Here is a 253,800-nt window from a genome sequence, read left to right on the forward strand (position 1 = left end):
GTAAAACGAGAAAATGTTTTATTTCCCTGGGGGAGGATCCCGACACTGGAAACCCAAGGGACAACACAGGCGCCGACAGCCACAGCGGGAGGTGTGCCTGGCTCCCGTCCCGCTCCCCGCGGGGCTGCGAGACGGCGGCGGCTCCGGAGCCGCCCCCACCGCGGCCCGGCGGGCAGGGCCGGGGGCAGCCCCCGCCCAGCGCCGGGGAAGCCGCCCGGGCCGCCCACCGTGCGCCGTGTCCAGGGGCCGCCGCCGCCGCCAGGCCCCCCTCGCCCCCCGGGCGAACCGCCCCGCTCCGCTCCGCCCGCAGAGCCGCCGGCCCGTCCCGCCGCGGGCCGGCTCCGCCAGGCCGGGACCGTCCGCGACCGCTCGCTCCCGCAGCCGCCGGGCCGGGCCGGGCCGGGCCAGCGGCCCCGTCCTCCTCCCCTCCGGTGCGGTCGGGGCGCGACGCGGCGGGGCGGGCCGGCAGCGGGACGGCTCCGCCCCGGCCGCGCGGGGCTGGCACGGCAGGGGAAGATGGCGGCGGCGGGCGGGGGCGGCGCCGCGGTGTCGGTGCTGGCGCCCAGCGGGCGGCGGGTCACGGTGCGGGTGGGGCCCGGCACGGTCCTGCTCCAGGTGGGTCCGCGGGGCGAGGGGGCTGAGGGGAAGGCGGTGGCAGGGCCGCAGGCCGGCCGTGACGCCTCTGTTCTCTCCGCAGGTCCTCGAGGAGGTCTGCAGGAAGCAGGGTGGCAGCCCCGGCGAGTACGGCCTGAAGTGAGTGTGTCCGTGGGGCCGGGCCGGCTCCGGCTGCCCCGGCCGTGCGAGACGCCCCGCCCGCGGCCGCTCTCCGCGCCGGGCCCGGCGCTACCGGAGCCCGCGGCGCGCCCGGGGCCCGGCGGAACCCGCGGCGGGCGGTGGGAGTGCGAGGGGCCGGGACACACGCTGAGCTCTGCCCAGGACGGCTGGCCCCGGTTTCCCTGTGCCACGCTCCTTTCGGTGCGGGGACACACGGCGAGGCCCCATGCCGCTGCCACGGGACACCCACGCGTGCACCTCATCCAGAGCACAGATCAGCAACGCCCGCCTCCCCTCTTACCTGGGGGTTTGACCCTCCGCTTTTATGGTGTCTTAATTGCAACTCGTTTGTCTGAGTAGCACAAAAAAAAGAAAAAAAAGAGTACATTGGTATTTAACCAGGCTTGGCTATGTAGTTGGTTACTATTTATCTCTTTAAAACCTCTAAAGGAAGAACATAGATTTGAGTCCCTTTTCTGTGACTTCTATGAACTGCAGCTCCTTTGGTGTGCAGAATAGCTTTTGTTGATTTTGTTGAATTCCTCCTGGGAATTCTCTTGTCCAATACCTGGACTTTGTATTGCTCATAGGTTGTGTTCTCCTTCAGGTTTCAGAGGAATGTGTTGGACCTGTCTTTGCAGTGGAGATTTGCTAGGCTGCCCAACAATGCCAAACTGGAGATGGTGCCAGTCTCCAGCAGAGCAGGAGCTGGAACCACGGTATGTTCATTTACACAATGTGACCTGTTTTGTTCAGTTACCAGTTGTGCTGATAGGATCTCATCAGATCTAATGACCAAGAGGCCGGCGTGGGCAATGCCTCTGTGAGAGACCAGCTGAAGACTGGCTGCAGTGCTTTTGAAAATAGTAATTAAGTAGCTGAAATTCTTTACTTAGTGTCTGCATGAGCATGGGCTACCAGCTGTGCTAGAGGAGAGTGGGATGGTTTGGGGAGCTGAAAAACTAGTGGTCATGGATAGCTAAGAAGTTAAACATCAGTGAGGACTAATTCAGTTCCCTTTCCTAATTTCTGTTTCAGTTGCTGTTGTCCAGCTCTGGATTTTGAGTAAATCTCAGATTCTTACAGAATCTTGTTTTGCTGCTTTCCCAACATTGGTGTTCATGGTGTGTTTACACAGCTTTAGAGTCTTCAGTGACGTGTTCTGTGTTCATCAGTGGCCAAATGTCCCTATTTAGTATTATTTGCAAAGGACTTTTGGATGGTGTTTTCTCTAGAAATTATGGCCACTTTTAGGAGTGTAAAAATCTTCTATACATACCCGTCTGGCCATAGGCCTAACTTTTCAAGCGATGCATAGGTGTTACTGAGTGTGAACTTTTCATGATGTAAAAATGATGTGTGGTCTTACTTAAGGAGCCTGGCAATGGAAATTTGTCTGTCACTAAGTCACCTTGTTATTTGTTAACTTCCTCATAAGAAGTTTCTCCATTTTCATGTAAGTTTCAGGTCTGTTGCTGCTGGTCTCTCAATGTCTGTTAGCCAAGCAGTGTTAGTGGTGTTTGCTATAGGCAGTTAATCCAGCTGAGAGAAACTGATCAGTGAACTTTGTGGTGTGAGAAGGCTTTGCAGTCTCTGCTTTAGTTCACTCTGTAACGTAGTCTTGGGGGTCCCTGATGTTCATACTTTTCTCTGTAAAACCTCCATGTTCTTTGCTTTGGCACTCATGCCTTTTTTCTGATTTGGGGGTAGAAAGACATTTGTGCTTGAAATAATGTCTTTACTTAAAAAAATACCACAAACCAGTAGCATCTGCTTAAAATTTTCACTGAAATGCTGTGGTGGAATGGAGGTTCCTTCCAGAGAAAAGTCTTTCTCTTGAAATGGTGCAGTGATGACTGTCTGACATTTGCATCCAGTTTGGGAGGTACTGAAGGAAAACAATGATTTTATTTTTTTTTCCCCCTGAAGTTATATTGCGAGAAAGGGCAAGAAGGACTGTTCACTGTTAGGAGAGGGGTTACAGTGTGGAATTGTTACATTAGATCACAAAAGAGAAGAGCTAAAGAAGTGTAAGTTGTTACTATTTAGTTGCAGTTCAACAGCGCAATATACAGAAGTGAGGCTGCCCTGGGAGTGCTGGTTGCTCTGTCATGAAGGTGAGAAGATGCAGCAAATGTGCATGTGAAGAGTGGAGTCTAAAGAATCCCTGCCCCACAAACTTGAGCAGATTTTACTTGTGAGAATTTCACAGTGTAAGAAAAGACTTTGTACAGAACAACTGACTAAAAAGAATTCCCTCCCACAGGGAGTATGTGTTAAAAAATAGGGAATTCTGTAACAGCCAGGTGGCTGTGACTGGGATGTAGTGGCAGTTCAGATGCAGACTCAGTCACGCCAGCTGGCTGCAGTAATATTGGGATGAATTTCATTCTGTGTCTTTTATTACTGTATGTTCTATTAAGATTATGTGTGTGGAAGTAGGTGTGCTTTCCTTTAGTTACCCTAGAGACAGAATACAGGTTTTGATAAATCATGAGTTTGTTCAGCAAATCTGATGTTTTAAAAATAGAAAGCTTTTGGATTTGCCTTTGCTTGTGTAAAACATTGTTTCCTGTAAGACAGTTCTTTAGTGAAAAATGGAACAAATACCCTTTGTGAGGGCAGGTGCCACAGGAGCACCATCAGTACAGCTCTGGTGTTAAAGCTGTCAGCCTCTTGTTTAAATGTTTGTAAACTTAGACGATAATTGGCACTGGTTGTTGGAATACTAAGTAGCACCTGGGGTTTTCGAAGAGACTTTTCTAATGGAGTGAACAGGACTTTCGTGACATGTTTGGCTTTGAACTGTTGCCCAAAAACTGATGCAACTGGTAGTCTGAATTTCTGGCCTGGATTCTTACAGAATGGTGATGTCAGCTGTCATCGCTCTGCTGTAGCTGAGAATAATCTAAAGCTTGTCTCCCGTGTAGGAGAAACCGGGCGATTGTGTTAGTGGTGGGATGAAATGACACTGAGCTGTCAGCTCATTATTGATGATGCCACTGTTTCCTTGATGCAGAAAAATTCCTGTCTCCAGCAGATCAGCATTTGCAGTCCTGTGAGGACTGGTGGGAGCCAAGGCAGATGACAAAAATATTTCTCCATGGAAATCACAGTGAATTGCTGGAACTTTCCCGCTTCTCTGTAGCTCCTGCCCTCATGCTTGCACACACAGCTTGCACTTGGTGAGAGGCTGCACTGAGAGTATTAGTAGGGACACATGAAAACACAGAATGAAGAAGTGGCTTTGGCTATCTTGGCCTAATGTCCTTCTCAGGCTTTGGAATAAGGCCAGTTTTTGTGGACTTCTGCAAACTAAAGTTGACTGGAGAAACCAGGTTGTATCGAGTGGCTGCAGGACTTGGTGTGATTTTTCTTTAGACAAGTGAACTAACTGGGAAAACTTGAGAGTTAGACATTCTGGAAAAGGCTGAATATTCTCTAAAAGGTTAAGATAACACCTAATAATCTGCAGAATATTATCTAGAGAATAGATACTTCTCTATCTATCTCTTGGTTAGCTGCTAAACTTTTCCCTTGGGACAGTCAGGAGTTTGAAGTTTTGAAGTTCTTTGGGTCTGACCCCAGCATGTGTTCACTTTAGAAATGTCTTGGTTTTTTTTTTTTTTTTTTTTTTTTTTTTTTTTTTTTTTTTTTTGGTTTTTTTTTGTTTTGTTTTGGTTTGGGTTTTTTTGTGGGGGAGCGATAGGGAAGCAATTCTCTAAAGTCTATGTAGTGCCTTATAATGTATGTGGATGTTCACATTCCAGGTTGGAAAAGATCTGTTAAAATCTGCAGCTAGCTGGCTCTTGCTTTTTTCTGCAGGTGTTCAAGAACTCAATAATTTAATGACCAGAATCATTGTTGAGATTTTTTTGTTACTTCACTCTTAAATTGTATGTCAGAATGTGGTGGTTAGGAAGCATTAGTGAGTTGCAAGTTACAAATGTCATTCCTTCAGACTGCTAAGGGTTGTTTAGGTCTTCAGTAAAGCAGGGATGGATGGGAATGTGTTAATTGTTTCTGTGTGTGGATATGCAAGTGAGCTGTTTTGTCCCATGGAAGTTGTTCTGCAAAATGACGCTGAAGTAGACAGCTCTGTGTTGGTGTTTTAGATGGTGCAGCTGCATCAGTCATGTCTGGGTTATTGGAATTTGTTTTATGTAGCTGTGAAGACCCTTACTGTAAAGTTTCACCTGGTATAACACAGAACACCTCTGTTGCTCATGATGGCACATTATTTGGGATGTTTGCATTGGCTTTTCTCTGAATGTGTTGCAGTTCAACATAGGGCAGGGGAGCGGGGCCCATGAAAGTTGGTTAGTATTCCAGGATGGCCTCCCCCACACTCAGGAGCCATTCATCCCAACAAACAGGAATTCAGGCCAGAGTGCCTGCACTGATGAACAAGAAACACCAAAATATTTGAAAAAGTTGTGAAGAAAAATAAGTTTTCATTCAGTTTTCAGATGAATTAATTGTGGTGTTCTTATAGGTTCGGATAGCATTACAACTAGATGATGGCTCCCGCTTGCAAGACACCTTCCTCTGTCAACAGACCTTGTGGGAACTTCTCAACCATTTTGCAAAGATCAGGTGAGCAATGCAGTGAGAAAATACTTGTTTTGATCTCTGCATGCCACTAATTACTTGTTACAGTGACCCAGCTAAATCCTTCAAATTTGTAGAATTTACATTTATTTGATTGTGATTTCTCCTATAACAGAGATGTTTGCATTTTCCTTGCTCTTTCATATTTGACAATCCATAGTTTTATTATTGTTTTTTAATCCAGGAGTACCGCTCCTGATTCAGGGTGTAAACTGGTAACAGACTGCTGAAGCTGTGAAGATACTGGGATATGTTGCACCACCTTCCTTTTACACAAATCCGTTTGAAGTCAGGTTGCTGCTAGAGATGTGTGTGTCAAGCCTGGATGATCTCCATCCCCCGTATTTCTGTGCTGCAGTTCCCTGTAGTGCAGGGGGTTCTTTCATATGGGTTGCTGTTGCTTTTGAGGCTTGCTGTTGTGCGAGTTCTTCAAGGAAATCTGGAGCTCTCAGCAGGTTAATGTGGAATCTTCAAAAGACTGATTAGATCCTGTTTAAATGGAAGAATTTCTGGTGGTGTATTTATTGAACATGTGCATGGGTTAGAAATCTTATTAATTTAGTCTAGTCTACATTGAGTGCTACCTCTTGTCTTTAGTTTTGATTTTAGAAGGCTGTATTGTTTTGAAATGTCAAGCTAATAAACTTCTCGGAGAGAGGCACTTCTTTTCTATTTTTCATGGTTTGGAAGAGGAAGCCTTGAAGCTGTGACAGCTGTTCTGTTTTTAATCATGGACCATGTCTACAATGTGACATTTATTCATAAGTAAAGGAACAGTATTCATGTAAATGCTAGAGATAAAAGAATTATTTTTCTTTTAATTGAGAAAAGAGGTAGGAAAAAACCACAGGTATCATTTTCCTGAGGGTTTTAAGTCCCCTCTTGTCCCTTACTACATCCTCTGTGAGGAGAGGAGTGCCTGTTGCAGTGTGGGGACTGCTAGACTGGTGGAAGGCGGTAGTTACTGACAATGACAAATAACCTTTGTGTGGCTTTATCACATATTAGTTGGTTGTTTCTTTGGTTTAAATTTTGAGCTTTTCATATAATTTTGCTCTTTTGAAGTGGTTTTATTGGTTACAGGTCATTGTAATACTACTAGCTCATATACATGTTGCTCTTCTTTAGCTTCTAACTGCGGCAGTGTGCTAAGCGTTCATAACTTCAGAACACAGCTGCTCTTTTCTGGCCTCTGGAAGCTGACTTCAGATGTTTGGATGGACTTTACAATCTTGATTAAGTTCAACAAGCAGCAAAGGTGCTGTGTATGGTTTAGTCACAGAACAAGCTGAATCTACAGGCATCTGTATGGATTTAATGGGCTGAGTTGCTGTTCAATGTGTTTTGATTCAGTTGACTAACTAGTCAGTTAGTTGTTGATGTTTGCTGAAATCCTTCCTTGGACTCTCCAACTGGAGACGTTTTCCTGGAATGCTCGGCCGCTCTAAGTGCGTGAAGGGAAGTATTCTAAATCCACTGGAATTTCCCCTGGGTTTCCAGCATCCATCTTGGCCAATTGGGTCTGAAGAAGGTCTGGAAGCTATTGTAGGGCTGCTCCTCCTCTCAGCGTGCGGCAGTCCTTGCACAAGATGTTTACAGGCCCTGTCAGATCACTACATGAAGGAATCTAATCTGCTTGCCGTTCCCCTTCAGAAGAGCAGCACATCAAAGAGAGGACAGTATGTTTGATGTGTGTGCTTGCCTCAGTGGGTGCATGTAATGGATTAGCAGCAGCTGGAGGCGGAGCCTGCTGCTTCCAAGAGTTAGACAAAAATCAGTCTCTGGGGATCTTTGTGTGGAGTCTGTGCTGCAGAGGCTGGTTGAGAGCGCACTGTTGTCTGCCCTATGAGCAAGAATCCTGCATTTCTATCTCCCACTCTTGCCTGCTTGCAGCTTCAGCAGCTTTATGGGCTGTTCTCCATAGAGCAGTTGCAATTCAGAGACTCAGAGACATCTTTGATAGGTATTATGATTCTTCACTGCTTCTTCACTTCACTGCTTCTTCTTCTACACTGGTCATTCATTCGGTTCAGATGTTTTCCACACATTTTTACAAAACTCTTCAAAGAGTTTCTTGGATTGAAGTGGAAAGCAGTTTTTGGAAAAGTGAATGAAACTAGGTTCTATAAGTCAAACTGGCTTCCTCTCTATTGGTCTTTGGTGAGGACACGTTCCACTCTACCTAAGACTTTTTTCTCTTAAATGGTTGTCATCCACCTTTCCTGACAGACAGCAGCTTCAGGTTCAAGCTTGTATTCCGTGGCCTGTTCTGTCTGCCTTTTCTGTGATTCTGTACTGTTTCTCTGTGTCTCATCAGTCCTTTATCTTTTGTGCACCATTATTGAGGATTCCTCAAGGGATACAGCTAATCTTAATTGGAAGCAAATCCTATTGAAAATAAGGTGGGGATGAGTATCTTTCCTGGATCGTCTGGAGAAGTCTGAGTGCAGTAACCTGCTATGCTGTGCTAAAGGCACTCTCTGGTGATCTTTTGTTCCAGTTCTCCAATTGAGACAAGATTTTTTTTTCTGCCTTTCATCATCAGGCATTGGCCTTGGGAATTTCCTCGGGTACTGCTGCCAGAGGAGCGAGGGAGGTTGGAGCCTGGGTCTTACATCACAAGACAATGTTCTTTTGTATGAGCAACTTAATCTCTTGATTCCTGCAGAGCATTGTATAGTGTGTTTTGTTCCTGAAAGAGAATAACTAATTGCAGAATCACAAATGGAGGCAAACCTACTGTAGTGTTGGTTTGGTTGTTCACCTTGAAGTTAACTGTGTTTCATAATCTGAAACTTGAATGCAGTAGTTTGGATGCTCTGGTGTGTCTGTTGCTTTCTGCACAATGGGATTTGTTGTGGTGGCTGGGAGAAGTGTTCTGAAATAGTGGTCTTACAGTCTTGGTGCTATGAACTCCCTGGAATATGTTGCAACTGGTCTGGAAGCAGTTCTCAGCTGCTGTCTTTCCTAAAATAGACCTGACCCTCAGGACTGGTTTTATAATTTGCTCTGTTTGGATTTGCTCTACCTCTGGGTTTCATTGTGACTCGCCTTGTCCCATACCACTGTGCTGTTGCCAGCTTTTAACCATTTGATCAAGATGGCATATAGACTGCTACAATTAAGCCAGACATCTCAGTTGTGGTTTGTGCTTAACAGATTTAGTCCCTCACATCCCTCAACTGGAAACCATTGATGTTCTCTGGCTCTTGAGAATTACTCAAAGATTGAGTATCATAATTTTCCAATGGCTCTCTTGATCCTGAGTGGCTTCTGGTTTCATTTATATGTCATTGTAGCTGAGTTTTGAGTCTCAGTTGAAATGTCCTTGATGAATTTTCATGGAATTTGATGGCTGTTTCCCTTAATTTTCCACTTCATAGGCTGGTTGACTCCCTCTCAGTTCAGTTTATTTTGTCACTTCATGCTGAGCTAAGTTTGGTTATGCAGACTCTGGAGTTCTGCTGGGCAAGCAGGTTGCTAAAGTGCAAAAGGTGATTTCCCTGTTACATACCAGAAAATGCTACCTGTGTCCTAAGGTGGTCTTTCCCTGCTGGCTGGATATATTGCATGTCTGTTTGTGGAGTTCCAAGCTTTTCTAAGAGCAGCAGACAGACTGTGCAATGTACAGTCACTTCAGAACCACACACTTCAGTGGCTGTGTGGATTTTGACTGTTACTTAAGGGATTCTTTTCCTACATGACTCCTTGACATAACTTTGTTTCTGGTAATATTTCATCTCAAAATGTAAGTGTTTAAATTATGTGATGCTGAAGGCACAATGTTTTAAGTGAAAGCATTGAAGCAAATTGTTTACTTAATGTCTAATAGTGATCCTGTGAACTGTGTAGTGGTTATTGCTGGAGAAAAATGGAGGACAGTGTTTCCTGCTGATTTCACTTTGTATTGTTACTCTGTGCTGGTTTTGGAGGGGGTAGGCTGTTCTGCAGATGCTGCAGTGTTTTGCTCTTTCTTGCAGGGAGTTGATGGAACAGGATGGTGAATGGTCTCCAGTCTGTATTTACATGCGGGATGAGGTAAGGCAGCAAAGGCCTCTCAACTGTCTCATGTCCCTAAAACATAAGAAAACTTAGTTCTGCTTTCCAACCTGGAAAGTGTTTCTTTTGAACTTTCTTGAGAGGGGAAGTAGAAAAATGTTGGTCTTTTCAGTGCATGACGTGTCTGTATGGAAAAAAGCTCTCTTGGAACATAACCTTGTGCCGTTGAGACCTCTGAGCCCATAAAATGAGCTCAATGACCTATTTGTGTTTTTCTTTCCAGCTTCTTTTAAAGCTTGAGTCAAAACAGTGTTTTCATTTTAATAAATATTTGCTTTTCTCTGTTTTGATCTTTTGCTATTAATGTTTTGTTAAATATTTTGTATGTGGATATTATGGAATTCGCTCTCCCTAGCTGTCCCCTTTACTTCCCACTGACCTCTGTGGACAGATCGTCTTTATTCCGGAAAAGGTCATTACAGACAGATAGGAGGTGTATGTAAGGAAATCGTCTGTCTTGCAGCTCTGAGATGTTGCCTGTCGTTTAACTCCTGACATAAAAGTAGCTTTGCTGTAGTTGGATCCCACTTGGATGTGTGTATGGGATGAAAATACATGTGGGTCACCTTCCATTGAGACGATTTAATAAGCTGTGAATTTGCTGAAACAGTACAAGTTGATACAGATGGATTCAGGTCTGATTTTCAACTGCAGGAGTGTGTTTTCACCTGTTTCTTGTGTTGTGTGGTATTTCTTCAGATACAGGTTTCTTTCTATAAAGAGCTTTACATGCTTTCTTGTGGAATCAGAGGCCATAACTATTCTCCTTTGGTTTTGTTGTAGGTATCAGGAAAAGATGCCCTGGAGAGGACAACACTGAAATCACTTGGCCTGATTGGAGGCAATGCCATTATCAGGTTGGGAGAAGCAAAGTTTGGCCTCTTTATTTTCCCTTTCCACTCTGATGGTGAATTTATTTTGTTTCAAGTACCAAAAGAAAGACAAAAAAAAAAAAAAAAAAAAAAAAAAGAAAAGTCACAAGAAAAGACGCCAAATTAAAACATTGCGGCATTCAGAAATTACTGCATTTGCCTGTTTATCTCAAACTGCTGCCCAGATGTGCTTTGCACAGCAGCAGATGCTGGCACTGACCAGTCATGTGCAGATTAAAAGAGCTTGTTTGTTTTTTTCTTTTTTTTTTTCTTTTTTTTTTTTCTTCCTCCTTTGAGTGGAACAGATAATTCAAAGTTAAAAGTCTCTCAGAGAGGGTAATCAGCTACCACTTCATTCTTCCCTGCTCTGGATCTCGGGCACTTAACTCCCAGCTGCTGCAGGCCCTGGGGGCTGTTGGGGGGTGAGTTTGGGACAGGGGCAACCTTTCTGTGATCTCCTGACCACCTCTTTGTGGTATATACAGAAGGCAGGAGTGATTAGAAGCTGTGCTTTCCAACTGCCTGCTGATTTTCTCTAGAAGGCAGTTTTCTTGCAGAGGAGTGGGTCCCTGTTCTGTTATTCTGCACAACCCTCTGGCCCTCTACCCCACACTTCACAGTAACTGGAGCTTGTTCTCTGTAAGCACCTGGAAGAAGAAAGTTATTCAATCAGGGTGTATTTCAGTTATTAAATCAGAGTGTATTTGAGTATTTGAGGGTGCTGTCTTTGTGTCATGGACACATTAAGAATAGGGAGGGCAGCAGTCCTAGGATTATGATTTTATTTTTCTTCCTTTTGGTGTCTTCTTCAAGAGTTGTCATGAAGAAATGCAGTTCATCTGCTGGGGAGGGTGCCACGGTGCCTTGTAATGAGCCAACAGTGAGGCAAGGCTCCATGGAAGAAGCAATGGATGTGCCACTACCTCAAGAAAACACATTTCCAAAGGACTTGGAGCACAGGGATGTGGCTATATCTTTAAACAGCTGCACACACAAGCAAGACTCGATTAAAGATTCTCATGCTAGCTTGGAGGAGCTGCAGCATTTCCCAGAGCCTGAGCCTACCCCCTTTGTCCCTTTTTTTGGAGATGGAGAGCATCTGGGGGACTCTCCTGTAGCTGTACCATCTTCAAAGCTGCCAACAACTTTTTCAAGCCCTGGAGGTCCTTCTAAGCCAAAGAAGTCTAAGAACAGCCAAGAACTGCAAAAGGAGCAAGAACAGGTAAGGGAAAATGTATTTGCAGTTTGGGCAACAAGGGCTTTTTTTATATCATGCCTTGCCTGAGGCTGCACTCCCATGAGGAAAAAGATGTTTCCAGATTTAGGACTTTTTCCCTCTGTCACAGGATTAGGTGCCTTAATGACACACAGTTCTGTCTGAGTTCAGAAAGGAAGTAGGAAGAATTTGAGTTTAAGAATTTGCTGTCCAGAGTTAGGCAATAGAGACAACACAGCTGCATTAAATCAGTCCAGAAGGTCCTGCACCTCAGTGCCACAGATTTCATGAACAAATGGCCACTTTGTTACCTGACCCTGTGACTTAATTTTCTTAGTATTGCAGATGAAGCAGAAACCTTCCATCCTTTTCCTTTTGTACTTCTCCTTGCTTATAGAAGTAGTTTTTGTCTTAATCTAAAATATCTTGCCTCTGAAGTAGTCTACCTGTCTCTAACTATCTCCCAGAAGGACAGATTGCACATCTCACCATTGTTGGGTCTCTGAAATAAAACTGTGTTTGTTAAAACTGAAAGTGCTTGAGCCCATGTTGAGATACCAGAACTGATGGCTGAAAAATGCTGTGATGACATTCCAGAGTCACCTGGGAATGACATTGAAGTGTGTTTTCTGCAGGGCAGCTGTATGGAATTGAATGCCTTCAGGAAGGTTGGGTATGTCTGGCAAGTAGCGTAGCATGAAGTACAGGAGCCATTTAATTAATAATTTACTCCTTGTTATTATGCACTGAGAGTTTCCCATTCTGGATTCTCAGTGAGCAGCTCTTTTCTTGCTCCTTTGGCTCATCACTGGGGCCAGCTTTCATGTTCAGAGATCCCCTTTGTTGTTTCTGACTCTTTGGTACCTCCTAGAGTTGGAGGTTTGAATCTCCTCTGGTCTGATCCAGCCAGGATTGAACAATAGAAAGCTATAAGTAGAAAGAAAGGATGCCTGTGGAGCTTCAAAGGGAGTTTAGTCCAGGAGGAATTTAGCAAGACTGCGGATGCTTTCACGTTGATGTAGAGACTCTACCTTAGTTGACTTCTCTGTGGTTGCAGCCCATTTTTGATGAGTTCGGAATTGTTGAGGAGCAGAAGCCAGACCACGGAAGGACTCTGGAGCAGCTATGAACTGCACAAGTAGCAGAAAGAGGCCATGCCAACCTGCAGTAGTGAATATTTGAGTGTATTAGAAACGTGTTTGGGTCTGTCTAATCAGTATTATTTAACTTTTGGAGCAGACCCTTAACATGGAGAATTAAACAGTAGGCTGGGTGATTTGTCCAGTCTCATGTGTTGCTTGCTTCAGTTGCGCTCTTGTCAATGAGGGGTTTGGAAAGGAGGAGTTTGTGCTGTGTCTGGGAAGAGAGAAGAAGTGCAGGGCTTTGTGGTGCTATCCTTCAGCAGTCTTGTTGCCCACACTTCTCTGTGCACTGGTGGGAGAGGCAGAACTTCATCATTTCACTGAGTGCAGAGCTGATGTGTAGCTGAGCGTTTGGGCATGGCTGAGTGCTGGTGGCTGAAGGACTCACACGAAGCGATGTCTCTCTCAGAGTCGCAGTCCAGTGCAAACCACTTCTGGAGCCAGCCGCCTTCCACTCTGAGAGCAGCTTGGGAAGCAGCTGCAAATTCTGTTGGGGGAGTTGTGTCCTTGTGTTAAACAGCATGTGATTTTGACGGCTGCTTTCAAGCCCTTTGATCTCTGGTACTTTTGCTGCTGATTGATTACATTTTGTTCCCTCCTCCACTCCTGCCATCTTCCACTCTCCTCCCAGCGGCAACAGCCAAGTGGGGCTAGCCACATGGCATCTGCTTTTTGTCCTTTTTCAGTCCTGAGGAAAAAAAACCCAAAACAAAACAAATTATTTTTAAACATCAAAGGTCCATTTTTGTAAAAGAATCTTCCCATTAATGCTTTGCCTGTGTGTGGTTTTTGAAGCTGAAGAGAGGCTGGATAAAATCTGTGCCGGCATCCCTTCGTTTCTTGGGCTAAAGATGGTTTACAGACAGCTGCAAGCTGACTTTGATGTCAGAATGTTAATTATTAGAAGGTAACTTTAAACCAGATTCAGCATGAGATTAGAGCTCCCAGAGGTGGTGGGGAGGAAGTGGGTCTCTGGGGAGAGCTTGCTGCTGTGGAAAGCACAATGACCCCTATTTCGCTTAAATCGTAAGAGTTTTCCTCAGCTTACCTGCTTCCCTGGGAGCAGGATGGTGACCCCAGAGTGAACTGCATTCTTCCTGACACCTGGCTTTGTCACATAGGCTGCACTTACGTAGATGCTGCTGTGAACATACGGCTTCAGCCTCATGGTGAAAAATGCCTGGCATTTCAGCCTTGGTGGAAGAATAGACTTTGAAGAAGGAAGATGCCAAACCTTAGCACAGCATCTTTGGCTCCTGGAAGAAGTAGGACAGCAAAATGCACAGCTTGCTTTCCTCCAGTTTACATAATGGAAAGTAGAACATCCGTGTGGTGGCCATTTATTGTTACAGGAGATGGTTATTTTTTATCACCGTTGCAGAAAACACTGCGTGTGCAGTGGGCTGGGAAGTGGGTTAGTATTCCTGGAGTCTCTTTCATAATCATTGTGAGAAGTTAATTTTTGGATTCTGTCCGCACTTTAGGACTGTTGGAGCCCACAGCAAGGAAGAGGAGGGAGCACTTAGGACTGGAATATATGTCTGCCTTGTGCCATCTTGGGTTCCCAGTGCCTTGGCAGATGCCATTAACTGTCACCATAATTTGGATGGGGGTGGCCCTTTCCCTTTGGAATCCCACTGCTGTTGGGATTAACTAAAGTCCTTGTTAGAGCCAATACTAAATGGTAACTTTAGGATTGGCTAATGCAGAGTTTGGATACTTTGGAGTTCTCTCCATCATATCCTTGCGCCCTTCACAAGACGCCATAGGATATGCCTCCTCAGTCTTTTGGGTTTGGCCTTGTTCAGAAGACATCTATTTTCACTACGTGTTTAGAATGAAATGAAACTCAAGCCTGCTTGAGGAGATTAAAGTACACTGGGTTCTTGGGGAGGCCTGATTAATTCTCCTCTGGCCTCTGACATAGATGTGCCCTCACTGGAGCACCAGTGGTTGGATCACGGTGCAACCTGCTTCCCAGCAGATGGTCCTGGGCACTCGGGGTCCTTCCTGCAGCACTGGCACCCCCACCCCACCCGGGCCTGGGGAAAGCTGCAGCCAGGCTCCTGTACCCGCTCGTTAGGGCTGACCCTGCTCAACTTTCTAAAAGTAGCCAAAGGTCCCACCCACACAACCTCCATCTTTTAATTTCTCAAATTACCCTTTAGTGCCCACAAGTAGAGTGAACATTGCCTTGTAATTTGTGTTGTGCTTTAGACAATTGAGAAGACTCCTGTTCCCAAGTGGCCAGTGCCTGGGGGAGGGGTGAGTGGATGGAGGGAGGACATCTGGGTGTTAATTAGGATTGGAAAGAGTGTATGAGAGAATGAGGGGAGAAGAAATGGGCTGTGGGTTCATTCACAGAGCCTGTAGCATTGTTAAGCTGGCAGCTGACTAGGAAGAAATGCTGGATTAACTACCAAAATTTTTGTTCCTGTGAGCCTCTTCAGCCGTGAGCTGTGTCCTCCCTGCATCTCCTGCAGCCTTCAGTATGCTGTTCTCTGTTTGCAAGCTTTGTTCCTTTTAACAGTTTTGCAATTTAGAAAGTTTGACTTGTTTGAGATCCAGGAGGTGTAACTGCCTCTCGATTGCTTGACTCTGGTCGTGGTTTGTATTCACACAGGCACAGCTGCTGCTTTGGGCAAAAGAGAGAGTAGCCAGCACATAACCTTTCCTGGGGAGGGATCCATTAAAGTCCTGCTGCCTGCAGAGATGGCAAATGCTCTTGATCTCAGTGGTTGGGGCTCCAGTTTGGGTTTTTTAGGGGATTGTGGGAATTGGCTTGTTTTGTTTTGGTTTTTTCATGACTGCAACCACAGCTGTAGGCTCGACCCAGTTGCACTGGAAGGTTTGCCATCATGACACCCAGCTCTGGGCTCTGGAGGCTGGGGGAGCAGGCAGCCAGGCTTTCTGTGCCCTGCTGGGCAGGTGAGAAGGTGTGCAGCTTGGAGTGCCTGCTCTCAGCTCTGTTGTGTAGGGCAGGTGGCCAGTAAATGTTTTAAGTACCTTTGTTGCAGCTGATGTCCAGGGAGAACTGCTCTCCTGCATCTGTGTGCTCTGGTTGCAGCAAAGGCTGATCTCTCACTTTGTAAGTGCAAAACAAAAGAGTTTTACTGTTTAAGGGATCTTTCTGCACACAAGAAACCAGGATAAAATTTTGAAAGGTGTGCAATGAAACCCTGCAGTGGTTTAGTTCAGAGAGCTGAACAGGTCAAAAGACAGTTTGTAAATACTGTCCTGTTACTCTTTTTCAGGAACCTTGTAAGATAAGCAGAGCAATGCATTTAAAACTAATTGGAGCTCATTTTTTTCTGTAGCTTGTAGAACGTGAGCCCCTTATATGTCACCTAGACCTACTGGAACAACTTTCTGATGGCCCAGAAGAGCTTCCTGATGAATTTTTTGAAGTCACAGTGGATGATGTACGGAAACGTTTGGCACAGCTGCAGAATGAGAGGCAAGTTCCCTTTCTGCTGTGACTGAGATTTGCTGTGTCCTGTTGTTGAGCAGAGTGACAGTGATCAGCAGAGCTTGTTTTATTTTTGGCCAGTAAGAAACACCTTATCTTCTAAGTAACCTGAATTAACCTTTTATTAGACCTCATCAGAAAGACCAACTTAGCCTCAAGGCAAGACCTGAGAATGTTTGGAAGAGGCATACACACACACACACACACGGAAATTATAGGAAGCTGACTAACAATGTATTGCACTGTTCAGGTAGCTTGCTTTCAAATATTCATGATTTTACTTCATCAGACTTCAGTTCAGTAAAAATTCGGATGAAGATAAACTGCCCTTCCTGTCACAGCACCATTTTGCTGTTTGTATGTTTCTTGAAGAAATTAATTTTGTGAATGTATTTAGTTTCAAGTGGGTGAAAGCATTCCTTTAAACATTGCAATAACTCTCCAGGACTGTGAAACAGTCTCTTTTATGCTATAGCCAAGTCCAAGTTGAACTTTTTACTTAGAGTTGATTTTTTTCCCACAGGCCACTGAGTACACAGAATATGGCCTGAAAATTGCTCTGCTGTTTGTGGGTCTGGAGTATTTAGTGGTACAAATGTAGAGTCATTTGGTTGGGGATTACTGGAATACAGGCCCCCCAAAAAGACCCAATTTCCAAATTTGCCGATGCTTTCCCCTTACACCCAGGGATAAAAATAAAGGCAAGTTACACATCAGTTACTTGGATACAAAGAAAATGTACTAAAGCTGAGCATAGGATCTCTTGGGTCTGAGCTAGTTTCTTTGCCTATGGGAAAATATGTAATTACTTTCTTACATTTATTGTTTCCTCTTAAATACAAGTAGACTTTTATTTTGTACCCACTATTTATTTTAATAGACATCTACAATGCCAGTTCTTGAATGATCTGAAACTTTTCATTTTTTCCCTGTTGCTAATTTAATTAATTAAATTAAATTAAATTAATTTAATTTTTTGTGCTGGCATTGTTTTTCAAGTTCAGTAGCTCTTTTGCCCCTGTGGAGTAATAATGTCCAACCCTAACCTCTGGTTTATTGGATTAACAAGTCCACCTCTTCTTGAGTAGTCTAAGCAGACTCTCCTGTCCTCTTAGGATCTTTTTTTGCATCTGCTGTCATGAACTTGTACAATAAAAGTAATTTTATATGGTATTGTTGCTGATGCTCAGTAGTTTCAGGAGGTAGGGAAAATGCTGTGAGAGATGCATTCAACAGTTGATCAGTTCTCATCAGCCCTGCTTGGGTCTTCTGCTAGCTTAATAAAGTAAAAATACATTGTAAAATTACAGACAACTTGCCTTCTTCCCACGTCTGTAGGAAACGCCTGGAAGAAGCTCCACTGATGACAAAGTCCTTGAAGGAGTCCCAGCTGAAGGAGAAGTTGGAGCGTTACCCCAAGGTAGTATTTGTTCATTTTCCAGTTCCTCTGGCTATCCCAGACTTGGGGATTGAGTACCTTGGGATTCAGTTGTGAGACTTTTCAAATTCCCATCCCTATTAATTGTTTCTGAGACTTGTATAACAGGAGTGCCATGTGAAAACAGCTGTACTGTAATATGGTAATATGTCACTGGTTGAGTGACAGGCAGTAGAGTTGCTTCTGTTCTGTTCCAGATGTCTCAAAACCTTTCTGTTGTGCACACATCAGTCTGTATGACTGAGCCTTCCTGCCTGCTCTCTGTAGACATTTTGTTAGAAACTCATTGAAAGTGAAATGATTCAGTGTTACAGGTTGGGTTTATTTTACTCTGTAACTCTGATCCTTGTGCAGTTTCCTAGTGAGGCGCTTTCTGACCAAGCTGGAGGTGCAAAGGTCAGGGGTACGTCAGGAGGATTCCTGCTGCTGTGGACACATTGGGATGCCAGTGAACTGTCTGCACCTGTCCATGAGGGTCTGTCTTTGTTGTTGGGGCATCATTTAGCTTAGGGAGCTCCTACTCTCTGAGCAAGTGCTGCTGCATTTTACATCGCATGATGAGCTCTTGTGCCCCCTCTGAAAGGCAGAGAGCCCTTGTTCCCTGAGGAGCTGCACAGCACTGTTAGCCAGGTTGCTCTTCTGTCCCTGTAAATACCTCAGATCTCCCCATTAAAGAAAACCAACAAATAAAGAACTTGCAGGTTCTAAGCCAGGGGCAGGTGTTACAGAGCAGTGATGAACCGCTGTCCTGATGGGCATTGTCTTTGCTTCAGGTGGTGGTGAGAGTTTGTTTTCCAGACCGCCACGTTCTGCAGGGCTGCTTCCATCCCACCGAGACTGGTAAGAGCAACCAATCACACAATGAGAGTGTGTCTGAACAGGCCACACTGTTGCCTGGCAAAGTAAAGCTGCTCTGAAGAAGCAGCAGAAGGTAGTTACACTGTCACTGTAGGGCCCTGAATGGACTAAGAAGGGACTTTGGGCTAGTTAAGTTAGCTAAGGGCTACTTGGTGGAGATGGCAAAATACTTGTCCTTGTGTAGACAGGAGGCTGTCTCACTCGCTGTCCCCTTGTTTGTGTCGAAATGATGTGTTACTGGGATGCATTTGGAGACTTCCTCTGACTTAGTGTGTAAAACGTTTTTCACCCCCTTCCCCAATCCAAAATCTACCCCAAAAAGCAGGAAGGAGGAAAAAAAAAAGAACTTGAGCAACTCTACTAAGAGAGGATATACCTTTATGGTTCTCTCAGTTCACACAAGGCAATCAGACCATGCACCAAGTAGCTCTTACTGTTATTACTGGAGATCCTCTTATTTTCAGCTGTCAGCCATGGTTACCTGCACAAACTTTTTTGATAATTTTGTAGGCATCCTTAGATTTTTCCAAGGGACCAGCACATCAAAATAATTTATTTTGTTTGTTTTTTCTACAAGAAATTTGTGAGAGCAGTTGTGTACTTTGGAGTAAAAGGCAATCTCCATACCTTCTAGAAGGCATTTCTGCTGTTACAAGTTAGTCTTCTTGCCCAACATTTGAAGAACCAAATGTAATTTAGCAAACTTTTCTCTCCTTTTTCCACAGTTGGCAATTTGAGAGACTTTGTAAGAAGCCACCTTGCTGATGCAGAGTTGCCATTTTACTTGTGTGAGTGCTGTTGGTAATATTTGGCCTTACTTTATAAAGTCTGTTTCTAGCTGTGGGATGTTGATGCCTGAGGGATGACCTGGAAGGGAATGCCTTCCCTAAAACACAGCTTCACAGTGCAAAGAAGGTGTAACCCGCTCCCTTAGCCATGTTATGCTTCTGTCTGAGAAGCAGCCTCTGTGGGCATATGAATGTGTCACCCCTTCAGAGAGCAGGGATGCCTCCCATACCTGTGTTTGATGTTCTGGTTGCTAGGTGTTTTATAACTTGTTTTTTAACTTCAGTTGTTGCACCTCCCAGAATCATCTTGAACGATGAAAGTCTGACGCTGTTTGAGGTAAGGACTCATACATGGGCTCTGATTCTCTCTGCTTTGTGCTCCCCTTACCCCTGCCTCAGGCTTCAGTTACTTTTAGAAGAAGCTGGGTAGTGCTGTAGGCTTCTGCTCAGCCAAGGCTAGTGGAACCAGGTGTTTTGGAGCACAAGCTCTTCACCAGAAGAGGTCCACCTTGTGCAGCAATAGGCAGAGGCACACGGGGCAGGGCTGGGGATTCCCATTGTTTGGTACACACTGCAGTTAACCTGGGATGTTGTTGTGAAAGCTGAGCTGAGCTCAGTGTGCTTTATCTGTAGCTGGACTAGGGTAGTAAGAGATGAGACTCAGTGTGGACAGGGAACTGTTTTCAATTGCTGCAGTGGGAGCTAGAGGCCATATTAGACAAAAATCTGACTTCTTTGAAATCACTGTGTGAGAGTCAATGTGCACTGAAGGATATGCATTATCTTTTGTAATTTTTCTCTGAAAACACTGAAATACAGGTTTTCAAATACAGATTCCTGGAGATTTTTTGCAAGTGTCAGATAAGGTGGTCCCTGGCCAGAGACTATTGGCTGTGTAGATCACACATCTACATTAGGAGTGACTGATTTTGCCAGTGACTTTGCCCCAAACTCACACTGTTTAAAATGTTCTGTCATTCAGAGCTGCATGGACCATTCCAGACTGGTGCACCAGAAATTCTTCAGAGTAAAGGCTCATGCAGCAGCAGTGAGAATTCTTGTTTGATGCCCCTGAGGGAGCAGAAAGGCTGGGGTGGGGAGAGGGATAGAGAAAGGGACTTTTCAGGCAGCATGGTGAATTAGGTAGTGATTAACATGCCTTGGAAGTTGTTTGCCATGGAGTTTTCCAAGTTCCACAACTTGCTGACCAGGCCATGTGGAAGAAATACACATGCAGATGCTTTTAGATGATTGAATATTCAGACCTGTATCGGCCTCCTGTTGATCTTCTGATGCTGGTTCTGGTTTCCCTTGTTAACCTTGGTCTGTTTTCTGAAATCTTCTAAGTCCTCTACTCACCTCTCTTTACTCCTTGCCTGCCTCCCCCGTCCTGCAGTTCTGTTCTTCTATTTTCTCTTTCTCAGTGCACGTCTCATGTTTCTCTGGATGTCTCCTGAAACATGACTTTTTCAGTTAAGCACCGCAGGAATAATTGCATCTCGTTGTCTTTGAAATAAGAAACCTTTTGGCAGGAATTTTGTTTAATTTGCTGTGTTAAAGCCTTTGTTCTGTACCTGGCACCATTACTGGTGCTTGTTACCCGTGTGGCAATTTCCCGGTTTCCTAGTTGTGACATTTACTGTGAAATTCATTCTTCGTGGCAGCTCCCTGAGACATGAACACATGTTAAATTAGTGCTCTTTGAAGACTTGGAGGTGCCTTACAGCCCAGTCTTAGAGACTTCATTAGAAATCACAGCTTTGTGAGGAACCAGGTCGATTTTAGTGTCAGACATCTCCAGTCTGCAGTGGGTTTCCGTGGATTGCAGTGCTTGCTGTGGCACATGGCAAAGGTGCAAAAGCCTTGGCTTTGATACAGAACTGGGACTGCTCAAGATGCTGTGCTCAAAAGTGGAAAATTCTTTGCAAATGGACGGTTTTAAGGAAAATATTTTTTCTCATTTCTCATATCTTCTCTGTCACCATGAAAGAGAAATAACATCCAACTAAGATAAAGGGTCAAATCTAAACCTGATTAAAGATATGTTTTTATTCATGCCACATGTAATTGCACCATAGTCAAATTAAACTGGTGGTTATGTTGAGAATTTCGGTGTAATTAAAGTAAAATGGAGTTTTTAAGCACAATCTTAACTATACAGAATCTGTACAATTGCTTGCCAAATGTGGAAAGCAAGTAAAATCTCATCCTTAGAATATTTTTTAGGGATTGTAACATGACATTACAAAGAGATTGGTATCACATTAGTTAACAGTTGCATGACTTGCATTTTTGGCTTACCCAGCCAGCTCTACATAGATAAATGTGATGATGTGCAGGGAAAGTAATTTGAGGCAGCTCAGTGAGCTCTTGCATTGATCATTATGGCTTTGCAGCAAGGTCTTAAGGTGGTGAAATCATCAGCTCATTACTAAATAGCAGTCAAATCAAAAACAACCTCCTTCCAAAAGTGAAGTATTCAGAGCAAAATAGAAAACATCGCTGTGTATGGACCAGGATTTGTCTGAATAACCTCCAGATCTGGTCTCACATCTTCAGAAGGAACTGGTGAAGGTGCAGAGAAGGGGAATGAGGTTCATCAGAGATCTGCAATGCCTCCCATCCAAAGAAAGACCGAACAGGTCAGGATTTGCCAGTCTGTAAAAGCTGTGACTGGAAAGGGAATTACGTGCCAAGGAGAAGCTGGAATGCATTGAGTTCTTGAGTATGAGTGAGAGGCATCAAGTGAGGCAAGCAGGAGCTAGAATAGATGGAAGAAGGTGGTTGTTTGTGTGTCAGAAAACTGAGGCGTAGAATTCCTTGTCACGGGGTGCCATATACTGAAAGGATGAACTGATTTGAGAGTTCAAGGAAGATATTTAGTAAGTGTGTCTTAATATATAGAAGCCTTTTCAGGAAGCTTCTAAACTGAAAACCATTGCTAGCTAATCACTTGTAAGCAAGGATACTCTTTTTTGTTGGTCTGGTTTTTGTTCACTGTGAGGGTACTGGCTGGATTGAACGGACTTCTGCTCTGCCTATGGTTCTTCTGTCCTTGGGAGAGCTGTGTTTAATGCCAGTGGCTGTGTAGCCTGTGTCCCTTGCTGGGGGCCCTTCAGCCCTTTCAGGTCACGGTCTGTTATGGCAGGAATGATTCTGTGTGTTTATAAACATTTTACTTGGATGAAGCATCAAACATGAAAGAAACAATTCCTGACGAGAATTCCTTGTCATGCTTTTCTGGTTACCCAAACTGCTGTCAAAGACCACAGAACTCTGACCTGTGAGGATGGTGCCTTATCCCTGTTTGGCCTGGCTGATTGTGGGAGAAGTTTTGCTGCTGTTAACCAATGTAAATTCTTATTCCTCTTTAATGTTCACCATGTTAGTGCAGGCCCCATGCCATAATTTTGCTGCTTGGTAAGTTTTCCCTTCTGCTGGGGTCTGGGTGCCTGGGAGAAAAGGGGCTGAAAGGCCTTTCTGCTCTGGACAGAGACAGATGTGGGAATCACTCCAGCTGCTGTGTCCATGCCCGCTGTGTCATTGTTGGATGCCGTGTTTGGAGGTGTCTGTTCCCAATGAGGCTGCACTGCCTGAGCCTCAGGGCTCTCAGCAGAAATAAGAATGAAAGAGGTAACCTTTGTGGTGCTGGGGTAGGAGGGGCAGCACTGGGGGTGGGACCTGCTCACTGCTTCTCACATGAGGCTGTGGCCTTCCAAACTGAGGAGACTTCAGACTGGGAAGAGGTTTGTGTGGGCCAAGGGTCCCCACTGGCTGCAAACTGAGTGTTGTAGGGCAGGCTGCAGTGCCTGACTGTGCCCTGGATGGGGCTAGGCTCTGTGCAGGGGGATTTGTAGAGACCTTTCCCTTATCATTCATCTTGTGGTCCATGGAAGGGAAACATCTTGAACTTTAGTCAGAGCTCCCCTTCTGTTCCCTGATATGGGAGAAGGCAGGTGAAAGGACAAAGTTGCTCTGTAAAGATAGGAGAGAGATGGTTAAGGTACTCTGTAAAATAATGTGCCTTTGGGGCTGGGGGATAGAGGAGCTTTTGCTCTAAGGTGACTTGGCAGTATGCAGCACCCCTGTAGTGAGAAAGTTCTGGAATAACAGAGTTGTGGTGCATAGGATGTGACTGTGAATGAAGTACTGTGGAGTCTGCAGTTCTTCCAGACATCATAGGCAAAAGAGAGCTTGGGTAAAGTAGCAGTACAACTAATTGCTCAAGTTTTTTGATGTATCTTTGTTGGGTTTGGAGGATGTGTGAAAGGTTCGGGAAGAAATTTGTCTTTGGTGGTAATACATCTCTTTAAGGGTTCAGGTTGTATCAGGCAACTGCCAAAATTCACCACTTTTGCCTTAAATGCTGCATGTCACTCATGGTAGCTGTGGCCTCTTGGGATGCTTGGCACTTGATGTGCTCCCCTTATGGAGAAGCCTGCACATAACCTGACTCTTGCTTTTTCCAGAGCAGGTACTACCATAGTGTATCCAGCCATTCTGGATTTTTTCCCAACATTTAATTTTCATGTTATCCCAGGTCCTAAGTTAGCAGTAGGTTATCCTCCACTCTAAAGATGGTGTTGGTTTTGTTGGTAAGGAAAAATGGATGGTGTCTGAGGCAGTAATGTGGGCACATTTGCGCATTCAGATATTTATAAATTACTGAAATTTGTGCTGAAGCCAAATAGCAGAAGTGACTGCAGATGGTGGAATACCATATTACCAATATTTCTGCTCTTTCCACCCTCTCCTTCCATTCAAGCTGACAAGTTTGGCATCACATTCATTACATTCGACCACTTACAATGAAGGGAGAACCTTTACGCTGCTCGCAGAACCAGGAAAAAAGACAACTGTTGTTGACTTGTTTGCCAAGATACTTGGAATGAAAGAACTGTCTGAAGTGAATGCTCCCAAAATCTGTGTGTATTTACAGTATAGTGAACACACAAATTGGCAGCAATGTGGAGTTTTTGGAACCCATAAAGACTTCAAGGCATTGCTTTGATTTTTTGTTGTTGCTGTTTTTGCTGGCGGCCTTCTCCTCATGTCCCTTGAAGTGTTTTATAATGTTCTGCTCTCCAGAGCTGATCAACCACAGGCTTCCCTGTTGTAGCACTTGGCTTTGGGTTCCTTGTAGCTCCAGTGGCTTGTTTGTGTTTTTTCTAGGCTGTCTGAGCTTTTCAGAGTTGCTTCTTAGCTTCTTTCTCCTCCCAGAAACAGGCAGTTTTGTAGTGCATTTCTGGGGTGGATTAAAAAAAATCATTGATTGCTGTGTTAATACTAGGAAATATTTAGCAGAAAGTAGGAGTACCAGTCGCTGGAAAAGTCGAGGCAGCAGAGAGGGCAGGAGGCCATCCTCTGTCTACAGAGGAGCTACAGGATTCCACAGGCTTCCACATAAATACTTAGGTCTTCTAGTCAGATCTTAGAGTGCACTGAGTGTTTCCTCTGTCACATACCATGAGGCAGAAATCCAGATGAGCTGTTTGTTCCTTTCTTTGTCCCTGGTTCTCTTTCCATATCCCGTTTATTAATGCCAGTTTGGGCCGTGTGTCTGGCGGGCTTGTTCAGTGAACCTGACTGCGACTCAGGCAGGATGAAACCTTCTCCCTTGGCAAGAGTCTGAATGCAATTTCGGAAAAAATTACTTCATCAGAGTCAGTTCATCAGAGGCATTTCCTGTGGCAGGCCTTGCGGTTATTGCACTCACTGGCAAAGAAAATTGCAATTAATACTGAAATTAATCCAGCACAGAAGATGGCATTCACCTAAAAGTCTTAGTCTTCTCCATCCAGGATTTTATCATCTGACTGCATTCGGTAGCAATCTCACCTTCCCTTTGTGGTGAGGTCTGTTACATGTGCTTGCCTCATGGTGCTGGCTTCCAGGACAGCTGGGTTCTTTGGTCCAGGAGAGGGTCCTTGCACAACTGAATTTGGAGTGGAAATCCTGCCCAAAATGTTCACTGCTACTGCCAGTTTTGAAGGCCAGATCTTTCTGATCTCAGCTATCAAGGTCTCAATGAATGCTCTTTGTACTTGGATGTCTTAATAAGTAGCCTTCTCAAAACAATGGTTTTAAATCTTATCTTTGCCTCATGAATTTTAAAGGTCCCCTGCCCTAGCCGGATCAGATCTCCTCCATGTTGGCCACAGAATATCCATCTCTTCTGGCAGTTGAAGCCCACATTGGGCAGCTTTGTTCTCAGGTTATAAACTTGAACCTCTTGATCTGCCTCTTTCACCATGACTGTGGTGTTTATTTCTGTCTCAGCAATGCTGTGCAGTCTTGCTGGAGAAACTTTTGATCCACCGGCCTTCCAGTTGACTTTTCCAAGAGCTAGTTTATGTGTTTGGGGTGTGTGTACTATGCAGTATTTCATGTTGGTAGCTTGGGTTTCTCCTTCCATGTGCGTGTTCCTTTGAAGTGCTTATGTTCTTATTCATCTTCCTAACATCAGTCTAGCAGCAGACCTGTGGCACTCTGATCTTCTCGGATTGTGTAACGGAAAGAATGCTGCTCCTTCTGGCAGCTGCAAGCTCCCTCCCAGCCTCTGCCTGGCTGACAGCATTGCTGCCAGGGAGGAGAAGGGCTTCCCGAGAATAATGTGCATCATCCGCAATGCTCTGTTCTAGGATTTTTTTGCATATGTATGTCTGAGAAACAGGAAGTATTGAGGTGTTATTTGAGGAGGGTTCTGCCTGAAATATTTTCTGTGTTCTAGAGAACAAGTTGCTAAAGCATGCAGTAAAACAAAGCAGAAATGTGTCTCTGCTGTATCACAGCTGGATTCACCAGGGACTGTTGTTCTGAAGTGGATATTTTTATCGTGGAATGTGAGATGCAGCAGCCCCAGTGCCACTCCACAGCCAGGCTGTCACAAGCCACGTTCACCGCTGCAGTCTCTGAGTAGCCATTCACTATCTCTGGGTGAAACTGGAGTTACTCAGCTGTACTTTCAGACTAAATGGGGTTTTATGAGGTCTTCAGATCTCAGAAAGTGTTCATTTAAAGTTCTGCAACTGTAACCAAGCAACTTCATCCAAGATGGATGAAGCTGTGTTACATCTTCTTAAAATCTGAGGAGATTTGAATAAGTAAGTATCATTTAGAATGATACTTATTAAATGAGAAGGGTAATAGCAGGATATGGACTTCCTTTCCTTCTTGCCGCAGTGACTTTCTATTCCTTCAGAAGAAAGCTGTCCTGTGATTATGACTTTGGATGGGGTTCTTGAGACTTGCATGCTTAGTTCTCATTGCTGCTGCTGCCATCCTGTGTGACCTTGAGTAAGTTATCTCTTTAGGTCTCAGTTTTTCATCTGTATAAAAAAGAAAAGCCCCCAAAACCAGAAAGAAAAACAGGAAACCCACAAAAATAAAAACAACCCACAAACTCAAAGTATTTTTAGTTACATTGCATCTATATAATTGCACAATGGACACCATTTTCAGTTGGATTTCTAGGTATTGGTGCAGTAAATCTGACTGTATGTTGTAAATACATCTTGGACAGTGTGATTTGAACATTATGGTTCAATAGATTAATAGCATCTATTTCCCCAGTCAGAATGGCAGGTTTTTTGGCTGGAAATCAAAGCAGCAAGGAAGAGAAATGCTGGGTGTTGGAGTGTTGGCTGTTGGCTCAATCCTACTGTAGTAATTCTCTGCACATAAGTGAGTGGAGCTTTTTGAGTTACTTGTTTTGAACATCCTTTGATTCTTTTGGTCAACCTGGCAGGCTCCTAAGAGTTCTCAAAATCTGTTCTGATTCACAGATGTTCTTGCAGGAACCCTATGCAGTGAAGAACTGCAGAGTTGTTCTAGATGCATTAGAACAACTGCAAACATTAGAGCAGCTGACTCGAGGATACAGTTTTCAGGCTGATGGTTTGCCCCGTGTTTGATCATTACATTCACAGGTGTTGGAGAATACTGAAGGCTTTGACTTTGGGCTCATGTGTTCTCATGGACAGAATCTAAAACCTTCTCATCTTTATGCTGTGACAGTCCTTGGACAGTGGATCATTCTACTGGCCTGCTTTTATTTTTTCATGTGAAAATGCTACAGATTTAAATACTTCAGGTTACAAAGAACTCTGGGACAGTGTTAGGTCCTGCCATGACAGGCTGCAGAATTCCCAGGTGAGGTGTAGCTGGCTGCCTTCTGTGCTGCAGCCTCAGGGAGTGCTGGCATTGGGGTGGTACCTGACAATTCCACACAAAGAAAGCTAGACCAAAGGCTCTGTGCATGAGCCAATAGTCTGTTTGAATTGGAGAAAAAAACCTTATTGGATGGAGGTTTGGAAAGAAAGGACTCCATGCTGGCTGACCCCTAGGAAAGGATAGGGATGTAGGGAAAGGAGCCCTGGGAAGGATGTTGCATTCTGTGTACTGCAGGGCTGCTGTGTAGCCCCCTTAAGTTTCTTTCAATTAAGATTTTGAACTGAAACATTCAAACTGATGTTCTGCCAGCAGTAGGAAATGGTTGTGAACGTGGATCCTGAAACTGTGAACTATGGTTATTTGACGACCTGTGAGTAAATAGGGTAGAGGTTTATATTGGGGCAGTCTGTCTATATGTTTGTTTGTTGAGTGAGTCTGTCTAGCTCTTGGTCTGTATTTCTCACTCTTTCTCTCTTTGTGCCTCACACAGGCCCTGCCATGAATTTTCTCTGACCCCTTGGGGCCATTCCCACATAAGGCTTTGATGTGTGTGCCCAGAGCTTGATTGACAAGGAAGTTTCAGTGGCAGCAGCAGGGAAACGAAGAGAAAAGGGCAGGGCTTTGAACTAAAGGGCTTTGAGTTCTGAGTTTCTGTGCTTACTTATCTCCTTCAGAATGTTAATTATTTACCAAGATAATTGGTCGGGAGGCAAAAAAAAGAGAGGGGAGGTTATTAAAAAATTCCAACACTAACACACTACAAAAACCTCATTTTCCAACTTGCAGCTGGCATGAAAAGGATGTTGTGTGTAAAAGGGCTTGAGTGTATGTGTGTTGGGGGGGCCTTTTTTTAAGGCACCCATTTCCTAAATAGACAAATGCTGCAGGAACATCAAAGCTCTTTTGAGAGTTTTTTCTGGGATTTCTAAACCATGTCTGGTACTTTGTAATTAAAAAAGTTTATGGAGAGCTGTCTTTGTGACTGGAACAGGCAACCTTAGGCCCTGTTGATTGAGGAATGAAATGTTAAAAGACCTAATAAATAATTATTTTGCTAAAATGTCAGTTCAAGGATGTGAATTTGCCTGGATGCTTTAGCAGGAGCTGAGTCTTGGAGCAGAGTGACAAATGTCTCCTGTTTCAGCCTAGCGTGATGTTGACTGTGCTGCATGACACAGTCTCCTGTGGCCTCTGGATTAATGTCAAGGAAATGCGTAACACCATATGCTCCTCTGAAGCTTGGAGGCAGGAAGAGAGGTGAAGCTATTTCATTTTGCCTTCAGTTAATACAATTTTATTAGTCTCCATATTAGGCAGCAGTCCACAGCCTCCTCTGTGCAGATCAGGGTTCTTTTGAGCTCTGGTAATTGCTGTGCTGGATTGGGTCCAAGGACCATCATTCCAGTATCCAGCTTGGGCTGATGGTGGCAACAGAGGCTCAAGAAAACTCCAGAGCAGTCAGTCTGCCCTACACAGTTCCCAAGTACGTATGAGTGATACCAAGTGGGGCATTGCCTTGCTTTTATCTGGTTATTTATTTATTAGATCAGTGTGACAAGTTTAGTGTTACCATTTTGCCAGGGAAAATGTAGACTATTAATTAACATTGCTGTACAGTTTCTGGCTATAGTGGTACTTGCCTCTTTTACACCATGATGATTTGGTTTTTTACCTGTCTCTTAGTACAAGGCTTCCTAAAAGCTTAACAGAATTGTTTCAGCTAGTTATTCTTTATGTGGTATTATAGTGGCATATAATGCATGTAATAAATATGATGGTTATTTTTTCAGAATTCTTTCTGGAACAGCTGGTTATGTCATATCATATTAATCTTCTGCATATCATACTCTTTTAGAACTCTAAGCCTGAGCTTGCAGTAGTGTCAGTTTTTAGAATGAAATTTAGTCAGTTTGTCTGTCTTGCTCTGTGTTTCCCTTGGTAACACTTGGATTCACCACTGGGTGTGGTGGTGTAGTGCTTTGTAATGTATCACTGAGTTTTTTTGAAGAGGTGGTGTGACACTGGGGCCACTGTAGGTGACAGAGCAACCTCCATAGGTAGGTCCCTCCTTGATACCTACAGGTGCATTTGTGATTCCTCAGTTGAACAGGGGGTGTGTGAGTCCAGTTTCACAGTTTCTCTGGTGCCCAGAAAAGGACCAAAAGATACTGAAGCGACCTGAATCTGGGGAGAGGTAGAGGGAGAGTCAAGGTTGTTCAGCCTTGAAAAAAAGAAGCTCTGTGGGGTCTTGTCAATGTGTGTAGTAAAAGAGATGGAAACAGCAAGGAATATGGTCCAGAGTTCTTAGCAGTGCCCTGTAAAAGGACAAGAGGAAATGGACACCAATTACAGGGACTTCCATTGAAATAAAAGGAAAAAAAAATCACCACCAAACCCACTGGACAGAAAAAATGTTTTAATATGGTAATTATTCTGATAAGTAGGAACTAGGAATTCAGGTTGGATTTATAAAAGAAAATACCTAATCCTGGAAAGGTGGTGAAACTAGATAAGTTTCAACTATAGACAGGGTGTAAATGTAATAAAATTATTTAGAATAGATTTTGGAAGGGCATAGCTGAATTTTTCTTCTCTCGGTATCAGCCACTCAGAATATTCATCATATTAATGTTATCTGCTCAGCAGTAGAGAATCTGTGTGCAATACAATGGCCTGAGATATGGGGGCAGAGGAGAAGGAATGGCAGGGCATTCCTGCAGTGAACACTTGCTGTAGAGGTCTCATCACCTGTTTAGTGCATCAGATCATAACATTTTCCTTCATGTCTTACTCTGAGTGGCCTGTGCTCTGCACAAGTTTTAAGTTTTCCTGAATTACAGATGGTTAGTGACCTTGGCTTGAACTCCATGAATTTGTCTGTAGCTGTCTAACCTGCCTCTGATGTTCACAGTGAACTGTGAAAGCATCCACAGACAGTGATACCTTCTTTTCCCCTTTTGCTTCAGGCTAACCTTTTCCCAACTGCTGTGATTCATTTTGGATCCGAGGAGCGCAGGGGTGAGTGCGTTTCCTTTCTCATGCAGCTGACTGTGTAGTTCCTGCAGTAGAGTCAGTATTGCATCCTTTCTGTCAGAGTTCTTCTGTCAAAAGAAACTGCAGTCCTTGGGGATAAATGTCCCCATTCTGACTGGCAAAAGCTCTTCAGAGCTGGTTTGGTCAGTTACCTTGAGCACAGATGTAGACATTGTACCTCTGTTACGGGATTTGATAGGTTGGGGAATGGGCATTGTCTGCCCTGGGATCAAGAATGATGGAAGAATGACTCCATAGGAAAAAAAAATCCCATTCAAAATGTTAACCAGACAAATGTCTATGAAATGCTTCTGCAGAGCTCCTGTGGTAGTGGACTGGCTGGAGATGGTAGAGCAGATCTGAATCTTAGGTTCTTTGGTGTCTCTGGTTTATGCTTAGAATCCCTGTAGGGCCGAAAGGATGCCGTGGCTTCACAGAAAAGTTCCTGAGATGAGCACTGAAAGAAAATGTCAAGGTCTTGAGGTTTGAATGATTAAATAGAACACCTCTGAGTCGTGAAAGAAACTGGCATGGTTTAGTAATGTTCTTTGTCATTCGGAGGAAGGTGATGTAGGTTTACTGTAGTATACAGCAGGTATGTTTTGAGCTGAGAGCTCTGTGATACTGTGGTGATTGATGTATCTATGTTAACAAATTATTGATTTGATTTCATTTCTAAACAGCTTGTTACCTGAAATCAGACCTGCTGAACTCTGCAGTTTCTCCTTCTGCAGCTAATTTATTGGTAGCCAGGTATGTTGGGGTTGAGTAGAGTTGCAAATATCTTAGTATTTCAGGAGTGGGAAGGATGAAATGAGCCCATCTTACTACAAAGAAAAGTGCTTTGAAGATACTAGGACTTCCTCCTGTGCAGAAGCAGTCATAGTGTCATACTCGACTTCATAGCTTTGTGAGTCCTTTGCAAAGTAGGATTTCAGTGACTTAAGTAAATACTAGTGCTTCTATCATGGAAAAAGAAGAGCTTTTTCAATCTGACTTTAAAGGTGGTGGTGGTACAGGGGGCTATTATGAAAAATGAAACTTAATTCAATTTGCTTATTTCCTTTCTCTGATGTTTGTCCAGATCATTAGCTCCTTCTTCATCAACTTTGGCACCAGTGGTTCCATCCCTATCTACACCAGAAGTGGGAAGTGACAAAGAGACCATTGAGCAGCCAGAAGCAGCCAGCACTCAGGGAGCTCCACAAGTGCTTAGAAAAGCCCCTGGGAAAATACCCAAATGGCTGAAGCTTCCAGGTACCAATGAATCATAGGAGAGCTCTGCTCCTTCTGAACTGCCCCAAAAGGCAGCCTCCTCTCTGCCAAACATGCTGGATATTGATGGTATTGGTGCACACGTCAGCTTATGCTTGCAAGACATTTGGTTCACTGCTTGTCAGTCACAAATTTGTTGGTGACTTGAACCTCAGCCTTCATTGGAGAAGTATATGAATGCAGATTCTGAATACTGGGAAGTCTGATACCTAATCCATATGCTTGTAGCATTTTTGGCTGTGTTCTGCTCTTGGTATGCTGAGCTCTACACTCTGCCAGTGTAGTTCAAATACTAATAGGCAGGGTATTCTACATACCAAGGGTCCATGTAATCTATTAAATCTCTGGCATAACTTTCCTTTTGCTGCTGTAGTCTTAGTACTTTTACTTCTCTTAAATTTTTTAGTTGGTCTTCTTTTTAATCTTCACTGCAAACCAGTAGGGGTTTTCCATAATTAAGATTGCAACCAAGTGTCCATTATCATTTTTTTCTTGTTTTATTAAGAAATGAGTAAGTGATAATTACATGTTGAGTGTTTTAATGGTGCTGTGTTTATTTTGTAGGTGGGAAGAGATGAAGCATCCTGGGCTGCTGGATCACTGCGTTGTCAGCTGTGCCCTCTTCTCCACTTACTAAGAAGAACTTACTAAGAATGTGTAAAAGCTGTTGGTGGCCCTGGAGAGATCTAATCTGTATGAATATTAGTTATAAAAAGAGAATGGCTATTTCAGATACCAGTTGCAGCTGGTGGAGGAGTGGAGGGCCTGCTTGTGGTCTTTGTGACTACAGAAGCAAGGTTAGAGGTTAAATTTAAGGTTTCTTGCATGCAAATAATAAGAATAGAGAATTAAGGGGGACATGATTCCTATATACTTTCTGCAAAGGACTTTGTTTCTATCCATACTTTTAAATTCAAATCCTCTCAGTTCCACCTTCAGAGATCACTTGAGTCTAGCCTGTATTCTAGTGGCAAGATAAAATCTGGTTCAGCTTTACCTATAATTGTTTAGTGGTGCCTAGAGCAAGACTTCTCCCTGCTTCTTAGTGATTAGGGTTAGTGCTGCTGATAATTCTGGACAGAGATGGCTGGAAAATGAATGAAGAGGAAGCACTTAAGTTACTTAAAACAGTTCAGATCAGTGAACTTTCCTGTGAAGCACCCGAGCTGCTGCACTCGTTTTGTGTGCAGTTGCCAGAATCTTGTTAACAAGGAACACAGGTGTCTGTTCATGGAGTGCCTGTTGAGCTTGTTTCTGCCCTAAGCTCTAGTTTTATTTTCACTGTGTATAATTACCATCTGTAATTAGTTACAGCCAGGGAAAAAGCATCCAGTTGAAGGGTCTCTTCAAATGACAGTTGATTGGTGGCCTGAGTATTCCCAGAGCAGGGTAGCTGTGCTCTGCACTGCAGTTGGTGTACAGGGAAAAGGCCCAGTCCAGATCTTTGTCTCCTGCAGACGTGGGAGGACGAATGTTGGTTAGAATTGTCCTTACGCTGGAGATGAACTCTGTTGTGCCATGGCAGTCATGGTGCTGGGTTTTATTGAAGTCTTCTCCATGGATCACTGGTCTGTGGAGAGCTGGGGTTCCATGGTACAGTAATACCATGTTTTCCATTTTCCTTGTTTCCTCCCTGCACTACGTGTGCATCTGCACAATTTGTAGGTGTAATAAAGCAGAGTGGCCACGGGGGCCCTTTTGGTCAGTGCCTTTAACATCTTCTTGCCCTGGCACTTGGTGTGTCTGTCAGTTCACAGGAACTTGCTCTCCTTTCAATTGGCCTGTCATGCCTCGTTCCCTTCCTCCCATTTTTTTCAACAAAGCAAAACGGAGCTTTGTATCATCTGAATGAACTTCAAAGTGGCTAGAAAGGGCACCCTGGGTTCCTGGCACTTGTCATTGTCTCCCTGCCTGGCCAACATTTCCCTTCAGGTCTAATTACTTCCAAATGCTCACAGATGCTTTGAAGAAACTTGGAGGGAGGGGGAGGCATGAAAGAAAGGTGGAAGAGGAAGGAGACTCAAAGCAGAAGGAGTGCAGAATGCTTTAGCAAAAAAATTGATTGATTTCTTATTTGACACCCAGACGTGAACAGGGAATGTGAGAGCACTGTGTACAGCTCCTGCACTCAACCCTGCCGGTGGAAAGCAAGCCCTTCTGCCACTTGATAGGTTAAAAGACATACCACAGCAAACAAAAAAAAAAAAAAACAGTCAAATAATGTTTAAAGTTTATTACTCTGTAGTGGATTAAGTGTGGGCTGAGCCCACGCTGCATAGGACTGTCGGTATCTTGGTTCAGGTGCTGTGTCAGGCTTACTCATGTCACACAAATCAGAAGTAGAGCTGCCTTGCTGAATTTGTACAGGATATCCTGTGAGGAAACCAGGAGCTGTTGATAATGATAGGTGGTGAAATACTTGTGCTGGTGTTTTTGGTTTCCAGGACTGGAATATGCAGAAGCAGTGTGGTTGGGAGGAAGTTGCAGTGTGCCTTCAGATGTGCTAGTCCTTATTTTTTGAAGAGCACAGGTGACATCAAATAATATGATCTGCTTAACTGATTTTCTTAGCTGCTCTAATTATGTCAAGTTTTGTAAAGCGTTAGGTCCATAACTATCCCCTGCAAGTACCTGACATGGAAAAACAAGTTTAGGTACACAAGCAGCAATATCAGTATTCCTGGGGCAGTTTCATGGGTTAAGTGTAAGGGCTTTGCATCACTGACTGTGTTCCCTCAGGCAGTTCTGCCCATGCTTGTCCTTTTTTAACTCAGCTGTCATCAAACCCAGTTTAACCACAAGAATGAAAAAATGCTACCTTCAATAGCTAGACAAGAGGTCTTATTCCCCTTCCCTATACAAAGAGTTACTTTTAGCTGCTGCTGCTGCTGTTCAATTGCTGCTTTACTGTGGATGTCCACATCAGCAGTTCTCTGTGCGTCAGGAAAAGGATCTTGCGCCTTTTTAGGGCAGCATCTTTGAGACTGCTGTTTCAGTAGGTGTCAGGGTGGAGGCAGAGACAGGGACCTGAAATCTGGAAAAGGCAAGGAAGTAGGAGTGAATTCTTTAAGGGGGACAGGACACCCCCACATTTAAAATGGTGGGCTCTTCACTAAAGGAGGGATTGCTACAACGATTCCTGCCCTGCTGAAGAGCAGTACCTGCAGATACCTGATGAACTGGTTTTGTTTCAGTATCACTTCGCTATAGTAGCTGAACTCAAACTCATCCCTGTGGTTTTAGGGCATTCGAAGGTAGTATCACTTGCTTTTTTTTTTTTATTTAATTTTTTTGGTATTGGCTTTTTTTTTTACCAATGGTTGTGGGGCTGAAGACTGAACTAGGTCAGTTCCTTCATTGCATGTGTTGTACAGCTGAACAGTTGTTTTGGCTGAGAAGCTGCAGTGCTGAGGGCTGGGCACTGCTTAGGCTGGTACTGTCACGGAACGCGTATGGAACGGCAGTTTTTGTGAGGCTTCATGGTGGTTGTCCTGAGGGATGACCCTGATAGTGGACAGTGCACAGTGACCCACTGAGCCCGTCACAGCTGCTCCCGAGCCAAGGACTGCTGCTCTGGCTGCTGCTGCTGCAGCGGGGCGGCGGCCGGAGCCCTCCGTGCAGCCAGCCCCGCACTTCCAGCAAAGCCACTCGGGCTCCTGGCTCCTGCCCACATGTGTGAGGTTTCTTATTTCACAGTGCCCCCCCCCGCCAGAGGGGCCAGGCTGTCCCGTGATGTGGGATTCTCACACATGCTGTTTGTTATTTTGTCCTTTTTTCCTTTCGTCCTACAAAGATTTAGGGAAGAGGGTGGGTGAGGGGGAAGCTCTGCAAGTCTTTGAAGCAACTTGACTTTTGATGATGAATTGCAGCAAAGAGCCTACACAAGGAAGGGAGACTTGTTTTTAACTTACTGATGTTTCTTTGTGAGAACAAATTTATAGCAGAGGGGGAGTAGCCTCTGAGGAGAATATTGAATGGTTAAAAGGTTTCAAGCATTCTTTGATGTCACAGCCTGAGAAATACTAGAAGGTAGTGAGGGACAGACACTGTTTATTTATAAAATAAAGATCAGTTACCTGCTTTTGGCAAGAGCCTGTGACTAAGCTCCTGTTAATGACCTATTCATTGGAAGGCTTGGAGCTGCACCTGGAGTTGCTGTTACAGCTGCCTGCTTGAGGCAACGAGAGCCTGAAGGCTGGACAGTATTCCCAGCCATTAAGTCTTTCCATGCATCTCTGTGAAGCAGCACCTCTTTCTCACATTAGCTGAGAAAGCAACAGCTTCTTACCATGTTGTGAAATACCGGCCTCTGTAACAGGAGTAGGGCAGCAAGATGGAAACCAGTTATGTACTCAGCTGAACAAATTAAGCCTGTGGCACCCTCTTCTCAAAAATGGTATCTGACAGCATCGTTGCTTTGGGCTGTGTTGTGCTTGGTAAGGGAGAGAGGAAACAGAAGCAAAATGGCAGAGGAAGAAAAAGCTGAGACTGTTTGTCCCAGAGTGTCTCTGAGGCTGAGACACGTGTCAGGCCAGGACTGTCTGCTGACAGGCGACATGTGCTTCAGGAGGCCTCTAGAAATCCAGAAGCTGCAATGAAAGAGCAGCAAGCGAGTCAGGACAAAGGCTGGGTTCTCAAAACAACTCCCGAAAGGACGAGGATTAGGCTGTTCAGCCCGTATCCTCGTTCTGCTCCCATGCAGTTCAGGCCCACAGTTACGTACCAGCTGTGGCAATACTTTCTCCAGCTGTTCAATATCCACCTTGTTCAGGTCCTCTGCCTGGGCCTGCCGAGCTGCCCGTGCCGCTGCTTCTGCAGCGCAATGAAAGAAAGGGAAGGGCAGTGAGAGGGGTCCGGGAGCTGTCACACCTGGGGCGTTCCGTCCGGGGCCCAGAGCCGCTGTGCTGGGAGGAGGGAGGCGGCCCGGGGCCCCGGTTGGCTCCGCACGCCGGGTCGGGGCTGGACGGGAGCAGCCGCAGGGCGGCCGGGAGGAGCCGGGAGCCCTCCGGGGCTGGGGCGGCCCTGCGCGCTCACCTCGGACGAAGACCTTCAGCAGCTCGGCCATCAGCAGCTGCGCGTCCGCGCTAACTGCAAAGGACAAGGGGGTTACGGGAGGAGGGGGCGCGGCCCGCCCCGACCCGCCCGCCGCCGCCGCCGCCGCCCCCGTACCTCGGGTCCTCCCGTCCCGGAAATGGAGGCGGAGAAGCCGATCCACGGTGTCCTGCGGAGAGAGGAAGGGGTGAGCGGGGCCGGGGCCGTGCCCGCCGCTCGGGGCCGCGCCCGGGGCCGCCGCACCTTCCTGAAGCCGCCGGCGCCACCGCCCCGCTCCTCCATGGCCCGCGCGCGGCCGGGCCCGCCTCCGGGGGCGCGCGCGGGCGGGGAGCGCGCGCGGGCGGGGAGCGGTTCCGGGGGAGCGCGCGCGGCCATGGAGCAGCTTGGGCGCGAGTACGCGCGGCTGTGCGCGGCGGCGGGCGCGGCCCCGCAGGAGGCCGTGCTGCGGCGGCTGCGGGGGCCCGGTGGCGGCCGCCTGGACCTGGCGGCGCAGAGCCTCTCGCTGCCCACGTGCAGCGCGCTGGGCCGGCTGCTGCCCGGGGCTGCGCCCTTGGCCGCGCTGGCGCTCGGTGACTGCGGCCTGAGCGAGGAAGGTGCGGCGGGGCCGCTCTCCCTGTGGCGCGGGGCGGGAGGCCGGCCGAGGTGCCCGGTCCGTGGCCGTGCGGCGGGCACGCACCCTCGGTTCTCCCTCCGGCGGCGAGGGCAGCTCTGCCTCTGCTGCCCGCGGACGGACGGGACGGTCCGGCCGGTTAAAGTGGCCCGCAGTGAGGGGGCTCCGTGGGCAGCCCGTCCGAGCCCGCAGAGCCTCTCTGGGGATTTTTCAGGGCTGAGTCGGGTAGATGTACAAGCTGACAGGTAGTTCTCTGCCCCGGCACCTTTTTGAGAATATATAAACAGTCTCCTGCCCTGAAAGCTCAGGCTCAAGCTTTCCAGCAGCAGTTGCAGTTTTTCAAATAATTTGTTTATCGCAGCCACGTCTCCTGAGCTGGCTGTTTAACAGAGTGATACACTGGGATGATAGCTGGTTTAGGCAGAGAGTTTCACAGATGAAATAAACAGGGTTTTTTTTTTTTTTTCTGCTCAGGTGTAAGGCTTTTGTTGAATGGTCTTTGCACCAACACCACAGTCAAATCTTTGGATCTGAAGGTGAGTCTGAAAAGAATTAACAGTGTTCTATGGTGGAGAAGGAAAAAGCACAGGCTTAATGAGAAAGAGAACTGGACAGTCCTGGTGCAGGATTGTTCAACAAGATGCATACTTCTGTAAGTTTTTTGTTTTCAAGTGACTCATTCCTTGACTCGTTAACACCATGTCACAATTATCCGAAGTTACTTTGCCAGTCATCTTTATCCACTTTTATTCAGTTACTCTATTTTTATAGGAAGCTACTGCTATGTACCTTTTGTCAGTTGCTGCTTGGGCAGATGAGGCATATGTAGGCTTTTTTGGGATTTCTGTATTGATCAGTGAGTTACGAGCTGTCCTACTTGTGTTTCTTTCTTTTGACTAGCACATCTGCCTTCAGATGTGATTGTCTCTCTACTGAGAGTGACTTTCTGTCTGTATTCCTTTGGCATTTCCACAGTCACAAACTGCATCATAACTTTCTTACTCATTTGTGCTAGTATTAACAGAGTCCTTCTTAATGAAGTGTGTTAAAGTAGTTATGTTTATCTGGAATTGCTGTTTTCTGCCCCGTCGTGGTCCATGCTGATCCTGTGCTATTCTGTGATTTTTGCAAGCTCTCAGTCATGGTGCCCTTATAAGACCCGTGGTGTGTATGGATCCACTGTTCCTCCAGGGTTTTTCATTTTGTGGAAGCCTGATTGATACGTCAAACAAATGTTGATTGGACCATTTTTGCCCAGCTGAAATTTGCGTTATAGCTGGGATGTGTCTGGTGGTGTTCGTGGTCTAGGTGGATTGGGAGAAGCTTAGCTGATCACCTGGGGCTTCTGTTTCAGGGAAATAACCTGCGAACCATGGGAGCTGAGGCTTTGGGAAAACTTCTTAGGCAGAACAAATCCATCAGGAGGTAAAAAAAATATATCTACCTCTCTTTGTGCTATTCCTGCCAGATCGAGCCCAAAATTTGAAAAGGATTGAGGGTGTTTTTTATTGGGGTGGGAGGAATGCAAAGTGGTGCAATTTCTTGTGAGGGGTGGGACGGGCAAAGGCACAAGAACTGGAGGTGCTCTTTTGGAGGATGCTGGGCCCTGGCAGCATCCTGCTCTCTGAAGCTGAGTCTGCTCCCAGAGCTGGGTGTGTGACTGGGTGTGCCGTGATCCATGTGTCGTTCAAGTTCACACAGCTGACCATTGACTCCACAAACACCAATCCTGCCTGATTTCCCTAGCCTGACCTTAGAATGGAACAGTCTCGGCATGTGGGAGGAGGGCTTCTCCTTTTTCTGCCAAGGATTGAGGGCAAACAACTTTCTTCAACGTCTGGATCTGCGCAATAACCAGATTAACCATCAAGGGGCTGGAGAACTGGCCATGGCACTGACACAGAATACCAGCCTTCAGGAGCTGGGTAAGAGTTCTTTGCCCATGTATGCATGCATACATGCATGCAGACACACATGTGCCTTCAGGTTTCTTGCCTCAATTTCTTCCAACTGATTGGTGTCATTCCCAATTCCTGTTAGTCTGGAGTGCTTTGATGGCTTTGTGCAGGGAATGGTCTCAGCCCCATGGCCTTTGGAGAGTGGGAACTGAAATTGGAATCTCTGGAACCAAACCTACAGATGAAAAACTGTGTACTTGGGGCAGAACAGTCTTTAGTGGAGGAAGAAGTGTTTCATTCCTATTTGTGGCGTGCCTCATGACAGACTCTTGATCCTTAATTCACACTCACTTTGTCCTCATATGGAATTTTGCTGGAATTTCAGGAGAATGTGTCTTTTGTTGCTGATTCTTTCTCATCCACAGATTCTGTCTGTGGAAGGAAGGCTCGTGAGAGCCAAATGTGAGACACAGACTTGTAACTGTCACGGCTTCCTGCAGTTTACTAAAGATTTATCCTTGCCTTTCCTGCTTTGTCACTTTCTCTCTTTCTCATTCATCTTGAAAGGGGCCACAGTATTCACCTGTGTTTGTGCTAGGATCATCTGGGATCTCAGCAGATGTGACTGCCATGGTGAAAGTTTGCTTTCTGTGTAGATTTGCGATGGAATAACATTGGGCTTCTGGGTGGCCGAGCGTTGCTGAACTGCTTGCATAGCAACAAGACCCTGAAGAGGCTGGAGCTGGCAGGGAACAATATTCCTGGTGACATCCTGAAAGCTGTGGGTAAGTGTGATGTGTGTACAGTAATGAATCACTTAACTCCTTTCCCAGTCCAGCACTTGGGGGATATAGGGCACTTGCTGCTCCAGAAGAGAGCTAACCCTCTTTCCCTCCCTTTCTCAATAGCATTTCCACAGTGCCCTATGTCGCCTTCTCTTGTCCTTTAGTGAGGGCTAATCAAGTTGGAAGTGTCACTTTGACTGGCAAAAGCAAAAAAAAAAAAAAAAAAAGTTTGGATTGAGTTATTAGAGATTGATGTGCCATGTGAATGAACCTGAGACTTTGAGACTTGCTCATAGTTTGCCTCTGATGAGCCAAGTTTTGATGTGGCTTATGCAGCACATCCTTTGTCGTTGTCCTGCCAACAGCAGAGTTAACAGCTTTCCTGAGGCTGAGGTGTTGATTACCCCACACACACTGCTCTCTTTGATCCCATCCCACCTTGTGATGTAAGGTGGGACTATCTCTACATGGGCCAGTCTGAGAAGGGCAACTGTCCTGGTGCTTCTGATATCCAGTGGTCATCCTGAGTGCTGTCTCTTCCAGCAGCACTTGCTATTCTATTGCTTTAGAAGCTTGTGCATGTTCTCCTGCTCTCTCTGCATCAGAACAAGCCTTGGATCACAACCAAGACCGTGAGGCTATCCTGAGCGAGGCCCAGAACCAAGTGAACATCCTCAGCAAGGAGGTTTTGAGTCTGAAGGATGAGAAGAACAAGCAGGTCAGCAGATATTGGCAGTTCAAATGGGGTACCTGGAATCCTTTGCTTTCCCTTGAGGTCCCCAGAACACTCAGTGGCAGTATTATTGTGCACCTGAAGTTGCACGTGCATTTTTATGGGCAGGCACACAGCATGATTTAGTACATTGAGGCTCAGTCCTCTGAGATGGGTTATTTGAGGGATAATGTGAGTATGGACATCCCTGCTGAACATATTTACTCTGGGTTCTGGAGGAGTTTTGGTTATTTGTGCTTTCGTTTCTTCTTTTGCAATTTGATATTTTCCAAGTGGTGTAAACCTAGAGATCTGTTTTTCCATTTGACACCTTGGGATGCAGAGTCCCTGTAGCTGATGACCTTATTCAGATGTGCTAATAAACTAATCAGACTTCCAGATTGCTTCTGGTAGAGTGGCTTGACATGTCTTCAGCTGTTGCTGGGAAGAGAAAGATGAGAAATGTAAAGGTTTGTAGCTGATGCAGTTAATTTTCTCACTGAATTTTGCCTTGCTTACAGTTCATGGATTTTGTGGATACTGTAGACAAGCAGAAAGAAGAAAGAGCCAGGAGTGAGAAGTGAGTTAGATTCGAAATGTTTCCTGCTCTTTGATGGCACTCTCCATTTCCTGGCAGAAATTACCCACTTTTTTTTTTCCTTTTTTTTCCTCCCAAATGCAGAATGTCTGCAGCACGAGTCAGCCAGCTGCAGGAAGCATTGGATGAGCAGTACTCCATTATGAATTCACTGAAAACCAAGTATGGAGCAGGAAAACCTTTGTCTTCCCACTGTTTGTGCTGTATAAGCAGTGCCAAGCAGAGCTTCTAAGAAAGGGGATAATCTTGTAGGGTAGCTGGATTACTATTTTGGTTAGTTCTGCAGTAATATCCAGAAATTACAGTCAGATCAAGCCTTTGTGTTTGCCACACTAGATACTTAGCTTGCTTTTAAGTAAAATGACTACATTGGTGTAAGAGCAAGTGAATTACAGAAGGTGGGAAGAAAGAAAAAGGATTGTGCAGATGGGATGGGGACATGTTCCTTGCATGGTTTACAGCCTGGCAGGAATCTCTGCCTGTTTCCCCTGGCAGCTGAGAGTGTTCTCTGGGAAGCACTGCAGGTATGGAGGAGCCTGGCTTGGGAACAGTGAGGAAGAGGTGCTCAGAAGTGTGAGATTATGCAGAGCCATATGCACATGGCCATGGTTTGACTTCAAACCCTGCCTAGTTGAATTCTGCCAGGTAAAGGCAGCGTTTCATGCCATGCAGTGATGTGGACGTGTCCCTCTTGGACAGAACAAGTAAATTGCTTCTGCTACTCACATTTAAAATCCTGTCTCTAATTGTAAACAACTTTGCAGTGATATAAAGTAGCCAGCTTTGTTCTGTGGGAGCAGGCAAATCCTGGAGGGGTCTGGGCAGGGAAATTGGCTCATGGAAGACAGTGCAGGGCAAATGCAGTGGGCACTAGCACACTGGGCCCTGAGAAGTCCCAGGTCACTGCAGTGCTGCTGTGTACAGAGGTCAGTGGTGTCCTTTTCCCAGAAGCAAAAAATGCCTCATTAAGGTAGCCTGATTTCACCTACTGGCAAGGTGGACATTAGCACCTTGTACCAGGTGGCATAGAGAGCTTGCTGCAGTGTCTGCCTTGGAAAAGGCTCCATAAAGTGATTTTCTTTATAGGCTGCAGATGACTGAAGCTGCCCTGGCTCTGTCTGAGCAGAAGGTGCACACGTTGGGAGAGCTGCTGAGTGCCATGAAACAGGAACAAAACTGTGTGGCTGAGTCCCACTTCAGGGAGCTCCAGCAACAAAAGCAGGTGAGCTGGATAAGTCCTGGTTATGTTTGGGAGCAGGGCTATAGGTCATAACTGGTTTGTGTGGATTTGGGGGATGCTGGATGCAATAGGCGAGCATGATTTTTACCGTTACTGCTTAGCTAAAGCCACCATGACAAAAATTCTTGTGTAAATTAGATAGATGGTTGCCAGGTGTGATGAGGAGCCCTGTTATTGATGGTGTAGGTTGGACTTAGCTGGGTGTGATGTTGGTTGGCACAGGTTGGTAGTGCAAGAACTAGGGGGAGTACAGGTTTTTAATTTTGGTTCTGTTTGCAGGAAGGTGCTGATCGGGAAAGCAAGCTTTTGCATGACTTGTCTGCTGCCAGTGAGAAAAACCTGTTGCTGAGAAATCAGGTAGGAAACCAAGTCCAAGTCTGAGAAGTGGCTCTTGAACGTGTATAACATCTGCTCCATAGATGTTATGGTCTCTACTTTGATTCTTGGTTGGGTGTCACTTCATTGTCCTGTACAGCCAACTTTTTGTGCTAATAGGAAAAGAAAAACCTTTGTGGTGGTAATTTCCTTATGTAGGTGGATGAATTGGAGAGGAAGTGCAAAGTTCAGCAGGATCAGCTGTTCCAGGTGAAACAAGACTTGACCAACACAACAGCAGAGCTGAAGCTGCGGGCTGTGGAGGCTGAAGGTGAGTGGGGGAGTAGAAACAGCTTGGGGACACCTGTGGTTGGGATCATTGTTCCTGCACCGGCAGCTGAGGAGAAAGGGTTGACAGAGTGTGAAAAAGTATGAATACAGCTGTGTGGCTGGCATGCCAGAGTTGTGATATGCCTGCTTTTAATCTGCAGAACGTCTGGAAATGGAGAAAAGAAGATTTAAACAAAGCCTTGAAGACATGGAATCCCTTCGGGTAAAAGAGGTAAGGGTGAGGTTTCTGCAGCATCCTGGTTAGTCTTTCTTTGGTCCTGACATACATCACCAGTGGAGATCGTTGTTTGCTGTAATGTGCTCTTAAAAAAGTTTAGAAGTTAGTGAGCTCAGATTTTTTGTGGGAATAATGGGTCATTTCTTCAAGCAAAGCCTGACTGAAGAGATCACAAAACTTTCTACCAGCTAGTAAGATTTTCAAGCTTTCAAGAATATGGGCCAGAGTGGTATGTGATGCTACAAGAGAGGCTGGGAGGCTGGCCTTTGTGTTGGTCTGTGCACAGAGGTAATTACAAATGAGGAATTTTTCCCAGCTTCTGAAATAAATACATTTGAATGTTTTAATTGCTTATACACAAGCAGTCCTTTAACAGGGCTCAGATGCTAGTTCCTTCTCTGTTATGTTTCAAAGGGGGTTGTGTCTGAGTGTGGACAGGCCAACAGACTGCCACCAATTATCTTTGCAGTGTTACTGAGGTTTGAAATCTCTCCAAAATGAAATTATACTAATAGATTTCTCTGAAGATATTGAAATCTTTTAAAAGTCACAGGCCAGGAAGATTTTACCAACATTACAGTTAAAAAATAAATCTGTTGTGTTTTATATCACTTGACAATGAGAGCTTGGACTCCCTCCTTGTGGCCTGGAAGGGATCTCTGTCTAAAAATTCCTAGTTTCTAGAGGGCAGATTCCATCTGTACTGCTGTTTCCTAGTGGAGTTCTGGGGGAGGTAAGAATTTTGCTTGGCTGGTAGGTGGGTCAGTGAGAGGATGCTTCTCTATCATGATGAGTAGTCTTGCTGCTTGCTTTGCCTGGAGGTGGAATGGTTTTCTGTCACTTGCTGGTTTCTGCTGCTTTGCAGGTGGATCGTGTGGCACAGCAGATGGAGGCCAGTGAACGTTCCATGCACGACAGGATCCAGAGGCTGGAGGCCATCAGGATATCTCTGGACGAGGTGAGAAAAAGTGCTCTGGGCACATTTGAACACTCATATAGCAGTGCACAGAGAAGGCTGCCAGGAAAGATTTGTGGAGTCTCTGACTGCAGACCTCTGTAAAGATTGTCATGTGCTGTAAGGGGGAACAGAAAACAGCAGTATACCAGCTAAAATTATTTTTACTGCTTTGGACTAAGAAAGAAGGTTCCAAGGAGAAACTTGTAAATTCAGATTGGACAAAAATGAGGATTCCATTGAACATGGTTAGAGTCTTACTAAGATTTGACTTTACAGGATTCTTGTGACTATGTTGTCACAAGTAGTGTAGCATGTTCATCCATATCTATTTCCCCAGCTACATCCAGCAGTGCTCTTCCCTATTCCCTTTTTTGGAAAGGTTTAACCAATACGTGCCCTCATATAACTGAAATTCACACTGAACTTAGATAGCAGTCTTGAACTGAGGAAGGGTTTGTATCTTTGTTTGCTTTTGCTGCCCCTGAGTGAGGAGAGCTGTGTCATTTTATAGCCTGCGACTGGAAGCTGCTCGTGTTTCCTGGTCAGTGTGGCAGCAATGCAGCTTCTCTGTCCGGAATGATTTTCAATGTTCCTGTGGCAGGAGCTGAGCCAAGTCAAAGCAGCAGCACTAGCTGAGCGAGGACGGGCCGAGGAGGAGTTGATAAAAGTGCGGAGTCAGGCGCGCCTGGAGGAGGTAAGGACAGACCTGCCTGTGGGAATGAAGTGGTTTGGCTGCCCAGGCTATGTCTTAGTCCTGGGGAGCTGCTAACTCACTCCTCTCTGGGTTTTACTGACCCACAAATGGTGTGATTGCTGAGGAGGGAGCCCTGAAAAGTCTAATTTGAGCTGTCTTCAGTACTAACAGAACTGATGTCAATATTGTCATGGCAGATATAGTTTAAGTTGCCAACATCTGAAGCCAACAGCCAGATGTTGATCTTTCTTTTTAATGACAACTTTAATGGGGTGCTCCTGTTCCTCTAACACTGAGAAATTTCTTCAGGTGGCTACTGTTGCTAGGTAAATAAAGTCACTGTCGTATTGAACTCTGAAAATGTCAATTAAGTTAATATCCTATATTATAGGATATTAATATTAATGAATATTCACTATATTAACTATTATTATTCACTATATTAATAGTGAAATAGAACGAGGGATGAGGAAAATACACAAAAGCTATTAGAATATTTACTTATTTGTAGCATCACAAAAGTAAATGCTTCATTGAATTACAGACGTAGAAATCTGACATGTGGGATCCAGCAGTTGCTGGGTTGCATGCAGTGGCGCTGCAGAGCCATTTGAGGGATGGAGGAAGTGAAGGTGGAGCATTGGCTGTAAACACTGGCTGTGACATCAGTGCATCTGCCAGGGACCTGTCTCTGTTTCTCAGCTGAGTGTTTTGTCCTCTGCCAGCCTCCCTGGCAAGAGGAAGCAGCTTGGAGTCACTTCCGAGTGCAAGGAGCAGGACTGTGTCCTCTGCTTGTCGGTGCCAGTTGACTCAATAAAGGGTTCACTGTATTAGGAACAGAGAGGGGAGAATCTCTTCACAGGAATGAAGTGGGACTGTTTAATTTTCATTTTCCTTTGTGTCTTACAGCAGCAACGCCTAGAACACCTAGAAGAGAAGCTGCGGCTGATGACTGAGTCAAGGGATGAAGCTCAGAACTGCTGCCTTAAGCAAAAGGAGATGGTTGCTGAGGCCCAAGCTAAAGCCAAACAGTTGAGCCTGTATGCTGATGGACTCAAGAGGAGGCTGGAGGAACTTCAGCAGGTAGTTTGGACTGGAGTAGAGATAGTCACCACAGGGCCAGAACAAGTTGCCGAAGTTGTTTGGTTGTTCATGGATTTGTCTTTGTGTGTCAGTACGTGGACAGGAAGGAAGAGGAGAAAGTGACAGAGCTAAATAAGGTGAAAGTGGAATTACAAGAACAGATTGGGCACCTGGAGGCTGAACGCACAGCCCAGGATGGGCTGAGAGAGAAGATTGCAGCTCTGGAAAGACAGCTGAAAGGTAATGGGTCCTTTCCTGCTTCTCAAATGGTAACTCCGAGTTACCCTGCATTGGGCCTGGAACTCAGCTGTGCTCACAGGTAGTGACAGCAAGTGCTTCCTGCCTGCGAGTACACCTATGAGTTGTACTCTCCAGCCATGTGTATTTACAGGGATTCCTCATTTTGTAGAGACCAAGACTCAGATGACCACCCAAAGCTGCATAGCAGGCAAAATTTGGATTTCCTGCGCAGTGAAGTGTGCCTGCTACCTGTGCAAAACCTCTCATGTTGTCTCATGCAGCTCCTCTTGTGTGCTTGCTGGTTGTAGCACTTCCATTGCCTTTGGCCTGCTCCTGTTTTTTCCAGGGATACCTTGATTTTCTTTACTAATGCTGCTTTTTCCCAGCCCTATCCAGTAATCACCGTGAAGCACTGCTGGACAAGGAGGGTGAGATCTCTTTGCTGCTGGAGAAGCTGAGAATGAAGGAGGCTGAGATCTCCAGGATGAGGGAAGAGGAGGCCCAGCGAGCAAGTTTCTTGCAGAATGCCATCATGGCATATGTGCAGGGATCTTCCTTGGGTACCCACAGTTCTAGGAAGTGAGACTGTGGCTTAGAGGATCCAAATATCTGCTTGCAGTCAGGGAAAGGGTGAGACTTCAGGTACAACTCCTTCTTCCTAAATGGACAGTTCTCTCCGAGTGGGGTGACACAAAGGCTTGCAAATAGTCAAATGCTCTTGCTGTTCAGAAATGTTCCTCCTGACAGCGTGAAGGAGAGGAAGAAACAACTGTCCAGGCCTGTAGCTCTGAGTCCATGATGTTGAGCCCCCTCCCCTGCACTGCCACAGCCTATTGGTGCAGGAGGTTACTGGGAGGTTTCTGTGTTCCCTGGCAAGGTGCTGCTGCAGCATTTGTTTGGATGCCAGGGCTGTTCACAGAGAAACGTGAGAAAAAGCGACAGGAATGTTTACAGGAGTCTTCACAGTTGCCTGTGGGCTGGAGCAATTTGCCTTGCTAATGGGATCCTGAAACTGCTGGAAACACCAGGTATTACCCACTTGTGCTTTTTCACCCAGCGTTTACAGACAGAAGCAGAGTCTGATGGGGCCCTCTCTGCTTGTTTACCCTCTCTGGCTCTGGCCATATTGGTGGGCTGTAGAAACACATTTAGCATAGACAGAAGCAGGTGCACCAAGGGGCTCAGGTGCAGTGCTGTCCATGTCCCTGTGGGACAGCTGGGCTTTGGCAGTGGTTCTACTTCTGCAACAGTGAGTGGCAGGGAAAGGTGAGCGGTTGATTGTGCTTCTTCACTGTGAACTGCAGCCCTTAGCTGAAGATGTTGTGGCCAGTATTGCGCTATGGCAAATGGCAGAACTGTTCTCCTGGCTTCTCAGGCTCCTAGAACTGAGTGCTGTGGCCTTAAACCTGGAGAGGAGCGATGCTTCTGGTGTGACACTGGGGAGTTGCTTCTCAGAGCATAAGGGAAGAAGGTGGTTCCTCTCCTGACGGTGCAAGTCCTTGCATGACCTGGAGAAAGGGAAGGGTTGCTAGAGCCTGAACTGGAGAAAGCAGGAGCTGTTGTCAGGCCAGCAGTATTGAGCCTTGAGGGAGTCCTTCCTGTGAGTTTGGGGTGGGAACATACCTTAGAGTAAATATTTTTAAGAGACACCTGGAAAACAAAAGTTTCTGTGTGGACTGGTTGCTTTGTGTTTTCATTTTTTATACTGGGTTTTGCTCTGCTTAATAAAGAACTTTTGCATTTTGCCATTAGCACTGGACAGTGGCACGCTGGATGTTTGGCTGATGTGGAGGGTGGGGCTTTCTGCTGTGTTACTGTCCTGAGGACCCTGTCAGCCTGTCCTGCAGCTAAAGGGCTGTTACAGGTGGATGAGATGGGGATAGTTTTGGTTCAGGACTAAGATAAAAGCCAAGAAGCTGGAAAGCTGTTCCCTAGTCATGACCAAGAAACCTGTGGCAATAGCCACTTAGTTTGTGGCTGGCGGGCAGAGCCACAGGTAAGGGAAAAGCAAAGGCTGTTGTTTGCAGACAGGGCCGCTGCTGTGGGCATCTCTTTTGCTGGCAGGGGAGGTGGGGGAAGCCCAAAGCCATCTTCCTGCAGGGTTTTCCCTGCTCCGTCTTTGTTCCGCGGCAGCTCTGGGCCGATGGCGCTGAGCTACGCAGCTACAACGTAACCAGGTTTAAAGCTTTGTCCCTGAGCCGGCGGGCCCCGGTGCGGTGACCGGGCCCGAGCAGCGCCCGCCGCTCCTGGCGGGGCGGGGCCGCCGCTTCCCCGCGCCCGCGGCGGAGCCGAGCCGGCCCCGGGCGAGCGGCGGGGGCGGAGCCGGCGGGACCTGCCCGGTGCTCGGCTCGGTGCTTGACTCGGCTCGGCTCGGCCCTGCCCGGTGCTCGGCTCGGTGCTTGGCTCGGCCCGGCTCGGCTCGGTCCGCCCCACCCCGCGGGCGGTCACTGCGGCGCAGTCGCGGCGCCGCCATCGCGGGCAGATGCAGGCGATCAAGTGTGTGGTGGTGGGCGACGGGTGAGTGCGGGAGGGGCCGCGCCCCGGCCCCACAGCTCCGCACCGGGCGGGCCCGGCGGCGCCGAGGGGACGAGGGAGGGAGGGCTGGCCCGGGGCAGCGCCCGGCAGAGCCGCTCCGCCGGCGGGAGGCCCCGCGCCGGGCGGCGAGGCTCGCTCCGGCCTGGCTCCGCCGGGGCCTGGCTCGGGTGGGGCCGGCGGGAGCAGGGCTGCCGGCGAGTCCCGGCGGGAGCGGGGGGCCTTGCGGCGGCCCCGCAACCCTGCCCTGCTCCTTTCGTAGTTCGTGAACTTGGGTGCTGCCTGGGTAGCAAACACAGGCTCCTCCTGGGTTTTACGTTTGTCTCCTTGTTTCATTTGGGTGCCGGTATTTTGCTATTTTTCATTGTACCTGCTTGATTCCTGACAGAGTCCTCCGAAAATCTTGATGCTCGCAGGTCTCGTATGTCCTATTGTTGATTGTTCCGAGGTGAAATGCATTACTCTTTCTAGTTTCACCATGTGCTCCTTGTCACCCTTTTTCCTTTTTTTTGTTAAGGCTCTTCCTAAATGCCTTCTTTTTTGGGAACACATCTGCCTGCAAGATGCAGGCATGCACTAGATTTATACTGCTTTGTAACTTTCCTAGTTCGTCCTGCATATTTTTCCTCACAATTCCAGTTTACTTTTCTGATCACCTCAGCAAGAACAGAGCTTCTGAGGTATCTGAGGTACTCAGATACTCTGAAGTATCTAAGGTACTCAGACCTAAATGTGAACTGGTCTTAGGCAGGGACTAGACTTACCCTTTCTCGAGCATGCCATCCCCTCAAATACACATTTGTGGTGAGGCCTTCCAGGTTCCAGCCTGTGAGGGCTAAAAGGGAGTAGGAGAAAGTACAGCCTTATTGCAGAGGGGAGAGTGACTGGGAGCTCAGGATGTTGCAAATGGAGTTCAACCGAAGGTTTGCTGTCCTGTGTTTTGCCTTAAGACTAAATCAGTAGTGCAGACTGAAAGAAACACATAGATACACAGGTTTTTGTGAATTACAAGTGTCCCTGTTTGGTGGGAAATTGAAGTCACACTTCAGGAGGAAAGTTGGACCAGTCAGCCAAGTGGTTCATGACAAAACTTCTTTCTTCTCAGACCGAGGGGACCTAATCCAAAGGAAAAGTTGTAATAGTGGTTTGTTCTCCCTGTGCTTTCTGTCATGCTGGTGTGTGCAGGGGACTGTCAACTCTCTTCCTCTCTTCTGACACCCTCTCTTACGTCAGTCTGGCTGCAGAATTGGGTAGGGGATACCCGTTTCTGCTAGCTATTCAGCTTCACCCAGGCACCTCAAAGCCAGCTTTCCCTGGCACTGGCACTCACAGTCTTTTTCTGGAAGGTTGTCTGCAGTTCACAGCTTTCTCCATGATACAAAGGTAGCTCACACTGCTGGTTCTCCTCTGTTCCTACAGTGAAACTTAGGAAATCTGCAGAGCTGGTTAAAGGCCGTGTGCTCACTCTATTGCTGGCCTGGCCCTTGCCAGCTGCCACTGCTGGGCTGACCAATCTCACTACCTTCAGCAAAGTCCTGAGCTGTTTTATTTTTATCCTTTTTCACTAATCTTTTCCAAACTGCCTGCAGTCAATTTTAAAGTCCATTTTTTTAATGGATACTTACTCTTTCTCCTTTGTATTTATTGATACTGAATTCCTGTATCTGAGGAGCTTGCAGATCTGCATTGTTCCATGTTTTTAACCTCACTGTTTATCCATTTTGCTGAATTACTGTGTATCTGTTGAGCCCAGCACACAACTCTAATTTATTCCCCCTCTTGGTTCATGAAACCAGTATTGTTTTGACTGATGTTTTGTTGAATGGGTAGGGAAAAGGAGTGGTAGAGAGCAGGGTTAGGAAGCAATCAGGCAAGGCGCACCTTTTGAGTTCAGGCCATGTCTGTGACAACTGGGGGATTCCAGCCTGCAACAGGTTTGTTTTCCTCATATGGTAGCTTTTTACCTACTATGTGTTTTCAGTGTGGGAAGGGTGAGTTTTACTGCCTTAGTGCTCCATGTTGTACCCTTCTTTATGCTTGTCACTCTTACCCTCTGCAGAGCTGTAGGGAAGACCTGCTTGCTGATCAGTTACACCACAAATGCCTTTCCTGGAGAATACATTCCCACCGTGTAAGTAACGGCTTGGGCTTCAGTTGCTTTTTGATCTCTATGCTTGTGTGCGTAGAAGTTTGGTTTGTGTGTGAGGAGGTGGCTGTTGCAAATCAGACTGTGAGCTTGACAGGTAAGGATGATGCTGTGACTGTGTGTGTGAGGAAGGCTGATTGTCCCCACTGGAACTGTGCTGCAGTATCCTTTCCTGATTCACTGCCCCTTTGAATTCTGTATAAAGATGTGAAGGTCACCACAAAATTGTCACTGATGGGGACTCCTCATTGACAGGTTTGATAATTATTCTGCCAATGTGATGGTAGATGGAAAGCCAGTGAACCTGGGCCTCTGGGACACAGCAGGGCAAGAAGACTATGACCGACTGCGGCCTCTTTCCTATCCACAGACGGTGAGTGCTGAGCTTGGACTGCCTTGGGACTGCTCCCTCTCAGGGACAGGGAGGCTCCCAAGGACAGGCATGCTTCTTTCCCTGGAGGAAGGTCTGAGTTCCTGCAGCTACACCCATAATCCTGGTTGTTTAAGAAGTATCACAGCTGATTTTCTCCTAAGACATTGTCCTGTTCTAGTCTCTTCTTTGTAATGATCTTTGAAGAGTTACGGGTGCCCCAGGGAGGCTCAAGTAGAAGGAATGCTGTAAGGCTGCTGTGCAGCCTAGCCAGTTCCATATTCCTGTTCTCTCTCAGCAGGGCAGATCCCCGTTGGGCTGCCCTAGGAGTGTTTCTGGGTGTAGCAGTTCCTAAGCAGCTGTGCTGCTGGTGAAGCCCTTAGTGCTGTTAAGATGTTTGAGGCCTCAGGCTCTTAACATGCAGAGCCCAGCATTGTGAAAGAAGATGTAATCATACACACTCATGGTCCATTTCTTCCTTCTCTGAATAGTTTAACACCCTTAATGGGGAAGAATTTCTTAAGGCCACAGCAGCCCTTGCTTGTGGGAGGAGGTTGTCCTTTGTCAGGCTCCCTCTGCAGCCTCCCTTCACTCTAGCTGCTTCTGTCTGCACAGCTGACCCTCTTCTTTCTGCACAGGATGTTTTCTTGATCTGCTTCTCCCTTGTGAGTCCAGCCTCCTTTGAGAATGTCCGAGCTAAGGTAAAGTATTCTCCTCCTGGGTAAAACAGTAGAAGGGAAGAACCAGTGACATTCCCTGCCCTACCCAGCACCACACCTACAAGCCCAAAACTTCAAGCAGTAATGTTTTGGTGAGGGAAAATCATAGTCTGCAGGTTTTAAGTGGAGCCTGCTTTTTATTCATGACTTCTTTGGCTAAGTTATTACCTTTCTGAATCTGTGTTTTAAGATAAGGGATGTCTTAGAAGCTAACATGCAGTTAAGGAAAGCACTGTGCACAGTGTTGGCTGGCAGTGTCTGTCAGGATTCTGTGTCTTGGTGCCTTCATTATTACATCTGCACCAGTCTCTTTTTGCAGAGCATATCAGAACTGTAGGAGCAGTATCCTGTTCAGGTGTTGCCACCATGTCAGTAGTGAACCTCTTCATTCCCAATAGTAGAAATGCATCCTTGTGGTTATGGCCACTCATAGAACTACTTTTCTCATCATGCCTCTCTGTTTCAGTGGTACCCTGAGGTCCGACACCATTGCCCAAATACGCCTATTATCCTGGTGGGCACCAAGCTGGACTTGAGGGATGATAAGGACACCATTGAAAGGTTACGTGATAAGAAACTGGCCCCCATCACCTATCCCCAAGGCTTGGCCATGGCTCGGGAGATCGGTGAGTCTTGTGAGCAGGCAGTGAGTGGGTGAGCAACAGTGCGTGGTGGTGGAACTGGAGTGGTTGAGCTGCAGCTCTCTTTCCCCAGGGTCAGTAAAGTACCTCGAGTGCTCTGCCCTGACGCAGCGGGGCTTGAAGACGGTGTTTGATGAAGCCATCCGGGCTGTGCTCTGCCCACCGCCTGTGAAGAAGCCTGGCAAAAAGTGTACCATGTTTTGAGGGCTGTGGCCTTGGTGTTGGCTCAGCATGCTGTCATCCTCTGACAGATTGCATATTAAGCTGGGTGTTTCTGAAGGGGGCTGGGATGTGTAGGGCCCTTCATCATGTACGAAGTCAGTGTTTTTTAAATGTCTCTTTGATTTAACGTCAGTGTTGATGTGAAGGGGCAGTGGGGACAGGAGACCAGCTGGGGACTATACAGCCCCCAGGGGAGGTACAGCGGGGAAGGCAAGGTAGCTCCTTCAGGCAACAAGCTGTTTTGGCTCTCCTGAACTCCAAGTGGAAAGGGCTGAGACATCCATCCTGTTCTGGAAACACCTGTTTTCAACCTGCAGGTGAAACAGGTGGTGAACATCCTGGTGGGAGTGGGGAGGGAGCTGATTTCAATGGTGCTGAAAGACAGGAGTAGCTGGGAGGATGGCAGGGTCTCCTTGCCCAGCCTGCTGTGGCTAACAGTTAACAAACTGGTGCTCTAGCAGAATGTTTCTAAGACTGTTAAAGAAATCATAACCAGCCCTGGAAGGGGTCAAAGTAAATGAGAAGCTGAAAAATGAATCATTAGGTGCTTTATTGGGTACTAGCCAAACTCTGTGAGTGAAACAGCTCTGTGCAATCAATGCATTTGCCTTTTTGTGTGTGCACACCCTAGGACAGCATGGTGCTGCTCCCCCCCATTAGTCTTTAGCAGGGCCTCCCCCCAAAATCCAGTCTCTGCAGAGCAGGGCTGGGGTTGTTGCCTCTATTTTGTTTTTTTTTCTACTAAAGACAACAAAGGAAGCAGTGAGGAGTCTGCTAACTTCTTTCCCTTCCCACTGAAACTGCAGACAGACTCTGGATTTGGATGGAACAGGGAGAGCTTCTGAAGGGTTGGGGGGGGGGAACAGGGTTGGAAGAGAGGTCCAATTTCTAATCATCATGTAGAGTGACAAGATAAAACCTTATTTGGTGCAATAAACATTCTCCATGAAGGTGTATGTGAGCTTTATTATATAGCAGCCTTGCAAAGCTGATTTTCTGCCTCACTTCTAATAGTCTTCAGCCCTGCTGCCCCTTCAGCAAGAAGTGAGTCATTGTTTCCTATCCAGTTTACATCTAGGCAGTATTCCTATGAAAATTGAGGCCAGGTGTGAAATGCAGGTGTCATATTAGGAGACAAGAAAGCCCCCATCAACCATCAGTGAGCTGCCAGTTGTCATAGCACTCTTGTCACTCAGCAGGAAGAGAATGCTGTTCACCACATCATCCACCTCTGCAATCAAACACAGAGAACGTTTGATGCCCACCTAAAGTGTATCAGAAAAAGAAGCACTTAAAAAGGTCTGCCTTTGACATCTACAGGTAATTAGAGCTGGAAAATGTTTCTGCCTTCTGCCAAACTGTGCTTGATTAAGTGTCTGGGACAGTGTGGCTGAGAGCTGGACATCAAAGTGTCCTTGTGATCAAATGCTGCTTAGGTGACAGCAAACACCCTGTCAGGTTTATGAACAATAGAGCAAGTTCATTTCACTTGTCCCAGGATGAGGAGGCTGTAGAAAAAGCGAGAGGAGGGTTGATTCTCACCCTGTCCTGATCAAATACTGCAGGAATTCAGACAAAAGACATTCAGCAGAGCTGTCACTTTGCCCAAAAATCAGCAACTTCCGGCTGTGGTGTCAGTGAGAAGGCAGGCTGGGAGACCATAGCCTGGGGACAGACATACATCACTGACCTGCAAACTTTCCCAGGGGAATCCGATTAATCATGGCAGCAGATTTCTGAGGGTCACTCCAGTTAATTCTCCCCATGTCAGTCATAACCACGGTGGGGTTCACAGTGTTCACCCTAATCTGGGACCAGGAACAACAAACAATCTCATCCAGCTGCTGTGCTTGTGCTCAGGTTCAGCTTTCACACTTTTCTCTCACAGACTCCTACCTTGTGGGGTCCCAGTTCCATTGCCATTACTTTGCTCAGCATATCCAGAGCACTTTTTGTGGAACCTTTAAGAGAAGGGAAGAAGAGGAGATGTTTAACTGCACAGCACCTGGTCTGGAGGTGCTATGGAACTGCTGCCCAGAACTGGCAGCTTGCTGACTGTGGGTGTCCAGCTGGTCAAACCTGAGAGGGGCACTGCTAAAGCTGCACACACTTACAGTAAACAGCATGATCCCTCAGTGCACGCTTCGATGCCTGGCTGGAGACATTCACAATGGCCCCTGGCACGCCTTGTGCAATCATCTGCCGAGCAACTATCTGGGAGGGAAAGGAGAAAAAATAAAATAGTGCCAGAATCCTAACAAGAGAAATCATTATTTCACTCCATAGGAATCTTGCTGGGTTATTATGGTAGACCAAAGAACAAAAACATCTGGAGGAACCAAGCCCTCACTGCCTCCTGCTTACAAGAGAGTCAAAGCAAGAGTGTGAAGGGACTGTACATGTAGTTTCTTGGATTGACTTTGGACTGCAGTCCTTTCAGGCCCCACAGTGGACACATACCCCTCTATGTACAACAGTTTAATCACTGCTATTCATGGAGGCAGCTGCAGTGACAGTTCTTCCTCACCTGGGAAACATGAAGCACAGCCCCAAAATTCACATCAAGAGACCTACAAATAAATCAAATTTAAGTTACCAAGTGGTTGTAGCCCGGCCCAGGGAGCTGTTTTGGGAGGCAGCAGAGGACAAGTACTGCTGCTCTGTTGGAAACACTGGTGATACTCCAGGACATGGACAGAGATGCCAAGTTGTCAGGAGAGCCAGAATGGTCAGGTGGGATCTCAGCAATGAACCATCACCATCCATTGGCTGCAAGCCTGTCAGTGTGTGAGGAGGTGCATGCATGCATCAGGTGCATTTTGTACAGGACTCTGCTCTTCTGCAGTGTAATGGAATTCCTCTGTCAAAGTTTAAACAGAGCCCTGGGCTTCAGCCAGGGCAGATGACTCTTAGGTCAAGCAAACCCTTCACACAGATTTACAAAGCAAAAGTTGCTGTAAGGTGGGTAGAGGCAGCATTTCTTCTGTTTGCCACATCAGAATATTCCTTAGGCTTCCACCTGCCAGTTCTGCAAAATGATCTTAGTAGAATCCATACATTTGACGTTCTAGTCACAAACCTTTATTGTAGATTCTCAACAACCATTTTTAACACAGGGACACAGCATGATTCATTTTCTCAGAAGGATGTGGTCAAGATAGCCTGCATCCTAAAGCGTACTCACAACAAAACTATGGACCTTTTCAGAGAATAAAGAAGTCATGTTATTGTAGTTAACAAATTTAATTTCCCACCCTGACCATTTTTTGCTTCCTTACCTGGCTTTGTTGTCTCTATTTCTGAATTGTCTTAGCAACAACTGCCTTTCAATTTAACCGAGCTGGAACTAGACTGGAAGCTCTGAGCCTGATGAGCAGAAAGGCACTCTCCTGCCATGCCAGCGGGATGGCAGGTGCACCCCACCGTTCTGGAGGTGACACTGCAGGTTCTGGCTACTTAGAAATGGATGTAAGAGCCAGTGCTTTGTTTCCTTTTGCTGTTTAAGGGGTGAAAGGTGATGATGTAAAGAATGAAAAGAATGAAAAAAAAGTAAAGAAAAAGAACATACGCAGTAACAGTCGACCACTGGGCATTGCTAAAAGTGTGTATGTCAGCCTGTCCAGTGTGTCTATACACCAGCTGCTGACTTTGTTCTTTCCAGCTGCTTCCCCTCTAGTGCCACCCTTTCTGGAAAGCTCTGCCGCCGTTTTTGACGTTCAGAGCTTGGTGAGACCTCGGCGGGCATCGGCCCCAGAGCTCCCCGTGGAGCTGCGGTGCCGTGCGGGCCGGGCCCGGGCACTCACCGCTGCAGGGCCGAGCGCGTCACCTGCAGGAACGGCTGCAGCTCCGCCACGGCCGCGTTGTTCACCAGCAGCTCGAACGGCCCCGCCGCGCCCAGCGCCGCCTCCACAGCCTCCCAGTCCGCCAGGTCCACGCACAGGGTCTCGATGCCCGGGCACTGCGGCGAGGGCGGCCGCGGTGGGCGGGGGTCGGTGCGGGGTTACGGGGGCGGGAGGGGGCAGGAGGAGGGGGCCGGTACCGGTACCTCCCGCGCCAGGCTCTCCAGGTCCGCCGCCGTTCGGCTCAGCGCGGTCACGCGGGCCCCGGCCCTGGCCCAGCGCCACGGCCACGGCGCGGCCGATCCCTGCGGGGACACGGTGTCAGACCGGCCCGGCCCGACCCCCCGCCCCAGCCCTCCGCCCGCGGGCACCTTTGCCGGCCCCGGTCACCAAGGCCCGGCGGCCGCGGAAGCTGAGAGGCTGCTCCATGTCTCGGCCGGACTGTGGCCGGGGCGGGCCCGGGCCGGGGCGGGCCGGGAGCGGGCGGGCCCGCGGGCCCAGCCGCCCGGGCCATCTTTCCCCGCCTCCAGCTCATCCAACGAGACAGGCAGAGGTGAAGGTTCGTGGCTCTTACTCGTGATTGAAGTATCATTTTAGCGACCACAGAAAACCAGGCTTTTTAGAGTCTGATGAAAAAATCCTGCAGCTCTGCCCCATCGAAGTTGCTGCTGAAGATGACAAAATCCTTATTATCTCAATTCTTTGATTGTACTGTTAAGAAGCGGCTGCAAGGATTCTTCTCATCCACCTCTGTTCTCCACATCCCAGTCATTGAGCGTACTTGTTTTTTGGCCCTTGGCATCACATAAGCCTGACAGGAGGACATAGTTTTCTGAATTAGTGGGTTTATGGTCCATTTTTGATACAGAGCATATGTGAAGAAATATAACAGAACACAGCCTTTGACATATTTAAATATTTATTTTATAGAATCACTTTATGTATGAAAAAGTAGTTTGATAAAAAAGCTGCAGCCTGATAGACCCACACAGCTTAATGCATTCTCAACACAAGAAACCTTGGAACAAGCCTGAACACACTGAAGTTTCCTGTTGCCCTGCAGGAGAACATGGTCCTTTTTAAGCTCCATAAACACCCTCCCAGCTTTGAGGGCACTTGCCTCTTTGGCATACCTAGTGTGACCAGTGACCAGTGTGAAACTTCTACCGTTTAGTTTTGCTGCCATGAATATAAAGCGTTGTGGTTTTTTAAACTGCAGTTTGCCACAATTGCTGCCCAGTCCTTGCTTGGTCTCTGTTGTCTTACAAAAGGGTGCTTCCAGTGGAAGGGGAAGAAGATTTCCAAGAGGAGAGTTCAGAAGCAGTGCTTGAAGACAAAATCACCTCAAGAGATCATGAAGTTTCACAGCTTTTTGCTACAGGACTTTAAAACCATATTAAAAAATATATGGATACCAGGAATCTCCAGAACTATTAATGACAAAATAATTAAACCACAGGATGCCTCAATTCTAGATAGCAGAAGATCTAATAAAGAGGTAGAACCTACTATGCCACAAATCCTCCTCTGTTTTCTGTGACAGGCACACCTGTAACACTGACAGCCCATTATGGAACAGCCAGTGTGCTAGCTGGGCTTTGATCCAGCTCCCTGCAGCTTTCTCATTTCCATACCTCATGTGTACCTTAGTACACATGATAGAAAGGAGAAATACAAGAAGGAGCTGCAGGACTGTACTAAGTAGCTGTCAGCTTGTTTGCTCCTCAGTAGAACTACCTAAAATCATGCAAAGAGGACAATGTACTGAGGTAAACACTGAAAGGTTTGTTAAAATGCAGGGAACATGGTATATTTGAGGAGGCTGACCCCTGTGCTAAGTGGCACACTTCAATACACTACAGGCATTTGCCAGGAAGTTAAATAACTAGGTGAACCCCACAGTAGAGCTGAGTGCAGCCACTTAGAAACCTGAAACCTCTGCTAGATCCACAATCAAGCCAATAATCACAGCTCCAGATCATACAATAGCATTCTATGATTCTTCCCTTAATTTGGCCTCAAACTCTAGCACTAAACCAGCAAGTATTTTTTATAAGATTAAACAGTGATTTTGCAAAGGAATATTTTTGTAGTGTATTCTTCAGGTCAGGCAGGGTTTGCGCATGACCAAAGTCTGGGCCAACAAAAAAGTAAACATATGGAGCCTCATTCCTTCCACTTTAAAAATTAAGTTTGCTTTCTTTAAAAAGCAGCAGCAGATGATACTGCTAGAGCACTGAACTTCTGCTTGTAAATGTGCAATCTCCTTTTAGTGACTGCATGAACTACTTGTTGAATTATTAAGGAGTAAAAACAAGCACTGATCTTGGCTTTATGGTAATTAAAAGATTATCTGAAGAAGCTGGAGTAACCATGGTCATACAATTAAAGGTCCTCAAATGATACCATCAAAACTCTCCTTGGTGCATTGCAGCTATCTAGCATTTCTCCCCTCGCACACTGCTTCAGAAACAGGGCGTGTTTTGCCAGCACAAGCTTCCCCAGCTCATGTGACCAACTACCAGCCAAGTGGGAGGAACAATTACCATCTTGTCAGGCAAATATTTTTTCAATATCAAATATCAAGGGAATAGATCATAATCATCAACCATTGCAATTCAGTTGGCATGCGAGCCAGGTCTGACAATTACCTCCACAGGAGGTACACATGGATGACAGGGGAGAATGTACATTGTAAGCAACTCATCTAGTCTTGAGTAAGCTTACCCTCACACAGGGTTTTCTCATGACAAAGGCTTTCAGCCTTGTTTACCCTAGTGATTCCAGGATTTCTGTATTCTAGCCAGCTGCAGTTTTAATCTGTCAGGCCACAGAAGCTCTTAAATAATTCTGTTCCCAAGAAAGATGAGTGAAAACTTCCCCTCTCTTGTCACCATGGGGACTACAGTCTGCTCTAGCACTCCAGCTTCAACACAGTGGCTTCTAATAACCCCTAAGGGTAGTAAAAACACTGTCACTCCCAGTACTGCATTTCCCTCAGATGTGCCCAAGCACAGGTTCACATGACATCAAATGAAAGTATAAAGTGACTCATACACACAGGACTGTGGTCATCTTATGAAGAGCCACTAGACAAAAGAACAAAGATTCTTCTTGGAATGTCCCAGGCTGCAGCTGAACAAACCATACCTTATTGCTTTTCTAAACAGAGTCTGTCTACCTCCTTTGTAGATACCCCTGGCTGTCTCCCAGAAGAAGAATAAAACCACCAAAAAACTCCGCAACTCCTGCCTTATGCAAACTAGCTAAGACACAGGTGTCAGTGGCTCGTCAAGAATTATGACATCTTCTTAGCAGGGCACCAGATAGTGTCAGGGTAAAGCAGACAATGGACAGATTTAAATCTATATTAAAAAAAAAAAGAAGAAAAGACAGCATTAGATTGGAATTCTCCATACATGGAACATACTAGCATTGAATGTGCAGCAGGCTGATGGAGCAGGGGATGTGTCTACCTGCTTTTGGCACAGTAATGAGCTGACACGACAAAATAAACCCTTTAGTGGGTCTGATAATCTTACAGATGACTAACATGAACAAGGTAGGAAGATCTTGTTTTGGAAGAGGACACTAACCTAGTTGGATCTTGTTGAAGGCCAAACACTCCTCCCACGCTAACGACATTGTGTTTGTTCTCAGGGTCACCGTAACTCAGGGTTACCTGTAAAAATAAGGAAGTATTCAAAACTTGTAACACTAATGCAGAAAACCAGAGTGGAGTAGCAGGGTTATTAATGAGGTACCAAGAAAGACTCCAAAGATGCTGTCTAATCTGAACATGGATGACATTTGGAGGACAGTGATTAGCTCTGACGTGAGCAACGCTGGCACTGAACGACACTAAGGGCAATGTGGGAGAATGCACAGAGGATCTGAAAGGTGCATTGCCCTGAAGGACGACTTTCAACTGTAAGCTTTGTAAGGACATGAATTCTGCTACTGTTTGTACCTTCACTAAATAACATGTTCATCCTTACCAGACATTGCCTGAAGTCTGCAATAGCAATATTTTAGCACAGGGGGAAAATATAAATATTTGCGTATTAAGTAGCATGAAAAGGATTGTCATGTTTCAAATCTGAAACAAAGTTTAGATCTTTGGAACCCCAGGTCCTTCCACACAAGCACTGCATTAAGAATTTTTCATGTGTCAGGTGCAAGAAGACTTGTACTTTTTTTTGTAATTGTACATTTCCTGGTTTTTGGGTTAGCTGTCTTTGTCTCATGGAACCTATGATGACCAGTGAAACAATGGCCAGTTGTTGGACTGCTGCTACAGTCAAATTCACTAACATAAAGGGGGGTGACATCACGGTGGAATTTGGCCCCAAGCACACATTTCTGCTGCCTAATACAATTGCCAGAAAAATATAACCACCCGGCATGCAGGGCAAAACCACACTCCCGTTTACTCATGGTGCCGAGCACTGTGATGCAGGCAACACTGCTGGATGGCCTTGTGGCTCCATCTGCTGCCAGGGAGGTAAAATGTAGCCCAGCAACTAAAAAGCAAATTGATTTTTCAGAAGCAACTTTAAGTTTCATGAAATTCATACAAATTGTTCTTTAAAATTATTAACATTTAACTATGTCAAGTACTTATATAGCTGCCTTTCTGAACATGAATTAAGACTGCAACTTTGTTAGGCAAAACCAGGAACACTATTTAGCAAACTTCTACACTTTCTGCTACAGCTACACGCATAAAATCAGGGTTTAGGAGGAGATGGGGTACATCCTACCTAGGCTTCATGTAGCAGAATGTGTCCCCAAAGGAGGGGACAGCTACGTGACCTAGTTGGCTAGAGTGAAACAGCGCTTTTCACCAAAATGAAGGAATTGAGCAGGTCACAGCTCTGAGTGAGTCTGTAGATATCCTTCCTTGCTGAAGAGTGCTAAGTCTACATAGTCTGTTCTTTCTGATCAGACTGAGGTGTAACTGTAAGAACAGGACATGAAGCATAGCTCTACCTGCTGCAGCACAGACTCCCCTTGCAGTCTCTGCAGATTTTCCAGGTGGGAGTGGAACAATGGGCTGTGCAGCAGCTTTACCTCCAGCAGCCCTTCGATGATGTAGCCAATGGTGCAGTCGTCAGGAAGACGTACTCTTTCTGCAGTACTAATGAAATTGCCCAGGCTGTGACAGAGAGCATAGGAGACAAGCCAAAATGTGTTTTAAAACCTCCCAGACATGTATTGATGGAGCTCAGCTAGGGACAATGCTTACCTGGCCCAGGGACTCATCTTCAGGGCAAGACCTCGGCTGATACAGAACCCAGCTCCGCCTGTGGCAAACCAGAATTTCACTGTTGTCTTCTGAAGAGCAAAAAGAAAAAACACACAGCAGTTACTGACAATTAGCTTTTTGCATTTGGCTGGGCAGGGAACTCAAGGTTCTATTTGATATCACATATTACATCTGAGTCAGAACAAGCCTACAGATGAATCCCTATTTGTTTAGGCTGCTGAAAGCAGCTAGCTGTTCTCTCAAATGAAACTATCTTGAAACAGACAGCATGTGAACCATCAAATTAGCATAAGGGAGGTAGCCCACATGAAATGGATAGTCCCACTTCCACACAATTACATCTGTCCTCTATTCATTTTAACCAAGGGTCATAGCCAGCTCAGTGTTACGGAGGATGTCAAAGGTGGTCCATATATATATTGGCTCTATGTCCAAGGAGACTATTTTGTTGTGCAGTCTTCCCTAACAAGCTGCTTTATAACTTTTTATGATGTTCTGGCCAGTGGATTGATGTATCTTTAAACAGACTTGCCAGTGCAGGTGCCCTGGTTAGGATTTTCTCCTTAGCACATGTATCTTGTGGTTGAGATATGTTTGCTTTCGGTTCTTGGAAACCTATAACCACTTTATATTGCAAATGCTTTATCTATCAGAAAGCTTCTGTCACCCACGTGAAGTTGGTTCAAGATTATGACAATGTGTGTGATACTGCACTCAAAACCAATTAAAAACCCCTTGAACTCCCACCCAAACTCCCAAGTCCTAAAATAAGGAACATTGCCCCCACAGCCACTAAAGGAAAGTAAAGTCAAGGTGGGGAGGCCCTACTAAGCTCAGTGTGAGGGAGATCAGCATGCATGAGTAAAGGAACAGAAATAGCCAGCCATCCAGGAGAAAACCTCCATTGTGCATATGTATGCACACAACATCAGGCTGAAGGTGCATGTAACCCAGCATCCTGCCTCTGAAAATGACCATCACCAGGTTCATTTCTTGCAGATTAAAGCACTTGGGTTTATAGGGAAATCCTATGAATTGTCAAGGTTTTAAAGGCTTAGAAGATTGAAATGTCTCTCAGACAAACTGAAAAAGTTTGCTTACTGATCCATCACTTTGGACATGGTCAGCTGCTTCGATGGGATGGTCCAGGCTCGGTCGCCCCACATACACATCCTGGCTGTGTGAGAAGGCAGACAGGAGATGCAGAAGAGTCCGAGGGTTCACATAGTTGTCATCATCCACATGGCAAAACCATCTTCAAACAAAACAAACCGAGAAGTTATAGGGACAAAGAAATGAGTTATAAGTTTACAACTGAGTCATAGTCTTTCAGGCTTGGAGCAGAAAGTATTTCTTATTGTCCCAAATTACAGAATAGGGAAGATGAAAGCACCCACAGATGCTAAGTCTGCAAAGAGGCTGAAATTAATAACTTCCTTAGATTATAATCCTTTCCACCTTTCAGATGATGCTTGTTTATAAACACTGTTTCATGCTGTGCTCCCTTTCCTGCACTCATCCCTACATTTTAGCTAATACTACATTCCTTACTGGAACTCAAGAGATTGAGATGGTTACTCAAGTTTCCTGTAAGCACAGAACTGGAAAAAACAAAGTCAATCGGAACAATGTGTTTCACTTACTTTTGCCCAGATTCCAGGAATTTGTCATATTCCACAGACATCTTGCAGCAGAGAGCTTGTCGGGTATGGACAGCAGAACAGTTGGTGTTGATCATATGATCCCCTAGAAGAATAAAGATCAGCCCTTTCAGGTCTGAGGAGCATGTGTAGTCAAAAAAAAAGACTATAAAAGAAGTGCACATTTGGCACTAATACTGTACATCTGAGGTGCACATGGTGCACGCATGGAGAAGCTGCAGGACAGGCAGGGCTCACAGGTTACCCATCTGGTATGTAAGTTGCAGAGTCATGAAACTGTGTGACTGCATTAAAACAAGCAAGGGTATATAAGCAGTGTCATGAGATGTGTGTGAAAGAAATACCTACTATGACTTTGAACCACATAAATTTAAGTTTACTAACAAGAAGAAAAGGGGTGCAAAAGTGAACCCAGTACTCTGGAAGTTCCAGGCATCTTGTCCAGGTGGCAATTAGAGAGAAGTTTTCTCCATTTTCTCCATCTTAACTTCCCTAGTTGCTTGTACAGCATGAAATAAGGACTTCTATAGAGAGTGTGAAAGAAACAAAACTCAGTTATAATAGACAGCATGCACCTCTGCTGCTACACAGCTCACCTGCTTTCAGGCGTAGCTCCCGATCCTCCCAGTCCGTGAATATAAATGTCTGTGGGAGACAAAAACCGTGTGTCCACATTTAAGAACTTCAGATTCTAGTTTTAAATTTGCTCAGTTTCAGTTAGAATTCAGAATGTTTTGTCTCTCTTGGTAGTTTGTTTCACAGTAGGCACTGGAAAGGGGGAGGGAATAGGGGTGCAGAGACCCCCCAGCAACTTCAACCCCTGCCTTAGTTGTTAAATTTTTTCATTACAAACCAGAATAATGTCATTTTAATAAAGCAGGCTGCATTTTACCCTCCTTGTCTCATGGTACAGACAACTGATTTCCAGACAGAAAGGATTTTGGTCTTTTTTTCGTACTACCTCCTCTCTCTGGCTAGGAATCATCCACAGCTGCCAAGCAGGTAAAGAAGAAAAAATGGAAGTCAGGGTGGGAAGTGGGAGGTGTTTAACACAGTCTTGTTCCAATGGCTTAATGGAACAATGGAAAAAATCCCATTAATATACTTGAACGGACCAAAATTCTGAAACAAGGGAACAAACTTTATGTTCTACAGAAAACCTTAAGTACTTAGTCCAAAATATCGGCTTAGATGCATCATCACCAGCAATATTTCACTATCATGAAAGCACTTTCTACAGTCATACAAAAATCAGCAAACTATGTCTGCTTGGAAACTGGCCTAATCAGCAACGAACTCTTTTGGAAGTATGTTCACACCAAGCGCTTATATAAAACGACTTTCCACAGTCTTACAAAGAAAGCCTTTTTTAACATAAGGGAGAAAAACTCGGTGGGAGCGCACTAGCTGTCCTGGAAGCGCAGGGCCGGAGCTACCGGCTGCCCCTGCACGCTGGCAAAGTCTCTCACCTGTCCTCTCGCCTGGGAGATCCAGGTTTGGAGGAGCAAGTCCAGCCGGCTCCTATGGTATTTCCTCGTGGTCTTCACGGCAATGAAGATGTCCTTCAGCTCCAGGCTCTCCCTGGCCGCGCTGCCAGGCAGTCCCGAGGCGGCCCCTCCGCGCAAGCTGCGAGCTCCCCGCGAGCCCGCCGGCCCCGGGCCCGCCGCCCGGCGCTCCGGCAGAGCCGGCGGGGCCCGCGCGGTGCGGCGGGGCCGCGCTGGGCCCGGCGGGGCACGGCGGGCGGGGCGCGGCGGGGCGCGGCCCCCGCGGCAGCAGCAGCAGCAGGAGCGCGGCGGCTCCCAGCGACAGCAGAACCCCGGCCCTGCGCAGCCCCAGGCAAGGACCGCTCATGCTGCAGCCCCGCGGGCCCCCGCCGCAGGGTGCGGCCACCGCATGGCCCCGCACTCCGGGAGGTGGCGGCGGCCCCGCGGAAGGAGCGGCCGGAGGTTGTCGAGCCGCGGCCGCCGCCGCGGGGCCGAGCGGGGCCGCGGCCCCTTTAAGAGCTTCACCTGTCGGCCGCGGCCTCGCCGCGACGCGCGGCCCGGAAACGGAAGCGGAAGCGGAGCGGGAGGGGCGGGCGGCCGGAAGCGGCGGCGTGAGGGGAGGATGCCGCTGCCCGTCCAGGTCTTTAACCTGCAGGTATGGGGCGGCCGTGTCCTGCCGGCCCGGCCTCTCGGGCCTCGCCGCTCTCCGCCGCGTTCCGCGTCCCTCCCGCGCAGGGTCTGAGACCCCTGCTCGACCGCGGCCTCCGGGGGCGCCGTGCGGCCTTCTCCTTGCGCTCCACGGACAGGGAGCGGCTTTCGGCTGGCCTTGGGCCTTCGCTCGCCCTTCCGTCGGGTCTGTGTCGCTTCCGCCGCCGTTCGCGAGGAGCAATGCTCCGCCGAGCATCCTCCGGCACCCGTGGCGTCCCCGCCGCTGCGGTGGCCCTGTGTTTGGTCCCCGCTGTGCTCAGGGCTGGAGTGGTGGCCGAGGGTACGGTGAGGTGGCCCAGTGAGGAGGAACTGAGAGTCTGTAGTGCAGGGAGAGCCCCAGGAGCCGGGTGGGTCGGTGACACGAGGTACCTGCGGAGGCTGTTCTTTGCAAGTTTTAGCAGTAGCATATCTGTGTCAGGGCACGGGGCTTTGGGCAGAGAGGAGAGGACGAGGGACAGTTCAGCATCCAACTCAGCTCCGTCGTTAGTGACAGATCTGTACTGCACTCCGTCCAGCAGCAGATCACACCTGTTCCTGCCGAGTACAGCAGGAGTACCAGCATATCTGCTTGTGTGAGGCCTGGTGAGGTACCCTCAGCAGAGCAGCCCTTGGGGCTTAGGAAATCTTGGGCAGTGGCTGTTTATTATTTGCTCTGTGAGTAGTTTTTAAGTCGACATTGCATCTTCCTTTCAAAATAAAGAGCTTGAAAATGTTTGAGTTTGCTTGTCCTACTGGGGCTTTCAGCCCACTTGTGTTTTTCCTTGTCTGGGAGTTAAGTGAGAAATGCAGAGTGCAGACTCTCAGCGTAGCAAGACACAAATTGTTCTGTTCCACCAGCTGGAATTACAGTTACCTTTTTTGCTGTTTTCTAAGGAGTCTGTAATTGAGTTTTTACTACTGTAGGCAAGTGCAGCCTAAATAAACTACCCTTGGCACTTAGTGTTTGTGATATAAGAAAAGATAGAAGGTAGATAAAAGTGGGAAAAGTAGTGGTCTCAGCATATGGTGAATTGCCTGTTTTTATGCACAGTTTGCCTAAGGGGTGGTCTAGACAATCAAAATTTCCTCTGTGCCCTCCCTCCCTCCCTTTCCTTCATGGAAAGGTTAGTAAACTAGGAAACAGATGGTTTTGTGCTTCACTTGCTTTTACTTCAGATTTTGGGAGATTTCAGTGGTGAGATGTGTATTTGATATGTATCAGTTTGTGAAAGAATAAGACCTCCAGACTGGGTGAGTATAATTTTTAGAGATAGGAAATCTGGATCTGCGCTGTTCCTTCTCACAAAACAACCCGACCAAACAAACAATCAACCCAGTAAAAAAAACAAACCCTCAATCTTTGATTTCTTGACAGTAAAATCAGTAAAAATATGGAAATAATCAGATGTGTATGTGGTCTAGGTGGTTGGCATGTCTGTCTTTTGTGAGATCCCCTTTTGCAAATCAAGCTTTTATACTGTGTGCACAAAGTCAGCATTTTATAAGCAGACAGTCTGCTAAGTTTTCCTCACTTTATTTCCTCACAGTAATTCCTAGGAGGGCTGTTCAGCACACTTGGACTGGAGGAGACAATGAAATTTGTGCCAGCAGAGCAGTTAGTTTGTGGGATGGGATAGCAAGCTGGTCTGACCTGTAGTACACGCAGGGGCTGTAGCAATGCAGCTGTGCCGAAGTCACTGCATTGCTGTGAGTCCTTATGGCTCAAAGCAGTGCAGGATATACTGGGAGAATAAAATTCTGTTGTTTCTCCAAAAGAGGCTCTATCCGAGCAATTGAACTTGAAAACTATAGTAAGAGAGTTTGACTAATGGCAGATCCCTGCAGTGCAGTCAAATTGTTCCTTGCTATTTTGGGAACTCTGAAATTGTCATTTGGCGTTCTGTTCTTTATAGTTTTTAATACTTCTAAGAAGTTTAACAATATTTGCCTCTTCCCCCCGCCAGAAATATTATTTCTAAGCATTAAAGCAATTTTGAAAGATTGTGGTGAGTTTTTTGGTACATTTTGCCTCTTGGAACTTCTTGATTTGAGTGTTAACACCTGCTCTTGCTCAGAGAAGAGAGATGATACTTTGTAGAATCAGATTATTTGACCCCTTCATTGTTTTGCTTGATAATTTACCAAGCCAAATAAACTGCTCTGTGTGAATGCTAAGCCATGCTGCTGCTTGCATTAGACCAAGCATCTCATGCTGACCGGTGGTGCTGCTAGAGAAAAATCCTAAGCATATCAAAAGACTGAGGAGTGCTTTTTCATTTTTAAAATGTAACACATATTTAAGCAAGTCCTTAGTAAATTGAATAACATAGTTATTTCCTGCTCAAATGTAATAAGCTGCTTTTGACCTCGTTTTGCTCTTTTAGGGTGCAGTGGAGCCCATGCAGATTGACGTAGATCCACAAGAAGATCAGCAAAATTCACCTGATATCAACTATGTGGTGGAGAACCCCACGCTGGTACGTGCTGCTGAGGGCTGTGGGTACGCTTCTTGCCCATGGTCTCTTCCTTTAAGAATTTTGAAAAAGACCCTTTTGAAAAATCTTAAAGCTGATTAGTCTTAACCACAAAAGCATCGCAACTGAAATTTTGAAAAGGTAAATTGTAATGTGGAGCATATTTCTGAGGAAATTACTTATGTTTGAAGAAAGCAGACATGGACTAATCTTACTGAATTTTTTTTGCCCTCCTTGAGGGGCTCAGGTCTGCAGGAAAAGCTGTGCAGGTCACAGTGTGGTAGGCTGATGTAGTGTGTCCATTTTCACCTTCTGAGGCCAGGTTTTGTTGGCAGGATTTGGAGCAGTATGCGTCCAGCTACAGTGGGCTGATGCGAATCGAGCGGCTGCAGTTCATCGCTGACCACTGCCCACAGCTGCGGGTGGAAGCTCTCAAGATGGCTCTGTCATTTGTCCAGAGAACTTTTAATGTTGATGTGTATGAAGAAATCCACAAAAAGCTGTCTGAGGCCACGAGGTACTAAGAGGCCACGGGAACCTGGGGAGCTTTCCTGACAGAGTTAAGAGTGATGTGCTGCAGGGGAGGACTTTGCATGTAATACCAGCATGTACCTTACGCAAATTGTCTTTGCCCTTAGAGTTGATAGCAGCGAAATGTGTGTTCATGCTTTTAAAAAAGATAGAGCACAGAAGGCATTATCTCATTCTGAAGTCTTCGTGCTTTTAAAAGCTGCAGGTAGATAGTGAGGTGAGTTTAGTCCTTGCAACTGCCTCAAATATTAATGAATAAATTTGTTTTTCCTGAGGTAGATTATGGAGACATGTTCTAGATACTTTTGTTTTCATAAGTTAATACCTAATCTAACTCTTTGCCTTGTTTTGGTTTATTGTTTCCTTTCTCTCCCCCACTCTAGAAAGAGGCTTGATGTTAAGGATAACCGTTAATATCTCACTTATACATCCACACTTCCCATCTTTGTATTATTTTTGTTGCTATGCTTATTTCATGATTTCTTGTCTGTTTTGCATGGGGAGTCTTTACCATGTGTGTGACAGTATATTCATCCTACGATCGTTAGGATAATTTTGTGAAGTATTTGTAAACAGCTGTGATGCTTGTGTTACTGTTTGCACTGGACATTTTAGCAATATGTTTCTTTTTCCCCACTATCCTTATTTTCTCTTTGGTCTATTTTGTGTATGCAGTAGTGTTTGCTAGGGTAGCATTGCCAGGCACTTAGCAGACTTCTGTTTTGAAACATATTCAGCCTAATAGCCTCATTCAAATACTTTTCTTTCAGAGAACTGCAAAATACACCTGATGCTGTCCCTGATAGTGGAATTGAACCCCCTCCTCTTGACACAGCTTGGGTTGAAGCTACACGCAAGAAAGCTCTTCTTAAACTGGAGAAACTCGATACAGATCTGAAAAATTACAAAGGGAACTCCATCAAGGAGAGTATCAGGTGAGATGCAAAAGGCTCTGCTGGAGCAAGGAAGAGCCTTTTGTTTCTCTGTGTAGTTAACATGGGATGTGCCCTTAGGTCAGCGTGTTGAGTTACTTGTTTAGAACAAACTGCCTTTGTCCCTTTCTGAGCATGCAGTTCACTGGTGTTTTAATTCCCGTCCTCCAGGAGAGGCCATGATGATTTAGGTGATCATTACCTGGACTGTGGAGACCTCAGCAATGCTCTCAAGTGTTACTCGCGAGCCCGTGATTACTGCACCAGTGCTAAACATGTCATCAACATGTGTCTCAATGTTATCAAGGTAGGAGGGTTTGCAGGCAGAGGTACCTGGTGTCTTTGTGATACCTGCTGTGAAGCTGCCCCCCATCCTTGGCCCTTGTGTCCGCAATGATGCGGCTTAGCTGAGGAGTGCCGTTCATCCGTGCCTGCCCCACACTGTTTCTGGCTCTCTACAGGTCAGTGTCTACCTCCAGAATTGGTCTCATGTTCTGAGCTATGTTAGCAAGGCTGAGTCTACACCAGAAATTGCAGAAGTAAGCTCCTGCTCTTTAACTTGCATAAATTTTCCCTTTGTTTTCTGTTTCCAAATTTGTAAAATGATTTCTTCCTTTCTCCCTTTATGACTTCTCACACGATACACGTGTACAAAATCTGACTTATGGTAAAAATGGATACTTCCTGTCCTCAGTTTTGCCATATTTCCAAGACAAATAAGATTAAGTTATCTTGCCATTGAGATTGGCAAATTAATTAGCAGGGTGAAATATCCTGGGGACAGTTGTAAGCAAAATAGCTTTCATACTGCTTGCTCACTACTGCTTTGTTTTGTGCTTTAGCAAAGAGGAGAAAGAGATAGCCAGACACAAGCAATTCTCACCAAACTGAAATGTGCAGCAGGTGAGTGAGTCCTTCAGCTTCCTGTATGGTTTGCCTGTCTTTCTACCTGTTAGCTGTCCACGGGGCTCTTGGGTTTATTTTTTCTCTCATATTTGACAGACTTTGTATTTCCATACCAGACATGCAAAATTTAATGAAGCTGGTGAGATAGAACTGCTGGTTTTTGCCATCTCTTTCTTCTCCCTGAGTTTCTTCAGAGAGGATACCTGTGTGAGTCAATGTAGTTCAAAGGATGCTTGATACAGTCTGAGGATCTTGTTTTATTTCACTATTGAAGGCACTAGCAACCGTGTGGGGGCCTTTCCTACTCCCTAGATTTTTCAATTTTCCCTAATTTGTATACTGTCATAAAAAAAGGACTAACTTTTTCTGGTTCCTAGGCTTGGCCGAACTAGCTGCCCGGAAGTACAAACAGGCAGCAAAGTGCTTCTTGTTGGCATCATTTGATCACTGTGATTTCCCTGAGGTGAGGACCAAGAGGGAGCTGTGTGCAGGTCTTGGAGGGGATGCAGTTCTTCTAAGTATTAGGTTGTAAAATTCAGATATTGTAGTTATTCGTGCAGCATTCCTATATAGTTTGGTGGTGCTGTGAACTGTGCTGGTTGGTTGGTTTGTTTTTGGTTTCTTTAAGTCTCTGGTTTTGGCTTCTCTAAATGTTCTATACTAGATCACATAAGAGTTACCTGTGAGATTTATAATTTATAATTCAATCGACCAAAAGCTCCTGAAATTGATGTCTGCTCTCTTAGCAGTGTTACTGCTCTGAGGTGAGAGCAACCTGAGTGCTTCCACTGCATTTGATAAGGACTAATCTTGTCACTGCTTGAAAGAAAGGCCTGGGGTAGAAGACTCAATGCCACCCTTACACCATTTTGGTAGTCAGTGACAGCTTGCTCTCTGTCTCTCCCTCTCTCTGTAGCTGTTATCTCCCAGCAATGTGGCTGTGTATGGTGGGCTCTGTGCCCTTGCTACATTTGACCGTCAGGAACTGCAACGAAATGTTATCTCCAGTAGGTGAGTGATGCCTTGAGTGATGTTTGTATGTACTGGACATCTTTTGGAACATGGGACTTTGGTTAAGAGTGGATTCTGGCAGGAGTATTTCTCATACAGGAGAGAAAGAATCACTGAGCCCTAATTTACCTTTAGCATTATGTGCTGTTTCTCTGTCTAAAACACAGTGGTTAGTCGCAGCTGAAATTTTCTTAGTATAAGTTTCCAGCCCAGGTTAAATCCAGCATCTGCATAGCCCAGTTGTCTGTCTCCATCAGTACTTCATATCGGATATTAAATTGAGGGAGACAGTCCTCTGCCAAAGGCATCTGTTAGGATAATTTTTCCTTCATGTTGCCCCTTGTTGTGGTGTATGTTAATCGTTAAAACAATTTAGTAATTATTAGTACACCTTGGAGTGTAATCTTACTATACAGAAGGTTAAGAGAATTACGGTCTTTGGAAGAAAGTGGATATTGAGTGTTGTAGATTTAATTGCAATGCCACTGAATTCTGTCAGCTAGATGTACAGGAGCTAGATGTACAGAAGCAGTAATCTTAAATTGCTATGGAAAAGGGGTTATTACCCTCTTTTATGGGCTGATACATAGGGTGAGATCCCAAGGTTTAAAAATCTGTGATGGTGAACTGGGAGTGTGCTGAGTAAAAGTGTACATTCCTAAGATTTACCACACTCACAGTAGCTTGTTTCTCAGAGAAATTGGCATGCTTGTCTTGTGTATGGCATGCTATGCATAATGAAGGCTGTGCTTTGGAAGGGGACACAGAGCTGGCCTGCACGGACTACAGTATGGCATTTGTTTGCCTGATTTTGACCTATTCACATTCATGATTTTGTTTTGTGTGGACAAACACTTCTGCTACTTAGTTTGTCAAAAGTCTTTTGTCTTCCTTCATCACAGCTCTGATGCTGTGCTCTATCTCTCTGTGTTCCAGGCTCCCAGCCCTGGTGAAAATGGGCTGTCTGGTCTGTTAGAGGGTAAATTCTTGGAATCTTCTTGGAATGATAGTGAGAGTTTTTAACCTTGTGACTTGGAGTGATGAGGTTATGGGGTATTTAAGTGGCAGGTTCCAATGTCTGATCACTGCCATCTTTATCTGTAGCTCCTTCAAATTGTTTTTGGAGCTGGAGCCACAGGTTCGTGACATAATCTTCAAGTTTTATGAATCTAAGTATGCTTCATGCCTGAAGATGCTGGATGAGATGAAGGTGAGTTGCAGGAGAGCAGTGCAGAGCAGACCCTAAAATTTCCCTTTCCCTAGCCTTTTGTGAGAAGCAATGATTGTCAAAAGTAGATACTAAATGTTCAGCTCTTCTGCGTCTTCTGTGTCTCTTGGTGTGGTGCATGGAAATTCGGAATAGTTTATTTGTAGAGAGAAATTATAAATATTTAAAACATATTCCTATTTTTTTTAATTCATTCTTGTTTTATTGTATTGTCTTCATGTAGTATTGTATTCTTAAGGTTTAAGTATATACGCATAAATGTTTCAGAACACAGGAATAATATATTTTTCCAGATTGCTTCTTAGCTTCTGATGTGGTTTATTGTTTTGCACAGGACAACTTGCTGCTAGATATGTACCTTGCACCTCATGTCAGGACACTTTATACCCAGATTCGAAATCGTGCCCTTATCCAGGTAATTGTTCCTGTCATCCCAGAGGTGGATAAACAGGGAGATAGGCCATTTCTTTGCAATTGCTTTTCTCCTCGTTTCTTAAAGGGTGGAGTGTGCAACTGAATATTTTCTTCTTCTTCTTAGTACTTCAGCCCCTATGTGTCGGCAGACATGCGCAAGATGGCCACTGCTTTTAACACCACAGTGGCTGCTCTGGAAGATGAACTCACTCAGCTGATCTTGGAGGGGCTGATCAATGCCAGAATAGACTCGCACAGTAAGGTGAGTGCATTTCACCCATGGATTAGAGACTGAACAGGCTTACTAAGTTTAGAAACTCTCCATTCCTGAGATGCTTGGAAGGTGCATTCATCTCTTGGGCCTGGTGTGTTCAGTAGGGGTGAGCTGTGTGTGACCTCAGGCTCCATAATGCCTTAGCTGTTTTCCTGCTGTGAAAACCCTGGCACAGCTCCCATGTTCAGTTCTCTGTATTGGTTACAGATTCTGTATGCTCGAGATGTAGATCAGCGCAGCACAACTTTTGAGAAGTCTTTACAGATGGGCAAAGAGTTCCAGCGCCGTGCCAAAGCGATGATCCTGCGAGCCGCAGTCCTGCGCAACCAGATCCATGTCAAGGTATGGCCCTGCTCAACTGAGACTTAAAGGCAGGGTTAAGTAAAACTGGGAAAGTTGGTGAATTGAGGATTCTGGAAGGGAACGAATCTATCATGTTCCTGATTGGACAAATTCTTACAGTAGTAAATACTTAATATATAAGGAAGAAGTGTTTTTATCCAGTAGATTAACCTGTTTGTACAGCTCAGAATCTCCTTTGAAGTTTATATGGTTGGGTTAATTCTGAATAACTCCTTTGGTCCAGTCCTTGGTAGACGTATCTTCTACCTTCTCAATAAAGATTGTCTGAAGTAATTTTTTCAGCAGATGAAGTAAAAAAAGCATTAATTGTTAGGAGTATTCCTTCTGGATTGCAGTTTGAAAAGGATGCCTTTAGGGAGGATAGGCCATCTGCACAAAATGTATTAATTTCTATAGTATATTAATCCCTGTGATTACTAAATGTCAGATAGGATTCAATTCCTGGGGTCAACAGCACCTTGTACATAGTAGGTAAGAGTGGCTTAAAAGTTCTGGTTTGACTTTTTTATGAAAACTTTTTGTGAACTGTAGAAGTTGTTAATACAAAACCATCATTATTGAACCTGGGGGTATGCTCTCCCCCTGCTGCCATTCTGCTGTGCTTCACCTGTGCTTTATTTTGTCTCTCAGGAAGCAGGCTGCAGAATATTTACACATCACTAACTGGGATGTGTTTTGGTTTTGTTGCAGTCTCCTCCGAGGGAAGGTAGCCAAGGGGAGCTCACTCCAGCTAACAGCCAATCCAGAATGAGCACCAACATGTGAAAAACTTCATGCACTACCAAAAATGGTCCCTCAGGACTGTACCCAGTGTCTCACCCACTAACTGCTGAGCTTCACAAACTGTCCCTATCTCCCTCACTTCTTGCTCGGATTGAGAGAGTCAGGGTTGGTGGTGGATAATATGAATATTCCAATAACTTCAATTCTCCTTGAAAAGAAATTCTTTTTAAAAACAGCATCCCTGCAAATGGGTCATCAATTCAGTTTTGGTAGAAACCTTCACTCTCCTTCCACCACTCCATAAAGAGCTTCAGGTTATCCGTACAGATGCTGAGTTGAGAGTTTTTCAGTTGCTAATAGTTTTCTTGTTTCAAAGTTGCAAAAATAGTTAGTTGCATTTTGCTGGCCTGAAAGTATTGCCTCAATTTTGAGCAATGCTGAGCTTCCTGTTTTCCAAATAAACTTACAAGTGCATTGCTCTCAATTATGGAACTAGAGTTCTGATGGGGGAGGAGATTTCCTTTGAGAAACTCTTGGAGAATTTTCACCTGTAGCAGAAAACATGGCATTGCTTCCATGCATTCAGTCACAGGCCTTTATTTTAGGGTTTTATGTTTACCTGCAGCCAGGTTCTCTCTCTCTCTCTGGTCTCTATTTTCAAAGAACTGTTTCCTGATGTGTTTCCCTCTTGTGTGTGACCTGGCTTTAGGGTCCAGTGTTATCATAGCAGTAAATCTCTACTTCATGCAAATATTGCTGCTTGCCCAGTCTTACTGCCATAGTGTGTAATGGTTTCCCCACATGTGCAACAGTTGTTTTGGGTAGAATGGATAAATGCCATAGAACACCACTCAAGTCTTGTGGAAACCCTAAAAAGAGTCAGTCTAGTGCCCACTCTCCAGGTGCATTTATTCTGCTTTTCTTTTTATAAAGGGGTTAAAGTTGGCAGCCCAGTGTGTGTGTGTTTTTCCTCCTGTGTTCATGAAAAGAGATATGCACTGAATTTTCTAAAGTCACTGCAGCCTTGTATTCATCTAATCCATAAGGCAAGCTGAGAATTTTGATCCAGCCCTGACTGGTCTGGCAAGTGACTACAGATGTTACTTTTAATGTGTTCATGCCTTTTTTTTTAAAAATAAGTTGTTATATCTAGTGCATTAAACAGCAGGATTAAAAAACTTCTGAGTATTTGGAATTTTGTGTTAAAGTTGGGTTTTAGGTATTTTGATCTCAAGCCATTGTTTTTTTGTTAAGCTTCATGATGTTTCATAGGCGATTGTTTCGCTTTCTGATCTGGTTGGAGATGCAGCTTGGATGAAATGTAAAGAAAGTGCAGTTTGAAGGAACATTCGAACAGCAGAATTCCTGTAGCAACAGTGGTCTCTCCTGGCTTTCCATGCTTTTTATTACTTAGGTGCTGAAAATGGAAGCAATAGTTTCTGTGTGGTCTTTGGTTACATTTGGCATGGAAAAATTCTCCCATTTTTGAGGGAAGAACTTAGTGTCAAGCATCGCTGATGGCCAGTTTAGTGAGAAAGGCAAGTTGAGTCCTTGGGTAAATTGCTGTACATCCTTATAAGAAATGCTGGGAAAGTTACACTTCCTGTTTGTGTTGAAGGGAAGCTTTTCAGTCCTGAAATGCTACTCAAACATTTTTGCTTTCTTCCGCAGATGGGCCAGTGATAGTATTTATCAGGAAAAGATGTTCCACTCTGCTGTTTAGGAGATGGTTTTGCATCCCAGTGAAGTGCACCGTGCCAGGTGACTGTCTGTGCTCCCGCTTTCGGGATTTTAATGTTATTTATTTACATCAGTCCCTTGCTGGAGGATTTCTGCTGCAGGACTCCTCGGTGGTGCCTTGAGCTGACTGGAGTCTCTGTACTTCCAGACACCAGCAGCATCACACATCCCTCAGCAGCCACAAGGGGCCCACAAGGTGGCAACAGCAGTTTCCAGCTCTGGCTGTGGCCTGAGGCCATTCTGTACACTGGCAGGCATGGTTAAGTGTTTGTCCCCCCAGACAAAAGTGCTTGCAGCCTCTTTGGGAGTTATCGAGCATTTCTCTTTTATTACATAGGCATGGTTGATGCTTTGTGCAGAATTACTGGCATGTAACTCTCTCCTTTAGCCTGTGAAAGAAGCTGCTGTTGCTTTTGGATCTTGTAGATGGGAGTCAGGCTGCACTTTTTGTCTTTAAAAATTTTTTTTAGATCTTTCTCAGATCTCATTTCATAACCTGTTTCTCAAATAAACGCAATTGGCTTTTTTTCTTTTGTGAAATAACCCAGCTTTTTCTTGTGTGCCTCTGAAAATAATTTAGATGTGAGAACCCATTTTCCTGAAGACTGAGCATCATTTTCAGCATCATTTTACATTCAAGGCACTGCCTTTTCTTCCCCCTACTCCATGAAAATAAAATAGTGTATATCTCCTTAAGGGCCTGTGAAACACAATCAAAACAGGCCTTGACCTTGCCGAGCCGGCAAACTACAATCTTTTGATTAGAGATAAACAGAATAATTAGCATATTGCCTAGCCTGAAAGTAATCCCTTGTTAGTGCAGGTGTGCTCGGTGTGAACAGTAAGTGGCTTGGCTTTGCTCATGTTGCAATTGTGCCTCTGGGTTCACAAGCATTGCTTAGTGAGCCATGGCTCATCTGGACAGCTTTGCCTTAGTACTGCAAGGTTGGCATCTTCTTGCACGGCTGCTGAAAGTTCAGGTTGAAACTTTTTTCCATTAGTGTGGTGATTTGTAGCTGGATGCACAGAGGTGGGTCTATGTTGCAGTGCCAAACTGAGCAGTTTTTCAGCCCTGTGGCAGGAGTGTGGCAGCCTCCAGCCATGCCATGGCCAGGAGTGGACAAGATAAGGTCTACCTGCATTTCTCCATTGTGCTTGTTAAGAAATGCCTTGGTATGGAGGGAGGGACAAATATACCTTAAATACTAATTCTTTATAGAATGGTATCCAATTAGTACTCTCAAGTGTAAGGCTCCTCCTGAATTTAGGAGCCAAAAGCCACCTTGACTGTTCCTTCACACTGGTCTAGTACTTCTGGTACTTCATAATAACAGTGATGAGACTGTATTTATAAGAGGGAGGTGTGATCTAAAATCTCTCTGTGTGTTTCACACAGCCCCAGTTCTCTTGTGCTGGAACTGGCTGTTTTGCCTTTGCAGACTTTGAGCAGGAGAGTGTCTGAGCTTTCTGATCTTTTTGGGGAACTGTTAATGCGGAGAGGTCAGTTAAACAGTTTGAAATTCTAGGATAATAAATATTTGGGTTTTTTACTAGAAGAGGGGGGAACAGACCAGAAAACTCAGACTACTTGACAGCTTTAGCATGTACGCCTGTGAAAGGGAAGAAGTGGACTATTTCCACATGAAGTGGAAGAGGTGGTTTCAAGTTTCCATCTTTAAAAAAGGCATGTGTAGGACCTGCATCTGGTTTTGTCACATCTCTCAGAATTTATCACGTGTGAAGGACAAATGACTACATAATGCAGTATGAGACCTTGAGCAGGGAAATACTACTGGACTTGGTTCCCACTTCCCACATATTTTTAGACAACCCTCTCTGTTAAAATAGAGATTTCATCCTCCCCCATCCTTTGGCTCATGGAAGACTGTTAAGTGTGATCATACTGTTAGAAACTAATAATTGTTAATGTGGATATAGCAAGATCTTAGAGTTTTACATTCACATTTTCCAAGTACTGCTGCTTTCCTTTCTGCAGTTTCTGTTCGTGAGGAAGTCACTGACACTGCTATTTTTAGCACGCCAGAAGACTGTTCTAATACAATAAATTTAGTTGCCAGTATTAAAAACAGAACATGAAGGGTTAAAGAGCATACAGGAGGAAGAGTGTAATGGCAGCTTACAGAAATTGTCTCCACCCAAAAATGCAGCATTTTCAGTCTTTCAAATACAGCATTAGACATTTAATTGCATCTCTTTTATTTCAAATGCAGGATAATTCCCTGAGTAAGCAGTTTTTTACTTAAATAAAACTTTTCCAGAACTTAATTATGTGGAAGAAGTTCACGCAGCTGACAGTGAGCTGGAAATGACACATTCTTTGGCCCAGGGAAGTAGTGTAGTGGTCTGGCAGGAGCTCTTGGACTGTTCATTTCCAAAGCTTCACCCTGTACTGTCACCAGCCTCCTTCAGCACTGCTGTCTCCCCCACCTCTGCGTCTCCTCTCTGACTGATCTCTGGGGTCTGAATTCCTCTTTGACTGTGCTGCCATGAAAGGGATTTTTCATACTTGGTCTTAAAAAGTAATCCATGACCTGAAAAAGCAAAAAGGGGAAAAAAACCCCAAACCAACATCCTGAAATGAGATGACTACAGTGGTAAACAGAATACCTCATTCCTTATAAAGAATGGGTCGTTACAGACTGGAAACTGCATCCCAAGGCTTTGGAAGCAGGAGCAATGACATACAGAGAAGGAAGAGCAGTCTTTTAAAATGGTACTACAGACTTTTACATAGGATGTAGGTAGTATGTAGATTTTAGGTAGTATGTAGATTTTAACACCCCATAACTCAAAGATTAGGTAATGAATATAGATGGGAGATGGATAAGATGTTTGCTTGTTAAGGCCAGATGCACTTACCTGGACAATCTGCTACCTCCTTGAATGCTCTTTTCTTACAGCATCCTCGGCACATGTTAAACACACATTTAGTGCCCTGGGTTGGGATAGTGGTATAAAGAAGCTTGTGTCAGTGAAAATAAAATTATTACTGTTTACTATAATAAGTAACAATACAGCTCTGCACTTTCAGATCTTCGGGAAAAAAAAGTGTACTCAGCCTAATGAAGATGATGGAGTTGATGTCATATTGGGTGCTATCCGCTGTTGGCACATAAAGAACAAAAACACCCCAACCAACCAAAAAAAAATCCACGTTCAACTTGTGCAGCCCCCAGAGCCTGTGGGGCAGCCTGAGTTACCCACCACAAGCAGCCACATGCCATAAGCCCTCTGGAACAAGCATGAACACATCTGGTGCTGGCGAGCTTGCTCTAGTTCTCTGCAGCGTGAAACACAGCGCTACCATCTGCAGCTATGCCTACAATACCAGAAGTACCAGAATTACTTCCAGAATTACCAGTTACCACCAGAATTACTTCCCTACTCGTATCTTAAAATACACCTGCATATTTATTGAAGTATAATGTGTGACCCTTAAGGGACAGCAGCAGCTGAGTCTTGGCTAACTGATAAGGTGGCAGAATGAGCCTGGGTCTCGGGGCTGCTTTGCTCACACACAGTTTAGAAAAGGGGGTTGATATTGTTTACTGTGGTTCCCTTCACCCCAGTCAGAAAACCTTTCATGTTTAGGGAGGCTTTAGTTGAGTTCCTTATCCTTTTCCTTCTCCACACACCCCTACCCCATTTCATGACATAGCTCAGAAACACATGATCTAGGGGAAAAAAAAAATTACAGGCCTGGTCAGAAGATTTCAAGAGCTACCTGCAACATTACAGTGATGCAACAGCAAAACAAAAATAAGTCTAAGCCCTGGTGCAGACAATCTTGCTTTATGCACCAAGCAATGTCACCTGGATTAGCTATGAAACAGGATGGCTTTGAAAGCAGGCCAGCCGAGTGCTCAATGCTTTCCCAAAGATGAACACAGCAAAAAAATTCCATTTTTTTCAGTAGCTGCAACTTCAAATTGAGCCCCAGCTGGCGGCCACTGCTTTGCTGCAGTAACAGTTGCAACAAGGAGCAACATCACATGCTTGTGTTGCAGGCTCCCCTGCCCCCTGAGGTGTATGTAATGCTAATTTTTAAGCTAGAACACAAAATTACTTAGATTTTACACCCCACTTTACAGGTATATTAGCAGCAATAAATACACTCTGCTTACACAGCTCAGCAACATCACCCTGTCAAGCAAATAGCTATGTTCCCCAAGGGAAAAAATAAACAAGCAAAAGCAAAATGAACTCTTTGCACATATCAAAATATTTGAAATTTCAATACAGAACCTGTAAAACCAGCTGCCTCATTTCGCTTTGCTAATAGTGAAAGTCAATTTTAATCTATTGCAAAGGCAGGACTGAGGATGAGGAGGTGCTTAGGCTTGTTTTGGTAAGGGCAGAGATCCAAACACAACACAAAACAGAGCTGCAGGTGCTGCCTGACACTGCAGGCTGTACTGCGATGACATGAAGTATTTTTATTTTACACTAAGAATCACACCAGTTATTCAAATTTTCCCTTTGCAGAAAAACTCCACCCACCACTAACCCCAGTAAGAGGGGGTTGTTTTTCATTTCACAGTAAAATATGCATGTCATACATGTATAGAAGTCTGGAGATTTGTTTCCAAGACATCTCCAGAAATTCAATTAACTCACTCAACTCTCAGCAATAAACACCCTCAGCAGCAGCAGGACTGCACTTTTTTGGAGAGGAAGGCAAAGTCTCTCGAAGAACCTATGTATGTTAAGGATTTTTGTGCAGCACCTTCAACCTCAGAGATTGGTTACAGTTAATGGTTAAAAAGCTTTTGCCCAAGTATGGGCTTTCCTCCCCACACAGACTTATCAGCAGGACTTGGCATGCACCTGTGTGACTGGCCACTGGCACAGACCTACCTTAGGATTTGGAATAACAGAATAGAATCATAGAATAATTTGGGTTGGAAGGAGCCTCTAGAGGTCATCTACTCCAATCCCAGGCAAAAAGCAGGAACATTTTTGACTAGATCAGGTTGCTCAGAGCCCTGACCTTGAATGTTTCCAGGAATGGGGCATCCACAACCTCTCTGGGAAACCTGGGCCACTGCCTCACCATAAATAATGACTTCTACTCTCTTCAAACCCATTGCCCCATGTCCTATTCCAACAAGCCCTGCTAAAAATTCCATTGCTGTCTTTCTTTTAAGTCCCCTTTAGGCACTGGAAGGGGCAGCTCTGGGCCTGCCCTAACAGCTCCCTGTGTCTCCTGCACCAAGGGCCGCAGAGCGCCAGGTTGGGGTGCGACCAGAGCAAAGGCACAGAATGCCCCCACCGTGACCTGCTGTCCATGCTGCTTTTGCTGCAGCCTAGAGCACGGGGGCTGTCGGGCTGTGAGTGCACACTGGTGAGTCATGCCCTGCCTCTCTCCCATCAGCACCCCAGAGCCCTGGGCAGGGCTGCTCTCAGTCTGTTCCTCCCCCCAACCTGGATTTGATACCACGCTTGCCCTGACCCAAGTGCAGAATCTTGCACTTGGCCTTGTTAAACCTCAGAGGTTCCCACAGGACGCTGCTTGAGCTGGTCCAGGTTCCTCTGGATGGCCCTGTCCCTCAGGTGTGTCACCACTCCACTCAGCTTGGTGTCATCTGCCAGTATGCTGAGGACACCCTTGATCCCACTACGCACATCATCGATGGCGACATTGAGCAGTGCTGGTCCCAGTACAGACCCCTGAGGGACACCACGTGTCACTGATCTCCATCCAGACACTGATCTCTACTTGGACATTTAATTTCCATTTAACAGAAATGCTTTCATGGACGCCTGTACTGACTTACCTTAGGGTTTCCACATTGATCACATTTTGCATACTTGGCTGAGAAAGAGAGAGAGAGAGAGAGAGAGAGAAACCTGATTTCACCAATAGTAATTTTATGTGGAAGAAGTAAGTTTAAAAAAAAAACAGAACCAGAAAAGCTTGGTGCTTTTCTAGCCAGAGACTCTCTTTGAAATAAAAATACAGTACCTCCAGTAACAGTGCAAAGGTAAAAATACTTTGAATTTTCAAGTGCCTCTATGCTAAAATCCAAACATTGAAAATTTTAATCCTCAAGTCAAGCATAAAACAGGAGGACATCAGCTTGAAATTCATACAAAATTTCTACTTCAAATGCTAATGATAGCTACAATGCAGTTTGTAAATAATTTTGATCTTAAAAAGATGCTTAAAGGGAATCAGTGACCTACTACTTTGATCCTTGTTTCCATTACTAGTGAACATTATTTGAATCATGTTGCCTGCTATTGAAATTTCAATAGCAACAATTCCTCCTCTTTTCAAAGAAGTTTCTACAAGTACACAAGCCAGGAAAATTCTTAGTGGCAAGTTATGTCAAAAGTGGTATCAGCATATCTCCATACATTTATGCCAATAAATGGAACTTACGTTTTAACGATGGATCAAAGCTTTTATTTGGATTTCTTAACTTCTTTTTTTGTTTATTTTTTGACAGAAGCTCAGAATTTCCATCTTCCTCTTCTTCCAGAGCACGTTTTCCTCGCACACCTTTTTCAGTTCCACTATCTCCATTCTCCCTGCATCTCTCCTTTGGCCTGAAACAGTGAATTTCATCATAAGTTGACTGGAGGGAAGGAGTAGCTGTTCCCTGACCATTAGTTTGGTTTACAGAAATCTGGGTAAACCATAAACCTTTTCTATTGTGGCAATGAAGTGTCATTGCCCTTAGAAATGGGATAGAAAAACCTTGCTGTTTTGGTTACCACTGGCAGTTCATAACAGACACACTATCAGATATATCAGTTGGAAAGCCAATTAAAGTTGGCCAGCTAAATTAGGCACATCAGGTTCTTGTTCTCAGCTGCTAGCTGCTGTTGGATTCCTAAGTTTTACTTTTCAGAGAGAGAGAGAAATTTGAGGAGGATCCAAAAGGCGAAGATGCAAACAATGAGCAACATCCCCACAAACAAAGCGATAACTAGGAAACAACCAAACTAGAATACAAATAATCCAAAGTCTTCTTCAGTCTTTTTTTTTTTTTTTTAAGGTATGGGTGGGAAAGGCCTATGAGTACCTGTAAGTATCAATAAAACCAACTCACCCTGGCCTGATGTATGGCTGACAGATCCAGTGGAAAAAAGGCAACCCTTCTTTTGGCTTTTCTCCTTCTTTCTGATTAGCTATTTCTTCCTGCAGCATAGAGTTACAGTCAGTCTTCCTGGAGTTGTCAGAAAATACACTAAATAACACTTCAAACTCCAGGAAATTTGCAATTTCACAAATTGAAATTTAAGCTAACAATTACTGACCATTACATATAGGCTAAAAAACCATCTACTATGACAGATGAAGTGAAGCACATTTCTAACTCCTAAATCAACTTTATCCCACATAAAGCTGTCCAGGCTTAAGGGGATGCTACTGTAGTAAGCTACAAATATCAAGGTTAGTAAGCCACAAATCCCAGAGAAGTGACTAATGGATGTCAACTCTATGACATACTTGGTACATTGCCACCAAGTGCAGGCAGTGCTGTTCTGGGAGATTAGAGCCCATCTTGGTACCTGGCATCGCAGTTTCAGCTCCCTGTTGACATCTACAATGCCCTCTAGAGTCTTCACTTTTGCTAATTCTTCACGCAGCTGCTGGTAAACTTGAAGCCTGAGGTAAAGCCCAAACATCAGTTATATTTAGACTGCAATCAACTAAAAATAACTGCATAAAAGCATTTTATACACTTTTCCTGATTCGTTTGCCTTTGGTAGAAGCTTATATTCGTCTTTGTAAGTCCAGAGAGAAGCACACATATGTCTCTTCCAGATAAAGACTCAGCAGACAACCAAGGTACTTTGACATAAGCTAACGTGAATGTACAGTGCATCAGCTGCTTCTCAGGAACTGCCCATAGCTATGCTCTTACTCCACAACAAATGCAACAGCACTCTGCCTCACAACGAACAAGGAGATAGTTAACCTGTATTTGCCATGAAGTGTGTGCAGATGGGCAATTACCACGTTGCAGCTGGCGTGCTGTGAGATCACACCCTGGCTGATCTTGTGGCAACTTGTTCATTCCCCATGCCCTGTTTCCCAGATATGACATAAAGGATAAAGGCCTCAGCCCACACCCTCTCCAGCCAGGTCCAGGAAAGAAAACTTTGCAGCATACTCATTCTGGCCAAACAAATCCTTGTCCGGAAAGCCCAGACACTTTCTGAGCAGGATGAGCCCTGAAAATATTAAAAAGTTCTATGGAGATACTCACGTGTGATGCCAGAGCTTGAAGAGATGAGCCCTAACATAAGACAATGGACAAGGGTACTTCCGCACAATCTCCAGGTACTCCTCAGCCATCTCCCACACCAATGGGTTCCGGCCCTCAAACAAAGCTGGGTTATGAAGATTACCTTCTAGGGAACAAAAAGAAATACTCAAACTTTCATTTCAGGATTGAAACAAAGGCCAAAATCTCTGCTCTGGAGTTTGATCATCTCTTCTGTGATCCTACAGCCACAGACACATCACCCACGTACTCTCAAAAGGAACACAGAGTCTGTAATACTCCAGCCTGACCCTGGGATACTATATTTCACTATGCAGTTCCTAATTGCACTGAACAGCTCATATCTAATTAAAGTACTGTTTCTAGAAAGGCATCTAACCTTGACAGGAAGACAGTAAACCAATTAATAAATAGAGAAATCACTGCTTTTGTTGCCCAGCGGTTAAATACTGAAATGACAGGTGTCTTGCCTTATGTCTGTATTGATATTTGTCTGGCCCAAATTCACAAATACAGCTTCTCACTGTGCTTTTCTCCACTGGCTTCACAAGCCTTTTGTTAACCAGTATTTTCTAAAACCAAGATTCTACAACCCTTCTTTAATTGTGTGAGTGATTAGAAGCTTTTCTGATGCCTATCCTAGCTCTTCCTGTAGGAAGTTATGTCAATTCTTTCTTGTCCCAACCCAACATGAACCACCTGCAGGAATATTAACCCACAGATGCACTTCATTCATTGAGAACCATTCAAAAACCGTTCCAGTGATTAACAGATGTCACAAAAATATTCCAGGACCACAGGAGCCCCATATGCCTCCCATATGTCAAGTAATTGCATTTGAGCTCAATGAGTCAATGGTATTGCAAGTCCAACATAATGATTCTTTACCAATCTTAAGGGATTCCTATTCCTGGTATGAGATGACCAGTGTAAGATGAGGGAGAATGGCCATTCAGCTGTCAAGCAAAGCTGTTCACCAAGTCAATCTGATGTAAGTTTTTAATAAATGTATGCAAGGCTGCTAAGGGAATAAGAAACAACTCATATTCTCATCAGAGTAGAAGTTAATTTTCTTTACCTGCACTCATGACACCATGTACTCCTGTCTTACGGATGCATTCTTCCACATCACTGAGACACTGGATGTTTCCATTTGCAAATACAGGAATGTTTACAGCTTTTCTATTCCAATGAATAAAACAGATGCATAAAACTGAGAATTAGAATCAACCCAGGAATTCTCCTCCTGTCACATAAATTTGTTTGCTCTTCAATGCCACTGTACAATCTGTTTAAAATCCAGTGTGTTAGCAGGAATTCACTAAGACTGGTACTGCTCACTAACCTTACAGCTTGAATGTGCTCCCAAGATGCTACGCCAGCAAGTGGTCCTTTCTGTTCTTTAGTACGGCCATGCACAGTCAGCAGCTGGAACACAACATTACATTTGCTCTCCACATGTATGAACCACTGGAATAAATCCACTGAAAAGAATTTCCTTTCGCTCCCTACACTTCAGGGATGCCACAGAGTTCCTGCTGCTATTTCAAGAGTGCAGGGAGTTTAGCAACACAGAAAAGTATCAGCAGCTCACCTACCATGGCATGGTCTTAGGCTCCTTTCATCTTGCTATTCCATGGCAGGAAAAGGTTCTATCATGGGAGAATCTACAGGTTTCCTTTCCTTTTCCTACTGGATTCAATTTGTGATTCACTTTGGAATTTGTGATATATTGATCTACCTTTCTCCTCAGCAGAAGGTCCAAATACTCTCAGTACTGTCTCTAACTACAGACCATCTCTTCCAATTTAATTTGAGTTAAATCCTAGAAGACTGCCTACTTCTTCTAGTCATACCTTTTGATACTCTTTTTCTTCTACACTACTGTGGATCTTATGCATTCACACTTGCCTCATGCAGCACTATGTGAATATTGAGATGCTCAACCACAGTGAAAGATGCTGCACAGTGCAGTGATTACAAGAGACTGAAATCATTGTGTCTTTTGTACCACACCACTGACCTGTAGCCTAGGGCTGCAAACACACAAAATCTGTCTGCATCCTGTTTGCTCTGTCTGTAAAATAATGCAGCCTATTCATATCCACAGTATACCAAGAACTGGTCATCAGATACTTTACACAAAGGTACGTGTCCAGTGCAGGAGTAGAGGGAGCAGCTGCCTTCTTACCTGGCAGCCAGCCTTCTCCAGCATCTGTGCATACTTCACTGTCTTGTCAATGTCTGGGAAAACGCGGATTTTGCATGTGATGGGAACAGAGAGCTTCTCGTTAGCCAGTAAAACTGAGAAAGATTGAAAACACAGGTAAGTGGGCTGCACAATGCTACGAAAAGTGTCTGCTCTCTTCAAGATCTGATACTGGGTATAGTATGGAAAAAGCCTAAGAAGTTACAGTTCTATGCAGTTCTCACAGCTTAAAAAATCAGCAGTGTCCTCTGCAATCTTTACTGCATAGTTTAATCACATAACAGTAACACACACATGAAACACAAAATCTGCATCCTAACAAGGTAGCATAAAATAGTCACCCATTTCATAGCGCTAACCTTCCACTGCATGAAGCCATTACTTTCAAAGACCACCCCCTCACAACTTAATTATTGATACAAGTTTATTATCTTCACAGGCTATTGTACTCCTCCAACATTAACACTTGCTTATCTACCTTTCCCACAAAAAGGTGCTTCACTTCTTTGCAAATTATCACCGAAAAAATCATTACAAGTAGAGTCTTATCCATGGCAAGCAGAGGCTTATCAAGGGAGGTAGGCTGCAGATGCAATCAAGTAGTAAATGTAGGTTACAGAGTCAGGGTGAAATCTAGAACATGGTAAACTCCCAGTCCTTACACAGTACATAGAATCACAAAAATACCAAAAAGAGAGCTAACAAAGAGAGCCAACTGGAAAACACTGAGTAATGCTGTGTCTGAAATTCTCTTCTCTTACAGAGCTTGGATATACAATGTAGGAAGTCACCTGCTGCCTTCTAATCTAAATCCTATGAGCTCCAATGATAGGTACTTCCCATCACCCTTTCAAAGGAGCAAGCAAGGTGTATAGAGATGCAAGCAGAAAAGAGTGCTCCACCATTTAAAGGCAGCTGGGGAAAGAAGGAGGAAGAGGACAGCCTAAGATAACTCTTACTAGACAGCCTGGGTTCACCCAGCTAGATGACCTGGGTTCTCTTCACACCTTGAGGCCATTCTGATTTGCATATTTCTCAACAGCCACACTACATGCTGGGCAAGGATGCACTGTCTTATCTTCCAGGTTCCCAGCAATGTCTTTGTACCAAACATCACTCAAGATTCCCAGACCACGGGGAATGCAAACAGAAATACGACTGTCTAACTTCATGGTTCCAACACTTGCTTTGAAGTGGGATGAAGACACGTTCTCAGTTCTACAAAATGACCAAAACCTTGCTTTTTATATCAGTTACAAATGCATTTCTTAAAAAAACATGATACTGTTCACAACAGCTACTGATAGCCTGAAAATAACCTACACGAATTAGGAGAAGAAAGGCATAATTTGCCATACTGTGGACAGAAAGAGTACATGGAGTTGATCAGAAAAGGGAAACTGTGGCTTCAAGCAGAAACACGACCCTTGGCACCTGAGAACTTCAATGTGAAAAAGTAAGGCACTGGGACTTCTACTGTTTCTAGAACCGGAGAGCCACTAAGCTATCATACGAGCCTGGGACTTCAATGACTCACTTTCACCTGAAGTCTGTTTCAGGTACAAAAGTTTTTTAGCAGATGTAGTGTGAGTTTGCAGTGGGATACCAGCAAGTATCTTGAGGGTACCACTGGAATACAGTATGAAATTAAAAAAAAAAACATAAAAGAACAAAAAAAAGAATACAACTACCCCTTCAAAACCCAAACACAACTCTGCCCAAAGAAATATGATGCACCTCCTTTCCCCCAAAATCCCTAAACTTCCTCTCAATAATTACTTTATCCTATTCCTTCTCTAAATACTTACTCATTCTCTGAAGAAGATCCCACTCCTCTTGCAGGAATGCTCCATAGTGACCTATGATAAAATAGCATATGACAGACTTGTGCAGAAGAGTAAGATCCTGAAGCACAGTTTTCATAAACTCTCACAAAGATCCAGACACTCATGTGCCTCACTGGCAGAAACACAGTTGCTCTGTCCTGCCCCACCTGGAAGAGTGGGATCATTCTGTTCTCCCTGCCACCCTAAATTTACAGGACAAACAAGGAATACCCACAGCCTACTTTCACTGGTACTCCCCAAGGCTGATGTGTTGACACTTGCAGCTCAAAGTCCAACTTCTAAGGGTTTATGCCAGATGTTTAATAAATCCTATTAGGAAAACAGATGATCAGACTGAAAGATCTATTTGTACCATTAATCATTTCCTATTAGTCTTTGAAAGGTATTTTAGAAGAAGAACGGGCAGTTACTGAACAAATATTTTCTCAACATCTTAACTGATCCAAAATTTTCAAACACTGCCTCTGGTCTTCAAACATGCAGTACCTAAGGGATTCAGTAGGTGTCATCCTCTTCTACACGACTGTGAAAAAACTCTGCAAGTATCAGGGAAATAGGAGATCCTAAGGGTCTGAATGATCTAATTTTAAGTGCAGTTTTTCAAAAATAGGCTGTTTGAGCAAAAATCAGAAAGAAAATCAAGCTCTTACTAAAAATAATGTTTCTGAAGGATATTCTAGACACAGGAGCTGCCACTTAAGAGAAATCAGAATTAATTATATCTAATTTTTGCTTTAGGTACTAGAAAAAGCATTACCTGCTACATTGGGTGTAACTAAGTCTGGCTTCAGCAGTACTGTAGCCTCCCCAAGGCACGACTTGGCCTTCTTGATATTTTACTGCCAACATTCCCATTTGAAACGCCATTTGCCATTTCTCTGCTTATCCAGGGTTCAGATTTGCACATACCTCTCTTTGCAATCATTTGGGGGCAACCCAAATTTAGGTCTATGGCATCACAGTAATCCTGAGCCAACAGTGCTGCTTGGACAAACACTTCAGGATCATTGGCACAGAACTGTGAAAACCAAAGAGAAGTGGAATAATCAGGCAATAGCTTTCTTCAAGTACTGACAAAAAGTTATGATGTAGTTATGAAGCAACTACCTGCTACAGAAAACAGGCAAATATGCACAGTTAATAATACCAAACACTATTTCTCAAAATGATCAAGGGAAGCCATGTGATGTAATCCTGTTGGACCTCAGTAAAGCATATGATACTGTTTCTCACAGGATGGTTCTGGACAAAATGTCCAGCCCACAGCTGGATAAACACATTGTGTGATGGGCAAACAACTGGCTCATGAGTCAAGTGCAAAGGGTTATAGTGACTGGGATGACATCAGGCTGGTGACCTGTCATGACTAGGGTTCCATCTCAGATAGGGCCAGAGCTCTTTAACAGCTTCATAAATGACTTGTAACCTTGCTGAGGATACTAAACTGGGGAGAGCTGTCCACACCCTGGAAGGCACAGCGGCGCTGCAAAAGGACTGTGACAATCAGAGGGCTGGGCAGTCACAGACCATATGAAGTTCAATAAAGACAAGCAGCCTATTCTGAACCTGGGACAGGGTGACTCTGCACGTATGGACAGACAAGGGAACAAAAGGCTGGAGAACAGTGCTGCAGAAAGGGACCTGGGGGTCCTGGCTGATGGCAAGCTGAATATGAGCCAGCAGTGCCCTGGCAGCCAGGAAGGCCAGCTATGTCCTTGGGGGGTATCTGGGAGCATTGTGGGGAGCTGGGCCACAGAAGGGATTGTCCTGCTCTGCTCTGCACTGGGGCTGCTTCACTTCAAGTCCTGGGGACAGTTTGGGACACCACAATCTAAGAAAGATCCAAAGCTATTAGGGAGTGTCCAAAGGAGCTTACAGAGATGGGGGCCATACAAGGAGTGGCTGAGGTCACTTGGCTTGTTCAGCCTAGAGAAGAGGAGACAGAGGGGAGACTCCCTAGAAGTCCATAACTTCCTCACAAGGGCAGCAGAGGGACAGCTCTGCTCTCTGCTCTCTGTGACCAGTGACAGGGTCCTGAGGGAATGTCTGGGGCTGTGTCAGTAGAGGTTCTGGCTGGATGTCAGGGAAATGTTCTTCCCCAGAGGGTGATCAGGCACTGAAACAGGCTCTCAAGGGCAGTGGTCGTAGCCCTAAACCTGCCAGAGCTCAAGGAGCATCAGGACAACACTGGTGGGATTCTGGTGGCTGCTCTGTGCAGGAGTTGGACTTTGGGAATCTCTTACAACTGAGGATATTCGATGATTCTATTAAAAAAAAAAACTCGAAACAAAATCTGTGACACTTACCAGCTAAAGATTCTCAACCTTCAAATGACAAGACGAGAAAGATGAGCATTCAAGAGGCAAAGAAATATCAGATGAATATTTTATGTGTTGTACACAAGAATAAGTGGAAACAACTTTTAAAATCCTCTGCAGAACAAACACCTATAGCATTTTAGTACAGAAAGGCAGTGCTTAAGAAAACAGTTACCCATAATGTCTCTGGGTCTTGAGACAGCTCAAACTTTGTAGATACCAATAAGCAAAGCTGCCTCTAAAATGAATTCCCATGGAATGTGAAACAGATACATGGGCTATAGTCAAATGCTCAGTCTTAACTGAATGTAATTAATATTACATTTTAAACAGTGCAAAAAGCAAATTAATAAAATTAGTTAATTTGAAGCTTCTTTGTCGAAGAGGACAGAGACAAACTCTTCTTCTCATTGACAGTTTTAAACAGATTTTCTAAACTTCATTTTTCACAAAAACCAATTCCATCATGTCTTTAATAAACTTGAAACAAAATTTAAACACTTCTGAGCAGAAGGTGCTACTTAAACCCTATAGCACTACATTAAATTATGACTGACACCTACTAAAATAAAAAAAAATATTTGCTTTCTCTGAGACAACTGAAACTACGGAAAGCCTCCAACCATGTCATATAATGAGAATGTTAGCACAGTAAACAAAGTCTTCAGAGCAGGCTGAGCTCAGATGTACCTCTGTCTAATCTAATTCCAAGTCTGTGTGACCAAATCTTTAAGGACTGCTGCACAAGATCAATCCAAAGATCAGTTAGTTCCATACTTTATATCCAATAGTGGTCAGTGGGAAGAAGGGTAACACAGCAAGCTCACAGCAACTGATCCTGTTCTGGTAGTGTCGCCCAGGACACACAGCTTACTGAGCAGAAGATCTGTGACTTACAGCTTTCTAACATTACTTGAATTTCCGCCACTTTTATTTTTCTGTGTCAAAAGAAACTACCTCCCACAGAAGGAGAATGTACTAGATGCTGAGATTAGCTCATTTGGTTAGAGCATGGTATAGCTTATAACACTAAGGCTGTGAGTTCTATCCCTCTACAGACAATTCACTTAAGAGTTGAACTCAATGTACTTGTGCGCTGTGGACTCGTGAGTCCCTTCCAACCCAGAATATTCCAAGATTCTGTGAAAGCTGTACTGAGACAGATCAAAGGTCATCACCAAAATGTCTAGGGAACAGCAGAAGCTGAAAAAGTGTCTTTATGGACTTTGGAAACAGAAGGTGTGCTTGTTGCACCTAAAGACCCTCAAGTGTTTTCCTTCATTTGCTTTCTAAACTCATGTAATGTTCCAGAATCCAGTACATCCCACAGCAATGAATTTCACAGTTTATAACTACCACTATGCTTACTTGTTTCCCATTCATCATCTTCAAGCCAGTAATATTTCCACAGGCTCCTCTTTTCTCTCCCCTCTTTCAAGGGAGACACTTCTTTTCCAGGGTAAAGAGTCCTCATCCATTTAACTGCTCCATGTGTAGAAATCAGTCATTCCTCTGCTCATGACAACCGTCTTTGCCTGCATTATTCTCCAGCTCCACAAGCCACTTTCCCTCTTTGGGATAGAGCGAAATACCTTAACATCACACAGTAGACCAGAAGCAGAAGCAACACAAGCTTTAAAGTCTGTCCTATCTTCCTTGCATCCTTTCTCTATAGCTAAACACTGAGCTCAGGGTTTCAGATTAATACTCAAAAAAGCTGTGATCCTCAAGTGGCACCAGGTCCAGGACACACCCAGACTCTACAAGATCAACTGTAATCTGTTTCTAAAGATGAGGTGCAGGGGACTGAAACCCTCTGAGAAGTCCAGTGCTCCAGGCCCCTGTGGTTAGGACGGCAAATCCTCTGCTAAATGTGGGATAAACAGAAAAACACACATCTTCATGAACTGTCAGCAGTATTTAGATGAAGAAAATGAGATTTCTGTCATTCTATAGAATCACGTTAAAATGTGGATGAGGCTGACTACCTTCAACTCATGCACATTTGGGAAACGCCTGGATTTGTTAGCACGAGCGGGTGGAAGGCATGCGTGCGTTTGGCAACGCTGACTCGCGTCCTCAAAGTTACCGAGAACAGCACCGCAAGGTGAGCCCAGGGAAGCTGCTCCCGGCAGCCGCCTCCGCCGCCGCTCCCGGTGCTGGGGCTGACAGGGGGAGCAGGGGCGGGGGCCGCGCTCACCTGCACGATGAGCGGGCGGTCCTCGGGACAGGCCTCGTCGTAAAGGTTCTCGCGGCGGTAGTTGGCGTCCCTGAGGAAGACCTGGGCGTGCAGCATCGGTGTGTAGCAGAGTTGGGCGCCGTGGCGGCGGCTCAACAGCCTCCAGGCCAGCTCGCTCTGGTCCACCATGGGCGCCACCACGTAGTGGGCGCTCCGCAGCGTCTCCCTCCAGAAGGCTTCCCCGCGCAGCTTCGGCATCTCCCGCTTGCTCGCCCGTGCAGCGCTGCGGCCGCTGGTGGCCCGCGCCGCCGCCCCGGGGCTCGCGGCCTGAGGCCCGCAGGCTGCCGCGACCGCTGCGCCCGGGCCGGGCACCGGCGCAGCCGGACGGTGCCACCGCCATCTCGCTCCGGCCGGCTCAGCGGTGCAGCCGCGCGCCGTCCCCTCCAGAAACCGCGGCGCTGCCAGCAGGGGCCGCGCGCGGGAGAGGCGCAGCGGCCGCGGGGCCCCGAGCTGCCCGGGGCGGCTGAGGAGCAGCAAAGGGGCGGCTGAGAGGGTGCTGAGGAGACTTTAGGGGGCGGCTGAGGGGCGATTGAGGAGCCACAGAGAGGCGGCTGAGGAGCTGCAAAAGGGCGGCTGCGGAGCCGCAGAGGGGCGGCTGAGGAGCCGCATGGGGGCGGCTGAGGGGCGGCTGAGGAGCCGCATGGGGGCGGCTGAGGGGCGCCGTGCGCGGGCGGTCTCCCCTCAGGTGCCGCGGCGGCGCACGGCGCCCCGGCGCTCGGCCGGTACACGCCACGCGCAGCGCGGCAGCAACTCCCGTCCTTTGTCCCCGAGCCTAAGCCAGGCGTCTTTGAGCACTTGGGCCTTCGCCGCAGCCGATGGGAAGCGCCGTGACTGAGCATTGCAAGAGCTCGGACAAAGTGCGAGGCCTGTCCTGTCCTTGGTGTCGGATGGTCAGGGCAGAGAGGTGAAAATGGTCCACATGACTGAACCAAATGTAACAGCATCCATGGCAATATCGTTCATTTTGCATCATTTTATAAAGCTATTGATCATCACCAGGACGAGTACAGTGGTGGAGTTCTGCTTCTCTCAGCCAATACCTTCCAGCATATAAAAAATGCTCTATCTCTACTGCAGTCAAAACAGCAATGTAACTTGAGTTATAGGACTTATTTTCTTCAGGAGAGAAAAACTCCAACAAAATCGTAACAAAGCACCATAGCCTAAGCAGAGTTACATGTAAACTCCCTTTGCTCAGTAAGCCTGTTAAGTCTATCCATTGACAAACCTTCACATTACAAGTTCATTGTAAAAGCCTGTATTTCCCCCTTTCTCCAGCTTTCTAGCACTCATGGCTGTGATGAACTTGCTGCAATAAATGTTTCAAGCTTCTAATTATTTTTTACCATCTTTCATGACCTCTCTGCAGCCTGAAGAATGAGATTGCTATTTTTAAATATCCAGCCTCTGCACCCCTTCTATCAGCACTCTCCTATGATGAAACTGCTCCAGGGGTATTTTTTTCTTTCTTTTGACCTGATTTGCAGCCATGATGTCTGGTAACTTAAGTGCAAAAAAACCAAACACCTACTTCCTATTCTACCTTAAATCTTTTGTGTTTTACTTGACCTCCATCTCAGCACCGGAGAACTTCACTTTCTGGTAGTGCTATTTTATGTAACCAGTTTTATTAAACTGTGGCCCTTCTTGCATTATTTTTACTGCTATCTTCAGCAAGAGAGCTGTATTTCTTTGCCTTCTACAGTGGTAGACTAGGAAAGGAAAATAATAGCTTTAATACTGGTGACAACATATGCTGTGTACCATACATTCTTGAACTCTTTCTATTGCAGATTTAAGGTACATGGTCCATCATTTCAAAATGGCAATATGCATTTGTGACCCTAAACAGTTCCCGGTCAGAGAACTGCTCTTCAGTCTTGAGACTTGAGATCAGCATGGTTTTAGGCTGTGAGAAGCTATCTGAAAAGGATGGAATGCATCAGCTGACAAGAATCCCCACTTCAGTTTCACAGAAAGGGTAGGTATGAGGGACTTCACTTCTGTCCTTGTCTTCTCAAAACAAGAAACTGCAATATTGGATTTTGCATTCTGATATTATTCTACATCTAATCTGATGGGCTACTGAGAAACAAGCAATACCATCACTAATAAGGTTTTTATTTTTGGCACACTGTGTTTAGCAGCCAGTTATAATAATGGGTTACATGGCAGCAGCTCATAATCCGATAATTATGGGGAAAAAAGCCCTCAACATAACAACCTTCTGCTTTTCAAATAACAACCACAAGAACATTAACAGTATATGAGCTGTAAGTTATTCTTCAGCAACTTCTATGATTAAAATTTTCAAGCTCTGCTTAGATGAAACCATACAGATTTGTTTATACAGGGAGCTTATCAAACTCCTGCTTCAACAGATAGGACGGCATCCGTCCTTGCTCCTTCCACACAGTCCATTCAGATGTTACTCACATTAGCACAGCACTATTGTACCTGTTTGCTTTACATTTAATCCTTTCTTATTCCTTCCAGTTTTAAATATAACCAACACAAAAGTAAGATTCTTTCCCCTTTTTTTCAGGCTCACTACAACTGCCAGAAGTTAAACCAAACCAACTAGTCCCCACTGGTTTTGTTTTATGTAGTACCCAATGCCAGCAGGTGCAGGGACAGTGGGCAGTAGATGTCATGAAGTCCCATGGCATATGCACACAGCTTACACAGCCACTCCAGTATCAGTATGCAGTATGCCTCACACAGCAGACACTTTCCTCCTTCTGTTACTGTCTAACACTTAGACATCATACCTAAAACTTCAGGGCATTTATAGCCATTGCCTGTCTGACCCTCAGAGAGGCCCTGAGGCAGATGCTATGGTCCCATTTTACAGACAGGGAAACTGAGGCAGGAGTATTAATGGCTTGTCCAACACTGCAAATAGAAGCCCATCTAAAAGTTCCCACTTCAATATTATGGCTGTAAATTGGTTGTATCTAAGGTACCAAAATCATGGCAACAACAAGCCATGCTTCAGAATACTACGCCTTCATTGTTATTATTTTCATCATTATTATTGTTACTATAATTATTTCTATAGACTACAAATCAGATATGTTAGCAGTTTTTTGCTTTATACCAAGAAGTGAGAGACTCCAGATGAAACATGGGATTAAGAAATGATGGTAGAAAAGAATTCAAAACCCAACCAGTGATGAATTCTGTTTAATTCTAGAAAAGCCAAAAAGACACTCTTCAGACCAAAAAGTATTAATTAAAAGAAAAAAAAAAAAGAAAAAAGAACAAGACATTTCAAAATGGTTTAAGCTGACATTATGTTGTTTTATTTCAATTTCACAAAAGAAATACTTTATAAAACTAAAATCAGTTAACCCAGCCACTGTCAACAGAGGGTGGTATAAGCAAAAGACACTAGGTCAGAACCTGCAGCGAAGAGCCATCTGTTCCTGTCACTGGAATGCTCCTGTACCACCAGAATACTTTACTGGGAATGGAGAGAAGAGGGGTTGTACAGCAGTTTGGAGAAGCACAATAGCTCCTCCTAGCTGGTGCTTTGTTGCTACCCAGGTCTCCTCTGTATCATAAGTGTAACAAGGATTTACTGATTTCGGAAAGGACAGATCCAGCATAGCAAAGGCAAGAAATTTTTCAATTCAATTTTATGCAAATTTCCTTTAAAAAGGTACTACTGTATTTTAAAATCAGACCATCAAACTGATTACTTAGCTAACTTATGTGGGATTTCCAGTCTCATTACCGAAAGGAAAATGAATACAAGGCTTAAGCAAGCCCTGTGCTAAATAAAATATATACGGGCCTTTGGCAGATACTTGTATGTTTGCCTGACCTTTGACTATGGGAGAGCAGGGATGGGAGGATTTGTTCAGTTCTTGTTAAGGAATTCTATTCCCCCCCCTCCCCATTCCAAATTTTTCATTGGGTGACAAGACTGGAGGTGAGAGGGGATAAGGTAAAGCAATAATCTTAATGCTTTACTGAGGTTATGATAGAGTAGGCCACAGAACCTTGCACAAATATAAACAAATTACCTGCCTAGGGACAGCCTTGCCTGTTTTTATCATGCCCAAGTTATGGCTATTCAATACAGCAGCATCTCTCAAACAATCCACCCTATCCCCCAGGCCCCTCTCTCCCCTGAAGAGTACATGATGGCAAGAATCCTTCCTTCTACCTAATGCTTTCTGAAAAGGGCAGGGCAGTGGGAGAAAGAAAAAAAACCCCAACAAAACCAACAAGAAATTAGATGATTTCAAAGATGGGCAACTTTCCCTTGTAGAATAAACCTTTCCCTCCAAAAAAGGATGTTTCTTTGCTCCTATAACCCACAATAAATTAAAACCAAGTAAGAAGTCTCTGGTTTGACACAATAAATACTTAGAATATAGCAAATTAAAAAATATAGTTACAAAACCCTCAATGGAATTCTCTTTCTGACCTAAACTGCAGACAGATTCTTCACAGATAGAAAGTATCTCCAAAATCAGCTGCAGCTCCTCTTCTCTCCCTGTTCACTAGGCTTGGTCAACAAGTGCTATCACATACCCTTTGGAATACTGTTAAGACAAAAACAACATAAAGCACAAGAAATCTACTCCTAAATTTGTTTTTTTTTTTATACTGCCAAGGGTGTAGGAAGCAACATCTGTGGGGAACCCTCACTGCAGTGCACAGTGACAGAGTCACAGCACTGCAGTTAACATGGACAGGGAGACTAGGGGGAAAAACAGCCATAGGAAAGGAAGGAGACAGAACCCATAAATGTAGGAAAAGATAAGCAAGAAAGAAACAGAAAAAGACCAATTGAGTCCAGCTGGATTTCCCAGTTCTGGCAGTAGAGCAGATGAGATGTTGAACAGGAAGAGTTCCTTGGGGCCTGTCATAACTAGGAATGTTGTTGGCATTTTCTTCATCACTGATAGTGAGGAAGTAGAAGTTAACCCTCTCTGACACTGACACGTGGCTCTGCCAGTGAGCTGTGGATGATCCCAATAATTGATTCAACACCATCTCCCTCCAGCAAGGTGCGGTGATCTCCTTCAACAACGTGGACAGATACCTTCCCATCACATACCTGCGTAAGTATGAAAAAGAAAAACTTTTCACTCACAATTTACAACCAGCTGCTCACCTAGCCACTTTGGGTTTGTTAGTCCTCCAAGTTACTCATAATTTAGACCACTGTCTCTATCAAACTCAGTTAAAAATGGCACCAGGTTTACTCTGACACATTTTCACAGATCAGCTGTGGTGCACTGTTTGGAACCAGTGTTTTAAAGCACAATAGTCTGACAACCTGACAGGTGATCCACTCAAATATATAAGCTGGGCAGGAAGTTAACCAACCTAGTACCAAAAGAATAATTTACCTACAATATCAAAGAATGAATGATAAAATAGCCACTTCCAAGCCCTTAAGTAAACAAATAACACCCCCCCCCCCCCACCCCCCCCTTTCTCCCACCACCAGAAATCTTCCTTTAAGGTCATTATGTAACTTTAATAATGTATAAGTTAGCCTGGAATCAGTAATGACTAAGCTAGATATCTGAAAGGATAGGAGATGCCAGAAGCAGGAAGGGAATTCTGACAATCACTTCCTTTTCCCTGGTATTTGCACCAATTTAAGCCTTGTATGTGAGCAGGGGCTGAAGTACAGTGACCTTATCTGGACTATGGGCCAAACCCCAACTTTCTTTAGACCACAAGAAACCCACTTCTAACTACTAGCTTCTAAGTGAAAAAAAGGTAACTGAGAAAAAGCTGCCTTTATTGTCATAAGACTGACACTTGCTCTTCAGAAGGCTGCCCTCATTCCATGAATTAGCTTCAGGGTCTACAGTGAAAAGAGACTGCTCTCTTTTAACATCATTATTATCCAAAGTCATTCTAGAGAGCTGCAAGAATCAGCTATAGAAAACATTTCCTATATACAGGCAAGACTTTCTGCCCTTCACTACCCACAGAAAATGCCTGAAACCAATAAACTTATTTGCTTTTGGAGACTTCTAATTCTTGTTAGAGCACAGCAGCTGCAGAACAATGTCTTTAAGGTTGGTTTTGTCCTTTTTTTCTCAGTAAGGGTGATTTCCCATGCTTTCCTTTGGCTTCCCCAAATACCAGAAGAAATTCAACAGTCATCAGTGGGGCTATGACTGACCTCTGAGAGTTTATAGTCTTTACCCAGACCTTCCTCGTATTCATTGCGAGACTTTGCCCGCATCAGTGTCACATTCCCATGATACTTGGAGTCTGGTATATACTTGTCAGCAGCCTTCAGCTTATGGTAAAATGAAGTAGCAGCAAAGCTGAGTGCTTCACGATTGATGTTTGTATGAATCTCAGTTATTAGGTCTACAGCAGCATTCACACGAGCCTGCAGATCTTTCAGGGGCAGAAGAACCTCCAGCAGCTGGAAATATTAAAATTTTTTTCACATTAGTCTCAACAGCTGAGAATTCATCTCCATTAAACAAAAAAAAACCATACATCCTCTTGTGCAATATCAAGACACATGGATTTTGAAGATAAGAAACAGTACCTTATTGTGTTCAATGCCTGTAAATTGCTGAACAAAGACACACAGTGCTTCAGTCTCCAGTTCAGCCTCATTTCCTTGGGTCAGTTTGGCTCTGTAGCTCTGGAAGAGAGAAGAATACAATGTGAACATGAGAGGAATGTGCCTGATATTAAAAGTCAGATAAAAACAATTACAGAACCAAAGGTGTGAACTGGGAAAAAAGGGAAGGGGGAAATCCCTTCAAGACAGATTAGAAAGCAAATCCACAGGTGGCAATTGCTAAGAGCCTAGTATTCTCTAAAGTACAATGAAAATTAAAGGGAACCCTTGAGCAAGGTTTCCTCACACCACTACAAGAGGATCTTGACTTGCACCAGGATCTTCCAGAAGACATACTAATATTATGATTTATCATAGCAAGAGCAACATTTGTGCTTGAACTCTTTCCATTTAATGAAGACCACCTCTCATGTGCTTCTACCCTTCAGCCATCTCTAAGCATCCTCTGTCTACAGCTGTCTTCTAAAATCTTTGTGAAAGACTGTCAGCTTTTCAGATTGCTGATATCCAGAATAGTAAGCTTTGAGAAAAATGAGCCCTGATGAGAGGATGGTCCCCAGAAAGAAGATTCTCTTTGTGCCCTTACCTGGGTATATGCTGCCACAAAGGAATGAGACCCATCAAAAAGGAATAAACTGTTGAGTGCATGGGAAGCATTTTGTTGTGCTTGCAGCTGGGAACACATTTCAAAGGCTACACAGGCACCAAAAGAGTATCCAGCAATGCGGTAAGGTCCTTCAGGCTGTATCTGCTTCATGCAACCAATGTAATAGGCTGCCAGGCTTTGGATGCTGTCCAAAGGAGCGGCTGGAACATGGAAGCGAGTTAGAAAGACTCATGAAAAGACACTGGCAGAGACAAATTATGTTTTCATGCACTCAGAAACAATCCTGTTGGAAACATCCAGGTTTTTTTGCAGGTAAATTAATAAATTATTGTTAACAACTTGCATTTAGGACAAGTAATAGTAATATTGCTGCTTTCCAAGGACAGGTTGAACAGGATGCTTTGACTTTTGTATACGTAAACTCTTCCATTTCATCCATTATTCCTCTTGATACTGGGGATGTTTGACATGACCCTCTGCAGACTAATAGGCCTGATACTTGTTCCTCCAAGTTTAATAGTCTAGAAACAAAGCCCTCTCTAAAAGCAACTACAGTTCAGAATGTTATGTTTGCAAATTCAAGATGCTGAAGAACTGAGATACCTTTTGTGCACTGGAGCCCATAGCAGGGCATGTGAAGTCTGGAGGCCAGAGTGTGGAAAACTGCAATGGATCCTTCAATGGGGTGAACAAGGAAAAGAGGGCGCTCCATGCTCTGAACATCATTTAGACGAGTGATTGTTGGCGCTTCTGGGTTCACCAGTAAGTTGTTCAAATCTAGGTTTGGAGGTTCGCCTGGGCCTGCCTTCATCAGTGGGGACGACTTCAGGTCTTTGAAGGAAAGCACACCAGACAAACCCAATTAGCTTCAGGGTCAGTTTTGGTCATGTAGCCATACTCCTAAAGGACAACTTTAGGGCTAGGGCTGCCCTAGATTAGCCTGTTGCCTCACTACATCATCAGGTCATAGAAGCAGAAATCTTCCTACTGTCAGTTGCTCTGCAGCAACTGCATATGATTTTAGCTTCCTGTGAGTGTGACATTACATTGTTTATTCCCCAGACAAGTAAAAGGTCTCAAATTGCATCCCACACATAGCTACATAAGAGTACTCATGCATGCAGCTGCTAGCCAAGCAAGAGAGCAGCTTGCACACTTGCCTTGCTTGTACACCCTGCTCCCAGAAATGATGGGCCTGTCCTGGTGGTCACAACACTTCTGTGACATGTCTGTCACTTAAAAGCTATTCAATTATAACCTTATTTCATGATCTGATGGAGGTTTATGTCACTAGAGATGAAAGCAACAGATTGGAGGCTATGTTTGGATTCAGTTCAATTATTTGGTAGCAACCTTAATTCAGACACTTTACCCTCTGCTGTCTTGGACTTTGAAGAAAGTTCACGCAGTTTGTTGATTGTAAGGAGACGAATTTCTCTCATGGTCATAACGATGTCATAGTCTCTCTCCAGCGTCTGGCGCACCTCCACACCCATCAAGGAATCCAAGCCCAAGTCAGCCAAGGAACTCTCAGCATTCAGACTACTCACATCACGGACCCCTGAGAACAAAAGAGCATCCTAGCATAAGGCCAGCTTCTTTTCAGCTCTTGGCCTCTCTAGCAGCCTTCTCCACTCTCTTCTATCTCTCAATAAACTTCAGCTGTAGAGCTGCAGTTTACCTTTCAGGATCATCTAGTACTTTCATCAACCACCTCTTCTACAACCCCCACCTTGTAATATGGGATCTAGTATTTAGAGTACATATTAATGTGCACAGATTTATGACAGGGGATACCTCACTCCACTAAGCTGTGAATATTTTCACATCAGCTCTAGACCAAGTACAGATCAGTCAGTCAGCTAGACAGATTCCACACACTGGAGGCTCTAATTGAAAACTGCAGTCCTAGACCTAATACTCAGCTACACCAAGATTGAAGTTATCAGTGTCAGTGATCGTTGGCTGCAACACTTGATGTCTACAACATTGGAGGAGGAGGTGATACATTTAGGCTTCATTTCTCTTTTCACCTTCATTTTTCCCACTGTTCAATCTCTCACCCCTTCCTTACCTGTAGAAGGCCTCTCATAATAACACCTGCATCTTCAGCTCTTTGTCCCTTCCTCCACCTTGTGCAGCCCCATGTTGTCACCCTTCCCACTATTAGGCTTCATTACTAGCTCCTCCCTTTGTTGCTTTCATACTCTCCTCTTCCAAAGTAACCCTGTAGCTGGTGTGGTTTCCCAGACCCTTTCCTATTGCTTCTAAAAGCCACATCTGCCCTGAGAAATCAGATTTGCTGTCAGTGAGTTGCACACAACTCCTTAAGTAACACTCAGGAGACTGTCTTTCATTATCAGTACCTTTTTTGGTAGAAAACAAAGGGTCACTAGGACAGTTCTGTCTGCAATAGAGACAACTGAAGGGGGACATAATAGACAGAGTTGACAGCAATTATTCAGTACCAACACAAAAATAAGAGACACAATGGTAAAAGAAAGCAGATTCAAGACAGAAGGACATGGCACTTGTAATGCATAGTTAAGCTATGGTTACTAGATGTTCACATGGGATGACAGAGTGGGTAAGTAAATAAAATACCAGTTAAGCAATAAGTAGAGAAAAGCTATTTTTTGTGGCATGGGGACATATCAAGGTGAATGTTTGAAAGCTGGAACAGTACTCAGGAAGTTAGTTATGTATTTGCTGTCTTACGTGCTGTCCCAGAATTTTGCTCTTGGGGGCTGTTCCTGTTGATTCTCCATTTGGAGAAAGGTACCAGCTCACTCTAAATAAAACCCAAGACTCTGGAGTATATATGCGTATCTACGTAAACACATTAACGGAGGAAAACACATAAAAGAAACAGTCCTTATCTGAGAGAAGGAGCAGTGTAAAGGGAAAAAAAAAAGCCAACAGTCTCACAACAGCAACATTGCCACACCACAGGAGATCAGGAAGAGATGCTGAGCAGAGGACCTACAGCAGCACCACTGCTTTCCAAAAGTAATGAGAGAGTAGGCACCGTCCAGTAGTACTTGAGTGACAGCACTTACCCAGGATGTGAGCAACAGCTTCTACAAGATCCCGCTGACTACCTCCTTCAGCTTTCGCTGAGACCTTCTCTGCTAGGACAAAACTGGACATGACAGGATGAGGTTGATTCAGGAAAACATCGAGCACCTCCAGGCATGAGCTCATTTGTTGGGGAATTGTTCCTCCCACCACAATGTCTTTGTTTCCCATTGTCTTCATCAAGATACCCACATCACCAATGGCTCCCCACTGGATTGCCAGGCCTGGAGAAGAAATTAGAAAAACACACTAAGCAGCTAACTAAAGCAGATGGCAGGAATAGGAGTGAGTTACTAAAAAAGGAACTTAATAATGAGCTATGCTAAGGCCTGCATCTCCTTTGTACTGTTAAATGGTGAGTATTCATTCACACATGAATGGCTCAGAGTAACATCAAGGAGCAGAAAACAGCCTTCAACAGACTTTGTAACTCCAGGTAAGTGTACAGGTTTCTGGTGAGCTGGTCCTCATCTGGATGTTTGGCGAGATAGTTTATACTGTGCAATGAGTAAAGTCATCTTACCTGGGAGTCCATCATGATGCCGCTGCTCACAGATACGCTCCATGGTAGAATTGGCAAAGCCGTAATTACTTTGCCCAGCATTTCCTCTTCCACAGCTTACAGAGGAGAATACAACGAAATAGTCCAGGTCTGGACACTTCTTACGAGTCACCCTTGGAACAGAGCAGGAGAAACCCCATCAGAAAAACCTGCTTAGTGTATGATTGTCAAAGGCTAGTGCAAGACTAAAACAACTAAGCTTGATCAGTTCCCAGGTAAGATGACTTTAAAAACAGTTCTTATTTGTCCCTTCTACAGATACTTACCAATCCAAATGAAGGGTGCCTGAATACTTTGGCTTGTTGACCTCCCAGAATAATTCTGGGGTCTGATTTTCAATCATGCCGTCTCTAAGGACCTATGGGGGGGGGTGGGAAGAGGGATTAAAAAAGAAAGTAGTTTAAGTATCTCCAGTTTCTCTGTTTAAATATGCCACATGGCTTGAGATATGAGAGGATATCACTACACAATGTATTTTTGTAACTTCACAGTACAGACATATCCAGAATATCCCAAAATATGACAACATGCCTTTTGCCAAGTCTGCTTTTTTCAGTATTTTTTCTGTATTGACACTGCAGAAATTCTGGCAAGCTCTACATGGGATTTTTCTTGTCCACAGGAGGCTAGGACAACATTTGTCTCATCACAGAACTGAACTCGCTGGCCAAATACTGTTGCTTCTCAGGTCAAGGGAACAGACCCAATAAGCCTTTAGTCACCAGGTAGGACCAAAGCATAGTGTCCTTTGAAACACAGAGAATTTAACTAAAATTGTATGAAGCCTGACTGCCTTTAGTAAAAAAGTCACATGAATGGATGTTGCTTCTTACAAGTCCTGAGCATTTTTGTCACTTACCACAGCCAAATTAAAGATGCCTCCAACTGGTCCAAGCTTCAAAGCCTCTTCTATTAATTGCTGTGTTCCTTCTAGTGTTCCAATATCACTGGTAGATACCAGCACTTTGATTCCCAGTGCCTTCCACTCTTGAACACGCTTAGCCTGGTAACCTAGAAGAAATAAAGGTGGGCAGTGCCTTGGATGAAGAATCCCAACTGTAAGGCTCTGGTTAAGCTGCTCCTTTATGCTTCTCTGACTAGATAGGGACTGAATAGCTAAATAATTCCTGATTCATCTATGAGATAAAAATTGCACAAAATTTCAACAGCAGCTAGAAATCATTTGAATTTCAGAAATTCTACCATAGATAAAGTGGAGAACAGCACTGGGACAACCTAAGGGCTGGGGTGGTGGTGGGGGGAAGGAAGGAAAAAAACCAACCAACTGTGAAGAGAAATTAACAAAAATTTGGGTACTGAGACACTGAAAATTGGTTAGATTAGAGCAAAGCAACAGATTATACTAGCACAACCAGAACTTGAAAAGTTGTATTTGATCTATGCGTTTGTACACAAAAGCGGTGTGATTGTGAACTTGCCAAAAGAAAGAAGAAACCTGTAGAGACAGAAGGGATTTGAGTTATGAGTGAATTTGTATGAGGAAATACTGAAGACTATCACTGGTAAATCTCAATGCTGCCACTGTAATCAAACTAATGCCTTAAATCTAAGTAAAAATGTTTATGGATGCTATCAGATAGTAAGGTTCATCTTTACAGATGAGCAATCTAAGGAGCAAGAGTGAGCATCCACACATGAGGAACAAAGTATATTAACAAGGAGTTTTTTAGGCCCTTCCTTGTGGCATGTGATCTAACATGCTACAGCCAGTGGACAAGGTAGCCAGACTTTGCAGAGGGCATAAAGATAAAAGAAAGGCTACAGAAAAAACCCTCTGTAAGAGAGAAAATGGGTTGATAGAAATAGGAAGCATAAAAGGGGGAAAGTAGTAATTGGAAAAAAGGTCAAGCGAAAAGATTGTTCCTCCTTTACAAAAAAGGAGACAACAGCTTGAAGTGAGATAATACAGGAAAGAAAAGAGATCAAGACATTATTAGTCACCAACAGGACCCTTAAAATGGAGAGAAACTACAAACTAAGGTCTGTTGAAAGGCAGTCATATTCCCCGCTCCCTTACAATTTTTGCTTACCAGTTCGTATGCCAGAACGAGACGTCAGTATAATTTTCTGTGCTCCTCTCTCAACTAGCCACTGTGCCAACTCCAGCCCAAATCCTCCCAGGCCCCCTGTGATGATGTAGGACTTCGTAGGTGGACAGGAGGTTCGGGAGATTGCAGAGATTTTAACTGGTTCAGACTTTCTTAAAGGATACTCCTTTTCCTCTTCTTGGACCTTCCCCCACAAAAAAAACCAACCAAGAACACACACACACACAAAAAAAAAGGTAGTTACAATTAGATAATCAGATACATAATGCATTTCTTATCTTTTCATGCTATGCTCCTCCAGTCAATAGGAATGACCCTTGTAGAATCAGTGCCAGACTTGACAGTTACAATTGTGACAGTGTCAGCAGTAAAAACTGACCCTGTGCTGCCCTACTCATAGACCTTCAACTCAAAATGGATCAAAATATCCAATAGTCACCAGAGGATGGCCAGAGGTATCAGAGAATCAAAATCATTATTGCATTACCTTGATGATAACTTTGCCAATATGTTTTCCTTGTGCCATGAATCTGAAGGCAGCTTCTACCTCTTCTTTGTTGAAGACTGAACTCCTCAGGGGCTTTACTACACCATCTCTTATGCCTTTCTTCAACAGCTCTGATACTACGTCCCACTCTTGGTTTCCCTCATCAAATATTGAATCTAGTAGGATCCCATGAAATGCCACGTTCTTGAGGAAGAGAGACATTCCTAGAAAAAGCAACTTGGTTATGACCTGATGCTGCTGACATCTCAAAATGGAGCCTACCCTCTGCTTCAGAAACATTTCTGGGCAGGTTACAGGAGTAAAGCAGCCAGATGCTTGAATTCTACATTTTCTGAACTCATTCTTGCATATATTCTCCAATACATAACATTATGTTGTTTTCGTACAAGCAGACCAGTTTCACAGAAATGCAACTCCAAAAAATTGTGTGTTGAGAGGACAAGCTATATCATGGTCAGTCTGATATTAAAAAGAACTTTTTTTTGTCTAGTGACAGCTGAGTTAGAGTCACAGGGGAGCTATAATCCTCCATACATCCTGTCTACCTCCACAGGAGACTCCTCCTCGTAGCAAGGTTTTCCAATATGATAGGATTTTTGAAATTTAATTAGAATAAGGACGCAGGCTGTCAACGCTATATGCAATCATTCTACAACGGGAGAACATTGCTGTAATTTTTCACTGACACATCACCTTACAAAATTCAAAAAATTTTTCCCATATAAGAGAAACCAGGGTTATCTTGCCCTGTGCCTTCAAAACTGGTGGATGTTGTTGACTGCCTTGAGGGACAAGAGGCCTTGCAGAGGGGTCTGGATAGACTGGAACACCAGGCAATCATAACTGATACAAAATTTAACAAATGTCAGTTGTCCACCTGAGCCCTAGTAACACCAGACATAAGTATAAATTTTGGGGAGGCTGCAGAAAAGGGCACATAGGGGTGCTAGGCAGGAGCTAAAACCTAATGAGAGGTGCTTCCCAATGCCCCATCTTACCAAGCTGACTGTTGTTAGATAGATCAAATTTGCCTATTTCCAAGAAGCGCCCATGTCGAGCAAGACAACGCAAACTGGCTTGCAGCTTCTCTTCTGCCAAGGAATTTAACACGAGGTTGACACCTGCAATGAAAGGAGAAGCACCTACTTAACTCTGCTGAGAGCCTAACCCTGTCTTCTAGTGACTCATATTGTCTTTAGAATGCACAACTGATAATGTGGGCTAGCTGACAAAAAAAGGAAAAATATTTATTGAACTTCACCTTTTCCGTTGGTAACTCGAAGTATATGTTGTTCAAAGGCAGTGTCTCTGGAGCTGGAAAAGCTATTAGCATCTAGCTGTGGAAATCTTGCTTGGAGATACTTACGTTTCTCAGCGGAACCTGGAAGTAGAAGACAGGTTGAAAGATGTCACTAATTTCATTTTTATGATGAAACAGCCCATTTTCCACTGCACATCTTTCCCCCAAGGACTGTAAATCTGAGAAGCCATCTCCAAGCTTTCAGTCTCTCAAGATGTCAGACTCTAGAACAAAGGCTGTCTGCTTGCTACTGCTCATTTATGAGATAGAGCAAGGACCAGAAACAGATGAGAACCTTTCAATGGACAGGCATTGGATTCATATTACTAAATGTAAAATGAGGAAGCCATGATCTTCTTCCAGGCTTTTGATATATAATGTACAGAGACAAATAAATTTGACTGTGCTGTGGAATTTTCAAGCACAGAGTCAGTAGCTGTATTTACTATGTAACCAGTTCTCAGCCTGGAAACTAGATCAAAGCTACAGCAGATCACATTGGGAGGGGAATAAGTATATACCTAAATAGGTATATATACTTCTATACGTGTACACACACATGCTTCCTCTATTAGATATAATCTCTCTCCCCCCGTGACTTTGGGCCCTCAGTACTCACCTACAGTAGTAAAGACACGGCAGCCCATGCTCAGGGCAATGGCAATGGCTGCTTGGCCCACACCTCCTGAGCCAGAGTGAATCAGGACACTCTCACCCTTCTTCATACCACCTCGAACCACCAAAGCATAATAGGCAGTGGCATAAACCACAGGCACTGAAGCTGCTTCTTCTAGAGTCCTAAAGAGCAAAGTGGAAGAGGTATCTTTAGCCTTGGGAAAGGCTACTAGATTCTCCTGATGAAATTTGCCTTTCTGCAACAGAAAGGTTCCACTGCTGAGATAGATAAGAAAGTGTCAATCATACAGCAGACTACCACAGCTGCCAAACACAGACAGGTTCATTATTCTGCAAAAATATTTCAGTAACTAACCAGTAACATAACAAACACTGATATCCCAGTGTATACTGAAACATGTGAAGCTAAGAGCCCAAAAAAAGGTGAGGAGAACCTTGTGTAAGCCACTGTACAAAAACTAGTGCTGCTGAACTCCTGCAGTGAATCTAATGCAAAATCCTACAGTCACTTGGGACGCTATAGCCCTGTTAACATTTGTCAGAGGGGAATCTAGCCATTGTGCAGCACTCAGGTTTGATCAGAGCTGTCATCAGCCTCAGGCAGGAAGGCAAATCTTAACCAGAAAACAGAAGCTGACCTACCAGTTTTCAGGCACCTCCCACAGAAACCTCTTTTCACAGTCTACCACTGTGGCCAGCCCCTTTGCTGGCAGCAATCCCATTACTCTTCTTCCAGCCATGTCCCGTCCTGAGAACTCCATGCCCAGCATGCACTGCTGCAAAGCCCAGTTACCTGAAAGAACATTAACACCTTTTACAAAAAAAGAAAATTATCTTCTAAAATTCCTGTTCTACAGCAGCAGTCCCTGAAAGTCTAAACCTCTGAGATTTGTCTCTTCTGTACACAGTTCATAAATTGTCATAGTTAATGGCTCACTGCAAGAGTAGTGGAAAAGGACTTGGTCTCATTAAATCATGAGCACTTATCCTTGATGATATTGCATTAGTTTCCAGTTTTCATCTGAGAAATTTCATGAAAACACCTTGTTTCAGAAGCAATTCTGTCCCTCAGAAAAAGAATGATACATAAACTAGAAAGATGATCACTGCAAAATATGAATTTTTGATAATTCATGTTTTAGGTAGACACTTATGTCAGTCATAGAATCATAGAATGGTTTGTGTTGGAAGAGACCTTAAAGATCATCTACTTCCAACCTTCTGCCAGGCACAGAGGCAACTTCCATTATGCCAAGTGGTTCAGTCATGAAGGGGAACCCAGGCCTACTCAAATCACTAAATTTTAACATGCTCCATCCCCTCTCTTTTAAATACATATTTTAAAACCATTTCATACACATTACATTAATTCTTAACTCACTATGAAGCTAGTACTACCTCCATTTTGTAAAACAGGCAATTACTTCATTGTGCATTTTTCCTCCCTGAAATTCAAGCATGTCCATCAGTACGGCAAAAGGAAACTTCGACATTCTCACCTTGGTATTTACCATGCCCATCTCTGGAACCTCTATCAACATATTTTATCTCACACTTGGTATCTGTGCAATGTGGCAAGCAACATTTCTCAGAGCATAGCTTGTTAATTGGAAAAAATGGAACTGTAACTGGAAGTAGAACTTGGGAACTTTTTGGTGTACAGCCCTGCAGCAGAGCTGTACTTCCTTCTCAAAAGCATGCTTTCTGGCACACAATCTAGTCAGTGCATAACTAACAATCGAGAGATTAATTCTACAACAACAATACATATCCTTTTAGTGTAACTTTAACTCACCAGGGATAGCATCTGGAGAAAGCTTCCCCGTGGCCAGCATAATGTCCCGGAAGTTGAGAGATGCGTAATAGACTTTGCAGAGTAAAACACTGGGATCAGTTGTGTGGAAGTGTCGAAGTGGGGAAACGATCCAGCGAAGAGATGAGAGATCTCCACGAGTTAGCACATTTACATAGGCATATTCTGTCAGCTCCTGAGGTTGTGCTGCAGAAGAAGGAACAGTAAGAACTTACACATATTAACAAAGGTACGTGCTTTCCAAAACGAGTAAATTCCTTGTGCAATTTCTACCTCCTCCTCCATTTGCTATCCAGAGAGCCCTTTCTTGCTTTGCAATACTACTGATGCCCTAGATAGCCTATCCCTCCTCCTGGCACCACAGTGTTCTACTGTTCACTCTGAGCTGAAGCAGAAGAATTCAAAATTGTTCATTAAAAATAATAATAAAAGGTAACTGTAGGAATACTAGCTACTCATTTTCTATTCAAAGTTCATTCAGATTCAAGGATCACCTTGCAAGTGATCCTCAGCTCTCAAAGACTGTACCTTGCTGCAATGTAAGATGCCTGAAGGAGCCCCACTTTCCATCACGATACACATTCATCACCAGGTCCTTCTGAACAATCTTCTGCATCTCCAGAGAAGAAAGACTTGTGGGTGGGACAGCAGATGAAGGGTTCAAGTTGGAAATGAACACACACCTGAAGACAAGAGTTGTCATTTTGTTTGTTTGCTATAGATCTGAGAAGAAGCTAACACAAATATCTCATCTCCCAAATGTGACTCAAAGGCATGCTTGCATACCTGATTCGGTGGCCTTCTGCTTCAAGGCGAAGGCAGTTCACCATTCCCAAAATTCCTGAGTTCGCACAACTGGTGGCAGTCAACCACACAGGCTTCTCTGACGGGTCAGCCAAGATCTCCTACAGGACAAACCCCAAACTGTTTTACAAGGAACTACAAAGAAAATAGCCCTCATATTCTTGGCAGAGATTAGTATCTTCTATTTTACTAAAAGTAACTGAACACACACACACATTCTCCTTTCAACACTACTAAATATCTCATTTAGAAAGTATAATGATTTGGAAATTCAGATACCTAGGACACAAGAATTCTCACCTTTAAGGATTCAACCCACTTATAGTTCATCTCATCTACTGGCAGAAAAACAGGTGTTTTGACAGGAGCTTGCCGACGGCACAGGAAAATAACTGAGCCAAAGAATGACTTCTTCATGGCAACAAGATTCAATGAAGCTTTGCTGAATAAGTCCTCCCACTGTGCCTGTCAAATCAGGCAAAGCAACAAAATTAACAGCAAAATCAAAAGTCAGTTTTTCTTGCTTTTTCTTGAAAACTTGCTCTGTATTGTCGCAGTACAAATACAGGCTTGATTAACGTAACAGTGTTTTATCCACATCTAGACTACTCCTTCTTCCCTAAAGGATCTTCCAAAAGTGGGAGTACAAATACCTCAAAGTCCAAGTCAGGGAACCAGTCTTAGCACACTGGCCAGTGTGCAAAAAACCTGAGCCGTGACCATACCACCAAATTCCACAATGTATTTGAATGTGTCTATGACCCTATGTCACATAAACCCTGTTTGCACAGAGATGGGGAGAAGCACCCATATGTCTAAGTTACACTGAAATGGCATTTCAGGAAAACAAAAGAATGTAAATGCATGTATGGCATATCCAGAAACACTTAAGGATTACTATCTGAATGAAATAAAGATGACTGCAGTCTCTCAGAAAAGCATCCATTTGCTTTTCCTATGCCAGGCACAAACCAGCAGAAGGTTTTTACAGTCTGATCCCTTATATCAAGGTCCAAGGACAGTGTCTGTTTCTAGAAAACTTTGAGAACTATCTACGTCCTGCACACTCTTGCCTGGCTTGTATAATTTCCTTCAAGAAGGAGCATTCAATGGACAGGTATCTTCTCCCAGGGATTTGCTAATACCAGGCTACTGATATTAATGACAAATTTATGGTTTTTGTTATTGGTGCCAGTAGCATCTCAGTGCCTTCTCTTTATCCTCCTGTTCACCGGGAAAGATTCAGAGCAAAGAACTTAACCTTTCTTCTCAAATCCCCTTGAAAAAATGTATGCAGGAAGGGCTAGAATCCATGTAATTGCAAAATTCAAAATCCAACAACCCCACCCCAGAATTATAAACAAAACCCAAACTCTTGGAAGTGCTATTCTCTTCTTATTCTAAAAGAAGAGAGCTGAGAGGCTGCATCCCTCAAATCAGGAAAAATAGGTAAGTTCAGTAGAGGTGCATTTTTCCATTACTGCTTGGTCTAACAGATGTCAAGAGAAGATGATGCCCCAGTTTCCACCCTTACCCTTGCCTTTCACTCTCCTCCTCTTGCACCAGCTTTGGCATTAGTTTATCTGTATGATATACTGGTTTGAAGATATAATGCTGACAATCTTCTGTCCCTCCTCCAGCTTCTCAGGGCTTATTATACTGTATCTCATTATGGGATCAGATAACATAGGGAAGAGGAAAGGAAGAAAAGAAAAATACAACAGAAAAGCCTTCCTTCTGGGAGGACCTTAGCGTTAGAAGAAATTAACTAGCTTGTAAAATCGCACTCTAAGCAGTAGTATCAAAAGTAAGAGAGATATTCTGATACCGAAGCATTTCAGGATCCTACAGTGATAGAGCCGTACCCAACCCAGCAACGTGATTTTAACAAGAAAGGAATTGTCCTGGCCAGTGTTTTCATACAGATTAGACAGATGTACAAGAGACAATTAATAATTTTCAGTGCATTAAGAAAGGCTTTCCTGATTGAACCTACAGTTTACTCTATTAACCTAATATGTAGTAATTTGCAAGTCCTCTCTTCTTAAGAAGTGTTCATTAGATATTTCTGCAGAAGTCCTCATTGGAAAGGCATGCAAGCCATGCCTACTATACATTTACCATCAGGGCATCTGCAAGCAGCAGACTCAGACTATCCATGGCGAGAGTATCTGTCCTTCCAAGAGGCTTACCTCACTTAGGAAGCTGTGCTTCTGCTGCAGATCTGGGCTTGTAAGGAAACCGACAATTTCTCCAAGGGTTTCTCCCTTAAGAAGAGTATGTAGCAAAACAAACCCTCCTTCTTTCACAGCAGCTGCCAAATTAGAGAGTATTTCCCTGGGATTCACTAAAACACTTGTTGAACAGTTGTATACCACCAGGTCAGCATTGGTCAGATTTCCAGACGGAGGGCTAGATGGATCCCACCGGCTAGAGACAACACCAGCATCTTGTAGCTCTGTTTCAACAGCTGAAAGGTTTTCCGGGATGCAGTCAGTGGCAATGTAGTCCACGTGCAACAGGGGCTGAGCATTCAGAATACTTTTCACACGAGAGAACAGTTGTCCACTTCCTGCATTAGCCTGTGAGAAAAAGAAGGGGAAGGAAAAGCAGAAACCAAATCAAAACATAAGTGATATCCAGAATTATAACCAGAACAACAGCAGTATATAATCAGATTACTGCAAGGCCTAGAAACACTAGCTACAGTCCCATCCCAGGCTTCCAACTAACCTCTATTATCTTCATCCTATGACTGATCATGTTCTCCAATGCCACATCCAGGCAAGTCCTCAACTCTGCAGAATCCAGCAATCCACTGAGAAGAGGGTCCTTTTGGAAGTGCATTTTCTCTCGAATCACAACTTGCTGCAGCTCCGAATGGAGGTTTCCATTCAGTTCCAGACGGCAGATCTCAGCGAGGATATGCTGAAGGCCCTTTTGTGTGGACGAGGACCCCGTAGCAGCCACTGCATTTTCTAGTCCAGGGATGACTAATTTGACCCCATGCACTGCCACCTTAGACTGTAACTTCTGGATCAGACCTATGGAATAGAAGGAGGAAATGAAAGAAGGAGTCAAGATTTTCCAAGAATTCTTTTCCTCTTTGCCTCCATTTGCTACACCAGCTGATCAGCACCACATATTACAGCATCCTATATCATTAGCCCACCCACAGATACAGTGCAGCCTCTTACATTCACATAATTATGTATTATGCAGTAGTTGCCCCAAATAAGTAGGCTTTGTAGCCAAACAAACTAAACCCCCACAATTACCTGTGGTAAGACTGACTAAAGAGGGCAACTAACGGAAAGCTTCTGATTGATTTAGGGAGCTGTGGAGGAAAATTTTAAGTTTCTGAAGATACAAAAATACTAAAATGCCCTTTTGCTTTATAAGCTGATGGAAATAGTTAATCCTGACTGAGGATCAGGAACTGGATTACAAAAAATAAAATATTCCCACCACAGCCTAGAAAAAATATGCTCTGGGGACAGTATTTGGATGCTGCAGGGGAAAACTAAGGAGAAAAAAAAAAAAGGGAAATCTTTAAAATCTATTGCCAAATCTAAGGATGAGCATGAAGATGCTCCACCAACACAGAATGAAAAAAATTATTCTCTCAAGATGAAGCAAAATTCATCACTAGAGTAAAAATTTTTTTTAAAAAGTAACATTTTTCTCTTTAATGAAAAGGCACTTAAGGTAATTAGTTTAGTGGATGGCTCCCCATCAAAAAACAATGTATTTAGCTACCAGTTTCACAACAGACTGAACTGCTCCTATTCTATTCTTGTGGCAAACGATTCCTTTGATGTGTGCCTCACTACATCATTTTCCCTGTTTGGATATGTGCCCACAATCAAATTGCCTATCGTAGCAGTTCACAGGGAAAAACAAACCAAGGTTAAAAGCTCACTTAAGTAAGCTCTCCTGTCAGTGTCTAAAGCAACTAGGTTGGATTTCTCCTTAAAGACGATTTGTGTCTCTCTGCTTGCAGAAGGGGTTGTGCTATCCAACACCACATCTGACTGTTATAGAAGGAAAGATGTCCCACTTCATGGCTTTTTACTCTTTCCCACATTCTAGAGAGCTCAGGCAGAACTAGCTTTTAGCTTCCAGCAATCATACAGAGAACCCTTGCTGAAGTCTTCTACAGAGACCAACATTTAATATCTTGGATGTTCTGAAAGAGTATTCAGCTTCTCTCGGGCTAGAAGATTCTTCTAGTATGACAAGAAAGCAATCCCACTCTACCTTTGCACTGCTCCAGATAGGCATGAAGATAGGCACTCGAAGACAAACAGCTACTCTCAGTGTAGGGCACAAAGCAGAATTTTTCCAGGGTGGGAGGTATCTGTTCCTGCTGTCGCCGTGGTGCCACAGAAGCATGAAGACCATTGATCTGAACACCTCCTGCTTTAAGGCTATCAACACAGCGGTCCACAACAACTTCAAAAGCTGAAAGTCAGGAAAGAAATGTAAGTTGGAAAACAAAAAATATATTTTGTTCAGGGTGATTTGATGAACAGTGCTATATGTGGCTCTTTCATAGAGAGGTTACAGAGTTGCAGAAGAGCTTGGAGACTAAGAGGACCCCCCCATCGAAGTTCATCCTACTACTTCAGAATTCACACATTCACCCAGTAGTCAAAACAACCAGCAGAAGTTCAAGCATGAGAGACATTACCTTCTATATTGTCCTGGTATTGGCACACCTGCTCACGATGCAGCACTGGATCAATACAGACTGAGCGAATCCTCGTGGGTAAGCGCAGACTGCGGCCAGTCTCAGGTAAGATCAGCATATGCAGCAGAGTGTCAAGGAAGGTCACCCAGTTCCCATTCCACAGAACTTTTCCTGCACTTGCTGCAGAAGAGGAAGAGAAAGCCTCACTATTTCATCATTCATCAGATGCTAGAATGTCACTGCTTATTAAATGCCAAGTTTGGTGTATGTACCCAGCTTCCCCTGTAAAATCCACCACACAGTTCTACATTGGAGAGAACAGCTTTCTCAATGCTCTTGGTTGTTCTCTCCTATCACATAAAGTATAATTACCTCACAAGGCACAGTCAGGTGAACTGTTAATACAAATGGAATTAAAAGATCAAACAGTCATCATTACGATACCCAGGGCTCATTGTGCTTCTTTTGAAAGGAAATTTACCTTCACTGTTGCATTCTAGAACACCCTGGAAAGTTGGTCCATAATTATATCCACGCAGATGCAGCTCTTGATAAATGTCATCTTTCAAGAGCCCGGGCTTTGAGCTCCTGTCTGCTTGAGTCCGAAGGCCATCTGTCTGGTTACGGAAATTGCTCTGAGCAGTGTTTTCCAGGAGCGAAATCTTCCCTGAAGGGCACAGTAACAAGAATAATGATCATTACCATTGTTTATAAATAATGGATTTACTAAGATTGTACCTATACACCTATATTTCCTTCACTTACCACTGACAGCCAGATTCCCATTTCCTGATACCTCAAAGCAGCGGGAAGCAGGCATGAGTCTTACTTCCAGCTGTACTGATCCTGCAAGAAACATTGAGGAAGACAGGACTGTGAGGTCATTTATCTCTACCATCCTCAAGCAGAATTTTTCTTTCACTATCCCTAAACTTACTGCTCACAACGTGTAATAAAGATGACCATAATGCATACTACTTGACTATGTGAATCCATTCCTTTGCTCAGTCATGCTGCACTCCTCTTTAGTCTCTCTCCTGCATTCCTCCTCACTTTTCCCATGCATTCCTTTCCTCCCACTCCCTCCATCTTCACTACACAGTTGTGCAGTTATACCAGCACTCCTCACTCACCCTTTTTGGGAATGATAGTTGCCTGATGAATTGTGACATCTTCGAACGTAACAGCCGTTTCGTCCATGGCCACACCAAGAGACCGCGCCAGTGTTCGCCAAGCCAGCACGAGGTACCCAGTTGCAGGGTACAAAACTCTGCCATCAATGCAGTGACCAATCAAGTAGTGGTCAGGAGAGTCAGGACTCACATCTGTCAAACAACAAAGAGAAAATAATAAAAACACTCTAACAAAGAGGTTTTTCCCCCTCAATATCTGCAAGAGGCTCTAGTTTCCCCCACTATCCTGCCTGACAATATGCAGCCCTAAGAATTACTCTTAGTCTAAAGCAACAGAGGTTCCTGATTTGTTCATGTTCTCTCATCCCATTTCAGAAACAGATACAGGTTTTTGTCAATCCAAACCAAACATTTAAGCTTCAGAGAATGGCTTCCAGGATGCTGTTTTGAGTATTCTTTTCTTACTTTTACAAAAGGAAACACACAGGTAAAGCAGGAAAGTGACAAGCAAATAATAGACCCCAAATGAGCAACACACCAATATTGTAGACTGAAGCAGATGCAGAGCCTTTGGAACCTGCTGGAAAGTCTTCAGCTGTCGGAACATCCCAGTCCTGACTGTGATCCCATTTGATGCATGGAGAAATAAGGGGTGTTCCCACAGGGACAGGGTATTCCACAGACGGGAACAAGTTATTTCCAAGAACATTTATCCTAAAAAGACAAAAATAATCAAGACATGGGGGAAAGAATGGGAAGAAAAAGTAAGGAAAAAAATTGGTTATAATACTTAAGAGGTCAGGCAATAATTGGTCTCAAACTCCATGTCTGAGATGTACCATGAACACTTACTGCAGCCAAATTTGTAATTAACAGTCTATAAGATGCAAAATTTATTTCCAGAAGCTAGTGCCAGGTTCCTAGGCCTTTAAAATGGCACTTCTCTTTAGAAGGCACCTTCCCTGCCCAAGCAGTCTCTAACCCACAGGAACACTTCACAAGTGAGCATGCTAAGTATGTAAAACACAAATGCACATCCCATTTATTTCAAGGTTACTTGAAGGAGTGTTTGATTCCATGTGAAGACATGCGTATTAGAGAAGAGACCTGAATTCCCTTCTGTTATTCCACTCACCCTCCTCCCCATGTCTCCTTACCCAGTTAAATGAATCTTGCCAATCTGTGTTAGGAAGAACTCCAAATTATTTTGGTGATCTTTCTTCATCAAAGGCAGAATGGTGCAAGTTGGTTTCAGAGTTCTCTTCAAGATAGCCTGGTCAAGCAGAATCCATAAATCACCGGTGGAAGGCATTACTTACTAATTTGTCTCTGAATTTTTGTCTATAGGTTCCAAACCACTTAGGTATCTGTGCCAAGAGTTCAGTGCTAGCTGCTGGCACAAACACCACTTTAACAGGGAAGAGTACCCTTCCAGCAACCCCAGCTGTTGCACATCTAATAAAGCAGACCCTACAGAATATTAATGTAATTCTGCCAAAACATAAATATTCCTCTCTCAAGCAGAATGTGAGCTAAAACCAAAGCCTGTACTTGAAGAACTGCTAAGTCACCTTCTCATGCCTCCCACTTGCAAACACTCCCTTGCCAGGAGCAGCACCTTATGGTCTGAAGTATCCTAGAGCATTTTTCAAGCAAAAGCTATTAGACCAAAAAACTCAGCCTTGAACACCTGACCCAATTTTTATCTTCTCTTCAATTTGATCCTGTGATCTTTACAGGAGAAAATCAGGACACTTTCAAACACAGATAATGAAGTCTTAGTCACTTGCATTAGAGTCCAAAATTGTTCAATGATTTCAACATGAGGCATACAGTCTCTAATGAAAAAACATATGCCCAATTTAAAAACAGTACTCTTGATTCTCCCTTCAAGTCACTTTCAAAGCATAAGACTAACATGACATAGTAAAAATACACTGGGTTGAAACTGAGAAGCACTGTGTAACTATTCATCTTGATCATGAGTAACTATTATTCCATTATTCTTCCTAAGACTTTCCTCTTGCATGCCACTGACCAAATAAAAAAGACCAGTCCTTGAGACTTAAGAGACACAGACAAGACCACACCACTGATCCTGAGGAGCAAGTGTTTCCCAATGCACCTCATGTTCTGCATTCTCTACTATGGAGCTAATTCCATGAGAATCAATTTTTATAGGGCGGGGAGAAAAGAATAATGGTCTGATCTCATTAGAGAAAGGAGTTTAAGAAGAAAGTAAGGTTCTGTGCTTGCAGTGTACTTGGTCTAGGAGAAGAGGGGAAAACACCACGGTTATCCACCACCTCTTAAAACAAAACCTCAACCCAAATTCAGAGTACAGATGGTAAAAGATATTTTTCATAGAGAAGGTCTGTTAAGTCTTTGCATGTCTCACTCCACCGTAATTTTTGTACACACTCTCCATTAGATCCAAACAATGAAATGTTTTCCTTACTCATTATGCAGTTCAGAAAGCTGGATATCAGTTATCTGAAGTGCATGGGAACAAATAGCAGCAGTAATGTGAATTTCTGGGTAAGGAAGTGGTAGTGTGTTAGGGATTTTTTATTTTTATTTTTACTAGGAACATACACCATCCCCTAAAAAACCATGAATAAACAAACAAAAAACCAAACATTAAAACTGGGAAAAGCTCAGAAGTACTGAAGGAAGCAAGTACTCTCAGAACTAGGGAAAAAAAAAAAAAAAAAAAAAAGCTGCAGTCTTCCCTAGTCATCAGACCCTCAAAGTCCTTGTAACAGCATGATGCTATCAATATAGTGTCATACTGTAACAAACAAATAGGATACCTGTAAAAGAGCATGTGGAGCAATCTCTACAACAACGGCATTCTCTGGAACATGCTTCAGACCTTCGTGGAACAGCACTGGATTCACGAGGTTGTTCACATGGTACTCTGCAGAGGAATTCCTAGCCAGATCACCTTGCCACTGAGATTCAGGGATAGATGTACTGATCCATCGTGCTGAGCGAGGTTTAGGATGTGGAATGACCTACAGACAGTCAAGAAAGAAGGACAGGAGAAAGAGTTACAAGTCATAGAGAACAACAGGATCAGCAAAAGCAAGCAGTTCCTCCTTTTCGCAGGTTGATTGCTCAGGACATCCTCCTGCTCCAGGCCAAGTGATTTCAAACATTAGATCTCACAGAGGTCTACATGCTCTTCAAGAGATTCTCTTCCTTCTGAAAAAAGGAGTCCCCTTGAGCCCAACATAACCTATAGGCAACCCAGGTGTCAGAGCATAAGCCATGCAAGCCATGGTTTGGCAATATTACCTTTTTCAGAGCATTGAGCAGTGCTGGGGCAATAGATGCCATGTAATGGGAGTGAAACGCGACGCCAGCACTGCGCACCTCCTTTGCGAACACGCCCTCTTTCTTCAGTTTGGCTACAAACTCATTCACAGAGTCCTAAGAACAGAAACATAAGTGAACTAAGAGAGAAGCTCACAAAATACTAGGTATCTGTACAAGCCACTGTAGTCCCTCCATACCCGTCATCAGTTGCCATTTAAGGGGAGCCACAGCAATGATGAAGTTATTGCCCTTCTCAGTCTTATAATTTATCATCCTTTATGCCCATGGATAGAAGAGATTTTATTACTAGCTTACTGAGGCACTAATATCACTTCTTCTCACAGACTATTTGAGTGTGTAAGTTTATACAACGTATTATGTCCACTCCACCACTTCAATCAGCTCCCCTTTCCAAGCAGCTGCACTCTAAGTAAGCTTCATGCTTTCTTCAAACTTGAACTTTGCAGGTCCTACTCACAATCCCAGTACACACTGTGTCAGGTTCATGCTCACCAGAGGCCCTGAAACAGTGACAGTGTCCTCAGAGTTGTGACAGGCTGGTACCACATTTGGAGGACAGCGTTGTTTACACTCCTCCCATGTCAGACCTGCAGAAGGAAGACCACAGGAAAACAAAAGTGTTTCTAGTTATGAGCCTCATAAGAAGAGAAAATCTTAAGTGCACAGTCACTCTGCTCAATTCAGCACTTTGCAAAATTGGGAAATACTTTCAAGAGACTGACGGGTACCTCCCTCTCCCCTCCAAAGCAATTCTGCAAAAGCTAAGAATATTTACCCTAGAGCTTTACCATGACATTTATCACAGTTAAGATGAACACAAGGCCAAATCTTTGCATCACCCCATTAATGAATAAGGTGGGGGTAACCCCCACACTTTCAAAGAAGCTACAGAAGTGGTTGTTTAGTCTCATGTTGCCATTAGTTTCTAGGAACCAAGCCCATGTGTTCTCTCCCCTGCTCTAGCTTGGATTGCTGAGAGACACAAAATAGCCATACAAATGTGTAACTCTAGTGGCATGTCAGATTAAATATGAAGCATCTGGTCATACATTACGCAGATACAAGTCACAGGAAGAACTTGAACTCAACATTAGACTATCAAAAACATACTATATGTAGATTTCCAAATTCTATGATAAGAGTGTAATTTATTTAATCTCAAGGGGGGGAAAAATGCTAAATTAGGTAGGTAGTCCTTTGGAGCTTTACCTAAATTAAGAAATCTGAGATTATAACAAGTGTTCTAATCCAAGAGACTGCATTAAACCTGCAACAACTTTTCTCCAAAGTGTTTCAGGTTTTAATTGACCCTGCATCCAATAAGAAACAGAAGAACAATGGTGCTACCAATAATAATTTTACTTTTAAGCATGTAAGTCACCATAAAGTCACACTACAAAGCAAAACTGCTGGGTTCAAAATTTTACCTGACAGTGGGCAAAACTATATGACTTACACAAACACAAAGTAAAGCTTGTTCAGGAGAAAGCTTATTCCCAAGTGCTATTAGGCCGTAGTAAATTCCACTAGCCAGCTGCCCGCTACATCACAGTGGCTTACTGTTTTCACATCTCATTACTCCTGCGGACAATCAGAAGTCTCCTTTGGAAAAAAAATTACAAAACACCCCCAACATACATACAACACACACATCTGTGTGTGTATGATACCTATCTAGCGAGAGCTAAAAAATTTAGTGCTTTTTATTTTTACCTTGTTTCAAGGTATTATTTATGAAGCCTGTCATTGGTCACTTGACAATAAAGCTCTCCATTTCCACTTAAATTTTGGATGGTTACCAAAATCCTGATGTATTCCAGGACAGAGATCACTACCATTTTATCCACTTAAATACTTAAGAGCCTGTTCTACATCAGAAGAAAACAAAGAGGAGGCAACAGTGGCCAAGATTTTACAGACATGATAGTTTCAGAGACCAGTTTTATCCCAATGACATACAATAGAGACCAGATGCACATTCCTGCATCACTCTTTTGGCAAGGGTGTACCTACCAACAGCAGCCATTCCTCCAGGTGGCAATTTGGCCTCTTTAACGCATCGTCCCCGCCAATAAGCAGCAAGAATGGCTTCTTCATGACTTAAGGAGTTGTCTGCATAGCCACAAGCTAGTTCTCCCACTGAGTGGCCCACGATCCCATCGGGATGCAGACCTGCAGCCTTCAGCATATCAATCTGAGCAATCTGCAAGCAGAAGTAAAATTAGATTCCATGCCAGGGTAAGCAGGAGTCAGGCCTCAAAGGTACACACACGTAGCAAGTACATAATAAACTTTTTTGGTTCAGACATTCTTGGCCTCACTGCTTTTTTTTTCCCCCCACAACTACAGCTTCATCCTCCTTTCAAAGCAATCCCAAGAATCATCATGCAACTCCAGTATTGTCTGGGCCTCTTCACAATGTAATTTTCCACTGAGAAAATATTTCCAACAACACAAGGCTGCCAAGAATGCGTCTGTACAAAGTAAGAGGCTAAGACCAGCGTTCCAGATCACTTTAAAAGCTTGGCCTCTAGTTTATTAAGAAACCATGAATACCACGTTGACATGCAGAATCATGAAGATGCTTAATTCAGCTTGACTTAGTTCATTTGCAGAACAAATTTTAGAAGACATGAAATGGAACCTTGCTCCTTGGCACAAACATTTGCCTAAAACTTAAAGACATTCCTAAAGCTCTTAATGGAAGAAACTGTGTCACATATACACATGGACACACATGCAAATCAGTTCAGACCAATATTAGTCCAAACATCTTGTAAGAAAAAAGCAGTGAAGCCAAGACTATCTACACCACTAAGTTTGTTATGTACTCGGAAGTGGCAAAGCCTGAAACTGCCAAGGGCACAATGCACTCCCTCCTCTCAGAGAGGCATTTCCAACAGCTGCCACTTGCTGATTACACAAAACAAGCTTCCATTAATTGATATAAAGTGTTACCAGCCAAACAGACACATTAGCAGAAGGTGCTTATGTAGATTGAGTCCACTACCCCCCCTCCCCTAGCCCACTGAGCCTTGCCTGAATAGCAGCTAGTCCAACAAATGCATGAACAGTGTCATCAAAAGTGTTCTCATTTGCTTGCAGCAGCAGCTCTGAGACCTTAAGGCCTGTGTTCTTCAAAGCCTGATCTGAACGCAATATAGACTGGCGAAATAGATCCAGCTTCATAAGGCTCAGGCCCATGCCTTTCCACTGTGTTCCCATGCCTGCAGGATAGTCAAGGAGAGAGTAGTAATACTCTGAAACAGGAGTAGACACAACACACTTTCCTCTCACAGTTAAGGAATTCTAACTAAGAGCAAAGCATTGTACATTTCTTACATTCTTTAAACTGGGCACTGCTTGTTATTTGCTGGGCTTCACTATAATCAGAAGACAGTTAAGTTGGAAGGTTTTGATAAAATACAGAAAACACAAGACTCCTAAACATGTCACAGAGTTGCAAAATATTTCCTCATGCTACACTGTAAAATAACATTAGAGCACAGAATACAATTGCTCAAGCCCCAGATCTAAAGAGGAATAGAAAAGCCGGGACTCAATGCTGCACACCTACCTGAGCATATGTACCAGAGTGGTCTACCAGACGCTTGAACTTGCTGAACCTCTTTTATGTCACTTGCAGTGCCAACCAGCGTGTAGCCCCTGTAGGGCATGGAGGACACAGGAACTGCAGAGATATCGCTGAGCAGGCTTACAAATGGGCTGCATTCTCCGTGTTTTCTGCTCTCTTGAATTAGTGTTTCCACAGCTTCCTGGGTTCTGCCAGAAATCTGAACCAGCCTTGGCATGTTACTAGTCTCCAGAGGTTGGCATTTGTTCTTATTTGGCCTCAGAATGACATGAGCATTAGCACCCCCAAAACCAAAAGAGTTGATACCGATAAGGCCGCCTTTCACTGGTGTTGGTTTACAAACTACCTCCAGGGAGCCATCTTGTAAGGCAGGAATATCTGGATTTGGGGTATTGAAATGAAGATTTGGAGTCCACAGCCCATGTTCCAGAGAGAGAATGACCTGAAAGAAAAAACAGAGTGCTCTGTGCTCCACATTGTCTCATGACAAACATTCTTTTGTTACTATTTTACTACAAATGACCATGTAGCATATTCTGAAGCAGTTCTCTATGTTTGGATAAAGGAACATTTCAGAGAATAGCATTATTGATGTTACTGAGGTAGCAACTGCATCACCTAGGCAAATTTTCAGACCATGCAGGAAGTCAGCAGGGAAGTTGAGCGTAGTAGCATAAAGTTTAGCTTCCAGTCTCTTTCTAACTGGCAAGCCATGCAGTCTTGCTGGAAAAGCAGCCTAGGTACTAAGACTATCACATCATCTTTTTCCCCTTTCAGATCCCATCCCTTTATCACATTCTACTCCATCCCTTCCCAGTCACACACATTCACAAATCCTCTTCCTTATTGCAACAAAATGCTCCTATTTCTTGCTTTGCTGCAAAAGAATCAAGCTGAAGCACTGGTAAAGAAGTCTGCTTGCTGCTTTACACCCATTTTTTGTCTTCTTGATTCAAAAAAGCAGAAACAGAAGACTGGGCAGAACTGGCAGAGCCAAGGAAAGTACTGAAACAGTGTGAGGAGCAAAATATCTGTGCCAAAAAAAGCAAGAGCTCCCTTCTCTCAGTAGCTTCTCTCTACATACAGCTCATGACACCAAGCCCACATTCATCTGCAGAACAAGCCCAGTAAATTGCAGGCAACAAGGTCAGCTGCAAACACAGTGTGCTCTGTAAGTCTGACAGTTCCTTCATCACCCCAGAATGGTCAGAGAGACGTACTGTCTTGGGACCTGCTCTTTCAAGATGACTATCAGACATGGCAGCTTACCTGGGAGAACAACCAGTATAAATATACAACTTCAACTCACGGTCAACATGTTTAAAGCTGTAAGGATTTTCATGCACACTACACCTGCAATACTATGCACTTTGAATGTGCTGCTGCTTTACACTGATATATATTGTACTTTAGGTTTGCCATGGTTTCTACCTAGGTTTGAGAGCACAGTACAGTGAGCATACCACCAGTGCTACCAAAAAGCTTGTCTTGCTGCCAAGCAAGTGATTAGACAGGCTGAGTAATTCAAAGATGCAGGTGAGTTTTCCCTTCCTTACCAGAATTTGACTGAAGAGGCCTCAGCAAGCCTTAGTTCCATTCCTACCTATCCATATAATTAATGGATTCTCTTCAAGTCTGAAATCTGATACTTTCAAGATCAAATTTCCAGATACCTCACATAGGAGCATTTTATGGAATTCCAGAAGAAAACACTTATACAAACTGAAGACATACTGAGACAGTTACTGTCTAAGAAACACTGGTTTTGGTGTAGAGGTGGGAGGCAACAGTACCTCAAAGTTAGGATCCTGTCCTGACAGATCACAGAACCACACTAAACAAACTGTTACATACAACACAGTATGGATTGAGAAGCTTATTTTATGACTAGGCTATCATTCTTTCTATGAAGAATGTGTCAGTCAGAGATAAAGGCACTAAAAAACCCTAAACTTTTCTCTACAGAGAGACGGACACTGCTATTGCCATGCAGGTGAGGCTACTACACAGTGAGTTGTATTTGGGTCACAAACAACCACTTTGAAGAGTCTAAAATTCTAGCAGTGGCAGTATATGTGACTTTGGTTTGCAAGGTTCTATAGTAATAGGCTTACAAACAAGTGTGAACGTTAGCTAGCTCTCTGCTAAGCAGTTTAGCAGCCAGAGCCAATAGATGACTGTCTGCCTACAGCAGTAGTTAGCAAGCTGCTTGCTAAGACAGACAGACAGTTATTCATGCTGGTAGCCTTATCCCAGAGAACTCACCTGGCTTCCTGCCATCCTAAGAGAGAAGAGGAAGAGATGACACATCCCTGACAGAAAGCCAGAAGATCAGCTGCTCTTTTGGCACTGAAACCCCCACTGCCTCTCATCTTTGGTCACTGTCATCTACTCCAAACATCTACATCCCTCTACATGTATGTGCCTCAAACCCAAACGACTTGCAGCAGAGCTCTGTTGGAAGGTCCAGTGTAAGGACTGACAAAGTAAACAACAAGGATTAACAAAAGGATCCCAAAGCCTTCATTCTGAGCAGAGCTACGCTCCTACAGAATTCAGTAGGAAGCGGGAACTGAAGTGTGTGTGAACACAGCAGAGGGCCACCTGAGCATTTGGTGGTTTGCAGGACAGCCACCTGAGCTTTTAAAAGTATTCACATGTGAGGCAAGCAGTTAATGAGAAACATCTGAGTTCTTATAATTATCAGTGAACATTTTACCCTGAATCAATGCAGATTTTCCCTAAACCAAACAAACAAAACCCCACACACTGGTGTTACCCACATCCTAAATTTTCCTTCTCAAGTCTCCTGTTACCTTGGCTAATGCAGCAAGCCCTGAGGCAGGCTCTGGATGACCCATATTTGACTTAGTTGATCCGATCAACAGTGGCTCCCGCTCACAGTCACAGAAAATACGTGTAATGCTGTTTACTTCCTGTGGATCTCCAACCTAGTATGAAGAGAATCAGAATGGCTATTAGCCAGCACTCCCAAAACAAACCTCAAAAGAGAAATCTGAAAGATTACGGTGTTTGGGCAGAGTCCAAAAGTTGTGAAGCAGAATATACTCTACTAATTGGTAGAAGGCAAAAGGATTTTACTTTGGGAAAACAAAGAATAATTTAATGGAAAGTGTGGCAAGAAATGCAAGGGAAGAAAACACTCAGTCCCTAAGGGACCATGCTGACCTTGGTGCCTGTCCCATGAGCTTCAATATACTCCACTTCTTCAGGTTTGACACCACTTTCGCTGTACAAAGATCTGATCAACTTCTCCTGCATCTGTCCAGATGGGAATGTCACACCTAGGATCAAAATTGCCATCAATTCCACTCTCCTATCAGATGCTTCCTGTTCTGATTTTAGCATCCTTTCATTTACTTTAGGCTGCCAGATCTCTCCCCAAAAACCAAACTAAACTAAAGACCTTTTCACCATGTTCTTAGCACCAAACTCTCAGGCTCTTTGTAAGAAGAGCAGAGGAACCAGGAATTAACCTAAAGCAATGAGTTAGACTAGGGTGGAAAGATACTGGTTAACAGAATACTAGATTTCTAGGTTAAGTAAAACATATGAAGCTTTGTGTCACCACAACTGGAGAGCAGGAGAAGCTGGACAACAGCAGGGTAAGAGCTTTACGGTTATAATACTATACCTACATTTCTACCATCACTGCAGAAGTACTGCAGAGATGTCCTGAGGAATGCTAAACTAGCAAGAGAACATTGCTGTTACTTCAGTAAAAACCACCACATTTCTCCTTTAAGTTCTTTACAAAACAGGGTCCTGAACGTTGCATTATCGAAACCAGAAAATGAAAAAAATCCCCAAACACAAAAAAAATTCTAAAACATCTCAAGAACCCTACAACAGACCATTTTTATGGCAAATACTCTAGACTGAACAGTTCTGTAGGTATCTCACTTTTCAGCAGCTCAAGACCTACCTTGCTCCTTAAAGCCATCAGTGTTAACTCCAGCATTTACGACTGTGGCATAGATCCTCTTAGCCATAGATCTCTTGGTCAAAAGAACAACAACAGCAGCTTCAGAGCGACAATATCCATTTCCTGAGAATAGAGAGGGAACAAGTCATGACTTCTGCTCTGCTTTGTAAAATGTTGCCAAACACCATGCAGGAAGATTATTGCTTATAATAGACTGTTTTGAGAATATGACATATCTATTTCTTTTAAAGAAAAATGTCATGACCTAGAAAGATACAGTGCTCATCACAAATTTCACAACAGAAATTTTCCATCAAGAGACAGCTAATTTTTCTCCCAGAGGCAGAGGGATGAACCATATGTATGCATTTCTTCCTCACAGTTAATTTTCCAGGTTCAATAGAGGATGCAACATAGATCAGGGTATGGCCCAAACAGTGCACATTGGAACAACTACAAGGTTAGCTCTTTGCTGTATTGAAAGAGTAGCTGGTCACAGACTGTACAGTAAGTTACTCTCATACAACATAAACTTTTGTACTTATGCCTTACCTGAAGCATCAAAAGCCTTGCAGGCACCATCAGGACTAAGCAGACCCAGTTTCATGAACTGCACAGATGTGTTGGGTTTCAGCAAGAGGTTGACCCCGCCCACTAGGGCTGTACTACAGCACCCATGACGAATTGCCTTATAAGCGTTTTCCAGAGCAACGAGACTAGAGGAGCAGGCTGTGTCAACAGTGAGGCTTGGTCCTTAAAAAACATAAGGAAAAACAACCTTAATATCCCAGATTCTTCTCCAAAGACTACAGGACGGGATTACAAGAAACATATTAAAAACAATGTTAAATAAGAGTTGCTTCAGAACATAGCACATAAACCTGACGCCATGGGAGGCTAGAATCACCATCTCTGCCTATTTAGAAAGTATGGCATGAGAAAAATGGGAAAAACTTGTGAACAGATTTGCTTTAAGGGCATTTTTAAAAATTCTGTCTCTCCATCAAAAAGAGAACGCAGCTTTACAGGCAAGTCTCATCTAATTACCCATTCTCGTCAATAAAAATCCCTTGTCCTTCCTGATGCTGCCTTTGCCATTATCTCTGTTCTCTGCTGCAATCCACATCAACTACCATTTTTCCATTCCCTTCAATACCATACATGGATTGAATCATACCCATGCTGGCAATTGCATCATTTCTGTGCCTCACCTACTTCTCCCACTTTACTCAAAAAAAACCCAAACCCAACTGCTACAGTCAATAGCAGTCTATCTCTGGTCTAGCCGACTTCCACACATCTTGGTACCAAACAGCAGTCCAAAGGCCATAAAGGCTTCCTGACATCACCATCTTTCAAACGAACACCAGCAGCAGCAGCAGCTGAGTTATAAAGCCTTACAGGGAGTCCTATCATATAGTCACTACATATTTTTTACTTCTCATATGCCTCCTAAGAACCGTTACATGCTATTTTCTCTTTCCAAAAGGGGTCTGTGCCATAATATCCATCCCAGTCCTCTACAGCAACTGTGGTACAATCATGTTGAAATTGCAATTGCTGATCAGCATCAACAGGTTTGGGGGACACTTACCTTTAAAGTCAAAGAAGTAGGAAATCCTGTTGGCAAGCATAGCACGCTGACAGCCAGTCATACTGTATCCCAAAAGCTCTTCTGGATCTTGGCTAAAGGCTTCACCAGCTTCTGACCCACTGCAACCAACCCATACACCTGCGTCTGTGCCACGGAGGGTGCCCGGATTAATACCTATGGGGATTGGAAGGTAGATTACAGTAAACAAAATGAAGGGCAAACTGGGGAGATATCAGGTACACTTGCATCGGTTTCCCAAAAACTTTTTATTGCCCCTTTCTGGCAGGCCTGCAGCATTGCTCCCTTACCTTTACTAACATTTTAACAGTTTCAACTGCAGACCTCACATGTCTTACTTCAGAGTCCATCAGAAGTTTGGTATTGGCTTTTGGCCAGAACATACTTTGCCCTGACAAAGCTTTTCAGCCTAGCTGGGCATTGCTAGAGTCTTGTGTAAAAAAGTGCATGGACTACGAAAAGTACAAATGCTGACAGGAGAAGCTAACAGTTGATTTCCAGTAGAGAGAAAAGGAGCAGACTGAATGGGAGAAAAATCACAGCACATGAAATGTCATGTGAGCACATCAGTATCTATCTCCAGCCGAGATCTGGAGTACAAGACAGACACGAGAATTCTTAAGAATAAAACCAGCCAACAAACAGAACAAGAAACAACTTTGCTCTAAAAAAAACACATAGCAAGGTCAACTGTCAGAAATCTCTGCTGTTTCTTCTCTGTGCTTAAGGTGTCCTGGAGACAAATATTCAATCTCCAGATGGAGGCTTACAAGCAGAGAAGCAAAAGTTCATTTCAGTAAGTCACAGTAATGTTAAGTGCTGGAAGGAACCTTAAAAGATCATCTAGTCTCAACCCCCACTGCCACAGGCAGGGACATCTTACACTATACCAGACTGCTCAAGACCCTACCCAACCTGGCCTTGAACACTGCCAGGGTTGGGGCACCCGCAGCCTCCTTGGACAACGTGTTCCAGTACTTCACCACCCTAACAGTAAAGAATTTTTTCCTCATATCTAACCTAAATTCACCCTCTTTCAATTTGTAACTGGTCAGTACTAGTGAGGTAGTTCCAACTTTTTCCCTATCTGCTTATGTTCTGACATGAAACTGATTAACATGAAGAATAAACTTCTTGGCTCCGTGGATCAGTAACTCAAAATCTCAAAACACTGGCAGTGATAGAAGAGAGAGACCCTATTTCTGAAAGCACACTTCCTAGGAAAACCTTCTTTAGGAACAGATCAAATTCTACAGGTTTTCCAAGAATCTGGCAAATAGACAGGAATACACCAGGCCATCTGTCATACTTTTAGGCTATGCATGAGAATTCGAATCAAGTCATTCTTATTTTCCTTTTACAAAGGAATTATTATGGAATATTAGAGTAAAGGAAAACATAGAAAAGCTCTAGAACCATTGACTGTTGAAGTGATTCTGTCAAACTGGTTTGTGGTTTTACCATATGATGCAGGTACAGATTTGCTAGCAGCCAGCACTGATTTATTTGTTTGCGTTCCAGAGACAACAGCTTTATTGAAAGCCTTATACTGGGATCTAGTAACCCCATAGCATGTCTTGGATCTCCTCTCTAATGTGATGGCTTTCCCTTGTTAGAGTTCTCATCACACAAGTGCATGTCTACACCTGTTACACAGAGACAATACAGCTTAATTCTCCCTCTTCAGTCATTCATCCACTTACCTCCATCCAACATAGCTTCATAAGAAACTTCCAACAACAAGCGAAGTTGAGGATCCATTGTGTTAGCTTGTTTGGGGTGAACCCCAAAAAAAGAGGCATCAAATTTGCTTAGGTCCTTGAGCTTTCCATTTCTCTTGGGCAGTCCATAAATTCCTGGGAAGAAAAATTTGACAGAGTCCCAAAATCCATAAATGGTGAAGCGGCTACAAGCTGAGACACAGTACAGAATGACCAGAATGACCACAGTTGATTTTCAATTACACATGAAACCTCACTCCCCTGTGCAGTACTCAGAGGGTTGCATGAGTATCTACTGACCTACCTCATCTGGGAATGAGAATGCTGCATCAGCAAAAACAATTGTAATTTTTAGGACTCTTCTGGATATAGCAGCAAAAGACATCTATCTATCTAACCAGTTTTACTTTGGCAAGTTGTACCAAGCACATATAGTCTAAACGGTGGTTCCAGTCAGTCACCAATTAGAAGAAAAAGAAAAGCTACTTTTGACTTCTGCAAATCACTTCATAAACATATTCTGTTACTGAATTTCTTGATGATTTATCAGAAGTTAATTCAGCTCTGGAAGGATTTCGATCTCATAAATTCTCTTTTCATAGGATAATTCCTCTAAAACACTCAGGGCTCCAAAAGGAGGGACAATAAGCACTCACCTGGTTTCCACCTCCGATCATCCTCTGTGACCATATCAACTCCATTAAGCAGGTTTTCCCAAAACTCCTGCAAGTTGTCAGATTCTGGCAGCCTTCCTGCAATGCCTGCAATCACCACGTCCTCCATCTCTTAACTTCTCCCTGTTGCTGAGATCCACAAAGCAATAAGGCTAGTAAGATTTCACACAGAGGAAAGTATATGTGTCTTGTCTTCCTGACATGTTGTGACAAACAAGCATATTTGCAGGAACACCCACACAGGAACAACCCACGGAGTCTCTACTATTAAAAAAAAAAAAAAAGACATTCCAACTAATCAAATGGACCATAAGACCTGTAGGGTTGATAAGGATGAAAAAAAAAACGATCCTGAAGGAGCATCAGGCTCAGAGAACCACCAGTTTATGTATGACAATCAGAAAATGAGTAAGTCTACCTCTGCTAAATGCAGAGGAGCCTCTGTGAAGTCAGCAGAGAAGAAAGATTAACATGCTGGAGCACGGGTGGGTGGAGAAATTATGAAATACACATAGTAAAATACATAATTACAAGGCAAACCTAACAGGTAGCAAAACAAGTTCTACAATCATTCCAAAGTTAAATGCTAACTTAAGAATCAATAATCAAAAGATTTGTTGGATGTGAAAAAAAAGAAACCCCAAACATACAAAACTACAAGACTGCACAAAACCACCCCCCCAGTAAGTAACACAACCCTAACCCCCCCAATTAACTCTGAGCAAACAAAAACCTGACTAAAAACCCCAAACCAAACCTACCAACCAACAAAAAACCAAACAACCCCCCTATACACACACAGAGGAGAAAACCCACACAAAACACAAAGATTACAGTACAATTCAGGATAATTTTAAATGTTAAAACCAAAGAATTAAGTGTTACATCTAAAGTGCTTCCTAACTGGACCCTGCACTGCCACATGTTTAAAGAACTGTGAATGTGGTACTGACTGTATGATAGAGAGTGGTGCTTTAAGATATGCTTTGGCAGAACAGATCTGGAATACATACAGGATGAAAACCATCAGCTGTTGTCCCAAGAAATTTGCATTCAAGACCCCAATCTCAAATACCACAGGAGAGCATCATGCTGCATAACATAGCATGGCAGGGCACCTGTATCAGACACAGCAGCAAATGATAGCTCATATACTACACTCCTTTACCTTCTACTACAGTAAAAAACATATTAACAACTAAGTAGAGAGGAGGCAAGTTAACTTGATGTTTCAGTTAAATTCAAATTATAATTTTAGATCCTAAGTAGACAAGTTAAAGAAGTAGTGGAAATACCCATATATATGATGGGAGTTTTTTTAAATATGAAAATAAATAAAAGTTGCAGCTGTAGGAACCAAAGAGAAAGTAAGCATTCACAGTACTTCCTTAAATAATCCTTCTGGTAAGCAGGGGCAAACTATTCTCTAATGCGTGGGATTTTAAACAAGTAAAAAACACGAAGGAAACTAGGCATTCAAACAACTGCAAGTCTGCCTTAACAACTTTGAAGGAAAAGGTTTGTTATGAAAGACCTGAAGTCTGACTTCCATCAGGTATTCTGCTACATAGTGGCATGCAGGCCCATTGCTTAAGTGCTGCTGGTGCTTGATCATCTTCTCCAAAATACAGCACTAATGGGGACTGTCTGATGAGTGCTTAGTGGCTGGTCTTCCAACTCAGGATGTTTCATTTGGGCATTGTTTTGCAGCCTCTTTTGGGACTTCCTGATGCCTCTGAGCAAGAAACAGGCCCCTCTTCCATCCACGGACTACTCTGCTCAGGCACAATGACACTTTCCCATAGCTGCACGAGGTTGCTGGGCTGTGCAGAAGGAAAGCAGAGCCTCTGCACAGCTGAGGTGTAGCTCTGCCAGAATGTAACACCACAGAGGCTGCCCGATTTCTTTCACCCTTCTTTCCTTCAGCAGTAATCTTGATTCAGATCTGTGGAGTAACTGTGGAATTATGCAATACCTCACACCAAAGCAGAAGAGATGATTACTTCACCCAGTCCATTCCTTCTGGGAGCAGAAACAAGTGCTCCCACAAGGACATCTTGGATTTCTAGGTCTTGTGTCAAACACCCAGCAACAGAAGGTCTATTCAACTCTTGTTTAGTTTAAAAAAAAACCAAAAAAACATTAAGGGCCAAATCGAGCAAAGCCCTTACTGAGAAACTAGTCCCCAAAACTCAAGTCGGTAGTACTAGGCCCAGTCCACTCAGAGCTGAAGAGCTTTCCCACTCACACAAAACTAGTAAGTCAGTTTTATTACTGGCTTCATCCAAGGGCCACAAGTCTACTACACTTTCAGCATTTCTGTGCTGGGGCAGGAAAGAGAGATCTTGAGCACCAAGTGTACTATTTAAGTTTAAGATATGAGATACAAAAATGATAAATTAAGTATGACCCAATTTTATACCTCAGCTCTTTGGGTGATGATCTCTAGGGAGAGAAATATAATTTCTGTTTCAGGGGACTGAAACATGACTTATGTGATTGTTCCTTCTCATCCCACATCTCTTTTCCTGGAGTATCAGAAAAACTCTATCTGGGTAAAACCAATCCACAAAGCATTGCTTTCAGACAGTGAAGTAATGACATTCATTAACAAAAAAATTTTTGCCAACTTATTTTGAATGTAGTTGAGCAAGACTATGTCAAAGGTGGAGAAAAAGATGCTGCAGTAATCAAAATTAGAAGAATAAGAGCCAAGAAGATAATTTTAACTTGGGTAAGAAGAGCCACAAATTAAAATATTTTAATACACAAAGAACCAGGAAGATTCAGACTTGCCACATCTAAGATAAAATAAAAATTATGGATTAAGCAGCAGACAGCAGAGAGAATCTGCTGTTGAAAAACAAGAGCAGTCAGAAGAAAAGTCATGAATATTAAGCTATCCCCGATTAAACAGCAATTACAGTAGTTGCTACAGCTACCAACGTGTTCAGTCTTCCTTGACAGATAGTAAGCAGGTAAACCATTTTAAAGTTGATTGTCTTTGCCCCCAAATGGTGTATTGCATTATTATTTTACTTTATTAGAGACGTGTTTTCCATACAGCATTTTTTGACTATATGCAGCAACACAGTACATTGACAGATTTTCAAGTATAGGGCATAGCACAGATCAAGAAAGAACATTTATTTCTGCAGATGTTTTAAAGGAGATTAGACTACAGAAAACATACAAACAGACTGCTCCTACTACCTCTGATGAGTGAAGTGTTCAAAAGCAACAGGTCCAAACAGGAGACAAAGAAGATAAAGAGGGACAAACAGGAGTCTTCTGTTTCTTAAGGCTGTATTTTCTGAATCCCACCAGGCATCTACCATTCTTCTTCGTCGGTTTATCCTATGCTTTTGCTTAAATGGAGTTGTGTGAATTCTCCTCAGACAGCTAGTGCTTTTGAGAGGAGAGAAGCAAACACACCACAGCCGACCTTGCCTTCCCTTCCTTCCCCTCGAAGTATCAGTGCAGTAGACACCTCAGCTAAGCCTAAACTACCATCTTGCTGGATTTGCACAATATTTTTTAGCAATTCTATTGTGTTGCTGACTCATTCAGTTTGTGACTAGTAATAACCAACAATCCCTTCTGGTATCAAAGCTGCTCTTAAGTTAAAATACTGTTTTCAATTGCATTTAAAACATTTTTTTCCAGTCCCTCACTAACTGGGCACCAAAAATTAATTTAAAAAGCATTAACCATCATTTTCTACCATCCCTGGCAGCTGTACAACTTTTTTACAATACTTTTATCTACTGCTTCCCTACAGAAATTACCCTCGGACCATTAAGCATATAAGCTTATAGAGGGAAAGAAAAGCCAAAAAATCCAAAACCAAAACCCAAACAAAGTGAAGGTATAATCTGATGCCTTTGCCCGCTCATACCTGACTTGCCAATCACTGGACATAAACTTATTCTGCTGTACCTTGTTCACCTAGGGTTTGGTGAAGAAAGGAAGGGGAGAGGGAGGGAGAAACAGCTGTTTGCAAAGAAATGATAAATAAAACTCAAATCTTGTTTTGCCTGATGCACATTTTCTTTTCTTAGGATCAAAATATTTATTTCATTGTTATTTTGATAGCTCTCATCATGGTGGAACAGAATCCTTAAAGTTAGTTCTGCTATTGTTTCTAGACAGTCCAAATCTTCACCTTCTCTGGATCTCTCATTATTGTAAAATGAAACACTCATGACTCCTCCATAGCTTTCCTCAGCACAGATATTGACAAAAGGACTGTTTTCTTTGTTTTTCAGTATGATTACATCACAACCCAGGTTTCCTAATCTCTGGCTATCATTTCTAAAATTTGTAATAAACTGTCCTTACACAGAAACTTCACTTACGAAGAGTTATAATGCTTGCCTCCAAAAACCCCGTTCACAGAAGAGAGGCAAACACAGTCTGGCTTTCATTCTTTTGACAACATTTGGCTACCATCAATCTGTATGTTACAGATTCGATTTAACAAAGACCTTTCAAATGCCTCTGCTTCAGGTAAGTATTTGTCCTGTCAACCACAACACAAATGAAAAGCAGTAGAGTGTGTTTATATTTAAAAAGCACTACTTAGGGGGAAATGCAATCTGGTTCAAATCTGTTACTGGAGAAAGAGTAAGTTAGGCTTTATTCATGGAATCAACACAGCTTGGTTGATTCCCAAGTAGTCAGAAGTTACCTGTATAAAAATCTAAAGTTCCTAGTATGACTATATCACGTTTGTAAAATAGCTGTTCATAACTGCCCTCATTCTCTGAATTCACCCACTAAATGCAGCCTTTCACAATGTACTATTCTTTTCACTTTGTTTCAAGAAGGATAGAGGCTGCAGGAAAAGGTGAATCCTTTGCTCACGTGGCTTGAGGTTTCTTCTCCCATTTTTTAAGACAAGACATGCTCCAAAACCCCCAAAGGTGGTCTGACGGAGCAGGCAATTTACACACCCTTAATACTGCCTGTTTAAATTTAAGCATCCAAATAAAGCTATTAGCCAGGACAATATGCATTCGGTATCTTATACGGCTGTATTCCAGGGAAGGAAATTTGGACTAAGAACCAAGCAGGTGCAAAACCAACCAAAGAGAGAAGATGATCACATTCCTAATAGAAACACATCGTCAAATCCATACTGGTGTATGGTAGATCACCGGGCTATTTCGTGTGGGCCGCTGGTTTATACTGAAGTGGGAAAGAACAGTTTAGCAATACACACGGCACGTTTTCTCAGATGGATTCCCAGAACCCATTGGCGAGTCTCCCTTCCCAATATCGAGCGCCGATATCCTCCCGCACGAGCTTCTTCAGCCTGCCACGACCGTGCCTTCGCGCTAACCCGGGACGGCGTGCAGAACGCGGCCCCGCTGCCCGGGCAGAGCGGCCCGTGCGGCCCTGGCGCCCACTCGAGGCCGCGCGGAGCTCGGCGCCCGAGCTGCGGCAGCGCGAGGCCACCCGGCCCGCGGCGGGCGCGGCCCCTCACGCAGCTGCTGCCGCCGGGCGCGCGCGAGGACTGCGGACAGCGGGGCCCGGCCGCGTCCCCGATCCCGCTCGGCCCGGCTGCGGGAGGTCGCGGCCGTGGCGGCGGGACGGTCCCCGCCCGCCGCCAAGATGGCCGAGCGCCAGCACCACAATGCAGCCACCTTGCCGGGCGGGCGGAGTGGGAGGCTGCGGCGCGGTAACCGGCCGCTGCGGTAGGGGACTGTGCCCAGAACGACCGCGCTGGGCCGCTGAGAACGGCCCGCAGCAACAGGGCGCGGCGACCCCAGGGCCGGGGAACAGAACCTTCCGGTCGCGCGGACCGAGCCCGCGGACTCCCGCTGAGCCCAGGGACCCTCATCGCCTACCCGGCGTAGAGGGCAAGATGGAGCCTCCCCAACGCACCCGCGGGGCGCAGCGGCCCGCGGAGCCTGGAGCAAAAACTGCCGCTCTCCTGACCACGCCGCAGCCGCTGTCCCGCCGATACCTGCACAAGTGCGGATGGCTTCGTGTCGGTAAGACTCTGTCGTCAGCTCAGTGCGGGATCAAGATGCTGCGGGGTGGACGCTGCGGCGGCTGGTGCCGGGCTGCGCACGGCCGATACTCCGCGCTCTCCTCACTATCTCCCTCTAGCTCCCACTCCTATTTAAGCAGTCGCCACCTCCAGCGGCCACGCCACATGGGCTGACAGTTTACGCCTCGCCGCAGTCCAATGAGAGCCGGGGCAGGGCCGCCCCGGTCAGACCCGGGGTGATGCCAACCCCTGTCCGCCAGAGCCGCTCCACGGGAGGAGGGGACCCTGGCCAGGCCGGGGCGGACACAGGCGGGCCCGCTTGCCCGCGGGCACCGGGCCAAGCTCTCGCGCCCTGCCCCGCCCCGTACTGGAGGCCGTGGAAGACTAGGCGCTGCGGACGCGCCTGGCTTTGGCCTGGCCTGGCCGGGGACGCGGCAGCGCCGACCCCCCGTGGGCGCGGACCTTGTCGTGTCCCTCTCCCACCTCCCCGCGGGTAGGTACACTGTGGGGCGTACGACCGCACCGTGCCGGCACCGTGGCTCGGCGACTGAGGCGAAGGCTCGGCGGGCGCCAGTCCAAGCGCGGTGGGATCGCGCAGCGCCCGCGCGCACCCGCGGCGCACAAAGGGAAAGGACGCGGGGCAGGACGCGCAATCCCGGGACGGCACCCAATGCGGAGGCGGGGGCACGTGGGCGGGGGCGCGGCCCTGCCAATCGCGGGCCCGCGCGGTGTTGCTAAGCGATAAGGCGATGTGGTGACGGCTGAGGGGTGGCTGGGGCCGCCGGCAGAGCGAGCAGCGCCCGTCGCTCTCCGGCGGCGGCGGTCGTTCACCCCGGCGGAGCGCGGTCCCGGGGTTACCACAGGGCAGCAGGCACGCCGGCCAGGGATGCGCTGCCCCGTGCCCAGGCCCGTCGCGCCGCCCTGACTGGCGGCAGCAGAGCGAGTCCGGAGGCGGGGGGCGGGCGCCAGAGGTTCCCTCCCCGCCGTGCCCCTGCTACGCCCCCCTTCCCACCGGAACGGGGCGGGTCGCTCTGCGTGTGGGCACCTCTCATCCACTTTCCCTTAACTTGCACTCCTTCGGTTAAGCACGAGCAGTAACGAAACTCAGTTTTCTTCTGTATTGCCTACGACTGCCTCTCCGAAACAAAAAAGCCTTTCGGTCGGCAAATGTGGGCTTGAACACGGGGATGCAGGAAAGTCTCCCCGCCTTGTCTCTCCCTCATGGCTTTGAACAGGCTCTGGGCAGAGGCCCCGCTCCCGGGTCGCGCTTGCACTGCCGCTTCGCAATACAGCTCCATTTAGACCTTCTCGGGCAGACTTTTTGCCTTTATCTATATATTCCTCAACATAACAGGTTTTTAACCCTTTGATAAGGACAGCAATAAATAATGTCCTCTTTTACCTTTTCAGTACTCCGTGATCTGCTTGAATTCTCTTCTTTGTAGGCATTCCTTTCTTTGTACAATTCAATAGTGTCCACAGTAGTACCTTGCTGCCACTCTTCTAATCTGCTTCTTAGAAATCAGTGCCCAGTTTCTTAAATATTATGGTCATAAGAGAAATATATGAGAATTTTCCTGATGTATTTAGTACACCCTTAGCACAACTGCCCCACACAGTATGTCTATATTATTTATTATTATGCATATTTTGTTAATTTTCATACTTACATGCTATGTTCTCAGATGTACTCTGTTCAATAACTCAACTACTTTTTTTTTCTACCACAAGTAAAATAAAATGAAACAACCCAGCTATCATCTTTCCTTACCTACAGTTGACTTAAGGAAACCTGTTTCTCAGGGAAACTGAATAAATTAAAGCTGTGTTACTGGCAAGAGGTCTGCATGAACAGGCATGCCAGTTGACATGGGAGGGGGAGTAAGTGGGACACCACACCAAATAACCACAAATAAAAACCAAAAAACCCCCCAAAAACCCAAACCAAACAAAAAAAACCCATACCAACCCCCTCCCCAAAAACAACCCAACAGAAAACCCTCAAACAAGCAAACAAAAAAAACCCAAAAAACCACAGAAACCTGCATACAAACCTACACAACGGCATTTCTGAAGTCTGCAGCCCATCAGCTTACACCCACGGTGTAAGGAATAAAGAGAAATGTTTTCCAGGTTCAGATGTAGTATTACAAATATCACGGAACAAACTGCTTTTATGCTGCTTTTAACATATGCACAGAATCTCATACCACCGAACTACTGTGCATCTCTGTAGGTCAATATTAAACATGTAAATAACAAAAAAATTTTCAGGATGATCTACAGCTATTATAAAATCTGGAATTTACACATTGAGTTCTAGAAATAACAAGTGAGTGCTTTAACTGGTGTGATCTGGGCCAAAATTCCTGTAGTTGTTAGAAACCACTATGCTTTGTGCTACAGAAAGAACTCATTCAGGGCCTGGTTCAAGGGAGTGCATCATGTTGTCCTGGCTTATGAACAATGTTGAATCGAATGACAGGATTTTCAAGTAATGAAAATGTTTAGAAAGAAGCTCACAAGGTCTCTCAGGCCTTATATTAACTTAGCAACATCTCACGAAATTTCTTGCAGATTTCTAGCATCTGATTATAATATAACTGCACCTTTGCACTAAAGCAAAATATTTTCAGCAGGTAGTACAAAATAATTATTCAAATTCTCAAATGCTCTTCAGCATATTATCAGGTGCTGAAGAGAACACCTCTTTGTAAAGTGTATCAGGCAAGCATTTCCAAAAAAAAACACTCCACAAAAAAAAACCAACTCATGCATAAGTAGCTCTCTTCTTCATTTATCCTTTTTAGATTTTATATATTTAGCAGCAACTGATAAGTATTATTCACTTTGGTGATACCACTTGCAGAATCACAGAATCTCTTAGATTGCAAGGTGCCTCTTGACATCACTTAGTCCAAGCCCTCAACTCAAGGGTCAGCTGGAACAGTCTGGCCAGGCCCATGTCCAGTTGAGTTTTGAGTATCTCCATAGACAGAGACTCCGCAGCCCATCCGGGCAATCTGTTCCAGTGCTTGACCATCCCCACAATTAAAAGTTTTTTATTGAATTTTTCATGTGCATTTCCTTTACTTATAGGAAAGTTCATCTCTGTAATGTTCCAGGACAGCTCATCATTACTGGAAATGCTACAAAAATAAACTGATTACTTGTATTAGTGTCCTGGTATGATCATTACTACATAGCTATCCTTTCTTACATCACAACTCATTCAAGTTTTCTTCTAGTTTCATCTATTTTAAGACTTACTTCTTACAACATGTCTGTATTATTATGAATATATGATTCTAACATTGTAGCAGTGTTTCTCACTGCTTTGAAGTCCATACAATCTCTTGTCAAGGGAAAATACAATCACAGGTGTGACAATAGAAATTTAATTTTATATTCTTTCATGCTCTCTGAACAAGTGGAAAGAGCTACAGAAGATGAAAAATAATACAGACTCAGATGCAATCTTTTGAAACCCCTTTCTATCAAGTGGAAAGATAGCTGCACAGGATTAACGGTTGCATTGTTATTTAGAAGACAAGTAGGTTGAGGCATCCCACTTCTAAGCTTAAATCACATCTACGGTTTCTCAACAAAACATCTGCTGAAGTCCTGCAAGTCCTGCCTGAAGGCACAAGGCTTTACCTATGTGTTAACTGAGCATTTCTAAATCCATGATGCAAGAAAATCTTAACATATATAATTAAAATAAATCAGTATCAACAATGAAGACTGTAACCTCATAATGCACACAGATTAACCCTTTATTTTAGGCTTCACTGTATGAAACAGGGTATTTATTCTCTCTTCTGGCTGCAAATATCTCAATCTGACATACAAAACCGAGGCTGATAATTAGACCTGATATAGAGATGTCAAAGTAAGTTCAAAGCAAGTGTGAACCTACAACATGCTGACAACATAGAAATCAGTCTTTAATATTGTAATTGCGGATTTTTGTCATGCTGGAAGAGATTTTTGGTTTTAATAGATGAGCACAAAACAAACTCCTGGATTTTAACTTCTGCTGAACTTCCAGCCTTGTTCCTCTGACTGTCAAATCTTCAGCTGATGTTTCAAGTTTATCCTTGGCTTTGACATTTTGCCAAAATTCTTCAGATTGCTTGATTGAATGTACAACTTCAAACTCCCCTGCTCAAAAAACAGACAGAAAAATACTTTGTAGTTATGCTTGTATTCAATTATGAGATTTAATAGTTGAAGAGAGCTGGTTTACTCTTTTCCTCTAAATATACTGCTGCCATAGTGTCACATTGTCAAAATCTTATATTACCAGGACCATTTCTGTACATAGGAGCCCAGAACAGTCCATTAAGGCTTGCCATACTGATGGTATAACACAGTATCTTCTGTTCAATCCCCCCTTCATCTGTACATGTTCATTCTCCATGAGCATCAGACTGCTTAAGAGAGGAAGACAGCTGGAAGGTCAGTGTAACAGCTCAAGTCAAGCAATACCTATCTGTTCAGCTGTTTTAAAACATCATATTTTACAAGTTTACCTTTCTCTCCATTTTGAGAAAATGTGTTTGGATATGCACAATATAAAAGACTCAGAGGTAACTCTGTTGGCTTGACAAAGCTACCATTATCTTTTGGGTCTTTTTTCAATCTTCTTTCATTTAGGAAAGCATTTAGTATGTAAATATTTGGTTTTGTTATCTAAAATATCTGTCTTTACAAAAAGGACTAACTCAAAAAGAAACATCTTTGTTTAGGAAGCAGTGGGACTGGTCCTAATACCAGTCAGAGCACATCTTGCAGTTCTCACATAATTCTCCAAAAATTATTATCTCCAACTAACTGAACTTCAGTCTTATCATGGGTTTCTTTAGGTAAGATAAGTGGAACTGTTCATTCGCATTATTCACTGTAAACTATAGGTAATATTTACAGGTGTTTGGCTCCAGGCACTTAACCCTTATTTTTCAAGGCATTGAGACTTTAACTTCAGATTTTCTATGGAGAGACAAATCAGACAGCAGAAGTAGTCATAATAAACCTGTGATGGCACACTCTAGAGTATTCTGTACTGGTTTAATTTTATAAGCATCAGTCTGCAGTCCCAGATACTACTCAATCACAGCAATAAAAGGTGCACAAATGCACAAAGATCAGTTACTAGTAGGAGAAAGTAAATTTTTAAAGTCCATTGAACATGGTAGGAAGTCTAAACAAAATTCTACATAAAAGGAAATACAACATGTTCCTGAATTACGGAATGGATTGATCGATTGAAGGTTTATAGCTCTGTGCCAAGCATGACACTGTGGCTAATGTCAAAACACGACACTTTTCAAACTAATTTTTATACACTGGCTTAGCTTGAACCAGCTGTTCACTCCTGTGTGTGATCTCTGCACTGAATCAGCTTGGTGACCAAAGCTCAGTGGACTCCTGAGCTGTGGATGTGACATCCTGTGGTTCAGCTTGCCACCTAGTGGTTTCCTACAGATGTAGAAGGTATGGAAGAGGATGCTTGAGCCCATGAAGATCGTTGGGTGTATTTTCCTGCATGGGAAATGGACTTTAATCATTAGAATACCTCTCCCACATCTGGCAGATAAGAAAGCAGAATTTCACAACATCAACCATTCTAAAAAGTGCAGGCAGCAGTGTCTGAAAGGTATTGCTTCGAACATTACTGTCTTGAACAGGAACAGCAGTAGAATAATACTACTTCTTGTGGGTGGTCTAAACAACAGGAATGAGCAGATCCAGTGCTCCATAGCACACAGTTAACACTGCTTACAGACAGTCTGTTTTTTAAAATACTCCGTTTTCAAGGGCCTTTTGTATTCACCCAAGGGGATGACTTTCATAAATTAATGTGGGAGGCCCTAATTGTGTAATTCTAAAGGCAAAGTAACCAAGCACCAATGCATGACATGCATCCCTTCCTGTGAAGACTTCTGTATGCTTGTCTCCTGTCATTAGTAGAGAAACTACAGTTGTAACTAGTAAAGGCTTCTTAGTTAGGTATTTGGAACAACAGCACAGAGTACAAGCATTCTACATGGCTATTTTTAAGTTTTGGACTGTCAAAAATGTGTACTAACACAGAAATTTAAAATCAACCACCGCAAACTTGTAAGGTTAGTTCCAAAAATTAGGAAAAGATAAAGAATCAGTACCCAGAATTAGAAATACTCTTTAAATGCTGTAGCTTGGTTTGCGCACCTATGAAAAAACACACCTAATTTACAAGCCTGCAATTTACTTCAGAAGTGACCATGGTGACCAGAGCTAGCAAGATCATAGCTAAGCATCTAAACTGCTTTTGAAAATGGAACTGTTCAGTGTATTGAAATGCTTAACATATCTTCCATTTGATGTGTGCTAACTTCAGTCAGAAATGAACATTCATAGATTTTTTTTCCCTCAGGATAAAAGAGATATATGCAGGCATGTTGTATAGGCAAACTGAAATTTCGTCATATGGAAGTTTCATTTAAGAAATTTGTCACTAGATCTTTGCTTATGGCTAACAGTGCTTCTGAAGGAACACCAACTCAAACAAGTTCCTATTCAGGAGAAGAACATAGAAACGAAGAAAATGTAGCTAGGGCATTAGTTAATATTTGTGAAACACTTCAAAGATGAAGTTTCACGTAATGCAGAAAAGAGATCATGAGTTTTTCTCTGATTGGAGCTGGAATGAAGCCCGAGCCAGAGCACTGTTTCTGTTTGTTAATATTTTACCAGATTCATTCTCTGGCCAGCTTTTTACCCACATGGATTGCTCTTAGAACTGTCAGTGATGTCAAAGCTGTTGAAATTCTGTCTAGTGTGGAAACACTTAAGATAACTTTTGATCCATGAAGTGTGGAATTTCAGATGACAGAGCTCACAAGTTACAGTGAGAATTAAGTACAAGAAACTCCCCTATCTAAACTCAAGTAGTAAATAAAAAAAGTTACTTTACCTCAAAGCAGCTCGCTCCTGTTCTTTGTTAGGCTACAATGTAAACCCAAATTATTAAACTGAGGACAGGGTTCTGAATACTTGTGGTGGTGGGGTTTCTCAAAAATGTATTGTGGGATGTGAAAATACAAAGTTTCATCTATACTAAATATGTATAAGTCAAATGACTAGTGGGGACACAGCTTGCCTTAGACCCTTAATCCCCCTGCACTGACCCCAGCCTCTGCTAACCCAAGGGTAGCTGATTGGAGCTGATAAGGAGCATTTCACACAGTACCACACAGAACCCTTCACAGTACTGGCTTCATGCTAAATGCAGTATTACAGCTGAACTTCAATAGGTGATGTTTGCTTTTTTCCCCTCTGAAAAACTGGTATCTTCAACAGCAAATAGAATAGTAAACTTATCAAGATAAATAGAAGAAAATGCATTTCCATTTTCTAAATATTTTACAAATCTTCCCCTCCTCCTGCCTAACATTTACTCTAAAATCAAAAAAGGCTCTACTTTCCTTTGAGGGTGGCTTGTTGTCAGCATTCAAGGTGCATATGATGTGGATCACCAATCAAAATCTCCACTTGCTCTCAAACTCTGGGATAGAGCATTTAAAAAGTAAAGAAATACAGAGGTGTATTTTTATTTGTACAGCCTATGCATCCTTTGTAGCCTTTTAATATCATCATGGCTTGTATCTGTCTATCACTAGGAGGTTCTTTTTCTTTCAATAATACAGAACAATAAAAATACCTGAAGAAGGGACTTATGATCCTTCTAAACATCTTCCTTCTACTTATCTGCAGAATTAACATACAAGCTATGAAATCCATCTAATTTTTACAGTAAACTGAAAATTAGCAGGTAGAGTAAGGAGAGAGAAAATTAAAATATCTCATAGACTTTTGACTTGCTTGGAAGCTTACACAAGGTCTGAATTTGATGGTGAAATGAATAAAGTATATAACAGTCCACTTCAGTAATTCAGATGTAGTCATTAACTCTTCAAAACACATTTAGTCATTGCATTGTGTAATAGGTTGGAAATACAGCAAATTGCAGGGCTTACCTGACATGCCAACCATTTTGAGTGCCAGTAGGCTGTTTGGTACATGTAACATGAAAAAAATGAAACTGTTTAACAGGTTCAGAAAAATAATTTTCAAGCTACAATTCGTTTCACCAGAAATTCCCACAAAACACATCTGCTGGTGTTACCAATTTGGACAGAGTTGAACTTGGGAAAAAAAAAAAAGGTTTGAATAAGCAAACTAACTTGCATGCTTTGCTGCAAATCATTTTTTGCCACTGAGCTTCCAAGTGTCTGTATGCGTCACTAGTACCTGAAAGCCCAGTTCCAAGTCACTCCGTCTCAATGACAGTTCTATCCACTGTAACAATGTATTTAATGAATATATTAAATTCAAGTGAGTGGTTTTAAACAGGAAAGATTGAATTAATTTCCATAGCTCAGGCCTGAAAAATAATACAAGCCTCTGCTAAAAATCAGAAGCAGAAGCAGAATTTGAAAATTTTGTATACAATGCTTCTAAGATGATGTTGTTCCAAAAAAAGAGAAAGATTTTGCTTTCATAATTTTTTTTCTGAAATACAGAATTCAGTCCAGTGGAATTAAGGACACCTTTTCCTGGAGGAGAAAGCTAAGCAGCAAAATAGATTGTTTAAAAATCGTATTCTTGCAATGCAGTATTTCAGGGCCTGCATGTTGAGTAAGAAGTTCCACTGTGGTATGCCTCATATAAATCTGGATGCAGAGATCAAATTAAACTTGGTCTTAGGAAAATATTATCCCTTATTGATTCACATTTCACTTGTTCCACGTTGGCAGTATCCTCTGTCCCTTTTGCTATTTCTGGATCCCCGAAAATCTACATGAGGTTTTGCAACAGTGGCTGGAAATTTCTAGACATTAAGAAACTGATGTCCTTGTAAGGCTGCCAGAGCTGTTGCATCACACATCCAACAGCACGAAACTGCATGGCACTATCAGTAATGTTTCAAAGACATCCTATCCTTTTGCTTATCCTGTCAATATAGGCCTGGCCTGAAATGCTCTTCCTATTTCAGTCCTAGACTCACAAAAACAGCACGAGAATCATGAATGTCAGCACTATGTCCATTCCAGTCCTACAGGTCTGTCAATGCACATTACTTTGTCCCTGCAATGCACTGCTGTTGTGAATAAATACACTTATAATCCACTCTTCATTTTGAAAGCCCTTTTAAGTATTATTTTTTCTTGTGAGCTATTAAAGATGGTTCATTGCCTTCATACACTGGTTTAAAAATAGATGTAACATAGGCTGGATAGGACCTGTGGGTGAAATGTCACAGTGCTTATCACTCCCTGCTCAGAATGTATTTTGACACAGCTTGTGTCCATTTGCCACTTTTCACTGTGCATCTCTAGGAGTCTGGTTCTGTCTTCTCCAAAATCCCTCACCGGAGAGTCAAAAAGCACCAATCAGACCACTCACCTACTCTCCTCTACACTGAACAACCCAGTTCTCTAAACCTCTTCTCATGTAATGTGTTCCCATGCCCCAGCCATTCAGTGACTCTCCACTGGACTCCAGTTTGTCACACTTTTGTACAACAGGGTCCAAAGGTGGACACAGTGGCCTCACAAGTGTCAAATTTAGGGGAACAAATCACTTCCCTTAATCCAGTTCCTGCAGTCTGTATGTGATTAATCGCATATGAATATGAGTGTACAGTTCTCAAACAGACATATTTATATCTGCCCCAGCTAAGTTTTAGACTATGTCAAAACAAAATTTGCATTCTACAGGAGTACTTTAAAACAGTGAAGAAGTATTTGCAATGAAGGCATTTAAACCAGACAGCTATATAGACATTCCTCTTAATTCTTACTTCTGCTGGCAACTGTGAAATTCCCTTCAAGTAACTCATTCAGGAGCAGTATGTAAAAGAATTAGTGAACGACAACAGAATCCACCGTAATTCCACATTTCTAGAAGAAGCAAATATTGTGACTACTTTACAAAGCAGGCTTACCCCGGCTGGTGTTCTTTCGAGGACTGAGTAGAGAATGGCTTGATCCCGTATCTAAAATTTGACAGAAATTTTGCATTCTAGATGAAGAAAGCTGAACCTGTTGGACATGACTAGGACTCTGACTGAGCAGCTGAGTTTGAACAATCTCTGTGGTTGTATCTTCCTTTGTTGCTGAGAATGTATCTGGCCCATGATTTTCAATAGAGAAATCTATCCAAACCTGTTCAAATTCAAACACAATCTTACAGACATACATACTTTTCACATCAAAGAGATCAGAAAATTGGTTACATTTCATAGTGGCATCTTGGACTTGGAAAGAAAGAGGGTTTCGGCAAGAGGCAAGACAAAAGAAAATTATTATTTTTAATTTTGAAAGGTTGTACAAGAAGATTAATTACAACATCATGGCAGTGATTGAGAAACCCTAGTTTATTTAGTGTTAACAAATACTATTTTGTACAGGAACAATGCATAAAAAAGACAACGCATTTAGAAAGACATAGGTTTTTAAGTCTTTGAGGAGATGACTGTTCAGCAATTCAAATTGAAAAAGCCAAATGAGGGTGAATTACATTGATCATAAAACTGCACTGTACCTCACTGGGTGGTAATTCTGTTTCTTCTCCACAGCTGCTTGGAGCTTCTTCTTCCTTTAAGCTAGAGCAGGCAGTAAGAGAAGAGAACCTTGAAGGATGCTGTTGCCTTGTGCACTGCAGCTCCTAATGTGAAATATTACATTAACACAAGTAACTCATGCTCCCTAAAACTAACATCCTTATAGCTCAGTTTGCTGTTACACTGCTAGATTTAAAATAATCAGTTATAAATAATATTAAATGAAATTCTGTTCTCTTCAGATCAACAGGGTCAAACTATCTTTATAATAAACCTAGTATCAAATCTGTTCAATATCTACATTTCCTGGTGCTTTTACTATCACCTTGCTTGTTGCTCAAGCTTACATCATCAGGGTCCTTCTTCACTTTCATATTTTCCTGTGATTAAATTACAGAAGAAAAACTCCAAAACAATACCTAAAACCCCAACTGAAATAAAGCAGCTATGGAAAAGTAAATCGTCAGCAGCCAAAATGAACAAATTTACCTTTCAAAGTTTCACCAACTTTGAACTTGTAGCAACTAAAGTGAGATTTGATGAAAAGAAAACTGCTTCAGCCCTGTCAAAGGAGATGCAAATAAACACCGAAGTCTTCTGCTATGTAATTAAGACCAAAGAAACAAAACGTGAGCCCATCACATAAAGTAATTGACAGTAAAATTCCTGTAGCTTTGACAGTAATAAATTTTCTTGGTTTTTTATAAGGATAAAGATCTTGGAATGCAGGAGCAAATGTAGCCTGGCCAGTAAGAGGATCACCTAGAATCAAAACACCCAAACTAGAATAATAGTATTCTTTGGAAAGTCAACCTGGAGCTCAGCTTTTGTGTAGGAGCTGAAGCCTCAGCAGATATATTCTGAGTAAAGAGCAGCCTGGAATGAGAGTATGAGCTTGCATGTAAGAAGGGCTATCCTTTCTAGTATAGACAAATGATGAACTCAAAGGTTCCAGAGGTGGAAAGATCCTCAATGACAGCCATTTCAGCCATGACCTCCAAGCAACCCATCAGCTGAAGAGGTTGAACTACTACTCCCAGCGTTTAGCTCACCATCTGGCAACTCACAGTCAAATTCTACCTCTCCAAGTGCCATAGTCATACTGTATTTTAAAAATCTATTTATTCTTACAAAAGTAAGAATCATCTTTAATGATTTTTAACAGAACATGGGAGACACGATTTATGTAGAAAAATACAAACACAGTATCTTGCTCATTAAAAATAAGGCAAGAGAAGATTGGGATGGACGGATTTGACTATTCATTGGTCTTAATTTGAGAGTCAGCAAAGTTCTAAGGCAAGCTATGAAAGAAAGAATAATTAAAGAGGTGGAAAAGGAAAAAAAAAGTGGTTTTGAATTTTGGTAATTTTGCCCAGATCTGGAAGTCACTTTTATGTATGTTTAGTATAACCATTTAGCCAATTTTTTTTTCAGACCTTAATCCCAGCAGTGCACAGATGAAACAAGCAGGTCACAAGAGGTCTCCTCAAGTGGTTTGCTGAACCTGAATTTCTTTGTAAAAATTATTTCCAGTGTTAGCATTTAATAAACAGGTCACTATTTCTGAAACAGAGAACTGAAAGTTCAAGTGAGCAAAGGATGCCAAACTTGCGACTTTAGGTTTATGAGATGATCACAAGCATACAGAAAAAATTATAAATACACAAGCACGCTGAGGCATTCCACAAAATAGCAAACAGCCAAAAAGATGATCAGTGAATTGGAACATTGGATGTAGAAGAAGAGGTTGGGGCAGCTGGCCTTGCTGGTCTCCAGAAGAGACAGATTAATCTTTTCAACATGTATAAGCATCTGATGAGGATGTTATAAGGAGATAAAGATGACTGAGTTGGAGACATCTCAGTGGTATACGGTGGAAGACCAAGGAATAATGAGCAAAAAGGTAAGTACAGGACACCTTGCTTAAATATAAGGGGGAAGAAAACCCAAACCAAATGACAGCCTTCTTTATTGTGAGGGTGACCAAACCCTGGAACAACTTGCCCAGAGTGGTTCCCAGAGGAAGTGTTTCCCCAGCTAAACTTGGTTAATAATTCTACTGGAGTTTTATACCTCAGAGCAACAACCTCACCCTTTCTAAAAGAACACTGTTTACTGCCTTCAAAACTACAACAACAATCAACTGCTCTGACTCAATTCTCACAGGAACAAATCTGCTGATCAATTAAGTCAAGTACAAGTGAAATCCTGACTATCGAAGTTACTGGGAGGTCTGCCACTAACTACTAGGGAGGCCAGGATTTCTTTCATTAGTCTCTCTGATAAAAGCTGCAATTTAACTATTAAAGGTTGCATTTTAATTACAAAATATATGAGACAGGTTAACTATATATCTTGCTTTTATAAATGGAAAAGGTGCTATTACAGTTATTTGGACATGGGTGCTTTAAAATCCCACCACTGTGAGTATTTGGAAATACCCTGACTGATTAATCATTTTAAAGTTTATGTTAGAACATAGTGCAAATCCTTCAAACAGCCTTTCCTGCTCAGTTAAAAGTAAAAAACCTTACGAAATTTGTAATTTAGGATTGCATTTACACTGCATAAATACATTTGTTTCTGAAATACCTTGGTTGAAGATCAGGTTTAAAAATATTACTTTTGAAGTCCCAAACCCTTTAAACTTATGGGGAACCATCTGGCTTGTGGCCAGTCACTAATGGTGTTTGCCAGGGCTCGATTTTAGGGTCAATTCTCTCCAGTCTTTGATCAATGACCTGGATGAATGAGTTGAGTGTGCACTAAGTTGGCTGATGATACTAAATGAGAAGGACTCATTGATTCCCTTCTGGGTAGAGAGACCTTACAAAGAGACCTCAATAGACTGTAATGCTTGGTAATCACCAACTGCATGAAATTTAATGAGAGCAAAAAAGCTGGATTCTGTACCTGGGACTACAGGCATGGACTGTATACATTTGAGGGACAAGAGGCTGAAGGGCAGCCCTGAAGAAAGGGATCTGGGGGTTTGATTGTTGGCAAGCTCAACATGAGTCAACAGTGCATCCTGGTGGCCAGGAGTGCCAGCTGTGTCTTCAGTGTGTTAAGCACAGCACAGCTAACTGGCCAAAAGAAGCTAATGTCCCACTATGCTCAGCATTGATATGGCTTTACCTCAAGTACTGTGTGCACTTTTGGGCTCCACAATATGAGAAGAATATAAAAATATTAGAAACAAAGTCCAAAGGAGGGCAACAAAGATGGTGAAAAGGTTAGATGGCTAGATTTATGAGGAGTGGCTGGGGATACTTGGCTTGTTCAGCTTAAAACAGAAGTGGCTGGCAGATGACCTCATTGCTCTCTATAACTTCCTTCCATGATGGGAGAGTAGGAAGTGCTGATTTTTTTTTTTTTGTGTCTGGTGATAGGATGTGGAGGAATGGCTTAAATCTGCATCAGGGAAAATTCAGACAATTCTTCCCTGAGAGGGTGGTCAAGCAGTGGAACAATCTCCCCAGGGGGTGGTCATGGCCCCAAGCCTTTCTGTGTTCAAAAAACAGTTGGGACAATGCCCCTAACTTAAATGGCTTAACTTCTAGGTTGTCCTGTGTGACATCAGGGTGCAAAGATCCTCATGGGTTCCCTCCAGCTCCAGATATGCAATGATTCTACAGAATCTTCCAAAGATAGATTTGAGCTAAACGCAGTCAGGGTAATTTGAATGCAGAATTTTAGGTTTAATGGTTTAATATTAACGGAATCAGAACTGGCTTAATGGCTTATTATCGCTAAATTTTAAACAGCATATAATTACCTGTGTTGTGAGTCTGTGCTGTAGATGCTTTAGAACTGATAGCTGACACTGTGTTCTTTTGACAAGTTCTCTTGGAAGAAGACTACCAGAGGCAACACAAACTGTGCAGTGTTTAGAGCTAACAGGATGCCAGACTCCTACAAAAAGAGAGAATATACTGAGGAAGGCATTCTTTGTTGATATTTTGTCAACCACACTGCATTTCCAGCAAGTGTTTACAGTAGAAATAAATGAACCACAGAACACAGGCCTTCTCATTGCAAATGCAGAAATGGGCCTCATGCTTTTTCCCTTTATTTCATTGCCAGAAAAACTCTGCCTGGAACTTAGATATCCACACTGAAATCTTTTTACATTATATATACTTTTAATTCAAGTTTACTTTACAGTAAACTTATTCTGCTTTCTCTTCCACTTTCCTAAAGCATTAGTTTTTATTCCAAGAGATGCAATACCTCTTTTCTGCTCATAAACAAAGTCTTCAAGTTCCAGTTCCCACACTGACATCGACGCACCAGAGAGTTCTTCATCTAAGATGTTTATCAGCAAAAGTCACTACACAGACTTTTGTTCTATCTTAGCATCTCCTATCACAGGATAATCTTACTTGCAAGGATTAGTACCACAGTCTCACATGAGCTATGTAGATCAAGGATCAGTAAGGTCCAGCACCGTTTTTTCATAATGAAGCCTAGCTTTCTCCAGCTCAGAGGATGAACTGATTCCCTGTCCATTTTATTCTAAATATATAAGCTAGCACTTTTCTTTAGAATAAATTTACCTTCCTTTAACACCATTCCAAGTTCTGCCCTGAGTCTGTTTCCCATTTCAATCAGCTGCCGCTTTTCTAGCCTCAGAATTGAAATTTTTCTTGCTGCTTCCTTGAGTTTATTTTGCATTCCTTGTAGAGTGTGTTTGACACTATATTGACAACCATTACCAGTACCTACATCAGGTAGCTGTTGTCCAAAATTGACCATATTTTCTTCAAGAACTTTGGGTTCTGGCCCCTAAATAAAACAGATAATGCTTATAATAAATATTTTGAAAATGCGGTCTGCAGGTTCAGAGATTTGTACAAATATGCCTGAGAGGTCAGCTGAAGAAAAAGTGTAAAATTGAAGGCTACAGTTCATTTTTTCGGGCCCATTTTCCAGATTTTTTAGCTGTATAGGGCAAATTAAACTGTGGAGCAAAACACTGTAACAGCCTGAGACATTCCCACAGATATTGTCAACTGTAAGCGTAAAATAATACACATAGGATAAACACTGTATAACTGTTAACTAAAAAGCACTTAATTTTAAGACAAAATGTGGAAAAAAGTTCTTCATACCAAATAGCAATCTGCTACAAATCCTTCTTTGTTTAATCATTGTGTACATTGTTTTATCATTTGTACATAAAAACAAAAGGGGGTAGATATAACTTAAAACATTTACTGAAAAGTAAAGATTCTACAGTGTTTTGTTTTTGTCAACCTGAGTCCACCTGCACATACACGTAGTGGTAAGGTATATACCCAAAAGATCGCATCCTTGTTTTTCAAGGTCTGTCTGTCTTCTTTCAGCCCCCTCAGAGGAGACTTCTTGATAGCCATTTAAATAGTCATCATTCACTGAACAGTCAACTCCCTATAATGATTTTATATTTCACACATTGCCATAAGTATCTAAATGTATCACATGCACTAAAATTGTTTTACAATTACTCATTGGAATGTTTACTCTTTTACATATAAACTAGCTAACTGTGCAATCCAAATCAGTTTTCAACTAAACCACCCTAAACACTATGATTCAAGAAGTACACATTGAAAGCTATTATCCATACTGAGAAAAAAACCAAACCATTGTTGCCTTATTGTGCCATGCAACTCCCATGCTCTTATTTCTTTGGATAGTTTTACCATTAAAAGGAAGGCTCTTGAGAACTTACTGAGAAAGCATGCAGGCCTACAAAGAGTATGGGGGAGAAAGGTAGAGAAATTAGTGCAGGACTAGAGTCTAAAAATTCTAAGACACCAAAGTGAAAGGAAAAATAAACTGCACTTTGACACATATCTAGCGGTTTGTATAAAAGCAAGTGACACAAGTAGCTGGGAGCATGTGTTGATCTGCTGGAAGGTAAGAGGGTTCTGCAAGAGACCTGGAATGATTGGAAGGATGAGCAGAATCCAATAAAGTCATGTTTAATAAATCCAAGCGCTGAGTCCTGCATTTGGCCACAATAACCCCCTGCAGCGTTCTAGGCTGGGGACAGTGTGGCTGGACAGTGCCCAGGCAGAAAGAGACCTGGGGGTGCTGCTGACAGCAAACTGAACATGAGCCAGCAGTGTGCCCTGGTGGCCAAGAAGGCCAATGGCATCCTGGCCTGCATCAGGAATGGCGTGGCCAGCAGGAGCAGGGAGGTCATCCTTCCCCTGTACTCAGCACTGGTGGGGCTTCACCTCGAGTGCTGTGTCCAGTTCTGGCCCCTCAGTTTGGGAAGGACATTGGGATGCTCGAGCACATCCAGAGGAGGCAATGAGGCTGGAGAGGAGCTGGGAGCACAAACCCTGCAGGAACCACTGAGGGAGCTGGGGGTGCTCAGCCTGGAGAAAAGGAGACTCAGAGGTGACCTCATCACTCTCTAGCAGCTCCTGAAAGGAGGTTGTAGTCAGGTGGGGTTGGTCTCTTTCACCAGGCAGCAACTGGCAGAGAGCACACAGCCTTAAGCTGCACCAAGGAAAATATAGGATAGATATTAGGAAAAAGTTCTTTACAGAAAGGGTGATAAAGTTCTGGAATGGCCTGGCTGGGGAGGTGGTAGAGTCACCATCCCTGGATGTGTTTAAAAAAAAGCCTGGATGTGGCACTGGGTGCCAGGGTTTAGTTGAGGTGTTGGGGCTCAGTTGGACTCGATGATCTTGAAGGGCTCTTCCAACCCAGTGATTCTGTGTGATTGTGTGTGTGTGAGTGTGAAATCATTACAGTCTACCTTCATTGGTCAAATTGACATACTAAAGCTTAACATAAAGCAAGGTGAAGGTAATGACCAGTCATGGGACCACTGGCTGTCACACTGTGGATCACCTTCACCGGATCAAAAGACAAAAGCACATCACCTGGCTGGGGCAAGGCATGCCATTTGCTTTAACTTATTTTCCCTGAACTTTTCAGAAAAATATTCCACAGCATTGCACAGAACATTTTTTTTTTCAGACTGTAAGCTGTGGAATTAGGAGTGGAACTCAGAAATCTTTTAACCTTTAGGTCTATGTCCAGAGCAAAATTCTGCAGTACAAAACAGAAAACACTGAAAAGATGGATACTAAAGAAGAGTGGGAAGAAGAACTCTCCTCAGAGCTGATACAAAAGACAAATAGAAAAATATATGTACAAGCAAAAGTTTACATGCTATTTTTACCAGTTTCCACAATAAACTTTCCTCTTCTTCTTTAGCGCTGGAGCCTATAATTTCCAGATTATAATCACAGAAACTCTGTTATTTTAAATGGAAAAAAGAAAACTATCACTATATGGCTTGCTTACTGACTTCACCTGCACCCCTATGTTTAGTTACCATTATTGCTCAACAGATTCTGAGCTCCCTGAGGTAGAAATATTTTTGGCTGCAATTCTTCATGGCCCTAAGTACATCCTTAGTATGCAATTATTAAATAAATGTAAGAAGCACAGACAAAGAGTAGAAAAGTGCTAATGATAAGCACTTGTAAAATCCCATAAGAAAGTAAAATGAAGTATTGCCCATTGTTTTTAAGATATTTTCAGGACTGCTTTCAGCTCAGTCTATGTCTAAGAAGGCTTGTTATGTACTGAGAAACTAAAAATAAAGCAGACCAAAAAAATAGGCAAGAAACAATAGTCCAACTTCAGTGAAGACAGCATCAACTACAATTCCAGCATTTTATTCACTTGAAGTTTTGGCCTGCATATCCCCTATTTGCTACGTGTCTGTACATATAAAGCATAAGTAATTCAGCATTAAAATATGGATTTGCAATGGAAAACCTGAAGCAGTGACACACAGTAGTTTAAGCATTTGCAAGTAGGAAAAAAAACCCATCAAGACTAGCTTGCAAGATCAGAAGTGACTTGTGCCAAGGGTTGGCTAGTCACAATTTATTGACTAGAAAGAATAAGAGTAAGTTTGGCTAAAAAAATCTTTGCTGGCTCCCATCTGACCAATCACATAAGCACTTATTACTTCCATTTATAATACGTACTCAAACAATAATAATACACTAGGTATTTAATTACACACACGCACATACATACAGATATTTTTAGGTAGTTTAAACCTCAACATACCTCTTCTGTGTCTGGGTTTACTAAACAATCCAACTTAGTTGAACTGACTTTGATGTTGCTCAGTGTGGTTCCAGTTGAAATTTTGTTTGTGTTTAACGAACCTAAAAGAGGAGTATAATAGGAATGCATATGTATTTATAGAGTTTAGGCTTTCATAGCAAGAGCTGCTTCAGAACACTGTCTTATGCATATAAATGTCTAGTTTGTCTAGTTACAGAATCATAAAACCATAGATTTAGGTCGGAAAAGACCTTTAAAATCATCAAGTGAAACCAGTGACCTAACACTGCCAAGTCCTCCACTAAACCACGTCTTCAAATGTCCACACACACATACATGCCTTTTAAACACCTCCAGGGATGGCAACTCAACCATTTCCCTGGGCAGGTTGTGCTAATGTTTGAATAAGCCTTTTCAAAAAGAAAATTTTAATACTTAAGTATTTAATATTTAATAATTATTAATATTTAATTAAAAATATCCAATCTAAATTTCCTCTGGCATAACTTGAGGTTATTTCTGTTGTCCTATTGCTTATTACTAGGAAACAGAGACTGATCCCCACCTCACAACAACTCCCTTTCAGGTAGTTGTAGATAGTATTAAGTTCCCCCTGAACCTCCTTTTGTACACCACTTCAGTAGATATACTGTAAATGGACTGTAAACCACCATGGCAAGGGGGTTTGGACTAGGAGATCTTAAAAGATCCCTTCCAATCCAAGCCATTCTGTCATTCTACCTACTGGCTTCGCTATCAGGAATTCTGTAATATACATATAAATGCTTTACTCTTGCAAAATACAGACATGATTGCTTTTCTAGTGGTAATTTTGTAGTGACTTATAGTGTGTGTGTGTGTTTCTTTTCACTAATAATTGTTTTGTAAACAGAATCTCAGACCACTGTGTTCTTGTGTATGGTGCAATCAAATAACAATTTTTACACACTCATGGATTGGGGAGCCTTCATAGATTATGACTGTGACTCCTAAACTTCCTTAACTGAATTTAAAGTTCTTTGTCAAGAGTTTCACCTTGCTCTGCAAGCTGTCCGCCTTCTGTTTGAGGAAGAGAAGACAACATCTGCTCATCAAGACTCTCCATTTCTTTCCTCATTTGTGCAATAGCAGCCCGAAGGCTGGCATTCTGTTCCTGCAGCTTTTTTATTTCCAAAGCAGGGATATATTTATACAGAGAACTTTCATCATCATACTGAAATATCTGGAAAATAAAAGTACAAGACAAAAAGAACTCTTCATTAATAAGTGACACATATTCTCTCCACACCAGCACCACACACACAGATCCTAATACTTTCAACCCATGAACATATGTGGGAGACAAGTACCATAGAAGGAGAATAAATGTGGTTTTTTATTGAGGATTTGCCTGGGAAAGAAGTGCTGTACTGAGAACATCATAGGAGGAGGTACACATGGAGAGGACCATGGCACCAGAGCTCTGTGTTATAACTGTTGCTCTGCAGGTGTGGTTTATCTCTCTTCCATGTGCAGGTAAACCTTCCCCTTAAGGAACTTATGGGCTCAACAGTAGTCCCCTTTCTGACTTGCCAAATTCTTGAAAGTGTAATTGGAGATAATCTGTTGACAATAACATTGTTCTGGTTTAAAAGACAGATATTTCCCAAGGAAGAGGGGAATGTCCCTGGAACGGAAAGATCACCTCCTCCCACCGAATTATTATGAATTCGAAATTACGGGGCTTCCAGGCAAAGATATAGAAAAAAGAATAACAGTTCTTTACTAGGCTATATATATATAAAACAACACAAAACGAACAACAGGAGCAAGGACAAGAAAATCCACTAACAGCCTTTTCCCGCCCATCAAGCATTTCCCCATTGGTGTAGTTACGGCGACAACCGACAAGGGGCGCTGTAGGCTGCGGTGACTCTGCCGCAGAGCTCGGGACCTCCCCGCTGGTGATGGCAGGCTCGGGTGAGAGCGAGGGAAGAAGGACTGACTCCCCCAGGCACCCACGCCAGCAGCGATCGGTCTTCGGCATCGCTAACGGCAGCCGGTACACGCTGGGAAGGCTGGGCCTTATGATGTCCCGCTACGGAACAGAGAAGAGGTCCGGCGGACGTGCTGCTCCAGCTTCAGGGGCCCTCCAAGCGGCGGTCCCAGGAGGAGGGCGGAGGGAATGGCTTCCCCAGGCAGGCACCCGTGGGGACTGTGCTGGTCTCTGTCGTCGCTGGCAGCCCGCGAAGTCTCAGTCAATGAAGCGGCCCTTTCTCTCGCGCAAGCAACAGACTCAGAAGCCGGCGGCAGGCGGAGCTCCACGGCAGCGTTGAAAAACCGCTGCGCAGGAGAGGTCCCAGACGAAGAAAAACCACACGACCGTCTCTGCTCCCAACAGGGCAAGGACTACCCACCCCCAGCTAAGAGACTGACAGAATATGCCTGTACCCTCCCACCGCTTCTCCCACTCCCCCAGAACCATTACAATGGTATGCCAAGGCCACGTGTTTTGTCTCTGGATCGCTGTCCATTCACCATCTCCCTGACAACAAATGGGAAGAAAATTCCCGGGGAAAAAACAAAAACCAACCACCCAACCAACCAAAACCAAAACTGCTTTTTCTTAGCAAGCTCTGGTAACATGTTCTGAACTGGTCACTGTTGAGCACCTGTAGACCCAGTAGAGTGCACTGCAGCATACACTTTGCTTTCGCTCTTTTACCAAAGGCAGTTTTCTACTCTTAATGCATTATCCTTCAGCATGACAACTTTGAATGGCTTTTTAAGGTATAAGCAATTTAAGAGGTAGCAATGAAAGGACAACTAGCTAGTGATACTCAAATACAAGACATAAAAATATTTTAAACGGCCGGCATATTAGTATTTTGAAACATTGCCTTAAAATTTTAACTTTTCAACTTTAAAATCTACCCTGAACTGCACAGAACCCCAGGAATGAGGTTCCAGAAATTCATTTTTCCCATTTGACTGCCACGGTCGTACAGTATGTTGTCACATTTTGGAGCAACTGTCTATATTCAGCTTGCTCCTTTCGCTAGTGAGTAATGAATGAGAGCCATAATTAGGCCCATGGCACCTAATCTATGTGTATTCCAGGACAGATATGCCTATATTTTGAATGAAGCATATGAAACAGATGAACTGCCTACAGTAAGTTCAGTGGAAACAAGGCCCATAATATTGTTATCTTAGAATGAATTCATCCATGTCTACACTAAGTGTTGTCTAACCTGTTTCTCCCCTTCAGGTGAAATACTGTGATTAAACGATGCTTGTATTGTCTGCTCTCTCTCAACAGTAAAAGCAGAAAGAACACTCTTCACTTCATGCAACCTGTAGTCTGTTTTCTGTAGATCAGCTTGAACCTGGGACGGAAGGAATGGAGGGGAGGCAGAGGATGTCAGTAGCTCAAGGACAAAGGGATAAAAGAAAAGGAAAGGTAAGGAATGGAAAAGGAAAGGGAAAGAAAAAAGGAAGTTAAAAGAAAAAGAAGGAAATCAAGGATACTTTAAAACACAGCACAGGGACTTAAGCACATTCCTTTTGTCTCTGTTAAAAACTACCCTAACAGACAAATAATTTAGCATAATTGTCCTATCTTCTTCCTGTAAACTGGAAAATGATGATTTATCTCTCTCATGTGTTCACTTGTTACAGCTATTGATGCCTATGAATAATTCTGGAAAGACAATAATAAAATAAAACACTAGAGTAAATGCCAGCATTCTGAACTTCAGAAACAAGTGTTTCCTCTGTACCTGTGAGTTCAGCGCAACTGGGCATTGAGAATTGTTAGACCATTGTCTAATAGTCTCTAAACAATAAACATGTATTTAATTTTTCAGAAGCTGAAGTTTTTAGACTGCACAAAATAGGTGTTTTTTTCCACACAAAAATACCCAAGAGCTTTTCAGGACTAATATTGATCCCTTGATAGAATTCAAGCGGTACTGTGATCTGAAATTCTTTCTGCCCTCGGGCTGCCCTAAGAGACATCTTTCTTCTTTTGCTACAATGGCAAAGGAAAAACATCTCTCAAGCTAACTTGCTTACATGGAAAGGGAGAAAAGGCCACTATTAGAGATTGTTCATGAAAATTAATCTGATTTCTGTTCATGAAAATTAATCTGATTTCTGATACATTTGATGAATTGCTGTACACAATACAGAAATACTGTATTGTAAATTTTACAGGTTTTTTGAAAGAAAGGTAAACTCATATTTCCCTGAGAAACACCATGGTGACAAACTCCATAGCTCTCTATGCAATAGATGATTCTTAAACAGTGTTAATTTGAAATTCTCACCTCCTCTCTTGATGAAGATAGGCTGTGTGTTGGATCCTCTGATTTCTGATACCAATTACATTCAGCATTCTCACAGAGCTGCTGCCAGTTAAGTTCTGCTTGCATTTTATTCTGTTTCAGAATCCATTCTCGCTCAGCTGCCAGAGGCAGTTGTTGTTTAGACCTATGATACACAGAGCAAAGCTGTTGATTTCAGCAGAGTAAATACAAAGGGTGTTTTGTGGATATTTTTTGTTTGTTTGTCATTCTTGGCGGGGAATCACCTGTTGTTAGAAGACTTTACATTTCAAACTCAAGTACAGTACTACAGAATGTGCATTTACTGTGAAATTCTCCCGAAATAACACTGCAAGTTACTCCAAAACATGAAAATTAAAGACAACAGTAAAGATACCACAGTAAAGATACGAACAAATGTGAAATTCTTGCCTCAAAACACCTGTTTTATAAGTGTATGAAAAACTGTTCATAAAGAAGCCATGGATTTTCCAGAAAACTAAATGGTTGCAGTGAGCTGCTATCCAGTGGCTAAACTGATAAAGTCTTTTAAAAAGTGTTTGAGAGAAACTACTTAGATGAATTAAATTGATAAAATACAACTGAAAACAAGAGAATGAGATAACAAGGGATTTGGGCAGCGAGACTTGGATTGGCAGGTGTTGGGTGGAAGACACAATTGCTTAACAAAACCACTTCCATTTATATTATATATTGGCTTGGTTGACAGGACAAAAATTAAGTGTTCTAGTTCTAATGACTAAACACATTCATATGTAAATTAGTAAAAGGAATTCCAATATCAAATACATTTTTATACAAAGACAAAGAAGGAAAGTTTTGTTTTTCTTTAAAGTTTGCTATATAGAAAGAGATGGTATAATGCCTCCCTAGGGTATCACAGTTGAAGATAAAATTTCACCGTTAGTAAGATGATCCTTTTGTGGTGAAATATAGGAATATAAGAAGGAAAAGCGAGGGGGAAGCACCTTGTAATTAGGAGTATGATAAACAGTGTACATTTATTCATCTTGCCTAAGACTACCTCTGCTTTCTAGATGCTGACCTTTCCTGTAGTTTCAAGGTTAACGAATTTAGCAGTGTGCTTACTACATAAAATAATCTTACGCACTCTCACATTACTAAACATATTCTAAGCAATTCCTTACAAGGGGTAGCTGTCAAACAAGCAAAGCAACAGCTACTACACAAGCAAGACATAATTTTCTAAACTGTAATTACAAGTGTAATCAATTTTTAGAGAGATAAAACAATAGACCAAAAAAAAAAAAAAGCTTATACAACTATAGCAATGTTAAACCAGAACATGCTAATAATAAAAAAAAAAACCTGAAAAAATTATTTCTAGATGGCACTGCAGCAACTCAAAATTGCTTTTCCAACATTCTTACACCAATTTCTGTCATCAGTGTCTTCCAGTTCTTGAATCTTTTGCTTCATGTGAAGTTTCAGGTTCACATAATCCTCATGCAGATGACCTATATGACTATTCTTAGAGCTAACAAAAATAAATTTACATTAAAAAGCATGAGGGATCCACATATAAAAATTTTTTGAACAATAACATGTAACTAGTAATAGAGGATGCTGTAATTTCCAAAAGAAACAGGCATCATAACATCTTTCCCCATGAGTTAGTGGAAACCAATTATAACGGTATATGTTATTTCCCAAAACAATCCTTCCAAAGGTTAGTTGCATACAGAATATAGAGGATCTGCTGAAAAGTAGTGCAAGATCTCCAGTTAAGTGTAACTGAGTTCCTCCTCCACTCAAAATTTTCTGTTACATAAGAAAAAATTTGCAGAACAAGGGCTGACCAGCAGAAATCTGATCTTTTAGATACATTTGAAAATAGAAGCAGCTCTGTATCTTTTCCCCTCCTCTCCCAATATTTTTAATTGCTATCAACAAAAAAGTTTCTCTGCGATTCAGTGGAAGAATACCAGTAACGTCAGGATCAAATCTGAGGAGCTGATACTGCTATCAAGACCAGTAAGTTCTCTAATGATACACTGAACCTTTAAAGCTCTGCATTAATCCCTTAAAGACTTAACAGGTTTGCTGCAGCCTGTCACACCGCCAAACAAACCTATATTACTATCGTGCTGTTCTGCAAACTTCTATTTACTTTCAACTCTATTACAGGGTTTTTGTGTAGCTGAATGACCGTTGCAATTGATTAGATAAGACTGATCATATAATACCTACAGAGTCAAAACTCTGAACTAAAACTGGAGAGTAACAAACAGCTAAATGCATATTCACTTTCACATTCTGCTAGATTTTGCTAAATTAAATTTACACTTCACCTGAAGTACTCTGAATCCCATAGCCAGCACTCATGCATACAAACCAAGTCTATCAGAAGTGCTGTCTCAGTGTAGTCTAGACATACATTTTTGCACCTCCCTTGTTCATCCCCAAACCCTTAAGGGCAAGGCAGATCAGAAGAATGACTGCTGTACTGTGATCAGTATCCAGCTCAGCCTGGCAAAGAGGCTGGATTTAAGAGACTCAAATTCTTCCTTCCAATCCCAAAAGGATATGCTCCATGTAAAACTCCTAAACTGGCTTTAAATTAATTTGCATATGCACCACATTAACATCAATCATTTAGTAATCTTTGATGAATTCCAGAGTCTTGACCAGATCACCCACAGTAACTAAAAAAAATTATTTAAAACTTAGCCAGCCATCTCTACATTATAAATGTAGTTGGATCCAGCACAGTTTACAGCATTTTATAACAATTACCATTTTAAGCAGAGAATAACCCCAAAGAGACTGTTATTTCTGAAGACAGTAATTACATTAAACAAGAATTACGTGCAGACAGAACAGAAATAAGTGTTTATTCCCTTCACCCTGCAAGCTGCACACATATTTGCCTTTTCTTTGAGATATGTATGATGAATCAAGGAACAGTTCAGCCTTCTCTTTTATTAACAATATTAGCTGCTGTGTCCCATTTGTCTGCTTTTAGTTAAAAAGAAAATAACCAACAGAGAGAGCCTGTGCTTTTACATGCAAAACCCTTTACTTGCTTCACATCCACCTCTTCCTGTTGTTTATTCTCCCTATTTGCCTCTTATCTGATTATAAATTCTGTAGATTAAAAAACCCATCATTTTTAAGCAGCATGGATGCTTAAAAAAATTAATTGTCTTTTCTGTTCAGCTCTCTCCAGAGATTTGGGAAAATATAGCTTCTCTCACTGTACAGTATTATTCTGTGTCACTGGTTGCAGATAATCCCTTCTGAATAAGCACAGGGATGCAGAAAACAAATCGGACAAGCATGCCTTTCAAATACTGTCTCTTTAATGTCTTTAAATGAGAGATTTTTCAGATCAGAAAATGCTATGCAATATCTCTATGCTAAAGGATGTCATAATTTAAATAACATTTTTCTTCACAAACAATCTAGACAACTCCAGTTCTCTAGGATCGAAAAGTGAATCACTGATCGTTGGATGTGAGAAGTATAAAAAAATTCGAGTTTGGTCTTCCCAGGTATACTGAGGAACAAACGGTGCTAAAGGACACAATGATCTGATGGTCTTTCAACTCTGCTGGCCAAGATTTCACATTTATCCCTAAGTTAATTAAAATAGTGTTTTCTGTTCATATTCTGATTCTTGTTGGCAATGTTCAAATCCCACAACCGTGCTAGTGTTAGTGTAAGTAACATCTTCTTCATTTGGGTAAGGAGAAGTAGATGACTTTTTAAAAAGTCACTATTATGGATATTCATGAACAGTACTGCCTCCTTGCCTATAACATGCAACACTGAAAGATCTGCTCTTTTAGTATCACATTTTCAGCTACAGTTGTTCCAAATGGATCAGGTAGCTACCACAGTTAAAAAGATTAACTAAATTTGAAGTGCGCAGAGGGAGGAAAAGACAATCGAGTGTGGGCAAAAGACAACACTGCCAAGGGAACTGGCTGGCAGGAAGCAGAGCCCACAAGGAAGGATTCCATGGAGGGCTCTGAGACAGAAGAGCAGATGGCAGGCAGACTGTCGAGGATAAACCCGTTAGATGTAGGCAGTAGAGAGGAGCTTTGGACTCAGGGACAGCACAAGAGAGGGCATTTAGTAGGAAGGGTACAGAAAAGAAAGAGGGTCCCCAGAGAGAGAAGAGGGCGCGAGATGCGCAGGCGACGCATCGGGAGCTCCGAAGGACAACCTGCGGCACAACGGGATGCCGTGCGACCGCACTGCCTTCCGGTGGCGACCGGCCCGGTGGCGACCGGCCTCCTGACGGCACGAACCTCCCTCCGCACGGCTCCGCTCCGGCTGCAGGCCGCTCGGGCCGCGGCGGGCGGGGCCCTGCGGGGGCGGGCCCGTCGCCATGGCGCCGCCGCTGAGGGGCCGCAGTGCCAGCCCCCGTCTGCCTCCCCTCCTGCTCCTCAGTTCCTCGCATTGCATTCACTTCCAGGAACCGGCAGCGTGTTCTCTCCTCCTCGCATTCTCCCCGTTCCGTCCTCACTACTCTCACGCAGCAGCCTCTTCTCGGCTTCGTATGAACGCGGGCACGCTCCTTTGGAGCCCCCGTCTCGTTTAGTAAGACCCCCTTCTCCCAAAAGACAGCTAGTACTTGTGCCATACTCTCAGATCTCACTCTCTCGTTCACTTGTCTTCCTACACATTTTGTTTATCCAACCGTTTATTATTAATCAATTTCTCCTTAGCGCAGATCAGGAAGGAGACTCTGTGCCCCTTTCGAGTACAGCCGTTAACAGATATGAGCAAACTTCCCATCCTTTCTGAACTCCTGCTGCATCATGTGAAAAACTTTAAAAAGCTTGGCACTTAATTATTAAAAACTGCATCCATCAACTAAACTGCTTTACACTGTCTAGGTGAGACAGAAGAAGATGTAACATGCAGCAGGCCTAAAGCATGATTTTCCCTTAGTCACACTAGATGACTTGCTTGTCTGGAAGTCATGAGGCAAACTTCCTGTAATGTTCTGTCAGCCTTCTGCTTTTCTAGATCATCTAAACTGCTTTTCCCTTCCAGAAACTCGAATGCTGCACCCAAATGATATCTGAAGTACACTAATTTAGAGAAGATAGAGCATTATCAGTAGTTCTTAAATAATTTTCCTTATGTCATCAGAAGACAATTGTGTGTCCTTCCCCATGCCAGTTAAAGAAAGAAGGGGTTTATTTTCACCAGTAACTATTAATGAAAATTAGAATCAGAACTAACAATTTGACTTTTGAAATAAAGCAAGTTCCATTTAGCAAATTATAGTTACAGAATACTGCAATTATTAAAGAAATTTAGTTCATTTACTTATATGAATCACCTCTGGTTTAAAATACAATGGTGAAACCTGGCTTAAAATTATTTTCTATATCTGAACGCAAAAATTATAGTGCAAGTCCCGGCATAATTTATGTTGTGCAGTGGGTCCCTCTGAGCCCTCATCAGAATCAGCACATAATAGGCAAATGTCTAAATCCGTACACCATTCTGACTGCTGGCATTCTTTACACCCTTATATTAGCCTAACCTATCAACAGCATTATCTTTTCAACCCTTTCTCACCCCCGCTCCCCCTTTCAAATTAGCTGTCATCTTCTCCAATGTACCTTCAATCAGCCCCTAGTCACATAGTTAAATGCATATTAGTTCCCTAAATTAGTAATTGATAACTTACAGTGATTCAGTAGTGTCCCAACCAGACAAAGTTTAATGGTGAGAAAAAAAGATTACAGTCTACACAATGTCATTTCGGGGATTGATGTTGAAATCTGAATACACCTAGTCTGCAAGTGAATGGCCTGAATTCAGATAACAGTGGACAGTCAAAAACTGGTTTTACTAGTCTTTAAGATTAGCAGTGTCAGTCTTATTGTCTGTTATCTACTCAAAATAAACCACATGGCCTTGCTCATCTTCACACATTAATGCAATGAATCCTTAAGCATGTACAAATGGGTACTATACTTCAGCAAAATTGAACCAATAGCCAATGCAAACATAATGCGCAAGAAGAAAAAACTTCTAAGTCATTAAAAGAGCTTCAGTTCCTGCCTTGGTATTACATGATTTCAGCTAGTAGGTTTTACATAGGAAGCTACTAATCTGTGCAATATCATAGTTCTCAAAAGACAATATTGTATCCTACCTGTCCTCTTCTACTTAGAATCCTACCCCTGTGTAACTCCACACAGGTTATAGGAATCATAGAATCATTTAGAAATTTTTTTTTTTCCCAAGATCGTTGAGTTCAGCTGTTAACCTCCAGGGATGGTGACTCCATCACTTCCCTGGACATGCCATTCCAATGCTTGGCAGCCTGTTTGGAGAAGAGATTTTTTCCAATATCTAATCTAAAGCTCCCCTGGCACAACTTGAGGCCATTTCCTCTTGTTCTATCACTTGTTACCTGGGAGAAGAGACAGATGCCTACCTTGGTACAATCTCCTTTCAGGTAGCTGTAGAGAGTGATAAGGTCCCCTGAGCTTCCTTTTCTCCAGGCTGAGTCTCTCCAGCTCCCTCAGCTACTGTCCATGAGACTTGTGCTCTAGACCCTTCCCTAGCTCCGGTGCCCTTCTCTGGCCATGTTCCAGCTCCTCAATGTTTGTCTTGTTGTGAGAGAGCAAAAACCAAACACAGGATTTAAGGTGTGGCGTCACTCCCCTATATATTGGATTGTGTGCTAGAAGCACACAGAAGAATGCAGCCACCTACTCCTGAATTTCCTAAGCCCCAGGTAGCCATAGGAGTGCTGCTTTCGGTGCCTTTAAGAATCCCACCACAACTTTCATAGATCAGCACATCAGTTTTATAATCAAACGTTTGTAGGAATCCCAGTTGAGTCACAAGAGAATAATGCAGAAAGCTCATTCCATCCGGATGTAAAAGGAGGAGTATATTATGAAATCATATTTGCAGGGAGTAGAAAAATATTTACTCCCTTGATAAAGGATGAGGAGGGAAGCCTAACGGTTGTCTACAGAATGCACACTATCACACTCAAATTTCTAAGAAAACAACTAAGCAAGGAATTACTCGTAAGTAATTCTCATGGGAGGAGACAATGAGGAAACTGTGATCGCTCCCGGGAAAACAGAAACGGCAGCACAGAACAAACCTCAACAGCAGAAATCCATTCATAAGTTGAAGTCCGTGGCTCAGGTCCTCTTCCTCCGGACAGCCAGTGCAGCATTCGTGCCGGCAGGGTCCAGCCCCGCGTTGCACTGTACGCAAGCAGCGCAAAGCTCGTGCGGATGCCTTGTGAGGCGCCGGGGCCCCGCTCGGAGCCGGCGCCGGTGGAGCCGCGCTGCACAGCCGGGGCCCGTGCGCCGAAGAACCTGTAGCGGAGGGGGAGTCGCCGCGGCGGCGATAGGACCCAGGGCGCGCCCCGTGTGGAGGGCGGGGCGAGCAGCCCCAGAGCCGCCGCGCGGGAGCGCTCCCCAGCCCGGGAGCAGACGGGCCGTGCGGCTCTGCGTGGGCACACGGGCACAGCGGGCTGCGGTCCGGAGCCAGCACGGGCATCCCCGCGCCGAGACGCGGGACGTGACTCAGGTACTGAGGCGGAGCCGTCGTGCGTGATGCCGCGGAGTCCTTGCCTGGGGCACGCGGACGAACGCCGCGGGGAGCGCGGAGTGGGGGGTCCGGAGCCGGGTGAGCCGAACCCAGAGCGCCGACCTGACCGAGGGCGCTTCTCTGCGTGGGGGTCTCGGGCCGGCGGATGAGCCCGTGCGCCGCCCAAGCTTTGGGCAAAGCGCGGCGTAGGAGTAACGGGTTCATCCCTTGCCCAGAGGCTACGCTGGGCGCCGGTGGGGACGTGGGCACGACGCCGACTGTTCTCGCACCCCTTGGCACCACCCCACCGAGGGTCGGCGCGGCGTCCTCCCCCTGGCTGTGTTTCTCCTCGCTCGTGGGGCCACGCGGGCTCAGCTCTTCGTCGGGAAACCCGCGCTGCCGTATGGGTCGCCCAACGTCCTCAGCGCCACCAGCCTGAAAGCGCTGTCCGGGCGCTGAGCGGTGCTGGCCACCGAGCACCACTCCGCCTGCTACGGGAGAGCGTGGCCCGCGGCTTCCCCTCTGGCAGCCGGGTCACGCCTAGGCGCGTAGTGCCGCCCGCCCGAGGGCACGTACAGTGCCACACTGGTGGCTCGTGGGACGCCCGCGAGCTCGGGCTTTGTTTCCGCCATTCGTAGCCTCACATCGTTACTGGGGGACGAGGGTCTCTCGCCTCCGCTGTCCCTTCGCTACTGCTCAGCTCCTGTTTCAGTGTAGAGCCCCCGGAGATGAATTTCGGAATTTTTTGTCGTAGCGGTGACCGTTCAGGTCCGGCAGAGCGAGTGACGAGCAGTCTGAGGGACTGTTCCCTCATAAGGACATCGTCTCAGCCCCAGGCAGGAGCCCCGTTACTCGGTTCAGCGAGCACACTAAGAACGGTGGGGCACCCGGGCGCGGAATCGCGCGGCGTCTCCCCGGTCTGCGTGAGCATTGGCTGCGGCGGCGACCCAGGCGCTCCTCGGGAGCCGTCTCGGCTGAGGGCTGCGCGGGCTACGTGCTCGCCCCGGAGCGCCGCGCGAGCGGCCGTGGCCGAGGCGATGCCGCGACCGCCACCATTGTATTGCCAAGCCCTCTCCCCCCACGCCCCCTCCCGCGCGGCGGCCGCCGCAGCCCCTCTCCATCTCTTGGGAAAGAGCCTTGTTTTGATGCTGCTCGCAATCCACCTGGAGGGGTCTGCGGTTTGCCTCCTAAGCAATTCTGTGGAGAGAAGAAAAAGCACAAAAAGGTGGAGTTGAATTTCAGTAATTCAGCTTCCTCACAGGCTCAGACCGTTAGCACTAGTGGAAATGCACTCCTCTTAGGCAAACCGTTCAATTTAGGATGTCACAGAGTAAAGCCATGTATGGTTTTGCAGTGTTTATTTCAGAGGAAGCAGTGTGGCAGCCGTTTTAAAATGTAAATCAGAATCTATTAGTACAGTACACCTTCTGTGGTACAGTCAGAAGTATAACTCAAGGTATATTATAGAAATCAAAAGGTGGCATTTTAAATTGTGACTGAAGGTGGCAATTCACATATCTCAAGGTGTGACACCCTATTATGAAACTGCACTGTCCAAAGTGTAAAATTACCTCTGAGCCAGATTATCTTTTCTCACTGTATTCAACTACATGTGCTCACCTAGCTTGAGATACAGTGCATGTGCATGCGAGCACTTTATATATAAAGGTAGTTCCATTATATTCTGCAAAAATAAGCAGAGATGCCCAGCTGGTGACAGGACTTGACCCTTAATTAGTTTTTATCTATCTCTGTCACTTTTTGTATTTATACTAAACAATATAAGGACACTTCTTCACTATAAGCAATTGTCAAGCATCTATGTTTTTCTAAAGCTTCAATATTTTGCAAAGCCATCACAGCCGCAGGGCTGAAATTAATTTTCATGATGCATGAAAATTAATTGTAAGTTGTTCCTAAGTGAAGTTGGGATTCTGCAACTTTTCATGATATAAAATAGGACAAGCAAATAAATAGTCACAACTTTCCCCATAGAGCACTTTACCCAGGTAATAGAATTTAAACTGGTTATCATTATCTGCTACACATAAAATTGCAGTGTGAAGTTACTGTCAGTGAGGTCTGCTATAACTTGTGATGAATGTTATTCACTGTGCAGCAGCGGTGAACAGCTGTGTTGAGGCTAAATGGGGGCTGGAGAATGATTAATAGTCTAGATCTGATATGGAACATCACTTGCAGCTACAGACAGCACAGAATTATCCTAGGAGTTCTAAGAGGGAGATGAGAGAATGGGGAAAACTGGCAAACCCTTAAGAAAGGCAGCAGATCTGGAAAAATTGTCTCATTTGAAATGGAGGAGGCCAAAATGGGACAGTGGCAGTCACTGTGGGGCCTTGAAGGGAGGACAGAAGGTCAGAATAAATATGGTTGATAAATATGGTAATGATTTTGTAGGGAACAGAAGTTAGCAGCAGCCTTTGGAATGAACATATAATTCTACTGGCTAATATTTAAGCAGGTAAGCCACAGGAAATGCACTAGTGGGTTATACCAGTGGCCCATCTAAATGGCTACTATGAGTTACTTGAGTTGTAATAAAATCTGATTTAAAGATTTATGCATTTGTACTTTGGAGAAGCAGGAAGGAGTTAATGTCATGCTGAATAGGCAGATGTCAGTGATGTCAATACAAAGGGTAGTTGTTCTATATGTAGAGGGCTATCATAAGGGTCTGGAGAATTTTAAATAAAAACTTTTTTTCAGGAATCATTTCCTGAAAAATTTAAGTAGAGTTGGTTAGTCTTAAGAATCCTCACTTAAAATCAAGAATAACATGCATATTTTGTTTAGTCTGCTTAGATTTTAATACCTTTGGGCAAATACAGGAGGTTCATAATTCCTATTAACACAACATTAAGCAGCCTATGCTTTTCAAGATATTCGTACCCCCAACACCCTATGAAGAGAGAAATTATTTTCTTTGTTCACAGATAAGAAAAACTGAAGGAGAATGTCTACATTACTCAGCTTATACCATCTTCCTTATTTTGTAGTTAAACAAATCTCACCTGGGTGTGGCTCCAGACTGAAGTCTAGGCTGAACTGGGTTCCCTACTTGGAAGCTTATGTTCTATTTTTGATAACCATCTCTTATTTGTATCATAGAAAGTCAAGGTTGTGTAGATTTCAGCTGTAGTTAGAATAAATTAATTATTCTTAAAATTCCTGAAATTAATTCTTCTTGAGAACATGAAGTTCTCAAGCTATATAAGTCAGTGTACATGCTCATAAATGTCCTTCCTACCCATACTGCTGACCATGAAGTACAGCTATGTTGCCAATAAGAGTAGTGGCTAAACACAAATAATAGATTCTTGCCTTTTCTAGCTGCTCCTTTTTATAATACATCATTCCAGAAACCAAACCGTCACACCACCCACAATGCTACCTAACATTTCCTCCTAACTGAGTCTATATTAGTTTCCATGACAACAAGAAGATAATATCAGGAAGATTAAACCCCAGATGCTACCTTTGTTTTGCACATTACCAAAGCAAGAATCCATTCATGATAGAAGGAATCTGGAATAAATACTGACAATACTGTTATGTCTGTTGTGGAGATATGAAACTGAGCTGCAGCCAGTTAAATGTAATCCTTTGCCTCTAAATAGGGCTGAGCTGGCAAAAGCAGAAAGCAAAACAAGCTGTTGCAATAGTTAGGCAGTAGCCTTCTATCTTAGCAGGCTTTGATGGCACACCAGCACTGTAGCGAAATCCTAAGTAAAAATTTTGCCAGTGCAGATCAACCACAAGCCTGCCTTTTCTAAAGGTGGCACCCCTCATTTATACATTTTGTAAAGGAACATCTACACTACTTCCTTATTATTTATTATTCACCTCTTAAGGAGGTGAATGCAGTCCCAGCCTAGTAAGGTACACCACAACAGGATCAAGTACATTCTTGCTGTGTTTAGAGGGTTCAGGGTTCATTTAGTTCTGGTTGATGGTCCTTTTATTTTGATGTGTTAGCATGAACAACCGATGGACAAAACCAGATGAATGACATTGATTTTAGAATCATAGAGTAGCTTGGGTTGGAAGAAACCTTAATCTCATTCCAACCCGCTGCTGTGGGCACAAACACCTTCCATCAGGCCACATTGCTCCAAACCCTGTCTAACCAGGCTTGGAACTCTTCCAGGGGTGAGACAGCCACAGCTTCTCTGGGCAACCAGGGCCCCATCATCCTCAGACTAAAGTATTTCTTCCTAACACCTAATCTAAACCTACTGTCAGTTTGAAACCATTCCCCCTTGTTCAATCACAGCATGACTTTGTAACAAGTCCCTCTCCAGCCTTCTTGTAGCCACTTCAGACCCTGGAAAGGTGCAATAAGGCTTACCCAGAGCATCCTCTTCTGCATTATGAACCATCCAAGTTTTCTCAGCCTTTCCCTTTAAGAGAGCTGTTTTTGAGGCATGCTTGTGCAAATGTGAACCACTCTTGAAAGGATGGTGCCTGAAGACCTGGTGTGCCGGCTTATGGTGATTTTTAGCCAAATGTGGTAGTAGACGTGATGTAAAGAGTAAATGGATATTACTGTGTGTTCTCCTGTAGACCTTTTTTATGAAATGCTGGAAAGTAGGCCAGGTTCCCTGACATCAGCAAGTCTACCTCTTTCATCACTTATGGCAAAGATGGTAAGCTCCGTGAGGCAGGTGCATCAGAACGTGTCTCTTACAGGCTGACTTGCTCTGCTGGGCATGGAAGAGCTCAAGAACGGCCAGGAAGGAGGATATTTCCCTCTCCTGTGGGAGCACCGGGCTCCGGCAACGGCGCTTGCGAGCGCTGGGCGGGGGTGCGGCCCCGGCTCCGCCCGGGCCGCGCGCGCAACTGGCGGGCAGCGCCCGCCCCCGGCCCGGGAGTCACGTCCCGCACGTCTCAGTGCGGCGGCCGCGCGCGCCCCGCTGGGGCATCACCGCGCGGGTCAGGCGGGGCCGCGGGCGGGGCGGCTCCGGCAGCCTCTGCCCGAGGGTCGGAGTGCGGCTGGGGGAGTCGGCTCTTCCTCCGGACCGCGGCCGCACCAGGCGCCCTGCGCGCGTGCCGAGCTGACTTCTCTCCCCGTGAAAATCTTGGACAGTTCTCTTCTGGAAGGAACAAGCGTGCTGCCAAATAGTTCTTAACGGTGTTTCTTCTCAAAGCCACTCGCCGCTTCATATGGCGTGGGTGTAGTTTGCTATCGGGGTTCAGCCCTGTTAGGTCTGCAGAGGATGCCCTTATAACAACTTTGCTGTAGACGCAGTAAAGGAGACAGTCCCAGCCTGTGCACAGAGCGAATGCTGTAAGGCACTGAATGTCTCCACCCAGCACTGTATAAGCAGTCTGGAGAGATTGCCAGTTGCTATTTTTCAACAAAGCATGCTCATGTATTATTACTAACTTTGTGTTGCTATTAGACGGGTAATGGACATGGAGGAAAACTGCCCAACCCTTCCCCCAATATTTTAAACCTTCACTTCAAATGAAATATTTGGACAACTTGGAAGTAGCGTGAGTGACAATACTCCCTGAAGTGCTTCAATTTTACATCTTATTCCTGTTCTTTATACATTTGAGCCGAGATTCATCAAATATTACTTTTTCTTACTGATCATGTAGTAACAACAATGGGAAATATTTGCTCCAGACAGGCAGTTGTAACTGAGCATTGCTTCAGTTACTAACTCCTAGCATCCACAAAAACGGCTCTTGGGGATTTCATTGCAGTTTTGCATTTGAACTTGATGTGTGAAAAATGATAGCTCATCATCATCTCAAGGGGACCTTTCTATCTTTTCAAGATAGCAGTGTATCAGGGCTGTACAGCTGTCCTCAGTGGGGAATAAAAAATCTGGGTGATTAGTCCACCATTTCACAGAGCACTTGTGATGCAACAGGTCTCCTAAGTGAATAGTTCAGGAGCTTCATGTAAAAAGGTCTTATATAAAAAATCCTGCAGACTTTAATGCAGTAATTATTACATATTTGTGAAAGTCAGATACACCCCTGAAATGCTGTTATGGCTTCAGTTTTTTGATGAAGCAGTGCTTTGGATGAAATCCAGTTCCGACTTTGAGAGCTGTGCAGGGCCATTCATTTAAAACTCAGTTGTGTGCATCTCATTTTCATGTGCTTTTGCAAGCTTTGTAAAAACTTAAACAAGAAGTAGTTAAAATTGCACTGCATTTACAAGACTGTTTTTTAAAAGTAATTCCATGCCTTAGTTTAAATGGTAGTGCAGTTTTAGAGATACTAATTGCTTTTTGTTTCTTAGGGAACACACAAGCTTCTTCATCATGGGAGCTGTAGTAGCTGATGATGGTCCCTCAGGTGTTAAAGCCCCTGATGGAGGCTGGGGCTGGGCTGTCCTTTTTGGCTGTTTTATCATCACAGGATTCTCCTATGCCTTTCCTAAGGCAGTTAGTGTCTTCTTTAAAGAACTTATCCGGGAATTTGGCATTGGATACAGCGACACTGCATGGATTTCCTCTATTCTGTTGGCCATGCTTTATGGAACAGGTGAGTAGTTATCTGGTTTTGAAACAGTATTGTGTCATACAATTAAGTTTGTAAATCTTACAGCCATTTACAGTCTGTATCATGACTGCATATCATTACTTGCTTTCAAATAAGGCATTCCAAGGAAGAATTACTAATAATCACATAAATCAGAAGATTTTTTAAGCCCATCCAGTTTATTTAAAATTATGTCTTTGTAAGTCAGTAGTTGCTAAAGATGATGAAAAAGAAAAATCAAAAGGCACTATGAAGACAAAAAATATTGAAGTATTTGACTACAGAGGAAAGGACATTTTTCCTGATTGGCCTGACTTTATGGACAAAGTACAAAACAATCACTGAATTGGAAAGTGAATCACTGAAGTTGGAAAGACCTTAGACCTTTAAGATCATTGATTCCTACTATGAACGTTGCACTTTGAAGTCTACCAAAGAAATACAAGGTATCAGAAAATCAGTTGTAAATGTTGGTTTATTGTAGCAACTGTAATTTGCTTTTCTTGCCTAGGTCCACTTTGTAGCGTATGTGTCAATCGCTTTGGTTGTCGCCCTGTCATGCTGGTGGGTGGCCTTTTTGCTTCAATGGGGATGGTGATAGCTTCCTTCTGCACAAGCATCGTTCAGATCTATCTAACTGCAGGTGTGATTACTGGTAAGTACCATGCTGAAAATGAGTTCACTTATGTCTTAGCTTTAGGCTGAAGTTTTGTTTAAGTGAAAAATACCCGAAGCATAAGGATCACCCAACTGGGCTTTTATAAAGATGGCAGATAAATGTGGAATTAAAAGGTTATTTATTTTTGTTATTAGCATAAAGTGTAATCATAAAGTATATTAATACTATGGGGGTAAAATACTTTGTGTTATCTTGGGATTCTTTTGTCCATTTGGAATAAAACTATTTTCTCTTAAGTCATGAGTCAGAAAAGCTGTAATTAGAATATTTTAACAATGATATTGTAGGCCAGTATTAATTTTTATGTACCCTCTGCTACAGGTTTGGGTTTGGCACTAAACTTTCAGCCTTCACTCATCATGTTAAACCGTTACTTTGACAAACGCCGGCCCTTAGCCAATGGGCTGTCTGCTGCTGGGAGTCCAGTGTTTCTTTGTGCTCTCTCACCGTTGGGGCAGATATTACAGCACGAGTACGGTTGGAGAGGAGGATTCCTTATCCTGGGTGGGATGCTGCTCAACTGCTGTGTATGCGGAGCACTAATGAGACCTTTGGAGCCACCCAAAAAGGCTGAAGCTACCAAAGAGCCAGCTGAGAAGAAAGTGAAGAAAAAACTTCTGGATTTCAGTGTGTTTAAAGACAGTGGTTTTGTAATCTATACACTAGCAGCGTCTATCATGGTGCTTGGCCTCTTTGTTCCTCCAGTGTTTGTTGTGAGTTATGCCAAGGATTTAGGGTATCAAGACACCAAAGCAGCTTTTCTTCTGACTATTCTGGGATTCATTGATATCTTTGCTCGCCCAATCTGTGGAATGGTAGCTGGTCTTAAATGGGTTAGACCACGCTGTGTCTACCTCTTCAGTTTTGCTATGATTTTTAATGGTTTTACAGATCTCATGGGCTCTATGTCTGTTGATTATGGTGGACTGGTGGTCTTTTGCATTTTCTTTGGCATTTCTTATGGAATGGTAGGTGCTCTTCAGTTTGAAGTTCTCATGGCTATCGTTGGTACGCAGAAGTTTTCCAGTGCTATTGGCTTAGTGCTCCTGGCAGAAGCTATGGCTGTTCTGATTGGTCCACCATCAGCAGGCAAGTATGCTATTTAGCTCAGAATTTAAAATTGTGTGCATTGCATTCATTTACACAAAATATAAGGGAGCTGAGAAAAAGATGCGAGTCACTCGAGAAACGCAGATTTTGCTAGTGTTGCACATATTTCAAAGGCTTTCTGCAGTTACACTCTGAAATACTCCAAGAAGGGATGGAATAAACCATTTCCTTCTTAGGTCTATTTCAAGATTGGTTAAATTGCCATCTCAAGATGCTGCTATTTCTTTCTGAAACCCCGCACTGAACTTCTTATTGGTAGATAGCTGACTGGGATTCAGAATATGAAACCTGTCAATTTTCTTTGGGAAATATTAGGATACATTCTCTATATCCACGGTAGATTTGGAGGAGGAAAGAAAACATCTGAAGGAAGAAAAAAAAAATCTTACAAGGAGGCCTATAAAACTGGACTGATTTAAGGAAGGTGGAGTGCTTCTATTGCACGTCTTACAACCCAAGAATAAGGGGACGTGACAAAATAGTAAAATTCATTAATTTGAAGTCAAAACACAAATTAATTGCTAATCAAAGAACATACATTTTACAGACCCTGAACTGAAACACACTTTCCCTCCCAAAACCCACCAGGTCACTGCCATAGAATGTTTACTGTTTATACCAGACAAGTATTTTTATTTTAACAGAACCCCCTTCATGGGAAAACCAGTATTATGCACCACTTCCTCCGATCTTCAGGTTTCGAGAGGCACTTCCTTCATATCCTCCCACCTGTTCTTTCACATCCACTGAATCCTGTAAAAATTTACCTTTACCAGTGTGAGTCAGTTACTCCAGACTGACTATTGAATAACATTTTCATTTTAAGCAGGCAGTCCACTACCCATGTAGAAAGGTAAATGAAATTGGGAGCAAGAGGATAATGATGATCAGATCATGATACAGATGACACAGATACCATCCATGGATGCACACATTTTTATCTGAAATACAAAGCATGTGTTTGATCTTTCGCATCTGAAGGCGAGGCCGGTTTTATTTCAGATGAACCGCATGCCTCTGTGTGCAGCAGACTATGTGTTTTGATATCTCATGTAGTGTCAGTGACTGTTAAACTGAACTGAAATAACTGAGAAATATTTTGTTACAAACTTGTTTTAATCCTATTTCAAAAAATTTGGTTAGGTAGTCATGGTGATTCTAGACCGGAGAGTCAGAGTGCTTTAAAAATCAGAAAAATATTCACTGCAAGATAATCACTTTTGTTAATTACCTGGAATGTTGCCTTTTTCAGGAAAACTCCTGGATGCAACGGGGAGGTACATGTTTGTTTTCATTATTGCTGGAATTGAAGTTACCACCTCAGCCCTTGTATTGGCCTTGGGAAATTTCTTCTGCATTAAGAAAAAATCAGAAGAACCACATACAAAAGAAGAAGCAGCAGAAAGAGAGGAATTAAACAAATGTGAAAACAAAACTCCTGAAGATGCCAAAGTGGACTCTATTGAAGTGGAGCAGTTTCTGAAAGATGAGCCTGAAAAAAATGGCGAAGTTGTAACTAACCCAGAAACATGCGTATGAGCATAACAAGGAACTGAAAAGTATTTAGAAAAGAAAGATATTCAACGCTATTTATTTTAGAAACAGAAATAGTTTAGGGCTGGGCCATCTGCTTTAGTAACTTGGGGCTAGTCAGCTCATCAGGTCTCTTTGGAAGCTGATTAGCTAGACAACATCTTATCGGAAACATAGCTTTATTGGTAAAAGGTGGAACATTGTGGTTATATATTCTTATGTAAACTAAAAAAGCTTTTATGAACACAAGTAGGCTCTTGCTATGCATCACCAGAAACTGCTCACTTGGAAGATACGGGAAAAGCATATTTTCAGAAAAGTAGAATTATATGTATGTTTTCAGACAATATTGATGAAATTGCTGTGTTGTGTGGCTAAATATAATTTCCCTATGTTCTCTGTGAAGGGAAAAGAGTTTGAGATGGATAAAAATCTCAGGAACTTAAAGGTCTCCATTAGGTTTTAGAATTTCTTACCTTTTTAGATTTTTTTTTTAGATTAATTGGCTCAGCCCTAATTTAATTTTGATAATATCTGTAACTTTGATTTATGTAAATGCATTTCTGCCTAAACCTGTAACCTTTGCAATTATAATCTGGAAATCCTGTTTTTGGAAAGGCACATTACAGACTCAGCAGATCACACAAGTGGTATTCTGAGACAGTACTAAAAAACAAAAAAAAAGCATAATGGATCCTGACAGACCTTGAGGAAACAAAATTAGTCCACAATTCCATACACTGTTTTCAGTAAAATTTCCTTAGAGCACTGAAAAATATTACAAGTAACACGGACAAGATGATCAGTAGAATATTCTGAAAAAGTGTCCATTTTGCATACAAAAGAAATGATGGTGCAAGTTTCCAGATGACTTACAGAGTCGGTTAACTTAGGGAAGAGACTGAACTACTTTGAAACATGTTAGCCATCCATAAAATGCAATGTTAGCATCACGGGAAGGTTTTAACATGTTTAGTTTTGAGGGTTTTTTTCTACCCCATTTATCCCACTTCCCTACCCCCCAGCTTAATCTATGGAAGTTCAAAGTGCCATTCTTGCTGTTTGAGGAAACATGATAGAACCATTCATCATTTTTATGATGGCATGGTACTGAATAGAAAAGGAAGGCAAAAGAAAGGCATTGTATTTTTTTTTTTTTCCACCCAAAACCACTCAAGAAATGTAATTTTTTAAGATATAAAATCATGCTACTGCATCTCATCTCTCAAATCTGCTTATAAAAAACTGAATAGGCTTTGTAACTGCAGTAACAATCTTCAAAACAGACTAAATGTAACAGATTCAATTTTCTTAGTAGTAGCAAAGGAATATTGGCTTTCAGGTGCCAAAATTGTTCTGCTTAATAACTGAAAATTGAAAGACCCTAATCCCTTAAAACTCAGTATCCACTTAAAATTTTTACCGGAAACAAAGTGCCAAAACCATGAACCATTCTCTAATGAATGATACCAGCAGCTTCCATTGAAGTTTCTTCAAAATGGTTTTGCATTGTTAGGACAACCTTGCACAGAAATCGGAACGTTAGAAATATAACTTTTAAAAGAAATGGATGCTACACAGAATAAACTGGTTTTACATCTTATGTAGTGCATTATTTTAAAGTCTTATTAATTTAGTGGCAGCAATTGTAGTGAATGGTATTTCCCAGTTGTAACAGCTTACTTACTGAACTCAGCTCCAGTTTGCTAAAGACTAAATTGGTACTTGAAACACAACACTGAGAGCTCCAGAAGGCAAGAGAAAAACAGAATCCACACAGTAATTTATTATATTCTTGGAGGCTGCTTCAGATGATACATGAAAGCTTGATACAGCTTTCAGATTGGAGTTCCCTGTTGTTTCAAAAAGCAGAAACTAAAAACCTTTCCAAAGGTGAATTCAGATTCTCAGATAGTCATTTTTGTCTTACTGTGTGCTTTGATCACTGATTTCATTGCTAGATAATGCTATGCAGTTATCACAGAACGAAATGGTTATTCTGCAAATTGTCTAGACTGCTTTATATGCAACAGAATGTCATTTGTGCTTATCATACTGACTTTCCAGCCTATGTTTCATTTTCCATACATAATACTTTTACAGTTAAGCTGGAAAAAGTTTTATGTTGTAATTTTATGTGATTTGAGACAGAAAAAGAAGTTAGGAAGACAAGGAGACACGGTTCAAAATAATCTTGTAAGTAAAACTGGTGTTCACAGAAAGGCCTCATTTGCCAATACAAGTTATTTTCTTCCACTCAAAGACCAATCACTCTGACTGGGACTGCCAATGCTCTTGTGCTGTTTTCAGCACAGGCCTACCAATGGCTTGCAGTATTTATGACAGCAGGAAATGCTTACTGAATGACAGTGGTCAAATCAAAGGACTCCTTTATTGACTGTGAGGAAAAAAGGGTTAGAATTTAATTCACTAAGCAGTTTAAAAAAACATATTAGCAGTTTAAAATCTTTTATCATTTTAATTAATTGCAAGAAGCATCAATACAAAGGTGAGGAACTCCTAATGTAGCTCTCTTAGCAACATCCAAAGTGGCAGGCTTGAGAGTAGTTCAGAGTTCTAGAGCCAGTTAAGCTCCTTGCTCCCATTCTGTTCCACTCAAGGTAACACTGAAGCGTGTGCTAGCCCTCCAGTCCTCTTTCTGTTCAGCTGCCTTTATCTTCTTGGAAAGAGATTCGTTAAACTGATGGGAAGGAAACCTCCATGCCAGATCCCCAGGCTGAACACCTGCTGGCCACTATACCAGACTGTGCTGAAGCATGTACCCAACTGCTCCAATGACCCTTTGCGGCCCTGTCAATACATCTCCTGTTTTATAGATGGCTCTCCTCCCACCCCAGTATGTTAAAAAATCAAAACCAACGAAAACTAAACCCCACAAGCATCTAGTCCTTAGGTTCCCAGCACTGTCCAGCCAGGCTCCTTTTTAATTTAACTCTGCTTATTGTAAATATTTAAATAGATTGATAAATATTTTTAAAAAAGTATTTTGTATATTTAAAAGCAAGGAATTGATTTAAAATTCTTCCAGATACTTTGCTACTGTATTTCTTTAATCTCAATACCACCGAGATGCCCTTAAGAGCAGTCTGCGAGATGTGCTCATCCATGTATTTGAGGATGCATACATCGAAGCCATAAAGCATTGCTAAGGAGACATTGATTGCTCAGGGTCACAGGCAGAACAGTTCCATGCAACATCTACCCAGATGAACCTTTGTTCAACCTTCACCTGATTAAAATTTTGTGATTTGAAAAAAGGGAAAAGGAAAAGGAAGGGAATGTAGGTAATTAATTTGCTTTGCAACCAAATTGCAAAGCATCCGAAGATTATAGTTTACTCCTACATCATACACTATTGAAACATATATAATTTCTTTTGACACACAGATCATGAATATATCTAAGAAGTCTGGAAAGTAAACAATCAAAAAACCAAAACAGTTTTCCAAGATTCTTTCTCTGAAAGTAGTGAATAGTCTTTTACCCTGCAGGCTAGCAAAATTTTTAAAGCATTTTGGATCTTCACACATTCTATAAATTGTGTACAATAGGATTTATTGTTAAAGTATTGTATGATTGATTATGTAATGGGTCTTAGGAAAGTAAGGGCCTGATGCAAGGAGATGAAATGTGTAATGCCAGTAATACACAGACTATATAAAAAAGAATAGATGTGTTTGCACATACATATATACATATGTATGTATATATGTACATACATATATATATATGAATAAAAATATATATGTAAACATGCAAAATACCTGCAGGAGTGGATTACAGACAGTTTGCCCATTTATTAGACAATGAGCAGAGTTAAAATTATTTTCTTCCTCCTATTCAAAGATCAGTTTGCTTTTTTGAAAATTCTAAATTAAATATTTTGTACCCATTTGGAGCCTAGAAGACCTCAGCAGAACTAGAAGTCTTAAAGTGATGCAGCTATCTGTTTCAAGATAAGCCAGTTTGAGATGGATGGTATGAAGGTATGGTGTAAAGGACTGGAGAGATTTTGTGCTAATATTAAACTCCATCTACACAAACGGGTATTAGGCAATGTAGAACCATTCTTTAAAAATAAATTAGAACATTCCCCTAATCAAGCAACCAATCTTCAAAATGAAAAAGCAAAATTCATATATGCACCATTGGTACATCCCAAAGAAAATGTTTAGTTTGGCAGACAATTATAAAAGGAAGAATTTCAGAATGCAAACTCTTACATGTTACAGCATGTAAGTATTGACTTGTGTAGTGTGTCTGTGTCTCTTTGCCACAATCGTCTATAGGATTATGGGAATTAGGATTATGGGAAGCAATTAATTTTGTGCGAGATGACATTTTGTTTGTTGTTAATGCACTTTAATGTAATGTGTATATTTATACTTAGTAATTTTTTTTATGCTTTTCTAGTAAACTGTTGCAAACGTAGTGAATAAATAAATATCTGATTGTCAAAAACTGTGGGTTTGAGAAAATAAGCTCAGAAAAAATTAACAGCCCAATATGGACGTTGGGTTTCATTTGCACATGCCTATTAAACAGCTACACAGGGACAAGAGAGTTTATAGAGAAGAGCTGACACTTAGCTGACAGGCAGCCAGAATTTAATGTGGGCAAGGGGACTGCTTTTGCCATGACTCATAGTTTGGCCAATTCCAAAATGGGTATGTGCTTCTGCTGTAAATGATCCTGAAGACTATTTTAAAGCATCATCTAATTTAAAATAACAGCAATTAATTTTGTGCTGTGCTGTGTAAAAAATATTAAAGTTCTCCTCTGAATAGTGCTCCAGGTTTTGTTTACAGGTAAAGTTTTATGAACTGTCATGACTTACAAAGCTCAAAATATTTTGAACACTGACATGTTGGCAAGCTGTCTGTACTGTCAAGTGATGCTCTTTAGAACTTGAAAGCTCCTAAGAAAACACAGTGCAGGCATACATTTATGTTGTGGGTTTTTGGCTCCTATGGTGCCTCAGCTAGGACTGGCTCCTCAGGGTATAATCTCAAGGCTACATCCAGGTGAGTCAAAATTACAAGGAGTGTAATTCAGTGTAGCAAGACCTATCTTTTGGGATCTGAAGATACATACTTGTGCTTAATTCTAAGTACGTCTGTCAAGAGATCTTTGAGAAAACTTTCAAAGCTCACTTTAAAAAGTTTCTCTGTATATTTACACTGAAAAGGTCACAGGTCTAGTTTACATAAACACATCCCCCCCTTAGTATTTGAATACATACATGATTACTTTTTTTATGCTATATTAATTAAATTGGCAAGACTTAAGGTGTAATCAAATGCTTTGCAACCCAAGCCATATACTGTATTACTCAGTGGACTAAAATGACAGAACTTACTAGCATGCAGTCAGCCCACTCTTGTGACAGAAAACCAGAATTTATCTTTGCCTCTGGCTCTCTTTGAGTCTGAAAGAAAGAAGTAGGGCCATTCACTGTAGGGGAAAATGGGCTTGATCTGATTTGCACAGCTGCTGTTCCCTGCTGCTGGACCTGTTGAAGAAAGTACTCGTCTACTTCTGGAAGAGTAAACAACCTTGACAACAGCAGAGGCACCGCGAATGAGAAGCAACAGCTTTGGAATGGATTGTTTCAGCAGCTTTCTCAATGCTTCTGAAATAGAGCTCATTTTTGTGCCAGTTAAAATGCTTATGCTCTTAAAAGCATTTTGCTAGTGACAGTCAGTGAGATCAGCAGTCCTGTATTTGTCTGAGAATGTATGGCAAATTAAGATATCGAGTAAAAAGCTACTTACCTCTAGATATACACTGTTAGTTCCTTGACTGATCTCCGTATTTGCTTCATCATGTCAGCAATATTTCAGCTGGCAGCCTTCCTCACTACTCCCAGATGAATACTTCAGAGCATTAAGAAAGGATAGCTTTTGCTCTTCTGACTTTTCATTTACTACTCTTTCAACGGTTTAAAACCTTTCACAATAAAACTATGAACCCAATGAAAAAGTATATCCAGATTTTAGTATTTAAAACTCTTAAACAGCAAAGATCTTCTGAGTCTTGTTGAAAAACATGCCTTAAGATCCATTGATGACATGTCAGACAAACAAAATACACTTTTTTTGGCCGTGAGAGCAGAGAAACATCTGCTGTTTGGGGTCATCTAAGAAAAAAGACCTGTGCATGACCTCAAATTGCCCTGGTTTATCCTTTCCTTAAGGATTAAGGGAAATACTAGAAGCTGTGTCCTGCCTTTGTGCCTGTAAGGCTTGCAGGTCCCAACCAAGCTGAGGACTGTAACTGAACAACTTTTTTTTTTTCTTGTAGGGCTCAAGACTAAGTATTTTCTTCTTAGTGTATAATGTACCAAATGAATTCTTGTTCCACATCCCACCCCAAACATCCTGGAATGGTCACGGTAAAGACACTGTAGACTAGGGCTTAATAATTTAAGATGATCTGCAACATTTTTCCCTTTTTCCACTTTTTCACATTCTTCTTTGTCCATCAGGCATACATATATATCTCAGACCTATGCCTTGAGTTTTTTGAATCAAGAATTGCCCAAAATGTGATTAACAAAAAACATTTTTAGGCATATTTTTGTAGATTCTGTATGTACAGTTCTCCTCTCATTTTCTACTATCCCTCTGCCTGCAGCATGTAATGGTTTTGACAGAAGAACCAAACCATACTAAGTCTTAATAATATTAAGCAAGGAAAAGACCCACCAACATCTAAGAAGTTGTAAAGTGTTAATACTGTGCAAATATCTGCTGAAAAAGTCGGTCTGATTTGGCTGTGAAACACATTCTTACTGAAGACCAGGCCTCTGAGTACTCTTCTCGCACAAAAGTATTGAACAATACACATAGTCGATACCAATTCAGGTTCAGACACTTAAATCTATACATATGCATGTAAAAATCAATAACTGTCACTTGAATGAATCAGAGGGAAACTTACTGTTTTTAATAACAAAATACTGCATTCTTTCACAGTAAAACCTTTTTATTATTAACCTAACTCATCCAGTGAATTTTAGAAGCTGCTTAGGATTAAATTCATGATGGATTACACTTGCTCACAATCTCAAAGCTTAAATTTTGATTTCTGATCAGATGGCCCAGCACTATTAAAAAAACAGTAGCATTGTTTGTTTTAATTTGGTATTTTGTACACAAAGTGCAGCTCTTGTAAAGCAAAAGTCAAAGAACAAAATAAACACCTTTTTATTTAATTATTTTAAAAGAGAAACTAAATATTCTTGAAATCAACATGTATGCTGCTCTAGCCAATGCTATACTCAAGGGTCTGGGACATGAGGAAACAAAGACAAGTAGTTATGCTTATGACATTGTTTCCTACTGGAAACGATGACTTGATCAACATGCCTTTCTCCAAGGAGTAGTTTGAATATTTTCATGAAGTTAACATGGAATATATGGACTCAAATGCTTTCTCTTAATATCTCTCTTAAAGCAGAGGATTTATTTTTGCAGAGGATATTCTTTTTTTTTCTTTAAGTACTTGTACCACAAAAAACTCAAGGACTCTGTAACCACTCAAGATTATGTAGAACAGCAGCACAGGTGGTATTTTCCATATAAGAGCATATACACAATTTTAAGCGAAAATCATGAGAAGAAATTGAAATATCCTTCCAACTTTTAAAGGTCTGATAATAAGAAAACATGGGGGGGTTCCTGAAGGTGCATCTACCCTCAGGTTATAATAGACTTTTGAGAATCACATAGCAAAATCTGGAATTTTAATATACAGGGCACCACTGTGAGTACAGCTCACTATTTTTCTTGCCTTTATCTTAGCTCCCATAACTGATCCAATCTCAATTCCCCTACTGTACTCTCTTATCAATACCCTGCATTACTTGATACGCAAAAGCATTTGTACAAAATTAAAAACTTCTGGAAAAAAAGAAGTATCCAAACAAAAACATTTACCTTTAAACTGGCAAAAAGGCATGCTTTCTGTGAGCAAAGTAATTAATGCTTTCTCTTTCTTCCTGTATACCCCAGGATCATAACTACCAAACTCTTTCACTGAACGTTTTGCTACCAAGACAGTATCTTCAAATGTTTGCAACTGACAATATTCTTTGTAGGTACAGAAATCCCTTGAAAAAAAGAAAAAAGAAGAGAGAAATGAGAAAAGAGAAGAAAAAAAAAAAAAGAAGAAAAGAGAAAAAAGAGTTGCATCAGGTAAATGGTAAGGATTCATTCATTCATTCAAGTCAGTAAGTTACACCAAGAAGAACAGAAGTTATTATGAATGTATTTACACAACTGTTAAAGTACACAAATACAGTGGTAGTACAAATGAAGTGCTTTGAGATACTGGTTTATACATAGGTTTATATTGACAGTGTAACTATTTTCTGCATGATGGAATTTAACTATTATGAGGACAAAAACTGCCCACAAGTGAGTACAATTCTAGAAATCTGCAGTCAACTTTTAAGTATAGTACAGCAATCTAATGGTCCAGATACATAGGATATAAAAAGGCTGCTTTTTTCAGTCCCTCAAACATTACACTATTAACCACAGATATTTACAAGGAAAGCACAGTGAAGTGTAAAACTGCTCAAATGGTAGTGCACATGCCTAAAATACCAAAGTTTATAGTAACTGAGGAAATAATTCTCTTATGCAAACTTACCAATCAATCAAATTCTTGACCTTTTCCACTATACTCTCCCCAAACACACATTTCCCCAGTGTGACCCAGAGTACACACAAGCAAATAGCTAATGTTATGAAAGCATCCAAAGAAGAATGATAATTCGTGGTACGGGGACTTTTGAGAGGGGCAAAAAAGAATTTGTAAACACCCAAAAAATAAAAACTACTCTTCATAAAAATCTGAAGACCAATATACCTTTAAAAATTGTCTCCACTTCTCAAAATACCTAACTGTTCAAACAAAATCTCTGTACATACCTTCCAGCACAGAACTTCCCCTAATTTCAGTCATAAAGCGTTCTGGTACTGTTCCAAGTACCATAGGGACAGAACACGTACTTTTACGAGACCATTTACAGTAACAGACAGTATGAAGAATTTCCCATATTTCATAACCAACAGGAGCCAACAATACCTGCAACAACCTGAGCACATTGAGTCATTCATGCCTAGATAATTACTCTGGGCATTCTCAGGTTAAATATACTTAAGAATTAAATATGATATGCACCTGAATTGCAAAAATTATCAGGATTTTATGGCAAGAATAGGTTACTATGTTTGTGGGGGTGTTATTTAGGTTTTTTTTTTGGTATAAGAATGCCTTTTTTGAGTCTTGGCATGTAACAGAAGGCCTAAATCAATGTATTTATTTTTAAACATGTGGATACTGAATGAAACATGCAAATTCACTGAAGATTCAGCAGCAATGTCTATTTTGCACTTGTAATAGTCTCCAAGCTAACCAGCCTCAGTGAAGAGGAAACAAAATTTTCTGAGTAAAAACAATGTTTGAAAGTATCCATTCACCCAAACTAAGCAGAGATACAGAACAAGCTTTCTAATTCTAAATCCCTCAAATGTCAGTCTTTTACTTGTTCTTAACATTCTTTACAAAAAAAGAAATTCATCATTACAATCTCTACTATACTTAAGACTCTCCTGCAGGGTATTTAGTTATCCTCCTCTATGAAACACAATGAGTATTAAAAAATTCATTTGTGCTACACAGAAAGTTAAATGTCCAGTGTGAATGAAGACAGCAAACAGTAAAATAAACTTCTAACAGTTTTAAAAACTTCATGAAAAAACTGACTCAGAATGGGACAATACGTGAAAGTAAACAATTTAAATAACAGCAGATGGTTTTGATTCATTTACACGTTCCCTGGCAGACTAATCTTTTAAACAAGAAATTTCAAGTCATTATCTTTAGTTCAGGTTTGTTTATACTCTACATTTTTAAATCAGACAAAAGCAAGAGTTTTTTACAGAGAAGTAAGCCAATAATTTTAGCAAAATGATACAAAAAACTTTCTTAAACCAAGTAAAAGATTTATAGTTACAGTAGAATAATAAAAAGGGAGTAAAGTCTGCCGCCTGTGGAGGGAAAACTGAAATGGCCATCCAGTAACAGGCGGTGAACTCTGTAAACCATCTTTCTTTTCCAGCCCTGTTACCACAGGGGTCTCTTAAGGTCATTGGGTTTCTGGCAAAAGCGTCCTGTAATGGCAGCTGCTGGAGTCTCTGCATGTTCCTCCAAGAGCTTTTTAGGTCACATGGAGAACTCCAATTTCCGCTCTAGTTTAGGGTATATTTGCTAGTAAAGCCATTGGCAACATGGGAGATCAGCCATGCATTATCTGCCCTCCATGGCAAAATAATTTTCACCGGTGCACAGCAGACTGGAGAACACTGGTAGTAACCCGAGCAGGAATCTACCAAAGCCAAAAAACAAGACAACATCAGCACATATCCTTCCAGTTAACATACAAGTGTCTCGCAATGTACTTCTAAACTATCAATTGCCAAAATTTAAGTGTGTGAATTTAAAATTCAATGAGCAATATAATGTTTCACATCCACCTGTAGCTACACAAAGTTCCCTATAATTTTTCTCTTTTATTAGAAGTTAACATGGAAAAGTCACCTTTCCAGTCAGAGGGGATGTTTTGAAGAAAATTAGAGCATAAACATGTGCAGAAGAAAGAACCAACCAGATCAAAACACTATGAATGCACAGTAATAGACTCAATGGATAATTAATTAAAAAAATATTAAGAAGGTAAAAAAGAAATTCATTATTTTCAATAGCTTTTCTCTGTCCATGGGACACTGTGTTAAAAGATACTTCTTGTATTTCCATAGCTTGACCTACTGAAGTAAGTGTAGCATTATCTCTTACCACTTTCACCATGAAAGTGAAAAACAACCATACGTCTCCGCAATTTAAGAAGCGAGAAACATCTAAGTAGCTGGATCTGTATTCAGTATGTGTTTCAGTTGTGAACAACTACAAATACTAAGGCATAAAGTATAGGCCAATCAATGCAGCCACAAACCAGACCAGAATGTGCATGTTTCCTTCAAACAGGCTTTTCAATGCAAAGCTTTAGGTTTATTTTTTTGCATTTTTTGTAATATCTGTTTTTTTACTAAGATCTGATAACTGGTCTTTAAAGTGTTAAGCAGTTGGATCTTTTTAATGCTATACACTGTTCACGAAGCAGGTTGTGCAGAGTCAGCCAAGCACACAAAGCAGAAGGAGAAAACAGAAGAGAAATAGCAGGATTCTTCACCAACTAGAGATACAGGATTAATGCAAGCTTAGGCTTTATAGAGAAAGTGAGACAGCAGACAAGAGTTATACAACAATTTATTAAGGAACAGAAAAATCTCACAGCTTTTTTTTAATATGTAGCAAATCAAAGAAGCTCTTGAAATACTTAAGAAAAGTATCCCTCAACCACTAAGGTTCAGATTCCAACGGAAAGCTGTTATTTCTCATATGAAACCTGTTATTGCCAAAAGCAGAACAGACTAAAAAGCCAAAAGCTGCACACAGAAAGGCAGAGACTTCTACTGCACTGAACAGTGGAAAAGACTTTGTAATATCTAAATTCAAGTCTGCCTACCTCTGAGATGCTCATGGTCAACTACTCCTGTTAGTATGTGAATGTTTCTTTTAAATACAGATCCGAACAGATCTGAGTATTTTTAAAATGAGAGTTCATAAGGCATGGAGAAGAATATAAAACAGTGAAAAATGGACATGGCTGTAGTAGAACATTCCATTAATGAAAAGACAAGACAGAGCCTCATTTGAGCAATACTGTCAATTGAGTCTTCATACAGGTATTTTGCTTTTATGATTCTGAAGCAGATCTGGTTTTTAATGGATGACATACTGCTGCATCAATATCCTTGGAAAGACATGTAATTCTCATACAGCTAAAATTTTGACTTGGTTATTTTACTTTATTGTTGATACTTTGTTGAACAATTTTAGGGACCTTTAAAGTCACTATTATTGTCAACTCTGCTTAAGAGTCCAAGTAGAACAGCAGTAATAACTCAGCTTTTGGAAAGACGTTTGCTTTTAAGTTAGAGAAAAATCAGTGCTTCATCAAGCATCTGACCAGAAGGCACAGATACAATATGAGATCACATGAGTAGAAGAAGCAAAGTCCGATGTTTCCAAAGAGTTTTTTCCCCATCCCATACAAAGTTTTGGTGTCTAATGAGAAGCACTCACCCAGTGCTGCCTTCCAACGAAAGGAGACGAGCAGCTACTTGCCATGGTGTTCGAAAGGAATGCTATTCTGAGGTAGGGGAAAAGACAGCAATTTTTAACAGTTCCACTGCCCCAATATATAAAGATGTCTTAATAAAAATCCCAACCTGAACTTGCAGTAGCAACTCTATCTTTTGAGAAGCTCTGATTTCAGACTTCTGTAAGACATTTCCATCATATTAAGAGGCACGTAAAAGAAACAAATCATTAATCCTCAAAGGAAGCTGACAGGGTCAGAAGAACAACGCAGAATATGATGCCTATTAAGATGGATAGGTGGAGAAAGATTCGTGGATGCAGAAATGGAAAATGAAGAAGCACTGGAAGTATGGCACAACACTTAAGTTATTCAATGCCAGAGTTGGCTATAGTCTTCTAAAACCTTCTTCCATCAAAGAGAAATAATCAAATATTTCTTTGTGCAGCACTTCAATCTTTCCTTTCAACTACAGAGAATATCTCTATTACCAATTGGAATTTGCCACAGCTTTGACTGTTGGGTGCTGAACATGTTACATTCAAGAAAAAAATATTAAACAACTTACTGTGTAACCATGAGCAGTCAGACTGAACCTTTCGTTAAAGGAAATGAAGACTACTCACCCATAACTAGACTCTTGAGATGATCATGCTTTCAGGATGCAGTCTGTACATGTGGACCAGCAGAACTGATTCAAAGCAGTTTTTACTAGAATACTCATTACCTCATTTACTACCTCCTTTATTACACCTCTTCATGTTTCAAAACTTTGTGTAAAGGAGACTTAGGGAACAATTCACTCACAGAGTTCAGGAGCAGATGGATCTTTTAACAGTTGGTATGATTTTCTGTCTAACACACTGCACACAGAGCTGTAATTTAGGTTTGCTTTAAACTTGAACACACCACTTAGAAATGAATCGAGTATCGATGCAAAGGCAGAGAGGAGAGATGATCTACTTATTTTAGAAGTTGTTTCAGTAGGTAACTACTTTCACTTAGACCTCTATTTTGCCTTTCTTGTGAGTGGTTTTAATTTTACGCAATAGGTTCTTCACATATTTTCTCCTTAAACATTAATTCCTGTTAAAATCATTTTGTCTCAAACACCACACCAACTCACCCAAGACATTTTCTTAGCTTTTAGTACAAACAAAGAAGTAGATTTGAAACTCTTACACTGTACAATCTGTTCTCCCAATCCATCTCACTAATGACACAAAATAACATCTCCACTTCCGTTCACTACCGTATCATACATAGGAGGAAATTGTGCCTTTTCATTACGGAAACCACGCTAACTTCTCCAACATTACATCTGCCTCCTCAGTCATTACTTACCACAGATACAGCTCCCCCATACAGGAAAACAGCCTCCACTTCTTCATCCTAACCAGAATTTGCAGTACTCCAGGAATACACGTTTGAATAGACTGCGCTCGACCGCTCAGCTCCCACTGATGTTTATCACTGTGAACTCACAACTTGCAGGTTTTTTGCTGTTGCATTCACTTCATATAATCCAGAAAAGTACTGAATAACATGTGCCATATAATTTACATAATTTCATTAGAAACACTTAAGTTTCATGAACCACTTTGTAAGACACAGCAGTTGTTACTCCAATAAATGCTTGTTACTTAGTATTAGAAACTGCATGTCTTTTTTAAGGAGAATGACTTAGGTGCTATGCAGACACTATCTCGGATGCCGGGAACGACATCTATTTTGCTATGCTTACCAATTACCATTTTTCCACGAGCATTAAATTTCTCTGAGAATGCCTAGTTTTCCTAAGAGAACTCCAGTTCCTATTATTTGCATTCACAGCCTTAGTTTTTCAGTTTCAGTCTGATTTGATCAGAATTCAGTTTGGAAAAAAGAAAGATAAACACGTGGAGTAGTCATCTTTAAGAACTCTACTTGAGGCTAGTAGCTTTCCTTGTCTGAGTAACATCTGTACATTTCATTGTCCAGAATTTAACAAGCAGCAGCCTTTCCTTTAGATCAATAGAGGTGGAGATTACAGATGCGCTATTGCCTTACCAAACCAAGGCACAAAGTAAATGATGTCTCAAATACTTTAGGTTTTCCTAAGAACAAGGTATATAGATAATGGAAAACCCATGGCTATAACTGTTGACCTGGCTAACATCTAAGGATAAATTCTGATTACAGAAGAGCTACTATTATGAAAACTGTAAAGAGCATAAGCTATCAACACCTACAACTTGCACCATCCTGCCTGCAAGAGAGTGACAACTGGGAAAATGAAAAGCAAATTTTCTCTAACAAGCTCAAGCAGTAGTGTTATAAGCTAAAGTCTAAGTAAAGTGTTTCAGCCACGCCACCCAAGTTGCAGAAGATGAAGGCAGGGATTGGGAAAATGAAAACCATGCACTGTGGAAGATGACTGCGTTTGGGACTGTTTAAAGAACCTGAAAGTGCACGAGTCTGTGGGACCTGATAACACACGTCCATCCATGGGTTCTGAAGGATTGGGCTGAGTAAATGGCTACACCACTATCCATCATATTTGAAATGTCATGGCAGTCCAGTGTAGTTCCCTCTGACTGGAAAGGGGAAATCATAACCCCCAGTTTTATAAAGGGAAATATGACACAGGGAACTACAGGCCAGTCTCACCTCAGTGCCTGGCAAAGTCACACAACAGATCTTCCTGGAAACTACGTTAAAGCACACTGGAGAGACGCAGATTTGACACACGGACCACTTGGTAGATAAGGAATTGGCTGGATGGTTGCACTCAAAGAATTGTGGTCAGTGAGTTCGATGTCCAAGTGGAAACAGTGATGAGTGGCATTTGTCCCTCAATATTGGGACCGGTGCTGTTCAAAATCTTTGTCAGCAACATGGACAGCGGAAACAAGTGTACCCCCAGCAAATCTGCTGACAACAACAAGCTGTGTGGTGCAGTCAACCTGCTGTACAGAAAAGGATGCCATCCAAAGAGACCTTAACAAGCTTGAGAAGTGGGTCTCTGGGAGCTGCGTGCAGTTCAACAAGGTCAACTGCAAGGTCCAGCATGTGGGTCAGGTCAGCCTCAAGCGTAAGTACAGGCTGGGTGAAGAATGGATGGATCGAAATTAGCTCTGGGGAGAAAGACTTGGGCGTCTTCATGGATTAGAAGCTCAACATGACTCAGCCATGTGCACCTGCAGCCCAGAAAGCCAACCGTGTCCTGGGCTGCATCAAAAGAAAAGTGACCAGCAACTTGAAAGAGGGGATTTTTGCCCTCTATTCTGCTCTTGTGAGACCCACGCGGAGTACTGTGTCCAGTTCTGGGGCTCCCAACACAAGAACAATGCTGACAATGTTAGAATGAGTCCAGAGGAGAGCCACTAAGTTGACGACAGTGCTGGAGCACCTCTCCTATGAAGACAGGCTGAGAGAGTTGGGGGCTGTTTAGTCTGGAGAAGAGAAGACTTTGGGGAGAACTGAGAGTAGCCTTGCAGTACCCAAAGGGGGCTTACAAGAAGGCTGAAGAGGGGCTACTCTCATGGCATGTAAAAGTGCACATAGTGACAGGACAAGGGTGAACGGCCTTAACCTGAAGGAGGGTAGATTTATTTATTAGGAAGAAATTCTTTACTGTAAGGGCAGTGAGGCATTAGACCAGGTTGCCTAGATAGCTTGTGGACTCCCCATCTCAGGAAATGTTCAAGGCCCGGCTGAATGGGATTTGGAGTAACCTGGCCTACTGGAAGGTTCTCTGCCCGTGGCAGGGGGATTGGAATGAGGTGATGTTTAAGGTCCCTTCTAATCCAACTCATTTCCCTTGCAAATTTCTTTCCCTCCAATTGCAACAGGCCCATGGGAATCTGTTCAAATTATACTACAGTTACACACTGTTATTTGGTCACCATGAGTAGATACCAGCACTGTCTTAAGAACTAAATTAATACAGCAGTCAATGAATTATTAGTTCTAACAAACTCAAGAGAAGATCCTGACTAGGCTGCTTTTGAGACTGTAAAGAAGTCAACCAAGCGGTCCTGTACTCGGAGCAGAGTGTTAAAAAGAGCATGTACGGAATGTGCCATTAAGCCAGACGGTACTATTGGCCCATATCACAAATTACACATCTGGATGTTTAAAGACAACTCAGAAAACTGCCCAAAGACCACTCAGAAAACTGCCCACTGCCCTCACAATGTTCACATTCTACAGGCCAGGCAGAACCAAAATGGATCTACAAGCCCAACTGTATTATTCGTATCTTGAAATGTTTACAATAGCGTCACCTGCACAATGAGCGACACGTCACAAACGTAGCAAAAACATTAAAGATGTAGTTGCACCTAAAACAATCAAGGGGCATTGCTGCATTTCTGTCTGTTACTGCTATAACTCATTTATCTGACTGTTAACAGAGACAAAGCATCTGAGATTTGCTCAGAATGCCAAAGACCTGGCATATACATTTTGCCACGAAACCATCTTTATATTAAAGTAAATGTTCAGGGAGAAGTCTGCATCACAGACTCACATAATATCCAAGGTCAAAAAGGACCCCTGGAAATCACGTAGCCCAATCCCACTGCCCAGAGTACAGGCAACTAGAGCAAGCCACTCAGGACAATGTCCAGTTGGGCTCCAAGTAATTTGGAAAAGGGAGACTCCACCTCTTTGGGCAACCTGTTACATTCCTTGCCCACCTTCACAGTAAAAAAAGTTTCTCCGTACGTCTAAACAGAATTTCCTGTATTTCAATTTGTGCCCACTCTCCAGTGTCCATTCACTGGATATTACTGCAAACAGTCTGGCTGCACCTTCTTTACATTCTTCTAACAGGTATTTATGAAATTTATAAGATCCATAACTATGCACAATTCTCCCCTTTGTTTTCAAACTACTTAAAAATACTTAAACATGAGAATTTCTGGTGGCAAGAATAGCAGTTCAGTGAACAGTATAAGATGGTGAAACTTGTACCAAAGCCAGTACAGAAAACCTCACCTACACCCTATTCTTGCCCAGTCATTTCTGTTCCTGTTCATCCCTTGTGCAAGCACAAGTATCTGTGCAGCTACATGGTGAAACAACTCATTCAGCTTAAACTCCCCGCCACCCCAAATGCCACTTTGCTTTTATCACAATGGAATTGTTTCTCCAACCCACTTCACTCTCAGTCTTCATTAGATTGGGATGTCCAGTCTGAATATCCATATCCACCTGGCCCCCATCTAAAAAACTCTTCTTTCAAGCAGTAAGATTTCATACGTAAGAACATGTACTATCCAAAAGTAATTAACTCTGCCAATTAAATGATGAAGCTAAAAGGAACCAAGTTAATTTTTTGTCAATGTGCTCTGTCAACAAGGAACAAGTCCCTGGCAAAAATTATGCACTTGGAGCTCCCTCACAGTAGTGAGGCATGATGGAAAAACCCCTAGGTCACTGCAATAGTCCCCCTAACATACTGCTTTCCCAGAAATGCTGCAGAATGTCTACAGATTGGCTGATCTCCATTTTATAACTAAGACTGAAAGTAAATTGTACAAAGCCAAGCCACACACTGTTTAGGACAAGACTGTCAATATGCTGAGGAAGGAATGTTTTAGCTACAGCACAGAGTTAGAAACATATTTCACACTGTTAGCCCTAAAAAGAAACAGAATTTCTTTGCTAAGTCACTGTGAGCAGCAAGGATGATTTCAGTGCTGACTATGAATCATTATTATTTATCCTCCTGCCATTCTCTTCAAATGAGCCTTCTGCAACATATCCAGCATCCATGTATGTGGCCTCTTATGGGCTCTGAATTAAGAGCACTGCACTACAACTTTCTTCACTACTGCACCTTCTATTCTTCACCAAATGCTTCTTGCCTTTTCTGCACCAATATTGTCTGCTCTGCTGATTTGGAAACAAGATTCACTACTGTCTCTTACTCCGCTTCTTCACTGATAACAGGTATAAGAAACTCAATGAGTCAAGAAGCTAAATCCCATAATAGTAGGTTAAAATGCTGCACCTCTAGAATTTTGCATCCTCTCATTGCTGTCAAGGTAAAAATAAAAATTTCTTTACACCCACATCATTCAGGCTAAATGTCAGGCATTTACATGAATGAACATCACCTGCAAAAACAGTATGAAATTACATAAATTACCTGGTAAGTTATTTTGGCAAATTAACTTTATCAAATCGCCCTCATTTTTTCCAATACACAGATTTATTTTTTTTTTACCTGCGAAGTTGACATGCGAGAGGTATCTTGTCGGCCTGTTAAATCAGATGAGGAGATATTGACTGGGGCACCACGATGCAATCTCATACTCACTTTCCTTTCTCGTTCCATACCGGATACTGGCCGAGGAGAGGTGTTGGCTGTGAGAAAAACAGTATTAGATTCTCATAATGAGAAATGCCATGTTAACACAGTCACTGGAAAAATTACACTCTTGCTGTTTGCACATAAAAATTCCACATAACCAAATGAGGAATCAAGGCTGTTGTTTGACATTTCATAGAAATACAAGTATCAATTGCCAGGCAATGAGCGTATGTAAATACTTCCAATCTACTAAAAATCAAGGGAGAAAAAACCAAACCAAAAGGCCTAACTCTGCCCAGACACAAACTGCCAATTAGAGTAGTCTACAAGAAGCACTTACCCAGCTACTTGCTGACTCACCAGCATGTGAAGTTGGGGTAAGGGGAGTAGGAGGAGCTACATCTTGCGTTCCTCTTATCCTGCCAGAAGCAGTGGAGGGTAATCCACGAACAGCTGGATTTCGTGTATGTCTTAATCTTTCCTCTCGTTCCCGCCTTTCACGTTCAGCATCTTCAGCTGCTCTGCTCGCACCCTACGGATCAAGAGTAGTGAACAACTTTGGGGATTATTGAGCTTACAACTATTTGTTTATAAAAGTACTGAAAAAGAAGAACTGGACAATGTGTGAACCGAAGTTTGAGAAGGCACCAGCTGCTTTGGTAAAATTTCTTGAGAACTGCCGTAAGTTTTGTTCATACAGCTGCTCGGATAGTCTTCAAAATGTTAATGTACACATGTACTGTTATGGCAGCTGGACACCTCCTCAAATGTAGCAAATGACCTATGTTAAAGATCAAGGTGGGAGAAAGTAGTAATTCCACAACCTAGCCTGGTGAGTGCCCTAAAGGATCTAAGAAGCCTTCCACATTAAAAGCCTTGTAACTGTAATTTAGCTGTCATCCAAGCCTTATAGCATGGACCCCATATCTCCGGCCTTTCTCCTCACTTCCTGATCTTTCTGTCTATACCGTAGAGTTGCTAAGAGGAAATATGGAAGACAACCTTACAGTATCAGTTAAGGTACTCAAAACTAACAATGCAGTAACAGAACCCAACCAGAACAATGAAAAATTCAAAGTTTTAGAAAGCTATGTGAGCTACTCACAAATTTCAGCATGTTCCAGTCAAATACATAGTCATAGGAGAATCCTTGCCGATGAAAAAGGTTTCTGAATAATTGCCTTAAATAGGAATAGTCCGGCTTGTCATCAAAACGCAAAGAACGGCAGAAATTCAAGTATGTGGCAAATTCAGCTGTAATTAAAGGAAACCTGTTTTTTATCTACAGCTTCACATTGGCTTTTTGTAATTCTGAGTCAAAAATACCCAAACCACCCCAAACCTGAAAAGCAGGGAATCTTCTTAACATAAGAAAAAGAATAATGATCTAATACTAGAAATCCACTAAAGGAAACACTATCATGTCAATCCTGAAAAAGAAATTATTTTTCTATCACAGAGCAGGCAGAGATCTCATTTTTTCGACAGCACAGAGGACCCAATAACACAGTTCTTTAACCAACAGCTGGTGGGGGAGAAAAGGTTTAAAACTTTGCTTGGAACATACTGAACACAATTTATTGTGGGACATGGAACAGCATTTCTTTGTTAAGACACATAGAGATTCATGTCTGCTGTGTCACAAAACACACAAAAACTTTATCTCCCAGGTAAGTCACGCCACATTTTTAATTTACAATAGTCTGAACACTTGTTTTTAAATGGCAAGCAAAATATTACAAAGGAAAAAAAAAAAGAATACTGTAGTGAATTCAGTGCACCAGAGAAAATCAGCAGTATCAAAATACTAGCTTTTGACTTTAGGTCTTCCCAAATGAAATAACAGAGTAATTTATATTAAGAAAGAAATTCTAACTAACGGCACAAGAGAATCTGATTAGCCTTCCCTGCCTGCAAACCCCAGAGAAAAACATGTAATTCATGAATGTAAAGGAACATGTATGAAACAACATTTGAAACGCATAAAAAATGATGCATTTTCACACAACCCAAACAAAAACTATAGTTCTTGTCACTGTAACAAGAAGGTGAAGAGACAGAACTCTTTGTGAAATGAAAATAGTCTCTGATCACAGCTAGTGTTACTACATTTGAAAACAAATTGAAGTATCATTTTACAATACTCAAAAATGGCTTATTATTGTTTAGGTGTAAATAACAAACTGAGAAACAGAACTGCTCTGAGGCATGATGCTAGGATACAGCAGTGATTCATACGCTTCTCACAAATTCTAATCCATCAGCAGGCAAAACCAGATGAACCTGGGACGATAATTCCCAAGCAAAACAACTGCAGTAGAGCGGAGATGCATCTGACTACACAATCCAAGAAACAGTACCCACACAGATAGAGAAAAAGGCAGTTCGTTAAAATGCTATTTGTCTGCTGCCAATTATCCAGCCAACAGGCGCACAAAAAATACAGCGCAAATTAGGGTATCATGCTACCCTTCCTCTTGAGGGCACTTGAACAGTTGAGACAAGGAACCCCTAGAAATGCTCTATGAACACAAAAGATCTGTCTTCAGCATAGTATTTTTACCATACATGTGGTAAAATCATGGGGAGATAAGGAAGGGGAAGAGGAGAAGGAGAGAAACAGATGGTGAAAAAGAGCAGTAGAATTTAACATAAGGAAAGGAGATGTACCACTAAAACACGAACACATAGTCCTAGTGTCACAGAAGAGTAACTTACAAGGATATCCTTTACACAAAACCTCAATGGGTGTAGACATTTTCTTTTCACTGATACGTTCATATTTCTGTCTCTTTGTTGCTGCTTTCAGTCCCTGCCAGGGGAGGGAGCCCAGGTTAAAATACATCAGTACATAGCCCAAGGACTCCAAGTCATCTCTGCGAGATTGCTCTACAACAGCATAAAAAAGTGAACTCATTAGGTTTCATTTTCTACTGGCAAAACAAAAGTCTGTGCAACAAGATTGTTATAAAAACCCTTACAAAAACAAGAGACAGCTGAGTGTTACTATGCCCATGACAAACTCATTCTGTAAAAGAAAAGCCTTTTATCCTTGCAGTTATTAAAAAAGTGCTAATTCCCAAGCATTACAAACTCAGACCGAACAGACTAATATAGACTGAATCCCACTTAATAAAGATATACAAGGCCATGCATGCTGTACTCTTAGTATCAAAAACAGGGACTGTCTCCTATGCCTCCACAAAGCAACATCCACTTGCACTAAAATTACATTCATCGACACTCTTGAAGTTTCTATTTATTGCTTTCCCCAGCTCACCAATTCCAAGATGAGTGTTGATGGATGCATAACGGGCAGTTCCCGTTAAGTTTTTATTTTCACGATATGGAATATGTTGATGAGTTCGAGCATCTCGATACTTCTTTGCTAGACCAAAGTCTATTATGTAGACAAGATTGCCTTTCTTCCCCAGGCCCATTAAGAAGTTATCAGGCTTCACATCTCGGTGGATGAAGTTCTTAGAGTGAATATATTCAATTCGACTAATCTAAATATAGAACCACAAAAAAAAAAAATCATTGTTGAGAGACTAAGCACACATCTTTTTCTGACAAAAACACTAGAAATGGCGTCTCAATAATGAAAGAGGCAACTCCCCTTTCTATTGTAAAATATAAGGGAATTAAAGAGAACATAATCTAGAAGACAACAGACAAACCTTCTTTCCAGCTGTTTGCCTGTGTGTATTTTACAAAACCAGGACAATCTGCTTCCAAAAACTTTCTTGGGGAAATTTCTTAGTCTTTGAGCAGCGCAACACCCGGTTTCCAAACAGTGCAGTTCCAGTTTTTAAAGAAGAATTGGTAATCACTTTTCATGGGATAGTTTGGATTTACAAAAACAGAGCTACTTTTGATTTTTTTCTCTATTAATACAGCCAATTCCGCTCTAAATTTTAGAAATAAAATGTATATGATAAAAAAAATTCAATATCCCAACATATTTCACTATAAAGGTAACAAAGTCATTTCCTACCATTTGGTCAGCAAGTAATAGGACTGTCTTGAGACTAAATTTCCTTGAACAAAAATTGAAGAGATCTTCAAGACTCGGTCCCAACAACTCCATCACCATAACATTGTAGTCCCCTTCAGCTCCACACCACTTAATTGTGGGAATACCCACTAGGAAAAAATAAATCATTTATTCAGTATAACAATTTGATTTATATAATTCATGCACACAAATCTTCAAGGCTCTTAATATTAATTCTGAGTGTCATTACCATGAATGTTTCCATTTACAGCAAAGTTTAATATTTTATGTTCAGACATTCCAAATTAAATGTGGGACAACTTCCAGCATAATCAACACAAAATTATAGCAACAGAGGTCTAAAAATAGCCTTTTTTCTTTTCCCCAGAAACCTTCTAGTCTTCATACTTATCTTGTAACTTTAAAGTATTGAGCATCTTCGTTGGATTTGAACCCTAAGCATTTTACCAAGAGTAATAGTCATGTAGTCTCTAAGATGCAATAAGGCAGAAATCAGGAGTCTGAAAATAAAACCCTGACAAACCACTAGATACTATAGTCTAGGAAAGCCTTAGAAATTAACTTAGTTTTAAAGCCTACAAAAGCACCATGAAATATCTGTCTCCTTCATCAAAATTTGCAATGAATTTCTGCCCTTCCTTCATATTCTTGTCTTTCCTTCAGTTTCATGGTATTTGCTGTTTGGTGAATCTCCACCAAAGTAGCATTGTTCATGAGATGCATTATTCATTCAGTTTTACAGCATGACAATTAGCCCAAATTTATGGAGGAAATCAGGAACCTTATTTCACAAAAAAAATGTAGAAATGCTCAAATATTTTGAAATAAACCTGCATGTAGGTAGTCTTATTCAGATTTTCAAATGCCTTACTCAGAGTTAAGTCTATGCATTTTGGTGTGAAATGCCGTAATTCGCTGAATTTACAGGAAGCATGATATTCTATGAAGGCTATTTCGGTTACACACAGGTGGCTACCGAATGAGGCGGGAATTAAAAAGTAACTAAATGCAAATACACATTATTATCAATTTCTAGAGGTCTTATTACCCTACTTGGCATGTACTTGAGATACAGCATGGAATGCACTCTTTATGCAAAGCACATCCTCATTTAGGAAGAATTCAAGAGACTATGAAACAAACACAAAACTAAACTACACAGAGTTTATGTCCCAGAACTGCACAGGAATGTTACGTTTCCAGAATTCCAAAATATATGTGTAAGTTACTGTAGCAAAGCAACACACAGTAGCTATGAAGTTGCTGCACTCCAATTCTCCACTACTAGTGCCATTTTGTCTTTGAGCTCTCCCAGCAAGGAAATATTTTTAACACAGAAAAAATACTACTAACATGTACAACAAAAATTAACCTCATTTTTAAAAGTTTAGAATTGTGCTACAATAATAAGCAAGTCAGCTGAAATGGTCCAAAGTAGTGGTTACCATCTTTCACTGATCCATGACAATCAGAAATAAATCACTGTTCTGGGATGAAACTTTGTTTCACATTGCACAAGGTCCTCCCACTTTAATATTTTGGGAACCATGAGAAACTCTGGAGGATCTTACTGGTTATCATGCAGCGTGATAGCCATGGATTTAGAACTGCTCCTCTACAACCCTTGCAGAACTAAAATGCTGCTCTTTATCTACCCTGCTGCCTTTCCCACCTTCTCCTTATTTCTCAAAAGAGATCCGAAACATTAACTGTCAGGTGGCAGACAGATCAAAGGTGTAAAAGCAGTAAAATCTTTGAAGAAGGAAAATAGTTTGCTTGCCTCCACCCTGCATCATTTTGTAGATTTTACTCTCGATGTGGAGCTGAGGATGTTTGGTTTTCACACATTCCAACTTTATTGCAACCTCCTCTCCGGCAGCAATATCAGTTCCTAAAACCAGAAGAATTAAAACATTGGTGAAAATATTTTTAAGATGCATTTCCTTTGCCAAGACTGAAACAAAATGAGCATCAACAAACTACTCCTCAATGGTAAACATCCAAAGATGAAGATGAAGTACTTTCAGCCAAGATTACCTAAAAATTCTTCTTAAACTTTACAGACGCTCTCCAACAGACTAGGATTACAAGAGAAAACTATTGTATAATGAGAATCCAAAATTGCTGCTATCCCATTGGAAAAAAAAAAAAAAAAAAACAACAAAAAAACACCCAAACAAAAAAACCCCAGAAAAAGAACAAAACTAAACCAGGTGCATCCTCTCAGGGATGTCTTTCCACTTCCAGTTAGTGGCAAAAATGGTCAGAATTAATCTTTATGAACGTGGCACATTGACCCACCAATGGAAGAAGTACTAAGAATTCAAATCACCTCCTCTTATGTCTTGGAAATAGAGGCTACAATTTCCTTAGATCTCAACTTAGTCCGCTTAAGTACCCTGACACCTCATTTTACTTGGCTGGAAGGCAGCTTATCTAGACTAAAGAATGTGCAGTCTGCAAAAGCTTTCTTTAAATCTCATTAAATTCTTGTTTTAAGAATCAAAAAAGGCTTACCTGTTCACTTTCAAAGTATGGAGGGAGAAACTGACATTCTTAAATAGAAACAGTCAAGAAAATACACACTCTCACAGCCAAGCAACTTACAAACTATAAGAAAAAAAGGAAAGAGCAAAAGGAAATGTGTGACACTTCACGGACATTATCTCCAAGTCTCTCTACTTTAGGAATTTGGCCCTTTTCTGCTTTACCTCATGGTTCAGGATTATGTGAAGTACATCACCTATAGTTCCATCTGATCCCCACTTTCAAAAGCCTAACTAGAGGTTCCCCTCTACTCTGACATGTCTTCAACACCCTCGTAGCTGCATTTAAGACAAAACCTGGGGACTGGAAACAGGCAAAAATAGTCAAATCTTAATCTTCAAAGCATAAAATGGAGCTGGGAATGTACACTGAAATAATCTAAAAATTCACTGAGGCCTATCAGAAAGCATGTCTACTTAAAAATAAATCTTGACTTCTGAAATAACTTTAGAAATTATTTTAAGACACTTGTGTCTACTGTACAGTCTGAACAACAGAGCACTAAATGGATTTTTTAAAAAACTGACCACAAGGCTTCACTTCTTGAGAGACAGTAATTCTCCCTGGAAAAATAAATGCCACCAGGATCTTCCATTAAGGTACTTCCAGGCTAGTTCCATGCCTGAGCCATGCTTCATGTAAATGGCATGACATTTGCAGTAAGCCCTGAGACTAAATCCATAACAATTACTTAGGAAAAAAAAAAAAAAAAGTAAAACCCAGAGGATTTATTGCATAGAATTCAGTATGGCATTAATATATACACTAGCATACAGGGAACTATTACTTTCTGTGCAACTTCACTGGTGTAAGCTGCATCCATAGAGATAAAAGTCACACATAAACGTTTATTTCACTTGATATTAATACTGTAATACAATCTGATTTATCTGAGCAGTAGTCAAGTTTAAATTTTTAAAATAATTTAAGACTTTTCAGATTTTAACTGCTGTCTTAATTGTCCCCCAAAATCCCAGTGGAAGCTAATAAGGATTTTTGCACTAGTTTTACCACAGTCTTCTATGGTCACATCTTCAATCTTCTATATATGCACTGCAGAGAGGAAGAATCACATTCTCTGACTCTAGACCATCACATGCCTTCAGTTAAAAATGCATATTTTTCATCAGGCATATGATCTGTCTTATGGATAACCAGTATTTCATTTGCTGTAAACAAGCAGCTTTAGGTAATGAATTATGTTGGAATACCAGCTGTGCACTGCAAGATGTACAGAAAAACAACCCCCACCTCTCATACTGCATGCACTGCAAGCGTACCACATAAGCTAGCAAGTGACATTATTTTTATCTTCCACAAATATGCAGTCAATGAAATTTAACCCTTGCAAGTTCCCCCTTCCCTGATTTGCTTTTCTAGGTTAACACAAATTTCAAAAGCAGAATACTTGTGTCTATCAGACAGGACATAATGCTCATATTTCTTTGGATTTAATCCACTTCATATGGCTTGAGAGTTTGCGGAATATGCAGAGTATTTCAAAAATACCTGCTTTCAAAATGTTTTGCACCCACTACCTGTGCTTGTCATAAACAGTAGCAGCAGGCTATGTTAGAGGGCTATAATAATGGACTGGCAAAGACAATTCCAGTCCTTTATATTTTACAATTGCACAGCGGTCACGATTAGTGATGGTCAGCAACAGATTAGCCAAACTACGAGGATTATCTGAAGGATTTAAAGTTTTTTTTTACTGCAACCTAATCACTTGTATGTGTGTAATTTTTTTAGGCCTCATAGGAGAAGGAAACATCTTTCTGACAACAATTTTTCCTAGTCCACTGCAGCGTTATTTAACCGCGGAATGTTTCCTTTCCAAAACGTTTTTCCGAATGCGATGATGGGTTGTGGGGTTTTTAGGGTTTATGTGATTTTGGGTTTTTTTCTTCCTTGCTTTGAGATGAGGCGATTTTTACCCTTATGCCCATTTTACAGACTCGAACGGTGCCCAAGGTCACTAGACAACAACGAGAAGAGGCAGCCGAGTAAACCAGAATTCCCGATTTCCGCACTATCCAAATTAGGACATGATGTCAACGAAATATTAAATTACTGCTGCTGTGTCCCTAGCCCAAGTACTCGCCCGACCTGGCTAGGCCCTCGATGGTCTCCACACAGCCAGAAAACGGCCAGCGAAATCCCCAGCGAGCCATCCTCCTTACCCAGGTAGATATCCCCGAAGGAGCCACTCCCGATCTTCCGGCCCAGCCGGTACCGGTTCCCAACCCTCAGCTCCATGGCGGCAGCTCAGCTCGTCAGCGACCCGGTTCCGTTGCTCTGCCCGGCCGGCTGGCTCTCGTTCTGATGCCTCACAGTCCTACGGTTTCGGATGCCATCGCGGCTTTGGTCTCGCCGCTCGACACTAGCGAGACAGTCAAGCCCGTCGCCGCAGCTCCCGAGCAAGATGGACACGGATTCCCGACCCGACCGGCGCCTCAGCCCCTCCGGCCCCCAGCCACCATACTGCGTGACCTCACTTCCCTAGCGACGGGGGCGGGGCGCGCTGCCGCAGCGACGGGCGCGCGGCGGGCGGGGCGCGCGCGGCGGGCGGGGCGCGGATGCCGTCCCAGCTCCCCCGCCCGCCGGTCTCTTGGTGATCGGCTCGGCAGGAGTGCCTGCCCCGTCTTATCACGCCGTCCCAGCCACGTGCCGGGCGGCAAACGAGGTCCGCAGTCTTCCCGGTGCGTGTGGCGTCGTCGTCCACGAGGCCGTCAGTCACCGCAGGGGAGATGAGCTCCGGCAGCGCTGCGTTCCGAGGAGTGCCCGTTTGACCGGGAAGGCGGAAGGAGGTGGGGGGGTGGGTGCAGGGACAAAGTCTGAGAAGTGACAAATTTTAGGGGAAAACCATGTCATTCTTGCCGGGGAGGAGTGTTGGAATCTCCTCTCTCTCTCTCCGGGTGAGGAAGAATTTCTCTAAGCATAATCCTAAGCAGACCACCGCCAAGCACTGCAGGGCCTGTATGTGTAACCATGTAGTGTCTGCACATGTGAAGCTGTGTATTTGTGAAGCCTCATACTGTAAAAGTTGTAAGACGTTAATGTCTTAGGTGGCTGACAGCTGAGCCACTAGAAATACAGAGTAAGAGAGGGAGAGAGAGACAAAGACACATCTGAACTGTCAAATTCCCCCAGCAGCTGTTAGTGGGAGCTGCGATGAATCCTGGACCCATTAGTCCACGTAGCCCCTCTACGTTGCGAAATATGCCTCCCAGACCCAAGCTGGTTCCGGTGCCAATTCGAGCTGCTTTGACAGTGCCAAGCACCTCCTAAAATCTGCCATCAGGAACCTAGCCTGCTGAGTTTTGCTTACCTGGAGAAAGAGCCGGCACTGGTGTTCAGCGGCCTGTGGCCCAGAGTGGCTTGCTGCACACTGGAAATTCTGCATTGCGCAGGATGCCTCCCAGACCCAAGCTGCCGCCACCACAACGTTAGGCTGCTTTGTAAGTCCCAAGCACATCTTGCAAACCCTCTCCAGCTGTCACTCCTTGTTAAGGGTTGGATTGGGGGAAAAATTTATCTTTTTTCATCACTGGAGTGATTTAAATTGAGGAGAACCCTTCTTTTCATAATACTTTTGGAGATTAAATTAAAGGGCAGAAGCAGTTAATTTGCCATTTTTTCAGTTTCAGTGGGGGTAATTGCCCTGTTTTCTCATTTTTAGGGGTTCACTTGAAGGAAGCTCTGTCTTTTTTAGCATTTTTAGGATTTAAATATTTATTTCTGGGCAATTCTTTCTGTGTCTTTGGGCCAGATATCTCAGAGGAGAGTGAGGTTGGCATGTACTTAGCCGTTACGCTGCCCAGGTGATTTTTTTTTTCTTATTTTTGTTTATAATGTAGATAGCCCTAATTAGAGGTCCCGAGGAGACTTAGACTATTCGTATCATTAGTATTTTTCTCCACTCTACTTAGTCACATGCAAAGTACTACATAGCAACCACCAAGGAAAAATTATGTAAGTTAACAGCAAATTACCCAATTTATCTAGCTATGCTACCTAGACTCAAAGTTTTATTTCTTACCTATTTTCTGTTCTTCTGCTCCAAGTAGTTGTAGCAAAAAAGAAAGCACTATTATTTTCCTGATGAGCTTTCTTCTATAACAAACCCTCTCCCCCCCTTGAATTTGAGTCAGAGGAGCCAAACGGCTGCAGCTGCTCTGAGGGCTTTTATACCCGGTGGGATTCGCCCCCTCCCTTTTCCCGGGCGTCATGGGAACGAGAGGCGGGCACCATCAGGGTTATATTAACCCCAGCCTTTGTTAAGGGGCTTCACTTTCTCTCTGGGATGTGCTGGGGTAGAAGCTCTCCTCTTGTTTTAGTGAAGTGGCTCTTGTAATTTATCTCAGCTTGTTTTCAGCAGGTGCTTTTGGGTATCTAAGGTTTTTGAGGCTTTAAAGATACTGTGCTGAAAACACCATTAAATACAGGGTGTGTTTAAGTTCATGATTTTGGGTTTTGTGCTTAGGGGTGGTAAAGCGCATTTGCAATTTCTGGTTTTGTTCTTGTTTAGTTTTTTGTTCCTTTTTAGGAGGAGTACAGCTTCCAGAGATTCCAGGTCATGTTGAGTACAATGCTTTTTTCAGCAGATTCATCGTGTCACAAGAGGGATCTGCCTAGTGTCAAAGATGATGTTTGAGATTGGGGCTTCAGGTGAGTTGAGGATTGTAACTAGGAGAGGGAGGCTGAGCAGGTATCTGGTTAGGAGTTATTGTAGAGGGGGTTTATTTGAGGGCCCCCCAAGGCTTTTCACAAGTGTAGCAGAGGTATTCACAGGTCTTACACCGCACAAGCTCATCTGCTGCACTTACAGCAAGGCTATGTAACTTTGCCTTTCTCTAACCCAGGTGCCACTCATAATAACAGCCACAGCTTTGGACTCCAGATGAAGCTGGAGCCTCAAGGACCCAGGCACACTCAGGAGAGGGCAAGTAGCTGATAACACTAAACTCATACGTTGTTTTTGGTGTTCTTTATTGTAGCTGAGTGAGAGGCTAACAGGCGATCACAGGGCCCTCTGAGGCAGGCTCATTTCAGGTGCAACGTGGACCCACATCACCGATCATCCAAAAGATAAGTCAGGGCCACGGCCTGGAGATGGGACAATGGGAGAGTAGCAGCTTGGGAGATCTCTGGACAGATTTAAAAAATAGTAGAGGGAAAAGCAATCTCCTCCAAGGGGCCTCTTAGGACAGCTGAAGGGAGAGGCTCTACTTTTGATGGCAGCTTTCAGGCGGGCAGCGCAGAACAGTTCCGGTCCACGTCGTGTTGTCCGGCGTACCGTGTTACCTAGTGAGTCTTTGGGGTCCCTTTTGCCTTTTCCCCTCGAGGCCCTCACCACAAGCCCAATGTGTCGTGTTTAACATCCCCCTGTTTGTCACGTTCTGTGTCACGGGTGTCCGCACATATTTGTGCCGGAGCTGCTCTGCCCTGCCCTGCCGCATAGCCTGCTGCAAGAGGACAAGTCCCAGGGACTCGCAGTTTGTGGGGTGTTGCCAGACTCTAGATGATATTCCTAGGTAGACAGAAGATGTTTGGAGCTGTGAAGTTATCCCGCAGCCCTTTGACTTTTGTCCTCGCTTTCTTTCAGATGCAGAAGGATAAAATCCAGGGCAAAATCCATCCACCCATCCCGGGTGAGGAGGTTCCCCTGAGCAGGTCAGTCACCGTTTGTCTCTGCAGGGAGAGTGTAAACTGTGACTCTGTTACAGCTCTGTTCTTTTTCTTTTTAGGAAGTAAAGCTGGACATCAGCAGTCAAGGTGAGGTGGGCAAGGTGAGCATTGAGTAGCGTACAGAAGCAGTTGTTATTGCTCCAGTCTCACTTTCTGGTGCAACTCTAAGCATCTGTTCCTGTTTCTGCGCTTTAGGCAATCCACTCGGAGTACACCGAGCCCCAGTCACCAACCGGCCGACGCGCCGGGTGTGCCGCTCTCCCGAGCCCTGCGGAAGAATCATGGGCCTCGGCGATGACGCCTCTGCCTTTTCTGCTTAAAGGTGTCACCAGCCTTTGGTAACGGCTGAGGAGTTGCGGTGAGTCGGGGAAGTAGGGAGGAGGCGCAAGGGTCCGCTCAGGTTTCAGCAACGCCACATCGCCTCCTCTCCTCCTACCCCAGGCGTACCCAGCGACAACGGCATCAGCCTCAGAGCGCGGCCGAAGGGTGCGGCCCCAGGAGCCGGGCATTCTTAGGAGAATGGTGAGTGGCAGACTTGTGGGATTCTGGCCAGTGTGCTGCAGAGATCATGCATTGATATTTGGTTTTCTTTAATGTAGCTGACTAAGAAACAACAGGAAGTTGTTGAACAACAGTGCCAGCAGGAACTTCCCAGATGTTGAGGCGGCCTTCCTTCACACCTGACACGGACCTGCATCCCCAGATGTCCGAGAGATAAGTACAGGGCTACGACCCACAGAGGGGATGAAAGTGGGGTGCAGGGTAGGGACCCACCGGGAAGGGTTTTTGAGTCTCCTTTGGAGATGGGGGTGTCCATGAAGCGGCCCCTTAGGCCACATGAAAGGAAAGGGTCACTTTTGATGACAGAATTGAGGTGCGCAGGGCAGAGCAGTCCCGGTGTGTATCATGTCGTTTGTCTACCGTACCTTCTGTGTGTTTGGATATGTCATGTCCTTTACCTTAGGCCTTTGAGGGGCCTATCAGAAACTGTGGCTTCATTGTTAGCATCTGTGATCTCTGCATTCCTTGGCCTGGCACCAATGCCATAGAACTTTTGACTCAGGAGCTCAGACAGTCTGAGATCAGACTCTCTTGTCTCTTTAGAAGCATCCGGTCAGCTGTCTTTTCAGGTCTTGTTCTGAGCTGTGTGGACAGCCATGCCCCACAAGGATCCATTGTGGCAGATTAGGCCTTTTTAGAATATGAGGTTGGGTAGAGGCTTCTGACCGTAGGATTCTCAGGCATCTATCTTTGCAGTTCTTGGAATAAATCATTCAGTTAGCATCTTCCTCCACAGTTCTCTGAGCCTCATCAGCCCACCATCAGTTTCAACTCAGTTATCTCATTTTGCATTCTTTCAGTCCTTGCAGCCATTTTCCTTTCACAGAGATTTCTGTTCCTGTTGTGTTCCCATTGTTTGTCATGTCCTGTCCTGTGTCACGGGTGTTCACACACATTTGTGCTGGAGCTGATCTGCCCTGACGCATAGCCTGCAATGGGGGAAGTCCTGGGGACTTGAAGTTTGTAATGTGGGATGTAGGTTGGACTGTAGATGGGATTTCTTGATGGACACAAGATGTCTGGAGCACTTAAGTTATCCTGCAACAGTTTGACTCTTGTCCTAACTTATTTTCAGATTCAGATGGATTAAATCTGTGCCAGAAGGCCCCGTCCTGGGTGAGGGAGTTCCCCTGAGCAGGTCAGTCACTATTTGTCTCTGCAGAGGAAGCATAAATGGGTGACTCTGTTACAGCACTGTTCTTTGTCTTTCTTTTTAGGAAGTCCAGGCAGAGAGCAGCAGTCTAGTCCAAGTGGGCAAGGTGAGCATTGAGTAGCGTATAGAAGCAGTTGTTATTGCTGTGGTCTCAGTTTCTGGTGCAACTCTAAGCGTTCATTCTTGTTTGTGCACTTTAGGCAATCAACTCAGCATACGTCCAGCTCCCGTCACCAACCGGCCAATGCACTGGGCTTCCTGCAAATGTGAGCACTGTGGAAGTATTACAAGACTCCTTGATGATGAAGCCTTCAAATTTTCTATTTCACGGTCCCATCCTCGTAGCCCTCAGGAATGGCAGAGGAGTTGCGGTGAGTGGAGGAGGTAGGGAGGAGGGGCGAGACTCCGCTCAGGTCTCAGCAATACCAAATCACCTCGTCTGCACTTAACCTCGGTGCACCCTGTGACAATGGCGTCGGCCTCCGAGCAAGCCCGAAGCGTGCGGCCTGAGGAGCCGGGCGTTCTTAGGAGAAGGGTGAGTAGCAAAATTGTCATGTTTTGGCTGCTGTGCTGCTACCATTGTGCCCTCGTGTTTGGTTTCCTTTCTCTTGGCAGACTAAAGAGACTATAGCCTGGTGTCAGCAGGGACTTCCCAGACGGCACGGCTGCATTCTTGCGCGCCTGACATGATCAGCCCGCCCACCTGTCTGAGAGATAAGTAGAGAGCTACAACCCACAGAGGGGATGAAAGCAGGTTCTGAGTCATGACTCACTGGCAGGGCTTTTTAATTCAGCTTCGGAGATGTGGACATCCAAAAGGCAGGCCCTTAGGGCCTGTAAAGGAAAAGTGTCACTTCTGATCAGTGCCAAGGTTCGCAGGGCAGAGCAGTTCTGGTTTGTATTGTGTCACTTGTCTATTGTGCATTATGTGTTGTTTGGGTATCTCATGTCTTTTACCTTAGGCCTTTGAGGGGCCTATCAGAAACCCTGGCATCATTGTTAGCATCTGTGATCTCTGCATTCCTTGGCCTGGCACCCAGGCCATAGAAGCGATTCTGATACCTGTCTGAGCTCCCCAGCCAAAAGTTCTCCCTTTGGAAGCATCCTGTCAGATGTCTTTTCAGGTCTTGTTCTGAGCTGTATGGACAGCTATGCCCCACCAGGGTCCATTATGGCAGATTAGGACTTGTAAGAATGCGAGGTTAGGTAGAGGATTCTGACCATAGGATTCCTGGGCATCCATCTTTGCAGTTCTTGGAATAAATCATTCGGTTAGCATCTTCTTCCTCCAGGGTTCTCTGAGCCTCATCAGCTCACCATCGGTCCCACCTAGGTCGTCTCCTTTTGCCTTCTCTCAGTCCTTGCAGCCATTTTCGTCGCCAAGAGATTTCTGTCCGTGTCTTGTACCCGTTGTTTGTCATGTCCTGTCTGTCCCATGTCACGGGTGTCTGCACACATTTGTGCCGGAGCTGCTCTGCCCTGCCGCATAGCCTGGTGCAATAGGAGAAGTCCTGGTGAATTGAAGTTGGTAATGTGGGGTGTAGTTGGACTCTAGGTGGGATTTGTAGATGGATACAAGATATCTGGAGCTCCTAAATTATCCTGCAACAGTTTGACTCTTGTCCTAACTTTTTTTTCAGATTCAGATGGATTAAATGTGTGCCAGAGGGCCCCATCCCGGGTGAGTGGTTTCCCCCAAGCAGGTGAGGCACCATTTGTCTCTGCAGCAGAAGTGTATGTGGTGACTCTGTTACAGCTCTGTTCTTTGTCTTTCTTTTTAGGAAGTAAATCTGGATACCAGCAGTCAAGGTGAGCAGTGGAGAGAAATAGTTGTTATTGCTCAGCTCTCAATTTCTGGTGCTGCTCTAAGCTTCCATTCTCGTTTGTGCGCTTTAAGCAATCCACTCAGAGCCTGCCGAGCCCCCGTCACCAGCCGGCCGATGCACCGGGTTCCTGAATGTGTGAGCCCTGTGGATGCATTACAGGACCTGGTGATGAAGCCCTGAACTTTTCTATTTAAAGGTGCCATCCAGGTGGCCTTCAGCAGCCACCAAGGAGTTGCGGTGAGTAGGGGAAGTAGAGAGGAGGAGTGAGGGACCACTCAGGTTTCAGCCATGCCAAATCACCTCATCTCCTCTGAACCCAGGCACCCCTTGGGACGACGGCCTCGGTCTCCGAGCGTGCCCGAAGCGTGCGGCCCCAGGAGCCGGGCATTCTTAGGAGAAGAACAAGACAGAACAAGAGGACATAGTCTCAAGCTGCGCCAAGGGAGATGCAAGCTAGAAATAAGGAGGAAGTATTTTACAGAAAGAGTAGTCAAATACTGGAATCATCTACCCAGGGAGGTCGTGGAGTCACCATCCCTCGAAGAGTTTAAAAAAAGACTGGATGTGGCACTTGGTGCCATGATCTAGTTGAGGTATTAGAACATGGGTTGGACTCGATGATCTTAAAGGTCTCTTCCAACCTAGAATTTCTGTGTGTGATTCTGTGTGTGAAGGGTGAGTAGCAGACTTGTGGGGTTTTGGCCAATAGGCTGCCAAGATCAGGCACTGATGTTTGGTTTTCTTTAATATAGCTGTCTAAGAGACAGCAGCCCGGTGCCAGTAGGGTTCCCAGCTAACGAGGTGGCCCTTTTTTGCACCTGAGACCAGCATCCCCAGATGTCCAAGAGGTAAGTAGATGGCTATGACCGACAGAGGGGATGAAAGCAGAGTGCTGGTTGGGAGTTACTGGGAGGAGTTTTTGAGTCCCCTTTGGAGGTGGGGAGTGTTCATGAAGTGGCCCCTTAGGCCCCATAAAAGCAAAGTCTCACGTTGGATCACAGTACTGAGGTGTGCAGGGCAGAGCAGTCCCGGTGTGTATCATGTCACTTGTCTATTATGCATTATGTGTTGTTTGGGTGTCTCATGTCTTTTACCTTAGCCCTTTGAGGAGCCTGTCAGAAACCCTGGTGTTGTTCTTATCATCTGTGATCTCTGCATTCCTTGGCCTGGCACCCAGGCCATAGAACTTGTGACTTGGGAGCTCAGGCAGGTATCAGAATCTCATCTCTCTTTAGAAGCATCCGGTCGGATGTCTTTTCAGGTCTTGTTCTGAGCTGTATGGACAGCTATGCCCAGCCAGGATCCATTATAGCAGACTAGGACTTGAAAGGATGTGAGGACAGGTAGAGGATTCTGACTGTAGGGCTCCTGTGCATTCATCTTTGTAGTTCTTGGACCAAATCATTCAGTTAGGATCTTCTTCCTTCAGTGTTTTCTGAGCCTCATCAGCTCACCACTAGTTTCACCTCGGTCATCTCATTTGCCATCTTCTCGGTCCTCGCATACATCCTTCTTACCAAGAGATTTCTGTCGGTGTTGCGTGCCCATTGTTTATGTCCTGTCTGTCTGGTGTCACGGGTGTCTGCACATATTTGTGCCGGAGTTGCTCTGCCCTGCCACATAGCCTGGTGCAATAGGACAAGCCCTGGGGAGTTGAAATTTGTAATGTGGGTTGTACTTGGGCTCTAGATGCTGTTCCTAGATTGACATAAGGTGTTTGCAGCTTTTGAGTTATCCTGCCGGTGTTTGATGTATGTTCTAACTTTCTTTCAGGTGCAGATGCATTACATCTGTGGTAGAGAGTTAGGGTTAGGAGGTGCTGGGCCTTCTTAGGAGAATGGTGAGTAGCAGACTTGTGGGGTTTTGGCCGATGTGGTGCCAAGGTCAGGCGTTGATGTTTGGTTTTCTTTAATATAGCTGTCTAAGAGACACCAGCCCGGTGCCAGTAGGGTTCCCAGCCGGCAAGGTGACCTTCCTTCACACCTGACATGGACCAGCACCCCCAGATGTCTGAGAGATAAGTAGAGGGCTAAGACCCACAAAGGGGATGAAAGCAGGGTGCTGGGTCGGCTCTCCATGGCGGGGGGGGGGGGGGGGGGTGCGGATTGAGCTGGCGTGTGCAGGGCAGAGCAGTCCTGGTGTGTATTGTGTCACTTGTCTATTGTACATTATGTGTTGTTTGGGTATGTCATGTCTCTTACCTTAGCCCTTTGAGGGGCCTGTCAGAAACCTTGGCACCATTTTTAGTATCTGTGATCTCAGTGTTCCTTGCCCTGGCACCCATGTCATAGAACTTTAGACTTGGGAGCTCAGGCAGGTATCAGAATCTCATCTCTCTTTGGAAGCATCCAGTCAATGTCTTTTCAGGTCTTGTTCTAAGCTGTACAGAGAGCCGTGCCCCACAAGGATCATTGTGAGCATTGAGTAGTGTACAGAAGCAGTTGTTATTGCTGAGGTCTCAGTTTCTGGTGCAGCTCCAAGCATGTACTCTTGTTCTTTTTATTTTAGGTGGTCCACTTGCAATCTATCTTAGCTGAGCATGACCATGGCAGGTTGGTGCAACCTTAAGGTATTGGTGTGGCATACTTGTCAGGTTAGGGAGGTTGTGTTTTCACAGTGTCTCAGCATGCTTTTTTGCTTTGTTTCTTTGCAGGTGCTGTCGCTGCTCTAGGCATGCCCAGGAACAGAGGAGGGCAGGTGAGTAGTTGTTTAGGCAGGCTGACCCATAGGTGAGCGTTACACAGCAGCATGCTAAGTGTGTACCTTTTCTTTTTGCAGGTCTCTCCTGGGCACTCTCTGGAGTCAAATTGAGATTTGAGGTGAGCCGGGGCAGTGGTGCAGAGGAGTCGCAGGGATTACTGTTGTTGAGGGCAATAGTCAGGTTTTCTGTTTTGTCTTAAGTACCCTGAGGAGGCTCTTAGCCAAAGCTTGGAAACGACAGCACCGAAGCACACGTGGAGAACATCCCAATGTCCAAGCGACAGTGGCTTTTGTCTGCTCGTCTTCCAAAAGCTAAGTGTGGGGGCCACTGGTTGGGAGAAGGGGAAAAACCTTTACTCTCACAGGAGGCAATTTGATGTCAGCTTAGTGGAGAGGTCTGTAGCGGGACAGGCTCTCTGGAAGTAAAGGGAGAGGGTTTCCCCTGAGCCTCGCCAGAGCCTTTGCCGGGCAGGGCAGTTCCGACCCATCTCAGGATTCTCGTGAACTTTGTGTCGTCCGCCTTCCTCAACTCAACATCGTCACGGATCTTTCCCCTGAGGAGCTCGCCTTCACGTCCGGAGCTATAGCCACGGTCACCTGGCAGTCGGCTTCTTTCTCTAGGTTTACTCAGCCTCTTGAGCATTCTCTTAACTGCTTTGCTACTAACCTCTTTTAGTGAGTTACATTTCATCATCATGTGCTATCATCATAGGGCTTTCTTTCCTTTTACATCATCGGCCTCTGGCTCATCTTGCAGTAGGAATCTTGGGTCCATAAGGTGAAAGTGCTGGGCAGTTTCCAATTGTATCTGTTATGTCATCTGTGTCTGTTATGTTGTCTGTGGTATGTAGTCTGTGTCCATTGTCTTCCGTGTAGTAGGCTTTTGTTACGTCTTGATGCTTTATCAGCAGTATTCTGTGCCATATAGGCTGTATTTTACTTACATTCCTTCCCAGATATTGCTTATTCTGGCATCTTTACATTTTTACTCTTTGAGACAGGAAGGATTACACAAGGTGTTCTCATCCATCTTTCTTCTCACCACCTGCTTTGTTAGTGTCTTTTTTTCCACGCCATTCTCTTGGACTTCTAGAGGGAGTGTCTTACTCCCTCCTCAGGTGACTGCAGTAGTTCTGTAGGTTCCATCTTCTCAAAGGGTATACAGCTCAAGAGTTAATCTTCCAGAGAGTTATCTCAAGTCCTGGCTTATACTGTATGTACCTATGTTGGCTCACATTGTGTGTACTTACACTATACATACACTTGCACTGTATGCGTTGGCTTATATTGGATGTACTTATGTTGTATCACTTAGGACTGGAGCTGCTCTGCCCTGGCATGTAATCACAGTTAGGTAGAACAGTTATATAGATTTTACTGTTCATCTGTCTTCTATGGGATTTTGGGTAGAAAATTTATTGGTCTAGAGGGGGGACAAGTCCTAGCTGTCAGCCACTCGTTGACCGCTTTCTGTCATCTCACAGGTCCCCAAGGCTACTGATTTCCCCAGAATCTACCATTTGATGTCAAGGAGCAGCAGCCAGAAGATTTGTTGAAGCACGTTCTTCAGTGTCTCAAGTAAGGGCTGCAGTGAGTGTGTAAGTTGGAAGAATGTGTGAGTGTATGTGACAGCATGTGACTGTGTCTGTCTGTGTCCGATTGTCTCTGCACATCTGAGTGCATTCTGACTGGATTTAAGCTTGTGTGTGTGACTTTTGCCTTTCAGGTTTTTCAACTCATTTTTAAATTTAGAATAAAAAACCCTCAGCTGCGGTTCCCCCCCCGCCGCTGGGTATTTTTTTCCTCAGTCCCGGTCGGTATGTGAGGCAACGTTCATCGCCAAAGTTTGGGCGCGCACCGTCCAGGGACTGGGGTTCTTGTCAGGCAGAAGGATTTTTTGGAGGTTCTCGGGAACCACGTTCCCGAGGACCAATGATTGCTGGGGTGTAATTTAGCAGTTATGATGAGAGTGATGGTGAGTTTGTGTGTAATCTGAAGGGAGTGTTAATGGTAGATGAGTGTTGTTCTCTGTGTGCTTTTGTTGTTTTGGGTTTCCTGTAACAATAAATCAACATGTAATGAAAATAGAAAAAGGTTATCTTGTGTTTAGCTCTGCATTGCTCTGCATTTGCATTAGTCGCTGCATTTCCCTGTATTGCTCTGTATGTAAATTAGACTTTTACCGTTTAGGGATTGTATCTGCACTTGCATTTGTATACACTGTTTCCATGTATTTTGCTGAAGTGTAAACAAAAACATTCATTTAATAAAGTTGAATCACCCCTAATAAAGATATCCCCTGCCCTTCCCTACCCCCACCCTGGCTCCTGTCTTTTTTTTGGTGTGGTTTTGTCAGTTCTTTCCACTGTCTTTCTTCCTTTTGCTCCTCACTTTATTTTTCTATTTCTAACTTAATTTCCATCTGTCTCTAACCCTTTGTTTCTGTTTTTCACTCTTTCTGACACTGTGTCTCTGCTTCTGTACCTCTGTTTCCATCTGCTTCCTTTTTTCTGTTTGTCCATTTCATTATTTGTCTGACTCTGTATTTATTTTTCTCTTTTGTCTATACTTTGCACCTTATTTCTTTTTCTTTATAACTTCCACCCTCACTCTTCTTGCTTCTTTTTCTCCCTGTGTTCTCCTTTTCCTTGGTTTGTCTTTTTGCTCTTAGTCTTTTCCTTTTTCACTCTACCCCTAAATTTTCACTTTAACTCTAATCCTAACCACTTTCTTTTCCCTCTAACTCCTGTCTTTCTTCAGTTTTCCCACCCTCCTTTTCTCTCTGTCTGTCTCAGTCTTCTTTTCTCTGTTGCAACCTTGTACCTGAAAACAGCGTTGATGGTAGAATATTGCCTGGGCCTGTGATGGCACCTGTTGGGGGGGAGCTGAAATCACTGTGGGGCTGGTAAGTGGGTGGTGGGGCTGGGACTTTGAATGAAAATGGAAAAGGTACTAGATCTGAGCAACCTGTCATTTCTATATTTGTTCCTTGGTAAATGTTACAAACATCTTTGTTGGCTGCCTTCCTTAGGAGCTAAAATCTGTCTTAAGGTTTAAGTGCCTGGTGAAACATGTGCTGACATTTCTGATGTTGCTTACAGGACTCAGGGGCACTGTGCATGTGGCCAGCTATGCAGAATATTCCACCAGCATGTCTTGAGGAGACAGCCTATGAGCCTGCATTTCTTGTACCATGGGCTCTTTTGCAGCATATTCTACTGCGGCCTTTCACAGGTCTTGGCTGTAGTGTGCAAAATACGATTTTCTTCCACTCCTTGTTTCCCCAGCTGTCACTTGCATTTGAATCAGTGTGCAAGATGAGTGCGTCTGTGGACTGAGGTGAGCTCAGTTCTGCCAGCAGGAGTTTGACAAGACTGTCTGATGCAGGGCATCAGTTCACTCAGCATTACCTGCATGGTTGCATCCTTGTCTAATTTTTTTGATTACAGAAACTCATCATGTGTATATATATAAAATAGATATTTTATAGCAGTTGCAGGTAAACTGTCAGGGTTGGTTTTTGAAATATTTTTTTAACTAAAATATTGTATAATTATGCATGTGATTTTTAACATTTAATACACAAGAATAAATCTCTTGCTGGTTTTAGAGTCTTGCATTGATAGTCTGTGTGGTTTCTCTTTACCTGTTCCAGGAGAATTCTTAGGAAACTTCTGTACCCTTGAGGCAGTTTTTCTGTCTGTTCTCAATTGTCTTCTGAAAATCAGACCATTCATTGTGCTGTGCAAAACATGTCTTAGCCTCTCATCACATTAATTCTGAGCACACTGTGTGTCTGGCGCTCTGCCTTTTCCTCTGTCCTTCTCCATGGCCCACTCCTGTTCCTCTTTTATTCTGTGTGGTGATTTCCATGCCGTTCTTTCTCACTGGATGCTTGTGACCCATTCCCTGTCCCTGTTCTTTTTTAATCCCTCTCTGTAATGCTGCCCATCCCAGTCTGGTTTTCTTTGGTTGGTTGTGTTTTGTTTTGTTTTTTTTTTTTGCTTATGCCTTCCTTGTATTCCTTTTATGTTCTTGGTGGCTCTCTAGTGCTCCCGTGTGCCATTGTTTCTCCACTGGATCCTTGTGTGCCATTCCCTGTCCCCGTTCTTTTTTAATCCCTCTCTGTTATGCTGCCCATCCCAGGTTTTGTTGTTGGTTTTGGTTGTTTTTTCAACTTCATTCTGCACCCCGTTCTTACTTTTCTTTCTGTGTCCTTTCTGCTGCCCCTCCCTCTTTCTGCCTCTTTCTGCCTCTCTCCTGTGACTGCAGGGCTGGGGAGGAACTTCTGGGGGCTGCCCCCCATTCTTGTTGCAGCAGAGTCCCTTTTGGGGGCGATGTACTCGTGGAAAGGGCTTGAATAAAGCACCACTCTGCTGTCCAGGGCAGTTTGATTCCTTCTGTGCCTTCTTTGGGGGTCAGGAAGTAAGGCTGAGGGAGAGGGGCTGGAGACTTGGGGGCTCTGATGGCATTTGGGGCACCGCAATGTCCCTAGGAGGGAGAGCCAGGCTGTAGCCATGATATTTTCTGAAAAATCCTCTCCTTAGCATTTTTTCTCCTGAGAGGCCTCAGGAACAAAATGTAAACAATGATTATCTGCTGCTGTGGAATGCAACAGGTGGAGCTGTGATTGGTCTCATGTGGTTGTTTCTAATTCATGGCCAATCACATCCAGCTGGCTAGGACTCTGTCCCAGACACAAGCCTTTGTTATCATTCTTTCTTTTTCTGTTCTTAGCTAGCCTTCTGATGAAATCCTTTCTTCTATTCTTTTAGTATAGTTTTAATAATATATATATCATAAAATAATAAATCAAGCCTTCTGAAACATGGAGTCAAATCCTCGTCTCTTCCCTCATCCTAAGACTCCTGTGAACACTGTCACACCAGGCTGTGATGGAGGAGCAGGTGAGTGGGGAATGAGGGGGGGGTCATGCTGGGTAACCCTCTCCCAGAGGGACCAAAAGCTGCCAGAAAATTCACACGGAGGAGTGGGTGTAGAACACCAAAACCTGTCAAGTTTTTCGTTTTTATAGGTATTGGCAAAGAATTGGAATTTATCTCTAAAACATTTGGAAAGAATCTATCCATTCTATTGTATACAGGAATGTAGGAAACTCTGACTAGAGATGCGTAGTCGTTTTGAAACCAATGCTATAACGTTTTTACCTAGGAATGAACCAATCAAGTGCCCTTAAACCGTAGGAACAGCTGCTGGGGCTGAAGGGAATAAATACAAAAGGCTCTCCGGCAGCTCCGGCCTCCGTTCCCTGCCTGCCCCGAGGTGCGTCAGCCCGGCCCGGGCAGGGGGGCGGTGCTGCCACCTTGTGGGCACAGAGCGGTACTGTGCACAGAGAGGAGCGGCGAAGCACAGTTAGGAGTGCAAAGGGGCGTGACCGGGCTTGAGCGGCCGCCGTGCGGGGCCGTGGCTGGGAAGAACGACAGCGGCGGGGCCGGTTTCGGCGGGCGGCGGAGGCGCGGAGGGGACAGAGCTGCCATTTCAAGACGGCGAAGCGCCCGCGTACCAGGACCCTGCATGAGCCGGGTCGGGCTCCAGCCGCACTCGAGATGGCGGCCGCGGCAGGACTCCGGCAGAGGCGTCGCCGCCGCTCCCTGCCGCGGTTCGCGGGGCTCCGATGCCGCTAACCCCGCCAACCGTTTTCTCCCGCCGGGAAAAGCAGCAGAAAATGGCGCTGAGAGCGCGGGATCGGCGTCGGGACCGGGTTGAGGCAGCCGGTAAGAGAAACTCCTGTGTGAGGAGCGGGGGATGCTTAAGGGTACCACAACAAAGATGGCGGCTCGGCCGGGAGTGGCTTCTGCCAGTACCAAAGATTGCGGAGAGGAAATCCAGGAGAAATGGCTGCTGGCATCTTGGGCTTGCCAGGCAGGTTTTGTACTTGATCGCAAGGCAGTTTTCCTGCCTGTGCAGGGGGTGAAAACTGGAAAGGAGAGACAAAAAAAGGTCACTTTTACGCCACATCCAAGATGGCGGGTCAGGGCGGCACTCACTTGCCCTTCCAATGATGGCGGCAGTGTGCTCATGCGCCTTGGGTAGGGGGACGAGAGGGCGGTACAGGAAATACCCCGCTCCGTCTGATCGGAAAGAGTGCTTTCTCCTGGGTCTGGGCGGCATTGAGGTCACAACGAGTTCCAAATTATCCTTGTGCCTCTCCTGTTGTGACTAAGTCGGTGTTCCCTGAGTGGCTGCAGCTCCCTGCGTGTGGAGGGAAGAAGCCCGTGCTGGAGAATGGGAGGAAGATCCCTGCTGGTTGCCTTGTCCTCGGTGGGCACAGAACTCTGGCCAGGTGGCTTGGTGAGTATTGAAAATGTGAAAAATCCGTATTTTGTGAGTGGCTTTTCGCAAATATTAAAATGAATATTATATATGTTGTGTTAGAAAGTAATGCTGTATTAATTCTCTTAAGTAGTGTGTTAAATATAGTTTTAGGTTATAACAAAATGTTAAAATAGAAATGATGCTATGTAGGAGACTTTTTTTAAAGAAAGGACTCGCAGTGAGATAGCAGCCACAGGACACCTAAATCTTTCAGAGAAAAAGAATTTATTGCTCTCTTATTAGAAACGAACTTCTTCCTGCCTCGAAGGCGCTGTTAGGATTCAGAGGAAGAAGTTGATGATGACCAGACAGAATCCTGTATTTGAATGGAATTTATGCATCATGTATGAGATGTATGAATATGCAACAGGCTGTTATTTTTAAGGGTTAATCCTTTGTTAACAGGGGTCCTTTTTCGGGCTTATGCTGCCCAGAAAAAGGTACCCAGACATCTGTAACTCTTTGTCTCTATTGTCTCATATTGTCCTAATATAATTTGTCCAAATTATTATTACTCTAATTGTATTACTATTTTTATAACCATTTAATTACTGTTAAACTTTTAAATTTTAAAAACAAGCGATTGGCGTTTTTCACAGGATCAATCTTTCTTCCTTTTCACTGAATTGTTGTAATGAGTCATCAGCTTTTAGCCAGCCTCAGGTTCAGTTTCTTTTTCACGAATTTTTTTGGTTGTTTTGATCCTGAACTTGCCAAACCCTTAAGTTTGCTAAATTAACTCTGAGAAGGTTCTACAAGCCAATGCTGAGGGGATTGGGGATTGGAGATTGGATAGTTAGGATCTTATGGCCCTTCAAGGGTTGGGTTCACCCCCTGATTTTGGTGCCAAGGGAAACTCCAAGTTAACACGGATCAAAATAGGAAACAGTTCCCTCATCAAAGTCAGCTTTCCAAACCTCTCTTCAGGATCCAAAAGAAATGGGAATGCCCTTGGCAAAAAAGGGCATTTTGAGACAAAGCAAGCTTAAAATGCCTGTAAGCAGGAAATCCAGGAGAAATGGCTGCTGGCATCCTGGGCTTGCCAGGCAGGTTTTGTACTTGATTGCAAGGCAGTTTTCCTGCCTCTGCATGGGGTGGCACCTGCATCCCACTGGAAAGGGGAGGGAAACAATTCCCCTCCTTCCCTGGCCCAGCCCTGGAGTGAGAGCAGCTTGCCCTTATCCTGGAGTTATCCTGCTCCTGCCCAGCATCCCTCTGGTACCCTCTGTGCTTCCCAAGCTCCCAGCACTGATGGATCTAAACAAGGAGAACAGTCCCTGTTCCTTCTCTTCTCCATCCTTGATGTTCCTGGGCCCTGCATCTCCCTGGCTATTCCCTGTCTGACTCCTCATCTCCAGCCCACCTTCTCCTGGTCACATCTGAGCCTGAGATGTGTGTAGCAGCAAATCCATTTCTTTAAAGGAAGCCCAGTGCAAAGAGCATCCAGCTGCAGGTATAAGTCTTCCTGCATTTCATTTTTCTCTGTCTGCAGGCTCTGTCTTCCTGCATTTCATTTTTTTCTGTCCAGTTTTGGAGGGTTTCTCTCCGTGCTTTCCTGTGACCCAGATGTGTCCCTTCCTTTGTCCAGATCCAGTGCCAAAGGATTGAACAACTGATGAGTGGGGTCTGGGATGAAAATGGTTCTGCTAAAATTAGGGAAAGAATGCTAGAAGAAAAACGAGCTTCCTTTGAATGTCTGGAATAAAAACACTGGGAAAGGGCAGTTTTTAATTCAATTTGGTGCCACCCCCCCTTTTTTATGGCTAAAACTCCATGGTCAGCAATCCAAGCCAAAAGATGAAATGCAGGACTCTTTGGTTCTGCAGTGAGCTTAACTTCCCTTTTCTCCTCTCTTTCAGGACAGGGAGAACCACTGAACTTGTCCTGGCCTTGCCAAGGTGTTTGAGCTGCCAAACCCAAACTGGTCCTGATGATGGAGGACTTCAGAAATTACTCAATCCAACTAAATGCTTGAAAAAGGGAGATGGTTTGGTTATAAAAATATTTCTGCCTGAGACTGGGAAGAGATTGGGAAGAGTTAAACCCCCCAATTCTGCATAACAACACAAGGATTTTTTAATTCTTTGCCTTTTTTTTCCCTTCCTTTGAATGGGTTTGTTTGTTTCCCCTTGGAGTCTGCACACACAATAGGCAGATTTTTCAATTAAGCCATTTTTTCCCACTTTTAGTCTTCAATGGAGCCCAGGTGCCAATTGTTTGCTGCTTGGTTTCTGCCTTCCCTTTCCTGCCTACAGCTTAACCCCTTTCTCTCCTTCCTGCGTTTTGGCTATGACTGGTCATGCAGGTAATGCTGATGCAGATGGCTGATAAATAATTATCAAACAGCTTGGGAATGGTCTGTGTCAGGTATCAGTAACATTAAAAAATGCAGTATATGGACCATCAACCAATGAATTTAGCAACAGTTGGATAGTAACCTATCATCTTTCCTTTGAAGCCCTCTTCATAGCATATTTACTTGTAAAGGGAAAGCATTTGGTTTTTATTTTAAAAAATACTACAAATCACCAACAGCCAGCTTAAGTGAGCATGGAAGACTGACAAAGACATTGTAATGTTTTTTCTTTTAAATCCCTCACAACCCCATCACGTATTGGGGAGGTAGCTCAGCAAGTTTCAGCCCACAGCTGCCATCCTGTGCTCATGGAGAGCAACCTCTCCAGCTGTCCCAGCCTCAGGAAAGCACAGAAGAGGGCTTTACACAGATCAGGGATCAAGCTAGGCCCAGGTTGGGCTCAGCTCAGTCTGCATGGCACTGTTAGAAACCTTAAACCCTTTTCCTATCAGATTGATTGTGGTTGCAGTACAGCCACTGTGTTGCTGTCAATGTGCTCCCCTGCAGCCTAGCCTGACATGGTGAGCAGGGGCTTGGGGTTCTTCTGCCTCATGTGTTAAACATCAAACCAGAAGATAAAACAACAGATAAAACCCCTGCCCTGCCATGTGCCTCACTCTGCACCACTGCTATGAGAGGAGGGTGAAAGACCCAGTCAGTTTTAGCTCTGTAAAGAAGCTCCAGAGCAGTGATGAGTGCCTGAATCACATCCCCTGCAGCCATCAGGGGAGTGAGGGCAGGGAAAAGGGCAGAGAAAGGGAAATAAAAAAACAACAGAGCCACCAAAACTGGAGGATGTGAGGATGAATCCAAAACTATGCTCTCCAAGAACTGAAAGAACACATTTCTTAAAACAAGACATCCAAACTGGAATGAGGGACTTGCACTCTTTCCAGATCTTCCCAGCACCATAACCCATTAAAAAAAAAAAAAAAAAAAAAAGCCATCTGGTGAAATGGGATACTCCTTTAAGCCTTGCAGAGACTTTCTCCAGCACCACAAACCACCCTTCCTGTTGCTCTTCCTTCACCACTCAGGGCTGAGTGGTAAAGGAAGAGCACCAAAAGAGCCATGGAGACCTGCTTCTTTAGTGTGTGTGTGTATATTTCAGGGTTTTTTTTAAACCAAGAGAAAAATCAATATATTTTAAAAAGAACCCCCAGAGCTCTGGGGAAAGTGGGCATAAATGTCAAACAAAACACAAAGAAAGACTGAGCTACTAAGGGATCTTAGAGCAGCAGTGGTGGGGTGGGAGGGAAGAAATATAGCAGACAAATTTAACACCACTTAGGAGGGTTTATACACAATATTTTCATTGCAAGCAGCATTTAGAAGTGACAATTTAGTGATTTATCATATCCCAGCACACTCCTTCCCTGTCAAAGTGATAGGCAGAAACAGCAGAGCAGCTCTGAACACACTGTTCACTACAAGGCACCACCAACAAATCCAGAACAGCTCCACCCTTGGCCAACCCTGTCCCCTTGGGCCTTCTGAGAAGCTGGGATTTAGGAGAAGGCCTTGCAGGGGAATAGTGTTTCAAATGTCAAAGGATTTAAAAATATAAAAGGCTATGAAAACTGATGGGACCTGAAAGAATTGAAGGAGAAGGTGTCTTAGCAGAGCATCTTTGGTCAGTGCAGCCAGATAACCTTCAGATATCATTACTGGACCAAAAACTCCATGCAGAGCAGACAGGATCTGACCACGACACCTGCCTTGGGCCAAACCTGCTCTTCATTTTTCACGAGCCACGCAGTAACGTGGTGTATTTATGATCACTTCTCTCACCAGACGTGGTCGCAATCAGCACTGGATCCCAAAACTGAAGGAGAAGCCTTGCGTAGACAATACCTCCTTCAAGGCTCAGCTCTAGTACCAGGCTTAAGACCTGGCATACGCATGCATTTGGCAGGGAGTAGCAAATCAAGTGAAAGAACATTTCAGGGTTTTTTTCAGCTGATTGTTTAGGAATTTACTTGGAATAAGCTTCCTCTCCAAGAGGGATTTCAATTCTACACATGCACAAAGAGGAGAAAACATTAATGCAGCATTGAGACAGCTTGTGTGCTGTGAGCAGTGGTTTTAAGGTTAAGGCCCTTGTATATCTGGGAGGGTGAAATCTCTGTGTTCAACCCTCTGGGATCATCACTTGGGCTTCCTGTGCTTCTCAAGCTCTCAAAGTAAAATTGACCCACGAAACTCATCTTTGTCTCAATCCTAATCCCTGCATCATCCTTCAGGGGTATTTCCTCACAATGAAATTGGAGTAGGAAATGCTTTGCAGCCCCTTCTTCCCCAAAGGCCCAATCTGCTTTAATTAGGAATGCTCTTCAAGCACAAGGTTTGGATGCAGCCAGTGAGACTCACATTTCAGAAGGACCATCAATGGTCTAATAAAGACACAGCACTTTGAAGCAGGCTGCTGGGACTGAGGAGGATATTTGAAAGCTGTTGAAATGCAGTTCTAGCAGAAGTGCAAAATGAAATGTAGTGTAGTAGAACTGGAAAATGAAATGCTGTAAGACAAGGCTGCTCCCCAAATTTGCTCTGCCTGGATCCACGTGCCCTGCAGCACAGCCTTCTGCCTTTCTCCTCACTGCCCTCTGCTCAGCACCAACCCAAACCTGGGCTATTTCAATTCCTGTCAGACACAGAGCAGCTGATGGGCAGCAAATGCGGCCTTCCCAAAGTGGCTGCCCATGACCCGGCCTGCAGGGCAGAGCTCAGGGAGGAGGTGGCAGCTTCCTCAGTGGCTTTTCATGTCCTCTCTCTGCCATGCAGATACTGGCATGCATGGCACGGCTCTGTTTTGGCAGCTGGTCCTTTGGTAGGGCTGTGTGAGCACAGGATGAATTGTCTCCTTGCTGTGACACCTGGTCTGGCAGGGCTGACACAGTGACCTTGGCCAGCCGATGCTGCCTGTGCCATCACCTGGCACTGACGTGTTTGATGAAAATCCTTTCGCTGGGATTTTTCTCCTGAGAAGCCTCAGAACAGAAATGGAACCAATAACAATCTGCTGGCTGTGGAGTGTGGGCTGGAGATGGTTTAGCAACAGGGGCATCTTGGGTTGGTCTCCTGTGCATTGTTTCTACTCGATGACCAATCATGGTCCAGCGGTGTCGGGGCTGTGATCAGTCCCAGGTTTTTATTATTCATTCCTTTCCAGCTTTCTGATGTCTCCTTGCTCTTTTAGTGTAGTTCTAATATCTCATTTTCTTTTAATATAATAGAGATCATAAAATAATATTTCAGCCTTCTGAAAGGGGGAGTCAAGATTCTCATCTCCTCCCTTGTCCTGGAGGACCCTCAAACACCACCACAATCAGCGGCCGAGCGGGTTCGTGCGAGCCCCTCAGGAACCCTCGGCCGGTCCTGAGTCGGCAGCCCCGGCACGGCCGAGAGCGGGGAGACACTGTCTGTGCCCCGAGGGTACTGAGGGCACCTGGGCTGGGGGGAGACACTCTCTGTGTGTGCCCCGAGGGTGCTGAGGGCACCTGGGCTGGTCGCCTTTGCAGCACAAGAGACACCAGAGACAGCGGTAGATGATAAAGGGCCGACTCTTAGCAGGGGTTAATGCAAGGTTTTATTAGGAGTCCCCATAGGAGCTCCTGCACCTCAGGGGGCCTCCTGCCGAGAGCCCCGGGAGATGTGCCAAGGTTACATTTGAAGGGAGGTGGAAACCGACAGTAGGTAACATCCTACCAACCATTAAGTGACCCTAAGGGATGGATGCTGGGGGATAGACATATAGGACAGCGTATGGGGCAAGGCTTGGGGGGCTGACCCCTGGCCTCTGGCTCATCACTCGAGGACTTGGACCGAAACTTCTGGATGGAGGGAATGGGAGGCTGAGTGATTGACAGAGAGCCAGGGTGGGGGTTTGGGGATGATCTCATCCCGGGAGAGGGATAACACAGGTAAAGGGAGGGGGGTACAGTTTGGGATAAACCATTTGGGAAAAATATGAGGATACAAAACAAAATTACTTCAAAGTATTACAAAGTATAAAAATGCACTACAGCAGGTTTGGGCAGCACCAAATAAAATGTAATAAAATGCTTTAAAAATAGAAAAATTAAAAATAAAAATAAATAAAATAACAAAATTAATTAAAAATAAATAATAAAACCAAACTGTAAAGTGCTGTAAAGTGCCGTACAAGTTCCATAAAATGTAGTGCCGTAATGCAAGACCCTCAAACACCACCACAATCACCAGCTTAAATTGGTCTGGGCAGCACCAAATAAAATAAAATAAAAAGCTTTAAAAACAGAAAAATTAAAAATAAAAATTAACTTAAAAACAAAATTAAAAAAATAAATGCTTTAAAAATAGAAAAATTAGAAATAAAAAATAAAAATAAAATTAAAAAATAAAATGCTTTGAAAAGAGAAAAATTAAAAATAAAAATTAAATAAAAATAAAATTTAAAAAATGCTTTAAAAATAGAAAAATTAAAAATAACGATTAAATAAAAAATAAAATTAAATAAATAAATGCTTTAAAAATATAAAAATTAAAAATAAAAATTTAATACAAACAAAATTAAAAAAATATAATAAATGCTTTAAAAATAGAAAAATTAAAAATAAAAAATTAAAAATTAATAAAATTAAAGGGTTTAAAAATAGAAAAATTAAAAATAGAAAAAATTAAAAAATAAAAAAAGGTTTCAAAATATAAAATTAAAAATAAAAAATAAATTAAAAATAAAATTTAACAATAAAGAAGCTTTGAAAATAGAAAAATTAAAATTAAAAATTAAATAAAAAATAAAATTAAAAAAATAAACGCTTTAAAAATAAAAAAATTAAGAATAAAAATAAATAAAAAATAAAATTTAAAAAATCAAAACCTTTGAAAATAGAAAATTTTAAAAATAAAAATTAAATAAAAAACGAAATTAAAAAATAAATGCTTTAAAAATAGAAAAAATAAATATAAAAATTAAAAAAACCCCAAAATTAAAAAATAAATGCTTTAAAAATACAAAAATTAAAAATAGAAAAATAAATAAAAAACGAAATTAAAAAAATAAATGCTTTAAAAATAGAAAACTTAAAAATAAAAAAATTAAAAATAAAATTAAAAAAATTAAAAGCTTTAAAAATAGAAAAATTAAAAATAAAAACAAATTAAAAAAATTTTAAAAAGGTTAAAAAATAGAAAAATTAAAAATTAAATAAAAAAATTTAAAAATCAAATAAATGCTTTTAAAATAGAAAAATTAAAAATAAACATTCAATAAAAAACAAAATTAAAAAATATAATAAATGTTTTAAAAATAAAAGAATTAAATATAAAAATTAAATAAAAAATTAATAAAATAAAGTGCTTTTAAAATAGAAAAATTAAAAATAAAAACAAATTTAAAAAATTTTAAAAAGGCTTTAAAAATAGAAAAATTAAAACTTAAATTAAAAAAAATTAAAAATCAAATAAATGCTTTAAAAATAGAAAAATAAACATTCAATAAAAAACAAAATTAAAAAATATACTAAAACCTTTAAAATAAAAAAATGAATTATAAAAATTAAATAAAAATTAACAAAATAAAAATCTTTAAAAATAGAAAAATGAAAAATAAAAATAAAAAAATTAAAACAATAGTTTAAAAAGAGAAAAATTAAAAAAATTAAAAATAAAATTAAAAAAAACCCCTTTAATAATAGAAAAATTAAAAATTAAATATAAATATTTAAAAAATAAAATAAATGTTTTAAAAATAAAAAAAATTAAATAAAAAAATTTAGAAAATAAAAAGGTTTAAAAATAAAAATAAATAAAAAATAAAAAAATACAAAGGCTTAAAAATAGAAAAATAAAAATTAAATAAAAAACAAAATTAAAAAAATAAATGCTTTAAAAAAAGAAAAATTAAATTTAAAAATTATATTTTAAAAAATTTTAAAAATAAAATAAAAAGCTTTAAAAATAGGAAAATAAAAAAAAACAAATAAAAAAATTAAAAAAATAAAATAAAAAGCTTTAAAAATAGAAAAATTTAAAAACCCCCAAAATTAATAAAATAAAATTAATTAAAAATACATGAAAAACAAAATAAAAACTCTAAAGTGCTGTAAAGTGCCGTAAAATTTCCATAAAACGTCGTAAAACTGCCGTAAAGCGCGACTGTCGTAAAAGGTGCCGTAAAGCGCGACTGTCGTAAAACTGCCGTAAAGCGCGACTGTCGTACAGCGCGACTGTCGTAAAAGGTGCCGTAAAGCGCGACTGTCGCAAAAGGTGCCGTAAAGCGCGACTGTCGTAAAAGGTGTCGTAAAGCGCGACTGTCGCAAAAGGTGCCGTAAAGCGCGACTGTCGTAAAACTGCCGTAAAGCGCGACTGTCGTAAAAGGTGTCGTAAAGCGCGACTGTCGCAAAAGGTGCCGTAAAGCGCGACTGTCGTAAAAGGTGCCGTAAAGCGCGACTGTCGTAAAACTGCCGTAAAGCGCGACTGTCGCAAAAGGTGTCGTAAAGCGCGACTGTCGTAAAACTGCCGTAAAGCGCGACTGTCGCAAAAGGTGCCGTAAAGCGCGACTGTCGTAAAAGGTGCCGTAAAGCGCGACTGTCGCAAAAGGTGCCGTAAAGCGCGACTGTCGTAAAACTGCCGTAAAGCGCGACTGTCGTAAAGCGCGACTGTCGTAAAAGGTGTCGTAAAGCGCGACTGTCGCAAAAGGTGCCGTAAAGCGCGACTGTCGTAAAAGGTGCCGTAAAGCGCGACTGTCGTAAAACTGCCGTAAAGCGCGACTGTCGCAAAAGGTGCCGTAAAGCGCGACTGTCGCAAAAGGTGCCGTAAAGCGCGACTGTCGTAAAAGGTGCCGTAAAGCGCGACTGTCGTAAAAGGTGTCGTAAAGCGCGACTGTCGCAAAAGGTGCCGTAAAGCGCGACTGTCGTAAAACTGCCGTAAAGCGCGACTGTCGCAAAAGGTGCCGTAAAGCGCGACTGTCGTAAAACTGCCGTAAAGCGCGACTGTCGCAAAAGGTGCCGTAAAGCGCGACTGTCGTAAAACTGCCGTAAAGCGCGACTGTCGCAAAAGGTGCCGTAAAGCGCGACTGTCGTAAAACTGCCGTAAAGCGCGACTGTCGCAAAAGGTGCCGTAAAGCGCGACTGTCGTAAAACTGCCGTAAAGCGCGACTGCCGCAAAAGGTGTCGTAAAGCGCGACTGTCGTAAAACTGCCGTAAAGCGCGACTGTCGCAAAAGGTGCCGTAAAGCGCGACTGTCGTAAAAGGTGCCGTAAAGCGCGACTGTCGTAAAAGGTGCCGTAAAGCGCGACTGTCGTAAAACTGCCGTAAAGCGCGACTGTCGTAAAGCGCGACTGTCGTAAAAGGTGTCGTAAAGCGCGACTGTCGCAAAAGGTGCCGTAAAGCGCGACTGTCGTAAAAGGTGCCGTAAAGCGCGACTGTCGCAAAAGGTGCCGTAAAGCGCGACTGTCGCAAAAGGTGCCGTAAAGCGCGACTGTCGTAAAAGGTGTCGTAAAGCGCGACTGTCGCAAAAGGTGCCGTAAAGCGCGACTGTCGTAAAACTGCCGTAAAGCGCGACTGTCGCAAAAGGTGCCGTAAAGCGCGACTGTCGTAAAACTGCCGTAAAGCGCGACTGTCGCAAAAGGTGCCGTAAAGCGCGACTGTCGTAAAACTGCCGTAAAGCGCGACTGTCGCAAAAGGTGCCGTAAAGCGCGACTGTCGCAAAAGGTGCCGTAAAGCGCGACTGTCGTAAAAGGTGCCGTAAAGCGCGACTGTCGTAAAACTGCCGTAAAGCGCGACTGTCGCAAAAGGTGCCGTAAAGCGCGACTGTCGTAAAAGGTGCGTTTTTTCGACAGTCGTTCTTTACGACACTACCTTTTATGGAACTTTTACGGTACTTTACAGTACTTTACGGATTTTGTTTTGTTTTTAAATTATTTTTACTTAATTTTTTTTTAAATTTAAGTTTTATTTAATTTTTTTAAATTTTCCTATTTTTAAAACTTTTTTTAATCTTCTTTTTAGTTTTAATTTTTCTATTTTAAAGCATTTATTTTCTTTTTTAATTTTCCTTTTTATTTAATTTTTAGTTTAAATTTTTATATTTTTAAAGCATTTAAAAATTTTTCTATTTTTATTTTTTTCTTAATTTTTAGTTTTGAGGGTTTTTTTTAAAGCTTTTTTCTTATTATTTTTGATTTAATTTTTATTTTTGATTTATCTATTTTTAAAGCTTTTTATTTTATTTTTTAATTTTTTTATTTTAATTTTTGTTTTATTTTTTTAAAGCATTTATTTTTTTAATTTTATTTTTTAGTTTTTAGTTTTCAGTTTTTATTCATAAACTATTTTATTTTTTTAATTTTATTTTTTATTTCATATTTATTTTTGCTTTATCTATTTTTAAAGCATTTATTTTATTTTTTTAGTTATTATTTATTTTTAGATTTGATTTTTTTATTTTTAAAGCATTTCTTTTCTTTTTAATTTTATATTTAATTTTTCTTTTTGATTTTTCTATTTTTAAAGCTTTTTATTTTATCTTTTAATTTTATTTTTTATTTCATTTTTTGTTTTAATTTTTTTATTTTAAAATAATTTATTTTTTTAATTTTATTTTTTATTTCATTTTTATTTTTTGCTTTTTTCTATTTTTAAAGCTTTTTAAAAAAATTTATTATTTATTTAATTTTTAGTTTTGATTTTTTTATTTTTAAAGCTTTTTTAAATTTTTAGTTAATTTTAATTTTTGATCTTTCTATTTTTAAAGCTTTTTAAAATTTTTTTATTTAATTTTTTATTTCATTTTTAGTTTTAATTTTTTATTTTTAAACTATTTATTTTATTTTTTTAATTTTATATTTTCTTTCATTTTTATGTTTTGCTTTTTCTATTTTTAAAGCTTTTATTTTATTTTTTTAATTTTCCTTTTTATTTAATTTTTAGTCTTGATTTTTTAATTTTTAAAGCATTTTTTTTTTTTAATTTAATTTTTATTTTTGATCTTTCTATTTTTAAAGCTCTTTTTATTTTTTATTTAATTTTTAGTTTTAATTTTTTTATTTTTAAACATTTATTTTATTTTTTAATTTTATTTTTTATTTATTTTTAGTTTTGATTCTTCTATTTTTAAAGCATTTCTTTTATTTTTTTTAATTTCTTTTTTATTTCATTTTTAGTTTTAATTTTTCTATTTTTAAAGCATTTCTTTTATTTTTTAATTTTTTTTTTTAATTTTTAGTTTTAATTTTTCTGTTTTTAAAGCTTTTTATTTTTTAAATTTTCTATTTTTTTTCATTTTCCCAGTTTTAAAGCATTTATTTTATTTTTTTATTTTATTTTTTATTTAATTTTTATTTGTAATTTTTCTATTTTTAAAGCTTTTTTTTTTATTTTATTTGGTGCTGCCCAGACCAACTCAAGCTGGTGATTGGGGTGGTGTTTGAGGGTCTTGCAGTTACCCCGATTAATAGGTAGAGATGATGTTTGGAGGCCACAGTGTTACAGGTAGGGGTTAAACTGTTTTTTAGGGTCTTTCAGGTGATTTTTCAGGGATTTTTAGGGATATTTTAGGGGTTTTTTTTCAGGAGTTTTTTAGGAATTCTCTGGAAATGTTTAGGATACCTTTAGGGCTTTTTCAATAATTTTTAGGGTGTTTTAATGACTGTTTTACCCGGGCGCCCCAGCCACCCAAGGCACCCCATGCCAGCGCCGCGGCACTCCAGCCCAGGCTCCCGTCAGCGCCGCCCGTGGTCGCTTCCCCTCTCCTGCCGCCCCCGCTGCATGGCGGGCCGAGCCGTGCCTTCCCCACCGCACCCTCCCGCTTCAGAGCTGCTGGATGGCGTGGCTCCGCCGCCTCCTGCAGCCACGGACGTCCCGGCGTTCCCTTCCACGGCCGCAGCCGCGGCCTCGTTCCCGTAGCTCCGCCGTCTCCCGCACGCCCCGTCCTGCCCGCCTCCATGATGACTGCCCGCACTGCGGTAGTGACAGAACCCACGCATGCGCAGTTGCTACAACCCCAGCACCAGCGATATCACTCCGCGCCGACTCATGGAACCACAGCGCTGCTTCCGGGATCAGCCGCACGCATGCGCAGTTCTATCTCCACGGCCCCGCCGCCAACCCCCACTGCGTTCACCACAGCTTTGGTACAGCCCGGTCCCGGTTCCGAGCCGCTGCGTGCCGCTGTCCGGCCACAGCCGGCATCCCTGTGCCCTTTCACGCCACTTCTGCCACCACTGTGTTTATACACGGCACCACAGCAGGCAAAAACTGCAGCGCCTTGCATGTATCCCTCCGCGCCTCACAGAAAGGTGGTTCACATGTCCTTTAATATCATATGTGCAAATATTTCCAGTCTGCATTCTGCCTTTTCAGAAGGCTAATTAATTGCTTTATTATACTATATTACATTACATCTAAACCCAATCTGCCAAGTACTCAACCCCGCGCACAACTCATGACTGTCACCCAACAGTCCCGACACACGCACACACACTTGGCCCCGACAGGCCAAGGAAACAAAACACCATCACTTTGGGTAAACAACCTCCACGCTGCATTCTACTTCGGCACAAACACAGGCACAGTAAATGAGATAAGAATTGTTTTTCCTTCCTCTGAGGTTCAGAGAATGTGAATCCCAGAAATATTCTTGGGAAGACTTGTGCCTTGCTTTTCTCTGTGAAGAGAAATGCGGTGACAGGTGCACCCTTGCCTCCAGGGCAAAGAATCACGGAATGGTTTGGGTGGGAAGGGACCTTGAGGTTTATCTTTGATTTATCCAACACTTCAACAGGCAAGAGGGGGCTCATCTGCTTCAGAGCTGCTTGCTTTTCTCACACCTTTCACAAGCAAAGCCTGAAGCAAACCCTCCCAAGTTGCCCTATCGACCAGGGGACCCCTCAGCACTCGGCGACGCTGCCGGCAAAACCTCAAACTTTTACTCACACAGGGACGAGGCCGTGCACTCGGTTGTACTTTGAAGAATTGTTTTGGGGGGGGGGGGTTGGGTGTTTTTGGGGGTTTTTTAGGACTATTGAGGGTATGAGAAGGACTTTTTAGGGCTAGGGTATTCTTAGGGTTTTTCAGGGAATTTTTAGGTTTTTTTAGGGTCTTTTCATGGCACAACACATGGAGGCTGAGGGGCAGCTTGAGGGGCACTGTGGGGGCTTGAGGGTGACAGAGGCTGGGGGCTGAGGGAGGAAGAGGGAGAGGGGACAGCGGGTGACACACAGAGATGCTGAGGGTGGCAGGGGCAGCTGTAGGGTGACACAGAGAAGCTGGGGGCTGAGGGGCAAAGGAGAGGGGTCAAGGGTGACGCACAGGAGCTGAGGGCTGGGGGGCAGAGGGACCGGTTGAGGGGTAAAGGGAGAGGGCTTGAGGGCTGGACAGTCCAGTGGAGATCAGGGGTACAGGGTACAGCTATACCACCCCTCACCCCAGCCCTAACCTCAGCCTAAGCAGCCCCCCTAAAAACAGCCTTTTCCCCCAACAGCAGCACAACACAGCAACCCTAACAGCGGGACCAGACAGCAACCCTCACACAGCAGCACAATGACAGAACCCTCAGAGGACAACGGACCCACTGCAAAAAGGTAGGGACGACATCTGTGGGCTAGACAGCAAGAGGTAGAGCTCGGAGACTGAGCATGTTTTTTTGAGTTTTTTTCCAGGACTTTTACAGGTATTTAGGGGATTTTGGAAGGGACTTTTCTGGGACTACTTAGGGTATTGTTGGGGCTTTTTCAAAGCCATTTTATGAGTCTTTAGCATATTTGGAAGATTACGGTCAGGGTCAGAGGAAACACTCTCTGAAAAGGCAGAGTTTTAGGACTGCAGGGGAATGCTTGAGCAAGGGGCCAGCGGCGGCACAGCGGGTCGGGTCCCACGCTGCCAGTCCGAAGGTTGTAAGCTTTAGACCCAGCTAAGTTGTTGCGGTTAGGGTTAGATGCTCTCAGCTTTGGTCTGGGAGAACTTCCGCACAGAAAAACTCACCCCCCGCGTCTCCCGACGCCAGTTCGCAGGAGGTGCTCGGCACTGCCAGGGCAGCCCGAGTTCTCGGCGGGGGCAGCTTTGCTCCCGGAGAAATCCTGCGCCGGCCCTCTTCCCCGTAAAGCCAAACTCACCCCCGCTGCGCCTCGACGTCCGTTCGCAGGAGGCACGTGGCACTCCAAGGGCGGCAAGAGTTCTCGGCGTCGGCAGCTGCGGTCCGTGAGAAATCGTTCTCTGGGGTTTTGGAGGCCGAATCGCAGTTTCGGCCACGGGCACACAGAGAGGAAAGACCGTTAATTTCCTTAGAAAGGAAAGTCTGGCAGTCCATGGTTTAAGGGGCAGACGAAGGGCTGTGTAGGGGAAGGAACTCCTCACAGGACCTTTCTTCACCTCAAGCCCACTCCAAGGTCTAGCAGCCCCCCGTGTGCCCAGCTGCTTTCAGAGGGTTACCCAGGCACACCCGCACAGGGAGCTGCTAGTCCAGAGGGGCTAACAGGGGCATCCCAAGGGTCCCTCCAGGAACTACGGTCGGAGCATCCAGCACGGACTAGGGAGCAGCCGGATCCACCCGGGCACGGAGCAACACTTTGAGAAAATGCCAAGGGAAGAGCCCTTTTGCCAAGGGGCAGCATCTGAGCAGGCCAGGCAGCATGTGGGGTTCCAGGAGAGGGCTTTCAACGTTCCCCTTTTACTGTGCCAGTCCCTCCCAGAGCCCCCAGGCCCTCCACAGCGCTCCCAGAAAGGAGAGGGGTTATTAGGAGAAAAAGGGTTTAGAAAAAAGGGAAAAAGCTTCCTTTTCCTTTATTTTTTGTGTTCAAACTGGGAGGGACTCTGCTTCCCCTGCAATTTTAGTGGTCTCAGTTGAAAGAATCCCTGCCTTTTCTGTGCTGTTCGGGGTATTAATTGACAGGGAGTCCTCATTTTTGATTATTTTCCTGTTTAAGTAGAAGGGGAAAACCTTGACAATGTTTCTTATGGGTTTGAATTAAGGGTAGCCAGCCCCTTTTTGTTGTCCTGAGGCCTAAATTGAGGGAGAAGCCCAGCTATACCCTCCATCTTAAGAGTTTGAACTGAGGGAAAAATCCCTCTTTTTTCATCACTGGAGAGATTTAAAGAGAGAGAAAAACCTCTGGATTCCACTGGAGAGGAAAACCCCTCTTTTCCCAGTACTTAAGGAGAATAAATTAAAGGGCAGAAGCTATTTATTTGCCATTGTATTAGTTTCAGTAGAGGTAGCTGCCCCATTTCCTCTGTTTAAGGAAGCTCTGCTTTTTTCAGCATTTTAAGGGTTTAAAACTACATTTCAGGGCTCTTCTTTCTGTGCCATAGGACCAAGTATCTCAGAGCAGGGTAAGCCGGGCACGCACTTAACCCTTACACTGCCTGGGAAGCTTTTATTTTTCTTATTTTTACTTATAAAGTAGTTAGGCCTAATTAGAGGTCCCAAGGAGACTTAGACAATTTTCTCCACCCAGCTTAGTCACACGTGAAATACTACTTAGTAGCCACTAAGGAATGATTAGGAAAGTTAACAGCAAATCACCCAATTTATCTAGTTATGCTGTCTAAACAGAAACTTTTATTTCTTACCAGTTTTGTACCCTTTTGCTCCAAATAGATGTTGCAAAAAAAAAAGCACTGATATTTTTCTGGAGAGTTTTCTTCTATAACAAGCCCTCTACTCCCCTTGAAATCAAATTAGAAACGCCAAACACCTGCAGTCGCTCTGAGGGTTGTTATACCCCGTGGGATTCGCCCCCTCCCTTTTCCTGGGTGCCATGGGAACGAGAGGCGGGCACCATCAGGGATATATTAACCCCAGCCTTTGCCCAGGGCCTTCATTCCCCCTCTGGGAGGTGCTGGGATAAGAGCTCTCCTCTCATTTCAGGTAAGAGGCTCTTTCAGCTTACCTCAGCTTGTTTTCAGCAGGTGTTTCTGGGCATCTAAAGCAACAGAGGCTTTGAAGATACTGTGAAGAAAACAGCCTGGAATACAGCGAGTATTTATTTTTTATTTATTTTTAGTTTAAATGCATTTGTATTTTTAAACATTTCTTTTTTTTTTTAAGTGCAGCTTTTTTATTCCATTTTTAGTACAACATTTTTCAGCAGATTTTTAAAGCATTTCCCATTTTCCAAATGATTTTTTAATTTTTAGTTTTAATTTTTCTGTTTTTAAAGCTTTTTATTTTTTAAATTTTCTATTTTTTTTTATTTTCCCAGTTTTAAAGCATTTATTTTATTTTTTTATTTTATTTTTTATTTAATTTTTATTTGTAATTTTTCTATTTTTAAAGCTTTTTTTTTTATTTTATTTGGTGCTGCCCAGACCAACTCAAGCTGGTGATTGGGGTGGTGTTTGAGGGTCTTGCAGTTACCCCGATTAATAGGTAGAGATGATGTTTGGAGGCCACAGTGTTACAGGTAGGGGTTAAACTGTTTTTTAGGGTCTTTCAGGTGATTTTTCAGGGATTTTTAGGGATATTTTAGGGGTTTTTTTTCAGGAGTTTTTTAGGAATTCTCTGGAAATGTTTAGGATACCTTTAGGGCTTTTTCAATAATTTTTAGGGTGTTTTAATGACTGTTTTACCCGGGCGCCCCAGCCACCCAAGGCACCCCATGCCAGCGCCGCGGCACTCCAGCCCAGGCTCCCGTCAGCGCCGCCCGTGGTCGCTTCCCCTCTCCTGCCGCCCCCGCTGCATGGCGGGCCGAGCCGTGCCTTCCCCACCGCACCCTCCCGCTTCAGAGCTGCTGGATGGCGTGGCTCCGCCGCCTCCTGCAACCACGGACGTCCCGGCGTTCCCTTCCACGGCCGCAGCCGCGGCCTCGTTCCCGTAGCTCCGCCGCCTCCCGCACGCCCCGTCCTGCCCGCCTCCATGATGACTGCCCGCACTGCGGTAGTGACAGAACCCACGCATGCGCAGTTGCTACAACCCCAGCACCAGCGATATCACTCCGCGCCGACTCATGGAACCACAGCGCTGCTTCCGGGATCAGCCGCACGCATGCGCAGTTCTATCTCCACGGCCCCGCCGCCAACCCCCACTGCGTTCACCACAGCTTTGGTACAGCCCGGTCCCGGTTCCGAGCCGCTGCGTGCCGCTGTCCGGCCACAGCCGGCATCCCTGTGCCCTTTCACGCCACTTCTGCCACCACTGTGTTTATACACGGCACCACAGCAGGCAAAAACTGCAGCGCCTTGCATGTATCCCTCCGCGCCTCACAGAAAGGTGGTTCACATGTCCTTTAATATCATATGTGCAAATATTTCCAGTCTGCATTCTGCCTTATCAGAAGGCTAATTAATTGCTTTATTATACTATATTACATTACATCTAAACCCAATCTGCCAAGTACTCAACCCCGCGCACAACTCATGACTGTCACCCAACAGTCCCGACACACGCACACACACTTGGCCCCGACAGGCCAAGGAAACAAAACACCATCACTTTGGGTAAACAACCTCCACGCTGCATTCTACTTCGGCACAAACACAGGCACAGTAAATGAGATAAGAATTGTTTTTCCTTCCTCTGAGGTTCAGAGAATGTGAATCCCAGAAATATTCTTGGGAAGACTTGTGCCTTGCTTTTCTCTGTGAAGAGAAATGCGGTGACAGGTGCACCCTTGCCTCCAGGGCAAAGAATCACGGAATGGTTTGGGTGGGAAGGGACCTTGAGGTTTATCTTTGATTTATCCAACACTTCAACAGGCAAGAGGGGGCTCATCTGCTTCAGAGCTGCTTGCTTTTCTCACACCTTTCACAAGCAAAGCCTGAAGCAAACCCTCCCAAGTTGCCCTATCGACCAGGGGACCCCTCAGCACTCGGCGACGCTGCCGGCAAAACCTCAAACTTTTACTCACACAGGGACGAGGCCGTGCACTCGGTTGTACTTTGAAGAATTGTTTTGGGGGGGGGGGGGTTGGGTGTTTTTGGGGTTTTTTTAGGACTATTGAGGGTATGAGAAGGACTTTTTAGGGCTAGGGTATTCTTAGGGTTTTTCAGGGAATTTTTAGGTTTTTTTAGGGTCTTTTCATGGCACAACACATGGAGGCTGAGGGGCAGCTTGAGGGGCACTGTGGGGGCTTGAGGGTGACAGAGGCTGGGGGCTGAGGGAGGAAGAGGGAGAGGGGACAGCGGGTGACACACAGAGATGCTGAGGGTGGCAGGGGCAGCTGTAGGGTGACACAGAGAAGCTGGGGGCTGAGGGGCAAAGGAGAGGGGTCAAGGGTGACGCACAGGAGCTGAGGGCTGGGGGGCAGAGGGACCGGTTGAGGGGTAAAGGGAGAGGGCTTGAGGGCTGGACAGTCCAGTGGAGATCAGGGGTACAGGGTACAGCTGTACCACCCCTCACCCCAGCCCTAACCTCAGCCTAAGCAGCCCCCCTAAAAACAGCCTTTTCCCCCAACAGCAGCACAACACAGCAACCCTAACAGCGGGACCAGACAGCAACCCTCACACAGCAGCACAATGACAGAACCCTCAGAGGACAACGGACCCACTGCAAAAAGGTAGGAACGACATCTGTGGGCTAGACAGCAAGAGGTAGAGCTCGGAGACTGAGCATGTTTTTTTGAGTTTTTTTTCCAGGACTTTTACAGGTATTTAGGGGATTTTGGAAGGGACTTTTCTGGGACTACTTAGGGTATTGTTGGGGCTTTTTCAAAGCCATTTTATGAGTCTTTAGCATATTTGGAAGATTACGGTCAGGGTCAGAGGAAACACCCTCTGAAAAGGCAGAGTTTTAGGACTGCAGGGGAATGCTTGAGCAAGGGGCCAGCGGCGGCACAGCGGGTCGGGTCCCACGCTGCCAGTCCGAAGGTTGTAAGCTTTAGACCCAGCTAAGTTGTTGCGGTTAGGGTTAGATGCTCTCAGCTTTGGTCTGGGAGAACTTCCGCACAGAAAAACTCACCCCCCGCGTCTCCCGACGCCAGTTCGCAGGAGGTGCTCGGCACTGCCAGGGCAGCCCGAGTTCTCGGCGGGGGCAGCTTTGCTCCCGGAGAAATCCTGCGCCGGCCCTCTTCCCCGTAAAGCCAAACTCACCCCCGCTGCGCCTCGACGTCCGTTCGCAGGAGGCACGTGGCACTCCAAGGGCGGCAAGAGTTCTCGGCGTCGGCAGCTGCGGTCCGTGAGAAATCGTTCTCTGGGGTTTTGGAGGCCGAATCGCAGTTTCGGCCACGGGCACACAGAGAGGAAAGACCGTTAATTTCCTTAGAAAGGAAAGTCTGGCAGTCCATGGTTTAAGGGGCAGACGAAGGGCTGTGTAGGGGAAGGAACTCCTCACAGGACCTTTCTTCACCTCAAGCCCACTCCAAGGTCTAGCAGCCCCCCGTGTGCCCAGCTGCTTTCAGAGGGTTACCCAGGCACACCCGCACAGGGAGCTGCTAGTCCAGAGGGGCTAACAGGGGCATCCCAAGGGTCCCTCCAGGAACTACGGTCGGAGCATCCAGCACGGACTAGGGAGCAGCCGGATCCACCCGGGCACGGAGCAACACTTTGAGAAAATGCCAAGGGAAGAGCCCTTTTGCCAAGGGGCAGCATCTGAGCAGGCCAGGCAGCATGTGGGGTTCCAGGAGAGGGCTTTCAACGTTCCCCTTTTACTGTGCCAGTCCCTCCCAGAGCCCCCAGGCCCTCCACAGCGCTCCCAGAAAGGAGAGGGGTTATTAGGAGAAAAAGGGTTTAGAAAAAAGGGAAAAAGCTTCCTTTTCCTTTATTTTTTGTGTTCAAACTGGGAGGGACTCTGCTTCCCCTGCAATTTTAGTGGTCTCAGTTGAAAGAATCCCTGCCTTTTCTGTGCTGTTCGGGGTATTAATTGACAGGGAGTCCTCATTTTTGATTATTTTCCTGTTTAAGTAGAAGGGGAAAACCTTGACAATGTTTCTTATGGGTTTGAATTAAGGGTAGCCAGCCCCTTTTTGTTGTCCTGAGGCCTAAATTGAGGGAGAAGCCCAGCTATACCCTCCATCTTAAGAGTTTGAACTGAGGGAAAAATCCCTCTTTTTTCATCACTGGAGAGATTTAAAGAGAGAGAAAAACCTCTGGATTCCACTGGAGAGGAAAACCCCTCTTTTCCCAGTACTTAAGGAGAATAAATTAAAGGGCAGAAGCTATTTATTTGCCATTGTATTAGTTTCAGTAGAGGTAGCTGCCCCATTTCCTCTGTTTAAGGAAGCTCTGCTTTTTTCAGCATTTTAAGGGTTTAAAACTACATTTCAGGGCTCTTCTTTCTGTGCCATAGGACCAAGTATCTCAGAGCAGGGTAAGCCGGGCACGCACTTAACCCTTACACTGCCTGGGAAGCTTTTATTTTTCTTATTTTTACTTATAAAGTAGTTAGGCCTAATTAGAGGTCCCAAGGAGACTTAGACAATTTTCTCCACCCAGCTTAGTCACACGTGAAATACTACTTAGTAGCCACTAAGGAATGATTAGGAAAGTTAACAGCAAATCACCCAATTTATCTAGTTATGCTGTCTAAACAGAAACTTTTATTTCTTACCAGTTTTGTACCCTTTTGCTCCAAATAGATGTTGCAAAAAAAAAAGCACTGATATTTTTCTGGAGAGTTTTCTTCTATAACAAGCCCTCTACTCCCCTTGAAATCAAATTAGAAACGCCAAACACCTGCAGTCGCTCTGAGGGTTGTTATACCCCGTGGGATTCGCCCCCTCCCTTTTCCTGGGTGCCATGGGAACGAGAGGCGGGCACCATCAGGGGTATATTAACCCCAGCCTTTGCCCAGGGCCTTCATTCCCCCTCTGGGAGGTGCTGGGATAAGAGCTCTCCTCTCATTTCAGGTAAGAGGCTCTTTCAGCTTACCTCAGCTTGTTTTCAGCAGGTGTTTCTGGGCATCTAAAGCAACAGAGGCTTTGAAGATACTGTGAAGAAAACAGCCTGGAATACAGCGAGTATTTAAGTTCACAATTTTGGGTTTTGTGTTTAGGGGTGGTAAAGTGCATTTGTAATTTCTGATTTTGTTCTGTTTTTTTTTTTTAGGAGGAGTGCAGCTTCCAGAGGCTCCAGGTTGTGTCAGCTACAACACTTTTTTCAGCAGATTCATCGTGTCCCAAGAGGCATCTGCCCAGTGTCCAAGATGATGTTTGAGACTGAGGCTTCAGGTGAGTTGAGGATTGTGACTAGGAGAGGGAGGCTGAGCAGGTATCCGGTTAGGAGTTATTGTTGGGGGCATGGGTTTGAAGGCAGCAGGGTGAGAAAGGGTGTTTATTTGAGCCCCCCACCCCAGGCCTTTTAGAAGCCGAGCAGAGGCATTCACACGTCTTACAGCACATAAGGTCACCCACTGCACTCACAGGAATGCCATTTCACTTTGCCTTTCTCTAACCCAGGTGCCACTCATTATAACGGCCACAGCCTTGGAATCAGGATGAAGGTGGAGCCTGAAGGAGCCAGGCACACTCAGGAGAGGGCAAGTAGCTGACTCGCTGGGATTTGGCCCACATAACTCTGTACTCATACATTGGTTTTGGTTTTCTTTATTGTAGCTGACCGAGAGGCTAACAGGCGATCACAGGGCCCTCTGAGGCAGGCTCATTTCAGGTGCAACGTGGATCCTCATCACCGATCATCCAAAAGATAAGTTGGGGCCACGGCCTGGAGATGGGACAATGGGAGAGTAGCGGGTTGGGAGTTCCTGGGACAGATTTAAAAAATAGCAGAGGGAAAAGCAATCTCCTCCAAGGGGCCTCTTAGGACAGCTGAAGGGAGAGGCTCTGATTTTGATGGCAGCTTTCAGGAGGGCAGCGCAGAACAGTTCCGGTCCACGTCGTGTTGTCCGGCGTACCGTGTTACCTAGTGAGTCTTTGGGGTCCCTTTTGCCTTTTCCCCTCGAGGCCCTCACCACAAGCCCAATGTGTCGTGTTTAACGTCCCCCTGTTTGTCACGTTCTGTGTCACGGGTGTCCGCACGTATTTGTGCCGGAGCTGCTCTGCCCTGCCCTGCCGCATAGCCTGCTGCAAGAGGACAAGTCCCAGGGACTCGCGGTTTGTGGGGCGTTGCCAGACTCTAGATGATATTCCTAGATAGACAGAAGATGTTTGGAGCTGTGAAGTTATCCTGCAGGCCTTTGACTTTTGTCCTCACTTTCTTTCAGACGCAGAAGGATAAAATCCAGGGCAAAATCCATCCACCCATCCCGGGTGAGGAGGTTCCCCTGAGCAGGTCAGTCACCGTTTGTCTCTGCAGGGAGAGTGTAAACTGTGACTTTGTTACAGCTCTGTTCTTTTTCTTTTTAGGAGGTAAAGCTGGATATCAGCAGTCAAGGTGAGGTGGGCAAGGTGAGCATTGAGTAGTGTCCAGAAGCAGTTGTTATTGCTCCAGTCTCACTTTCCGGTGCAACTCTAAGCATCCGTTCCTGTGTTTTCATCAGCCTCGGAGCGCGGCCGAAGGGTGCGGCCCCAGGAGCCGGGCATTCTTAGGAGAACGGTGAGTGGCAGAATTGTTGGGTTTTGGCCAGTGTGCTGCAGAGATCATGCATTGATATTTGCATTTCTTTCATGTAGCTGACTAAGAAACAACAGGGAGTTGTTGAACAACAGTGCCAGCAGGAACTTCCCAGATGTTGAGGCTGCCTTCTTTTGCACCTGACACGGACCTGCATCCCCAGATGTCTGAGAGATAAGTAGAGGCGTACAACCCACAGAGGGGATGAAAGCGGGGTGCAGGGTAGGGACCCACTGGGAGGGATTTTTGAGTCTCCTTTGGAGATGGGGGTGTCCACGAAGCAGCCCCTTAGGCCCCATAAAAGGAAAGCCTGACTTTGGATCACAGTGCTGAGGTGCGCAGGGCAGAGCAGTCCTGGTGTGTATCGTGTCACTTGTCTTTTGTGTTTTATGTGTTGTTTGGCATATGGCATGTCCTTTACCTGAGCCCTTTGAGGGGCCTGTCAGGAACCCTGGCATCATTGTTAGCATCTGTGCTCTCTGCATTCCTCGGCCTGGCACCCAGGCCATGGAACTTTTGCCTCAGGAGCTCAGACAGGCATCAGACTCTCTTGTCTCTTTAGAAGCATCCGGTCGGATGTCTTTTCAGGTCTTGTTCTGAGCTGTGTGGACAGCTCTGCCCCGCCAGGATCCATTATGGCGGACTAGGACTCGAAAGAACGTGAGGGCAGGTAGAGGCTTCTGGCCGTAGGATTCTCGGGCATCCATCTTTGCAGTTCTTGGAATAAATAATTCGGTTAGCATCTTCTTCCTCCAGGTTTCTCTGAGCCTCATCAGCTCACCATCGGTCTCACCATCGGTCATCTCCTTTTGCATTCTCTCAGTCCTCGCAGCCATTTTCCTTGCCAGGAGATTTCTGTCCGTGTCGTGTCCCCGTTGTCTGTCACGTCTTGTCTGTCCCGTGTCACGGGTGTGTGCACACATTTGTGCCGGAGCTGCTCTGCCCTGCCGCATAGCCCGGTGCAATAGGAGAAGTCCCGGGGACTTGAAGTTTGTAATGTGGGGTGTACTTGGAATCTAGATGCCATTCCTAGATTGACCTAAGGTGTTTGCAGCTTTTGAGTTATCCTGCAGGTGTTTGACATATGTTCTGACTTTCTTTCAGGTGCAGATGCATTGCACCCATGGCAGAGCCCCCATCCTGGGTGAGTGGGTTCCCACAAGCAGGTCAGTCACCATTTGTCTCTGCAGGGGAAGTGTTGAGGGTGACCCTGTTACAGCTCTGTTCTTTTTCTTTATTTTTAGGAAGTAAAGCTGGATCTCAGCAGTCAAGTTCAGGAGAGCAAGGTGATCAGGAGCATTTCTTGTTGCTGAGGTCTCAATTCCTGGGGCAAGTCTAAGTCTCCATTCTCTTTTGTGTGGTTTAGGCAATCCACTCGGAGCCTGCCAAGCCCCTGTCACCAGCCGGCCGACGCACGGGGTTCCCTGCACGTGTGAGCCCTGTGGATGCATTACAGGATCTGGTGATGAAACCCTGAACTCTTCCATTTAAAGGTGCCATCCAGGTGACCTTGGGCACCTGCCAAGGAGTTGGGGTGAGTCGGGAAAGTAGGGAGGAGGAGCGAGGGTCCCCTCAGGTTTCAGCCATGCCAAATCACCTCATCTCCTCTTAACCCAGGCACCCCCCGGGACGACGGCCTCGGTCTCCGAGCGTGCCCGAAGCGTGCGGCCCAAGCAGCTGAGCGTTCTTAGGAGAAGGGTGAGTAGCAGACTTGTGGGGTTTTGGCCGAGGGGCTGCCAAGATCGGGCGCTGATGTTTGGTTTTCTTTAATACAGCTGTCTGAGAGACACCAGCCCGGTGCCAGCAGGAGCTTCCCAGCTGACGAGGTGGCCTTTCTTCGCACCCGAGACCGGCATCCCCAGATGTGCGAGAGATAAGTAGAGGGCCACGACCCACAGAGGGGATGAAAGCGGGGTGCTGGTTTGGGAATTACTGGGAGGGGTTTTTCAGTCCACTTTGGAGGTGGGGGGTGTCCCTGAAGCGGCCCCTTAGGCCCCATAAAAGCAAAGCCTGACTTTTGATCACAGTGCTGAGGTGCGCAGGGCAGAGCAGTCCCGGCGTGTATCGTGTCACTTGTCTTTTGTGTTTTGTGTGTTGTTTGCATATGTCATGTCTTTTCCCTGAGCCCTTTGAGGGGCCTGTCAGAACCCTGGTATCTTGTTAGCATCTGTGCTCTCTGCATTCCTCGGCCTGGCAGCCAGGCCATAGAACTTTTGACTCGGGATCTCAGACAGGCATCAGACTCTCTTGTCTCTTTAGAAGCATCCGGTCGGATGTCTTTTCAGGTCTTGTTCTGAGCTGTATGGACAGCTCTGCCCCGACAGGATCCATTATGGCGGACTAGGACTTGAAAGAACGTGAGGGCAGGTAGAGGCTTCTGGCCGTAGGATTCTCGGGCATCCATCTTTGCAGTTCTTGGAATAAATAATTCGGTTAGCATCTTCTTCCTCCAGGTTTCTCTGAGCCTCATCAGCTCACCATCGGTCTCACCTCGGTCATCTCCTGTTGCATTCTCTCAGTCCTTGCAGCCATTTTCCTTGCCAGGAGATTTCTGTCCGTGTCGTGTCCCCGTTGTCTGTCACGTCTTGTCTGTCCCGTGTCACGGGTGTGTGCACACATTTGTGCCGGAGCTGCTCTGCCCTGCCGCATAGCCCGGTGCAATAGGAGAAGTCCCGGGGACCTGGACTTTGTAATGTGGGGTGTAGTTGGACTCTAGGTGGGATATGTAGATGGACACAGGATATCTGGAGCTCTTAAGAGCCAGACTGTTGCAGGATAACTTGTCCTAACTTTTTTTTCAGATTCAGATGGATTAAATGTGTGCCAGAGGGCCCCATCCCGGGTGAGTGGTTTCCCCCAACCAGGTGAGGCACCATTTGTCTCTGCAGCAGAAGTGTATGTGGTGACTCTGTTACAGCTCTGTTCTTTGTCTTTCTTTTTAGGAAGTCAATCTGGGTACCAGCAGTCAAGGTGAGCAGTGGAGAGAAGTAGTTGTTATTGCTCAGCTCTCAGTGTCTGGTGCAGCTCTAAGTTTCCATTCTCTTTTTTTGTGGTTTTGGCAATCCACTCGGAGTACGCCGAGCCCCCGTCACCAGCCGGCCGATGCACCGGGTTCCCTGCACGTGTGAGCCCTGTGGATGCATTACAGGACCTGGTGATGAAGCCCAGAACTTTTCTATTTAAAGGTGCCATCCAGGTGGCCTTGGGCACCTGCCAAGGAGTTGGGGTGAGTCGGGGAAGTAGGGAGGAGGAGTGATGGTCCCCTCAGGTTTCAGCCATGCCAAATCACCTCATCTCCTCTTAACCCAGGCACCCCCTGTGACGACGGCCTCGGTCTCCGAGCGTGCCCGAACCGTGCGGCCCGAGCAGCTGAGCGTTCTTAGGAGAAGGGTGAGTAGCAGACTTGTGGGGTTTTGGCCGATGGGCTGCCGAGATCGGGCGCTGATGTTTGGTTTTCTTTAATACAGCTGTCTAAGAGACACCAGCCTGGTGCCAGCAGGAGCTTCCCGGCTGACGAGGTGGCCTTTCTTCGCACCTGAGACCGGCATCCCCAGATGTGCGAGAGATAAGTAGAGGGCCACGACCCACAGAGGGGATGAAAGCGGGGTGCTGGTTTGGGAATTACTGGGAGGGGTTTTTGTTTCCCCTTCGGAGGTGGCGGTGTCCCTGAAGCGGCCCCTTAGGCCCCATAAAAGCAAAGCCTGACTTTGGATCACAGTGCTGAGGTGCGCAGGGCAGAGCAGTCCCGGTGTGTATTGTGTCACTTGTCTTTTGTGTTTTATGTGTTGTTTGCATATGGCATGTCTTTTACCTGAGCCCTTTGAGGGGCCTGTCAGAAACCCTGGCATCATTGTTAGCATCTGTGCTCTCTGCATTCCTCGGCCTGGCAGCCAGGCCATAGAACTTTTGACTCGGGATCTCAGACAGGCATCAGACTCTCTTGTCTCTTTAGAAGCATCCGGTCGGATGTCTTTTCAGGTCTTGTTCTGAGCTGTATGGACAGCTATGCCCCGACAGGATCCATTATGGCGGACTTGGACTTGAAAGAACGTGAGTACAGGTAGAGGCTTCTGGCCGTAGGATTCTCGGGCATCCATCTTTGCAGTTCTTGGAATAAATCATTCGGTTAGCGTCTTCTTCCTCCAGGTTTCTCTGAGCCTCATCAGCTCACCATCGGTCTCACCTCGGTCATCTCCTTTTGCATTCTCTCAGTCCTCGCAGCCATTTTCCTTGCCAGGAGATTTCTGTCCGTGTTGTGTCCCCGTTGTCTGTCACGTCTGTCTGTCCGTGTCACGGGTGTGTGCACACACATTTGTGCCGGAGCTGCTCTGCCCTGCCGCATAGCCCGGTGCAATAGGAGAAGTCCCGGGGACCTGGACTTTGTAATGTGGGGTGTAGTTGGACTCTAGGTGGGATTTGGAGATGGACACAGGATATCTGGAGCTCTTAAGTTATCCTGCAACAGTTTGACTCTTGTCCTAACTTTTTTTTCAGATTCAGATGGATTAAATGTGTGCCAGAGGGCCCCATCCCGGGTGAGTGGTTTCCCCTGAGCAGGTGAGGCACCATTTGTCTCTGCAGCAGAAGTGTATGTGGTGACTCTGTTACAGCCCTGTTCTTTGTCTTTCTTTTTAGGAAGTCAATCTGGGTACCAGCAGTCAAGGTGAGCAGTGGAGAGAAGTAGTTGTTATTGCTCAGCTCTCAGTGTCTGGTGCAGCTCTAAGTTTCCATTCTCTTTTTTTGTGGTTTAGGCAATCCACTCGGAGTACGCCGAGCCCCCGTCACCAGCCGGCCGATGCACCGGGTTCCCTGCATGTGTGAGCCCTGTGGATGCGTTACAGGATCTGGTGATGAAGCCCAGAACTTTTCTATTTAAAGGTGCCATCCAGGTGGCCTTGGGCACCTGCCAAGGAGTTGGGGTGAGTCGGGGAAGTAGGGAGGAGGAGTGATGGTCCCCTCAGGTTTCAGCCATGCCAAATCACCTCATCTCCTCTTAACCCAGGCACCCCCCGGGACGACGGCCTCGGTCTCCGAGCGTGCCCGAAGCGTGCGGCCCGAGCAGCTGAGCGTTCTTAGGAGAAGGGTGAGTAGCAGACTTGTGGGGTTTTGGCCGAGGGGCTGCCGAGATCGGGCACTGATGTTTGGTTTTCTTTAATACAGCTGTCTGAGAGACACCAGCCCGGTGCCAGCAGGAGCTTCCCAGCTGACGAGGTGGCCTTTCTTCGCACCCGAGACCGGCATCCCCAGATGTGCGAGAGATAAGTAGAGGGCCACGACCCACAGAGGGGATGAAAGCAGGGTGCTGGTTTGGGAATTACTGGGAGGGGTTTTTGTTTCCCCTTCGGAGGTGGCGGTGTCCCTGAAGCGGCCCCTTAGGCCCCATAAAAGCAAAGCCTGACTTTGGATCACAGTGCTGAGGTGCGCAGGGCAGAGCAGTCCCGGTGTGTATTGTGTCACTTGTCTTTTGTGTTTTATGTGTTGTTTGCATATGGCATGTCTTTTACCTGAGCCCTTTGAGGGGCCTGTCAGAAACCCTGGCATCATTGTTAGCATCTGTGCTCTCTGCATTCCTCGGCCTGGCAGCCAGGCCATAGAACTTTTGACTCGGGATCTCAGACAGGCATCAGACTCTCTTGTCTCTTTAGAAGCATCTGGTCGGATGTCTTTTCAGGTCTTGTTCTGAGCTGTATGGACAGCTATGTCCCGCCAGGATCCATTATGGCGGACTTGGACTTGAAAGAACGTGAGTACAGGTAGAGGCTTCTGGCCGTAGGATTCTCGGGCATCCATCTTTGCAGTTCTTGGAATAAATCATTCGGTTAGCGTCTTCTTCCTCCAGGTTTCTCTGAGCCTCATCAGCTCACCATCGGTCTCCCCTCAGTCATCTCCTTTTGCATTCTCTCAGTCCTCGCAGCCATTTTCCTTGCCAGGAGATTTCTGTCCATGTTGTGTCCCCGTTGTTTGTCACGTCCTGTCCTGTGTCACGGGTGTGCGCACACACATTTGTGCCGGAGCTGCTCTGCCCTGCCGCATAGCCTGGTGCAATATGAGAAGTCCTGCGGACTTGAAGTTTGTAATGTGGGGTGTGGTTGAACTCTAGGTGCGATGTGTCGATGGACACAAGATATCTGGAGCTCTTAAGTTATCCTGCAGCCCTTTGACTTTCGTCCTAACTTTCTTTCAGATGCAGATGGATAAAATCCAGGGCAGAGCCCCCCATCCCAGGTGAGGGGATTGCCCTGAGCAGGTCAGTCACTCTTTGTTTCTGCAGAGGGAGCATAAATGGTGGCTGTTACAGCAGTGTTCTTTGTCTCTCTTTTTAGGAAGTCAAGGCCGAGTGGGTGAGGTGAGCATTGAGTAGCGTACAGAAGCAGTTGTTATTGCTGATGTCTCAGTTTTTGTGCAGTTGTAAGCATCTCCTCTTGTTTTTGTTGTCTTTTAGCTGGTCCACTTGCCCTCTATCCTGGCCGAGCATATCCGTGCCAGGTGTGTGCAGGCTTAAGGTATTGTTGTGGCATCCTTGTCAGATTTGGGAGGTTGTGTTTTCACAGTATCTCAGCAAATTTTCTGCTTTGTTTCTTTGCAGGTGCTGTCGCTGCCCTAGGCACGCCAAGGAACAGAGGAGGGCAGGTGAGTCGGAGTTTAGGCAGGCTGACCCATAGGTGAGCGTTACACAGCAGCATGCTAAGCGTGTACCTTTTCTTTTCGCCGGTATCTTCCGGGCACCCTCTGGAGTCAAATCAAGATTTGAGGTGAGCCGGGGCAGTGGTGCAGAGGAGTCCCGGGGATTACTGTTTTTGAGGGCAATAGTCAGGTTTTCTGTTTTGTCTTAGGTACCCTGAGGAGGCTCGTAGCCAAAGCTTGGAAACGGCAGCACCGAAGCACACACGGAGAGCATCTCGACGTCCACGTCCGACCGAGGATGGATTTTGTCCGCTCCTCTTCCAAAAGCTAAGTGTCGGGGCCAGTGGCTGGGAGAAGGGTAAAAACCTTTACTCTCACAGGAGGCAATCAGATGTCAGCTTAGGGGACAGGTCTGTAGGGGGGTGGGCTCTCTGGAAGTAAAGGGAGAGGGTTTCCCCTCAGCCTCGCCAGAGCCTTTGCCGGGCAGGGCAGTTCCGACCCATCTCCACATCTTCGCGTACTTTGTGTCGTCCGCCTTCCTCGACTCGACGTCGTCACGGATCTTTCCCCCGAGGAGCTCGCCTTCACGTCCGGAGCTACGGCCACGGTCACCCGGCAGTCGGCTTCTTTCTCTAGGCTCGCCGAGCCTCTCGAGCATCCTCTTAATTGCTGTGGCACTAACTTGTTTTAACGAGTTCCGTTTCATCATCACGTGCTCTCGTCATAGGGCTTCCTTTCCTTTGGCATCATCAGCCTCTGGCTCATCTTGCGTTAGGAATCTCGGGTCCCTACGGGGACAGTGCCAGGCAGTTGCCACTCGTCTCTGTGTTATGTCGTCTGTGTCTATGTTATGTCGTCTGTGTTATGTAGTCTGTGTCCATTGTCTTACGTGTCACAGGCCTTTGTCACGTCTCGATGCTTTATTGGCACTATTCCGTGCCACATTGCCCATATTCTAGTCACGTTCCTTTCCGGATATCCCTTATTCCGGCATCTTTACATTTTTACTCTTTGAGACAGGAATGTCTCAAAGGGACAAGATGTTCTCATCCGTCTTCCTTCTCACTACCGGCTTTGGTAGTGCCTTTTTTTCCACGCCATTCTCTTGGACTTCTGGAGGAAGCGTCTTACACCCTCCTCATGTGACTGCAGAAGTTCTATAGGTTCTATCTTCTCAAAGGGTATAGGGCTCAAGAATTAGTATCTTCCAGAGAGTTACCTCAAGTCCTGGCTTATACTGTATGTGCTTACATTGCTTGTACCTATGCTGGCTTATACTGTATGTACTTAGATTGTGTGTACCTATGTTGGCTTATACTGTATGTACTTACACTCCATGTACACTTGCACTGTATGCGTCGGCTTATATCGCGTGTACTTACGTTGTACCACTTATGGTCGGAGCTGCCCTGCCCTGGCACATAGTCACAGTTAGGTAGAACAGTTATAAAAACTTGACTGTTCATCTGTCTTTTATGGGATTTTGGGTAGAAAATTTATTGGTCCAGAGCGGGGACAAGTCCTAGCTGTCAGCCACTCGTTGACCGCTTCCTGTCGTCTCACAGGTCCCCGAGGCTACCGATTTCCCCAGAATCTACCATTTGACGTCGAGGAGCGGCAGCCAGAAGAAGCGTGGAAGCGCGTTCTTCAGCGTCTCGAGTAAGAGCCACAGGGAACGTTTAAATGGGAGGAGTGCGTGAGCATGTGTCTGTGTCTGTCTGTGTCTGCTCATCTCTGAGTGTGTGAGCGCATGCTGACTGGATTTAACCGTGTGACTTTTGCTTTTCAGGTTTTTCAACTCATTTGTAAATTTAGAGTAAAAAATCCCTAGCCTGGTTCCCCACCGCCACCCCCGGCTGGGTTTTTTTTTTCTTTTTTTTTTGCCCCCTGGCTGGGTTTTTTTTCCCCGGTCCCGGTCGGTCTGCGAGGCGACGTTCATCGCCAAAGTTTGGGCGCGCACCGTCCAGGGACTGGGTATTTCGTCAGGCAGGAGGATTTTTTGGAGGCTCCTGGGAACCACGTTCCTGAGGACCAAGGATTGCTGGGGTGTAATTTAGCAGTTGTGAGGGGAGGGACGGTGAGTTTGTGTGTCATTTGAAGGGGGTGTTAATGGTAGATGAGTGCTGTTTTTTGTGTGCTTTTGTTGTTTTGGGTGTCCTGTAACAATAAATCCACATGTAATGAAAATAGAAAAAGGTTATAATCTTGTGTTAATGTGTGTGTTGTGTTGTATTGCTCTGTATTGCAGGGTGAGCACAGGGTGAACTCTCTCCTCCTTGCTGTGACACCTGGGCTGGCAGGGATGACACAGTGACCTCTGCCAGCCCATGCTGCCTGTGCCATCACCTGGCACTGACGTGTTTGATGAAAATCCTTTCGCTGGGATTTTTCTCCTGAGAAGCCTCAGAACAGAA

The 253,800-nt window shown here is 43.7% G+C and overlaps 12 protein-coding genes and 6 long non-coding RNA genes across 28 annotated transcripts; 11 read left to right on the forward strand and 7 right to left on the reverse strand.

The window, feature by feature from the left end:
* Nucleotides 1–516: 516 nt before the first annotated feature.
* Nucleotides 517–35,798, forward strand: ASPSCR1 (ASPSCR1 tether for SLC2A4, UBX domain containing). Its single transcript, XM_036394537.2, has 16 exons — nucleotides 517–615; nucleotides 698–753; nucleotides 1,382–1,493; nucleotides 5,270–5,370; nucleotides 9,366–9,423; nucleotides 10,228–10,301; nucleotides 11,130–11,538; nucleotides 15,992–16,131; nucleotides 17,482–17,563; nucleotides 18,355–18,421; nucleotides 19,165–19,227; nucleotides 19,512–19,564; nucleotides 30,366–30,417; nucleotides 31,116–31,185; nucleotides 31,517–31,689; nucleotides 32,272–35,798. The coding sequence occupies exons 1-16, from the start codon at nucleotides 517–519 to the stop codon at nucleotides 32,283–32,285; spliced, it is 1,623 nt and encodes a 540-aa protein (XP_036250430.1). The 3' UTR covers nucleotides 32,286–35,798.
* Nucleotides 35,741–37,067, reverse strand: CENPX (centromere protein X). Its single transcript, XM_036394545.2, has 5 exons — nucleotides 37,003–37,067; nucleotides 36,877–36,928; nucleotides 36,742–36,795; nucleotides 36,431–36,519; nucleotides 35,741–36,296 (listed from the first exon to the last, which is right to left on the reverse strand). The coding sequence occupies exons 1-5, from the start codon at nucleotides 37,039–37,041 to the stop codon at nucleotides 36,282–36,284; spliced, it is 249 nt and encodes an 82-aa protein (XP_036250438.1). The 5' UTR covers nucleotides 37,042–37,067; the 3' UTR covers nucleotides 35,741–36,281.
* A 65-nt stretch (nucleotides 37,068–37,132) lies between these two features.
* LRRC45 (leucine rich repeat containing 45) lies at nucleotides 37,133–48,214 on the forward strand. The gene is made up of 17 exons (XM_036394534.2): nucleotides 37,133–37,352; nucleotides 37,844–37,905; nucleotides 38,724–38,794; nucleotides 39,116–39,294; nucleotides 39,924–40,052; nucleotides 40,658–40,770; nucleotides 41,286–41,344; nucleotides 41,447–41,524; nucleotides 42,449–42,584; nucleotides 42,882–42,959; nucleotides 43,137–43,248; nucleotides 43,409–43,479; nucleotides 44,351–44,443; nucleotides 45,045–45,137; nucleotides 46,047–46,220; nucleotides 46,313–46,460; nucleotides 46,847–48,214. The coding sequence occupies exons 1-17, from the start codon at nucleotides 37,133–37,135 to the stop codon at nucleotides 47,041–47,043; spliced, it is 2,013 nt and encodes a 670-aa protein (XP_036250427.1). The 3' UTR covers nucleotides 47,044–48,214.
* Nucleotides 48,215–48,815: 601 nt separating this feature from the next.
* On the forward strand, nucleotides 48,816–56,665 carry RAC3 (Rac family small GTPase 3). Of its 3 annotated transcripts, none has more exons than XM_036394544.2 (6): nucleotides 48,816–48,977; nucleotides 51,052–51,123; nucleotides 51,394–51,511; nucleotides 52,147–52,209; nucleotides 52,694–52,853; nucleotides 55,377–56,665. In XM_036394544.2, the coding sequence occupies exons 1-6, from the start codon at nucleotides 48,943–48,945 to the stop codon at nucleotides 55,493–55,495; spliced, it is 567 nt and encodes a 188-aa protein (XP_036250437.1). In that variant the 5' UTR covers nucleotides 48,816–48,942; the 3' UTR covers nucleotides 55,496–56,665. The 3 variants fall into 3 exon arrangements, with proteins under 3 accessions (XP_036250437.1, XP_036250436.1, XP_054372847.1); XM_036394543.2 differs by lacking the exon at nucleotides 55,377–56,665 and adding an exon at nucleotides 52,942–54,040 and having other exon boundaries at nucleotides 48,823–48,977; XM_054516872.1 differs by lacking the exon at nucleotides 55,377–56,665 and adding an exon at nucleotides 52,942–54,040 and having other exon boundaries at nucleotides 48,823–48,956.
* On the reverse strand, nucleotides 54,037–57,397 carry DCXR (dicarbonyl and L-xylulose reductase). Its single transcript, XM_036394541.1, is given in 9 exon segments — nucleotides 54,037–54,321; nucleotides 54,781–54,898; nucleotides 54,987–55,051; nucleotides 55,205–55,304; nucleotides 55,618–55,660; nucleotides 56,894–57,048; nucleotides 57,136–57,204; nucleotides 57,206–57,234; nucleotides 57,301–57,397. Coding segments are annotated over 9 exon segments (741 nt in total). The 5' UTR covers nucleotides 57,359–57,397; the 3' UTR covers nucleotides 54,037–54,217.
* A 433-nt stretch (nucleotides 57,398–57,830) lies between these two features.
* Nucleotides 57,831–65,898, reverse strand: RFNG (RFNG O-fucosylpeptide 3-beta-N-acetylglucosaminyltransferase). Its single transcript, XM_036394540.2, is given in 9 exon segments — nucleotides 57,831–60,294; nucleotides 60,526–60,611; nucleotides 61,922–62,087; nucleotides 62,178–62,266; nucleotides 63,300–63,453; nucleotides 63,842–63,944; nucleotides 64,456–64,504; nucleotides 65,329–65,454; nucleotides 65,456–65,898. Coding segments are annotated over 9 exon segments (1,095 nt in total). The 5' UTR covers nucleotides 65,711–65,898; the 3' UTR covers nucleotides 57,831–60,227.
* Nucleotides 65,899–65,910: 12 nt separating this feature from the next.
* On the forward strand, nucleotides 65,911–77,169 carry GPS1 (G protein pathway suppressor 1). Of its 2 annotated transcripts, none has more exons than XM_036394535.2 (14): nucleotides 65,911–65,998; nucleotides 68,415–68,507; nucleotides 68,840–69,021; nucleotides 69,806–69,970; nucleotides 70,139–70,274; nucleotides 70,429–70,506; nucleotides 70,810–70,870; nucleotides 71,251–71,336; nucleotides 71,790–71,884; nucleotides 72,989–73,094; nucleotides 73,447–73,527; nucleotides 73,651–73,788; nucleotides 74,008–74,142; nucleotides 74,854–77,169. In XM_036394535.2, exons 1-14 carry the CDS (start codon nucleotides 65,966–65,968, stop codon nucleotides 74,926–74,928), a joined length of 1,464 nt encoding a protein of 487 aa, XP_036250428.1. In that variant the 5' UTR covers nucleotides 65,911–65,965; the 3' UTR covers nucleotides 74,929–77,169. The 2 variants fall into 2 exon arrangements, with proteins under 2 accessions (XP_036250428.1, XP_036250429.1); XM_036394536.2 differs by lacking the exon at nucleotides 65,911–65,998 and adding an exon at nucleotides 66,179–66,196.
* Nucleotides 77,170–78,819: 1,650 nt separating this feature from the next.
* On the reverse strand, nucleotides 78,820–93,799 carry DUS1L (dihydrouridine synthase 1 like). Of its 2 annotated transcripts, none has more exons than XM_036394538.2 (13): nucleotides 93,462–93,799; nucleotides 89,853–89,961; nucleotides 88,905–88,955; nucleotides 87,079–87,191; nucleotides 86,233–86,315; nucleotides 85,966–86,069; nucleotides 84,870–85,014; nucleotides 84,169–84,265; nucleotides 83,706–83,794; nucleotides 83,033–83,199; nucleotides 82,425–82,462; nucleotides 79,507–79,582; nucleotides 78,820–79,178 (listed from the first exon to the last, which is right to left on the reverse strand). In XM_036394538.2, the coding sequence occupies exons 1-13, from the start codon at nucleotides 93,696–93,698 to the stop codon at nucleotides 79,027–79,029; spliced, it is 1,461 nt and encodes a 486-aa protein (XP_036250431.1). In that variant the 5' UTR covers nucleotides 93,699–93,799; the 3' UTR covers nucleotides 78,820–79,026. The 2 variants fall into 2 exon arrangements, with proteins under 2 accessions (XP_036250431.1, XP_036250432.1); XM_036394539.2 differs by lacking the exon at nucleotides 93,462–93,799 and adding an exon at nucleotides 92,630–93,432.
* A 2,983-nt stretch (nucleotides 93,800–96,782) lies between these two features.
* On the reverse strand, nucleotides 96,783–138,278 carry FASN (fatty acid synthase). Its single transcript, XM_036394596.2, has 43 exons — nucleotides 138,145–138,278; nucleotides 132,156–132,302; nucleotides 131,482–131,634; nucleotides 129,761–129,934; nucleotides 128,719–128,919; nucleotides 128,167–128,289; nucleotides 127,410–127,525; nucleotides 127,037–127,171; nucleotides 124,203–124,662; nucleotides 123,665–123,852; nucleotides 122,639–122,828; nucleotides 121,118–121,212; nucleotides 120,584–120,718; nucleotides 120,097–120,300; nucleotides 118,441–118,556; nucleotides 117,822–117,997; nucleotides 117,284–117,475; nucleotides 116,916–116,996; nucleotides 116,632–116,817; nucleotides 116,151–116,330; nucleotides 115,718–115,921; nucleotides 114,191–114,501; nucleotides 113,650–114,039; nucleotides 111,758–111,922; nucleotides 111,440–111,558; nucleotides 111,182–111,336; nucleotides 110,636–110,839; nucleotides 109,483–109,633; nucleotides 108,824–109,002; nucleotides 108,166–108,285; nucleotides 107,903–108,025; nucleotides 106,884–107,107; nucleotides 106,379–106,580; nucleotides 105,187–105,338; nucleotides 104,594–104,685; nucleotides 104,289–104,440; nucleotides 103,747–103,989; nucleotides 102,060–102,248; nucleotides 101,291–101,518; nucleotides 100,667–100,887; nucleotides 100,042–100,140; nucleotides 99,661–99,912; nucleotides 96,783–98,574 (listed from the first exon to the last, which is right to left on the reverse strand). Exons 2-43 carry the CDS (start codon nucleotides 132,280–132,282, stop codon nucleotides 98,437–98,439), a joined length of 7,545 nt encoding a protein of 2,514 aa, XP_036250489.1. The 5' UTR covers nucleotides 132,283–132,302; nucleotides 138,145–138,278; the 3' UTR covers nucleotides 96,783–98,436.
* A 3,275-nt stretch (nucleotides 138,279–141,553) lies between these two features.
* Nucleotides 141,554–169,382, reverse strand: CCDC57 (coiled-coil domain containing 57). The gene is made up of 11 exons (XM_036394855.1): nucleotides 169,327–169,382; nucleotides 168,317–169,264; nucleotides 161,185–161,347; nucleotides 160,108–160,284; nucleotides 157,910–158,096; nucleotides 156,875–156,975; nucleotides 153,343–153,571; nucleotides 152,562–152,698; nucleotides 148,762–148,884; nucleotides 148,163–148,382; nucleotides 141,554–142,335 (listed from the first exon to the last, which is right to left on the reverse strand). The coding sequence occupies exons 1-11, from the start codon at nucleotides 169,380–169,382 to the stop codon at nucleotides 142,112–142,114; spliced, it is 2,565 nt and encodes an 854-aa protein (XP_036250748.1). The 3' UTR covers nucleotides 141,554–142,111.
* On the forward strand, nucleotides 168,597–183,076 carry SLC16A3 (solute carrier family 16 member 3). The gene is made up of 5 exons (XM_036394597.2): nucleotides 168,597–168,750; nucleotides 175,031–175,275; nucleotides 175,784–175,927; nucleotides 176,273–177,040; nucleotides 178,314–183,076. The coding sequence occupies exons 2-5, from the start codon at nucleotides 175,053–175,055 to the stop codon at nucleotides 178,598–178,600; spliced, it is 1,422 nt and encodes a 473-aa protein (XP_036250490.1). The 5' UTR covers nucleotides 168,597–168,750; nucleotides 175,031–175,052; the 3' UTR covers nucleotides 178,601–183,076.
* A 2,723-nt stretch (nucleotides 183,077–185,799) lies between these two features.
* On the reverse strand, nucleotides 185,800–206,180 carry CSNK1D (casein kinase 1 delta). Of its 5 annotated transcripts, none has more exons than XM_036394600.2 (10): nucleotides 205,900–206,180; nucleotides 202,950–203,060; nucleotides 201,149–201,297; nucleotides 200,432–200,660; nucleotides 199,870–200,040; nucleotides 198,257–198,405; nucleotides 197,512–197,683; nucleotides 197,065–197,204; nucleotides 190,832–190,898; nucleotides 186,815–189,014 (listed from the first exon to the last, which is right to left on the reverse strand). In XM_036394600.2, exons 1-9 carry the CDS (start codon nucleotides 205,973–205,975, stop codon nucleotides 190,866–190,868), a joined length of 1,230 nt encoding a protein of 409 aa, XP_036250493.1. In that variant the 5' UTR covers nucleotides 205,976–206,180; the 3' UTR covers nucleotides 186,815–189,014; nucleotides 190,832–190,865. The 5 variants fall into 5 exon arrangements, with proteins under 5 accessions (XP_036250492.1, XP_036250493.1, XP_036250496.1 ...); XM_036394603.2 differs by lacking the exon at nucleotides 190,832–190,898 and adding an exon at nucleotides 203,687–203,779; XM_036394599.2 differs by lacking the exons at nucleotides 186,815–189,014; nucleotides 190,832–190,898 and adding an exon at nucleotides 185,800–186,728.
* Nucleotides 206,181–213,519: 7,339 nt separating this feature from the next.
* Nucleotides 213,520–214,964, forward strand: LOC118693789 (uncharacterized). Its single transcript, XR_004981313.2, has 3 exons — nucleotides 213,520–213,795; nucleotides 214,721–214,787; nucleotides 214,865–214,964. It is a non-coding gene; the product is annotated as an uncharacterized LOC118693789 (long non-coding RNA).
* A 489-nt stretch (nucleotides 214,965–215,453) lies between these two features.
* Nucleotides 215,454–219,272, forward strand: LOC118693788 (uncharacterized). Its single transcript, XR_004981311.2, has 5 exons — nucleotides 215,454–215,499; nucleotides 215,601–215,644; nucleotides 215,726–215,766; nucleotides 215,849–217,225; nucleotides 218,749–219,272. It is a non-coding gene; the product is annotated as an uncharacterized LOC118693788 (long non-coding RNA).
* Nucleotides 219,273–221,388: 2,116 nt separating this feature from the next.
* On the forward strand, nucleotides 221,389–227,607 carry LOC118693841 (uncharacterized). Its single transcript, XR_004981330.2, has 2 exons — nucleotides 221,389–221,959; nucleotides 223,843–227,607. It is a non-coding gene; the product is annotated as an uncharacterized LOC118693841 (long non-coding RNA).
* A 15,697-nt stretch (nucleotides 227,608–243,304) lies between these two features.
* On the forward strand, nucleotides 243,305–245,076 carry LOC118693638 (uncharacterized). The gene is made up of 5 exons (XR_004981292.2): nucleotides 243,305–243,420; nucleotides 243,649–244,480; nucleotides 244,555–244,596; nucleotides 244,689–244,744; nucleotides 244,822–245,076. It is a non-coding gene; the product is annotated as an uncharacterized LOC118693638 (long non-coding RNA).
* Nucleotides 245,077–246,165: 1,089 nt separating this feature from the next.
* On the forward strand, nucleotides 246,166–246,725 carry LOC118693613 (uncharacterized). The gene is made up of 3 exons (XR_004981283.2): nucleotides 246,166–246,296; nucleotides 246,380–246,460; nucleotides 246,538–246,725. It is a non-coding gene; the product is annotated as an uncharacterized LOC118693613 (long non-coding RNA).
* Nucleotides 246,726–249,927: 3,202 nt separating this feature from the next.
* On the forward strand, nucleotides 249,928–253,794 carry LOC129046886 (uncharacterized). Of its 3 annotated transcripts, none has more exons than XR_008508733.1 (6): nucleotides 249,928–250,987; nucleotides 251,086–251,108; nucleotides 251,205–251,265; nucleotides 251,349–251,514; nucleotides 251,596–253,045; nucleotides 253,635–253,794. It is a non-coding gene; the product is annotated as an uncharacterized LOC129046886 (long non-coding RNA). The 3 variants fall into 3 exon arrangements; XR_008508732.1 differs by having other exon boundaries at nucleotides 251,205–251,248; XR_008508731.1 differs by having other exon boundaries at nucleotides 249,928–251,108; nucleotides 251,205–251,248.
* The last annotated feature ends 6 nt before the right edge of the window (nucleotides 253,795–253,800 follow it).

Source organism: Molothrus ater, chromosome 19, assembly GCF_012460135.2.
Source record: "Molothrus ater isolate BHLD 08-10-18 breed brown headed cowbird chromosome 19, BPBGC_Mater_1.1, whole genome shotgun sequence".
Taxonomy (NCBI): domain Eukaryota; kingdom Metazoa; phylum Chordata; class Aves; order Passeriformes; family Icteridae; genus Molothrus; species Molothrus ater.

Coding starts and splice junctions, on each gene's coding strand:
- ASPSCR1 (XM_036394537.2), top strand. CDS start 517: ATGGCGGCGGCGGGCGGGGGCGGCGCCGCGGTGTCGGTGCTGGCGCCC. Junction 5,371..9,365: donor AACCATTTTGCAAAGATCAG/GTGAGCAATGCA, acceptor TCTTTCTTGCAG/GGAGTTGATGGAACAGGATG. Junction 9,424..10,227: donor GTATTTACATGCGGGATGAG/GTAAGGCAGCAA, acceptor GTTTTGTTGTAG/GTATCAGGAAAAGATGCCCT.
- CENPX (XM_036394545.2), bottom strand. CDS start 37,041: ATGGAGGAGCGGGGCGGTGGCGCCGGCGGCTTCAGGAAG. Junction 36,929..37,002: donor GCGCCGGCGGCTTCAGGAAG/GTGCGGCGGCCC, acceptor CTCTCTCCGCAG/GACACCGTGGATCGGCTTCT. Junction 36,520..36,741: donor GCTGAAGGTCTTCGTCCGAG/GTGAGCGCGCAG, acceptor ATTGCGCTGCAG/AAGCAGCGGCACGGGCAGCT.
- LRRC45 (XM_036394534.2), top strand. CDS start 37,133: ATGGAGCAGCTTGGGCGCGAGTACGCGCGGCTGTGCGCGGCGGCGGGC. Junction 44,444..45,044: donor TCAGGATATCTCTGGACGAG/GTGAGAAAAAGT, acceptor TTCCTGTGGCAG/GAGCTGAGCCAAGTCAAAGC. Junction 46,221..46,312: donor GGCTGGAGGAACTTCAGCAG/GTAGTTTGGACT, acceptor TTTGTGTGTCAG/TACGTGGACAGGAAGGAAGA.
- RAC3 (XM_036394543.2), top strand. CDS start 48,943: ATGCAGGCGATCAAGTGTGTGGTGGTGGGCGACGG. Junction 48,978..51,051: donor TGTGTGGTGGTGGGCGACGG/GTGAGTGCGGGA, acceptor TACCCTCTGCAG/AGCTGTAGGGAAGACCTGCT. Junction 52,854..52,941: donor GGCCATGGCTCGGGAGATCG/GTGAGTCTTGTG, acceptor CTCTTTCCCCAG/GGTCAGTAAAGTACCTCGAG.
- GPS1 (XM_036394535.2), top strand. CDS start 65,966: ATGCCGCTGCCCGTCCAGGTCTTTAACCTGCAG. Junction 73,095..73,446: donor AGATGCTGGATGAGATGAAG/GTGAGTTGCAGG, acceptor TGTTTTGCACAG/GACAACTTGCTGCTAGATAT. Junction 74,143..74,853: donor GCAACCAGATCCATGTCAAG/GTATGGCCCTGC, acceptor GTTTTGTTGCAG/TCTCCTCCGAGGGAAGGTAG.
- DUS1L (XM_036394538.2), bottom strand. CDS start 93,698: ATGCCGAAGCTGCGCGGGGAAGCCTTCTGGAGGGAGACGCTGCGGAGC. Junction 86,070..86,232: donor GAGCACATTCAAGCTGTAAG/GTTAGTGAGCAG, acceptor TCATTGGAATAG/AAAAGCTGTAAACATTCCTG. Junction 83,200..83,705: donor CAGCCATACATCAGGCCAGG/GTGAGTTGGTTT, acceptor TCACTGTTTCAG/GCCAAAGGAGAGATGCAGGG.
- FASN (XM_036394596.2), bottom strand. CDS start 132,282: ATGGAGGACGTGGTGATTGCAGGCATTGCAGGAAGGCTGCCAGAATCT. Junction 127,526..128,166: donor TGATGGCTTTAAGGAGCAAG/GTAGGTCTTGAG, acceptor TTTTGATCCTAG/GTGTGACATTCCCATCTGGA. Junction 106,581..106,883: donor TTGGCAAAGTTATCATCAAG/GTAATGCAATAA, acceptor TTGTGGGGGAAG/GTCCAAGAAGAGGAAAAGGA.
- CCDC57 (XM_036394855.1), bottom strand. CDS start 169,382: ATGGCGGAAACAAAGCCCGAGCTCGCGGGCGTCCCACGAGCCACCAGT. Junction 152,699..153,342: donor TGGAATGGTGTTAAAGGAAG/GTAAATTTATTC, acceptor CTCTTTTTGTAG/GAGTCTGGCATCCTGTTAGC. Junction 142,336..148,162: donor TCGAAAGAACACCAGCCGGG/GTAAGCCTGCTT, acceptor TTTTTTGAGCAG/GGGAGTTTGAAGTTGTACAT.
- SLC16A3 (XM_036394597.2), top strand. CDS start 175,053: ATGGGAGCTGTAGTAGCTGATGATGGTCCCTCAGGTGTTAAAGCCCCT. Junction 175,276..175,783: donor GGCCATGCTTTATGGAACAG/GTGAGTAGTTAT, acceptor TTTCTTGCCTAG/GTCCACTTTGTAGCGTATGT. Junction 175,928..176,272: donor AACTGCAGGTGTGATTACTG/GTAAGTACCATG, acceptor CCTCTGCTACAG/GTTTGGGTTTGGCACTAAAC.
- CSNK1D (XM_036394598.2), bottom strand. CDS start 205,975: ATGGAGCTGAGGGTTGGGAACCGGTACCGGCTGGGCCGGAAGATCGGG. Junction 200,661..201,148: donor TATTACTTGCTGACCAAATG/GTAGGAAATGAC, acceptor TTCTATATTTAG/ATTAGTCGAATTGAATATAT. Junction 200,041..200,431: donor CAACACTCATCTTGGAATTG/GTGAGCTGGGGA, acceptor ATGCTGTTGTAG/AGCAATCTCGCAGAGATGAC.